Source organism: Oncorhynchus tshawytscha, linkage group LG05 (genome assembly GCF_018296145.1).
Source record: "Oncorhynchus tshawytscha isolate Ot180627B linkage group LG05, Otsh_v2.0, whole genome shotgun sequence".
NCBI lineage: Eukaryota > Metazoa > Chordata > Actinopteri > Salmoniformes > Salmonidae > Oncorhynchus > Oncorhynchus tshawytscha.
The window spans coordinates 48599245-48887602 of NC_056433.1; the positions used below are offsets into that span (position 1 = coordinate 48599245).

Below are 288358 nucleotides of genomic sequence, written 5' to 3' on the forward strand. Positions count from 1 at the left end.
AATGTGAGAGAGGTAGAGGCTGAGGCATGAGAGAGGCTGAATCAAATAAGAGCACGATCTCAGCCTATCTGCTCTCCCAAGAGCTTCTCCATGGAATCTCAATACTTGGAAGGTCCGGCACATATTGAATGGCACATGGTTGGCCATTAGCAGTGGGAAGAACAGTCTGTGTATCTGTCAGCTTACGACTTAGAAGGGAAATGAAGAAGGATTTGTGTTGGTTAGTTTTGTACGTTTATCATGGTCTGGTAAAGAAAATATTTGACTAGATGTCGAATAATTGCAAACAAATAATTAATAGACAAAATGAGGGATGTGCATGTTATTCGAATATTGAATTATTCAAAAACATGAACGTATGAGTAGTCATTTGTGACATTAATACTTACAAGTATGTACCATGACATACCACAAACTCAATGTAGTTTTTATAACGTGCACAGTGCGCTCCCCATAAAAAGGCGGTAGCCTCCAAGTATTGTTTATGTTGGCCAATCAAAGCGGCAAAGAGGCTCAATGTGTAGCAAGCGGAGTGAGAGTTCACTAATGCAATGCAAGATGGAATAACATTACGGAATGAAAAGTTAGCTAAATGAGTAGGCTACAACCAGCAACCAACAGTTAGGTTGTTGTTTTATCTGAATGGGGTTGGGGAGAATGCACAGCATGTGGCCTCAATTAGCCTAGCTAACTATAGTACTAGCTTCTCTAGGCTGCACCAGTCAAGACAGGCACTGTTATATGGGATGATAAATAACATGGTAGCTGCTACAAGTTAGCTAGCCTTGGCTGTAGCCGAGTTGCCATGGTGCCCTCTCTCCCTCCGTCTGCTTGCTCCCATCTCAAACACACCAACGCGAGTGATTCATGCCAGAATCAAGCCCTGTGAAGCTACTGATGCCTCTCAGCATGTCACCTAACGTCTCCCTAGCGCCATAAAACACCGCCATGAATTAACATGGACAGTCAATGGAGACAAAAAAAAAGTATAGGTGTCAACCTGCCTACAAGTTCCCGTCACGTTCATGTCACGTGACACGCTCACGTCATGTAGACAGTAGTCTCATCGTGTACACGTTACACTTACATGGCACGTGTCAGTTTACATGTACGTTTTTATTAAAGATCTCACCATGAACGCATTACAAACGTCTTCATGATGTCTGCATGTACATGCTTTTTAAATCATTTTTAATTGGCAGTGTAATCTAATCCATTTAATTTGTCGGCAAAATAGGCCTATCACCTCTATACAAAAATATATTAGGCTAGTTGATTTGCAGCCAGCCACCATTACTGCGTACAAAGCCTATAGGTGATATAAGCCTATTTCTCAAATGAATATGGGCAGGATGGCTTCGTCTGAGCCCTATTCAGAAATAGGAGGTAGGTTTACCTGTTTGACAGATGCAATCACTGTCACCATGCATTCCTTAGGCTGTATGCTATCAAATTCTGTGGAGGGCTTTATGTGTTATGGTTAAAAGTAGGGCTTGAATTGAGGGGGTATGCAAGGACATACCCTAACTCGTGCTATAGAGAAGGGCAAAAAGCAAGGCTACCTCTTGTTGGTTTATAAATTGTGAGAAAAAACAACATTCCAGATTATATAAAGAGTGATCTATAGGTTATAACAACAATTAACTCCACAATGCTTTCTGCATAGTCCACAAGCCTATCGAAGGCCATGCTCAGCCTCAACATGGGTTCATGGTGGGCCTATAGGCCTATCAATACATTTAATTTTAAATATAAAGCAAGTATCGTTATCCCACAACAACAAAAAACTGTGGTTGTTTTAAATGCTCTGGAATTTAGAATTAGTGGTAGGCTATGCTTACAGCAAACAGCCCAAAAAATAGAAGCGGTATGGGTCTATCTATAGACCAAAAAGCTTAAAAGATAAACCCCAAAACAATTCAGGAGAGGGGAATCTCATTGAATCAGGTTATTTGTTTCAGTGCAGTTGCGTTCTTACACATAACCTATAACCTGAACGGAACCCGAAAACCTCCACGCCTATTTTGATCACAGATCATGACAAAGCCTGAACATTTCGGCTATATTTATCCTTGATTTAGCCCACTATCACCTATACAGTTGAGGTCGGAAGTTTACATACACCTTTACATTTAAACCCAGTTTCACAATTCCTCACATTTAATCCTAGTAAAAATTCCCTGTCTTAGGTCAGTTAGGATCACTACTTAACTTTAAGAATGTGAAATGTCAGAATAATAGTAGAGAGAATAATTTATTTCAGCTTTTATTTTTTTCATCACATTCCCAGTGGGTCAGAGGTGTACATACACTCAATTAGTTTTTGTTAGCATTGCCTTTAAATTGTTTAACTTGGGTCAAACATTTTGGGTAGCCTTCCACAAGCTTCCCACAATGAGTTGGGTGAATTTTGGCCCATTCCTCCTGACAGAGCTGGTGTAACTGAGTCAGGTTTGTAGGCCTCCATGCTCGCACACACCTTTTCAGTTCTGCCCACAAATTTTCAAAAGGATTGAGGTCAGGGCTTTGTGATGACCACTCCAATACCTTGACTTTGTTGTCCTTAAGCCATTTTGCCACAACTTTGGAAGTATGCTTGTGGTCATTGTCCATTTGGAAGACCCATTTGTGACCAAGCTTTAACTTCCTGACTGATGTCTTGCTTCAATATATCCACATCATTTTCCTACCTCATGATACCATCTATTTTGTGAAGTGCACCAGTCCCTCCTGCAGCAAATCACCCCCACAACATGATGCTGCCACCCCTGTGCTTCACGGTTGGGATGGTGATCTTCAGGCTTGCAAGCCTCCCCCTTTTCCTACAAACATAAAGATGGTCATTATGGCCAAACAGTTCTATTTTTGTTTCATCAGACCAGAGGACATTTCTCCAAAAAGTACCATCTTTGTCCTCATGTGCAGTTGCAAACCGTAGTCTGTCTTTTTATGGCAGTTTTGGAGCAGTGGCTTCTTACTTGCTGAGCGGCCTTTCAGGTTCTGTTAATATAGGACTCTGTGGATATAGATACTTTTTTACCTGTTTCCTCCAGCATCTTCACAGGGTCCTTTGCTGTTGTTCTGGGATTGATTTGCACTTTTCGCACCAAAGTACGTTCATCTCTAGGAGACAGAACGCATCTCCTTCCTGAGCGGAATGACGGCTGCGTGGTCCCATGGTGTCTATACTTGCATTCTATTGTTTGTACAGATGAATGTGGTACATTCAGGCGTTTGGAAATTGCTCCCAAGATTTGTGGAGGTATATACTTTTTTTCTGAGGTCTTCTTTTGATTTTCCCATGATGTCAAGCAAAGAGGTACTGAGTTTGAAAGTAGGCCTTGAAATACATCCACAGGTACACCTCCAACTGACTCAAATTATGTCAATTAGCCTATCAGAAGCTTCTAAAGCCATGACATAATTTTCTGGAATTTTACAAGCTGTTTAAAGGCATAGTCAACTTAGTGTATGTAAACTTCTGACCCACTGGAATTGTGGGTCAGTGAATTATAAGTGAAATAATCTGTCTGTAAACAATTGTTGGAAAAATGTCATGCACAAAGTAGATGTCCTAACCAACTTGCCAAAACTATAGTTTGTTAATAAAAAAATGTGTGTAGTGGTTGATAAACGAGTTTTAATGACTCCAACCTAAGTGTATGTAAACTTCCAACTTTAACTGGATTTAATCTGGATTTGACAAACAATAGCCTGACTTCTAGGATCCTTTGACCTCTCCCCGCACCTCCAAATAAGCTAAATGTAGTCCTATGAATAAGGTCTAAATGTTTTCCTATTAATTTGCATAGGCTAACCATTGTGATTAATAATATTTACTATCTTCTGGATTTAATGGAAGAACAGGCATCTGTAAAAAATAAGAATTGTTTTAGATATGCTCCGCATGGCCCCTGCGAAAAAATGAGTGAAATTGCATTATTTTCAAATATTCATTGATTTTCAATAAATTACTACTACTTAGCACCTCACCACGTGTTTGAAAGTAGGCCTATTCCTTGTAAAGATTATGTGTAGGCTATTGAGTATAAAGGCTACTGAGTAAAAATGAAAAAATGTCTAGACAAGAAAGAGGGGATGAGTGTTTGGATAAGACGCGTAGGCCTATGTGTACAAGTTCCGTCTTCCTCCCGACAATATTCGTGCGCAGTTTGATGTTTCATTGTGTGAATCGTTTTTTCAGCTACCCTCCATTGTTAATGTATTCATTCCCCGTTACATAGCCTGATCAGTTACAGTACCAGTCAAAAGTTTGGACACACCTACTCATTCAAGGGTTTTTCTTTATTTTTACTATTTTCTACATTGTAGAATAATAGTGAAGACATCAAAACTATGAAATAACATGTATGGAATCATGTAGTAACCAAAAAGTGTTAAATAACCACGGGCACTCTGTTCACAACGTTGACATCAGTAAACTGCTCTCCCCACACCACGCCAATGTCTGCCATCTGCCCGGGACAGTTGAAACCAGGATTCATCCGTGAAGAGCACACTTATCCAGCGTGCCAGTGGCCATCAAAGGTGAGTATTTCCCCACTGAAGTCAAGACCCTGGTGAAGACGACGAGCACGCAGATGAGCTTCCTTGAGAGTTTGTGCAGAAATTATTCCGTTGTGGCCTCCTGAGTGGCGCCACATTCTACAGAGGTATCACTACAGATCGGGTTCGATCCCGGGCTGTGTCGCAGCCGGCCGCGACGGGGAGACCCATGAGGCGGTGCACAATTGGCCCAGCGTCGTCCAGGTTAGGGGAGGGTTTGACCAGCTGGGATGTCCTTGTCCCATCGCACTTTAGCGACTCCTGTGGTGGGACGGGCGCATGCTGAATTCGGTCACCAGTTATACAGTGTTTCTTCCGACACATTGGTGCGGTGGGTTTACGGGTTAAGCGAGCAGTGTGTCAAGAAGCAGTGCGGCTTTGCAGGCTTGTGTTTCGGAGGACGCATGACTCTCGACCTTCGCCTCTCTCTCTCGAGGCCGTACGGGAGTTGCAGGGATGGGACAAGACTGTAACTACCAATTGGGGAGAAAAAGTGGTAAGAAGTTAAAAAAAGCAAGATAAAAAAATATTACGTTGTGCAAACCCACAATTACATAAACTGTCCAGGTGGCTGGTCTCAGACAATCCCGCAGGTGAAGAAGGCGGATGTGGAAGTCCTGGGTTGGTGTGGTTACACGTGGTCTGCGGTTGTGAAGTCGATTGGACACACTACCAAATTCTCTAAAATTACGTTGGAGGCGGCATATGGTGGAGAACTGAACATTAAATTATCTGGCAATAGCTCTGGCATGCCAATTGCACACTCCCTCAAAACTTGAGACATCTGAAGCATTTTAGAGTGGCCTTTATTGTCCCCAGCACAAGATGCACCTGTGTAATGATCATGCTGTTTATTCAGCTTCTTGATATGTCAGACCTGTCATGTTGATGGATTATCTTGTCAAAGGAGAAATGTTCACTAACAGGAACGTAAACAAATCTGTGCACACAATTTGAAAGAAATAAGCTTTTGTGGGTATGGCAAATTTCTGCGATTTTTTTTTTTTCAGCTCATGAAACATGGCACCAACACTTTACATGTTGCGTTTATATTTTAGTTCAGTGTATATCGCTGTTCATCGTCTATTTAAGAGCAAGAGAGAGGATGAAGAGATAGGAGAGTTGCCAGCAGATTTGCGTGAATTCCAAGAAGGGAACAGTGAAATATCAACCGCAGTTTAGGCTATCCTTATCAATAAGTGGTTTCACAGATTTAGATAAAGCACTCATATTAAAATGTAGGCCTAGTGTCAACATAGCCATCCATTGCTTCACTAAAATTAATCAACGGCTGAAAGGCTATGGATGTGGTTCTATTTTCTAATGGTTGTCAATTTCATCTTCATATAGCCTATATCACAGCTGTCTCTATCTCTTCCCCTTGATTGATATGATAGGCTACACTGATTTAGCATTATCCTATCATGTAAACTCATTTCTGATATCCGACAGAAAGGATTTGAAGCTAAGACTTGGTGTTTTGGGGAGGAAAGGAGAAATGTGATTTGCTTATGTCTGAGAGAGATGGCTGCAGACGGCTTTGATTGATGGTCCTTTTAGGTGGGTGGGTGGGTGTGCGTGTACGAGTTTGCTAATTCTCTCTATGTCCATTCAGAAAGTTTCCTAAAATAGGCCTCACCTGTCTGGACTTAAATCTCTTTAATCAAAACTCCGAACTTGTGGGGGTCCGGAGAAACTGTACATGCCAGTGATGCTTATCATTAAATAAACAACGTTCTAGTATGCCTAATAGCCTGGCTATAACCACTTGATCAAGGCTATAACCACTTGATCAAGGCTATAACCACTTGATCAAAAGTTGGAATTTCAGTAACATAATAATGAAGATGTTGACTTGAGGAGAGAAAAAGATGGCAACTATATATAGGCTAGATATAGTGGGGCATAAAAAGTATTTAGTCAGCCACCAATTGTGCAAGTTCTCCCACTTAAAAAGATGAGAGAGGCCTGTATTTTCCATCATAAGTACACTTCAACTATGACAGACAAAATGAGAAAAAAAAATCCAGAAAATCACATTGTAGGATTTTTAATGAATTTATTTGCAAATTATGGTGGAAAATAAGTATTTGGTCAATAACAAAAGTTTATCTCAATACTTTGTTATATACCCTTTGTTGGCAATGACGGAGGTCAAACGTTTTCTGTAAGTCTTCACAAGGTTTTCACACACTGTTGCTGGTATTTTGGCCCATTCCTCCATGCAGATCTCCTCTAGAGCAGTGATGTTTTAGGGCTGTTGCTGGGCAACACTGACTTTCAACTCCCTCCAAAGATGTCTATGGGGTTGAGATCTGGAGACTGGCTAGGCCACTCCAGGACCTTGAAATGCTTCTTACAAAGCCACTCCTTCGTTGCCCGGGCAGTGTGTTTGGGATCATTGTCATGCTGAAAGACCCAGCCACGTTTCATCTTCAATGCCCTTGCTGATGGAAGGAGGTTTTCACTCAAAATCTCACAATACATGGCCCCATTCATTCTTTCCTTTACACGGATCAGTTGTCCTGGTCCCTTTGCAGAAAAACAATGGTGTTTCCACCACCATGCTTCACAGTAGGTATGGTGTTCTTTGGATGCAACTCAGCATTCTTTGTCCTCCAAACACGACAAGTTGAGTTTTTACCAAAAAATTAGTGTAGTGTGTTACTGATGGTAGGCTTTGTTACTTTGGTCCCAGCTCCCTGCTGGTCATTCACTAGGTCCCCACGTGTGATTCTGGGATTTTTGCTCACCGTTCTTGTGATCATTTTGACCCCACGGGGTGAGATCTTGCGTGGAGCACCAGATCGAGGGACATTATCAGTGGTCTTGTATGTCTTCCATTTCCTAATAATTGCTCCCACACTTGATTTCTTCAAACAAGGCTGCTTACCTATTGCAGATTCAGTCTTTCCAGCCTGGTGCAGGTCTACAATTTTGTTTCTGGTGTCCTTTGACAGCTCTTTGGTCTTGGCCATAGTGGAGTTTGGAGTGTGACTGTTTGAGGTTGTGGACAGGTGTCTTTTATACTGATAACAAGTTCAAACAGGTGCCATTAATACAGGTAACGAGTGGAGGACAGAGGAGCCTCTTAAAGAAGGTCTGTGAGAGCCAGAAATCTTGCTTGTTTGTAGGTGACCAAATACTTATTTTCCACCATAATTTGCAAATAAATTCATTAAAAATCCTACAATGTGATTTTCTGGATTTTTTTCTCTCATTTTGTCTGTCATAGTTGAAGTGTACCTATGATGAAAATTACAGGCCTCTCTCATCTTTTTAAGTGGGAGAACTTGCACAATTGGTGGCTGACTAAATACTTTTTTGCCCCACTGTATATTATAGATAGGGCTACAGTGGAGTGATGCATGATTACTACTGGAGTGCATAGTTGCCATGGTGTTTACATCAAATGTCCCCCCCCAAAAAAAAAAAACGGAATAGGCAGTTGCCAGCAGTAGGCCTACCATGTAAAAGGAAGACAGCTTTGTTTGAACCTAAAATATATATTTTTTAAGTAGAATAGAAATTCTGAGTAGACCCGCAGTTGAGAGGCTTACGGAATTATAATAGCCTGCCGATGAACAATATAGCTCAATACTATTTTTAACCTAAAATAGACCAGAGCCTATCATGGGCAGAACAAGCAAGGTGGGCAAAGCCAAGCACGAGCTAGCGAGATCCTATTGGCACATTCTAGCATTTATTTGCATATGTTCGTAGGGTAACGCCTAATCTGGGAAGTGAATGTGGGCAATAACTAAATTCGCCCTTGCACTCCTTCTAAACTATACCATTTTTTTTCTTTTGGCAAAGGGTAAAGTCTGCAAAACATAGTCTACTCTATGCTAGTTTCTAGTTTCGGAAACAGAAAACTGCATTGAGATCAAATGTTTAATCAAGGAGAAAATTTGCAGAATGTCGGCCAAAATCAATCTCGCCCCATCTTCCCCCACTGCCGCCACTGGGATTCCTTTCATCACCATATGTGGTAGTGAGTGGAAATGCCAACCGGATGCTTCATATTTATACAACCGGTGAAATATCTGTCTCATTGTTCTATCTGTGGGTGTAGTGTTTGTAACGCAAGATGGAGGAGAGGCTGTCTTTGTCAGAGATCACATTTATTTGGGGAGATTGTAAAATATTACATTTTCATTCAAGACAGGATAAATATATTGTTTCAGGTGATAATAAAACATGCTTTGTTAAGTTACTTCTTCCTAAACTTGTTTCTCCAACTGTATAGCAAGTCAAGCTAGCTTGCACAGCAGAGCAGCTAGCTAGCTAAAAGCTAGGCTATCTTGAAGATACCACTAGTAGCTAGCGACCTCCACCTAATAAAAATCATTTTTTTAAAGTCCTTACCATCACAATAAACTTAAATCAGAGGCAACAGTCATATAATCTAATTGGCTTAAAAGCCCATGTGTATTATTTAACATGACTATTGAAATAGTACTAAATTCTAGGATTCGGTAATTGTTTGCAAGATGCTAGCTATCCCATAAAGCCATCGCCAAAAACAAAATGTTTCTCTTCTTCTGTGGTTTGGTAACTTCCTGTTCTTCTACGGACTCTGGCTGGACTGAAGACGACGCAATGTTTGGAAAATGTCAAAGTATCCGTCTGGCAACAAAGTCTTCAACCACAAGGGGGCATTGCGATTCCACTGCGTTGTGGACATCTCTATTGAAATACATGACATCCGGTGCAACGTAACTGAGTGCTTATGAGTAATGTGACACCTTGTGTCAACCAGATGCATCAAACTCTTTGCGTTCCGGCGGAAGTCATTCATTGTCAATGCAGCAGTCCGTAATGCTACGTTGGGGATGCTACACTAGGCTGCTGCGCTGTGTTCTGTGTTCCTGCATGCATTCAATCTTTTAAACTGTGTGTTGCTTTACCGTGCGGTGGTACAATCGGAAGTACACACACATACTCCAACTAGCTAGCTTTTAGCTAGTCGAAAAGCGAAGCACACGTGCATCAAGTACGAAAAATGCAGGCTAGACTTCCAGCAAAACAAAACGCATATGCATCTGGTGGACATCAGGCGTGAACGAGGCTTCCAATGTTCAATGGTAGGCAACAGCATAAGACACAGGGGTCACGCAGACGTTAGCCAGGTGGTGGAAGCATCGCGACAAGTCAGTCAGACATTCAATGGTAGGCGACAGTAGCTCATTCGGCTCTTTTCACCCACAATACTCACCGCCCCCTCTGCAGCTGCAGCAATAGGGTGCCAGCCTCTCTCCCTCGCTCAGTAGTACTTAAAAAAAAGCACATGTATTTCGAATATCCGGACATCCAAACAAAAATGTAAGATACTATTCGAATAGTGAAACTCCCATCCCTAGACAAAATCAACTCAAATTGGATTTAAACAGAGATGTTTCTCAAGTCCATGGCTCCATGATGGATATCAAACATGCACTCTGTATGGTACGTGTATGTTGCACTATATTCTCTTATAACACAGTTTTACTCACTTCCTCTTTCATAGGAGCCTACTGCGAAATTTCAACTTAAATTCATACACTTGTGCTCTACTTTACTACTGGCACCTTCAGAACGTGGAACAATAAACACAAATCTTAATATCAATCAATAAAATAGGTCTACTGTGTTAAACATGACAAATTGGTATGTATAAACAATAGCATTCTTGAGGATGTTGAAGTATGTCAGGTGAAACGAAGGTGATGGATAGTCAGATGGAAGCAATGTGGGCTATGAAAAAGAAGAAGAATCATTGTAACAATGCTGCAACATCACTGTAACATTGTAATATTAGTGGGCTCTTAGGCCTGCAACAATGGAAGATGGTCATGGTCCCCTATTGCCCATTGTATTTTCATGTATACTTTTTATATTTTGTTAATCTCACTGTAAGTCAGTCATGGATACTTAAAGATATATGGAAATGTACAGAATGGTTACATGGAGGAAAGTGTGGGAGATCGTGCTTTTTCAATTTCAGTCAAGGGGAGGGTTTAGTATTTTCTTTTTACATCTAGTCCAGGGGAGGGTCATGTAATTTGTAATTGATGAAATGTCAATATTTCTCAGTGTTTTAGAATTAGTTGCTTGTCAGGCTAAATATCCATGTGTGCCAGATGCCGCCCCTCATCTCTGATTCTCCGCTGGGCACGCAATATCAAGTGCGCCTATAGGCTATTTAGTGTGGTCTCAATCAAATGATCCATAGCCTATAGGCTATGAAGTGCATGCTCAGAGACACAAAGAGCAAAGTTACATTTCTAAGATAGCTGCTGGTATGGTGTAAATACAACTAGGCTGTATTACACACTCTAATGGATATTCCAACCCTGAGCCCATGCCTGCTCTGCTCTTGCTGATCAAAAACTGCCTAACCAATGTCTGTGCTGTGTAGGGCTGCGGTGGCAGTTCAGGAAGAGAGTCAAAAGATTCTTCCGAAAATAATACTTTATTAGGCCTAGTCCCAAAAAATGCACTTGCTCGTGGACTAGCCTATCACCTACATGTATGTCATGTTCAGTTTGAGGAGAGCGCAGAGATGAGAAGGAGCACCTGAGGTCAACTTTGATAGCTTGCTACTACTATAATGATTTTTTATTAAAAACAACATGTGTCTTGCCCATGATGGTTGAAATGAATTATGCCTACTCGAATGAATTTGCCTACTTTCAGCACCATGAGCTGTCCATTTACAATTGATTGTGCCACAGCTGCTGCTTCAAGTTTCTTGAATCTGGTTTATTGTGAGGCCATAAAATCTGATAAACACATCTTCATTTTAATTAGACTTTACAAACAATGAGAGGGCTTTGTGTTGGAGCCTATTTTTTCCTATTTAAGAAATAAGTAGTAGGCCTACTTGTTTGACAGACGAAATTGGGCAATAGGCTGCTATATCCAGGTAGGCCAAATTTTTTGAAGTATCATGCTCAGATTCCGAATGACTTCTCAGATTGAATTACTTGCAAACAGGGTCAGCTTCGTTACAAACAAGTCACACTTACTTGGCATTGGCGAAATATGATAAGATGAACACAGGCCTATCTTTCTGTCCATTAGCCTATTAAAAAAGATTCAGCTAATGCGTAAAACGACGCAGCATTGCATGAAATGTTTATTAAAATGCTATTTTTTCTTGGACCTGCAAATAAAATCCTAGATTCGTGCAATGCTTTTACTATAAAGGAGACCTTTCCATCCTTATTGTTGTCCACGGTGGTCTGCGAACCCACAACCTTATGTCCCGCAGTCTTGTGTGCTAGCAAAATTCCTGCACAGCCATGTAATGCTTACAGGATGAAGAACAGTTTCTAAAACTGCATTTCTAAGGCTCTGGTCTGTCCAAGAATTGAGGGTAACGGAAGATATGTTCTCTACTATCCACTTACTTTGTATAGAAGGGGTCACTTGTTTTGTTTTGTTTTCAAGCGTTCGGGGACGGTTTAGATTGTATACATTTTGCTGAAGGGAGTGCCATCCATTTTCATTTCAGAGAGGTCCGATTTTCTCCATGTAACCCTTATTGTAAATAACGTTCACTCCCGTAGTCAGCCATAATGACAAAGTAATGACATGTTTCCTATAACACCTTTCTGTGTCTATGTAGGCTACACTAAAGCAGCCGCATCAGCTCACTCAGCCATGTTGGAACAGCCCATTTCTGTCAACACGGGAGAAAATGAAAACACGGCTCCTACACATGCACGCCCCGGTTCCTACACATGCATGCGCACCCACCACTCACACAATTAAGAGCAGGCACGGCTGGCTGGTACCGTTGTCTGGCGCTCCCTCCTATTTCCAAATAGCACGACATTCACACCACTGGACTATGACATTCAGGATCCCCCATATGCGGCGCGCTATTCAGGAACATGCGCAGCATGCATCACACGTTCCCCATATTGATCCCCCAAAAGACAAACTGAGCCTAAATCGATAGGTCATTTTACAAATAGTTGTTATGGTTGACCATTAAAATCCACGGTAGCCTAATTACACGTGCAAATATAGCCGGGAGTAGTTATTCTGGACACATGTTTTATTTCACATAAATCCCCAGCTGTTGTTAAGAGGATATTCCTTACATAGACTGCCGATTGACCATGCGGCTTTGCCCTGTCTAGATGTAGGTCCAGTATTTTACAGCATAGGCGCACATTTTTAAAAAGCTTTGATGTCTTGCCCAACACTGAGCACTGAAGAGAGGACAAATAAATGCGATGCAAGTTGAAGTCAATAACATGACATTATCTTTTGTCTGCATATTGGCGATGTTTTAAGGTTGACTATTATCAAAATATTAACTTCGCCTATTAAACATCCTTTCTTCACTGTTTCGAAAAAATCAATACCTCATTTCATCCCCCCAAAAGACCTACATTGTAATTAGCTCGCCTACATATTCTTTCCCTTTTGCAGGTGTGGCAATCGGGGCGAAATCGTTCAAATTGAGCCAGAACATTCATTGTCAGTGCATAAAATACCCTAGTCTATACAATAATAATAGGCTACATGCAGTTAAGTCAAAAGTCTACTTACTCCATGTTTCACCACCGTCCCGTTTCACCAACTCTGCTGTGTTCGACTGAAATGTGTATTTTGCCTTTAATATCAAGAGGAGTAGTCTTCCTCAGTAGCCCACTACCATCAATTTCGGTCTACGGACCCCCTCCCCTTCATTCAGAGCTGCAAAGTCGAGAAATCGGCAGTCCCTCCCCTGTAGCTGGCTTTGGTGGGGAGCAACGCGCTTACAGCAAATTTGCCAAAAGACTACCCTTTAAATCAGGGCCCAAATAATGATTTGCCTTTGCTAATGGGTTCAAAATAACTTCTATACTTTCCACATCCGTGCTCCCACCATTCCCTGTTTTAGGATGATTTCTTTTGTTCCATTTCTGAGCTCATACCGCGCAATGCTGTATCATCTGTTCGCAGCTAGCGCGAGTTAGGTGAGGCGTTACGCCCCCACATGGATAGAAAATAAGAAAATAGTGTAGGCATAGAATCGATTTAGCTCTGCTAGAATTCTCACACTGGACAGGACACGTCAATGAATGTATTATTTAGGAGACTCGTGTTATTTAACGAGACTAATAGGATCTCAACTTCTATAAGCAATATGTTCATGCTCACTGCAGATACCTAAGTCTGGGTATCAGTCTTTTTAGCTATTCCACTCCTTGAATGTAATAGTTGAACTGAGATTGCAACCAGGCTAGCAGACACCTTTCCCATTGCCTAATATTGGCTTCATGACAACTGTTAAACATACATTATGCAACCCACTGTATGATGTGTATCCTAGGCTGTATACCTGTTAGCCTAAAGCATTTAAAGTAGGCCCTAACAGAAAACTAAGGAATTGTACCATCATTGAGTGGGCTATTAAGAGCTTTTCTCCCTTAGTGTAAAATGCACTCAAAATAACATTTGATTTGAGTCAATTGTGCATTATAGAGAGTTATGTGTGCCGCCTTAAGCCACAACTAACAGGGCCAGTCAAAAGTTTGGACAAATCTACTCATTCAAAGTTTTTAAAGTTTTTTTTAAACAATTTTCTACATTGTAGAATAATAGTGAAGACATCAAAACTATGAAATAACACATATGGAATCATGTAGTAACCAAAAAAGTGTTTAAACAAATCAAAAAATAGTGGCAAGAAAAGGTATGTGAACCCTTTGGAATGACCTGGACTTCTGCATAAATTGGTCATAAAATGTGATCTGATCTTCATCTAAGTCACAACAATAGACAAACACAGTCTGCTTAAATTAATAACACACGAACAATTATACGTTTTCATGTCTTTATTGAACACACTGTTTAAACATTCACAGAGAAGGGTGGAAAAGTATGTGAACCCTTGGATTTAATAACTGGTTGACCCTCATTTGGCAGCAATAAACTCCAAACTCCTATAACCAAACGTTTTCTGTATTTGCGGATTAGACCTGCACAACGGTCAGGAGAAATTTTGTACCATTCCTTTTTACAAAACTGTTTCAGTTCAGCAATATTATTGGGATGTCTGGTGTGAACCGCTTTCTTGAGGTCATGCCACAGCATCTCAATCGGGTTGAGGTAAGGACTCTGACTGGGCTACTCTGGAAGGTGTGTTTTCTTCTGTTGAAGCCATTCTGTTGTTTGTTTACTTCTGTGTTTTGGGTTGTTGTCCTATTGCATCACCCAAATTCTGTTGAGCTTCAATTGGCGGTCAGATAGCCTTACTTTCTCCTGCAAAATGTCTGGATAAACTTGGAAATTGATTTTTCCATCAATGATAGCGTCGATGATTCCGTCGATGATAGTCCATTGAGAATAAGAGCACCTCCTCCCAGCTGCCCACTGCACTGAGGCTAGGAAACACTGTCACCACTGATAAATCCACGATAATCAAGAATTTCAATAAGCATTTCTCTATGGCTGGCCTTGCATTCCACCTGGCTACCCCTACCCAGGTCAACAGCCCTGCACCCACCACAGCAACTTGCACAAACCTCCCCCATTTCTTCTTCACCCAAATCCAGATAGCTGATGTTCTGAAAGAGCTGCGAAATCTGGACCCCTACAAATCAGTTGGGCTAAACAATCTGGACCCTCTCTTTCTAAAATGATCTGCTGAGGGTCTCACGGGTGGCACAGTGGTCCAAGACACTGCATCGCAGTGCTAGCTGTACCACCAGAGACTCTGGGTTCGAGCCAAGGCTCTGTCGCAGCCGGCCGCGACCGGGAGGTCCATGGGTCAACACACAATTGGCCTAGCGTCGTCTGGGTTAGGGAGGGTTTGGCCTGTAGGGATATCCTTGTCTCGTTGCACGCTAGCGACTCCTGTGGCGGGCTGGGCGCAGTGCACGCTGACCAGGTCTCTAGGTGTACGGTGTTTCCTCCGACACATTGGTGCAGCTGGCTTCCGGGTTGGATGCTCGCTGTGTTAAGAAGCAGTGCGGCTTGGTTGGGTTGTGTTTCGGAGGACGCATTACTCTTGACCTTCATCTCTCCCGAGCCCGTACGGGAGTTGTAGCGATGATAAAAGACAGTAACTACTAACAATTGGATACCACAAAATTGGGGGGGAAAAATATATATATATACATATATATATATTTTTTTAAATGATCTGCTGCAATTGTTGCAACCCCTATTACTAGCCTGTTCAACCTCTCTTTCGTATCGTATGAGATCCCCAAAGATTGGAAAGCTGCCGCGGTCATACCCCTCTTCAAAGGGGGAGACACTCTAGACCCAAACTGTTACAGACGTATATCTATCCTACCCTGCCTTTCTAAGGTCTTCAAAAGACCTTAGAAGACCATTTAGAATCCCACCATACCTTCTCCGCTATGCAATCTGGTTTTCGAGCTGATCATGGGTGCACCTCAGCCACGCTCAAGGTCCTAAAGGATATCATAATCCTCATCGACAAAAGACAATACTGTGCAGCCGTATTCATCGACCTGGCCAAGGCTTTTGACTCTGTCAATCACCACATTCTTCATCACTACACTGGATGGTTCTGACTTAGAATATGTGGACAACTACAAATACCTAGGTGTCTGGTTAGACTGTAAACTCACCTTCCAGACTCATATTAAACATCTCCAATCCAAAATTAAATCTAGAATTGGCTTCCTATTTTGCAACAATGCGTCCTTCACTCATGCCAAACATACCCTCATAAAACTGACTATCCTACCGATCCTTGACTTCGGCGATGTCATTTACAAAATAACACTCTACTCAGCAAATTGGATGCAGTCTAGCACAGTGCCATCCATTTCATCACCAAAGCCCCATATACTACCTACCACTGCAACCTGTATGCTCTCATTGGCTGGCCCTCGCTTCATATTCGTCACCAAACCCACTGTCTCCATGTCATCTATAAGTCCTTGCTAGGTAAAGCCCCGCCTTATCTCAGCGCACTGGTCACCATAGCAGCACCCACCCATAGCAAGCACTCCAGCAGGTATATTTCACTGGTCACCCCCAAAGCCAATTCCTCCTTTGGCAGCCTTTCCTTCCTGTTTTCTGCTGCCAATGACTGGAACGAATTGCAAAAATCTCTGGGGCTGGAGACTCATATCTCCCTCACTAACTTTAAGCATCAGCTATCAGAGCAGCTCACAGATCACTGCACCTGTACATAGCCCATCTGTAAATAGCCCATCCAACTACCTCATCTCCATATTGTTATTTCTTTTATTTATATATATTTTTTTTTTTGCTCCGTAAGTAAGGTAAGGAAATAGATTGGCCATAGTGGCAAAATAATTACAATTAGATGTGCAGAAGATGAATGTGCAAGTAGAGACACTGGGGTGCAGAGGAGAAGGAACAAAACACGGCTTCTTCCGTGGTGTCCTCCCATGAACACCATTCTTGTTTAGTGTTTTACGTATCATAGACTCTTCAACAGAGATGTTAGCATGTTCCAGAGATGTCTGTAAATCTTTAGCTGACACTCTAGGATTCTTCTTAACCTCATTGAGCATTCTGCGCTGTGCTCTTGCAGTCATCTTTGCAGGAAGGTCACTCCTAGGGAGAGTAGCAACAGTGCTGAACTTTCTCAATTTATAGACAATTTGTCTTACCGTGGACTGATGAACATCAAGGCTTTTAGAGATACTTTTGTAACCCTTTCCAGCTTTATGCAAGTCAACAATTCTTGATCTTGAGATCTGTTTTTTGTTCGAGGCATGGTTCACATCAGGCAATGCTGCTTGTGAATAGCAAACTCAAATTTTGTGCGTGTTTTTTATAGGGCAGAGCAGCTCTAACCAACATCTCCAATCTCGTCTCAAAGAATGTACTCCAGGTTAGCTGACTCCTGACTCCAATTAGCTTTTGGAGAAGTCATTAGCCTAGGGGTTCACATACTTTTTCCAACCTACACTGTGAACGTTTAAATGATGTATTCAATATAGACAAGAAAAACACAATAATTTGTGTGTTATTAATTTAAGCACACTGTGTTTGTCTGTTGTTGTGACTTAGATGAAGCTAAGATGTGCAAACCTGGTCAAGAACTACAGGAAACATATGATCTCTGTAATTGCAAACAAAGGTTTCTGTGCCAAATATTAAGATCTGCTTTTCTGATGTATCAAATCCTTATGTCATGCAATAAAATTAAATTAATTAGTTAAAAATCATACAATGTGATTTTCTGGATTTTTTAGATTCCGTCTCTCACAGTTGAAGTGTACCTATGATAAAAAATGACAGACCTCTACATGCTTTGTAAGTAGGAAAACCTGCAAAATCGGCAGTGTATCAAATACTTGTTCTCCCCACTGTAGTCTCCTCTAAACAGTTGATGTTGAGATATGTCTATTACTTGAACTCTGTGAAGCATTTATTTGGGCTGCAATTTCTGAGGCTGGTAACTCTAATGAACTTATCCTCTGCAGCAGAGGTAACTCTGGGTCTTCCTTTCCTGTGGCGGTCCTCATGAGAGCCATTTTCATCATAGTGCTTGATCGTTATTTGCGACTGCACTTGAAGAAACTTTAAAAGTTCTTGAAATGTTCCTGATTGACTGACCTTCATGTCTTAAAGTAATGATGTACTGTCATTTCTCTTAGCTTATTTGAGCTGTTCTTGCCACAATATGGCCTTGGTCTTTTAGCAAATAGGGCTATCTTCTGTATGCCACCCGTATCTTGTCACAACACAACTGATTGGCTCAAACACATTAAGAAGGAAAGAAATTCCACAAATGAACTTTTAACAAGGCACACCTGTTAATTGAAATGCATTCCAGGTGACTGAAGCTGGTTGAGAGAATGCCAAGAGTGTGCAAAGCTGTCATCAAGGCAAAGGGTGGCCATTTTTAAGAATCTCAAATATGAAATATATTTTGATTTGTTTAATACTTTTTTGGTTACTGCATGATTTCATGTTTTATTTCATAGTTTTGATGTCTACATTTTTTTTTAAATAAAGAAAAAACATTGAATGAGTAGGTGTGTCCAAGCTTTTGGCTTGTACTGTACATTAAAATGTGGCCTTGGTCTACATGCACTGCTAAAAGATGATTGTATCCATAACTGCAAATGAGTTGCCACAATGAGAACATTCATGTTTTTGTTCTCTAATCTAATAATCAAGGGGAACCACCATGAATACCCGTCAAATTGTTGCTGTGGTAAAACAGATACATTGCAAACTTTCTGAAGGACTTTGGACATAGACATTATTAGCTCCAGACAAGAGGTTTCCAAACATTGTTCCATCTACTTCCACAGACCAACGGTGATCTGCAAGGTACAGGGGTCTAAGTCTGTGTAACCGCTTTCAATGACTTTCATCGCAATGAAATTAGTTAGAGTCCGTGTCGATCATTGAAACTAAAGTCTCTAAATACGACCATTGCTGTCTTATGACAGTGCCCACTTTTGGCCAACCATTGCTATTGTTTATGGTGCAACATTTTGTGACACTGATTTCAGCGATTAAAGAATCAATAACTGGACTCCAGCATACTATGTGTCCAGTAGCAGAAATAGGTCACTTTTTTCATACTTTTTTCAATGGTCACACATGTGGAATGATTGCTCGGCTAAATCAATGTGGGGTGGAATTGGTTTGAAGCCATTAAGGAGGTCAATGTTGTTTTAGGTCATTATTTACAATAGCACCCACTATTAAAGGGATAGTTCACTCAAACTGTATTTGAGTATTTTGTTCATTGGCCCACTGTTATTAGATATTTTAGTTGTTTTTGAGTAAACTATCCCTTTAATAGAGGTTTCTCTCAAATTGTCAAAGAGATATTTGGAGGGGCAGAATTAAGAATCACAAATTCTTATTATCTGGTGTAATATGGTTTTTTAATGTTGAAACGTGATGTTAAATGTAGGCCTATTAGTAATTCAATATTTACTAGTCAATTACCTGAAAAGTCAGCTAATGAGAAATGGTTGTCTTTTTTACATGTAGATGCATAACCACAAACAAACAAAGATATCCCTTGAAACAATTCAATCAATTAAATATATTTACTCCAGTTAAATTATGACTGCATCATCCACTACATTTCATTGGAAATACTTGTGAAATAAGGAAAATAAACACAAACTCTGATTTCACTCAGCTTCATTCAATTTCCCAAATTCCATATTTTCAGACATGTGCATCATGTCACACACTGAGGTTACACTGGTTCTTACAGGCTCTCACGGGATTGGACATTATCCTCTCTTCTCTACTGCAATACTGTACTGACTGTACTGTATTGACCATCAATCAACCAAGACATTCCATTTAGTGGAGGAATCTGCCACCTACTGTAGACTTGTAGCACCAGCTAAATTTCTTCCTCCTGTAGAGTCATATACACTGAGGAGAAAAATCATTAGGAACACCTTCCTAATACTGAGCTGCACACACTTTTCCCCTCAGAAAGAGCTTCAATTTGTAAGGGCATGGATGTCGAAAGCGTTCTACAGGGATGTTGGCGCCCATGTTGACTCCAATGCTTCCAACAGTTGTGTCAATTTGTCTGGATGTCCTTTGGGTGGTGGACCATTCTTGACACACACGGGAAACTGTTGAGCAAGAAAAACCCAGCAGCGTTGCAGTTCTTGACACAAACCAGTGCACCTGGCACCTACTACCCTACCCCGTTCAAAGGCACTTCAATATTTTGTCTTGCCCATTCACCCTCTGAATGGCACACATACACAATCCATGTAATAATTGTCTCAAGGCTTACAAATCCTTCTTTATCCTGACTCCTCCCCTTCATCCTCACTGATTGAAGTGGATTTAACAAGTGACATCAATAAAGGATCATAGCTTTCACCTGGATTCACCTATGTCACGGATAGAGCAGGTGTTCTTAATGTTTTGGACACTCAGCGTACAGTATATGGTTTGCACATTTTTGTACCAGCCCAACTCTAACACACCCAGTTCTATTAATTAGCTGCTTCCAAGGACCTTGATTAGCTGAATTAGGTGTGTTAGTGCAGGGCTGGAACAAACGCCTTTTCAGGAGTAGGGTTGGCGTAATGATATTTTGATATTCAGTTAGTACATTAACTTCACCTACTGTGCCTCCAGGTGGCGTAAGAGCCCAACTCCTGCTATGTGGAAACATCTTACTGTAATACAGACTTGCACACAGACACTGTCTTAAAATGATTGTTACCCAAGCATGAACCACAAACAGGAGCATGCTCTCACTTTAGAGGTAGAAATTATCCTTAAACTTCAAATTGAAGGAGTATGTCAGATAGTTAGTGGTAAAATCCTTCCAAGACAATACATACACTATCTATAGAATCTGTGAGTTTGCAGATCCTATTCAGCCAGCCCTGTTGTAAAAGCACTAATAGCCATGTTACTAATAAATCACCAGTGCTCGTTTTGTTTAGTCTCCCAAAATATATACACCAATGAACACTGGTATGGTATCCATTCGTCCAGCATCCTCATCTGTTGTTGTAATGCAGCTCTGTGGTGTGAGGATAGCCCTGTCTTTAATAGTCTACTGCAGTGGATCTCAATCCTGGTCCTGGGAGAGCACATTACTGTTTTTTTGCACTAGCACTACACACCTGATTCAAATCATCAAATCCTGATGAGTTGATGATTTGAATCAGGTGTATAGTGCTAGTGCAAAAAAACAAAAATGTGCTCCCCCAGGACCAGGCTGGAGAACCACTGGTCTACTTCAGTGGTAAGCTACTGCCTGCTACATGCTGCATCCGCCAAACACCGCAACACCAATGATCCCATCAAAGGATGGGACAGGAAGCGGCTTTACATGCTGTTGTGACTATCTGGCTGGTCACTGGGGCCAGCACATACAGAGGATCAGACACAGGGCTGGCCCTAGACATAAGCGACATAGGAGACCGCTCAGGGACAAAAAAAAATTCTCTACTTCCTGTTGAGAGTTAAATAGTAAAATACACAAGGCGCAATTTTGAAATGAAAAACCAGGAGTTTTTCTCTTGTTATGTCAGTCACTGATGGTCACTCAATTAACCCATGCCATCTGAAAATGTTTACACTGAACAAAAATATAAATGCAACATCCATATTCCAGAATGGGGTCATAATATACTGAACTAAAATATAAATGCAACATGTAAAATGTTTGTGCCATTTTTCACGAGCTGAAATAAAATATCCCAGAGATGTTCCATACACACAAAACACTAATTTCTGTGCACAAATTTGCTTACATCCTTGTTAGTGAGCATTTCTCCTTTGCCAAGATAATTTATCCACCTGACCGGTGTGTCATATCAAGAAGCTGACTAAACAGCATGATCATTACACAGGTGCACCTTGTGCTGTGGACAATAAAAGGCCACTGTAAAATTTGCAGTTCTCACACAACACAATGCCACAAATGTCTCAAGTTTTGAGGGAGTGTGCAATTGGCTGACTGCAGGAATGTCCACCAGAGCTGTTGCCAGATAATTGAATGTCAATTTCTCTGCCATACTGTATGCCGCCTCCAACGTGGTTTTAGAGAATTTGGCTGTACTGTACGTCCATCCGGCCTCACAACCGCAGACCACGTTTATGGCATTGTGTGGGTGAGCGGTTTGCTGATGTCAACATTGTGAACAGAGTGCCCTGTGGTGGCAATGGGGTCATGGTATGGACAGTCATAAGCTATGGACAACAAACACAATTGCATTTTATCGATGGCAATTTTAATGCACAGAGATTCTGTGACGAGATCCTCAGGCCCATTGTCGTGCCATTCATCTGCCGCCATCACCTCATTTCAACATGATAATGCAGTGCTGCATGTTGCAAGGATCTGTACACAATTCTTGGAAGCTGAATGTGTCCCAGTTCTTCCATGGCCTGCATACTCACCAGGCATGTCACCAAGAGGCAAATGGTTGTCACATCAGATACTGAATGGTTTTCTGATGGTAAAATTGCAGGAAACTAGCTTCAAAACCCCCCCAAAATGCTCTCTACCCTATGGCAAAACATGTAGAATTGGAGGAAATTACCTGTAAAATTGCACATTTCTCTCTCCACCCCATGGCAAAATGAGTAGAATTGCATGAAATTAGTCAAACTAAGCAAAATATTTTTCTCCACCCCATGGCAAAATGTGTAGAATTTCAGCAAGCTTGTTAAGAAACAGCAACATTTTCTCTATGCCCCATGGCAAAATGTGTAGAATTGCAGGAAATTAACTCTAAAACATTTTATTGGATTTTCTCTCCGCCATCAAGAGCGGTCTCTCTCTCTCTCTCTCTCTCTCTCTTCATTGGCCCCTGCCCGTCAACCTGACTCACAGATTCTCCAACAGCTTGCGCGCACCCCCTGAGTCGGCATGGTAGTTACCGTGGTAACTCGACAAGTCTCCATTTCCTCTGATCAATGGGACGGTTTTCGCAAAAGCCCCTGGAAGCCCCTCAGCTCCAAGGGAATGGAGAAGGAGCGGTGTGTGTGTGTGTGTGTGTCCGTGTGAGAGTGTGTCTGCGTGCCTGTCTGCGTCCATGTGTATAAGCATGTGTGCATTTGTTTGTGCGTGTGTGTGGTTTTGTGCTAAACTGAGAAGATGCCAAAAGGCCAAAAGGAGGAGGGTGTGTGTGTGTTGGGGGGGTTGCTCCACGGCCCAGGGGATGCACGAAGGGTTCGGCCTTCTCTCCTGCTCAATTTTGACACTTCAATTCTCTTTGCAAGGCAGGGATTTCATTGTTGCGCATAGGAATCAATGAGGGATTTCATTCTTGCCCAGTGCAATCAATGACTATCGGTAGTTGCTATTTAATGGGTTCACATTGAGCGTGAAGAGGCACTACAAGCACACTGCAAGATGCAGTATGGAAAGGTAGGGCATGCAGGATTCCAAACACAAAGTATAAAATAAAATGTAAATGTAATTCTATTGTATAGGATTTTTGCTTTATATGTTGAGACTAAATGGCCTACATAAACGTAAATAAACAAGACAGAGGGAGAGGGAAATTCTGCAGTGTCAAACTGGCGTCTACCACATGAGGTTTCGGACAGACAGCGTGTGTCCTCTTATCTGACTGAAAGAGTAGAAAGAGAGTAAGTGGGAGGAAGAGGTTTAAGGGAGAGGGAGAGAATTCATCAGGGAAGAATCGTCAAATAGACATTGGAGACCCGAGAGGCAAAGTGTGGGAAGTAATTGACGTCAACTGTAAATAGAAGATACTGCAGAGTAGCAGTAATGAAAGACGACTCCTAGCAGGTCCAGTGAGAGGCAGGGAGAGGAAGAGAGAGGAAGAGAGAGGGAGTTTGGAAACCAACCAAGCAAAGACAATCCCGGGAAGAAAAAAACCTGTAGAGAAGGAGAAAGCTTTGGCAGAACAAGCAAAAGGCAGGGAAACTTCAAGGGGAATCTTGAATTCCCCTTGAATTCACACAATATTAACGAAGGTAGGAAAAACATAACAAGATTGAAGATACAGAAATGAACAGAAATTATGGTGACACTTTACTTGACACCCAGCGTTATAACACATTGGTCATAACAGCTGACATAACTTGTCATAACCTGTCATATTAAAGTCATAACAGTGTCATGACACATACATTTCGGCCTGTTGTAACATATATTGCATTATTTTATTCCTGGTTATGACACCTACATGAGTGCATTTATTAAATGTTTTTTTTTTCCCTACCGAGAAGTTTCCTTTTATTTGAAAGTTAGGTTCTTAAGTTCTACATCTTTTTTAAATCTGAATTTCTGTGAGTTAAGACACTTTTACGTAGGTGTCATAACCAGCCATAACATAACACAGTATATGTCACAACAACAGGTCTAAATATATGTGTCAGTGTTATGAACATATTATGACAGGTTATGACAAGTTAGCTGTTATGACATGTCTATGTCCGTGTCATTGCGTCAAATGATGCTGGGGTGTCAAGTGTTACCGAAAGGGTTGTATGACAAGTCAATGTTTAACCACATAGGATTTGGAACAAGAGCTGTGTCTATGGTTCATAGTTGTTTACTTAGCACACAGCCAGCGACTCATTAAGTCAGTTGGGTGAACTATCCCTTTAAGCCACACAATATGAATCCTCTTTTTGTCTGTGTTGCCGGTGGTGAATATTATAATGATCTATCAAAGGGTATACTGCAAGCCAGGTTAAGCCATGCTGCTGCAAATTTAGAGCCCTGGCCATTTTGCTGAGTGGGTATTTTTATGAGCAGGGCAAGATAAATGTTTCCTCCCAATGTCTTTTCCTTGTCACCCACAAGCCATTAAATCCTTACGATAATACCCATAGCCATTGAATCCATACGATACTACCCACAGACATTGAATCCATACGATAATACCCACAGCCATTGAATCCTTACGATAATACCCACAGCCATTGAATCCTTATGATAATACCCACAGTGTTACGGTTTTCTTCCGTCGAAGGAGAGTCGGACCAAAATGCAGCGTGGTGTTCTTGATACATATTTAATGACGATGAAAAAACGTACAATACAAAAACAACAAACAAAACGTGAAAACCTAAACAGCCTATCTGGTGCAAACAAACACAGAGACAGGAACAATCACCCATGAAACACTCAAAGAATATGGCTGCCTAAATATGGTTCCCAATCAGAGACAACGATAATCACCTGCCTCTGATTGAGAACCACTTCAGGCAACCATAGACTTTTCTAGATAACCCTACTAAGCCCCAATCCCAATACCTACTAAAACCCCAAGACAAAACACACCACAAAATAAACCCATGTCACACCCTGGCCTGACCAAAATAATAAAGAAGACACAAAATACTAAGACCAGGGCGTGACAGAACCCCCCCCCCAAGGTGCGGACTCCTGGCCGCACACCTAAACCCATAGGGGAGGGTCCGGGTGGGCGTCTGTCCACGGTGGCGGCTCCGGCGCGGGACATGGACCCCACTCCAACAAAGTCTTAGTCCCCTTGCATCGCGTCCTTAGATTGGCGACCCTCGCCGCCGACCTTGGCCTAATAACCCTCACCAAGGACCCCACTGGACTGAGGGGCAGCTCGGGACTGAGGTAGCTCGGGACTGAGGGGAAGCTCGGGACTGAGGGGTAGCTCGGGACTGAGGGGTAGCTCGGGACTGAGGGGTAGCACAGTACTGAGAGGAAGCTCAGCACTGAGAGGAAGCTCAGCACTGAGAGGAAGCTCAGGCAGGTAGTTGGATCTGGCAGATCCTGGCTGACTGGCGGTTCCGGCAGATCCTGGCTGACTGGCGGATCCTGGCTGACTGGTGGATCCTGGCTGACTGGCGGATCCTGGCTGAATGGCGGATCTGGAAGATTCTGGCTGACTGGCGGATTCTGGCTGACTGGCGGCTCTGGCTGCTCCATGCAGACTGGCAGCTCCATGCAGACTGGCAGCTCTGGCTGCTCCATGCAGACTGGCAGCTCTGGCTGCTCCATGCAGACTGGCACTCTGGCTGCTCCATGCAGACTGGCAGCTCTGGCTGCTCCATGCAGACTGGCAGCTCTGGCTGCTCCAAGCAGACTGGCAGCTCTGGCTGCTCCATGCAGACTGGCACTCTGGCTGCTCCATGCAGACTGGCAGCTCTGGCTGCTCCATGCAGACTGGCAGCTCTGGCTGCTCCAAGCAGACTGGCAGCTCTGGCTGCTCCATGCAGACTGGCAGCTCTGGCTGCTCCATGCAGACTGGCAGATCTGGCTGCTCCATGCAGACTGGCAGATCTGGCTGCTTCATGCAGACTAGCGGCTCTGGCTGCGCTGAACAGGCAGGAGACACCGGCAGCGCTGGAGAGGAGGAAGGCTCTGGCAGCGCTAAACAGGCGGGAGACTCCGGCAGCACTGGAGAGGAGAAAGGCTCTGGCAGCGCTAAACAGGCGGGAGATTCCGACAGCGCTAAACAGGCGGGAGACTCAGACAGCGCTGGAGAGGAGAAATGCTCTGGCAGCGCTGAACAGGCGGGAGACTCCGGCAGCGCTGGAGAGGAGAAAGGCTCCGACAGCGCTAAACAGGCAGGAGACTCCGACAGCGCTGGAGAGGAGGAAGGCTCTGACTGCGCTGAACAGGCGGGAGACTCCGGCAGCACTGTAGAGGAGGAAGGCTCTGGCAGCGCTGGACAGGCAAGGCGCACTGTAGGCCTGATGCGTGGTGCTGGCACTGGTGGTACTGGGCCGAGAACACGCACAGGAAGCCTGGTGCGGGGAGCTGCCACCGGAGGGCTGGTGTGTGGAGGTGGCACAGGATGGACCGGACCGTGAAGGCGTACTGGAGAGCTTGAGAGCAGGGCTGGCACAGGACGTGCAAGGCTAGGGAGGTACACAGGAGGCCTAGTGTGTGAGGCTGGCACAATCTTCACCAGCCGACTAACACTCACCTCAGGACGAGTATGGAGCGCTGACCCAGGTGCCATCAAATCCCCGACACGCTCCGTCGGGCGAATATCGTACAGCCATTGAATCCTTACGATAATACCCACAGCCATTGAATCTTTATGGTAATACCCACAGCCATTGAATCCTTATGATAATACCCACAGCTGTTGAATCCTTATGATAATACCCACAGCAATTACTGTAAATCCTTATGATAATACCCACAGCCATTGAATCCTTACGATAATACCCACAGCCATTGAGTCCTTACGATAATAACCAAAGCCATTGAATCCTTATGATAATACCCACAGCCATTGAATCCTTACGATAATACCCACAGCCATTGAGTCCTTACGATAATAACCAAAGCCATTGAATCCATACGATAATACCCACAGCCATTGAATCCTTACGATAATACCCACAGCCATTGAATCATTACGATAATACCCAGCAGCCATTGAATCCTTATGATAATACCCACAGCAATTACTGTAAATACTTACGATAATACCCAGCAGTCGTTGAATGATTATGATAATACACAGCAGCCATTAAATCATTACAATAATACCCAGCAGCCATTAAGTCCTTAAGATAACACCCACAGCCATTGAATCCTTACGATAATACCCACAGCCATTGAATCCTTATGATAAAACCCACATCAATTGAATCCTTACGATAATACCCACAGCCATTGAATCCTTACAATAATACCCACAGCCATTGAATCCTTATGATAAAACCCACATCAATTGAATCCTTACAATAATACCCAGCAGCCATTGAATCCTTACAATAATACCCAGCAGTCATTGAATCTTTACGATAATACCCAGCAGCTATTGAATCCTTATAATAATACCCACAGCCATTGAATCCTTATGATAATACCAACAGCAATTACTGTAAATCTTTACGATAATAACCATAGCCATTGAATCCTTACGATAATTCCCACAGCCATTGAATCCTTACGATAATACCCAAATCCATTGAATCCTTACAAAAATACCCAGCAGCCATTAAATCCTTATGATAATACCCACAGCCATTGAATCCTTACGATAACACCCACAGCCCTTGAATCCTTATAATACCCACAGCCATTGAATCCTTACAATAATACCGACAGCCATTGAATCCTTATGATAATACCCACAGCAATAACTGTAAATTCTTATGATAATACAAACAGCCAATGAATCCTTACTATAATATCCACAGCCATTGAATACTTACAATAATACCCACAGCCATTTAATCCTTACGATAATACCGACAGCCATTGAATACTTACAATAATACCCACCAGCGATTGAATGTTTACAATAATACCCACAGCAATTGAATCGTTACGATAATACCCAGCAGCCATTGAATCCTCATGATAATACCCACAGCCATTGAATCCTTACGGTAATACCCACAGCCATTGAATCATTATGATAATACCCACAGCAATTACTGTAAATCCATACGATAATAACCACAGCCATTGAATATATACGATAATACCCACAGCCATTGAATCCTTATGATAATACCACAGCCATTGAATCCTTATGATAATACCACAGCCATTGAATCCTTATGATAATACCCACAGCCATTGAATCGTAACGATAATACCCACAGCCATTGAATCCTTATGTTAATACCCACAGCCATTGAATCCTTATGATAATACCCACAGCGATCACTGTAAATCCTTAGGATAATACCCACAGACATTGAGTCCTTACGTTATTAACCACAGCCATCGAATCTTTAAGATAATACCCAGCAGCCATTGAATCCTTACGATAATACCCACTGCAATTATTGTAAATCCTTACGATAATACCCAGCAGCCGTTGAATCATTACGATAATACCCAGCAGCCATTAAATCATTACGATAATACGAAGCAGCCATTAAATCCTTACGATAATACCCACAGCCATTGAATCCTTATGATAACACCCACATCATTGAATCCTTACGATAATACCCAGCAGCCATTGAATCCTTATGATAATACCCACAGCAATTACTGTAAATCCTTACGATAATACACAGCAGCCATTAAATCATTACGATAACACCCACAGCCATTGAATCCTTACGATAATACCTTCAGCCATTGAATCCTTATGATAATACCCACAGCCATTGAATCCTTACGATAATACCCACAGCCATTGAATCCTTATGATAACACCCACATCAATTCAATCCTCACGATAATACCCAGCAGCCATTGAATCCTTACAATAATACCCAGCAGCCATTGAATCTTTACGATAATATCCAGCAGCCATTGAATCCGTACGATAATACCCATCGCCATTGAATCCATACGATACTACCCACAGCCATTGAATCCTTACGATAATACCCACAGCCATTGAATCTTTATGGTAATACCCACAGCCATTGAATCCTTATGATAATACCCACAGACTTTGAATCCTTATGATAATACCCACAGCAATAACTGTAAATTCTTATGATAATTCCACAGCCATTGAATCCTTACGATAATACCCACAGCCTTTGAATCCTTATGATAATACCCACAGCCACTGAATCCTTACGATAATACCCAGCAACCATAGAATATTCACGATAATACCCAGCAGCCATTGAATCCTTACGATAACACCCAGCAGCCATTGAATCTTTACGATAATACTCAGCAGCCATTGAATCTTTACGATAATACTCAGCAGCCATTGAATCCTTACGAGAATACCCAGCAGCCATTGAATCTTTACCATAATACCCAGCAGCCATTGAATCTTTACGAGAATACTCAGCAGCCATTGAATCCTTAAAAAATATCCAGCAGCCATTGAATCCTTACAATAAGGTTACGTACAGCACTCATTGTACGTAATATTAGCAAGGTTTGTAAAGTGGCTTTTAAGATTCAAGTAAATTCCCACGCATTCATATTTTATTCCACTATTCACATTATATAGATTGTTTTCTTTGCAATTAATGAAAGCAAGTACCCTTAGGTGCCATTTTGTATTTAATTCTGCCCAGAGTGGCACAAGATCAGAGGAATGGTCATGAATGGTCATCCCACTGTAGTACACCATAGGGAGCAGAAACACCACTGACATGCGAGCACACAGCTGCTTTATGTAGGCTGCACTGACACACAGACACAGGCAGAACATGCAAGCACTCCCAAGGGTCCTCTCTTTCCCTCTCGCTCGCTCTCTTGCACAAACGCACGCACGCACGGGCACACTCAGAGTGAGTGCTGCTATCTTGTCTGGTGCAGAGACAGAGATGGGGATTGGTGGGGGAAATGAAAGGAAAGGACCAGAGGGAGAAAAGCCTATTGCAGCACAAATGACCAGGAAACTGAGCGGTGTTACAGTAGGGGAGAACATTGAGAATATGATATGTGTGGGGTTTGGAAATGGTTGACCTGGTTTATAAGATGGAGTCAGTGTTTAGAGTCAAAAATCTAGATAAAAAGGGTACATTCAGCCACAAACTTGGTACTATAAGATTTGTGTAATAACCTGGTATAGGCCAAGATGAAACATGTATAAACGACTAAATCTTCTACCAGTTCAGTTGTTGGCTTAGCTTAGTTGCCTGTTTTGAAATGGCAAGACATGGCAAAAACTGTACTTTGAATTGGTGTTTCACAATCCCTTTTACGAAGTGTTGGAGTTTGGAGTGACATGTTGGTCATCCTCATTCAGGAGCTTTGAACATATCCGCTTGCGTTGGGTCGGAGAAAATGCTTGACACAGCCAGTGAGGCTTTCGCACCTGCGGATCAAACACACCCAATTAAAGCTCCTGAAATTTTAATCGTGGTGAACGAACTGCCACTGTGTAGGAGAAAAAAAAGAGAGAAGGTGCAGAAAACGAGGTAGCCTAATGATCGCATCGTGCCCTCGAGAGGCAATTTGCTCTCGCTGCGATTTGCGGCACCCCGCATCACAATCACAAGGTTCATTTAGGCCACACAAACAACTGTGAAGGGTGGCACTAAGTTTGTTAATTGCTGATATTGTCCCAACCTAGTTATGGCTGTCTATTTGACAGCCATTCCGGAGGGAATGTCAGCTGAAGTGCAGTGGTTATAGCCTTGTCAGTAGGCATACAAACATTGCGTTAACAGTTTCCACGGGGTGCCGTTCTGAGGGCAAACGTGTCATTGCTCTAGCTGTCTGTGCAGTGCATAGCAGCACCACCATAACACCATACTGACAGACACAGTTTAGGGACAGAGTGACAGAGGACAGCTAAGATACTGATTGAACTGGATATGTGTTTGACATTTCTAATCATGACTTAATGAAGGGTTGTGACAGGAAACATAAGCCCTGTCCAGAAACAAGGCCTAACTGCTACCTCCTAGGGCAGTTGGATATGGAAGGGAGGATAATTAACAAGATGGCAAAAATTCAACCAAGTGTATTAGAGTGTAAGTGGAGATACTGTCCTAATTCTTTCTAATCTACCCAAGTGTTTAGGCTTAGGTGGGTTAGAGGTTGTTTCTGGACAGGGCCATAGTTTTAATCAATCGGGATAGAGGGCTACAGGAAAATGCTTTTAGGAGGTTCACACTCAGTAAACACAAGAAAAATTTGGGAGACACAGACCATGAACAGCATTTACAAGGGGAAACTAGTTGGGGTGAGTGGGCTAAAGTGTGGTACCTGACAGTACTGCCCTCAGTCTCAGAAAGGTCTTTTGTTGCATATGATTGAAGCTAACATCCACATTTCAACTACCTTCACCACTGAGTCAGAGAGCTGTAGAGGAGTCGTGATCTTGTAGAGTAACTCATGCCAACAAGCAGACAGGCACACCAAAGCTCTTTCAGGCTAAAGTGATGATATCTGAGTAGGAGGTAAAAAGGGAAAATGGATAGTTGAAACCAAAAAGAAGACAGAGGATCAATGCAAAAAATGTACTCACTAAGCACTGGTAAACAAAATGAATGGAATGATTTTAGGTTGAAATTCTGTAATCGCTTTCTCCGTTGATAGGTGGGTCAAGAACCAGTGAGGATAGCGATAATTGCATCAATCATGGATGCGGGTTGGAGACAGAGAAAAGGCCAGCCAGGGAGAAAAAATACAGCGTTTAATGTTTTACTGTTTGATTAAAAGTCGTGACAGGTTTCCCCGTTTTAAAAACATTTAGATACTGTATGTACAAATCTTTTTATAGCATCTACATACAGGTAATTGCCAAAATGATGGAAACACCAACATACATTGTCTTAGTAGGGCGTTGGGCCACCACGAGCTGCCAGAACAGCTTCGATGCACCTTGGCATAGATTCTATAAGTGTCTGGAACTCTATTGGAGGGATGTAACTTAATTCTTCCATGATAAATTCCATAATTTCGTGTTTTGTTGATGCTGGTGGAAAACACTTTCTCAGGCGCCTTTCCAGAATCTCCCATAAGTGTTCAGTTGGGTTGAGATCTGGTGACTGAGACACACACATAAACACACACCCTTTAACCCCAACATTGCTCCTTTGAGACCCCTCTATCAAATTCACTGAGATCTCTTCTTCGAAACCACAGTAGCAAAAAATAATAGGCAATTGCGCATTTTATACGTGATCTAAGCATGATGGGATGTTAATTGCTTAATTAACTCAGGAACCACACCTGTGTGGAAGCAGCAGCTTTCAATATCTGTTGTATCCCTCATTTCCTCAAGTGTTTATTTGATCAGTTACCAATATCTCACGCTACAGCTGAATAGCCATACTCCTGTGGGTATTGCGATGTTCCCACACAAGAAAACAATGGGAGGTAATGACGGAAATAAATAGACCAAAATAGAAAAACTACCACACAATTTAAAAAACAATGCCATAGTATAATTTCCTCTGTGGTATAGTCTGTGGTATATCTGTTCAATGAGGAATAGTTTGCTCCTAGTGTTTTTAAATGAGATATTCACATTCCATTAATTCACACATTCTTCACATTGAATAGCAAAGGGAAAGAACAGTCATCTGGAAGGAGAAAGTTCTTTCCATTGGGTTTACTGCACCTCCTCTCATGCACACAGCAGTTAATTGCCTTGTGATCAGGGGGATATTGAAAAGATCAAAACAGAGTTTCCGTGGTAAAGAATTTACATTCCAGTTGTACAAAACTTTGCCTCTAGAGTCTAGACCTACCCAGCCTCCAGTATGAAGCGATTTCAGTGCCAACAGAAATTGCATTTGAATTCCATAATATTGAATATTTGAATTAGGATATTGAATTTGTAATGCACATATTGAATCCATAAATTGTATTTCATGATTTGAAACTGAAATGAGTGAATATTGCATTCAGTTAAAAAAAAAATAGAATATTAAAATGGAATATTTATATTTTTGGTTTCAAAATGGTAGATATTGCATTCATTGTTTGTGTATCAAGCTTACAAACTGTAATTTCAAGTTGATCAAGGTTTCATATACTCAACTTCTCAGATGCATTCAGATTCAGTTTCCAAAAACCAGAGAACCAGAGAAAACATCCTGGTACTTTGCCAGCAAGGAAAAGTAGATGAGAACAGATAGAATTAAACAGCACTGTGGTAAATAGATGTTTCTGGCGCTTTCTGAAGCCAATGTGGCATGTTGAATTTATTTTCCTCCTATGAATTTCGCTCTAGTGTTTTAACTTTTTAGGCTATAAACTATCCTGAACAAAAATATAAATGCAACATGCAACAACTACAGTTCATAGAAGAAAATAAATTCATTAGGCCCTAAATCTATGGATTTCATATGACTGGTAAGGGGCGCAGACTAGGAGGCCCACCCACTTGGGAGTTAAGTCCACCCACTGGGGAGCCAGGTCCAGCCAATCAGAATGAGTTTTTCCCCACTGTCACATTGTTCGTAATAATGACCGGACCAAGGCGCAGCGTGAGTATAGTTCCACATCTTTTAATGAATAAGGGAAACTGAAAACAAAATAACGAAACTTACAAAGACCCGTGACTACGTAGTGCTCAAACACACTATACATAAACAATATCCCATAACCCACAGGTGGAAAACATGCAACTTAAGTATGATCCCCCAATTAGAGACAACGATTACTAGCTGCCTCTAATTGGGAATCATACACAAACACCAACATAGAAAAATAAACCTAGAACCCCACATAGAAATAATAAACTAGACTAAACACCCCAAGTCACACCCTGACCTACTTTACCATAGAAAATACAGGCTTTCTATGGTCAGGACTTGACACCCACAAAATAACTTGTTTACAAACAGCTTCCTTTGTGCAAGGGCAACTCATTAACCCCATTACACTACACCCCAGGTGTGGTGAGTGTGGCTCAGGTCCCTAATTAACACATTAATTTACACAATGCGACAAAAGGGGTTAACGAATTGAAAGGAAAGGAAGTCACTCAAATAAGTAAATAAGAAGTAAACCAAAACACAGCACACACACACTAGGAATAAATACAAATTAAAGCACTTCTAAGTAAATCTATTAAAAATAAAGCACGAGGTAAACGGAAAAATGACTTAATAGAACCATAGGCACATGGGACATTAGTTTGAGTGATGGGGTTCTGACCCGGGTCTCCTGTGTGCCAGACAATGCAAGTTTTCAGGTCTCAGACAAGTCACTCATCACATGAGCATGGTCACCGAGCCACCTGTGTTATATTTCACCCCCCTTTGAGCTCCTTCTTGAAGAGACCCATCCAAGTCACAGGACCAATGCCTAGGCTTTAGCTCAACCCAGTCAGTTACATGTTAACCTTAACATGACTACCCTTGCCGGAAACTTGAAACTAACACGTCTAACACAAACCATTTACAATTTCAACCTCAATGGGGTAGGGACATCCCAAGGATCGCGGATAGCATGGACCCTTCTGTTTACCACAGTGATTGTTTGATTCTATCAGTTCTCATCTACCTTTCCTGGCTGGCAAAGTACCAGGGTGTTGTCTCTGGTTTCAAATCAAATTAAATTGTATTAGTCACATGCAACGAATACTTACGAGCCCCTAACCAACAATGCAGTTAAACATAAAAAAATACGAATAAGAATAAGAAATAAAAGTAACAAGTAATTAAAGAACAGCAGTAAAATAACAATAGCGAGATTTTATAGAGGGGGTTACTGTTACAAAGTCAATGTGCGGGGGCACCGGTTAATCAAGGTAATTGAGGTAATATGTACATGTAAATAGAGTTATTAAAGTGACTATGCATAGATGATAACAACAGAGTAGCAGCGGTGTAAAAGAGGGGGAGGGGCAATGCAAATAATCTGGGTAGCCATTTGATTAGATGTTCAGGAGTCTTATGGCTTGGGGGTAGAAGTTGTTTAGAAGTCTCTTGGACTTAGACTTGGTGCTCCGGTATCGCTTCCCGTGTGGTAGCAGAGAGAACAGTCTATGACTAAGGTGGCTGGAGTCTTTGACAACTTTTAGGGCCTTTCTCTGACACCGCCTGGTATAGAAATCCTGGATGGCAGGAAGCTTGACCCCAGTGATGTACTGGGCCATACGACAGTACTACCCTCTATAGTGCCTTGCGATCGGAGGTCGAGCAGTTGCCATACATTGCAGTGATGCTACCAATGGTGCAGCTGTAGAACCTTTTGAGGACCTATGCCAAATCTTTTCAGTCTCCTGATGGGTAATAGGTTTTGTCATGCCCTCTTCACGACTGTCTTGATGTGCTTGGACCATGTTAGTTTGTTGGTGATGTGGACAACAAGGAACTTGAAGCTCTCAACATTCTCCACTGCAGCCCCCATCGATGAGAATGGGGGAGTGCTCGGTCCTCCTTTTCCTGTGGTCCACAATCATCTCCTTTGTCTTGATCACATTGAGGGAGAGGTTTTTGTCCTGGCACCACACGGCCAGGTCTCTGACCTCCTCTCTATAGGCTGTCTAGTCGTTGTCGGTGATCAGGCCTACCGCTGTTGTGTCATCAGCAAACTTAATGATGGTGTTGGAGTCGTGCCTGGCCGTGCAGTCATGAGTGAACAGGGAGTACAGGAGGGGACTGAGCTCGCACCCCTGAGGGGCCCTCGTGTTGAGGATCAGTGTGGCGGATGTGTTGTTGTTTTTTCTCCCCAATTTCGTGGTATCCAATTGGTAGTAGTTACAGTCTTGTCTCATCGCTGCAACTCCCGTACGGACTCGGGAGAGGCGAAAGTCGAGAGCCATGCGTCCTCCGAAACACAACCCAACCTAGCCACACTGCTTCTTGACACAATGCACATCCAACCCAGAAGCCAGCCGCACCAATGTGTCGGAGGAAACACTGTACACCTGGCGACCTGGTTAGCATGCACTGCGCCCGGCCAGCCACATGAGTTGCTAGTGCGCGATAAGACCTGCCGGCCAACCCTCCCTAACCCGGACGACGCTGGGCCAATTGTGCGTCGCCCCATGGACATCCCAGTCGCGGCCGGCTATGACAGAGCCTGGGCTCGAACCCAGAATCTCTGGTGGTACAGCTAGCACTGCGATGCGGATGTGTTGTTACCTACCCTTACCACGTGGGGGCGGCCCGTCAGGAAGTCCAGGATCCAGTTGCAGAGGGAGGTGTTTAGTCCCAAGGTCCTTAGCTTATTGATTAGCTTACGTTCAACACTATGGTGTTGAACGTTGCGCTCTAGTCAATGGATAGCATCCTCACATAGGTGTTCCTTTTGTGCAGGTGGGAAAGGGTAGTGTGGAGTGCAATAGAGATTCCATCATCTGTGGATCTGTTGGGGTGGTATGTAAATTGGATTGGGTCTAGGGTTTCTGGGATAATGATGCTGATGTGAGCCATGACCAGCCTTTCAAACCACTTCATGGCTACAGACGTGAGTGCTATGGGTCTGTAGTAATTTAGTCATTTAGGTTACCTTCGTGTTCTTGGGCACAGGAACTATTGTGGTCTGCTTAAAACATGTTGGTATTACAGAGTTTTTTCCCCCTCTGGTTGCACATTTAACATGCTGATAGTGCTGTTAGTGCCAGCATTAGTCTGTGGTGGTATGTAGACAGCTACGAAAATACAGATGAAAACTCTAGGTACATAGTGTGGTCTACAGCTTATCATGAGATACTCCACCTCAGGAAGGTAAAACCTTGAGATTTCCTTAGATATCATGCACCAGCTGTTATTTACAAAAATACATTGTCCGCCGCCCCTCGTTTTACCAGACACCGCTGTTCTATCCTGCCGACACAGCGTATAACCAGCCAGCTGTATGTTGATAAAAAGATATTACAGTTTTTAATGTCCCGTTGGTAGTTTAATCTTCCGTGTAGGTCATCGATTTTATTTTCCAAAAATGGCATGTTTTTGAGCAGAACGGAAGGCAGTGGGGGTTTGTTCGATTGCCTAAGAATTCTCAGAAGGCAGCTTGACCTCTGGACCCTTTTTCTCCGCCTTCTCTTCACGTAAATGACGGGGATCTGGGCCTGTTCCCGGAAAAGCAGTATGTCATTCAGGTCGGGCTCGTCGGACTCATTAAAGGAAAAAAAGGATTCTGCAGTTCGTGGTGAGGAATCGCTGTTCTGATGTCCAGAAGTTATTTTCAGTCATAAGAGACGGTAGCAGCAACATTATGTACAAAATAAAAAATAAGTTAGAAACAACGCAAAGAAAAAAAAAGAAAAATACAATTGGTTAGGAACAGCCTTCTTATCATTGAATCTGAATACATCTTTGAATCTTATCTTTGAATCTGAATTTAGAGAACTTAATTTGAAAACTGAATCTGAATGCATCTGAGAAGTTGAATATATGCAACTGAAAACTTGAAATTATATTTTGTAAACTTGATGCAGACAATGAATGCAATATCTATCATATTGAAAGTGAATACATAAATATTCAATTTGAATATTCAATTTAATTGAATTAAAACATTTCAATTTAATTTAATTAAAAAATGGAATGCAATAGCCACTCAATTTAGTCTAAAGTCATGAAATACAAGTTCAATTTATGAATTAAATGATTCAATTTGTGCATTACATATTCAAAAACATTACATTCAAATTCAATATCCTGACACAAATGAAAAATTATGGAACTCTTGGCACTGAAATCACTCCATTCTCCTGCGCTGCCTCACTTTCTTCCCGCCTTCCCTGTAGTCCTGTCCTGCCTCTAGTCCTGTCCTGCACTGTTTGTTTAACACGTTTACCAAACATATTATTGCCAAAGGTACTGTATCACAGATATTTGGCTCTCAGCTCAGATTACATCAATTCTCACCTTATTGATGTGCAAACTACTCAAAGCGTGTAATGTTATGCTTGAAATAAGATTTTGATGAAGGCCTGTCAGTGTATTCAGAAGCACAGACAAGAAAATGGTAAGAGATTCATCCAAATGCATTCTTTCATGAAATGCCAGAAAAATCAAATGAATTGAATGCCTGTCTCATGTGCACCTTTTGACCCGTCCTCTGCTGCTCCCGCCCTCTCTCTCTCACTCACACAGTACACACACACTCCTCATTAAAATGATAAATTGATTCACACTCCAAGCGCACATTGCAGAGCCCCTGTCGCCATAGCAACAGCCTGGGCTGTGCTCGCCTCCAGGAAATAAAGAAACAAATGTATATCACAGGGTGCTGACCGCCGTCTCTGCCCCTTGCGGCGTGTGTGTGGGTGTGTAGGTGGTGTGTTGAAACTACCAAAAGTTCAATGCAAACCAGCCGAGGAAAAGTTTCCATTAGGCACTGTATATTTAGAGGCTGAACGCAAGTCGCTTTTTGTGTCTGAGTCTGGTTGTTAAAGAGATACTGAGACCAAAAACACCTCCCCTTAACAGATGGCTGATATTACTCACATTTTTCATCATCCTCAGGCTTCGGCTGTTGACTCTAGATTGAATAAATCATCATTGCCTGCTACTTTCTTCATGTTAATAACTTGGATTAAATGACACTGTACCAGGTCTCTTCCACAATCATGTCATCACAATGCCTTTGCAATGACATATTTTAATAGTGCGTGTCTATCTGATCTGGCTTTTAATCAGAACGGCATAGGAAGCCTCTGTTTGATCAGATATTGCTGGATGAAATCGTTAGAGAAGTGTTTTTGTATCAGACGATCTGAAAAATTCAAGCACTGAGGATATGAATTTTCATTGAAGCTCAAAGCTGGAATTTATCTATCCTAGAGAAAAAGCTTAAAAATGCAAGCCTGAATTCGGGGTACATTGCAGTGTACAGAAGAAAATCTACTTTGCACTCCAAATCTACAGCAAGTTCCTATCTGTCTGGCAGCAAAATCAAATCAAACGGTCATCACCAAGTGGATGCTGACCCCAGGTGTACATTAATGCAGAATTATGCTGATCTGAAATTGACTGGTAGTAAGCCTGTCTCCAGTCTCCTATGTGTGTGTGTGTGTGTGTGCATGCGTGCGATGAAAGATAGAGGGAGAAGGATAGAGAGATAAAGAGAAGGAGAGTAGGAGGAAGAAGGGAGGGGGGGAGTGTGTTTCTCCTACACGTTGCCCTGGTAACTGCATAATGAGGCCCCAGGTGTGGGACACAAGGTTCCGTGTGCATCGTCAAGGATACCATCGGGGCATGGACGCTCTTTAACCATCCGATAGGACAACTATTCTGCCCACTTCTATCCTTGCATTATTCATCTTTCCACGACAACAAAGACAATTTAAAATAAGCAAGAAAACAGTTAACTCCCATCCTCAATCAATTGAGCATGTATTATTAACACGATCAATTAAAGGGCCTCTCTGCGGGTTGAGATAACCTGTTTTGGTGGAGCATGTGTTAAATAGGCAGGGCTTCAGATGGTGGATAGCAGACCATTTCTGGGGGGGGTTGAAAACTCCACCCTTGAGACTATCTAGGATTCTGCAGTTCATGTTTGGCAACATATTTTCATATCTCTGGCTCCCTTTAATCTCCCTTTAATTGGCGAGTTTAACCAGTCACCTCATGGGGCATGCAGATCTCTATTCCGGCACCTCAATTTAAGAGCATCGTTTCAACTCCGCACGAGAGAAGAAGTTAACAGACTAAAAGAGACGGATTAGGGAAAGTAATGATTTGGAGACTACACAATTTGCCCTGAGAATTGACTCATTAAAATGCCTGCAAAACATAGTTTAGCTTAATTTATTAAACAGAGAAGATGCAACGCTGTGTTTCGCAAGGATCCCATTTGGTTAATGAAGTGAATTCCTGTAGTACTGTATGTAGCTATGCATGTGTGCCTTTGTGAGTGGAGACATTCATGTGAACATGTGTGTGTGTGTGTGTGTGTGTGAGTGTGTGTGTGTGTGTGAGCGTACATGCCTGTGTGTCTGTTTAGCATATTCCTCAGTAATAAATCATAGTCAGTGTATACCCGCAGGCGTTTTGGTGCTAATTTAGACCCCCAGTGGCTGTGGACATCATCCACAGCAATCTGCTTGGTGCCCGGGGCTGCCTTCTCTCTCTCCATCTCCCTGACACCAGCCTGATCGCCTAGCTAGTGAACCCCAACTCGCACGGTAATCCAGCAAATGAGTGCCTCTCCAATGGTTGTGTGGTCTGTTGTGCATTTGAATGTGTTTAGGATAAACTACTTTAATTAAACAAATGGGAGAGAACACATTGTGCTGTTCCCAGACAAACCAATGTGTCTACTTTCTAGACATAATAGTGGTCTATTTGGTCTTTAATTAACTACTTATGGTAGCCTATAGTGTAATGAGGATCGATGTGTATCATGGTGGCTGAGAGTTTTAGAATGAGGAAAATAGACAGCCTTTAAAGAGCTTAATACCCCACAAAGCCAATACTCTTTCTGACTTTTGGAAGAAGATTCATGCATGATTCATGAGTACAGGTAGGCCAACTCTAGGAAGACAGACTGTGTGACCTAATCATTCTAGTCTAAGATATTGTTGTATTTTTAGGGGACAACTCAGGGTGCTACTCAAACCAGGGAATCTCTAGTGCAACTAGAGATTCTGAGTTTGAGTCCAGGCTCTGTCTCAGCCGGCCGCGACCGGGAGACCCATGGGGCGGCGCACAATTGGCCCATGTCGTCCGGGTTAGGGGAGGGTTTGGCCGGCAGGCATGTCCTTGTCCCATCGCGCACTAGCAACTCCTGTGGCGGGCCGGGCGCAGTGCACGTTGACACGGTCGCCAGGTGTACAGTGTTTCCTCCGACACATTGGTGCGGCTGGCTTCTGGGTTAAGTGGGTATTGTGCCAAGAAGCAGTGCTGCTTGGTTGGGTCGTGTTTCGGAGGAAGCACAGCTCTCGATCTTCACCTCTCCCGAGTCCGTACGGGAGTTGCAGCAATGAGACAAGACTGTAACTACCAATTGGATACCACGAAATTGGGGAGGAAAAGGGCTAAAAAATAAAAACAAACAAAAAAGGAATGGGTGTGTTTGGGTCATAATTTGCTGAATGAAATGATATAGTCAACACACTAAGGCCAGGATTCAACCCAAAATGCATTGACAACAAATGCATTGCACTTGTTTAGGCGTGTGTCGAATTTACGTTTGAGCTGCAGCATTTACCATGAATGCGATCTCCTTAACAGTGGGTAAATTCCCTTTAAATAGGCACACGGCTGGAATTTCGTGCGCAGCACTAGAACGCGCTTTGAAAGAAGCCAAAATACAGCATATTCTAAAGCTGTTGTGAGGAATTGACACATCTTCTGATTGTAAGTTGAAGGGCTTTTGGTGGAGAATAAAGTCTCAGATATGCAACATTTGCCACACTGGTACCTCACAGTTCAGTTACTAACGACAACTTTTAATTTCTTTTTTTTGTTGTTCTTGTTTACTGACAAAGTAGTATTTCCAACCTGACAGCCACATACATGCAGTAGTCCATCCGCAGGAGTATGCTGATTTGTATACATGTTCACTTTCAATGATCAGCAAAAAGAAACCTTCAAAATAACCAATTCTATTTTACACATACGGCCTCTATTGCTTTGATCAAATGACAGATGTCACTTTTCCTATTGTGGTTTCTCTTATACTGTGTCCAGCCAAAAAATACACACGGTTAATGCTTTAAGTCGAGGGGTACTCCCGTCGCTGTCTCAAAAGTAACATCCATATGGAAATGTTGAAATTGAAAAGCACTCCTTTGCACGATTTACAGCCATTCAGTCCTCGTGGTATTCTCCACTAAAAGAAGGAAGTTCATGTTACATTTTGTTGTTGTTCTTCATTTTTAAGTTAAGATCAAGGTCTGAACTTTGTCGAGAATGGGCACCATCAGTGGCCCTCCGAACATTCTGCCGCAGAATAACATATTTTTTTTTTTTGAAAGCACACTGCTTCTTCAACACATACCCACACACCCACACACACAAGCACCTGACCCACTGACCCAAACACACAAAAACACCCAGACATACATGCTCAGAATCTACACATTAGCAATCAAGCACTAAAACCGGAGAGAACACAACATACAGTAGATGCCATTCCAACACTAGACAATCAGCCCATCGAGTGGTCATAACAGGGGAAACATTGAAAGGAAGATGGAGTCAATAAAGAAATGTAACAAAACTGCCTGGTTCGGCTCAGTAGACGGAGCTTTAATACATTGTCCTTTTTTTTGGTTTGTGTTGCGTGGTGGTGTGCTTCTGATTTGAACCTTTGAAAAACGTCTATGTGCTCCTGAAAATACCTCAGGGTCCCACAGCAACTCGAGATGTTTCCCTCTATCTAGCATACATCGTAGTAGCCTACAACAGTTTTGCACAGCTCCTTTGATAACACACAAAGTCCGAGAGATGCGTAATAGCAGAGCCCAGCTTGTCAGTCCAGGTTTTGTGCTCTTTTGTGGTTTGACTGTAAGGCTTATCAGTTAGTTAGTGACTAATCCTTATACCTCCGGCCACCCTGTATTTTTTTATAGTAGTTCTCCTGCTCACTCTTGTTTTGAAATTGAATGTCCCTCTCCAGGAGGACTAGCGCAGTCTTGCGTCGTAAAGTGGACTCCCGGCTTCTCCCGTCGTGGGGGACCTCCGCGTGGGGGAGGGGCAGAGGGGGAAGCATCTCTGGGTCTCCGTCGCCGGTGGAGGAGCACGGCGAGATGGTCTGGTGTGGCCGGAAACTGCCAGTGCTGCCGCGAGCACCAACGCTGTCGCCGCGGTTCAGGTCGTTGAGCTCGTAGGAGTCTCGAGGGTCGCTGCCGTTGGACGCGCCCCTCCACTCCCAGGGGTTCCCGTTGCCCGAGCAGGGGGGCGGGCCACCGTGCACCACCGGGTGGTGGGGGGCGTGGGCGTCTACGGTGATGATGGCCGAATCACGCTGGGCCTCTGAGGGCGGGCGGTAGTGGGGCGAATCGGCACTGGCCGTAGAGGAGGTGCAGGAGGAGGTGGAGGTGGTCTCGGAGGACTTGGGCGTGCCCCCTGAGGAGGAGGAAGGGAGGAGACCCTGCTGCTTGGACATGGCGATCACCTGCATGATGCGCGGCTGGTTGGGTGCCCCGCGAATCGACCCGCCACCACCGCTCTTCTCTGTGATGGACAGCCACTTGGCGCGGGTTAGTGCGCTTTTGGGCGACACTGGCGGGGGACCCGCCTCGGGGATGTGGGGGGGTCTAGGAGTTGCCACCACCCTGGCACTACCTGGAGGCCCCACACTGACGGGGATTGGACCGGCAGAAGCTCCCCTGTTGGACTGCACCATAGACGGATAGAGCGAGGCCTGTGGCCCCCCGTCCTCGGACCCTTCCTCCCCCCCTTCGGAGCCCTCCTCACTGGCATCTCGCTCGGCTTCATCCCTAAGGCTCAGACCCCGCATCTCCATGGACTTCTGCTTCCACTCCGTCACCAACTGCTGTGAGCGCATGGGGTCCATGGGCACTTGCACAGCCTTGAGCCTCCTTTGTACGGGTTGAGTTGGCATCATGGACTCCTCTGGTCCCCCGTTAGCGCCCAGGCCCCCGTTAGCGTTCATGCTAGATCTGGGCAGCGTGTTGCTGAAGGTCACCATGGTCTGCTGGCCCATGGGGCTGCGGGGCGCCAGGAGCTCCACGTCCACACTGGCCCTTTTCAAGCTCCCGATAGAAGCTTTCTCGCGCTGTAGCGGCCGCCCCATGCCCTCCAGACGGTCCAGGGAGGGCGGCGCGGCGATCTCGTCGGCGCTCTCCGATGCTGAGGCGACACCTTTGTTGTAGACCGAGTCGTGGCCCCGTTGGGTCAGCGCTCGCAGGGCGTCCTCCTTCTGGGGGGGCGGAGCTGGCTTGATGATGATGTCGTCGGAGGACCTGAAGTTGCCAACGGCATGGAAAGCCTGGAAGAGAAGAAGAGAAGGCCTTGGTCGCCTGAAATCCCTCCACAGCTACTCGGCATAATAGTCCTGTGGAAAGTCATTATCATTCACTATCATTCGTCTGCCTGGTTTATTGCCCTGCGCTTTACACTCCAAAGGAAGCTGACTTAAACAGAACTGACGAGCTAGCTCTAACCACCGCTCGCTATCTCTGATAAGAATGAGAGAACATAGGGACCAAGAGGAAATGAGAGAAGGGAAGAGATATGAGACAGAAAAGAGCTATAAGAAAAAATGACATACGAATGAGAGAGCATGATAAGACAAATGGGTATGTAGAGTAGGCCCCACCATAGACAGACAGAACGTCATAGAAAGACATTTCCAGAACATGTTCAAATAATCCCCATTCAGACGAAGGATGGAAAGAGAGTGTCTAAAATGGAGAGAGAGGGATATATATATATTTATATATATATTTATATATATATTTATATATATATATAAATATACATGAGAGAGAAAGAGAGAGAGAGAGAGAGAGAGAGAGAGAGAGAGAGAGAGAGAGAGAGAGAGAGAGAGAATGAAATGATGGGCATGAAAGTGAACTCCATCCCTCCCTGAGGACAGATAGTCGTGTGAAAGCGGAAAGCAAATGAGAGAGGGAGGAGTGTGAAAAACTTCAATAAGAGCAGCAATCTGGAGATATCAAAGAGCCTAGCACTAAACTGCAGGTAAGCCGTTTAAGTGGGGGAGGGAGAGATGGTATGCAGTGCAGTTTGATCAGCTGAAATTCTACATCACTGTCTAGTGAATAACACTTTCCTCTCCCGTGCTCGCCTGAAATCAAATTGCAGAATGGTTTTGGCTACTACAGGAAGTAGTCGGTATACTCCCTTCGCATATACATCAAATATTTGATTAACAATTGTTTTGGTTACTACATGATTCCATATAAGTTATTTCATAGTTTTGATGTCTTCACTATTATTGTACAATGTAGAAAATAGTAAAAATAAAGAAAAACCCTTGAATGAGTAGGTGTGTCCAAACTTTTAATTGGTACTGTCCCTTTCAGAAATGTATGCGGGCACGAATAGCCCTTTTTTAAATCCGCTTAGACAGAATCCTTAAATGTCATGTTCCTAAATGTTTTAACCACCTGTCAATCCTGCAGATAGAAAAGAAATAAAGATTAATATGCATCATCACTGTCAAATGAATGTCACAAGTCAAGATAGATGTCATTGGATGTTAGGTCTTACCAGGTAAGCAGCGATGCCGGCCCCTATTAGGAAGCCCACGTAGACGTCAATGGGGTGGCTGCGGTACTGGGTGATCTGGGTGAGGCCGGTTAGCGCCGCCACGATGGCAAACGCAAACACCAACACTGGCTTCAGCAGCTTGGTGCTGTCTGAGATGGTTGAGTTGAAGTACATCTGCAAGTAGAGAGAAATTGAGAGAATACACAGTGAGATATTATAACAGGAAAACTCAAATACATTCCATTCTTCTATGTATATGATACGTTTTATTCCTGCTCAGAAACGGGTTCTAAATCATTAAGTTCATGAGCTATTTATTAACCAAAAATGCCTTGTACATGTTTTCCCTTAATTCAATCCACATATTTTAAGCTTGATGATGATATTTTAAACGGTTTGAGGCAAACATTTCAATTTAAGCCATCAAATATATATATGGGGGAAAGGCCAGCATGGCACAATACAATAAGCTCTCACTTAAAATAAATAGTCGGGACAGATTTGCGCAAGGGATTTGTACATTGAGAATCTGGTGTGAATACTTTGGTTACAATTCCACTTTATTCTCAAACAATATTAGCACACAATTCCCTAATTTGTGGCTAATCAATCTGCTATTGTACTTGGCCAGCCACTGAGCAACACAAAAAAAGCCAAAATCTGGGGGGGATCCATCCTTATCACGACAGCATTTTAGGCATGTTTAATCAATAAAACTAGCCAATCATGTTTAGTCACAGTTTTTGTTTATAAATTGACTTAAAGCGACAGGCACTTTTTCATTTGAGTCTTAGGGGCCTATGAGAAACACTGCCACATAAAATTTCACCTGGCCCTAGCAATACACTCTAACCGTGCTATGAACTCTCTGGATGCTTTTGTTTACATGAATGTCAATGCTGCCTCTTTAATTGGTGTGTCCACTGTAACATGTAATATGGTCCCTAACTAGGTTTAGTATATGTCAGATAAAAAACTTTCCAAAATTTCGACAAAAACCAAATACGCTCGACAAGGTGTGATCTTTTTGTGTCTGTAAAATGTATTATGGCGTTGGAAGCCATCCACAGGGATGCTGGCCCATGTTGACTCCAATGCTTCCCAAAGTTGTGTCAAGTTGGCTGGATTTGAAAAACCCAGCACCGTTGCAGTGAGCGCCTGGCACCTACTACCATACCTCGTTCAAAGGCACTTCAATCTTTTGTCTTGCCCATTCACCCTCTTTTTTAATTTATTTTTTAACCTTGATTTAACTAGGCAAGTCAGTTAAGAACAAATTCTTATTTTCAATGACGGCCTAGGAACAGTGGGTTAACTGCCTGTTCAGGGGCAGAACGACAGATTTGTACCTTTTCAGCTCGGGGGTTTGAACTTGCAACCTTCCAGTTACTAGTCCAACGCTCTAACCACTAGGCTACCCTGCCTCCTGTCTCCTCCCCTTTATCTATACTGATAGCTTTCCCCTCCCGGGTGGCGCAGTGGTTAAGGGCGCTTTACTGCAGCGCCAGCTGTGCCATCAGAGACTCTGGGTTCGCGCTAACCAAGGTTGCCAGGTGCACAGTGTTTCCTCCGACACATTGGTGCGGCTGGCTTCCGGGTTGGATAAGCGCTGTGTTAAGAAGCAGTGCGGCTTGGTTGGGTTGTGGAGGACGCATGATCGGAGGACGCATGACTTTCAACCTTCGTATCTCTCGAGCCCATACGGGAGTTGCAGCGATGAGACAAGATAGTAACTACTACAATTGGATACCACGAAATTGGGGAGAAAAAGGGGTAAAATTCAAAAAAAGAAAATAGCTTTCACCTGGATTCACCCGGTCCGTCTATGTCATGGAAAGAGCAGGTGTTCTTAATGTTTTGTATACTCAGTGGACAGTTTATTGGGTACACCCCTACAGACAGTGAGTCATGTGGCAGTCGCTTGCTATGTAAAGAAGGTACACAGGCATTGAGGCATTCAGCCATGGTCGCCGGTTCCAGTATCTCAGAAAAGGCTGGAATCCTGGGCTTTTCACACACGGCAGTATTTAGGGTTTACAGAGAATGGTGCGACAAACAATAGACATCCAGTCAGCGGCAGTCCTGTGGGCAAAAACAGCTCGCTGAAAAAAGGCAATAAACTGCATCTCAGAACGCATATTTTGTCAGTCCTTGTCATGGATCGGCTATTGCAGCAGACAACCACACCAGGTTCCACTCCTATCACTTAAAAACAAGAAGAAGCGGCTCCAGTGAGCACGTGATCATCAACACTGGACAATTGAGCAGTGGTCTGATGAATCCCAGTTCCTGTTGCGTCATGCTGATGGCAGAGTCAGGATTTGGCATAAGCAAATCCAGTCAACAGTACAGGCTAGTGCCTGGTTGTGTAGTGATGTAAGGAATGTAGTTCCTGGCACATGTTAGGTTCCTTGATTCCAATCGAGCAATGTTCCCATGTCCTGAAGAATTCAGGCTGTTCTGGAGGCAAAGGGGGTCTGACCAGCTACCTTCTGTATATCGAAGATGGCGTAGCAGTGCAGACGTGGTTTGTTGTCCTCTCATTTACTTTTTGTATTTTTCGTCCTTTTTGTATATATTCCAATTTATTTTCAATCGCTTTTTCCATTTTTTTATTAAATATACCTTCCGGTAACCCGCCTCACTCAATGTGACACAAATCCGCTATTTCTTTTAGACCCTATAGCCAAAACTTTCATCAGAAGGTAGCCAGCCAATTAGCTAAGTTACTAGCTATTTAGCCATTGTTAGCCACTGCTAGCGGCCTTTACCCTCTGCTCAAGCACCAGCCGGTTTTTTAGCCTGGAGAACACCTGCCAGTCTCGGACTGTTTTTCTCCACTAAAATGCCAGATTCCTGCCATAAACCCTGGACCATTGATCATCACAGCTAGCTAGCTGCCACTGAGTGACCCAGCCCCAAAGCTAGCCCTGAGCTAGGCGCATCTTGCGGCTAGCAAACGAAATTATCACAACTACAATACCTCTTTCGCCATCTGGCCGGTCCCTTCGTCGACACGGCACCCTGCCGTACCACCACGACTGGTCCGCAAATGCAATTCCATCAGCTGTGCCTTCAACCGACCTTTGCCGGACGATGCTTCTACTTACCCCGGACTGCTAACTTTAAACGCCGTGTCTCCCGCATGCTAGTGTAGTAACAACTACCTAGCAGCTTCCCTGTTTCATCTATTGCTGTACACTGGACCCTATGATCCCTTGGCTACATAGCTGATGCCTGCTGGACTGTTCATTTATCACGGTACTCCACTATGTTTACCTTTGTTTATCTGTCGGCCCTAGGCACGAAACTCAGGCCCTGTGTGTTCTGTTAGGTGGCTTAAACTGGGATATGCTTAACACCCCAGCAGTCCTACAATCCAAACTAGATGCCCTCAATCTCACACAAATTATCAAGGAACCCACCAGGTACAACCCTAAACCCGTAAACATGGGCACCCTCATAGATATTATCCTGACCAACTTGCCCTCCAAATACACCTCTGCTGTTTTCAATCAGGATCTCAGCGATCACTGCCTCATTGCCCGCATCCACTACGGGTCCGCGGTCAAACGACCACCCCTCATCACCGTCAAAAGCTCCCTAAAACACTTCTGCGAGCAGGCCTTTCTAATCGACCTGGCCCAGGTATCCTGGAAGGATATTGACCTCATCCCGTCAGTCAAGGATGCCTGGTCGTTCTTTAAAAGTAATTTCCTCACCATCTTAAATAAGCATGCCCCTTTCAACAAATGTAGAACTAAGAACAGATATAGCCCTTGGTACACTCCAGACCTGACTGACCTTGACCAGCACAAAAACATCCTGTTGCGGACTGCAATAGCATCGAATAGTCCCCACGATATGCAACTGTTCAGGGAAGTCAGGAACCAATACACACAGTCAGTCAGGAAAGCAAAGGATAGCTTTCTCAAACAGAAATTTGCATCCTGTAGCTCTAACTCCAAAAGATTTTGGGACACTGTAAAGTCCATGGAGAACAAGAGTACCTCCTCCCAGCTGCCCACTGCACTGAGGCTAGGCGACACGGTCACCACCGATAAATCTATGATAATCTAAAATTTCAATAAGCATTTCTCTACGGATGGCCATGCTTTCCTCCTAGCTCCCCAACCCCAGCCAACAGCTCCGCACCCCTCGCAGCTACTTGCCCGAGCCTCCCCAGCTTCTCCTTCACCCAAATCCAGATCACAGATGTTCTGAAAGACCTGCAAAACCTGGACCCGTACAAATCAGCTGGGCTAGACAATCTGGAACCTCTCTTTCTAAAAATGATCCACCACCATTGTTGCAACCCCTATTACCAGTCTGTTCAACCTCTCTTTCGTTTCGTCCGAGATCCCTAAAGATTGGAGAGCTGACACGGTCATCCCCCTCTTCAAAGGGGGTGACACTCTAGACCCTAACTGTTACAGACCTATATTCATAATAAACAGATCACTGACCATTTTGAATCCCACCGTACCTTCTCCGCTGTGCAATCCGGTTTCCGAGCTGTCACGGGTGCACTTCAGCCATGCTCAAGGTACTAAACGATATCATAAACGCCATGGATAAAAGACAGTACTGTGCAGCCGTCGTTATCGACCTGGCCAAGGCTTTCAACTCTGTCAATCACCGTATTCTTATCGGCAGACTCAATAGCCTTGGTTTCACAAATGACTGCCTCGCCTGGTTCACCAACTACTTCGTAGACAGAGGTCAGTGTGTAAAATCGAAGGGCCTGTTGTCCGGACCTCTGGCAGGCTCTATGGGGGTACCACAGGGTTCAATTCTCGGGCCGACTCTTTTCTCTGTATATATCAACGATGTCGCTCTTGCAGCTGGTGATTCCCTGATCCACCTCTACCCAGACGACACCGTTCTGTATACATCTGGCCCTTCTTTGGACACTGTGTTAACTAACCTCCAAACAAGCTTCAATGCCATACAACACTCCTTCTGTGGCCTCCAACTGCTCTTAAACGCTAGCAAAACCAAATGCATGCTTTTCAACCGTTCGCTGCCCGCACCCGCCCGCCCGACTAGCATCACTACTCTGGACGGTTCGGACCTAGAATATGTGGACAACTACAAATACCTAGGTGTCTGGTTAGACAGTAAACTCTCCTTCCAGACTCATATTAAACATCTCCAATCCTAAATCAAATCTAGAATCGGCTTTCTATTCCGCAACAAAGCCTCCTTCACTCAAGCCGCCAAACATACCCTAGTAAAACTGACTATCCTACCGATCCTCGGCGATGTCATCTACAAAATAGCTTCCAATACTCTACTCAGCAAATTGGATGTAGTCTATCACAGTGTCATCCGTTTTGTTACCAAAGTGCCTTATACCACCCACCACTGCGACCTGTATGCTCTAGTCGGCTGGCCCTCGCTACATATTTGTCGCCAGACCCACTGGCTTATCTCAGCTTACTGGTCATGATAACAACACCCACCCGTAGCCCGCGCTCCAGCAGGTATATCTCACTGGTCATCCCCAAAGCCAACACCTCCTTTGGCCGCCTTTCCTTCCAGTTCTCTGCTGCCAGTGACTGGAACAAATTGCAAAAATTGCTGAAGCTGGAGACTTACATTTCCCTCACTAACTTTAAACATCAGCTATCTGAGCAGCTAACCGATTGCTGCAGCTGTACATAGTCCATCTGTAAATAGTCCACCCAATCTACCTACCTCATCCCCATATTGTTTTTTATTTACCTTGCTGCTCTTTTGCTCACCAGTATCACTACTTACACACCATCATCTGCTCATCTATCACTCCAGTGTTAATCTGCTAAATTATAATTACTTTGCTACTATGGCCTATTTATTGCCTTACCTCCTTGTCGTTTGCACACACTGTATATAGAATTTCATTTTCTCTATTGTGTTATTGACTGTACGCTTGTTTATTCCATGTATAACTCTGTGTTGTTGTTTCTGTCGTACTGCTTTGCTTTATCTTGGCCAGGTCGCAGTTGTAAATGAGAACTTGTTCTCAACAAGCTTACCTGGTTAAATAAAGGTGAAATTTAAAAAATGAATTAAAAAATAGTTGGGTGTGCCTAATCAACTTGCTACTGAGTGTACGTAATAACCATCATATCAAAGTAAACTTGGAGTCACGCGATGATATGTTCTGTGGTCCTCCCACTACAACTCGAGAAAGAATGCAGTTTATTAGGCTACAGATTTTTTTAAAATTATGATGAACTTCACAGGGTGGTGATCTTGATGCTCCTTTCCAATAAATACCGAGGGTCTTATTCTGGTGACATTATGATAGAAGCTTGGCTGCCGTTTGACAAATACAAACGATCTTGCTCTTTTGTCCATAATAATGTCATCATGTACTTTCGGTAACCTACTCAGAGTGCCCACACTGTATCTGTGAGCTGTTTGGCTTGAGTGCATGTGCCAAGACCAGAGTGGGCACACTCGCTATATAGCGCAAAAAACATTTCTGTGACAAAACCATCAGTACATTTGAAAATGCGCTGGAAACCCACTTAGGTTGTTGTTGTTTTTTAAAATTCGATACATGGGAACTTAACTGCAAAATCAATGTTTAGGTGCACAACGTCATCAAGGACATCCTTTTATCCGCAACAAGTCAATTTGATGGAAACCCATATCTGGTGGGAAAATGCATCGTTTTTGTGCAGAGTTTGATTACTGGCTTGAAAATATGTTGCCAATGGATGGAAACCTATCCAGTGACACTTCATACAGTGCATTTGTTGCAGGAGGTGTACTTACTGATATGTACACAGCAGCAAAGGCAGACAGGGTTGCGTGCTGGGAGGGAAAGGTTTTCCTGACGAGAAAGAGAAAGTGTGTTTGTGGCGAGATGAAATGCAAGAGCAGCAGACAGACAGACAGACAGACAGACACCATATGTCCCACAGCTTTGATCACAATGTGAAAGGGGAGAAAACAGTGCTAGTGTGAAATAAAGATCACACCTACACATTGCTACAATGCGTGTTATTGTTGTTGTGGTGATGTTCTCAAGGTGTGCTGTATCTGTCTAAGTGTAGTGTCGAAACATCTTTGTTTATCTGTCTATGACTGATCTGTGAATCTGTGTTGAAACACCCCAAAATGGCTTCCTTACTAACACCAATTCCTGATCACTTAGTATATCTAAGACTGGATGAGATGGATTATCTGGAAGCAAAATGGAGTAATAGAAAACTTGTCTTGGATTTCACCTAGCCAGTTGGTTCAGATCAGTGGTCCAGGGAGGAAGAAAACAAGAAAAGTAGGCTTTTCATGAGTATTGAGACTCATCCTCTGCCAGAGGATATACAATGTTCTGTCCAAGGCTGCATTCCAATACTTAGTGCATCATTTCCTTGAAAACCCATTAAATTCATATCTATCATTCATTTTTCCCAATGCATTTTTTCCCCCTTTACAGTGTTTATATTGCCTCAGCGAGAGCCTTTGAACCGCTCTGTCTTTTTGATCGGGACTTCCGGCATTAGTGATACACAGAGACGAGGACACACAAAAGCTATGTTCCATTATCCAGACGAGCATACTACTAACAATGAATGCCAAAAACAATTGCTTAATTCAAACTGGTATTCTAGTATGGATACTGTAACAGAACCTTAATCCTTCCTGGGTCAGGTGGTTATGTTATGTCATGTCATGTAGCTACCTGGCAGAGACGATGGCGTGCTGGTCGTGACCGGAGCAGATGTCCTTGGTGATGTAGGGGTTTTTATCACAGGCCACCCCTGGCTGTGTGTAGTTGGGCTTGCACACAGTCAGGAAGAAGGGAGTGTGATAACCTGTGGCCAACTGAATCACATCAGTCATTAGAGCCGTGGCACACAACCCAAACACATGGACACCTGGAGAGACAGAGGGCGAGAGAGAAAAAGGGGAGTGAAAAGAGAGGACGGTGAATGAGAGGAAAAGAGAGGGAGGAAGAGGGAGAGCGGAAATACAGAGAGAGGGGTGTGTGGTGATGTGAAGAGAAATACGGGGAGATTGAGAGAAAGAGGCGGGAGCGGAGGAGTGACGGGAGTTGAAAGAGAGAGTAGTGAAAACAAGAAAGAACGAGCGAGAGGGAGTCATTGTCACACTGGAGATATCCCTGAACAAGCGACATTCCTCCACAGTGTGGGACCATACCTACGAAGCGCACCGTTCGCCGAAGGAAGGAGTTGAAGTTGCACCCGCCGGCGTTGATGCTGCCCTCCACTCCGGGGCGGATCTTAAGGCGTGACTGCATGAAGTAGACCAGGCCCTCCCCCATCATGATCTGACCAGACAACAAGATCACACAATCAGAGATACGGCAGCACTAATCAATACATTTGGACTTGCTCATTGTGTTGAACACCATCACAGAGACTGGGCTATTTGAGTATTAGATTGTTGTATGTGGTATGTGTGAACTTGGTCCCATGTTATATGGTCTGATTTGAATGTAAGCCTATATATTTGACAACTATACTTTGTCTGAATGTTTTTACCATGAGTTCATATAGTTTGAGTGTATAATGGCTTAATTATACATAGAGTGTTTCACATAGGCCATGTGTGGGAGTGTTTAGATGGGTACTTATGCAGGCAGAGCAGCATCATGTGTGTTTGTGTGTGTGTGTGTGTGTGTGTGTGAGTGCCTGCACGAGCGCAAGTTTGTTCAGAGGGGTGTACTCACCGAAGCGGCCGGGCCAGCGAAGGCCAGGCTGAGCAGCATGAGTAGAGGGATGAGCTCATCTCCACCGTCAACGTAGGGCATGCTCAGCATGCGGTCATGGCAACGGAAGCCTACCTGGGCAGGCTGGAGCAGGTCCGTCAGCTCCAGGAAGTAGAGCGACACCATAGAAGAAGCCACAATGGGCAGCTGGGAAACAGGAAACAGGAAGTGCAAGTGTAGCTGAAAGGTTGCTGTCAGACTTGTCACTATACTTACTACCACTAACTCTGACCTGAAAGATAACTATATAGAGGTTTCGCGTCTTGAACCAGAAGGGTTCCCCTAAATAGACTAACTAGATACTTGAATAGATGAGGTTCAGATCGTTTAGAATAATGACATGTGACCGTAAAAGATAGGAAAGCAGTTCATCCTCAGCTTCAGCGTATTGAACCAAATGTATCCGCCCATGATAATGACAAACCAGAAGACACAGAGAGGGAGAGAAACGCAGAGCGCCAGACAAATATATTCTGATGGAGTTAATCAATATGTGTTTGTTAGTTGGTTCATTCATTTGTCTGTTCGTTCATTCGTTCAGTCAATCAATCAATCAGATACAACCAAAGATTATCATTATAACATGTCGTTACATGTCGAAGTTCCCCTTTTCTTTTGTATCATAACGCTGATCTTTCTACCCACCTCCACAAAATAGAAGCATGGCAACAGAGTCAAGCTGTCTTTCGGCGGTTTCTTCTTGGGCTTTGGGTCTCTTGGAGTCATCATTGTGACGTCTGATGTGGACAAACCTGAAAGAACACATAGTTGAAGTTTAACAACAACAAAAAAATGATAGTACTGAATGAGCTCAGGGTCATTTCTTAGCTATTTTAATAGACTATATTAAAATGGATTCAATTTCAATAATGAATGCATTTATTCCATTAAAATTGATAACAGCTCTGAATGCCATGTAGTCAAATTCAATGGTGAAACACATAGCTGTCCATGATAATGAATGACATTTTAAAACTCCTGGGGAGCACAACTCAGGCCCTCATGTTCTGCAGTATTGCTGTTTTTTGTTTCTCTTTGGCATTTAATTGATAAATTAATGTTACTGGTTTCCTGGAGAGAGCACACACCTTGTTCCAGGTAAAAATCAGTCACAGGTTAAAAGCCAAAAACCAGCAGGACAACCAGTGGCCTTCGAGGACCCGAACTGCACTCGAATCTAGACACTAATCTATTTTCCTGATTCCATTGCTTTAGCATATGGTTTACAGGCATGGTAGGCCAACTTGTGTAAGCCAAATTTGCCAGTGAGTGGACACACATTGAAAGTGGTTCCTTCATTATTATAGCCCACACATACAAAACCTTGATAGGCCTATTCTGGTACAGAATTGTTTAAAAAATAAAAAATAAAAAAAAAAGCTTTATTTAACTAGGCAAGTCAGTTATGAACAAATTTTTATTTACAATGATGGCCTACTCTGGCCAAACCCGGAAGACGCTGGGCCAATTGTGTGCCGCCCTATGGGACTCCCAATCACGGCCGGATGTGATACAGCCTGGATTCGAACCAGGTACTATAGTGACACCTCTTGCACTGCGATGCAATGCCTTAGACCGCTGCGCTACTCGGGGGGCCAACTAGTGCTGAAAACCCATACCTACAGAGAGGATGATGCCAAAGTAACTAAATAGTGCTGACTTTGGCCAACCACGCACACAGCCAGTCTCACTAGCATTCCGAGCATACAGGTGAGAAGCCAAGCCTGGAACAGACTCTCTCCATGGGTACAGTGGTACTAACTGTTAGCCTTCTCTGCTAGCAGCTAATTATTCTAACCAGCAGGCGATGATATCAGGTTCTAGACGTTTCTGGAAAGGTATTGCTAGCCGTCTTAATGTAGGTACTGAAGAATAGCAAAAATGTGACAGTGAGGTTCTCATTTTCTTATTTTATTTTGCCAAGAGAATGTTCACAAAAGAATGTGCCATACATTCTAATACAGTGATAATTGGCACCAATATCGAAATGTGTCGGAGGTTTTCATACCTCAACAGCAGTGCAATGTGGGGATAAGTCCATGTCCCACACCATCTGTTGTGTAGATTGATACATATGATATATATAGGTGCATCTCATCTTGACATTAGACCCCTGTTGAGGTCTGACGGATTTTGATATTTAGGAATCAGAATATGTACAATATGGAGGAAAACAAAAGACAAAATAAAAAAGGCTCTCTCTCGATATATATATATATAAGATATATATATATAAGACATTGATGACTGATTTATAACACCATGCACTGTACAAACATTTACAACTGCTTATGTCAGCTTACATCAACATCTACAGGTTGAAATAGGGTATGCGGTGATACCAACTTGCAATTGACATTGTGTAGCAGTAATGCAGCTGTTATGTGTGGTGCATAAATGTGTTACGTAATCCCTCAAAAAGAAAGTGCTTCCCTGAGCATATAGATGCTTGCTGTTTGTGTAGGGAAAATACAAGTGCCAAGATACTTGACAAGACAACCCTAGAGTGAGGGAGGTAAAATGCCAACAGAGTGCTCGTCTTTCATTGGGGAAAAGACATGTTTATCTAGAGGAGCCAGATTTTCCTTAAAAGAGGGAGAGAGCGAGAGGTGTGTGTGTGTGTGTGTGTGTGTGTGTGTGTGTGTGTGTGTGTGTGTGTGTGTGTGTTTGTGTGTGTGTGTGTGTGCGTGTGTGTGTGTGTGTGAGCGTGGAGAAGAGAGGAAGGGGGTGTAGACAGTGCCTCAAACAAACTGAGGTCTGTGTATGTCTGTGGTCAGAAAACCTGCTTGACAGTCAGCGAGAGGGTTTGAATGGGGAGTCTTTCAATTAAACAAGACGGATTAGAAGATGGCAGATCACAGCTGTCCTCCCTGGGGCTATTGTTGCTCTCAAGTGGGAGTCAAAATGGTCCCTCAGTCTAAGACAAAAAGCAAGATTTATTTTTTTACACAATTCCTTCACATTGTTGTGGGCAATGCTGTCCTTGCTCCAGAGCAAAACAACACTATTCTATACAAAGTTGGAGACTCCTTTAGGAGGAGGCCGAAATCAGGGGTTCCAACATCTTATTAAAAGCAAGCAGGAAAACATTTGAATGATTTTCGATGTTTATGTATTGCTAAAAGAATATTTTTGGAGACAGTTCCACCCACCTACAACATAACGGTTGGTTGAGGTACTCTGTAACTCTCCAATTTTAATCCCAACAAACCAGAGACATTCTGAGGACATTCAACCACGTTTCCATCAGGTCCCTTAAGGGTTTCGGTGCAACGTTATCCCTCTGACGTTCTGAGAACATTCTAAGAACATCGCATGACGATCCCAAGGGAACGTTCTCCTTGGGACCTTTGTCTAGTTCCCTTTAAGTTCCTAGGACATCACTGAGGACCATGTCAGGATCATTTTAGGTTGTTCTCAGGACGTTAATTTTACTATTCCTTAGGACATCATGTGATGGTCCCAAGGGAATATTCTCTGGGGGACCTTTGTCTAGTTCCCTGTAAGCTCCCAGGACGTCACTGAGGACCATGTCAGGACCTTTTTAGGACGTTCTCAGGATGTTCATTTTACTAGTCTTTAGGATGTCGCGTGATGGTCCCAAGGGGGATTTTTTTCTAGTTTCCAGTTTGTCTCGAGGATTTCCCCGAAGACGTTTTCAGGATGTTCTTGGGACGTTGTGTCATGGTCCCCTGGAGGTTTTGTCTAAATCAATCACTGATACAGACATGGTGGAGAAGCAGGATTATCGGAATGCTATGAACCAAGAGATTTTGAGTTCAAATCCCAGCTGAGGACATGTTAAATCTTAAAACTGTATGAATAAAAATACACAATGCTGCTGTTTATGAGACCATCAGGTGACGTCCCCAGGACAAACCCGGTAACTAGACAAAAACCTCCAGAGGACCAAGACACAATGTCCTCGGGACGCCCCGGGACAAGACAAAACCTCTAGGAGACTATGACACAACGTCCAAAGAACGTCCTCGGGACAAACCAGGAACTAGATTAAACCTCCAGGGGACCATGACACAATGTCACAAGATTGTCCTAAAAAAACGTCCCGGGACAAACTGGGAACTAGACAAAAAACCAGGGGACCATGACACAAGACCTGACGACTTTAGGCGACCATTTCGGGACATCCCCAGGACCTTCTCACAACTTATTACTGATTGCAGGGATAAGAGTGGCAGTGTATAACTAAGGCAGGATCAGACTGATAAAGAGGATTCAATTCCAAAACAAACAAATAACGCTTCTACAGTAATGCAACTTAATTAACTTAGCTATACAACTATGGTAGGTATGTACTGTAAGTAGGTAGATACAGACAGACAGACACACACACACACACACAGGCAGACATGAGCATAGTTGGTGCAACAATAAAACAAATTCCAAGCATTAGCTCCTAGGTGTAGAGCTGCCATACAACGTGCGGTGCTTATCAATTGACAGAAATCCAGAGATAAAAACCGCTGCATTGATTTGTATCTTTTAATGTATGCTAAGCGTCAGGACACCAACAATTAACGGCGGTTACATGGGCACAACGACAAAAACCGTGCTGTCTGGTGAGTGAGGCAATAGCCTATACCTCAAATCCATATGGGAATCACATTTTATATGAATCACTAGGGCAGGCTACCTATATGACTATATAGCACATGGCTGAAAATATCATGATCTTTTATGATGGTTGCTTTACATGCACACAGTGAAAGAGCTATAATTAATTCGATCAATTAGCCTATGCATATCAGACATCAAGTTTAAAAAACACACACATTTAAAGCATACAATCCTTGTAAGAGAATAATAAACACCAAAACTCACCTAGGCTCTACGTAGCCTAAATACAAATAATGAATTGAAAATCAGCTAAAGTTAATTGATTAGATATAGCACGAGGAATAGATGTGATGGTTAAGACTAGGCTACTACTGCCGCTGTTCCCCCTTTACGCACCGCAAGTGGAAATACTGTCAACGTTTCTCACAGCCACTCAGTTCCATTTCACTTTCTTTTTTTCTGCTCGCGTTTCACACGGAGCGATCCCGAAGAAAGCGTGTAGTGGGTGCAGCTCTGGTGGAGTGAAAATGCACGATTCCCCCGGCCTCAGGGGGCTTTTGACTTGGGCAACACTGGCGATTCAGCGAGAAATGCCTTGCACCGCTCCTGGTTCAAAAGGTTGCCTCGGATACTGTGGTCTCGCTCCTGACCTTGGCTAGATAGATGACAGATAATAATTGATAACCTGTCTATTTACAGCCCTAGTATTCCGTCATAGGGGAACGGGGGGCTGTCAATGATGGATCATAGGCTACTGCAAAAAGAATATGAGAGCAGAAGAAGCGGGGAGGGGTGTGAGTGTGTAGCCTTTTGTGAAGTGCGTAGCCTTTTGTGTAGTTCGTGTGCGTGTGTGTTACAGCCTATGTGAGAGAAAGACGGCTTCTTCCCCCACCATCATTTTAGGGACACATGGTGTCAGTCTGCCCTCATGCATACTCTCTCTCCCTCATGTTCTTTTGATTGCTCCGCGCTGTAGTTTTACACCAGAATAACTTCAAGGAGTCTTTGTTTGGGACCACGAACATGCATCTGTGCAGCACGTCCATTTTTAGAGATTCACCCACCAATCAGGTAATTGCAGCAGACACGCACTCACTGCCTTTCAACGAAAAACGATCCTCCTAATCTGCACCACATGCATGCCACACAGCTTTGTCCACGGGAGAGTCAGCGGTGCTTGCCTTAGCCCTACATCTCTTGCCTCTGTCTTGCAGGATTTTCTGCGGGTTTTATTTGGGGACAATATGATATACCAGCATTGCAGCCTAGACACTGCCTGTGCCTGCAACACATCCCCCATAGTCCTTATCATAGGCTACAGCTATTATGAAATGGATCAGTAGGCTATACCCTTTGAGCACACCTATCTATCTTTAAGAACATAATTTATGTGCACGTTTGACCCTGGCAAGCTTAGCGTTACAACAGGAGGGAGCCGATGGAGTCTCACGGGCATAAATGACTAATAATATACATGTCCGGAAACTCAGCATAACGCAGTGCTACACGAGCAAGTATTTCCACCGAGCAGCAATGGCACCACATTGTAAAGCAACTGTGTGAGCAGGACCCGGAAATTGATCCAAAATGTCACGGCGGGTGGTGTGAGCCAATGCGTCGCTCCACTCTGCCTGCCAGTGTGAAAAGCCTCATATCTGCACTGACACCCACGCTCAATGCAGACAGGGAAATGTGCAACAGTGAGTGGGGAATGGCGGCGGTTGTTTAAGTGTCATCATTCCAAGCCAGAGGATCTCGTCTCACTTAATGAAGGGGATTTTTAATTGACAATCGGTCACCGGTTGGTCGTCGTGGACCCCCAAGGGAAACCTCTTGCAGTCGGATTCACAACATACATACAGTTCATGAGTCGGATTCACAACATACATACAGTTCATGCACCCATGAACACACACACCAGGGCCAGTATCCACGCACACACACACACACACACACACACACACACACACACACACACACCAGGGCCACCTGCGAGGCAGACAGCTAATGAATGAGCTCCATCCAGCCGTTAACTACTGCTGCTAGGCTGGGCAAGCCCTCTTACTCTGCACACCAGATACATTCCTCTTTGGACCAATAGTCTATTTACTATTTAGTCTATTTATTATTTAGAACTTTGCAAGAGCACTACACAGAGCCTACCAGCAGTCGTTGGGTTAAGCATTTATGTTTAAATATAGGTAGGAAAGGTGCAATGAATTGTTTATGAATGTGTTGTGTCATCCTTATTTCGGGCAGCGGTACTGAAGTGTTACCCAGAATACATCACTGGAGGGTAGTTAGAAGGAGAGAGGGAGACTATAAAGTGCTACACTTTATATGGAGAAGGAAAGAAAAATTGAAAAGTGTTTTGATATTGTCCTCCCCATTTCACCCAGGTGAAAGGTGTCACAGGCTGACGTCCATGAAGGCCTTTGTTACAACAATATACTGTACATTGTTTTTAATAAGGGACTGCTGGGACACCGGCCATGAAAACCTAGTGGGAATTCATCCACGACCTATGGCACACTGTTACTGTATGCATGTATGCTGCTGTTTTGACCTTCCTTGAAGAGAAAAAAAAAGGGTTTCTGAACCTCAATGGATTTCATCCTCAATTCCGACTCTGAATCTCAACCTAAATGAATAGACTAGATGAAAATACAGTCTTCCACCTGGCATACGAAGGCAGCTCAACTCAACATAACACTCTCTGTTTAATTGAGAATACGGCAAATAAAGCCTAATATTCCCTGTCGAGGCATCCCCTGCCTCAACCCTTTTTCTTTAGTTATCAGTTGTACACAAATGCGTGTTTTCTTTTCAGTACAGCACATTGCCAATTTCTACCCTTTGTATTTCCACATGACTGTAGAAGGAAGAACCCCCAAAGGATCTATCAGTCTCTTGAGCTGATTAAAAAAAAGCCGATAAAGCGGTGGAAATGCACTCCCGTTCGCCCTCCCTCTCAGTGTTTATGGTCCTGCATTGACTGATCGCATTGTGATTGATTTTTCCCTCTCCTCCCTCCTTCTCTTCCCTCGTTGTTCCCTGGGCTCGCTCGCTGCAGAGTCGTTGCGCGGATGCCTCGACAGAGGGCGAGAAGAAACAGCTGCCTCGCATGAACTTACCCTCGACGACTCACCAGCCGCCACTGCCTGTGCCATCGGCTGCTCTGCTCAGTCAGTGGAATCAGTCTGTTCGGTTGTTCTCTCCTCTCCACTGAGCTTTCAAAGGACTCCTGGCACTGGGAGACCAACAGGAGGCATGACTACATCCCAAGATGTCCCCTTGTTTCCTTGTCTCCTGATCTGAAAGGACTTGGTAGAGAAGAGGAATGGAGGGTTTGAAAGAGAGAGAAAAATAGAAAGAGAAGAATGTCAGGGTTTTCAATTTCTATTCAATTTCTATGTTGTGCACAAAAACTCAGTCCTTTGCCTGAGTGCATGTTTGCAAAGAAAAGGAGACAAGGAAAGGAAGTGATCTAAGAGTTTTGGGATAAAACAGCCTGAATGTTAGGCCTAATCTCCACCCTCAGAAGGGCTAGTTAAGAGCCTTCCCACCCAGAGCCTATAAGTGCTCTCAAGTCTCGCCAGCATTCACTTCAATCAAGCCTAATTCAATCACACGTCTATTATGCAACCAACATTTACAGCACTTCAAGACTGGCGTTTCAAAACTCTGATTTTAAAGGGCACTTGAAACAGGTTGCCCGGTGTGCGACGTGGGCGGGATATATGCTTAAGGGAAAATGGAATGTCTCCAAAAATGCACACCAGGCGAGCTAAATCCCATATTGAGAAAGCGTCATTGTGGCAACCAGATTGTCCTGGCGTGACGGGGACGTAGCAATTGCGGGGGAAAAACCTCTAATAGTCAGTGATGAGAGACTAAACTCTCCCCTACTGTTACTGTATACTGTAAAACATGATCATGAGGCGACCATAAAACACACTACAGCCTTGGTGTGTGGGCCTAGGAGTCCAAGAAGATGATTCTAAATCTGTTCAGTTTAACCTATCTTCCCTACACTGTCCCCAGGAAACTGTCTGACGATATTAGTATCAGTATCTGCTACAACATGAAAGATATTGCTTCTCTCAATTTAATGCTCTTTGACAGTATCTTTTGGTAACCTTATTGCAGAAGCTGAGAGTAACTGTCAAATGGGATGTGTGGATCCCCTGAGGCTCATGGAATAGAAGTCAAAGCCCTTCTGTGGTGGGTCTTTTGAGTACGGTGAGCAGGGTAGTAGTCCTAAAGGGTATTACCTCACAGTTCAGGCTGAGGCACACCTGTAGGGAGAGGCTGTTCCTCCGGTTGTGAGATCGAGAAACATGTGTAGATACCTCTTTGAATACAGACGTCCATTTAACCCTGAAAAATCTGCCCTGTGCAAGAGATGTATTCAAATGTTCCCGAATGTTGCGGATGAAAATATTGTGAATTGAGATGAGCCAATGTCCTACTTCACGACATGAAAGCATTATATATGTTCTACAGAATTACATACGGTATCTCACTGAACATTCTGTAATGTTGTACCCTGCTGTAGGGCCACGATACTAATATAACCCTGAACATCGGATGGATACTATCTACTGTAGATACACACTTCTTTATACCACACACCCAGTTAATTAGCTTCACTAAGTCACTCAGGTCATTCATTTCTCTAAGAGATATATTAAAAGAACTGAATACAACTTTATTGTCCAACAGGAGATAGACAGGATAAATTGGCCTTTGACTTCATCTCAGAAAGGTGCCTCCATCAAGGTGACCTGATTGTGTGGAGACCTCATGAGGCGAGGGCAAGCAGCCAACCACAACGGAGCGAAAGACAGAAGGAGGGCACAGAGTTCACCTGAAGGGGTTTGGTTGAGGTGAGCAGTGTGCCAATGGTAGAAGGAGGCGCTATTTTGGTGGTTGAATATAGAGTGGAGTTCGTCTGATATATTCTTTTGTTTTATGGGGTGAACCAAGCGGTTCTTCTGATAGTATGTAAAGCAGTGATACATAGGAAGTATTAATTTGAGTGCAAATTGCTTTGACTTTATACTATTGGGAAATAGACAGGCAGTTCTCTTTTGTAAAATTGATTCAGAGACATTCTCTGGTTAAATCAATCTTATTTCACTTGGACCTGGACAAAATTGTGTTTGAAAATGATATAGATGAAAGTACATTTTAAATCATGCTTTGAAATGTTTAAATCTTCTGGTCAATTTAAATAAAAACCGACACTCTTTACCCTGAATTGGCTAGACAAGATCTTTCAAAGTTGGCCAGACTAGACAGTCAATTTCATTCCAGCTATTTCAGGGACTGAGATATGACTTCAAAGAAAATAATTTGTGTTTGAAAAATCTCTAGTCCTTTTTTATTAAACAGAACCTCTTCTGGGAGTGGGAAGTAAAACCCTTCATTTTGATATAAAACCATCTTCAGTTAATTCCACTCATTATTAGTTCCTTCATCTAATCCCTGGTGCACATGACAGGACTAAAACCAGATTAGGTTCTATGCACACACGAGATGTCTAGTGCCCCCATGTGGCACATATTTCCAACTACATCTGACACACAAACCACCAAGGACCAAATCCTAATTATTGTGCAACTCTCCCATTGACATCAATGCACAATGTACAGGAAAATATGTGCAAAAGCATCCAAATAGGATTGAAAGTAAAATGTCACGCCTCTCACCTGTAAGGTCCTCAAGAAGCTTTATTTTCTTGACACGTGTTTGCATATAAAAAGGGACATGAAAAACGTGGTTCCTATTTACAGGTAGGAAACAATGATGGCATGATCACAGCCTTTCCAAATGGCCATATGTGCAATACAACCGCATTGATATACTTCATCATATTGGATATGGAATCTGTCCTTCGTGACACCTGCTAGGAAGCAGCAGCGCTGTGCAATCTACTGTCCAAACTCCGAAGGCTGATCTAGAGTCGGGGTTTGCGGTGGCCATGGGCTTGTCAGAGTCAATAGTTGTCCGTTGACTGATCTCAGGACAGTGTGGAGGGAAACCTTCTCCAGTGGCCTCCGCACAGGCAGTTCTTGATCCAGCGTTGCTCCCACTGCTTCATTGCGTTGGTCTTGTTGGGCGAGCGGAGCATGGTCACACAGCCACACCTGAGATGGAGAGAGAGAGGAAGAAAGAGCGAGAGAGAGAGAGAGTGAATAAACATTGAAAAAGCAGGGTCGGGAAAAGACCATCTTCAAATTGTTGCTTGCTTTGGACCAACAAAAAGGTTCTTAAAGTGTAACGTTACATGTAGAGGGATATGCTGACGTTATGATATAATGTTAAGGTAGAAATAAGGGAAAGATGCGAGTGCTAGGGAGTGGGTGAAAGAGCAAGTTGGTGTCTGACCGGGTGAGGGCTTTGCTCTCCTCTGTGGGGCAGACTCCCATGTGGAGACAACGTAGGTTATCCATCCTCTGGGCCCCTGGAAACACACATTTTTAGCAAATGGGCTGTTACTTTTTCAACTTTACAGCAGGCTAAGCTTCATCTGACCCCAAATGGTGATCCAATGACAACCGTGTTTTGAATTTTTGCGTCAACATAGTACAGTGCTACTGCCTTGGTCACTTGAGCACTATCCCCAATTGAAACCCTAAAAAGTCTACCAGGTACCCTAAAAAAAAAACTTTTCTAAATGCCAGCTAGCCTGCTCCTGTGGGTCTCACCTAGAGAAGATCTCCACCTGGGCGGTGGAGTTGAGACCCGGAAGGCTGTAGGGCTTGTTAAACTGCAACCGCAGAGGTTGCTTGCCCTGCAGCTTGCAGATGATGCCGTCATTGACGGGCAGCCAGTCCATGCTGGGCAGCAGGCAGCACTCGTCTATCAGCGGCTCATCAGGCTCCTGGGGGTGGCCCTCGTCCCGAGCTGGAGACATACATGGGTGAAGGCCAGGCCCACATACAGTGAGGTCCAAAAGTATTTGGACAGCAACACGTTTCGTTTTGGCTCTGTACTCCAGCACTTTGGATTTGAAATGACACAATGACTATGAGGTTAATGTGCAGAAGGTTAGCTTTCATTTGAGGGCATTGTTATCTATATCGTGTGAACCATTTTAGAAATCACAGCACCTTTTGAACATAGTCCCCCCATTTTAGGGAACCACAAGTATTGGGTCTAATTTACTTACAGTATGTGTATTAAAGTAGTGCGTAGTATTTGGTCCCATATTCCTAGCACGCAATGACTACATCAAGCTTGTGACGAGTGAGTGAGAAATGATGATGAGTGAGAAAGTTAGAGGCACAAAGATCATATGCTAACATCTCACCATTACCAATAACAGGGGAGGTTAGCATTTCTTTGGGAGGTAGGTATGATATTTATAACTTTCTCACTCATCATTATTCACAATTCATTCATGATTATCTGTAAATCCACTTTAATGTAGTTTAGAAACCGATTTTTATTCATATATATATATAAACACACAATAAAAGTTACAAGAAAATGACATTATTTACCCATCTATTGGGCACAAAATAAATCGGAAACAAAAAAAAACTGCAAACGCATCCAACAAATTTGTGGTCACAAGCTTGATGTAGTCATTGCGTGCTATTTTTGACAACTTAAATACACATGTGAATTTGTCCAAATACTTTTGGATATTGGGCAGGACTCTCCAACCCAGTTCCTGGAGGACTATAAGGGCTGGGTGATACGGCCTAAAAATCATAACTAGATTTTTTTATATAATTTTTTTAATGTTCTCTAAATAAGCTAGTTGTCCAATTAGAAATAAAATACACTGCATTTTAAACAGTCAGCAATAATCAAATTAATTCAGGTCTTGTGAAATGACACCTAAATATAAGCCTTCGACAACCACTAATAATGACATTATTTGATCATTTTTTACCATAATCACTGATCTGGTTTTCATGTCTGTCCCTTTTGTTTACAAATGTAACCACAATCATGCATAATGCACATTCACTAATAATGACCAACTTCTTGAAGCAGGCATTATAGAAAATGAACACAGACCTCATAAACAACCTCTCAAGCACAAGCCCACATGCTACTGAGTAGCCAGGTAATCTTTATATTTAAAGTCTAGCCAACTTGGATCTATTTGCTAGCTAACAAGGCAGAACAGTTGAATTGTTATGAACACACCCTTCTGTCCGTCTCCAATAGTTTGAACAGCATGTTGGCCTGTCCACTTTGTTCAGATGTTGAAATCAAGTGGCCTACCTTATTTCTCGGAATAAGAACATATTGCAAATTCCTTATATAATTGTATTTTATGCTCATTGCACTTTTATAAAAAGCAGACTAGATGGCTAGTATTCCAAGTCTGTGGCTAAAATCCTACTAGTACTATGTGGTACCGCAATGCCGTGCACAACAGAAACTTGAACATTCATTTTCCAGAATCCATGTTCATTGTAGCCCTTGATCATGGACGAAGGAGTCTTCTGTAGGGAGGAGTTTTGTTAAGAGCCCAGACGCTCAATCTGAACATTAACGCGTCGCTTGCGGTACGGTTTTGGAAGCATAAGGACCTTTCATATCAGCAATTATTATTATTATTTAAAAAAAAATACAACTAAAGGTTAAATTGATACACACCTTGATAGGGTTAGGGTTCCCACACGGCCATATCTCCATGTTATAGCGCTTGCTTACGGAAGACAAGAGGCGAGCACCTGGTCTAATTAGCCACCTAGCTGCTCCAAACACCCGTGTGCAAGCATAACTCAGGAAGTCCAGTTTTGTCGGTTGCAGGCACCCATGTCTGTATGGATCTGTGCAAAACTGCTACAGTAAGTGTATCTTTTTGTATTTGAAGGATTCTTTCTGGCTGATGAAAGAGAAGGGGCCATATGTTTTCGAAAGCCGCGTGGCGGGAAAAAAATCCTTGAATGACTAGGTTTTCTAAAACTTTGGACCGGTAGTGTACACCCATGCATCCACATAGTCAGCTACACATGTTCGCCCCATCCTTACAGCCGAGCCAGAGCTTGGTGAGCAGGCGGAAGAGGAGCGACATGCTGTCCTGGTTGTCCGAGGCGGCCGTGTAGATGGGCAGGCAGCCAGGCTTCAGCAGGCCCCAGATCCGGATCATCACCATCATTTCACGCAGCATGCCCAGGGACGAGCCGTCGCGCAGGAACCCAAAGCCGGGACGCGCGATGGAGCCCTGAGAGAGGACACGGATTAATACAGACAGACTGGATAGAGACAGGCAGCACAGACACACACTCTATACTGGCACCAACTCTACATTCGATAGAACGCTACATTCTTTCAATGCAACATCACATCATTAATATCAAATGTGGTAAGCATGGGGTTCTGAAGCATTGCACAATTTTTCAGCACGTTGTGAAAAGGCCAACACAGATGGCTCGATTTAATGGAAATGTAGGAGTAAATACACACACAAATGGTGGTGCACTGGAGACCCACCTGATTGGGTAGGTTAGCCATCAGGTAGAGCACAAAGTCTCCCACCCATTGGATGAGCTGCTGCAGAGACTGGAGCGGGGGGCCGTCCAGCACAAACTCCACTGTCTTCAGGTTGATCATCACCTTATCGATATCTACGGAGAGGGGGAAGGTCAATCTCAAGCAAAATCATTGACGTCTTGAAATAAAACGTCCCATAATTGTAGGTGCTAACTAGCAGATAGGAGGGCCAGCCTTATGCCTACGGAATCGGTCTGGTCAACAATAACAACAGGTCACTATGTACAACTCAAGCTCGGTTACAAACTGAAAAAAGTTCCAGCCTCACATTAAAGCTGCATTATGTAACTTTTTGGGCGACCAGACCAAATTCACATAGAACATATCTACCTCGTCATTTCTATGTGTGCTATTTCTATGCTTCCCATTCTTAAGTTTTTGTACACCAGCCTCAAACAGCTGAAAATATAATATTTTTGGTATTGAAAAGATATTTCGTTGCGGTTTAGATGGTACAATGATTCTCTACACATTGGTTGAAATTAAGGGAAATATTTTAATTTTAGCAACCAGGAAATTCCTGCATATTGCACCTTTAAGTGAAATTGGTGTCCGAAGTAGGATCCGTCTATTCATTGGTTATACAGGTATAATGGTAGTGATGCTAGTCCTCCCACCAGTGTCAGTATTTTTGGCGCATATCTCTGCCAGCCTATCCCCGGGGCTCTTGTCTGGCGTGTTGAGGACGTGGGGCCTCAGCAGGGACTTGAGGGTGGCGCTAATGGCGATAAGGAGGAGCTTGGCGTGGAAGTCGCAGGCTCGCGCTGCCGTAGCCGCCGACAGCTTACAGAGAGAGGCCTTCACTGCGACGATGCGTGTTGAGAGCACCTACCACACACACACACACACACACACACAGTATATTATAAAAACAAACAAACAATTCCATCCCTTCATTGTCACACATTTCACTTTGTCAAACATAATGGCCTGCAGTGGGGATCCCTGGGTTGTGTTTTGAAATGTCAACTAACACCCAAATTTGTCCGATAAGAACATACACTACATGACCAAAAGCATGTGGACAGTATGTGCCCGTCAAACATTTCATTCCAAACTCATTGGCATTAATATGGAATTGGTCCCCCCTTTGCTGCTATAACAGCCTCCACTGTTCTGGGAAGGCTTTCCACTAGATGTTGGAATATTGCTGCGGGGAGTTGCTTCCGTTCAGCCACAAAGGCATTAGTGAGGTCAGGCACTGATGATTGGCGATTAGGCCTGTCTCAGGGTAGAGGTCAGGGCTCTGTGCAGGCCAGTCAAGTTCTTCCACACTGATCTCGAAAAACCATTTCTGTATGGCCCTCACTTTGTGCATGGGGGTATTGTCATGCTGAAACAGGAAAGGGCCTTCCCCAAACTGTTGCAACAAAGTTGGAAGCACAGAAATAATGTAATTGTATGCCGTAGTGTTAAGATTTCCCCTGAACCATGAAAAACAGCCCCAGATCATTATTCCTTCTCCACCAAATTTTACAGGTGGTACTATGCATTCGGGCAGGTAGCGTTCTCCTGGCATCCGCCAAACCCAGATTTGTCCGTCAGACTGCCAGATGGTGAAGCGTGATTCATAACTCCAGAGAATGCGTTTCCACTGCTCCAGAATCCAATGGTGGTGTAAAGCTTTACACCACTCCAGCCAACGCTTGGCATTGCGCATGGTGTTCTTAGACTTGTGTGTGGCTGCTCGGCCATGGAAACCCATTTCATGAAGCTCCCGATGAACAGTTCTCGTGCTGAAGTTGCTTCCAGAGGCAGTTTGGAACTCGGTAGTGAGCGTTGCAACTGAGGACAGGGTATTTTTACTCGCCATGATTTACATCACTCAGCGATCCCGTTCTGTGAGCCACTTCGCGGCTGAGCTGCTGTTGCTCCTAGATATTTCCACTTCACAACAGCAGTTAAAGTTGACCGGGGCAGCTCTAGCAGGGCAGAAATTTGACGAACTGACTTGTTGTTACGGTGGCATCCTATGACAGTGCCACGTTGAAAGTCACTGAACTCTTCAGTAAGCCCATTCTACTGCCAATGTTAGTCTCTGGAGATTGCATGGCTGTGTGCTCGATTTTATACACCTGTCAGCAACGGGTGTGGCTGAAATAGCCGAATCCACTAATTTGAAAGGTTGTCCACATACTTTTGTATATATAGTGTATATTTCAATTTCCCGTTGCATAACAATTCACTACGGTGTGCCCTACTGAACACGACCCTGGTCCACCTACCTGCTGCAGGGCTTGGTTCTGTCTGATGTACTCTTCATGAAGGTTCTCCACCAGGTTATGCCCGGCTGCACGTGGAGCAGCACATCCCACCAGTCGTAGCCCGTCACCATGCAGTACTCCAGCAGGAACAGCAGGTGGCGCAGCAGTGTGTTCATGTCCAACATCTGGCCCATGGAGGGAGACACGCGGATCATGTGCAGCTGAGGGGGGGAAAGAGCCAAAGCGGAGATCTAAAATTTGGCTGGAGTTTTTGTGTTGCTGTTCATATTCGGGGGCTGATTACCAGAATTAAGGACAGGGATATTGGATAGCTTATTGTTGCAAGAGAGGATAATGGTATGACTTTTTATTTTGCCTTTAGACCACACACTGCTGTAAGCTTTAACACCAACGGCTGGTTCAAGGGACATTGAAGGTAAAAATACAATATTTTGCCTTTTTTCAAAAACGTCAGCCATCTAAGCTACACTATCATCTACCGAGATAAAAGGGCGATACGAGTACTGTGTAGGGATATTTTAAGGTCACTGCATAGTCAACGGATCTGAACGCATTGACGCGCGATTGATGTGCTCCAACTAGCTGACCTGTGCTACCGTCTCTCACCTTGCCGCGGTTGTCCACTCCGGCCAGGGCCAGCGAGGTCCAGGAGAACTGCAGGGCCTTGAAGTGGATGGTGTGGCCGCCGGCACGCTGCCACTTAATGGCCGGCTCGTCCCCAGGCCGCTGGGAGGAGCCCGAGGAGGAGCCGTAGAACACGCCCATAGTGTGGAGGGACAGCCGGGGGAGGATCTGGATGCTGCCATCGTGGAAGGCTAGAGCCAGGCCTGGGAGGGACCACCATATAGAATCTCATCAAATGTAATTAACTTTATTGATCTCCAAAGGTGGACATTGACACCAGCAGTACACACAAACAGGGGCAACACAGTGAGTGTATAACACAACACACTTTCTCTGCCGTTATACAGCAATCTGTCTTGACACAACTGTGTTGTGTGGGACACATTCAATGTAGCTTCCCGACCATGTTTCTTGAGCATAGAATGACTTCTTCTTTGGTGGGTTTAATAGTACTGCAAATCAACATTCTGGAAAGGTGTATGCTGCCACCTGAAGTAATCAAGAGTAGATATGGAGGGTTCGATGATGGGTTATTGGGCACTTACCGAGGCCTGGGCAGAACTTTGTGTCCGACGCCACCTTTAAGTCAGGGTTGGAGATGGAGATGGGCAGCTTGGGCAGAGCAACGGCCAACACGCGGTCCAGGTCATTGGTGGCTGAGAGGATGCGCCATTTCAAGATCATCGGCTGTTTCTCACCCACTTGTGGGGGTGGAGAGGAGAAAGGGTGAGTAAGGGTTGTGTCTGTGTGTCTTTATGGGGGCACCTCAATTGTGGAATCATTAACTGCTCTCCTTTCCTTAAACTGTATTGATCTGAAAAACACAATGGAGGGTTCCTAAAGAGAATTTACTGTCAACTGTTCAGTTCTTTAAAGAAAGTGGACAATTGGAAACAACTTTAAACTATTGAGATACCCCTTATAGCTATACTTATATTTTCCATTAGAGTTCTTCCTGGTTTTTGTTGTTCTCCTCCTTACCTACTGGTGAGCGATGCTGGAATATGTTATTAACAGGGAGGCCTTCTTTTCGCAGTGACCAGCACTCGACAATGCTGCCCATCTGACTGGAGGCACACAACAGCACCTAAAGGAGTATTAATATCATAGTCATATACACACACACACACACACACACCTCAGTCAACTGGTTAACACTCCCTGCAATTTAACAGGACTTTGTATCATTCATTAAAAAGTAGGGCTGTGGCGGTATTGGATTTTTGGATGTTGGTTATTGGTCAGCCAAATGACTGCGGTCACCGTAATAACTGTTCGAATAGCAAGAATAATGATTATACATTAAAAGATGCACATTTCCTCCTCCTGACTGCGTGTGCTGCTGGTGCAGGGAGGGGGGCGTTGTCTAGGCAACCAAAGACTCGTTAGCTACAACACCTGGCTTGTTTCAGCAAGGAGCAACAAAGTTTCATCACGTTGTAGAGTCCAATTACTGTAGCGTCCATGTCACTGCAGAAACGGACTCGACCGCACGAATGTCCGGCTGTCCTGTCGTCAGTCAGCTGTGTATTTTTTTTTACGGTTATGACTGTTATTTTATTTTCATGACGGTCTTCATCCATAACCGTCAATCACGCGGTTATACGGTAATTGTGCCAGCCTTAATTAAATGTATGCGCTACACTGTTTGAATACATAAACGTCCTCTCACTGTCAACTGCGTTTATTTTCAGCAAACTTAACATGTGTGAATATTCGTGTGAAGATAACAAGATTCAACAATTGAGACATGAACTGAACAAGTTCCACAGACATGTGTCTAACAGAAATGGAAAAATGTGTCCCTGAACAAGGGGGGGGTAAAAATCTAAAGTTAACAGTCAGTATCTGGAGTGGCCACCAGCTGCATTAAGTATTGCAGTGCATCTCCTCCTCATGGACTGCACCAGATTTGCCAGTTCTTGCTGTGAGATGTTACCCCACTCTTCCACCAAGGCACCTGCAAGTTCCCGGACATTTCTGGGAGTAATGGCCCTAACCCTCACCCTCCGATCCAACAGGTCCCAGACGTGCTCAATGGGATTGAGATCCGGGCTCTTCGCTGGCCATGGCAGAACATTGACATTCCTGTCTTGCAGGAAATCACGCACAGAACGAGCAGTATGGCTGGTGGCATTGTCATGCTGGAGGGTGATGTCAGGAAGCCTGCAGGAAGGTTACCACATGAGGGAGGAGGATGTCTTCCCTGTAACGCACAGCATTGAGATTGCCTGCAATGACAACAAGCTCAGTCTGATGATGCTGTGACATACCGCCCCAGACCATGACGGACCCTCCACCTCCAAATCGATTCTGCTCCAGAGTACAGGCCTCGGTGTAACCCTCATTCCTTCGACGATAAACACGAATCCGACCATCACTCCTGGTGAGACAAACCCACGACTCGTCAGTGAAGAGCACTTTTTGCCAGTCCTGTCTGGTCCAGCGACGGTGGGTTTGTGCCCATAGGCGACATTGTTGCCGGTGATGTCTGGTTACGACCTGCCTTACAACAGGCCTACAAGGCCTCAGTCCAGCCTCTCTCAGCCTATTGCGGACAGCCTGAGCACTGATGGAGGGATTGAGCGTTCCTGGTGTAACTCGGGCAGTTGTTGTCATCCTGTACCTGTCCCGCAGGTGTGATGTTCGAATGTACCGATCCTGTGCAGGTGTTGATCTGATCTGATCTGAGACCTGATCTGCCACTGCGAGAACGATCAGCTGTCCGTCCTGTCTCCCTGTAGCGCTGTCTTAGGCGTCTCACAGTACGGAATTGCAATTTATTGCACTGGCCACATCTGCAGTCCTCATGCCTCCTTGCAGCATGCCTAAGGCACCTTCACGCAACTGAGCAGGGACCCTGGGCATCTTTCTTTTGGTGTTTTTCAGAGTCAGTAGAAAGGCCTCTTTAGTGTCCTCAGTTTTTATAACTGTGACCTTAATTGCCTACTGTCTGTAAGCTGTTAGTGTCTTAATGGCCGTTCCACAGGTGCATGTTCATTAAATGTTTATGGTTCCTTGAACAAGCATGGGAAACAGTGTTTAAACTCTTTACAATGAAGATCTGTGAAGTTATTTGGAATTTTACAAATTACCTTTGAAAGACAGGGTCCTGAAAAAGGGACGTTTCTTTTTTTGCTGAGTTTATGTTGTACTGGTAAGTGAAAAAGCTGGAAAGAACTCCCAATAAAGGACACTTGGAAAGACAATGTGTTCACAGTGTGTGTCTCTCACCTGCTCGGAGTTCTCCCTGGTGAGGAACTTGAGGTGTGTGACGGCCGGGTACTTGTCCCTCCTGACCCGGTCTGTGGTGCAGCGCATAAAGAGTGAGGGCAGCAACTCTGTGTCGATGCGACACTTCTCGTTGACCACGCTCACGCACACCTTGAGTAAGGATCACAATAATGGCATTGCAATAATAGTACCACTTGATACATTACATTGGAGGAGAACTTCATATAATCGTGCAGTAAACCCTCATTACAAGAAAAGAAAATGCATTAGCATTTGTACAGTGTCGCTTGCCAGACTTATCAGAGACACGATGACTGGCTAGCACTTCTGGTGTTAGCCAGTAATGATGAAAAATTCAATATCATTGCTAGCTAATACCTTGTAGAACTGCACAGGTGAGGAGCTACTGCCATCCGTTGCCGCCACCACGATGTTGCCCCCGCCGGTGAAGGCGATGTCGGCCAGGGCAACTCGGCCCCTCAGGCGACACAGGCTCTCGCTGGCGGTCAACAGCTGACCGTTGGGCTTCAGCAAGGACACCGTGACCAGGCCGCTCACCGTCACTGCCAGCCAGCCTTCCATGGGCTTACCCCCGAACAGCGTGAGAGATGGCGAGAACTTGACCCGTGAAAACTTCTCCCCAAAGTTGGTGGAGCCTGACTGGGGTGGGGGAAGGTTGGAGGAGAGGTAGAGAGAGAGTGGATAGTAGCACATTTCAACAAACTAAGTGGAAAATTACAGATATGTCTGTATATGCTTGTTATATGCAGCGCTACACAGCCATTTTACAGCACCCCTGCCAAATAGTGACATATAGAGTATTGGCAGATCTCAAGAGCTTACCCTCATGGGAATTAGCCGTTTCACATCCGTTACATATACAAGACTACATTGAAATGTTTCTTACAGAAGAAATATGGAAAGCATATGCATAACCATTGTAGAAATTAAAAAGGGAACAATTAGGAGATTATGGGAAAAGTATTAGACTAAAGGTGAGGACACAACAGTTCACCTGACAAGACTGAATCCAAACATTACACTGTTGATTTTATGTGCATTTTACATTTACTGGACTTTTTGCAGCATTTGTTGATAACGAAATCTGAAAATACTCTGGATACATTCAGTAACATAATAAGAATATTCTTGGAAAATTTGGAGTAGGTGCCAAAAAGTAAGGCCCAAAAAAATCACAAGGGTTTGAGTGAAAGGTCTAACTGGTGTTTCCAAGTGGCCATACACTTTTCCAAAGTGTGCACAGTTCCTAAGTCATTTTAATGCACTTTTATGACTCAAAGAAGTGTCTTCAACTATAAGGTGCATTTTGGGGAACTAGAGCACACTTTAAGTTGTTTTGATGTGAACCCAGCCCTGCATTCCCGCCTTTACACAATTACTGTTGCTGCTTTCGCAATCCAAAAACGGTCCATTATAAATCGCAATCTGGGTCAGGTGGGCATCATTTGAAAGTTTGCTCTGTTGTCAACATGACAAGCTAAATGATAAAATATGATTTTACAGTGTTAGGTTTCATACGGCAATTCAGAGAAGCAGATGGTAATTTTGGTTCGCGTAGAGTTTGAGTCATGAGTTCATTCTGATGTGTGGTCCGCGGCAAATTTTAATCAAACTAGAACAAGCATAGGCTCATTCTGTTCAGGATAATGTAGGGTGCAAAGCCATATCATCTTGTAACTGTACATCAAACATACGTGTTCCTAAACGTTGACACTGTGTATTACATAGGTTTTATGATATGGAAATGTGAAGTGGACATTTGGACTCACGGGTGTTTGGCCTGCTTGTATGATGTTTATTATAATCCTCAACGCATCATCTTTCAAAATACATAGAGTTCTCGTAATTTACAGCTTCCCTCACTCAGACAACAAAACATTTGCAATAGTTGCCCAATTAGCACGAGGAATGTGGGCAACTTCTTGCCAAGCGCAGTGCTCATGTTCAGAATGGCTGTCAGTCAAAACCCATACAGAGCCGTGAAGCGGACACCCTGTGCTCTTACATCATGTGTAGCATTTTACTGTACAGCCACTGCATTCCAATTTAGCCGCTTATCAGTGTCCAAATCTGCCATTTTCAACCATATACAGGTACGAGTGTAAAGTTTTATTTATTTATTATTAAACCTTTATTTAACTAGGCAAGTCAGTTAAGAACAAATTCGTATTTACAATGACGCCCTAGGAACAGTAGGTTAACTGCCTTGTTCAGGGGCAGACCGACAGATTTTTACCTTGTCAGCTCGGGGATTCGATCTAGCAACCTTTCAGTTACTGGCCCAACGCTCTTAAACTTGTCTATAAAATATTGACAAAGTAATAAATCATAAGGTCCACACAGACAGTTGAGAAGAGCTGGTCGACACTGTGAATATGAGAATAAGCTGGTCCATTACCATCTCCACATGCAGAGCCAGCTTGACTCCATTATGCAGCCAGGACAGAGCTATGATAGGGTCTCCGTCCACTGCACTCCCTAGTGAAGTCTCCCAGCTATTCACCAGGTGATCTGTCATCGCCCAGCACTTGATCTGCCCGTCTCCATCAGCAGACAGCAACCTGGAACACACAAAGACACATGAACGGATGCAATCATGCGTGTGTGCGGGCACACACACACACGCAACCTTTAAACTCAATACACCAGGGACACTTCCTGGCATTCCACATGAGTCTATCTGGACTGATAGGGCAGTTGCACCTTTAAAGGAATAATCCACTCAAACTACTCTTCAATAACTCTTCATAATCATGACGATGTGGCAAGTTACAATTTGCTTTTTGAAAGATCTATATCTTGAAAAATTGATTGCTGAATCCAAACATTAAAAAAAAATATGTATATATAGTTTGAGTGGATTATAATTTTTCTTTTAAGGGTGGATTTGGTGTTACTACTATGTTGACCCACCTGATTGGTCCCACTCCAGACAGGATATGACCTCGGCATGTCCAGAGTAAATGGAGTACACATCCCATGGGTGCTCTGTGTCAATGATGTGGACCATATGACTGACTTCTGAAATAAAGCAAATTGCTGCAGTGCATGTTCTGCTAATCAAGTCACTAGGCATTGAATTACATTGCAAAATGATATCCGTTTATAGGATCAAAACTGATACCGCAATGGAATTTGCTTTGCACAACATCAAAACTGTCAGAAGATCAGTACCAAAAGCACAGCTGTGTACCTTTCTCATCTTCTTCATTTTTTAGGTCTGTGGTAAAGGCAACTAGGTTCCTGCAGGACAAGGCACACGCCAGTGGGATGGATGGACAGTGGTTACTCTTGGGTCTCTTCTCCCACTCACAAAAATAGGCCACCTCCATCATTCAACCATACACTTGTCCACTGATTGAGCATGCGTTTTCAGTCCTTGTCCAATCAGAGAAATTGATATTTAATCAGTCCCTTTGCGTGGCTTCAGTGGACTACACTTTGCAGGTATAACACACGCAAGAGACATAATTCTAGCTAGCTGCATGTCAAATTTGCTTGTATCACCTTCTTTGCAATCGTATTCTTCTAACTTCGTCACTTATTAGTTCGTTAGGTTACTTAGTTAGCTAACCGTCATATGCTCATGTAGGTTGGTCTGGATAAGAGCGTCTGCTAAATAACTCAAATGTAAATATATATGTTGTAATAAAGCTTACTAGCTAATATGCATTAGCTGCTTGCATAAACTAGCTGGTTTATAGAAATAATTATCCTGATTAGCAAGCTAGCATTAGCTAGATGGCATATAACAATGGTCAAATTTGAAGAACCTGACAATGAAGCAACTACATTAGACGAACTTCTAATAAAAGCTAAATGTACATCTCTTATTCATAGAAATAGTAGGTGAGATTTAAAATGCATTTCCTTACCATCTATCTAGCACTGTGCAATAAATCAGGGGTGTATTAATTAGTCAGATCCTGTTGCAAAACATTTTACAACGGAAACTATTTACTCCCAAAAGTAAAACGTTTTGCAACGAGAGTTTCTATTGGACAAATTGTCCAAAAAGTCCCTCCCCGGTTGTCGTATTCCGTTGCAAAACGGTTTGCAAATCTGATGTTAATTTGACAAAACTTTTTACAACGGAATATGACTAATGAATACACCCCATCCAACTACAAACAAAATATGGGTCATTACTAGAAGAGATACAGCTTTTGTCAAATTAACTTTTGTCATAATCATAGCAGGTTACGAGAACTATACGCAGCAGATTATGATAATTAGGATAAGGTTAGCTAAAATACAACAAAATTAAACTTTTGACGTAAATTTGACAAAATATGGATACCATATTGCTACCTTATAGCCATGAACACAACGATGGTACGATAGGACCCCTGACAGCGAATTTAGACCTATTTTGAGTTGCCTGCAACATTTTTTTAAATAAATTGCGTTTCCTTGGTAGATTATAATTTCATCGAAAGCGAATCACAGTTTAATCTGTCAATTTTTGTTTACACTGAATATATATATATATTTGTATGATCCTTTTTTAATAAAGTGTATGGACGTTGCATCTACAGAGGGCGCTCGCTCCAATCGACTATTGTCAAACTCTTGACTTGCCTTGTTTGTTTTCAAGGCTTAATGGTTGATGCTAAGGAATAGTTAAACTGGTTGAGAGTATTGCAAACGGTAGAATAAAAAACAATCGGGAATCATACTCAATGTCCATCTAAAAAGGCAAACAGATCGACATTTTCGAGGCGAACTCTCGACTAAAAAGTAACATACGGGTTATCATCGTAGAACTTGAACGTGAGCGTTAGCCACTATAGCGTGAGCAGGGTAGTGCTAGCTAACTTGATAAACGTTTTATTTTTATTTTATTGGACGTTTCTGGTGAATTACAATGAGACAAATGCATACAAGCTAAGTTGGCATAATATACTAAGAATATACATCACCATAATCGTCAATGTTTTCGCCTCGGAATGTTGTTCACCACCAGTGCTAACTAGCATGTTAGCAATGGTATGTTGCAGGTAGTTAATTAGCCGGGGTTTGAATGGTGACTGACGCTTAGTTATAAGGCCCTAAAACGGCCAGTAGAAATTTGTAAAGAATATTTTAACATTACTGTATGCGCCATTTTTTTAGGTTGCTACAGTGGTTGAGTTCTATTGGAACTCATTAACTAACGTTAGTTACGCTAGTGGGGGCGCTTTGGGAGCTAAGCCAGAATGCCAGATACACAACGACCATGTCGGAAAAATTTATATAACGCACAGCCCTTCTAGACATCAAATTAGTCACCTCTAGCAATTGTGACTTTTCTATGTAAACTGACAGTTGCATTATTGCATTAAGTTAATGCAGTTTTGCACCATCCTACAGTTGGAGTTGTTGGTACCAGTGCGGTTAAGTTGCGTACATAGATCCACGTTTCAACTGGATTGAGATAGTGACTTGCTATCAGTCGTCTTGCCAGACATACAATGTCAGAAAACCAGGGCAACGTGAACAATAACGTCCCGCTAAATAACAATGGCGGGGCGAACAGAATGCGAAACCCTAATATCAACCAGAACCCACTCATCAATGTTCGAGACAGACTTTTCCATGCCCTATTCTTCAAGATGGCAGTTACCTATGCCAGATTGTTTCCACCATCTTTCAGAAGAATCTTCGAGTTCTTTGTCCTATTGAAGGTAAGACTTTCCTCTCACTATTTTACCTTCATGTAGGCTACAATGTCAAGAATCGGCTAACAAGAACGAACGGTAGGTTAATTTGCTTCAAATTGGTTTTGTACATGTGTGATTGCTGCTTCTCAGGGGGTAACTTCTTCCAATGATTACAGAAAATGTAGGTGCTTTTTGCAACGCGGTTCTATTACATACACTAGCATTGCTTTCAATTGTATTGGGTTGCACAAAAAGTCCGTGGGAAGCCAGAAGTTAAATCCAATTCAATTTACTGTGCCAATGGGTGTGGAATTTGAGCTTCATGGATCTTCTTAAACAGTTTCCAAACGTGGGTCTGTTGTAGACCCAATTCATCTCTGCTTACCTCATGTCAAAGTCCCCCCACAGGTTATTCCTTTTTGTCCACATTATGGTGCACGTGCAGGACTTTTTTATTTTGACGTTAGGTAAGCAGGTCTACAACAGACCCACGTTTGGAAAGTATGTTTAATAATACAATCCTTTTAGATATTTTGTCTCAAATTCATAATGACCAACAGTTCTGTCCACTGGCACAGTAAGTTGAAATGAAATTGTATTTCGTTTCGGACTTCCCATGGACTGTTTCTGTGGAACCCCCAGACTGTTTGTGTGCTACTCACTGACAGTATTTTTCTCTACAGTGTATGTAAATACACCCGTGTTGCTAAGGGCACCTACAGAAAATGGTAAACAGTAAAGGTGTGCATGGAGTACAACCCCCCCCCCTTTCAGAAGATGCACACCCTGGCCACTGTCAACTTGACAGGTGGTACAGAATGCACATGTCAATGGAAGTAGACTACTTATCTTACCCCCCCCACCACCATATCTCCAAACAGTGCCTCAACAAAACAGCAGTTTCTCATGAACAATATCACAATGAGAAACCATCTTTGTGTAACATTCAAACAAGAGGGGGTGGAAATGGCTGGTTAGTTTCTCGCCCAACTATAGTATAGTTTGTTGAACCTCAACTTGACCTGCCAAAAGTGGGACGTGAATGGGTCTGTGCAGCGTGCCCTCGCCGTTCTTTGCATCCTGTGATCATGCCACAGTCCAAATTCCGAATTTGTTTGGAGTGGTTCTGCTGCTGCTACTACTGCTGCTCCCTCTGTTTTGATGTGTGGAATAGTGTGTTAGATCTTACAGTTGAGGAGAACATAAATAATCAACCTCCACAATTGCCGCTTGATTGCATCAGATTCTGACCAAATAAACACATCATGTACGTATTTATCTCTGGCACATCACACTGGCGCATTGGAATGTGTTGATTCAGCACAACAATAACCAAGAAAAACCTTTGCATTAGGTGGGAAGGTTGTACATGTCAAATATATTAGTTCTAGCACATCCTTGTCATCAACAGAGTCAATGATTGACACATCTATTCTACACAATATATTATCATAGCCAGTAATTAACTCAAGTTTCAACATTGCAGTAGGGCCGGCCTTTCCGAACTGTGATTAGGCTTAAACCCGGGAAAGCCTTTGCTTGTGCAACTCCGGGCATACAGGAACACATTGACCAAAATGCACACTCATTCTCATCAGCTCTGCATGAAGGTTGCAGGCAGCATAACACCAAAGACAGGCATTTTCAGGGGGTTATAATTGCAGTGACCCTCAACTCAGTCTAGTCACTAGTGAGTCATCTTAACAGGCATCACATTAGAGCTCTCCTGTCCTAGCTTTTTTCCTTATCTGTGTGGATAAAAACTCAGAGGTTGTTGATTATGTTTTTATGTGGTCAAGGTGTGTGTGCATACATACACACTGAGTGTACAAAACATTAAGAACACCTGCTCTTTACATGACAGGCTGACCAGGTGAAAGATATGATCCCTTATTGATGTCACCATTTTAAATCCACTTCAATCACTTTAGATGAAGGTGAGGAGACAGGATAAAGAATGATTTATAAGCCTTGAGACAATTGAGACATGGATTGTGCGTGTGTGTGTGTGTGTGTGTTTGCCATTTAGAGGGTGAATGGGCAAGACAAAAGATTGAAGTGCCTTTGAACGGGTATGGTAGGAGCCAGGCCCACCGGTTTGAATGTGTGAAGAACTACAACGCTGCTGTGTGGGGATGGGGGTGGTGGTGCAACTCAATATTAGGAAGGTATTGTTAATGTTTGTATCAAATCAAAAGTCGAATCAAATTGTATTTGTCACATACAAGCCCTTAACCAACAATGCAGTTTTAAGATGTGTGTGTATATATAAAAAACACACAAATATTTAAGGATCAACAATAAAATAACAGTAGCGAGGCTATATACAGGGGGTTCCGGTACAGAGTCGATGTGAAGGGGAACCAGTTAGTCGAGGTAATATGTATATGTAGGTAGAGGCAAAGTGACTCGGCATGGATAATAAACAGAGAGTAGCAGCAGTGTAAAAATGGGGGGTGGGGACAATCAAATCGTCCGGGTAGCCATTTGATGAATTGTTCAAGAGTCTTATGGTATGCAGGTAGAAGCTGTTAAGAAGCCTTTTGGACCTAGACTTGGCGCTCCGTGTGTGTGTACATTATGTACCAGGCCTCCACACAAGCTAACTGACAGTGGGAATCCGCCTGCCTGAGTCCGTTACCAGACAAGAGAGAAGAGCGACGCTCTGAAGCAGAGAGAAGGGGGAAGAGAGAGAGAGGGAAGGACAGAGGTGGATGGAAGAGAGATGGACAGCCATTTTCAGAGGCACCTGCCTGCCACTACTTGTTGGGATGCGATGGATGGGAAACAAAATGGCATGTCCCCTATCTGTCTCTGGTTTCACTGACACTTTAACTTTGGACACAAGCATCTTTTTGATGTTCTGAGTGTTGTCTTCCTGATGAAGTGGATCATTCTAAATAGACCAGGCTCTCTAGAACCTCACGTTTCTCCTCAGCTGACTACTGTCTGTAGGAATCTATCCTACTGCACCTTTTGTAGTGGGCACCTTCACTAAGCAGCCTCTGTGATGGTCATTTAGGCCAGGGTTTCCCAAACTTGGTCCTTGGGCCCCCCCTGGGTACACAGCTGATTCAAATAATCAAAGCTTTGTGATGTGTTGGTTATTTGAGTCAGCTGTGTAGTGCATTTACAAAAAACAAAATGTGCACCCAGGGGGAGCCCCAGGACCAAGTTAGGCTATTTCTCCACCATTTGATGTATAGGATTCAGGGTTGGGGGAAAATGTTGAAAAGCAATTGACCCCGATCCTGACAGGATCTCTTTCTGCTACTCCTCAAACCTTGCATATATGTGAACTATCTTTTGTTTCTGGCAATGTGATTGTCATTAACATTATCAGTGTTGCAGGAGGGGAAACAGAAAAATATGTCCCTTAAACTAGGGCATTGCCAGTGATCTCACAATACGATATTATCATGATCCTTAGGTGCCGATACGATATGTATAGCGATTCCCATGATCCTATATGTATTACGATTTGATATTCCAAACATGTTACTCGCTATATGTATGCTGCAGAGATGACAGAGCAAGAGAAAATGAGTTGAAAACATGTTTGCTCACTTAAAAAAAAAAAAAGATGGAGAACAAGCTATAAAATGAAAAATACCAGACCTTTGGTGCAGGTACAGCTGACTAACGCTACCTATCAAAGTATCTATATAATATTGCGATATGTAACTATCGACCACCCCCCCATTAAACATCTTTAAATACCAATATCGCCCTAGACAATCTGCCATAGTTTAATGCTCTCTACCTCTCTCTTGCTCTACCAGGCCCTGTTTGTGCTCTTCATCCTGGCCTACATCCACATCGCCTTCTCCCGCTCGCCCATCAACTGCCTGGAGCATGTGCGGGAGAAGTGGCCGCGTGACGGCATCCTGCGCGTGGAGATCCAGCGCAACTCGTCGCGTGCGCCCATCTTCCTGCAGTTCTACGACACGGATGGCTTCCAGGGCCTGGTCAAGGAACCAGAGGGGGAGGGAGAGGGAGGAGGAGGGCTGGGCCTGGCCGCGCTGCACCACGAGGAGGACGACGAAGAGGAGGAGATGACCCTGGAGATGTTTGACAACAGCTCTGTGCAGGTGAGGGTGAGAGAGAGGGCGGGAAGCAGGGATGGGGGCTTGAGAGGAAGGCTAAAGGCAGAGACACCAATGATCCTGCTACCTCGTGCCCCTGTCCACAATAATGACCATACAATGACCTTGCATTGTTCACACAGTGCCTTCAGAAAGTATTATTCCACATTTTGTGTTACAGCCTGAATTCAAAATGGATTACATTTGTTTTTCTCACCCATCTACACACACTATATCAAATGTATTGAAAATAAAATATAGAAATATTTAATTTACTTAAGTATTCACACGAGTCAATACATGTTTGAATCGCCTTCGGCAGTGATTACAGCTATGAGTCTTTGGTAAGTCTCTAAGCGCTTTGCACACCTGGATTGTACAATATTTGCACATTTATTATTTTTTAAATTCTTCAAAGTTTGGCCATAGATTTTCAAGACTATTTTAAGTCAACTAAAACTAGGCCACTCAGTGTCATCTTAGTAGGCAACTCTAGTGTGTTTGGCCATGTGTTTTAGGTTATTGTCCTGCTGAAAGGTGAATTTGTCTCCCAGTGTGTGTTGGAAAGCAGACTGAACCAGGTTTTCCTCTAGGATTTTTCCTGTGCTTAGCTGTATTCCGTTGCTTTTTATCCTAAAGAAACGACCTAGTCCTTGCTGATGACAAACATACCCATAACATGATGCAGCCACTGTCATGCTTGAAAATATGAAGTGGTACTGAGTGATATGATGGATTTGCCCTAAATGTAAGGCTTGTGTTCAGGACATAAAGTACATTTTTTTGGGCCACATTTTTAGCAGTTTTACTTTAGTGCTTTATTGCAAACAGGATGCATGTTTTTGAATATATGTATTCTGTACAGGTTTCCTTTTCACTCCGTCATTTAGGTTCATATTGTGGAGTAACTACAATGTTGTTGATCCATCCTCAGTTTTATCCTTTCACATCCATTAAACTTTAACGAAATCCCTGAACGGTTTCCTTCCTCTCCGGCCACTGAGTTAGAAAGGACGCCTGTGTCTTTATAGTGACTGGGTGTATTGATACACCATCCAAAGTGTAATTAATAACTTCACCATGCTCAAAGGGATATTCAATGTCTGTCTCAAAGGTTTGCCATAACTGAGGTTGACTTTATTGACTCAAGACATTTCCGTTTTAAATTTTTCATTAATTTGTAGAAATGTTTAAACATATTTCTACTTTGACATTATGGGGTATTGTGTGTAAGCCAGTGACACATCTCAATTTAATCCATTTTAAATTCAGGCTATAAAACGACAACAATTAGCAAAAAGTCAAGGGGTGTGACTACTCAAGTCTTTTTCTCCTTTCTCGCTGTCAGTTTGAGCTTGACATCGAGCCACGGCTGAAGCCCTCGCTGAGCGGCATCGGCCTTGGGGGAGGGGGCCTCAACGACAGCCAGGACCTCTCCTTCAGCCAGTCGCCCACTAAAGGTATGCAGCCGCTGAGGGAGACAGTCTCCGAGATTGAGATGCTAACACGAGCAGGTAAACTCAACCCCCCCCCACCCCCACCCAACCCTACCTACCTACCTACCTGTCTACTCCCCTAGTGAGTGAGAATCCTCTCTTCTCACCGTTCCTTTCTTCCTCCTTCCCTCTTCCTGCAAGCTAGCTCCCTTCCGGCCATCTTCTTGTCCTTGGTCACCCCCTTCTGGCATGATTCCTTTCCAAAAAATGTGTTCCCTTGTCTTCTGCCACCTCAACGACTTCCTGTAGCTGTTGTTGTGATGGATCAGACTGTTTGAATCCGACTGTGGCCATGATGCTATCGCATTTCCTGCAGTGGGCCCTGGCTATGCCAAGACGAAGACTGTGTTGATCTGACCTTTTGCAGCTCGAGAAGCAGTCAAGAGCCAGGCTCCAGACTTTAGTTTAGGCCCTGTTTGTGTCGTGTCTGTGTGCCCTGACATTGGCTTTAACAATTCTAAATGGCCTTTGCATAACATTTCTTATGTGCATGTTTTGTGTTTTATTGCTGTAAAGTCTGACTCTTCCTTTCCCTAATTTGCTTTTAATTAAGTCTTGGCAATGTGTTTCTGTCAATGTTTTGCCATTTTAGGTGGGCTCTAACTAGTTTAAATATGAGTTGTTCTAATGCAATGCAAGAGTGTGTGTGCTGTGGGGTTGGTGGGTTGCTGTATGTGTGCTTTGTTGGTGTGGTAAGCTGCACTGCTTACCTATAAGTGTGTTTCTCTCTCTGTGTGTGTCGTCAGTGTGGCCTCAGGAGGAGTACATAGTTGAGTACTCTCTGGAGTACGGCTTCCTCCGCTTGTCCCAGACCACCCGGCAACGCCTCAACATCCCCGTCATGGTCGTCACGCTGGGTAAGTGGTTATAAAGCCTACTTAACACTGTCCTAAGCATGACATAACACATGATCACAGATATCATGAATGGTCTTAGCTAGATGAGCGGTGTTATTAAGCCTGTCTAAACTCATAAGCATGACATAGCAGGTGTCATACATATTCATATCTGGGTCTGTCATAAAGCCTACTATGAACACTCAAAAGCATGCCATAGCATGTGTCACAAACAGTGATGTTGCTAAAGTGATAGGAACTATGACCACTGACTTGCAAGTTAGCTTGCCAATGAGCAGTAGTTGGTTAGATCAGTAGTTACAGATGAGCAGCAGCAGTAGTTGGTTATATCAGTAGTTACAGATGAGCAGCAGCAGTAGTTGGTTATATCAGTGGTTACCGATGAGCAGCAGCAGTAGTTGGTTATATCAGTAGTTACCAATGAGCAGCAGCAGTAGTTGGTTATATCAGTAGTTACCAATGAGCAGCAGCAGTAGTTGGTTATATCAGTAGTTACCAATGAGCAGCAGCAGTAGTTGGTTATATCAGTAGTTACCAATGAGCAGCAGCAGTAGTTGGTTATATCAGTAGTTACCAATGAGCAGCAGCAGTAGTTGGTTATATCAGTAGTTACCAATGAGCAGCAGCAGTAGTTGGTTATATCAGTAGTTACCAATGAGCAGCAGCAGTAGTTGGTTATATCAGTAGTTACCAATGAGCAGCAGCAGTAGTTGGTTATATCAGTAGTTGCAGATGAGCAGCAGCAGCAGTAGTTGGTTATGTCAGTAGTTACAGATGAGCAGCAGTAGTTGGTTATGTCAGTAGTTACCAATGAGCAGCAGCAGTAGTTGGTTATATCAGTAGTTACCAATGAGCAGCAGCAGTAGTTGGTTAGGTCAGTAGTTACCAATGAGCAGCAGCAGTAGTTGGTTATATCAGTAGTTGCAGATGAGCAGCAGCAGCAGTAGTTGGTTATGTCAGTAGTTACCAATGAGCAGCAGCAGTAGTTATGTTATAGTTCAGTAGTTATGTCAGTAGTTACCAATGAGCAGCAGCAGTAGTTGGTTATGTCAGTAGTTACCAATGAGCAGCAGCAGTAGTTGGTTAGGTCAGTAGTTACCAATGAGCAGCAGCAGTAGTTAGGTCAGTAGTTACCAATGAGCAGCAGCAGTAGTTGGTTAGGTCAGTAGTTACCAATGAGCAGCAGCAGTAGTTGGTTAGGTCAGTAGTTACCAATGAGCAGCAGTAGTTGGTTATGTCAGTAGTTACCAATGAGCAGCAGCAGTAGTTGGTTATGTCAGTAGTTACCAATGAGCAGCAGCAGTAGTTGGTTAGGTCAGTAGTTACCAATGAGCAGCAGCAGTAGTTGGTTAGGTCAGTAGTTACCAATGAGCAGCAGCAGTAGTTGGTTAGTCAGTAGTTTGAGCAGTCAGTAGTTGGTTAGGTCAGTAGTTACCAATGAGCAGCAGCAGTAGTTGGTTAGGTCAGTAGTTAGCAGTAGTTGGTTAGGTCAGTAGTTACCAATGAGCAGCAGCAGTAGTTGGTTAGGTCAGTAGTTACCAATGAGCAGCAGCAGTAGTTGGTTAGGTCAGTAGTTACCAATGAGCAGCAGCAGTAGTTGGTTAGGTCAGTGAGCAGCAGTTAGGTCAGTAGTTACCAATGAGCAGCAGCAGTAGTTGGTTAGGTCAGTAGTTTGAGCAGCAGCAGTAGTTGGTTAGGTCAGTAGTTACCAATGAGCAGCAGCAGTAGTTGGTTAGGTCAGTAGTTACCAATGAGCAGCAGCAGTAGTTAGTTTGGTTAGGTCAGTAGTTACCAATGAGCAGCAGCAGTAGTTGGTTAGGTCAGTAGTTACCAATGAGCAGCAGCAGTAGTTGGTTAGGTCAGTAGTTACCAATGAGCAGCAGCAGTAGTTGGTTAGGTCAGTAGTTACCAATGAGCAGCAGCAGTAGTTGGTTAGGTCAGTAGTTACCAATGAGCAGCAGCAGTAGTTGGTTAGGTCAGTAGTTACCAATGAGCAGCAGCAGTAGTTGGTTAGGTCAGTAGTGAGCAGCAGCAGTAGTTGGTTAGGTCAGTAGTTACCAATGAGCAGCAGCAGTAGTTGGTTAGGTCAGTAGTTACCAATGAGCAGCAGCAGTAGTTGGTTAGGTCAGTAGTTACCAATGAGCAGCAGCAGTAGTTGGTTAGGTCAGTGGTTACCGATGAGCAGCAGCAGTAGTTGGTTAGGTCAGTGGTTACAGATGAGCAGCAGTAGTTGGTTATGTCAGTAGTTACCGATGAGCAACAGTAGCTGGTTAGGTCAGTAGTTACCGATGAGCAGGAGTTGGCTAGGTCAGTAGTTACCTATGAGCAGCAGCAGTAGTTGGTTATATCAGTAGTTACCGATGAGCATGCTGATGTACTCATCCTCTGGTGGCTAAGATGGACAGGAGCTAGCTCGCTGCTGACTTTTATTTTGAAATATTTTAGTATTTGGGCCATAGGTCATATTGGCCAAAACAATGGTGCTTTATTAAGCAGTCATCTTAGCGAATCTCAAAGCTGAAAGCGCTCTGACCACCCTTTGCTGCGCGCCCACGGCTAACTTTCACATTAGCATTTTAGCAGACGCTCTTATCCAGAGCTTTAAAGGCAAGCGCAATCAAAGTATCGCCAGCAAAACACTTCACTCAACATCGTACTCAGGCACACTAAAAAGCCTGGTTGAAGTAGCACAGACGCAGTGTTCTGAGGACAGGAGGTGCTGTCTGTGTGAGGCTTCGTAACCTAATCCTGTGCCTGTGTGCGCATGCAGACCCAATGAAGGACCAGTGCTTTGGGGACGGCTTCAGCCGCTTCCTCCTGGATGAGTTCCTGGGCTACGATGACATCCTGATGTCCAGCGTCAAGGCCCTGGCCGAGAACGAGGAGAATAAAGGTACACGGTGGTTAAGGGCGGAGGTCTGTTTCTCCTGCGTGTGTCTTTCCTTAGTGGTATGCAAAACTGTGTGCGAGTGCGTGTCTGATCGGTACTATGTCTGTCTGTGTGTGTGTGTGTGTGTGAGAACAGGCTTCCTCAGGAACGTGGTGTCAGGGGAACACTACCGATTTGTCAGCATGTGGATGGCCCGCACCTCCTATCTGGCTGCCTTTGTCATCATGGTAATATTCGTAAGTGTCAGTCTCCACACACCCATTTGTTAAAAATCCCAAGTGTTCAAAATCCTACTTTAAAAAAAAGAACATCCCATGTGTTCAATTTAGCCCATTTTAAGCCTTTATTTGGGTTCCTTATTGAACGTTTCACCCAAAAAAGTAAGAATGAGGCATTCCATTGAAAGTTTAATTGTTGTTTTCCTCTGTATCTGCAGACCCTGTCGGTGTCTATGCTGCTGCGCTACTCCCACCACCAGATCTTCGTCTTCATCGGTGAGAACACACACACACACACAGACCCCGCTAGTAGCCTTGAAAGACACACTCCGTGCCGCACGTCTCTTTGACCTTACGCCAAACTCGCTCCCCTTTCACCCTCTCCGTCTCACCAGTGGATCTGCTGCAGATGTTGGAAATGAACATGACCATCGCCTTCCCAGCAGCCCCTCTGCTCACCGTCATCCTGGCTCTCGTGGGTAAGAGTGTCTCGCCGTTTGAGCCACCATGCAACAAGCTGGGTCTTGTTTTTTAAAATGATTTTATTTACGAATGAACAGTGGGTAAGAAGAAGCTTTCCCTTTCTACCAGGCATGGAGGCCATCATGTCGGAGTTCTTCAACGACACCACCACCGCCTTCTACATCATCCTCATCGTGTGGCTGGCCGACCAGTACGACGCCATCTGCTGCCACACCAACACCAGCAAACGTCATTGGCTGAGGTGAGTCCAACACGCCAACACCAGCAAATGCCGTTGGCTGGAGTAAGCCGTGCATACCCTCCAATATCTCATAAAATGGGGATGGGTTGACGAGAAGGGAACTATTTGGTGCATTTCTATGACTTCAGCAAACAACTGATCACTTTGTCTCTCCAGTTCCAGGCAGTCCTTCCATTCCACAGTCAAGTCAGTCCAGTGTGATGCTGGTATTTTCAGCTACTCTCTAAAGAGGTTGTCTCTGTGTCTCCCGCAGGTTCTTCTATCTGTATCACTTTGCGTTCTACGCCTACCACTACCGCTTCAACGGCCAGTACAGCAGCCTGGCTCTGGTCACCTCCTGGCTCTTCATACAGGTGAGACACGGCAGGGAAGGAAAGGAGGAGTTGGATGAAATGAAATTCAAATAAATTGTGGAATTTAAATTTTAAAAAATAAACTAGAGAAAAGACGCTCCCAAACTAGTGTACTAGCCCACACACTCCAGTGTTTTGAGTAGGAAACACTAAAGGATTTGCATTTGTTTCAAGGGACCTACACACTTCATTTATTCAGTACGCTGAGTGGGAAAGTGATTTAATCATGTTATTGTGCTGTTATTCCGGTTTGTTACTGTAATCTAAGAAAACATAGAACTGTGTTTGTTTTAGTAAATAGCAATGAAAATCATATTGGGTTAGAGGTTTTTTTTAACACAATTTTAAAGAAATTTCCTGAATAAATCAATTTCTCTGTAGTAGCGACTGTGCATGATGCTAGCCCTCATGCTAGTGGCTGTCCCAAAGAGATTAGCATCCTAGGATACATTTTAGCCAATGTAGCGATTCGCCTGTGATTTGAGATCACACCCCTGAAGTCATGCCAGCCACAGCTCTTGTTGGAATTTGTAGCCTTCCAGCCTCCAGGCCCAGATTCTAACTCCATTACTTAAAAACAGACTTATTTAAACCCCTGTACCTCTTCATCCCTCCATCCCTAGCACTCCATGATCTACTTCTTCCACCACTACGAGCTACCGGCCATCCTGCAGCAGATCCGAATCCAGGAGATGCTGCTCCAGAACCAGCAGGCGGGCCAGGGGGGAAACCAGACGGCCTTGCAGGACAACCTTAACAACAACACCACCGCAGCAGCTGCAGCTGGAGGAGCAGCTCCAGCCCGGGGGGGGGCAGCCAATGGCCAGGTCCAACTGCCAGACGAGCCCCAGGCGGCTTCGGCGGCCCAGGCTCAAGGTACAGCGACCCAGGCTTTCCAGTCTAACAGCATGGCCAGCAGCGCTACGTTAGAAGGGGCCCGGGAAGAGTTGACGATGACGACGGAGCTGGACTGGATGGCGGAGACGGCGGCCATCATCACGGAGGCCCTGTCCTCCTCCTTGGCTCCCCAGCTGGAGAGCACGGAAGGGGGGTTGCTGGGGGAGGCCGAAGAGGTGGGGGGGGTCATGGTTTCTGAGGCGGGCCTCAGCGTGGTGGCGGAGATTCGAATGGGGGGTGGGGGTGGAGGAGGAGCGGGTACAGATGGCCTCAATCCCAGTTTGGTTCCAGTGGAAATCAAAACCGTAGGGGCCTGCAGTGCAGCTGGCTTAGGCCCGCCTCTTCCTCCCTCTCCTCCAATAGGAGGACTTCAGGAAGCAGAGACTAGCCTCTCTAGTGTCAGTCCCTTCCTCCTTCCTCCTTCTCCTCCTCCACACACAGACTGCAGTAGGGCAGGGGCTGGGGAGCCAGAGAGCCCTGGGCAAAGCCCCACAGACTGGGAGCCCAAGACAGAGGAACCCCCCAGCCCCACTCCGTCCTGAGCCCCCCTACTCCAACTCACGTATGCTCCCACACGCAGAGGCAACATGTCTTCTCCCCCCTCAATTCCTCTTCCAACACCGCAAGATTGCCGCCGTGGCTATATTACTGTAATCCCATTCTTACGACACCAAGGAGAAGCGAGGGATGGAAAGCTAAGAAAAGGCGCCCCCCTCCACTCTCCTCTAGAATCTCTGCTACAATAATGTTTTGTTTTGCTTTTAGTTTCCCCATCCTTAGTGGGACAGTGACTTTTTCCATCCGTCGCAGAGTTTTTGCTCAAATTATGTGTGATACACCAACTTTGCTGCAAAGTTGTGGAATCGTTCGGGAAAGGCTACCATGACATTTTGCCATGGGATATTTGTGTTTGTTTATGATTGAAAGTTGATTTGTAAAATAGAGAGGCGGCAATCCTATTGCGTTGATGTACAATTCCTTAAAGGATGTTTCTTTTGGTTAGGTGTCTCGACGGGCTTTGGAAATGGCAGTGTACTCTATGCGTTTTCTTTTTGAGAGCACAGTGGACTACCATACCAGTCATCACAAGGCTGTAACACATACTCGTATCCTAGTCATTCATTCCATCTGGTCCTCGAACCCAGAAAAAGAAAATAGGAATACAAGCCTGTGTTTCTGAGTTGCTCTAGTGTCTGAGTTGGTCATTTTTCTTTCAGAACTGTAGGCTAGTAATGTTGCTGTGGTTTGTGTAGATACTTAGTCACGCACCACTTTTTCACAGGCGCTCAACTCCTCCAGTTTGGAGGTTGTAGTCGTAACTGGCAACCGGCTCCACAAGCTAGCGCTAGCCCTGAGTGGAGCATCATGGCAAATGGAGTTTTCATCCACTTTGGAGTGTTAAGCAGACCTGCTTGCTCTTGTTCAGATTTTTTATTCCCCCGTCCGCTTCTCTTATGATGATTGGCAGTTGCTCCCCGTACTTCTTGAGCTGAAGAAGAGCGGCCATCATTGCGGTTTCTCTCATCTTAACCCCTTTTGAGTGAAAGTGCGTCATTGGTCCGCCCCTGGGAGCTTTTCTGTGTACTGCTAGCCAACCAATTCTCTCATCACCATGTTTTGTATTTGTCTTTCACATTAGAATCGCTTCACTAGTCATGTGCATATTAAACAGAATCAACCTGAAGGCTCAACCATTGCCTTAAACACCCGTTTCATGGTCTTCAAACAAAATGATTTAAGTCAATATTTTTTCCCATGGCCCCTTAGACTGTATTCCAAAAGAGGAGCATGTGACTGTAAAAAAGAAATGCGCTTCATCACAAGGAAGTTTTCTGGTTCATGGCGTCAGCTGACTGAGGCCCATTTCAAGCTCAAACACACAGATCTTTGCCCCAGACTGGCACAAGACAATACCAGGCGATGTTGAACAGCTTCAGGGTAAAGCCATTGTACCCAGCCGAACCCATCTCCATTACATTTGTCGTTGTGATCTACCATTCAGCTGCCCAACTGGATAGTTATGAAGAAAAAGCATATATTGGACCCTGGGGGGCATTTAATTTAGTAGAAAAATATATTTAGGATTAATATTTTATCTTTCATCAATGTTCTTGTTTCAAAACCTTCAGGAGATTATGATAAAGCTGCACAGTGTTAAAAACCTTCCACGGCTGCTCTATTCCATAGCTCACGGGAGACTAAATAACTGGCTTGTAAAATGCTACTGTGATGCTAGTTGTATTTGCTAGGGTCTAAAGACAAACATTGTTTTCCTGTACTCAGATGGACCTGACATGCATCATGCTTCCCCTTTTCTGGAACTAGCTGAACAAGGTACTAACATGGACAGGGTATAACACAAGTCGAGAGGTTTTGACATTGTAACTCTATAGACATAAACGGTCAGGGAAGGATCAGTAGTCATTGACAGCTGTGGTCGACGTCTTCGTCCTCAGCTGTTTGAACTGAGAACAATCTGACCAGAGTTTTTATTTTGAATGATACCTTATATGATTCCGAATGAGAAATTAGTGCAAGTTGAGATTGCCCTTGTTGGCCTCATATCAGAGGAAAATGGGTTGTTTCTCAACAGAATGGCGATAATCAAGGGACATTTCGCAAAATATCATTGTTCTATTGAGACACGAGGGGTTAGCGTAATTTCTGCTCAGTGAGTTGGGTGGAGATGTGGTCAAGGCTATGCAACGGGCAGGACAGAGGACGTGGTTATGGGATGAGAAGGTTGTCCAAATTGTGCAATATGACAAGTCAGTTTAAAGAGAAGTCTTTTGAGTTCATTCTAGGGGAAGCTTTTACCGATAAGAGAAGAAAAAAAATGTTCCGTCAATGAGGTTTTCTGATCAGTTTCTTTATCTGTGCCTATATTCCGTTCTGTGAGAGAAAACGGGATGATTGTAGCCTTGCAACAGTTGCTATCCATTTGTAGTTAATTTTAGACAATGATAAATGAACCCTTCGATCTGTGATGGACTAGATTCCTCTCATTCAAATGTATTTAACTGTTCAGTAAACCAAGTGCAGTAGAAGCATTCTTTGCACAAAATGCCGTTGTTGTGGTTATTTCTGTTTGTGTGTCCTAGTATTGGTCATGGAAATCCTAGACACAAAGTATGTTGTCCACCACAATATAATATATCTTTTTTTTTTAACCTTTTTATTTATCCAGGAAGTCCCACTGCGGTCAGGAAACCTCCCTTGTAAAATCAAATACAATTTTATTGGTCACAAAATAGGAACTTCCTGGGTATTGTATGTTGACATATTTCAAATCCTGTCACATCCGTATTTGGATCATGTTCACGAGGAAACCCCTGATTTGACAAAAGGATCCTATATCAGAAAGGAGAAATGACACCATGTTTACTTGTTTAAATGTGAATACATGTTTTGAGTTAATTAATGTGTAATAGAGCTCGCCAGCTTGTAGTCCTAAAAACCAGAAATGAGTTACCTCCTGGTTCATTCAGCCATTCCTATGGGGAAAGAATAGGGTTTTGGGGTAAATGCCGAAAATAAGGTTAATGCAGGCTTAGAAGATCTTTTGTTCTGAGAGTCAGTTAAACGTGACCTTTTTGTGTGCTAATTTAAAAAAAAAAAATGTATTGCATAAATTCTTAAATTCTCAGTGACGTTAGCTGATAAAGATTCTCATAGAACAAACCGTAAAAGATCTAAGCCTGCGTGTACCACAGACCTTATTTTTGGCGTTTATCCAACTCAATTTTCCCGTAGGCTTTTTCCCAACCAACCATGGTGCCTACAAAAAAAAACCATTACTATTGCTCTCTATACACTGCCAGACATCAAACATGCCTAATACCTGTTATTCTATCACTGAAATTTAACCCTCAGTACCCGAAAGGTAAAAATACAGACCACACAAAGTACACATGACAAGGATTCACATTTCAACCTTCATCACAATCAACACTTTCATCAGACTTTTATTCTTGAAAAACATGTCAATCAAGGCCAGTGAACAATATCGATTCGGATCTCAAAGGAAATAAAACATAACGCACCGCTCCTGATTCCTCCGCGGGAGTCGGGTCCTGTGGCAGAGGAGTGAGCGCTAGAAAGTTTAATGGCTCAGTTCACAGAACAGATGCAGCGCCATGGGTGGGTGTGCTGGTACCTCCAGCCCCACCGCATGGGACGATATACTGTATTCAAGTAGGCCTGAGGTTGTGCACATTTTACCAGCCATATGAGGCAGTTGGGCAGCGTAGAGCACAAGGAATTGCCCTAGAAGCTCTTTCATTTTTCACCCAGTAGCAAAAGGTTGAAAGGTTGGTGTCCAGGGAAAGAGCTGCCATGCTACGGCATCAGGATCACAGGAAAAGGATACATCCAAACCAAGGGAATCCAGCTGCTTTCAACAAACCCCTCCCCTTTTAACCCCTTACTACACCATTGATTGGTCCGTGTCCAAACACCAGAGGGGCATCACCTCTTCTCGTTGGTGTGTTTGGCGGGGGCTGTGCGGACTGTGGGCAGGGCCTTGAGGACAGGGTCTGTCATGGTGGTGGCACAGCGGGTGGAGGGGAGGGACGAGGTGGTTTTGGTGGAGGTGGGGAGGGATGCTGCAGCTAAAACCACGGGGGGCATTCCTGACACTATGGGTGCAGAGCAGGCGGCCTTCTCCTTGGCCAGGGAAGTCTGCAGCTCAGCCCTCCTGGCCAGAGCCGTCCTTAGCTGATCCCGGATCAGGTCGATCTTCTCCTGTAGCTCTTGTAGCTCCCCTGGCCTTGGAGGAATGCCCAAGGAGGAAGATGAAGAAGGGATGGATGAAGAAGAGGCGGAGGGGAGGGAGAGCACCAGGTTGGCAAAGGAAGTCCCGAAGCCTCCATTTGCACAGACACGTGTTGCCTGGTTAGCCCCGGGGATACCTTCCCCCCCTCTGTCCCCTTCGGACTTGGTCACGGCCCGGGCCAGCAGGCGGCGGCTGTTGAGGGTCTCCAGGTTAAAGTGGACGCGCTTGTTGTCCTTAGCGGCTGCAGCGTCCCTGCTGTTCTCGCTGTTCCACTTGGCCGATGCCCTGGAGAGAAGAGGGTCAGGGGGAGGCTGGGGGTGCTGGTTCTTCTGGATGCAGCAGCTACTGGGAGATAAAAGGCTTGTGTCAGTAAAGAAAGAAAGACACTGGTCTGGTACCCAAATCAAGCACTACTAGTGTAGTAGTAGTGTAGTACTAGCTCGCTTTGAATCTGTATCTCAGTAATATGACTGCCTCCTCTCATTAACGCTGATGGGTAAAAGGGCCATATGGATTCTACCTGTCCATGTCCTGTCAGATCACTCATCATGGAAGAAAGGTCAAGTAAATGGTTCTTTTTTTTTTTAAAGGCAGCCATTTTGTCACCTTTTCTCTGTGTTGGTGTCTTGCTTCTTCTTCACGTCCTCATAGGTCTGGTTCAGGGCTCGGTGGATTTTCTGCAGAATAAATGGGGCTATAGTTACACTGACAGCCAAGCGATACGGGGGTTAAAAAGCTCCACACTGTTTTATTCAAAACGTGCAGAATCGACACCATCGTAGAAATTGTAATTACTTTTCCCCTCTCATTAATAATCCTCAATTGGGGAAGGAGCTTAGGAGACCTCCGCGTACTTAAGCCAGGCAGATTTGAAATGTCAGTCCTTTTAATACTCAACTTGGACTGGGCTTCCAAAATGGTGGTTATCTAAGTCAACAGCAGATGGCGGTGTTGCCTTAATGTTTTCAAATGACAGCCAAGGTGATATATAGTCCCAATGACAGTCTAGCCAAGAGCATGAGAAACCTACACCATAAACAACATTTTACAAGCAATAACGGTTTGTTAATATTGAATTCACAGTGGATACGTGAAGTGTAAGTGCTTTTAGATATAGAGTTTGTAAAACATGCCACACATTTGTTCAAGTAAAAAAGAGCACTTTAAAAAGGCCAATGAAAGAAACGATGAAAAAGTCAAGACTGAGGGAGGAACAGGAGGAAGGTTCTCAAGGCAGTGGCTTACTGTGAAAGGATATTGTATTGATACAGACTTACACAAACTCTCCTTTGGTTCACTCACACACACTCCCTCCATCTCACCTGGCTGGTGTGGAGCCAGTACTTGTACTTTTGTCGTCGTCGGATGCGGGGCAGCACCATGTGATAGAAGGCGTGCTCCCCAGCCAGGGTGAGCAGCGACGTGGCCACGCCCACACACAGCAGCACAAACAGCCCTGAGAAGTGACGGATGCCCATCTGGAGAGTCTGTAGGGGGAGGGAGGGGACAGTTGGGTTACTTGGACAGGGTTAACACATGTAACGCAGGGGGTTAACAATATAGTCAATTGATTGTCAACCTCCCCTAGAGTGGCCTGGAGGGGTCCTGCGTAGGAGAACTAATCAGAATGTAAAAAGCCTGGCGTCTAGGGTTATTACGATGACCCTATTACCGCTACACCGGCGGTCAGGAGTTAAATTCCACATGACCGTTGGGTCAAGATACCTACCCACTGGGCACACATTAGCTGAATCAACATTGTTTCGACATCATTTCAATAAAATTACATTGAACCAACGTGGAATAGACGTTGAATTGACGTCTGGACCCAGTGGGTAGGCCACTCACTCCAGAACTGAGCTCTGTAAATGAATGGTGCTGATCGTCAACGGTAGCCGACAAAACTTGCTAACGGCCATCAAGTCGCTAATGGCCTGGTACTCAGCGCTCTATTGTCCCTCTAATCACTCTGACGTCAATGCGAATGCAATGGAAAATCAACAAACAGCTTTTTGATGTGTGGAATGAACTAAGTGTTCCTATAAACCCAGTCATTATGTAACATTTCTATAGGCTATGCAATCGCGTGTGAAATCAGAGTTTTGATGGCGTCTATTAAAAAGAGGAGGATCCCAGCTTTCACTAATTGAAATAGATGATACTGTGTAACCATTAGGAACCCGAGCGGTGAGCCCACTGAGTAACACATGCCTGATCTCCTCAACCTCCATGCCATGGGCTGCCTTTGGGAATATTCTATTTCCTGGTATTCTATCTGGTTATAGTTTATTCTACGGTGTTCTCATTGTATCTCTATAAGCCTACACTTCTATTCTACTCTACTCTATGATTAGTTTCTACCCTGTGGGCTGCTGCAGAGGCCCTTTTTGAATTGCAGCAGTGCCTCGAGGGCATTTAGCCGAAAAGCCAATTAATGCTTCATCTGTAAATGTGGTCGGAGGCTCCGTGTGACGCAATTGCGGAGCCGTACCACATTGCCGTGCGCCTCCCAAATGTTGTAACAATGTGGAGGACCTGTATCAACACAAGCTCACTTCCTTGACAACTCCCATCTCAACAGCTCTACTCAACAGCTCTGCGCTGCCCCGCGAAGTGTAAGAAGTACGAATGCCCTGACTTTCGCACAGGCCGTTTCACTGTAAAGGCTGCGCGACCAATGCAGACACCGGATTGACCATGCAGTGCCTTTTAGTCAGGACAGCGTGTGCTTGAGACGCACAGTGTGAGCAGTGAGCACCCTGTCTCAGGAGGCTGAAGAAATTTGGCTTGTCACCAAAAGCACTCACAAACTTCTACAGATGCACAATCGAGAGCATCCTGGCGGGCTGTATCACCGCCTGGTACGGCAACTGCTCCGCCCACAACCGTAAGGCTCTCCAGAGGGTAGTGAGGTCTGCACAACGCATCACCGGGGGCAAACTACCTGCCCTCCAGGACACCTACACCACCCGATGTCACAGGAAGGCCATAAAGATCATTAAGGACAACAACCACCCGAGCCACTGCCTGTTCACCCCGCTATCATCCAGAAGGCGAGGTCAGTACAGGTGCATCAAAGATGGGACCGAGAGACTGAAAAACAGCTTCTATCTCAAGGCCATCAGACTGTTAAACAGCCACTACTAACATTGAGTGGCTGCTGCCAACACACTGACTCAACTCCAGCCACTTTAATAATGGGAGTTGATGGGAAATTATGTAAAATATATCACTAGCCACTTTAAACAATGCTACCTAATATGTTTACATACCCTACATTATTCATCTCATCTCATATGTATATGTATATACTGTACTCTATATCATCTACTGCATCTTTATGTAATACATGTATCACTAGCCACTTTAACTATGCCACTTTGTTTACATACTCATCTCATATGTATATACTGCACTCAATACCATCTACTGTATCTTGCATATGCCGCTCTGTACCATCACTCACTCATATATCTTTATGTACATATTCTTTATCCCCTTACACTTGTGTCTATAAGGTAGTAGTTTTGGAATTGTTAGCTAGATTACTTGTTGGTTATTACTGCATTGTCGGAACTAGAAGCACAAGCATTTCGCTACACTCGCATTAACATCTGTTAAAACCATGTGTATGTGACAAATAAAATTTGATTTGATTTGAGTATCCACCTTACGGTGGCCCGCCTGCCAGCACACACAGCAATACATTACAGTCATTGTATAGTACAGTATTGTATAGTACCGCCATAGTTTTATAGTACATATGCATAGTTGAACAATACGTCTAGCCTGTTAAGGTTTAACAACATGGGTTGTTGGGGATGTGCTGTGTATATACAGTATACACTGAGTGTACAAAACATTAGGAATACCTTCCTAATATTGAGTAGCACCCACTTTTTCCCCTCAGAACAGCTTCAATTCATCGGGACATGGACTCCACAAGGTGTCGAAAGCGTTCCACAGGGATGCTGGCCCCTGTTGACTCCAATGCTTCCCACAGTTGTGTCAAGTTGGCTGGATGTCCTTTGGGTGGTGGACCATTCTTGATACACACAGGGAAACTGTTGAGAGTGAAAAACCCAGCAGCGATGCAGTTCTTAATACAAACCGGTGAGCCTGGCATCTTCTACCATACCCCGTTCAACGGCACTTCATTCTTTGTCTTGCCCCTTCATCCTCTGAATGCCGCACATATGCAATCTGTCTCAAGGCTTTAAAAAAAACTTATTTAACCTGTCTCCTACCCTTTATTTACACTGATTGAAGTGAATTTAACAAGTGACATCAATAAGGGATACTAGCTTTCACCTGGATTCACCTGGATTCACCTGGTCATTCTGTCATGGAAAGAGCAGGTGTTCTTAATGTTTTGCACACTCAGTGTCTATGCAGCCGCATTGTCTAACACTGTTTGACACTTTTCCGAAAGGAGAGAGAACTTTTCAGAGGAAATCTTCTAAACCGAATGCAGACCTCCTGCCTCTCTCTCTGATATTATCTGTAGAGGTTTGGACGTATGTGTGGGGGAGGGAGAAAGGGGTAGACGATGGCAGGCTTGTTTCCGAAGTGCTGACACAGTGAACCCCAGGGGTGCAGTCAAGGCCCACCCCATCTCTCCCTCCACCCCTCCCTCCCGACATCCTTCACGCCGTCCCTCCTCCCATTTCATTCTGGGACTCGGCCAAGAAGGGGAGCTGCCAGTCTCAGCCTCGTGCCACTCTGCTCCCTCTTTCTTATTTTCTCTCTCTACCACTGTGCTCCCTTTCTTTTTCTCTCCCTTCCAGTCTACCACTGTGCTCCCCCCTTGCTCTCTCCCTCCACCTCATCATTATAACTCTCTCCCTCTTCTTCTTACCCACTTCATTCACTCCCTCTCCCCCATCCATCGGTCACCCCCCCCATCCTTCTCTCTCCCTTCTCATCTCTACTCTACCTTCTCCCTCCCTTTCCCTCGCCTTGATCCAGTCGTGTTTGGTATGCAGGGGGGATAACTCATCCCATTAGAACTTGGGGCCAGCGTATGGATGGTGTTAGCCTGTCGAATGTGTTTAAGAGTGGGCCCATCCTCCGTCATATTGTTTCTGGGCAGCCGTAGCTCATTTCCCCCTGTTACCCTCCCCACTCTGCTGTCTCTCAGCCTTTCCCCTCAGAATCCGTGTGAGGGGAAGGATTTGGAATGGAACAATCTGTTCAATGTAGGCCACAGCAATTCTCGCCCTCCTAATTATAGTGAAACACATTTAACTGTAAAATATATCAATGAAACTGTGAAAGATGAAACTGTGAAATATATAACTGAAACTGTGAAAGATAAAGATGAAACTGTGGAAAATGCGAATTAGACTGTCAAAGATATAGATGAAACTATGAAAGAAGAAACTGGGAAAGATATAAATTAAACTGGGAAAGTTGAAACTGGGAAAGATATAAATTAAACTGTGAAAGATATAGATTAAACTGCGAAAGATATAGATGAAACTGCGAAAGATATAGAGGAAACTGAAAGATATACCCTAGATATGTGGTTTATAGGGTGTTTTTTAAAACTTGTGCTGCAGTCACTCCTCTGAGTTTCTCACATTGATCCAAGGCAGCTTGAAAATGACAGTCTGTCAATGTATATTTTTTACATTCCCAATTCTAAATTTGAGCATCTTTAAGGGGCAGACATGGCCAGGTACACGATGAAAAAAAATAAAAAAAAAATGTCAAAGTTTATGACATCACAATTCAAAGGAACGTCACCCGGGGCAAATCAATAAACCAAAAATCTTTCCTTAGCGGTGCTAACAGAAAAAAAACGTTATTGTCAGTCGTGTCTTGTGCAGCTCAGTCGAGACGAACGGTAGATGTTGTCATGTGGGAAACATCCATGTTCTACCATCCATCCCTCAGTCACTCCCCAAAGTTAAACCGGGTGATAATTTGATAATTAGGTAATGACAAGACTGGGAATGGCTTTGATGTTTCTGCACAGAAGGCAAGGATCACTGCTTGTCTCACTCTAGCACCGTTTCCCCCATCCTAAACACACACACACACACACACACACACACACACACACACACACACACACACACACACACACACACACACACACACACACACACATAGCCTCTCTCTCCACACACTTTCTCTTCAATGGGTCTGTGCAGACCACAAATGCGAGCTGATATGGTGTTGGCATTAGAAAAGCAATCCCAGAGTCCTCAGCTGCTGTCTGTCTGTCTGGGGAGCGAGAACCAACAGGTAAACAGGCCACATCGTCATGCTGATGGGACCAGACGGTTGTCCCAGTAACAGGGCAGCAACAATAATAACACTAGCGTAAAACGATTCAAACAACAAGTTATGGAGTCAGTAACAGACAATGATGTATATAAACACTTGTCTATACTAACAGAGCCATTGGGTCAGGGCAGTTACGCCCAGACCAGTAAGTTAGTAGCCTTGCTAAGCAATCTGGAACAGCTAAGTAGCCTTGTGCAAGTCATAACAGCTCATAACAGCTCATAGCCTATCTCCTGTTTCTGTAGCGCGAGGCAGCTTGATGTACAGGCATACCCGCTGAACAGGACTCTAGTCTATCACTGGGCCTTACCCCCATATATCTCCTTAATGCTAAGTGCCAAGCAGAGACGTATTGGGACCCATTTGTACAGTCTTTGGTATGACTCGGCTGGGGATCAAACTCCCAACCTTCTAATCTCAGTGCGGACACTAACCACAAGGCGTGAGTTGGAGTACTATGCTAGCTAAGTGCTTGAGGTTAAAGGATAACTTTAGGATGACACACAATCCTGAGAGGATATCATAGACACACACAGAGGCAGAATCTAGCAATCAATCTTTTCCATAAACATCTGACACTGATGGATTCCAGACCGTCTGAAGAATATCTGCAACCCAGACATGCATAGCTCTAAGAATGCATGCCCAATACGTTGCTTCAATCAAGTGGTATGCTAGTGTGGATATTAGAACAGAGCCAAACATCCAGTTTGACATGTCCAGATGTATGAGAATGGCCAAACCCAATGTCCATCAACTGTCCGCAACCAATGTGGTGTGCCTACAGGGGGCGCCACTCTGCCACAGCCACACTCTAGCCTGGCGCCTGATCTGCTGGTGCTGTCTGCACAAACAGATCTGGGCCCAGGCTGACTTTGATGGCCATAGAAGTTGACAAGATAGGCCAAACAGATCTGGGACCAGGCCACAGACAGACACTCACCTCGGTGACGGCGAACACCCTCTTCCCACAGGGCACCACCTTGTACCACTTGTCGTGCAGCATGTCCATGTAGCCGTCTGACTTGTAGCGACTGATGAACTCTGACACGTTGTTGGTCAGAGGGGAGTTTTGCGGGAGGCCTATTCCATAGCCTGGGGGGTGGGGTGGGGGGGGGGGGAGAGAAAGAAAGCATAGTACAATAGTACAATAGGTATTGTAGTTTATAGAAATTAATGGAAATAAAATAACTACCACAAGCTTAGCAAAAAAGGGTTCTTCGTTTGTCCCCATAGCAGAACAATTTTTGGTTCCGGGTTGAACACTTTGATGGTGAAAAGGGTTCCACGTAGAACTTTGTATAAAAATATATATATTTTCAGAGGGTTCTCCACTATGGTTCTAGATAGCAGCTTCTTTTCTAAGAGTATAGATGAGATTATTCGATTATTTCTATGGTTTAATTCTATTTGTTCAGGTGATCCCATTGAGATGAAAAGTATCTTTTACAAAAGAGAACTGCCCTGTGAAGGAAGCATTCAACCATTTGTTACATAAAAGTAGGAACAATAGGCAAGGGTAAGATATCGTTAGACGCAAACAAATGAAGAACAATTATAAAAGGGTGGTTATGGAGGGAAACAACATGTTACCAACGTCAGCATGTAAATATGTTAAAGTTGTGGTTGCGTTCCCTTCTATACCACAAGTCCCATGGCTTTGCCATCTGGGTAGAAACACTGACACGGACAGTGTCTCACATCTGCTAAATAAACAGACTTTATTTTGGAGGTATCCATTTTTACACCATTCCACTTCAAATGCCCTAACTGCTTTAAAGATTTCTTTCAATTGTTTAGGCGGAGAACTGAGCAGCGGCCTACACTCGTATCCTTCCAAACTTCATGCCGAGTGAGTTAACTGGCAGACCTAGTCTGGATCCTCTCCTCCTCTCCGCCTAAGGATATGAACACTAAACCATGGCAAAACAAATCATGGAATTATAAGAAATTAGCTGTAACACTGCAACATTTTCTCTCAGCCTCATGGTTAAATGTGTAGAATAGCATGAGATTAGCTATATGGGGAAGGGGGGGGGGCCTTGCTCAGATCTTGTGAGGGAGCCCTGCGAAACTGCGGTACGCTTCTGATCCATAACAACCCAAATCGGATGACCTTACCTTCAACCCTTTCAGTAGGGACACACAGGGCTTTGGTTATTATTATAGCTAAACCAGAGTTCAGCCTCCATGTCGCTCCATAAAATGGGACAATTCCTCCTCTACCTGTACTGCTATTCCTGTACTTTACTCCTTTGAACTTCTTAATGACATTTTGTGAATGAGATTTTCGATATCGGATTCTTGATTTTACGTGGAAGGATGGAAGGGAGAAAAAAAATCCCCATCTCGTGGTCGTCGGTAGCAACGGGAGTTTGAAGAAAGATTGATGGAGGACAGAAACAGGAAACAGGACAAAGAAAAAGTGGAGTGTTCGGCACATCCATTATCTAATGACAAGGAGTGTGTGTGTGTGTGTGTTGGCTTTGACAGCAGAATTAATAATGAGTTTTGGTGGGCTGGGGATAACAGAGAGTGAGAGCCCAAGGATCATTGAGACACAACAACTCTTATTCCACCTCTCCCTCCTCCCTTCTTCCCTCCCTCCTCCCTTCTTCCCTCCCTCCTCCCTTCTTCCCTCCTTCATCCCTTCTTCCCTCCTTCATCCCTTCTTCCCTCCTTCATCCCTCCCTCCTCCCTCCCTTCCCTCCTTCATCCCTTCTTCCCTCCCTCCTCCATCCCTTCTTCCCTCCCTCCTCCCATCTTCCCTCCTTCATCCCTTCTGTCCATCTCAAAAATGTTATTTAATCAATGGAGGGGTTTACCTCTGCCTATCCATCCCCTCATCCCTCATGGCTAATGTCTGTCAGTCATCCCTCCTTCCACCCCCCCTCACTCTCCCTCCCTCACTCCCACCTACCCCTCCCAGTCAAGATGACAGATGCCAGACAAGCTCTGACATCAACACGTTTCATCAGAGCGAGACTGCCCGAGCACGCACACACACGAACACGCACACACACAGTCAAGCACACACACACTGTCAAAAGGCGTTTTTGAATGAGGATATGCGCATATATGTATGTGATCGTGCATGTCTATCTCTCTCACAGCCTGTCTGTCTCGGTCTGTCTGCCTGCCTGCCTGTTTGCCTGCCTGTTTGCCTGCCAGCTCCAACAGGTAAAAACAGATGAACTACTACGTTGTGTAAAGCATGTGCTTCAGTCTAATATTCTTAATGAATGCATCGGAGATCCAATAAACATCCCTCTGTTTCTCATAAAGCCAACAGAGTCGGCCCCCTGCGCTGGCACAGACGTCCCTGTAGCCCAGTGTTAATGACGATGTTGTGCTTTGAATCGCAGTCATTAAATACTGGGTGGCTTTTATCACCAAATCGAAAGAGTCCTGGCACCTGCCAGGTCCACTGTCTGTAGCCCACTACGACTCAGTCCAAACACCGGAGACAAATAAAACCCCGAAGAGGACAGAGATTCAGAAAGTCTTTTGAATGAGTGAACTCTGTTTGAAGTGATAGTTCATTGCTGCATTTCTGCGGATAAATTGTTTTAGTATCTGGAAATGAATAAATAGAGGACGAGCTGCAAACCAAAGAGAGAGAGAGAGAGTGTGTGTGTGTGTGTGTGTGTGTGTGTGTGTGTGTGTGTGTGTGTGTGTGTGCACGCGTGCGTGCGTAATATGATACTGGATGGAGTAATGAATACCGTGAGGAACCATGTAGATAAAGTGCAATAGAGGAGCGAGGGAAGGTAGAAAATACAATTAGCAGAGGGGAGAGATGAGCTAGAAGAGGTCTAATTGAGCAAAACCCCAATTACTGTTTTATTGTGGATGACTGTCTAGAGGTCAGGGCCCAAAATGGAGGAATATTCCTCACCTCAAAACCCAGGGAAAAAGAGCAGGAGTTACTGTACATGAAAAGAGAAGGTGTCAATCTGGTTCCACACAAAAATCCCTCTTGACTTGTGAAATGACTCACCTGGAAAAATCACCTCGCAAGAGAAACCAGTTGATCAAGTAATCAAGTACTCACAAGGCTGTTTCCTGAAATATTGTGATGTAAAGGAAGTGCTACCATTTTTTTAGTAGGGGGGGGGTTGTTTTCAGGAAAGCAGTGAAACAACTTGAGTCAAATGCAATTTGATTGACAGTCTCATGAAAGATATCTGACAGACAAAATTCATGAGTTTAAAATCTGCAAATGAGAGGAGGGAACTTTCGCCCCAGTCTGAGGTCCTGAGTGCTCTGGACAAGTTTTCATCAAGGATCTCTCTGTACTTTGCTCCATTCATCATTCCCTCAAACCTGACTAGTATCCCAGTCCCTGCCTCTGAAAAACATCCTCACAGCATGATGCTGCCACTACCATGCTTCACCGTAGGGATGGTGCCAGGTTTCCTCCAGACATGATGCTTAACAATCAGGCCAAAGAGTTCAATCTTGTTTCTCATGGCCTGAGAGTCCTTCAGGTGCATTTTGGCAAACTCCAAGCGGGCTGTAATGTGCTTTTTTACTGAGGAGTGGCTTCCGTCTGGCCACTCAACAATAAAGGCATGATTGGTGGAGTGCTGCAGAGATGGTTGTCCTTTTGAAAGGAACTATGGAGCTCTGTCAGAATGGCCATTGGGTTATTGGTCACCTCCCCTGACCGAGGCCCTTCTCACCCAATTGCTCAGTTTGGTCGGGCGGCCAGCTCTAGGAAGAGTCTTGGTGGTTCCAAACGTCTCCGACTTAAGAATGATGGAGGATACTGTGTTCTTGGGGAACTTCAATGCCGCAGACATTTTTTGGTACCCTTCCCCAGATCGGTGCCTCGACAAACTCCTGTCTCGGAGCTCTCCGGACAATTCCTTCGACCTCATGGCTTGGTTTTTGCTCTGACATGCACTGTCAACTGTGGGACCTTATATGGACAGGTGTGTGCTTTCCAAATAATGTCCAATCAATTGAATTTACCACAGGTGGACACCAATCAAGTTGTAGAAACATCTCAAGGATGATCAAAAACAGGATGCACCTGAACTCAATTTCGAGTCTCATAGCTAAAGGTCTGAATACTTACGTAAATAAGGTATTATTATTTTATTTTGTATACATTTGCAAACGTTTCTAAAAACCTGTTTTCACTTTGTCATTATGGGGTATTGTGTGTAGATTGATGAGGATTTGTTTTATTTAATCCATTATAGAATAAGGCTGTAACATAACAAAATGTGTAAAAAAGGAAGGGGTCTGAATACTTTCTGAATGCACTATATATGTGCGTAGTTATCCCACGGGTCATTCCACCTCAAAAAGCACAGAAAGAGGATTTCGGCACCCACCATCTCAGATTGTTCTCAAATCGTTTCTGTAGTTAGTAACAGATACAATTAGCATTCGCGAAACATTATTTTGTGGAAATATATCTCTGAGAAATTAAGCTACAGTAATTGATTGCACCCAAATTGGCCATTTTAATTGATAGGATTTAGATAATATTCAATTAATATAGTACCCACATGGTTTATGAACTGATACACAAAACAATGCTGGTTTCAAAACTTAAGAGGTTTTCAATTGAAAGTATTATACAAAATTCTTGCAACCAATAGAATGTTATATATATATATATATATGGGGGATACAACCATCCCAGCTCTGCAAATGTTGCTGTGAAGAGACAGAATCATTAGATCATTTGTTTTGGTACTTTCCATAAGGAGCTTGTTTTTGGTCGCAGGTTCAGGAATGGCTGAAGAATGGCAACATATACCTGGAGCTAACTCACCACTGTTGGGTGATTTAAAAAGTCATAGTCAATTGATCAATAATATAATAATCCACTTAGCAAAAATGTTTATCTTTCATTTACAATCTGTTGAAACTATGAGAATAGAACGTTTCGGAACTTTTGTGAAACATCACAGCACAGTTGAAAAATATATGGCAAATTGAAATCAAAACTGGATGGTGTTCAGAGATAGATGGGAGATGAAGGATGGAACTAACAAACAAAATATAACTATTGTAAAATATACTGTGTCCATGAAATCTATATAGTATTTATAAGCTGGAAGTAGAGGCCTAAGTGTTGTTGTCCATTAGTTTACTCCAATTAGGGGAGGGTTAGGGTTACAAAAACAAAATATGGAGGATTGCAAATGATGCAGACAATTACATTGATAGAAACCACCATCTATCTGCAATATTAAAGCTGATCTACCCCCTAAAAATATATATATATAGTACCCAACATCAGATTAGGACCAAACGTCTTCCTACCAACGAGTAAGACATGAGGAATACATTTTTTGTTGTTGTGTCAAAGCCACCCCTGGACCCCTCCCCTCCCCCCACACCAATCACACCCCAACAAACAATATCAGTTCTATGTTTGACAAGTAGTATGGAGTTGTGGCTTAGAGTATTGCTTCTCTATACTATGTAATGTATTCCCTGTGAATCTGGTGGGGGTTCCCCCTGGTCAGAGAAATTAGTCATTGAAGTTGCTAGCATTATTTTCCATGAAGAAGTGAAAGGCACCAGGTTCTGACCCCTAGATGCCGCTGCTACTGCTATACCGCAACACTCTTTATCCATTTTTCTGGTCTCGTGTTTATTAAATAGATCACAACATTTCCTTTGCAACTTTATGTAGAAAACCAATAGATTTGTCTCATTATGAAAATAAATTGTATGGTTATCCTCACAATTAAAGCCAGTCCTCCATAAAAGCTATTCAGGTTATGCTAATAGCAACCTAATGCTTCAACCCAACTTTCCTTGCATAGTCCAACAAGTGGCTGCTCTCTGCGAGGGCTATTCCTATTATGCAAGACTTTTCCTACAAGCCCAAAACTTTGATGGAGAAATGGGCTAGGGACTACAATGTTGTGACAACCCTAATAAAATAATGAATTGCATGGCAGTTGTCACATCCTGACCTTAGTTCCTTTTTTATGTCTCTATTTTGGTTTGGTCAGGGTGTGAGTTGGGGTGGGCATTCTATGTTTTGTTCTGTGTGTTGTATTTCTGTGTGCTTGGCCTGGTATGGTTCCCAATCAGTGGCAGCTGTCAATCGTTGTCTCTGATTGAGAACCATACTTAGGTAGCCTGTGTTCCCACTATGATTTGTGGGTAGTTGTTTCCTGTTTTATCACCTTACAGGACTGTTTCGTGTTGTGCACTCGTGTTGTTGTTTTTTTGTCATTCAGTGTTCAGTTTATTTAATTAAATTGACTATGAACACTTACCACGCTGCGTATTGGTCCGATGATTCTTATTACTCATCATCAGACGAAGAGGAGAGCCATTACAGCAGTCTTATGTTTTTTAATAAAATTATCAGGAAACTATATTTATTGTGATGTGACATTTACCATTAAAACCGATGCAAGGTTCATATGTGTTCAGGGGTATCTTGAGTGCGGTATTGTCCAGTTGTGGGCATAATAAGCACAGTTCCTTCCCCACATTCAGACAAATGGTTGTCAAGGTTGGCGGATATGAAAACAAGCACACTCTTATAAAAGAGTTCCAAAACGGTTCTTCGGCTGTCCCCATACGAAAACCCTTTTTGGCTCCAAGTAGAATCCTTTTTGGTTCCAGGTAAAACCCTTTTTGGATTCCATGTAAAAGCCACTGTGGAAATGGTTATACATGGAACTAAATAGGGTTCTTCAAAGGGTTCTCCTACGGGGACAGCCGAAGAGCCGAAGTTCTAGATAGCACCTTTTTTTCTAAGAGTGCATGAGCATTTTTTGTTTTATCCCAGTCTTCAGGGTGGTGCTCTGCCCCTTCAGGAGATAATGTATGGGAGACTGGCAGCGTGCTCCGTCCAGAGGCGGGCATGCTCAGTTTCACCATGAGGACGGTGACGAGGGGGTACGTTCTTCAGTGCGCTGTGTACCCTCCTCCTTTTTGCCGCGTCATTACGCCAATGATCCCCGAGGTCCTAACGCTTGTCTTGAGAGAGGAGATTTCCTCTCTTATTCAAAAGCAGGCTATTCCGGTAGTCCCCGTGTAAGAAATACAGAGCGGTTGGCACAGCCAGTACTTCTTAGTCCCAAACGCGATGGAACGTTGCGTCCCATCATGGACTTGCATATTTTAAGCAAGCACCTCAAGGTTTGCAAGTTCAAAATGCTCACACTTCGCCGGCTATTCTCGTAGGTGCATGCCAGCGATTGGTCTATAGAGCTGAATGATGCGTATTTTCATGTGGCTATACCATCCTCCCCATAGAAAGTTTCGGAGGTTTCATTTTGAGGGTGTGGCCTACGAGTTTCTGGTCCCGCACCTTTTCTATGGCGGCGGCCGAGGCTTTGGCGCCAGTGCGATGATACCTGTGGTCCCTCTGGGACATCTGTTCATGCATCTGTTTCAGCTCTGGGTGGTTGCTACGTGTCTGGACGCATCTCGCCACTGCCATCGGACAGCTCAAGGCATCCCTGTCTTGCTTAAGGGCTTGCATAAGCCTCACTCGGCTGGGATGGGACCCTTATCAACAACGACCACCGCTGCTGCTCTCCCCTCTGACAACCCCGGAAGACCCTTCGCCAGCAGCCACAATCTGTCTCACAAAGTCAGCCCAACGGACGTTGAGCCTAGCCGGAGACAGTTGTCACACAAACTGGTCCGAGCCAAAGCCTCCTGAGCGTGTTATCCATCCCAGGCAAACAGGACAGCCTCTGTGAGTATCTTTAATTTTCATTGTGAAACCACATGCCCTTAGGACACAGTCAGAGGTTAAACTCGGCTGGCTAGCCTTTTTGAACTTACTTTTACCACTGTCCATCTTACGGAAGGAAGGAACCACTGGCTACACAAGCAGAGCAGAAATAGTGGGGTTTTAGCCAACACAAATTCTACCCAAGCAAGGACAAATTAGCTACACAAGCAGAGCAGAAATAGTGGGGTTTTAGCCAACACAAATTCTACCCAAGCAAGGACGAATTAGCTACACAAGCAGAGCAGAAATAGTGGGATTTTAGCCAACACAAATTCTACCCAAGCAAGGACGAATTAGCTACACAAGCAGAGCAGAAAGTAAGCAGAAAGTAACACAAAACCGATACCAAGACCCAAAACTCGAACATCTAGGGGGACGAGTATTCTCTCTCCACTAACAGACACCTAACTCGGAGCTGAATCTCGTAGTCTTTTTGTGCTTGAACAGTTAGTAAATTGCGTGGCACATTTTTCCTTCAGGCGAAATATCTGCATCCATTGGCCCGTTGGGTGTGATTTCTTCAGGTGAATATGATTGGTCGTTGACTCCCATATTATGTTATACAGAGTGACTGAATGAAAAGGAACTATTGGTTTTCTACCCAAAGTTGCAAAGAAAACATTGTGATCTACTTAATAAACACAAGAGACCAGCAAAATTTAGGAAAATGTGGCGGTATAGTAGGAACAGCAGCATCTAGTGGTCAGAACTTGGTACTTTCACACTACTTTAAGGTAAATAATGCAAGTGACTTGAATTAGTAATTTCCCTCGACAGGGTTGGAAAAACCATCACCAGATTCACATGCAATACATTTACATAGTGTGGAGAAGCAATGCTCCAAGTCACAGCTTCATACTACATGTCAAACATAGAAAACTGATACTGTAAACTGGTTGCTGGGGTGGGATTGGCATGGGGTGTGGGGGGGGTCCGTGGGTGGCTACTGTTGTGGGGGGTTCTTATGTCTTTCTCATTAATAGGAAACGGTTTGGTCCAAATCGGATGTTGGGTGCTAAATGTATTGGACATTATCTGAATCTTATAAATTAAAATGGCCAATTTGGGTGCATTCAATTAGCTCAATTTCTCCGAGATAAACTGTTATTTCTACAGAATAATGTTTAAGGAATTCCAATCTTGCCTGTTTCTCACTAAAAAAACTATTTCAGAACAATCTGAGATGGTAGGTGTCATGGCTTGCTGAAATGACATGGAACGACTCTCAAGGTTTAAACATTTCCGGAGGAAAAGGTAAAAAGCCAATCAGGAGTGTGTGTGAGTGTATCTCTGTGTGTGTGTGAGTGTATCTGTGTGTGTGTGTGTGTGTGTGCATCCTGCCCATTGATGAATCTGAATACACAGCATGAGCTGACGTTCTACATAGCCAACACCGCAGGCCTGCCCTTTCAGTCTAATAAAAACAGCGTCCAGATGACAGCCTCTTCCACTACTGTTCCACCTCTTCCCCATCCTTCTATTTCCACTCCCCACCTCTCAAATTAAAGTGACGTGTCCCATGGAAACTAAATAAGCCACATCAATATCTTATGACAGCTCAAGTTTACAGCCCGGCTCCTTGATTCCATATCTCAGTAGGTATGCGATATTGGGTCAGGGTTAGGGAGGGATGCTTCTCTGAAACTGTGCTCTTCAATCCTGGTTGAAGTTGAGACCCACAGGGCATGCTGGCTTTTGTCCTATCCCTACACAAATACATCTGATACAGATAACCAAGTACTCATCAAGACCTTGGTGAACTGAATTAGGGTTGTGTTGTTAAGGCACGCAAATTACGTTTAGTTCAACATTTTAAAAAGTACTAGTATGTCTCCATTTCACGCTGTTTCATGCTGTTTCCTTCCATTTCATGCAGGGTTGGAGTAAAAACCTGCACACTCTGTGGGTCTCCAGAATCCATTACTAACTGCTATAGAAAAGGCTGACGGTGAAAAGAGAACCTTAATGCGTGGACAATGTGGGAGCAGCAATGCAGAAAGACAAAAACAGAAAGGCGAGGCGCGGGAATCTGTTTCCACTTATTTCTCCTAATCCTGCCCCGGCTTCTCAGAGACAGGGGTGTGGTGTTGATTCAGACAAAATAGCAGCAAACATATTTGAATAATTACATATTCAAATCAAAAGAATGTGAATTTGAGATGTAGGCGAACTTAAAAACAGGGAGAGGACGGGGAATACAAAACACACAGACAAACAAGTGCATGCCCACCTATACACCGGGGCACTCTCGCACACACACATAAAAATAAATGTACATTGTGACGCACGTACACATAAACGTGCACAAGCAGACATACAGCCAGCATATACACACAACAGAAGATAAGAGCCACCAAGTGTGAGGTCAAAACAACACTGTGTTGGGGTGCACAGGGGTTTCTTACCTTCGATGGCGAAGGGTTTGCCCACGGTGAGCAGCTTGCAGTCTGCGTCGATGGACACCTCGTAGTCCAGCAGGGCCTTGTCCATGATGAAGGCATCAAGCTGAGGGGGATCTACCCTTCAACACACAGGGAGAAGGGGTTATAGACAGAGAACAGGGGACAATGGAACGCACCCACAAAACGCACGACAACAAAAGTCATGTCCTAAACGCTAGGTCTACACACCAAAACAGGCCACGTCCCAATCGCCACAAACCAAAAAGGCCAAGTTTGAAATAGATCATGTCCCAATCCTACGCACCACACACCAAACAGGCTATGTCCCTAACAAAACTTTTACCAGTCGCCACAAACACTCGTCCCTGTACCTCATCCGGCCTTGGGGACATTTCCTCCCTCATTCCAGATGTAGCACATGAGCCTCGTTACCATCATGATTATACTTCATGTCTCAGTGTAAATGGGGGACCGCTAGGGAAATTGGGCAGAAGGAGAATAGTAAAGCAAAGCCATTAATCGCCTGTCTGACCAAACAAGACTGGAATGAATGCAGAGTACACTGACTGAGGCAATGGCAAAATGGGAGAACACCCAAATCAGGCACTCAACTACTTTTATGGCATGACCCCTGACTAGGCACATTAGCTGTACCAGAGAGGATTATGGGTCATGGGAACTGTCGGATTGCAGGCTCAAGATGTCAAAACAGCACATTGTTATGTGTGTCAGCTTTCGGGTCATCTGTCTTCAATTGTAAGGAGTGGATGACCTCTTGGGTAAGAAATTTTCTGGCACTTTGGCTGTTTAATCAAACCATCCACTTAGAGGAGTTATATTGAGTTATTTTGCAACTGAGCCTGGAACACAAGCCACAGGTCTTTGTAAACTCCTGTCTCAAACCAATCCTGCTCATATGGTTGCCTGAGCGGATCTCTAATATAGACCTGTAAAGAAAATCAACCAGAAGCCTGTTTCAGAGTGGAAGTGGAGACGGGTTGGTCACACGGCCCAGAGAGGCCTGGAGAACATTGCAAATCCTTGGAATCCTCAAGGCAAGTGAAGAAGGGGACGTCCAACAATGACCTGGTGTCTAGAAGCAGAACTCAAGAAGATCCACTTGTCATGGCCTGAGGCAAAGAATGCGGCCCAAGACCGGCAACAATGGAAAACTTTAGTACAGGCCCTATGTTCCTCCGGGGATGAATAGGAGTAGCCCTTTACACTTGTACCTGTATATGGTTGAAAATGGCACAGTTGAACACTGATAAGCGCCTAATTTGGAACGCAGTGGCTGTACAGTAAAATACTATATATGATGTCAGAGCTCATGGTCTCCACTTCACAGCTCTGTATGGGTTTTGACTGACAGCCATTCTGAACATGAGCACTGCGCTTGGCAAAATGATGCCTCCATTCCTCCCGCTAATTAGGCAACTTTTGCAAATGTTTTGTTGTCTGAGTGAGGGAAGCTGTAAATTACGAGAACTCGATGTAATTTTGAAAGATGATACGTTGAGAATTATAATAAACATCATACAAGCAGGCCAAACACCCGTGAGTCCAAATGTCCACTTCACATTTCCATCTCATAAAACCTATGTAATACACAGTGTCAACGTTTAGGAACACGTATGTTTGATGTACAGTTACAAGATGACATGGCGTTTCACCCTACGTTGTCCTGAACAGAATGAGTGTATGTTTGTTTTAATTGTAAAGAAGATTTGCCGCGGACCACACATCAGAAGGCACTCGTGACTCCATTCTATTACGATCTGCTTCTCTGAATTGCCTAGTAAAAGCCTAACACTGTAATATCGTATCTTATCATTTAGCTAGTCATGTTAGCAATTGATTGTGCTAATCAAATTCTGCTCACCTGACCCAGATGGCAAATTTATTATTCACCGTTTTTTGAATTATGTAAACAGCAACAGTAATTGCGTAACGGCGAAGAAGCAGGGCCGTGTTCCAACGAAAACAACTACAAGTGTAACAGCCATTAAGAAAAGCACCTTGTAGTTGAAGACGCTTCTTTGAGTCATAAAAGTGCATTGAAATGACTAAGGAACTGTGTGCTCTTTGATAGAGGTGTGTGGCCACTTCGAAAAACCAGTTAGACCTCTCACTCAAACACTTCTCATTTTTTTGTTGTCAAATTTTCCAAGAATATTCTTATCATGTTAATGAATGTATCTAGAGTATTTTCAAAAACAAATATGGCGAAAAGTAAATGTAAAATGCACATAAAATCTACAGTTTGGATAAAATCTACAATTTGGATTCAGTGTGGTGTCCTCACTTTTAGTCTAATAATTGTTCCATAATCTCCAAACTGTTCCCTTTTCAATTGCTACAATGGTTATGCATATGCTTTCCCTTTTCTCTTCTGTAAGAAACAGTTAAATATAGCCCTATCCATATAGGCCAAATCCATATAGGCCGAGTGTAATTAAGGGTAAATCCATTTAAATTCAGTCCCTTTTTGACATCATCCCTTTTGATTTAAACAACACTTCACATATATGTTTGCCCATGGGAGAAGTGGTCAGACAGTGACTTTTTGGACCTGAATGCCAAAACATTCAGGAGATTAAGGTGCTCAAAGATGACCTATTTTCCATACCCCAGCATACCATGAGACATCCATGTCTTCATCACTGGAAAAGATAAATGGTTGAGTTTGACATCATTTGAAAGTTTACAAACAGGGTTGTCCAACTATTTCATAATTTCTTGAAAATAAATGATGACATTTAAAAAAAACCATTTAACGTAAACTGGAACCTATTTTTACATCATCTGAGGTTTTTGTGTCGTGCCCACCATTGGTTGAGACACAATGTGCTCTTAAATAGAGGGTGGTTGTCATTTCAGTTATATAAATATATTTCGTAGAATGGATCTATTCCTTCAGAACACTGCAATTCAGCTGGTGCTCCACTGAAGTTGAAATCAAATTGAAATCGTAACTTCTAATTACTATCCCGGAGATGGTCACCGGTCCATCCACCGTCAAATGTTAACACAAATGGTCATATCTATTCTATCTATATTTCCTTGATTTCAATAAGTTTCTGATGGAGAATTGACAGTATAACTTAAGCGAACAGATATTCCCATTGAAGTCAATATTCTCTGATGTGTGGGCCTCAAAACATCTTTGTGGTACCAATTTCAATTTTATTCCCATTTTAGTTCATTTGTTAGCCAAAACATGACACTCACCCTATATTCAAGAGCACGTTGTGTCTCAGCCGATGGCAGCCACAACACAAAAACCTCCGATGATGTATAATATGGTCTAAGCAACAACATATGCGAATATGAAAAAAAAAAGTTTATTCGTTTTTAAATGATTGACGTTTAAGGTTAAACAATTTTTTAAAAATGTATTATTAAAACAGTTTTTTTCTCTCAATAAATTACAACGTTGTTTGACAACCTTGTTTGTAAGCTTTTAATTGATATCAATCTCAACTGTTTATCTTTTCCAGTGATGAAGAGATGGATGTCTCATGGTATGGTGGGGTATGCAAAATAGGTAAACTTTGAGCACCTTTATCTCTTCAATGTTTTGGCATTCAGATCCAAAAACTCACTTTCTGACCACTTCTATAATGGGTAAATATGTATAGAAGGTTTCGTTCAAATGAAAAGGGGTGCTGTCAAAAAGTGTATTCAAAGGGATTTGCCCTTAAAAGTAAGTATTTGCAACACAATACAAAAAAATATCTGTATATGGCTACTGGCTAGCATAGTCAAAAGATCTAACAAAGCAAAGATAGGCGGATCCACATTCCACAGTCACACACACACGCTCAAATGCCAGCTGTCTTCTCTCTCCTCGTTTGAATTGAACTATAACCTCTTTCATCCACCTGAAGTTCAACCCTGTGTAGAGAGCCATTTTGTTTGTGTTTGCTCCCTTTCACATTTCATCTTTTTTTTGAAGCAATACCACTGGGCTCTCCTCTCCATTGCCTTTCTCTTCTGCCTGCCTGGATGACAGACTTAAGTCTGAGAACCACAACAAACACTTCTCCCGTAGGAGGGAGAGAGGAAGACAGAGAATTCAAAACTCTTTCTTGACAGAGTAGAAAGAGAAAGTATCTATCTACTCTGTGTTCTACTTTATCCACCTCTAGACAAATAACTTCAACAATGCTTATAAGCACTCACAAGAATTTGGGGTGGCAGGTAGCCTAGTGGTTAGAGTGTTGGGCCAGTAACCGAAAGGATGCTGGATTGAATCCCCAAGCTGACAAGGTAATTATCTGTTGTTCTGCCATTGAACAAGGCAGTGTTCCCCGGTAGGCTGTCATTGTAAATCAGAATTTGTTCTTAAATGACTTGCCTAGTTAAATAAATAGCATTTATTTGGCTATAGAGCAGAAGTGCTGTGGACAATCCTACTCTTGGAAACCTACTTCAGAAGCAGCTGCTCATCAGGACCTTGATTAGCTGAATCGGCTATGTGAGTGTAGGCCTGGAACAAATCTTGCGCAATCTGTAGTTCTCCATGAGTGGGGTTGTATATGTTTTGATCTCTTACTTGAGGGTGGACACTCCATCAGGTGTGGTGGGCTCATTGTAGCGCCTCATGTACTCGTGCATCTCTGGGAAACTCTTCTTCATGTACTCCTCGGCACTGCTCTCCCTCACCGTCCCAAACCTGAAACCATGGGACGGATGGTGGAGCTAGGGAGGAAAAGAGGGAGGAGGAAGGGAGAGGGGAAGAGAGGGAGATTGGGATGGGGGAAAGAGAGGGGAAAGAGTTAATAATCAAAATAAATAATTACAGACAACATTAAAATAACTATTAAGTGTGGGTCTCACCTTGGCGTCGTGGATCCCCGAGAGCTCCTCGAAGGTCTTCTCGCCGACCATGACGGCGGCCAGGTTGGCTGTATAGCTGGACAGCACCAGCAGGCAGAAGATGGCCCACAGGTTCATCAGAAACCGACCCGTCCAGCACTTAGGAGTCTTGCTGGAGACTGTGCGGCCGAACAGGATGGCGTAGCACAGGTTGAGCGCCGACGAGTAGGAGAAGACCCGCAGGCGGTTGCGTCCGTGTGGCGTCATGCCAAAAGGGCTTTTCCACTCGTAGAGGGTGAGGAAGAGGGCGGTGATGTGCAGTGCCACGAAGATACCCACCCACATGGACCAGTGAAGGGGCCACATGAAGGCGCCAATGGGCGCCGCTGTGTCCTTGCTGCGCACCAGGATGCCTAGTGAGGTGGAGAAGAAGGGCGAGGTGAAGTCGATGACGCGGCTACGTACTGAGTTAATGCTGAATGAGGTGACGGCCATGTCGGCCACGCCATTGAGCAGGTCGCCCACCAGCCCTGTCCAGCGGCCGCTCTTCGACGCTCCATACTTCCCGTCACCCACGATGTACAGGTCGTACTCAAAGCGCAAGTCCTCGGCCAGTTTCTCCAGCAGGTCAATGCAGTATCCGTAGCAACACTTGCTGTAGTCCGTGGGCAGGAAGGTAGAGTTTCCCGAGGCACGCTCGCTGAAGTAGCTCTCCAGCATGTCCGAGCTGTTCGTCCCTGCGTCCAGGCAGTACTGTCCCGCCGGGCAGTTCCCGTCCTCATCGACTTCCCGCGTGAATACAAAGGGGTGCTCCACCAGGGTAACTACCCGCACCCGGCTGTCTGCCACAGGCATGCCTGGCTGCCACCGGCCCCCACTCCTCTGGCCCTCCCCCCGGTCGTGGCCCTTGCCATTGGGACCCTGCCAAAGGCTCTGGTCCTCCACCTTCAGGCGGCCCCCCTCCCAGCTGCCCACCGTCACCCAGGTGGGCTGGCCCACCGCATCCCGCCGCAGGCTCCAGATGTGGAAGCGCTGAGAGGTGAGAACCCGGGACAGGTTCCTCTGCACCGACACCGGCCCTGTCAGCCCCGAGAACGACGTGTTAGACAGGAATCTATGGGCCAGAGGAGATCACATTAGATTCAGACTATTTATTGCATGCACTTGTGAGAGTCCGACGCCAGCGCATAATAAATCACCAGTGTTTCCCATAGATGATTTCTTATGGTGTGGTGGGGGGAGGGGCATGTATGGACTCCAATAGCTTCTTGCCAGAGGGATAGTGAGTCAGACTGTACAGTTTTAAACTTACTGTACAAAATGGATGGACCGTGAACTGCATAGCAGACAGTGACACATCTGACCTGCAGCACAGTCTAGACAGACACCGGTACTGTAGTACAACATGTCAAAACCCGGATTGGCATCTATTGAAGCCAAACGAATCCACCCTGCACCTGCAGCAAGGCCAACAGTGTATCATCACAACCCTGACTGACAGCTAGATGTTTTCCCCGTGGCTAGGATTAGCTGTTTTCTGCCTGTCACACTTTGGGCCTCCTCACAGACTGTAAACTCTAGGCTCAGCTTTGTCAAGAAAAATGTTGTGTCCCACGGGGAACGCCACATCCTTTCTATGTGGGAACGTGTGTCCTATTTGGTTGAGACATTGAACAATGAGATTTCCAACTTTATTCGCTCACTCAAAAAGACAGCCAGAGGTTTGTTGAATTCCCAACGTGTTATCGCTGTGCTTTATACCATTTAAAAGCAACGCCAATTTCCAATGGAAGAACAATGTCTGATTTTTGGTTTAGATGTCCTCTAAACGTGTTAGCTGCACTTTCAACCGTTTTAAAAGCACAACAAAGTTTAAATGGGAATACAATGTGTGATATTTGCATTTATGCAACAACTTAATGTGTTATCACTGTGCACAACCATATGACCTGGATTGCAGTTGAGATTACATGAAATTAATGTACATGGTGCAAGTGATCAATGCTGTTCAAGACCTTCAAGATCTGCGACATTTGCATGCTATATTGAACATGCAATTTCTATGATTACATAAGAAGACGTTTATAGTTACATTAGTCTAGCCTCAAAATGTTGAATAAATACTGTTACATTAGTTTGTAAGATAGTCTTAACTTTAGGCTATTTCCTGTACTAGAAAAAGATGATTGAATTGTGTTTGGTTGACAATGGAGGATAGTTTCATCTGAGCCACTGGCTTAATCCTATTCTTTAACTTAGATGTTTGGTTTAGTTGGAGACGTGAATCCAACATACCATTTGTTAACTTGTCAACAAGTCAATAGGCTATTTACTGGATTGCAAAGTGATTTTGAATTGTTTGGACGTCAACAAGTTTATCTACAAATGAATCATTTATGTTGGATTCACATCAGGGGTGGCAGGGTAGCCTAGTGGTTAGAGTGTTGGACTAGTAACCAAAAGGTTGCAAGTTCAATCCCTCGAGCTGACAAGGAACAAATCTGTCGTTCTGCCCCTGAACAGGCAGTTAACCCACTGTTCCTAGGCCGCCATTGAAAATAAGAATTTGTTCTTAACTGACTTGCCTAGTTAAATAAAGGAAAAATTAAAAAAACATCTCCATCTCAAATAAGAATCAAAGGTGATTTGATTTAGGCCTGTTCTTTAACTTAGATTTTTGGTTGAGATGGAGATGTGAATCCAACATATCAATGATTAATTTGAAGACAAACCAGACTAAGTGGCACAGATGGAACTATCCAAGCAGAAGATACATCTCCTTCAAGTGTTGATATTTGGTTGCGTTGACAACCAATTGAATCACTGACATGTTGGATTCGCGTCTCGATCTCAACCCCAAAAAAGTTTAAGGATAGTACTAAATCTAATCTAATCAAACTTTAAATTGTACTTTAAATTAAGTTTGATTTTATTTGATTCAGGTCATTTGTTAAAGTGCATTTAAAGTTTGATTTGATTTTAGTTTCTTCAACTTTCTTTAACTTTGATATTTGGTTGAGCTGGAGACGTGAATCCAACATATCAATCATTCATTTGTAGACAAACTGGATATTGAATTGTGTTTGGTTGTCAGCGCAACCAAATATCAACATTTGAAGGAGATGCGTCTTCTGCTTGGATAGATGTGTCTGGTTCTCTGTTAAGCCTACCTTTAGGAATGACTTCGGTAGCAACGGTGAACATATTTAGGTATTAAGAGGTCTCTCAACAATCATTCTCACGATAACACATTGGTAGTAGTCAGCGACAAATATAAAAGCTGGGCTTGGTTAAAACCCTGGATGGCAGACCAAATTAATAGCTGTAGATCAATTCTCCAATAGGAGGTACTGCCGAACCTATTGTTTGTTGTTTGTGTTTTATAGTTGGTATAACGTTGAACATCTGAAATTGTTACAAAGGTAAAAATTCAACATTTTTTATACATGGTTTGTCTAAGTCGAAAATTGGTTACAATGATAACAATCATTGGGTTGAAATTTCACCCTCAAAACAAGAGTTGATGACTTTTTAAAATCCACTAGCCCTCCAATTAGTTACGGCATATGGGTTTAGCTTAGCCTAGCGAAGGGGTCACTTCAGGCAATTCAGATCCAGCCAATCCCATTGGCTAAGGGCAGTTGTGACAGTCATGTTGAGTCGTGAGGAATGTGTGCGGCCATTAATAATAGAGGTGGCGCCGCGTGACCGCTGCTGAACTCCTTCCATCGAAAAGAAAAAGGCAGAGGGATGGATGAATCAGAAAAAGGCAGAGGGATGGATGAATCAGAAAAGGCAGAGGGATGGATGAATCAGAAAAAGGCAGAGGGATGGATGAATCAGAAAAAGGCAGAGGGATGGATGAATCAGAAAAGGCAGAGGGATGGATGAATCAGAAAAAGGCAGAGGGATGGATGAATCAGAAAAAGGCAGAGGGATGGATGCATCAGAAAAAGGCAGAGGGATGGATGAATCAGAAAAAGGCAGAGGGATGGATGAATCAGAAAAAGGCAGAGGGATGGATGAATCAGAAAAAGGTCATTAGGCTCCATACCTTTAGGTAATTCATTTCTCCCTATCTCAGCCTATATAGCCCCCCACCTCAGTCCCACAAGAGGGAAAAGGAGCTGAATGCCATTACATCATTACATTGAAAGGCTATGCGTTTCTCTTTACCAGTAGGTACAGGTTGTAATTACTTAAAAGCCCCCCCCAACCTGTACCTTCTGGGTTTCTCTACAGCTCCTCTCTTTACTCACTACCATCCCTCATGCATTTCTCTCATATTCCATTCCTTCCTCCCCCGAAGCCCTCTTCTCTCTAATAGCTGTTCTGTTATGTAGCTGTTATGTGTCTAAGTGCCATCATGATTATGACACTTCATCATGGAGTTGTTCCTGAGCAAAACGTCATCGTAAGCTTGACATCGTCGATCTTTACTAGGCACTAGGCACCCAGTGCAATCCCATTCATTTGATGGCCCTCTTAAATGACCTGGTAGAACTGAATATAGTTATAATGGGGTGATTTCCAAAATGTTTCTCATACGCGGAGACGCCGTAATGTTGTAATCATTCTCCTCTGTGTTGAAGCCCCAGGCAACAAACTCTACTCTTGAAGCTTACTGCTCACCACGGGAAAATGGCTTGCCTTTTTAGGCCAATGAATAAATGCGATACACCAGTACTCTAGCAGTCCAGCCGCCACCACTTATTTCCTTCATAATTTCCACTATATTATTTTTTCCAACATGTTTTAGCTGAGTCGGGGTACAATTGGGCCCAATTGTAGCTCATCCTATTGTGTTTTTGTGCTGAGACACTGTCTGCATGGCTAGCTTGCGCAGCTGTTGTTACTCTGGTCCATGGCAGATACAGCGGGTGTAAAGCTGTGTGCTGCTGTCGCTCTGCTCTGAGCCACTGAGAGGCAAAAAGGGCTGTGGGCTCTTTTGATAAGGAAGCCTGCCTGCCTGGCTGGCTGGCTCCCCTGTTGGGGAGGCAACTGACTGGAACCCATGAATAAAGCTTAAAGCTCTACCCTCCTCCACTTCATTTTTGTATTCCAGCTGGGTGTGCGTGCGCACACGCGTGTGTGTGCGTGTGTGTGTGTGTGTGTGTGTGTGACAGGAAGAGAGAGAGTGTGTGCGTGTGTGAGCATCTGTCTGTGTGTATGTGTGTGAGAGAGAGTATTAAGTGTGTGCGTGTGTGCGTGTACAAACACACTTTAGCCTCACTCCATACACAGGAGGCTGCATCTATCGCTGTGTTTGGAGGAGCTGCTCTGTGGTTAGGAGCTGCTCTGTGGTTAGGGGTGACTAGCAGTCTGACCTCAGCAAGAGATAGGCCTATTTGCAGACTTATGCAAACACTGGGAAAGAACCACTGCTCAACTGTCTATAGCACTTACCAAGTCCATTATAATAATATGGACCCAAAAACATTATATTCAGACACAACTTGGCTAAAAGGAGGAGATGTAAGACTACGTATTTATGTACGTATGTACGGTGCATTTGGAAAGTATTCAGACCTCTTGACATACCCACATTTTGTGATTGATTGATTAAATGTTTTTTTTCTTCATCAATCTACACACAATACCCCATAATGATGAAGCAAAAACAGGCTTTATACATTTTTGCTAATTTATAAATAAAATGTTTAACTGAAATGTCACATATCACAAGTATTCAGACCCTTTCCTCAGTACTTTGTTGAAGCACCTTTAGCAGCGATTACAGCCTCGAGTCTTCTTGGGTATGACGCTGTAAGCTTGGCACACCTGTATTTGGGGAGTTTCTCCCATTCTTCTCTGTATATTCTCTCAAGCTCTGTCAGGTTGGATGGGGAGCGTTGCTGCACAGCTAATTTCAGGTCTCTCCAAAGATGTTCGATCGAGTTCAAGTCTGGGCTCTGGCTGGGTCACTCAAGGACATTGAGACTTATCCTGAAGCCACTCCTGCGTTGTCTTGGCTGTGTGCTTAGTGTCATTGTCCTGTTGGAAGGTGAACCTTCGCCCCAGTCTGAGGTCCTGAGTGCTTTGGAGCAGGTTTTCATAAATTATCTCTCTGTACTTTGCTCCGTTCATCTTTCCCTCGGTCCTGACTAGTCTCCCAGTCCCTGCTGCTGAAAAACATCCCCACAGCATGATGCTGTAACCACCATGCTTCACCGTAGGAATGGTGCCAGGTTTCCTCCAGACGTGACGCTTGGCATTCAGACCAAAGAGTGCAATCTTGGTTTCATCATTTCAGAGAATCTTGTTTTTCATGGTCTGAGAGTCTTTACGTGCCTTTTGTCAAACTCCAAGCGGCCTGTCATGTGCCTTTTACTGAGGAGTGGCTTCCAGTTGGCCAATCTACACTTATGAGTTCAAAACGGGTTCTTCTAAGTACCTTATGGTTCTAGGCACTGAAAATGGCCCCCAAAAGGTTCTTCCAAGAACCCCATAGGAGGTGGGGTTCATCGAGGAAGCTCCTTAGTTGGTGTGGGTTCTTGCAGGAACCTAACTGCCAAACATAAACATTTGGATTTTAATTTGAAAGAACAGCAGGTGCAGGTACTTAACTGAAAAATGTAAAGATCTCCTCAATTTAAGGTAAGGTTTGTCCCTTGTATGATCTAAATTTATATTGTTTTATGGTGAAACCATCTATCTTTTCATATTTGTGCAAATCTTTCTAAAACAGAAAATGGACACAGTTCAATGGATATTAATCAACAAGGAGCTACACATATGTAGGCTATGAGAATATGTTGAAGGCTGTCTGTATTGGGTGCACATGACTGAACTGCTCACTTTGGTGTCTGTGTCTGCAGGTATAGAGACAAGGAGGCATACAAAGGTATGTCAATTGGTATTGGTATGTTATGCACATTTACCATCCTCCCTTACCTATTCAATGAATATCCCAGAGGCCTCTACATTATGGACAAGGTATGTGTATGAAAACCATGTTTTGTTAATTACGTTTTGGGGGATTGACAGACTCCACCCTCCCTACACCGCGGATGAATATAACAAGAAACCTGTTCGATCACCATGCACTGCAAAATCATACTGGCTATGGATTAAGAAATTTGTCTTGGCCCCTAAGACTCTCAGAAACCTTTACAGACGCACAATTGACAGCATCCTGTCGGGCTGTATCGCCTGGTAAGGCAACTGCACCGCCTGGAACCGCAGGCACACTGCCTGCCCTCCAGGACACCTACACCACCCGATGTCACAGGAAGGCCAAAAAGATCATCAAGGACAATAACCACCCGAGCCACTGCTTGTTCACCCTGCTTTCACCCAGAAGGCGAGGTCAGTACAGGTGCATCAAAGCTGGGTCCGAGAGACTGAAAAACAGCTTCTATCTCAAGGCCATCAGACTGTTAAACAGCCATCACTAGCCGGCTTCCACCCGGCTACTCAACCCTGCACCTTAGAGGCTGCTGCCCTATATACATAAACTTGGAATCACTGGCCACTTTAATAATGGAACACTAGTCACTTTAATAATGTTTACATACTGCTTTACTCATCTCACATGTATATACTGAATTCTATTCTACTGTATTTAATAAATGTCACTCTGAAATTGCTCGTCCTAATATCTATATATTTCTTCATTCCATTCTTGTACTTTTAGATTTGTGTATTGTTGTGAATTGTTAGCTACTACTACACTGTTGGAGCTAGGAACATAAGCATTTTGCTACACCTGCAATAACATCTGCTAAATATGTGCATGTGACCAATTCTTTACATGTATTTTTTAAATGGAGAACATCAACACAGCAGAGGATATAGCCATTGGAATTGGGGCTCTGCTGGGCCTTTACCTCATATTTGGATTTTTGCCACTAAAATCATAATTAAACACTGAGAACTAAAAGATTGTGTTATTGTTATGCATATTGTTATCATTAATAATAATAATAATAACAGGGGGGGTAGTCCAAAAATGAACCTCAAAACGTTCTTCAAAACGTTCTTCGAGGATCCATTAAAAGGGATACTTAGAATAACTTATAGGGGTTCCCCTAAACCCCTAAAGGATACTCCAGGAACATTTTATTTTTAGAGTGTACCATAAAGGCCTGATTGGGGGAGTGCTGCTCTTCTGGAAGGTTCTCCCATCTCCACAGAGGAACTCTAGAGCTCTGTCAGAGTGACCATCGGGTTCTTGGTCACCTCCCTGACCAAGGCCCTTCTCCCCCGATTGCTCAGTTTGGCCACACGGCCAGCTCTAGGAAGAGTTCTTGGTGGTTCCAAACGTCTTTCATTTAAGAAAGATGGAAGTCACTGTGTTCTTGGGGACTTTCAATGCTGCATAAATGTTTTGGTATGCTTCCCCAGATCTGTGCCTCAACACAATCCTGTCTCGGAGCTCTACAGGCAATTCCTTCGACCTCAAGGCTTTTTTTTTGCTCTGACATGCACTGTTAACTGTGGGACCTTATATAGTCAGGTGTGTGCCTTTCCAAATCATGTCCAATCAATTGAATTTAGCACAGGTGGACTCCAATCAAGTTGTAGAAACATCTCTAGGATGATCAATGGAAACAGGATGTACCTGAGCTCAATTTCAAGTCTCATAGCAAAGGGTCTGAATACGTATGTAAATAAGGTATTTCTGTTTTTTATTTGTAATAAACTTGCACAAAAAAAAAGTTTTCACCTTGTCACTTTGGGGTAATGTGTGTAGATTGCTGAGGAACATTTTTGTTTTAATCCAATTCAGAGTAAGGCTGTAACGTAACAAAATGTGGAAAAGGTAAAGGGGTCTGAATACTTTCCGAAGGCACTGTATGTACAATATATATGTATGCGGCAGGTAGCCCAGCGGTTAGAGAGGCAAGCCAGCAACCGGTTCAAATCCCGGGTCCGACAGGAAAAATCTGGTAGGAAGAGAGCTAGCAACCGGTGGGTTGCTGGTATTAAATCCTAGATGCCATTGTCTGCCGTTGTGCCCTTGAGCAAGGCACTTAACCCCCCACAACAACAGCTCTCTGGGTGCCCAGTGTGGCAGCACCCCGCTCCTCTCCAAATTCGGTGTATTTATGTGTGTCTTTCGGAGGGGTTGGGTTAAAAGCGGAAGTCAAATTTCAGTTGGACGCTGTGTGCAATTGACCAATAAAGTGATCTCAAACTTAATGTGAGTGTGTGCATGTGTGTAAAATAATCCTTCAAACCTCCAGAGACTTTGTGAGTCAAAGGTTAAAAGTAAACCAGGTTTACCTGGCGAGGTACTGTCCGGACGAGGGCACCTCGTGCTTGTTGGGCTTGTCGTAGCAGTTGACCATGTTCTGGATGAGCGCCAGGTCGGGACGCACGACTGTGGCTGCTGCCACAGCTTGGCCCACCAGCTGCAGCGCGTCGCGGATGTAGAAGTCCAGCGGCTTGCGCTCCACCTCACCGTAGGCCAGCAGCCCCAGGGGCAGGCCGATGGAGTGCAGGGTGTCGGGGCTCAGCGGGTAGCCCAGCACCCAGTGCACTGTGGGCAGCGTCAGCCCCAAGTCCTGGGCGCTCCGCAGCACCGCCGCTGCACACTCTGGGTCGGCCCCGAACAGCAGTACCGCGGCCGGTGGCAGGATCTGACTTGGCCCCTGTCCCCGGAAGTGTTCCGAAAGGAAGTCCTGGATTTCGGATTTTGTGGGCCCGGCCCGGGTGAGATTGAGGAGGGCTCGGAGGTGCCAGCGGGTGGCGCCCCAGCCAAGGCGGCTCTGGAGCTCCAGTAGTTCCAGCAGGCCAGCCTCCTCCCAGCCCTGGCACAGCACAGCCATGCCCTCCTGCCAGCCACTCCGCTGGAGAATAGTCAGCAGCAGCTCTGACAGGCCTGACGGGGGGATCCGCGTAACCATCTGCAAGTGGAAGCGGTTCTGGGAGGAGATAGAGAGAGAGAGACAGAATAAGAAAGATTGTCAGATCTAAAGAAAAGGACTGGAGCATGAGTCACACAATTGCTATAATCAAAGATAGCATTGCTCACCCTTTGTGAAGCACAGCTTTGTGAGGGTATGCCATCGTGGTTATGTTACATTTGGCAGAGCAACCTACATACTGTATTGACTTTACACTCTCTTCAGTATGACATTTGCTTATAAATGAGTTGTGAACCATCTATGTAGGGCTTATAAAATGCATTATGATGGCTTAATTTTCAAAAAGGAAAATAGATCAAGCTGGATATAAGAACCAAAACAAATTATTCAGTGAAATATTTTCGGAGAGACTACAACTCGACTCACTGACTCAAATCTTTATAATCCCCTTTTCATTAAACAAAACTTTGAGCTTATGCTCTCTTTAGTCACACTTTGACTCAAAAAGCAATATCAACAGATGAAAGTGCCGATTTCAATCCATCCGTTTCAAAAGCCTTTGATTACCGCCACAAATTTGGGCTACCCGTCTTCATAACCCTCCCTGACATGCTGCTCATTTGCTTTGCTGCAACAAGCACTACAGGAGAGATGGAACGCACAAATTGAAATTCATGCTTTGTCTCGTCAGGTTCCCCCCTTGTGTTTGTGGGTCTCCGTTCATGTCTTCCCCTCTCTCTGACTCCCGCAACCTCAAACGTTACATTAAGCAGGTGCTCTTATCCAGAGCCACTTACAGTTGTGAGTGAATACATTGTCATCCTTTTTTTCGTGCTGCCCCCCCATGGGAATCGAACACACAACCCTGACCCAGTCACTGGGACCAGTGCATCAGCGGAGAAGTTGAAAGGTAAATGTTTGACACACGTGTGTTTGCAAGCAGCATCCACAAAGCATTTCAATGACGCGCATCAAAAGTTTCAGTATTCTTCTGCTCCAGATAGAGAGATCAAGGCTTTGTTTCTCCTGGAACTAAGGGAGAAGTAGCTTTGTAGTCAGCCCCTCCCCTTGGCATAGAGGAAAACAAAAAGAGCTGATCGTGGACTTCAGGAAACAGCAAAGGGAGCACCCCCCTATACACATCGACGGGACAGCAGTGGAGAAGGTGGAAAGGTGGAAAGTGTACATATCACGACAAACTGAAATGGTCCACGCACACAGACAGTGTGGTGAAGAAGGAGCAACAGCACCTCTTCAACCTCGGGAGGCTGAAAAAATGTGGCTTGTAACCGAAAACCCTCACTAACTTTTACAGGTGCACAAATGAGAGCATCCTGTCGGGCTGTATCACCGCCTGGTACGGCAATTGCACCGCCCACAACCGCAAGGCTCTCCAGAGGGTGGTGCGGTCTGCACAACACATCACCGGGGGCAAACTACCTGCCCTCCAGGACACCTGCAACACCTGATGTCACAGGAAGGCAAAAAAGATAATCAAGGACAACAACCACCCGAGCCACTGCCTGTTCACCCCGCTATCCTGCAGAAGGCGAGGTCAGTACAGGTGCATCAAAACTGGGACTGAGAGATTGAAAAACAGCTTCTATCTCAAAGCCATCAGATTGTTAAACAGCCATCACTAGCACAGAGAGGCGGCTACCTACCTACAGATTGTTATCATTGGCCACTTTAAGAAATGGAACACTAGTCACTTTATTAATGCCATTTTAACAATGTTTACATGTCTCACATTATTAATCTCATATGTATATAATGTCTACTGTATCCTTCACAATCTATTATTTACTATCTATTGCATCTTAGCCGCTCTGTCACCGCTCATCCATATATTTTATACTTATATATTCTCATCCCATTCCTTTACTAGATTGTGTGTATTAGGTTATGTTGTGGAATTGTTAGATACTGCTGCACTGTCGGATCTAGAAGCATACGCATTTTGCTACACTCACAATAACATCTTCTAACCATGTGTATGTGACCAATAACATTTGATTTGATTTGAATAGACTGATGTTGCCCTCTAGACCAGGGGTGGGAAACTCGCTAGACCAAGGTTGGGAACTCCCTTTGACCAGAGGTGGGAAACTCCCTTTGACCAGAGGTGGGAAACTCCCTTTGACCAGAGGTGGGAAACTCCCTTTGACCAGAGGTGGGAAACTCCCTTTGACCAGAGGTGGGCAACTCCCTTTGACCAGAGGTAGGAAACTCTCTAGACCAAGGTTGGCAACTCCCTTTGACCAGAGGTGGGAAACTCGCTAGACCAAGGTTGGGAACTCCCTTTGACCAGAGGTGGGCAACTCCCTTTGACCAGAGGTGGGAAACTCTCTAGACCAAGGTTGGCAACTCCCTTTGACCAGGGGTGGGAAACTCTCTAGACCAAGGTTGGCAACTCCCTTTGACCAGAGGTGGGAAACTCGCTAGACCAAGGTTGGGAACTCCCTTTGACCAGAGGTGGGCAACTCCCTTTGACCAGAGGTGGGCAACTCCCTTTGACCAGAGGTCAAATCAAATCAAATCAAATCAAATTTTATTTGTCACATACACATGATTAGCAGATGTTAATGCGAGTGTAGCGAAATGCTTGTGCTTCTAGTTCCGACAATGCAGTAATAACGAGCAAGTAATCTAACTAACAATTCCAAAAAAAACTACTGTCATACACAGTGTAAGGGGATAAAGAATATGTACATAAGGATATATGAATGAGTGATGGTACAGAGCAGCATAGGCAAGATACAGTAGATGATATCGAGTACAGTATATACATATGAGATAAGTATGTAAACCAAGTGGCATAGTTAAAGTGGCTAGTGATACATGTATTACATAAGGATGCAGTCGATGATGTAGAGTACAGTATCAACGTATGCATATGAGATGAACAATGTAGGGTAAGTAACATTATATAAGGTAGCATTGTTTGGTGGGCAACTCCCGTTGACCAGAGGTGGGCAACTCCCTTTGACCAGAGGTGGGCAACTCCCTTTGACCAGAGATGGGCAACTCCCTTTGTTTCATGAGCTGCTGAAAACATACGCTCCACAAGTACAGAGTGAACCAAAAAAAAGGTCATAAATGTGTCTGTAGTTCACATTGAAGTGTACTGTGCACCTCTGTTCTTTTTAAACATACTTGTTAAAAGAATACGACTTTCTTTCTATCATCTCGACATTGCTTCTCTTTTTTTGTGGGTTGTGTTGTCCCTTAGAAAGAATGGTGTGCAGATTGTCCACCTTTTGATGAGCTATAGCTCAAAATCACAGCTTACTAATGTGTCAGTTGGTGTGAGTTCGTCAGACTTGACGATGACATACACAACGGCACACAACCAAAAAAATCCTGTCATCAAAGCAAAGTACCTTTTGTGCCAGTTTTCACCAAAGCCATGTGAGGGGTGTTTATTATATCAGTTATTATAACTACCAAACCAATCCTCTAAGTCAAAAAAGTATACCCACACAATGACTGTTAACTCCAAATAAAAGAGAAGGATAATCGTTATTTGTGCCACATCTCAACCATATCTTCACCAAGCTGGATGTAGTACAGTTTTAAAAAGCCACTGATTCTTGATTTCCATCCAATTGGTGACAAGATTTTAAATATGCGCATTTTCCTACCAGAGGTTTCTATCAAATTGACTTGTTGCAGATAAAAGGCTGTGCGTGATGACATAGTCCACATACAAATATATTTAGCTATTGATTTCCAATGTACCTAATAAAAAATACAAGTTAAATAGGGCACACTTGCATTTTAAACTCTGATGGTGTTCTCACAAAAAAAAATTGCGTTATATAGCGTATGCCCACTTTGGTATCTGCACGCTGTTGGCTAGAGTGCACATATATAATGATATTATTATGGACCAAAGAGCAAGATCATTTGTATTTGTCAAACGGCAGCCAGGCATCGATGGTCATGTTACTAAAATAAGACCCTCGATATTTAATGAAAAGGAGCATCAAGCTCATCACCTTGCACTTTCACCACCCTGTGAAGTTCATCAAATTGTATTTAATCTGTAGCGAAATAAACTACATGCTTCCCAGTCGTAGTGGGAGAACCACACAACATATCATCGTGGGACTCCCAAGTTTACTTCGATATGATAGTTATTATATCAATTTTTGCGCATAAAAGCGTTTCCACAACATTCCTCGCATAATTAATTTTACATACACAAAAGATCCCACCTTTTCTAGCGTATTTTGTTTTGTCGACATTTGAAAAGTTTACCAAAACATTTCCTGTTTCCATCAGCATTATTTCTCACCCCATGTGAATAGATTATTTACAATGTAATTATCCTTTTCACAGATGCACTACACCCAGTCCGTCACCAATTCAATGAAAACCCTCAATAACATCTCACTGAGACCACAGGAGTATCCCACATGTGAGTTCTTCCTGTCTTGTAAAGCCGTTTGAAAATGACAATACAGAGAGGTGCATTATACAGGTACTCTCAGAGAACATAGAGGTCAACAAGGGTAACTAATGGCTCCAGTAACCTGAGAGAGGACAAAAGGACAAGGACATCATCTCATAGTGTTTGATTGGAACCTGGAACTACAAAGGGAGAAAGAAAAGAGAGACGGAAATAGTGGGTGACCACAGAATGACAGGATCCATTTAGAATCCAATCTTTCTTAGTCCTGGAAATGGAAATAAATGGAAAAGGGAAATTGAGGGAATGAAGATTTTAAGATTCTGTCCCAATTCCCTTTACCACACAGCAGCAGCCAAAAATCTTTCTCTAACATTTTACTTACAGACAGCGGGCAGTCATAATTGTGACCCAGGGGGTTCTGGGTACCTCCATCACAAATCCGGACATAAACATGAAGTATATGAAGGTGTGCATCCCCATAAGAGTTACACATTCTTATGTTGGTACAGCCAACTATTTCTAGAGCACCCCCAGGAGTCACTGTGTAATTCATTCTAATACTGATGATGACAGGGGGAGAATATGGTGAATGGGAAGTAGACTAGAGGACACTGGTAAGTGTTTGCACCTATGCAAAGTTTGCTCCCGTCTTTTTCAAAAGGAAATAAATGACAAAGATTTTTTTTTTTAAACATGAGACTGTCTTTATCTACCCGTTCCTTTTAGATCTTATCCCTCCCCCAATATCCTTGTTTTATCTTTAGTTGAAACGCTTCTGTTTTGTTCCCCCCCGGATATACAGAGCCATGAACCTCCTTTTGTTTACACTTTACCTTCCGATCTTATCTGTCTCCCAACACTTGTTTTACCCTTGGTTCAAACTGATATATTTTATAGCCTGTGGAATAGGAATATAGAAGGCAGCAACTGTGCACTGGTGTGAAGGCTGAGTAAATCCAGCACTAGAGAAAGGACAGAGTTCAGATAGATATGGAATAGAGGTGAGTGAGGTGGAGCACCCGAGGTTCCTATTTATTCTCTGTCCTATGATATTTGTTTTTTAATACCGCAACCATTTTTATTTTTCATTTATTCATGTTTGATAGAATTGTACAGGGGAAGGTCATTCAGAGTTGAGGCAGGAATCATAACATCATGTCAGAAGGAGTATCCCTGCAAACAAAAATACGTCATTAGGACTTACCCAGAACATCACAAAATGGTTGTCTAAAGTGGTCAGGACGTTGTGTCATTGTTCATGAGGTTTTGTCTAGTTCCTGGATTGTCCCGGGGATTTCCACAAAGATGTTTTTAGGACATTCTTACGATGTTGTGTCATGGTCCCACTAGAGGTTTTGCCTAAATCACGGTTTGTCCCAGGGACATCCCCGAGGATGTTTTTAGGACGTTTTTGGGATGTTGTGTCATTGTACCCTGGAGATTTTGTCTAGTTCCCGGATTGTCCCAGGGATGTCCCAGAGGTTGTTTTTAGGACATTCTAGGGATGTTGTGTCACAGTGCCCGGGAGGTTTTGTCTACTTCTCAGTTTGTCCCAGGGACATCCCAGAGGACGTTTTTCGGACGTTCTTGGGATGTTGTGTCATGGTGCCCTGGATGTACAGTTGAAATCGGAAGTTTACATACACTTAGGTTGGAGTCATTAAAACTCATTTTTCAACCACTGCACAAATTTCTTGTTAACAAACTATAGTTTTGGCAAGTCGGTTAGGACATCTATTGTGTGCATGACACAAGTACTTTTTCCAACAATTGTTTACAGACAGATTATTTCACTTATAATTCACTGTTCCAGTAGGTCAGAAGATTACATACACTAAGTTGACTGTGCCTTTAAACAGCTTGGAAAATTCCAGAAAATGATTGCTTTAGTAGTGTCTGATAGCCTAATTGACATCATTTAAGTCAATTAAGTCACCTGTGGATGTATTTCTTCAAGGAAGAACACCATCCCAACCGTGAAGCACGGTGGTGTCAGCATCATGTTGTGGGGGTGCTTCACAAAATACTGTAGATGGCATCATGAGGTAGGAAAATGTGGATATATTGAAGCAACATCTCAAGACATCAGTTAAAGCTTGGTCACAAATGGGTCTTCCAAATGGACAATGACCCCAAGCATACTTCCAAAGTTGTTGCAAAATGGCTTAAGGACAACAAAGTCAAGGTATTGGAGTGGCCATCACAAAGCCCTGAACTTAATCCCATAGAAAATTTGTGGGCAGAACTGAAAAAGTGTGTGCGAGCAAGGAAGCCTAAAACCTGACTCAGTTACACTAGCTCTGTCAGGAGGAATGGTCCAAAATTCACCCAACTTATTGTGTGGAAGCTTGTGGAAGGCTACCCGAAACATTTGACCCAAGTTAAACAATTTTAAGGCAATGCTACCAAATACTAATTTAGTGTATGTAAACTTCTATCCGACTGGGAATGTGATGAAATAAATAAAAGCTGAAATAAATCATTGTCTCTACTATTATTCTGACATTTCACATTCTTAAAATATAGTGGTGATCCTAACTGACCCAAGACAGGGAATTTTTACTAGGATTAAATGTCAGGAATTGTGAAAAACTGAGTTTAAATGTATTTGGCTAAGGTGTACGTCAACTTACGACTTAAACTGTATGTCTAGTTTCCAGGCTTGCTCCAGGGACGTCAGCTGATTGTCACAAAGAAAAGGGGTGTTATGTTTTGCTGACTGGAGCTTATCTGACCAATCTCATATCCCTCATACCGATCTCTCTGCACTCACGCAAATATAGATATTTGCAGTATGCAGCCAAAGAGCAAGCTGCAAATAATGACCCGTCCAGGAACTCTGGCCTCCCTTTGGAGCCTTCAAACACATTTGACTTCTAAGAAAGAAAGATGTTCTGATAGACAGTGGGCTTTGTGTCTAATGCAGACGCCTCTACTCAGCACAAACCTGAATGTATATTCTACGTTTCAAGTGTTTATCTGCCTTATAATAGTTTAGCCAAGTGCATCGTCAAGTTCAGGCCCGTAGCTAAGAACATCCACAGTACTCTACAGATCACTCAAACCCAAGTGAGCGTGACCTGAATATGAACAACAGGGAATATGCAACTGTGGAGATGCTTCTCTCATCTGAGTTTAGGCTTTATTAATTGGTTTCTTTGTGAATGTTCATCCTGTTCAGACAGGAGTAATATCTCAGTTGGAATGTGCCTACGTGGGCCTCTAATTTCACGTGTGGAATCTCGCCAGCTACCACAGCATAAGAATATCAACCCGCTCCGTATATAGTCATTTTCTGAAACTATGGCCAATCAAGTCATTGTTATCTACGGATATACGATCTTAAGTTGATTACCCTGTTGCAGGACATGTTTTACTTAGTGTATTTTAGGTTTAAAAAGGCTTCTGAAGTTTGTAATTTCCCACTTTTAAATTTCAGACATGATTTTCCCCTTATGAAAAATGTACCAACCCCGACCAAAAAATGTCCATTATTTATAATCCACATAATAATTCAAATCTCCTGCTTCTGAAGGATACTTTTCCTGCTGTAGCAAGCTGTCTCAAACAAAGATCTGATATCTGTACGACTACCATAAAAGCCATTTCGAGAGCGATTCATGACAAATGTAGCATTAGATCATGTTAGAGTAGTAACATCGCAGTAATAACATAGAACAAATTGTATTCCAGAGGGCTTCACCTCACGATTTTCTCATCAATGATGGAATCCACAAGAGGGATTTAAAACCGGTCGTGTGTAATGTGGTGAAAACTCTTAAGTCGTCTCTCCGGTACAAAATGCAGACTAGCAGCTTGATTAGCTTCTCTTAACCAAGCCTAGGTTAAAAAACAAAAACGGTAAAACTGTTGAAAGGTGCTGGTAGTTCGTGTTTGTCAGTCTGAAACCGGGGTTGCATTAGAAATCTGATCTACAAATCACCTCAACCAGAAAGACTATTGAGCTGCCTTTGCACATCCTTATTGTGAAAAGATGATCAAATCTGTGAAACACCTCGTTAAAGCCACGCCACAGATGAGGTGGCAGTTACCAATCAATCAACAAACAAATAAGTTGGTTGCCACAGAGTTCAACAAACACTGGCAGTTACATTCACCAAGACCCACCACTTAGTTTACAAACAAAAGTTGCTCAAAGTGGGTGAAGACAGATCGAGGAGTGTGACTTTAAGGCCAACCCTCACGAACCAGCAGGTGGTGAGAAAAAGCAATGGTACTTTCTCCAGCAGCACTGCTATTTTCTGAAACAGTACATTACATTAGTCTTCTGTGAATGGGAAGTAGCATAGAGACACTGGGAAGGTTCAAACCTGACTGGAGCGAAGACAAAAGACAAGACAGGCAGAACTGATGGACCTTGACGTCTTTGACAGGAAACAAAAATTGACAATAATGATAAGAGAAGAAAACCTCATGTGGAACATTGGAAGAGAACTGCAGTAAGCCTTTTACAGCAGAGGTAAAAACTGAATTCATATAAAAGACTATAAAGAATTGGAACAAACCTATTTAGTATTGGCAGACCATGTTAAATCTTAGGAATGCACTAGTCTCTTGAGCCAGACTCAAAAACCTGTATTGGCTCAGCCTTCTGGCCATAGCAAGACTAGAAATGCACATACAATATTAAATATTAGAAATGCAATATGAGAGAAACGTCTTTCCCTTCTCTTTCTTGGCTTTCTTAGTTTGCTTATGCAACTCATTTCCAAACATGCATGATGTGCAACTACATTTTTACATATACATCCAATATGTTTGGAAATAAGCCCACCCAAATACTGAAATAAACATGGTCTGAGATTGTTTCATTAGCCACATGTACAGGAAACACATAATATACACTGCCCAACAGAATGGTACCTCGCAGGTTCCTTCTCGACAATAAAAAAACATTTAAGAAATAATAAAAGATAAGAATGCAACTGTAAATGGCAACTGTATTTTCTTACTGCTGAGAGAAAATATTTTAGGGGGGGGGGGGTTGTTCTGATTAAAATAATTACAGCATCTTTTCTGAATCTGATATGAGATTGACTGGTTAGGGAGTCATTTCTAGCAGAGGAAGAGCAAACAAACTTAAGTCGTTTTTTGCTGCACTGCTGTTCTCCCCAAACATGACAATGAAAACCCCACAATGCATTCTGCTATGGGCACATGCACATGTTTCTCGACAGAAAATAATACATTCCAGAGAACTGAGGAGACGTGTGTGTTTTCTGAGAGAGGCAGTCTTGTTTACACTGCCTTCCAAAAGAATTCATACCCCTTGTCACCCATCTACACATAATACCCCATAATGACACAGTAAAAACATGTTTTATACATTTTAGCAAATGCATTGAAAATGAAATACAGAAATACAGTATCTCCTTTACATAAGTATTCACACCCCTGAGTCAATACTTTGTAGAAGCACCTTTGGCGGTGATTACATCTTTGAGTCTATTTGCGTAAATCTCTAAGAGCTTTGCACACCTGAAGTGTACAATATTTGCCCATTATTATTATTTTTAATTCTTCAAGCTCTGTCAAGTTGATTATTGATCATTACTAGACAGCCATTTTCAATTCTTGCCATAGATTTTTCAAGCCGATTGAAGTCAAAACTGTAACTAAGCCACTCCAAAAGATTCCATGTTCTCTTGGTAAGCAACTCCAGTGTAGATTTGACCTTGAGTTTTAGGTTATATTCCTGCTGGAAGGTGCATTCATCTCCCAATATCTGTTAGAAAGCAGACTGAAGCAGGTTTTCCTCTAGAATTTTGCCTGTGCTTATAGATGTATTCCGTTTCTTTTTATCCCAAAAAAAACCCTCCGTAGTTCTTGCCGATGACAAGCATACCCATAACATGATGCAGCCACCACCTTGCTTAAAAATATGAAGAGTGGTACTCAGTGATGTGTTGGATTGGATTTGCCCCAAACATAACGCTTTGTAATCAGGATATTAAGTTGATTGCTTTGCCACGTTTTTTGCAGTATTACTTAAGTCCCTTGTGGTAAACACTCTGTCATTTAGGTTAGTATTGTGGGATAAGCTACAATGTTGTTTATCCATCCTTAATTTTGTCATATCACAACCATTAAACTCTGTAACTGTTCTAAAATCACCATTGGCCTCATGGTGAAATCCCTGAGTAGTTTTCTTCTTCTCTGGCAACTGAATTAGGAAGAACGCCCATATCCTTGTAATGACTGGGTGTATTGATACACCATCCAAAGCCTAATAACTTTACCATGCTCAAAGAGATACTCAGCGTCTGATTTTGTACATTTTTTACACATCTACCAAATGGTGCTCTTCTTTGCGAGGCATTAAAAACCTCCTTGGCCTTTGTGGTTTAATCTGTGCTTGAAATGTATTATTTAATTGAGGGACCTTACAGATAATTGTATGTGTGTGGTACAGAGATTGGGTAGTCCTTCAAAAATCATGTTAACCACTACTATTGAACACAGTCCATGCAACATATTATGCGATTTGTTAAGCACATTTCTACTCCTGAAGTTATTTAGGCTTGCCATAACAAAGGGGTTGAATACTTTTCGACTCAAGACATTGCAGCGTTTATTTCTTTATTCATTTAAAAAAGTGTCCACAAACAAAATTCCACTTTGACATTATGCGGTATTGTATGTAGATCAGTGACACACAATCTCAATTTAATACATGTTTAATTCAGGTTGTAACACAACAAACTGTGGAAAAAGTAAAGGGGTATGAATACTTTCTGAAGGCACTGTAGCTGGTATTGCGCTGAGCTGCGAGCCCGATTGTACATGTAAATGACGGTGTTTATCTGTCCGGTGCAGAAAGTCATAGGCAATATCAAGGCAGGGTGTTTTAAATTGGCTGCCATAAGGGATTAGTGGTGACTGGGACATTAACAGGAGAGGGATGGCCATCCAGCCTCCATATTAAGCGAGACGCTCTGTTCGGAGAGGAGGTAATGAACAGGTAATCCTGAGGTTCTGGCGGTACTATACAAAAGTCTTGGAGGCCCATGCCGAGCGGTCACACTTGAATCCATAAAATCATTACACTGCAAAATACAACAAGCTCTGAACACCTGACACCATGAGCATTGAGTCTTTGCAAGAAAATAAAAAAAGTATACGAATTTGAGCTGCTGCGAAATGTGCATTGCAGTCTTCACGTTATTATTCTTAAAGGTGCACTCTGCAATATTTTCCACTATATGCACTCTGAAATACTTTCCACTATAGGCACTTGTGGGTAAAACAAGGAACTTCACCCCTCCATTTTTGTTGATCACGGAAGTATCGTCTCGATTCTAGTTTGAGCAGGGGGAGGGGCCGTCAGCCCCTCTAGTGCCCCCCTCGAAAAAATATTATTCAAGTTCAATTTGAAATTCCAAACATGGTGTCTTTTGCAATAACCTCACGTACTTGATGCTGGTGTTGAAAATGGCTTACAGTAATCACTTTATGAAATGAATCCGGAATCGGAAACAAACTGTCTCTGAGATTTAAAGAGATGTTGGTATTCCATGGTAATAGGATAATAAAAAGAGGAGATCGTGTCAGCTAGTGGAGCCAAGTCATATACCCGGGGTATTGGGTGGGACAGAGGTAAAAGAATATTCAGCAGGTGTTTCCCACACTCACACACAACGAGGAGGAGCGCCCCCGTTGTGTGAGAGGGACAGAAAAGCCCAAACATCCACATCTGTTTGCTATTAACATCTTGCCAATGTTGCCGAAAGAGATAAAACCTAGGTCTCTGGCCAACCCAACATCTTAACCATTAAATTAAGAGGACATTCTCAAGATCTGAGGGCGACAATGTTCCAAATCACCTCCATTACACCTAGGCACCCCCAAAAAACAGCAAGCTATTCTGTATGCAATTGCCCTGAGAGAGTGCAGGCCATTTTTCTTTATTCATTAAAGACTTTGTTCTTTATGGCCAAACCATAAACACAGTCATCCTGATGTTTACATGTCATGGCCCTCTCATTATGTTAAGCTGGGTTGAGGTCATATTGGGAGAAATAGTCAATACTCAACGTTTGTCCAATTACACAGCTTGCTGAGGAGATTTACAATGGCTAAGCAAACCTATCAGTATAGCCTGGGCAAACATGGAATTCAAACAAGCTTTTCACTTGGCCCCAGAATGCTACTAATAAATTAGCTACTAGCATAGGAGTACGGCTGGAATAGGATGGGGTTAAGGCTCTTTGCATAGTAGATAATAGCAATATTGGAGAAAGCCATTCAGAATGTTGACATTCACGTTGGACATGATGACACATCGAACAGGATACTGCATGCATGGAAAGTGAATATGCACAGAAGGTGTGTCACAGTCGCTAAATGTAACCACAACGGAAGACACCACAGCATTTTTGGAGACAGGTGTTTGACACGAGAGCTCTACGGTAATAGAAACGGGTGTCAAAGCGGTTCCTAACTCATCGTAAACAACCATAGCTAGCTACAACTACAACAAATATACATTTATTTTAAGGCCAAATCCTGCCCAACGTCCTTAAATCATTCATTTGGAATGTCATTCAAGGCCTGACATTTGCAGGTGACAAGTTCTGCCTGTCATCACCAAATGGACAGGCACTAAAGCCAAACACATGATGGATGGTCCAATATCACTCTCTACTGTACTAGAATTAATTATGTAATGCTGCTATGGCGTCTGCATGGCATCAGGTCTGCAGCCACGACATCCAGCCAAAGTGAAGGCCTTTGGCAGTCTGATTTGTGTTGTTTTGCTTCCTTGGCAGCCAGAAGATCGATGGATGAACTTACTTATGCCAAATTACAATTTGTCACTCGGCATACATCTCTGTGATAAGGGCCAATAGAACACCTTTATGGGGAAATGAATTCAGGTCGTGAATCATAAACAAGCCCAATCCGCCCACGGAGGCTCATAGTTATTATGCGTTTGGAATGGGGTGCCTCTGTAAATAGGAACATTGAAAACTGAACATTGAAAAAAATATATATATTTCACCTTTATTTAACCAGGTAGGCCAGTTGAGAACAAGTTCTCATTTACAACTGCAACCTGGCCAAGATAAAGCAAAGCAGTGCAACAAAAAAACAACAACACAGAGTTACACATAGGATACTCAAAAGTACAGTCAATAACGCAATAGAAAAATCTATATACAGTGTGTGCAAATGGAGTAAGGAGGTAAGGCAATAAATAGGCCATCGTAGTAAAGTAATTACAATTTAGCAAATTAACACTGGAGTAATAGATGTGCAGATGATGGTGTGCAAAAGAGCAAAAAAGTAAATAAAAACAATATGGGGATGAGGTAGGTAGTTGTATGGTATATTTACAGATGGGCTATGTACAGCTGCAGCGATCGGTTAGCTGCTCAGATAGCTGATGCTTAAAGTTAGTGAGGGGGATATAAGTCTCCAACTTCAGCGATTTTTGCAATTCGTTCCAGTCATTGGCAGCAGAGAACTGGAAGGAAAGGCGGCCAAAGCAGGTGTTGGCTTTGGATGACCAGTGAGATATACCTGCTGGAGCACGTGCTACGGGTGGGTGTTGTTATGGTGACCAGTGAGCTGAGATAAGGCGGAGATTTACCTAGCAAAGACTTATAGATGACCTGGAGCCAGTGGGTCTGAAATCGCCGAAGTCGAGGAGGATCATTTTATTGGTAGGATAGTTTTACGAGGGTATGTTTGGCGACATGAGTGAAGGAGGCATTGTTGCGAAATCGGAAGCCGGTTCTAGATTTGATTTTGGATTGGAGATGCTTAATATGTGTCTGGAAGGAGAGTTTACAGCCAGACACCTAGATATTTGTAGTTGTCCACATATTCTAGGTCAGAACCGTCCAGAGAAGTGATGCTAGTCGGGCGGGTGCGGGCAGCGATCGGTTGAAAAGCATGCATTTAGTTTTACTAGAGTTTAAGAGCAATTGGAGGCCACGGAAGGAGTGTTGTATGGCATTGAAGCTCGTTTGGGGGTTTGTTAACCCAGTGTCCATAGAAGGGCCAGATGTATACAGAATGGTGTCATCTGCGTAGAGGTGGATCAAGGAATCACCCGCAGCAAGAGCGACATCATTGATATATACCCGTTTGAAAAGAGTTGGCCCGAGAATTGAACCCTGTGGTACCCCCATAGAGACTGCCAGAGGTCCAGACAACAGGCCCTCAAATTTGACACAATGAACTCTCTCTGAGAAGTAGTTGGTGAACCAGGCAAGGCAGTCATTTGAGAAACCAAGGCTGTTGAGTCTGCCGATAAGAATACGGTGATTGACAGAGTCGAAAGCCTTGGCCAGATCGACGAAGACGGCTGCACAAGTACTGTCTTTTATCGATGGTGGTTATGATATCGTTTAGTACCTTGAGCGTGGGGTACGTGAGGTACACCCATGAACAGCTCAGAAACCGGATTGCACAGCGGAGAAGGTACGGTGGGATTCAAAATGGTCAGTGATCTGTTTGTTACCTTAGCTTTCGAAGACTTTAGAAAGGCAGGGCAGGATGGATATAGGTCTGTAACAGTTTGGGTCTAGAGTGTCACCCCCTTTGAAGAGGTGGATGACTACGGCAGCTTTCCAATCTTCAGGAATCTCGGACAATACGAAAGAGAGGTTGAACAGACTAGTAATAGGGGTTGCAACAATGGCGGTGGATCATTTTAGAAAAAGAGGGTCCAGATTGTCTATCCCAGCTGATTTGTACGGGTCCAGGTTTTGCAGCTCTTTGAGAACATCTGCTATCTGGATTTGGGTGAAGGAGAAGCTGGGGAGGCTTGTAGCAGGCAAGTAGCTGCAGGGGGTGCGGAGCTTTTGGCCGGGGTTGGGTAGCCAGGAGGAAAGCATGGCCAGCCGTAGAGAAATGCTTATTTAAATTCTTGATTATCGTGGATTTATCGGTGGTGACAGTGTTCCCTAGCTTCAGTGCAGTGGGCAGCTGGGAGGAGGTGCTCTTATTCTCCATGGACTTTACAGTGTCCCAGAACATTTTGGAGTTAGAGCTACAGGATGCACATTTCCGTTTGAAAAAGCTAGCCTTTGCTTTTTTAACTGACTGTGTGTATTGGTTCCTGACTTACCTGAAAAATTGCATATCGCGGGGACTATTCGATGCTAGTGCAGTATGCCACAGAATGTTTTTATGCTGGTCAAGGGCAGTCAAGTCTGGGGTGAACCAAGGGCTATATCTGTTCTTAGTTCTACATTTGTTGAAAGGGGCAAGCTTATTTAAGGTGATGAAATTATTTTTAAAGAACAACCAGGCATCCTCGACTGACGGGATGAGGTCAATATCCTTCCAGGAGTCCTCGGCCAGGTCGAATTAGAAAGGCCTGCTCTCAGAAGTTTTTTAGGGAGCGTTTGACAGTGATGAGGGGTGGTCTTTTGACTGCGGGCCCATAACGCATGCAGGCAATGAGGCAGCGATCGCTGAGATCCTGATTGAAAACAGCAGAGGTGTATTTGGAGGGCAAGTTGGTCAGGATAATATCTATGAGGGTGACCATGTTTATGGATTTAGGGTTGTACCTGGTGGGTTCCTTGATGATTTGTGTGAGATTGAGGTTATCTAGCTAGATTGTAGGATGGCCGGGGTGTTAAGCATATCCCAGTTTAGGTCACCTAACAGAACGAACTCTGAAGATAGATTGGTGGAAATCAATTCACATATGGTGTCCAGGGCACAACTGGGAGTGGAGGGGGGTCTATAACAGGCGGCAACAGTGAGAGACTTATTTCTGTAGAGATTAATGTTTTTAATTAGAAGCTCGAACTGTTTGGGCGTAGACCTGGAAAGTATGACAGAACTTTGCAGGCTATCTCTGCAGTAGATTGCAACTCCTCCCCATTTGGCAGTTCTATCTTGACGGAAAATGTTGTTGTTGGGGATGGAAATCTCAGAATTGTTGGTGGCCTTCCTTTGCCAGGATACAGACAGGTCAAGGACATCAGGATTGGTGGAGTGTGCTAAAGCATTGAGTAAAAAAAACTCAGGGAGGAGGCTTCTGATGTTAACATGCATGAAACCAAGGCTCTAGCTAGTTGCGATGATCCGATGCAAAGGTCCAGAGCTTAAGGCAGGAATTCGGTGATGTAGTGGCTTCTAGTTGTGTTAGTGAAGAGTCCGGGAGGCATCAGCTGTGTAGCCAAGGTAGGGTCCACTGAGCAGGCCGGGAGATGGGCCTGGCTCACAGGTTAGCTTTGGGGTTGGGCCACTCGGTAGCAGCTTGCTAGCTGTGATGATCTGGAGTAATGGTCCAGTAATGGAGTAATCTGGAGTAATGGTGGAGAAAAGCAGTCCGATATTCTCAGGGTTGATATCGCGCTGTGCAGACTGGCGGGTTTTATCCAGGGTAAAAGCGGCTGGTGTCTGAGCTAGAGGTAAAGGCCGCCAGCAGTGGCTAACAATGACTAAATTGCTAGTAGCTAATTAGCTGGTTAGCATCTGATGGCTAGCCTCTGATGGAGGTTCTAGCTATAAGGTCTAAAAAAATAGCAGAGGGATGATAATAACAACAGACTATTCCATCAATCAATCAATTCAGTTATTGTCTCTGGGACATTGATTAAACAGCTCATGCATAGAAGCCCAAAGTGGCACAAATGTCCTGGCTTTCGAATAGAATACATCCCAAATAGAGGCACAACTGTCTATGCTTACTTACTTATCGCAGTTCAAAATGCATGTTTGACTTATTTAAGGTTCATGCCTTCTGGTTTAAAGTTCCAATCCTGTAACCTTAGCTTCCAGCCCAAGAATAGAGGTAGGGGAGCCCAATAGGAGAGAAAGAGGTAGGGGAGTTCGACAGGGGGAGGGAGGGGTGATGGTGATAGTTGGTGACAGGGGTGGGAGATACCCTCTCCCGGGAGAGACCGAGGGGGAGGCTGCTATGGCCTTTTCAGCCATAGACTCTGATTCAATCCCTCTGATCTCCCGGCCCTGCCTGTGTCCTCCTAGTCTCGTACGAACTCGCAAGCTCACAAAACAGAATGTGAGCTCCAGAGATCAAGAGGATTCGTACGAGGCTAGTGTCCTCCTGAGGTCACAAACTCACAGAAAATAGTAATTCTGCTCTTTTTCAGGACACATGGAATTAAATATTGATCAGGGCTCGTATATTCTCTCTTTGGCGGCTCTTGAATTTCCGTGAAAGTGAGTCGAGTTGCTGCTTTCTTGTCAACCGTGACTAGCACCATTTTAGAATGGGTATGAGTGACAGGTGGAACCATTTGTTATGAAATATGGCATAAAGTGGAAAAAGCCAAAACAAAAAGAGGAATTATTGTGACAAATGACATCAGCCGGATTTCAAGCGATGTGTTTCCGCATGTAACGGGGACCCACACAAACACACAAATGGTAAATTTGTGTTTGCTTATCTGAGTGCCTCAGAGAAAGGGAACAAATGTCTTTCTTTGTATTGTACTCCACAGTACGACATGTAATGTATGAATCGTAGTGAATGGTTGGTGCTTTATTCTCTCTAGAGGTTTTAGGACTGTATGGGGGGGGGGGGTTGTTGCAATGAGCTTAACCCTTTGAACAATCCTAAATTCATTAGGTCTGACCATGTAATACCTAAAGGGACATTTCCATTCTAAACAACTCTACACAGCACTGAGTTAGCCCATTTAAAAAATATTTGCACCACACACAAATCTGACTTCTTCACCATAAAACACAGCAGCTTAGTTTCAAACTAAAAACAAGTTTTGTTTTGCTCACAGCCAATTCGAAACCTAGTAATAGCACCCTAACGCTCCTTCCACCAGACAATGATTACCACCTCCTGTTCTAAAAATGACAAAGAGATCAATCTGGATTTCTAGTTTCCTGCTGGCCCTAAACATGTAATGAGGATACATTAATAACATTCATCAATCATAAGAAATAAAAATACATTATAACCATCATCTATTCACATTTTGTCATTTAAGGTAATCACAACTTCACCAGATAGATGAGTAGATGAAGGCAGATGTTATAGACATTAGTCTGTGTACATATTTAATGCTGTGGAATGAGTAGAAGCAGTGGGAATCCTCCTCTCAGTCACTACCAGTCTAAAGGGCAGGCCGATCATCAGAGCGCACCGACAGTCGGGAGCTCAACGCCAGCCCCTGGCAGTTCCCCATCAAGCATGAGGAGACACAATGTGCAAATGGAATTTTATATCCATTTAAATGCCATCAAATCTTATTGGATTCATGAGTTATGCTCCCCCGTATTCATACCCCTTGACTTGTTCCACATTTTGTTGTGTTACATTGATTTTTTTCTCTCACCCATCTACAGTTGAAGTCGGAAGTTTACATACATTTAGGCTGGAGTCATTAAAAGTCGTTTTACAACCACTCCACAAATTTCTTGTTAACAAACTAAAGTTTTGGCAAGTTGGTTAGGACATCTACTTTGTGCATGACACAAGCAATATTTCCAACAATTGTTTACAGACAGATTATTTCACTTATAACTCACTGTATCACAATTCCAGTGGGTCAGAAGTTGACTGTGCCTTTAAACAGCTTGGAAAATTCCAGAAAATTATGTCATGGCTTTAGAAGCTTCTGATAGGCTAATAGACGTCATTTGAGTCAATTGGAGGTGTACCTGTGGATGTATTTCGAGGCTTACCTAAACTCAGTGCCTCTTTGCTTGACATCATGGGAAAATCAAAAGAAATCAGCACAAAAAAAAATGTTGACCTCAACAAGACTGATTCATCCTTGGGAGCAATTTCCAAATGCCTGAAGGTACCACGTTCATCTGTACAAACAATAGTACGCAAGTATAAACACCATGGGACCACGCAGCCGTCACACCGCTCAGGAAGGAGATGCGTTCTGTCTCCTAGAGATGAATGTACTTTGGTGTGGAAAGTGCAAATCAATCCCAGAACAACAGCAAAGAACCTTGTGAAGATGCTGGAGGAAACAGGTAACAAAGTATCTATAACCACAGTTAAATTAGTCCTATATCGACATAACTTAAAAGGCCGCTCAGCTAGGAAGAAGCCACTGCTCCAAAACTGCCATAAAAAAGCCAGACTACGGTTTGCAACTGCACATGGGGACAAAGATCGTAATTTTTGGAGAAATGAGGAAAAATAGAACTGTTTGGCCATAATGACCATTGTTATGTTTGGAGGAAAAGGGGGGAGGCTTGCAAGCCGAAGAACACCATCCCAACCGTGAAGCATGGGGGTGGCAGCATCATGTTGTGGGGGTGCTTTGCTGCAGGAGGGACTGGTGCACTTCACAAAATAGAAGGCATCATGAGGGAGGAAAATTATGTGGATATATTGAAGCAACATCTCAAAACATCAATCAGGAAGTTAAAGCTTGTTCGCAAATGGGTCTTCTAAATAGACAATGACCCCAAGCATACTTCCAAAGCTGTGGCAACCTGGCTTAAGGACAACAAAGTCAAAGTATTGGAGTGGCCATCACAAAGCCTTGATCTCAATCCTATAGAACATGTGTGGGCAGAACTGAAAAAGCGTGTGCGAGCAAGCAAGCCTACAAACCTGACTCAGTTACACCAGCTCTGTCAGGAGGAATGGGCCAAAATTCACCCAACGTATTGTGGGAAGGTTGTGGAAGGCCACCTGGAACGTTTGACCCAAGTTAAGCAATTTAAAGGCAATGCTACTGAATACTGATTCTGACCCACTGGGAATGTGTTGAAATAAATAAAATCTGAAATAAATCATTGTCTCTACTATTATTCTGACATTTCACATTAATATGGAGTTGGTCCACCCTTTGCTGCTATAACAGCCTCCCCTCTTCTGGAAAGGATTTCCACTAGATGTTGGAACATTGCTGCTGGGACTTGCTTCCAGTCAGCCACAAGAGCATTAGTGAGGTCGGGCACTGATGTTGGGAGATTAGACCTGGCTCGCAGTCGCCATTCCAATTCATCCCAAAGATGTTTGATGGGGTTGAGGTCGGAGCTCTTTGAAGGCCAGTCAAGTTCTTCCACACCGATCTTGACAAACTATTTCTGTATGGACCTCGCTTTGTGCACGGGGACATTGTCATGTTGAAACAGGAAAGGGCCTTCCCTAAACTTTTGCCACAAAATTGAAAGCACTGAATTGTCTAGAACATCGTTCATTATATGTTGTAACATTAAGATTTCCCTTCACTGGAACTAAGGGGCCCAAACCATGAAAAACCGCCCCAGACCATTATTCCTCCTCCACCAAACTTTACAGTTGGCACTATGCATTCGGGAAGATAGCATTCTTCTGGCATCCGCCAATCCCAGATTCGTCCATTGGACTGCCAGATGGTGAAGCGTGATTCATCACTCCAGAGAACGTGTTTCCACTGCTCCCGAGTCCAATAGCGGCGAGCTTTACACCCCCCCGTGGCTGCTCGGCCATGGAAACCCATTTCATAAACCTCCCAACGAACAGTTCTTGTGCTGATGTTGCTTACAGAAGCAGTTTGGAACTCGGTAGCAAGTGTTGCAACAGAGGACAGACCATTTTTACTCGCTACGTGCTTCAGCACTCGGCGGTCCCTTTCTGTGAACTTGTGTGGCCTACCACTTCGCGGCTGAACCGTTGTTACTCCTAGACGTTGCCACTTCCCAATAACAGCACTTTACAGTTATCCGGGGCAGCGCTAGCAGGGCAAAAATATGACAAACTGACTTGTTGGAATGGTGGCATCCTATGACAGTGCCACGTTGAATGTCACTGAGCTCTTCAGTAAGGCCATTCTACTGCCAATGTTTGTCTTTGGATATTGTATTGCTGTGTTCTCGATTCTATCTACAGGTGTGGCTGAAATGGCCAAATCCACTAATTTGACAGGGTGTCCACATACTTTTGTATATATAATGTAATATATATATATTTTATATATATATATATATATATATATATATATATATATATATATATATATATATATATATATATATATATATATATATTTTTTATCCATAAAGATTTTTTTGAAATCAATCAGTATATTTGAGTTTAACCATAATATTTGTTGTAACATTTGTTCTGTCTTTTCTGGAGGTAACAATGTAAATTGTAACCAGCTTTGTACGGCTTGTTTAAGAGAGGATTTCATTTTCAATTGAGCAAGACTTGAATGCAGACACCTTTTGCCATGTGCGGGCACCTGCCTTTGCAGTTCGACGGGCTGCTCATGGGCCAACGTAAGCTTGCTAGCTGGTTTAGGCCAGTATTGGAACCACTGAAGCATGACCAGACTCTACTCTAGTCCAACACATTAATAAGACCATACCCAGTCTAAAGGTTCAGACAGGGAGGCCATGCTTCTGGAGTCACCACTTGTTCTAGCGTCACCTCATATTTACAAACATTTGAATCACAACCAAATACAGACAAATGAGAGTATTCAGGTAACAGAGGTGTGTGTCAAATGTGTGAAGCATTGAGTATGCCCAACCAATCTCCCCAACTCTGAAATTCATCTCATTAAACTGCTGTGGTGGAGAAAAAAAACCTGTCGCAATCAGATTTGCCGATGATCCATCAAAATTAAAGGAATGTGTTGGCTTGCGGCTCTTGATGTTCAGTGCGCGGGACAATGAGACCCCAGTTGTTTAATGCTGTGAGTTCCGTGGGGAATGAGTCAGGAAAAGGCCCAAGGCAACACAGGCAGCAGTGTCGAGGCAGCCGAGTCTAAAACGGTTAGCAAAGAGCTGCAGCAGCATCCATTACTCCAATCCGAAACAATAACACAGCCATTATGACCGTCTGAAGCTTCTGGAGAGTAAAGGATTTACTCTAATACGCATATGGAAAATGATCCTTCACATATGGCTGCTATATAAATATTAAAGACTCCTGTGGACCCAAATGACTAATTAGATCAAACTTGAAAATAAAGGCTATTTAGGGACACACAATTACAGATGATCCATTTTGGTAAGGGACCTGCTCCCAACTACAGTCAATGTATGAACACTATAGCCATTACAATTCTGACGGTAAAATATTACAGTATCTCCTTTACATAAGTATTCACACCCCTGAGTCAAGACTTTTGTAGAAGCACGTAGTGTATGTTGGAAATGTTCAAGCTGGAAAACAAAGGCAATAATATGTTTAACTGTAGTTAAGGATATTTGCCTCATACATTACCTTAATAGCTGTAGGAGGGAAAAAGCTCTCTAGTCAGGAAAATTGTCTTAACAAAAAGCAACTCATACTGTGGGATGAATTCCAAATGTTATTGATAATGTGGACAAAAGACACTTAAGTCTATACCTCATTCAGCTACTTAAGAGGGCAAAATAGCTAATATCAAACATGAAAAAGTACTACTGTTTATTATAGAATTCTGTAGTATACTGTAAATACTATACTCCCCACTGTAGCATCCCTAGATCATGTGTGGTACTTAGTATATCATTTTGTAGTATACTGTAGAATACTATACTACACACTGTAGTATCCCTCAATTGTGTAGTGCTTATTATATAATTTGGTAGTTTATTGTAGAATACTATACTCCACACTGTAGTATCCCTCGATCATGTGTAGTACTTATTATATAATTTTGTAGTATACTGTAGAATACTATACTACACACGGCAGTATCCCTCAATTGTGTAGTGCTTACTATATCATTTTGTAGTAAACTGTAGTTTATTGTAGAATACTATACTCCACACTGTAGTAACCCTCGATCACGTGTAGTACTTATTTTATCATTTTGTATTATACTATAGAATACTATATTACACACTGTAGTATCCCTTGATCATGTAGTGCTTACTTTAGAATGTTGTAGTATACTGTAGAATAATATACTACCCACTGTACTATCCCTCGATCATGTGTAGTACTTACTGTATAATTTTGTACTATACTATAGAATACTATACTACACAATGAAGTATCCCTCGATTATATAGTGATTACTATAGAATTTTGTAGTACACTAGAATAATATACTACACACTGTACTATCCCTCGATCATCTGTATTACTTACAATATAGTTTTGTTGTATACTGTAAAGTACTATAGTAAATACTACAATATATACCGCAAAATAACACTGCAGTAAATAGTAATATAGAGTGTCCAGAAAAACACTACGGTTTTATTATCTATATTAAATCCGACAGTATTTCATTTCAATATACCCCACCCATTCCCCTCCCCCATAGCCACAAGTTGTGCCACCTATGAGTAAGAAACCTACATGCCAAGTATAGACCACATATTGTGTTCCCTACAGGTTATAGTAAAGAGCAAAAGCCCTGAGCTATCTGTTCAGACAACTAAATTGTATTTGATTTACAGTAACCTTCATTTAACTAGGCAAGTCAGTTAACAACAAATTATTATTTACAATGACGGCCCAGCAAGAAGCAAAATGCCTCACACGGGGGCTAGGATTAAAAATATATATATATATATATAGAGCAAAACACACATCATGACAAGAGAGACACTACAACACTACATAAAGAGAGACCTAAGGCAACAACACAGCATGGTAGCAACACAACATGACAACAACACAGCAGCAACACAATATTGCAGCAGCACAAACATGGTACAAACATTGTTGGGCACAGACAACAGCACAATGGGCAAAAGGTACAGACAACAGCACAATGGGCAAAAGGTACAGACAACAACACATCACGTGAAGCAGCCACAAATCAAATCAAATTGTATTTGTCACACGCGCCGCATACAACAGGTGTTCACCTTACAGTGAAACGCTAACATACAAGCCCTTAACCAACAATGCTGTTTTAAGAAAAATGCCTAGAAAAAGTAAGAAATAAAAGTAACAAGTAGTTAAAGAGCAGCAGTAAAATAACAATAGCGAGGCTATATATAGGGGGTAGCGGTACAGAGTAAATATGCGGGGGCACTGGTTAGTCGAGGTAATTGAGGTAATATGTACATGTAGCTAGAGTTATTAAAGTGACTATGCATAGATAATAACAGAGAATAGCAGCAGCATAAAAGAGGGGTGAGGTAAATAGTATGCAAATAGTCTGGAGTAGCCATTTGATTAGATGTCCAGGAGTCTTATGGCTTGGGGGTAGAAGCTGTTTAGAAGCCTCTTGGACCTAGACTTGGCGCTCAGGTACCGCTTGCCGTGCGGTAGCAGAGAGAACAGTCTATGACTAGGGTGGCTGGATTCTTTGACAATTTTTAGGGCCTTCCTCTGACACCGCCTGGTATACAGGTCCTGGAAGCTTGGCCCAGGTGATGTACTGGGCCTTTTGCACTACCCTCTGTAGTGCCTTACGGTCAGATGCCGAGCAGTTGTCATACCAGGCGGTGATGCAACTCGTCAGGATGCTCTCAATGGTCCAGCTGTAGAACCTTTTGAGGATCTGAAGACCCATGACAATTATTTTCAGTCTCCTGAGGATTTGTTGTGCCCTATTCACGACTGTCTTGGTGTGCTTGGACCATGTTAGTTTGTTGGTGATGTGGACGCCAAGTAACTTGAAGCTCTCAACCTGCTCCACTACAGCCCCGTCAATGAGAATGGGGGTGTGCTCGGTCCTCCTTTTCCTGTAGTCCACAATCATCTCCTTTGTCTTGATCACGTTGAGGGAGAGGTTGTTGTGCTTGCACCACACAGTCAGGTCTCTGACCTCCTCCATACAGGCTGTCCCGTCAGTGTCGGTGATCAGGTCTACCACTGTTGTGTCATCTGCAAACTTAATGATGGTGTTGGAGTCGTGCCTGGCAGTGCAGTCATGAGTGAACAAAGGAGTACAGGAGGGGACTGAGCACGTACCCCTAAGGGGCCCCCGTGTTGAGGATCAGCAAGGCGGATGTGTTGTTACCTATTCTTACCACCTGGGGGCGACCCGTCAGGAAGTCCAGGATCCAGTTGCAGAGGGAGGTGTTTAGTTCCAGGGTCCTTAGCTTAGTGATGAGCTTTAAGGGCACTATGATGTTGAACGCTGAGCTGTAGTCAATGAATAGCATTCACACATACAGTGGGGCAAAAAAATATTTAGTCAGCCACCAATTGTGCAAGTTCTCCCACTTAAAAAGATGAGAGAGGCCTGTAATTTTCATCATAGGTACACTTCAACTATGACAGACAAAATGAGAAGAAAAAAATCCAGAAAATCACATCGTAGGATTTTTAATTAATTTATTTGCAAATTATGGTGGAAAATAAGTATTTGGTCACCTACAAACAAGCAAGATTTCTGGCTCTCACAGACCTGTAACTTCTTCTTTAAGAGGCTCCTCTGTCCTCCACTCGTATGCTAGGTATGGTAGGATATATACGTGCTAATAGTTCGTCCAATTTATTACCCAGCGATTGTACATTGGCCAATAGTATGGATGGCAAAGGCAGCTTAGCCACTCGTTGCCTGATCCTCACAAGTCACCCCGATCTCCTTCTGCAAAATATTTGTCTCTTTCTCCTGAGAATGACGGTGATGAGGGCCTTTTCGGGTGTCTGGAGTAAATCCCTCTCGTCCGACTCATTAAAAAAAAAATATTCATCCAATTTGAGGTGAGTAATCTTTGTTCTGATGTCCAGAAGCTCTTTTCTGATGTCCAGAAGCTCTTTTCAGTCATAAGAGACAGTAACAGCAACATTATGCACAAAATAAGTTACAAACAATGCGAAAAAACAAACAGCTGGTTAAGAGCCAATAAAACGTCAGCCATCCTCTCCGGGGCCAGTAGGAGTGTCCATGATTGAGTCTTTGAATGTAGAGATGGAGATACAACTGTCCAGAGTGTTTTTTGCAGCTCGTTCCAGTTGCTAACTGCAGGGAACTGAAAAGAGGAGCGGCCCAGAGATGTGTGTTCTCTGGGGACCTTTAACAGAATGTGACTGGCGAAACGGCGGTGCTTAATTTGAGCCGGAACAGGATCCGGCACCTCTCAGATTTGACTTTGTTTGTTTACGGTACCTATTTACCTAATTGTTTCACTGTTCGCACTGTAGAAATTCTTGTAAAAGCGATCAGCATTAAATCAAATCGTTATTTCTCCCGCCCCCCAGAAAGACCATCATGTAAAAGCGTAGTGATTCTACTGTGTAATCATACTATCCTGCCACACTGATTCCAGACCTGCTGTACATAGAGGTTAAGAGGAGTGCCGGTGGCGTAAGTAACTGATCTTGACACAGGTCTTGGTAGTGGTGGTCAGCTTGTGAAGAGGTCCCTACCTAATCACGTCATGAAGCCTAGGCTACTCGTCTCGCTACTGAATTTGAATCGTGGCCAAATAAAAAATGGATAAAATAAGGCAATCGAGTTTGATAAAATGTTTCAAGTCCAAAAATCCGGAGAAAGATGGTGAATCGATCCCAGAATGAGCCAGAGAACTTTCCGTGCTGGAGGAGAGGAGTGAGGGGCAAAATGTTCCTGATGGCGATGCCTTACCTAACAGCGCTGCTAATCCCTCCAGTTCAGCATCAACACCGGCACCTCCACGAGGCTAGAAGGTCTACAAGCGAGTCAAACTCACCGGGAGAGGGAGATGGGGAGCTGGAGGGGAGGGAGCACATTTGGTGGCAGCAAGCCTTGTAAACAAGGCTAAAGAGTTAACTCTCAAACTGAAAAAAAAATTGACACTACAGCCAGAGTCTTCAGAACAGCCTTAGAAGAAGGCTAAACCTCACAGCCAAAGGCCTGCTCATGGCTTTGATCAAGAAATTCACTCTCATGAGTTAAATGGACTTGAAATTGTTGAAGGTTTTGAAAACTAAGGTGGGATTTCCAAAAAATACATTTAATCTGTTCTGTACTGTGAAGTTAATCTGAATATGTTCTTCATATTATCACATAGGCAGGAGGCCTATATATTCTCATATGTGTGTCCTGCTGTAGCCTACATAGATGTATTTTATTTGGAGTCATATTCCGATATTGTGATAGTTGTTTTACTGCTACATTGATGTGGTGAAAATCATATTAAATGTAAGCCCCACAGCTGAGTGTGTGTGCATATGGCGGGTGTTCTGCAGTGTCGTCCAAAAATGTTGCTGTACATTGAGGTCTAGAAAATGAAGCTATAAGAAATTCAGACTTGTGTACGTCCTGCAGCTATACTCAAGTATGTAAGCATACATACTGCAGTGACGTCTAAAATGCTTTGAATTAATCAGCACATTTTTTCAAATATATGTTCCGGTACCGCAGAGCCCCCCCGGATACACCCCCCTCGCGCTCACTATATGTTCTGGGACATCCCTGATTTACAAATTAAGCACTGCAAAGCGGGTGTTGAATTTGGAGGATGAGGGCTGCAGTAGGTATCTCAGATAGTGAGGAGTGAGGCCTAAGAGGGTTTTAAAAGTAGGGATCAGGTATACTGCGTCAGGTATACAGAGATGACGAGTTTACAGAGAAGATGTGTCCTATAAGGAGCATAGGTGGCAAATCCAATGGCCGAATGATAAAGAACATCTAGCTCCTCGAGTGCACCCTTACCTGCCGATCTATAAATTATGTCTGCGTAATCTAGCATGGGTAGGATGGTCATCTGAATCAGGGTGCGTTTGGCAGCTGGGGTGAAAGAGGAACGATTATGATAGAGGAAACCAAGTCTAGACTTAACCTTAGTTTTCAGCTTGGATATGTGCTGAGAGAAGGACAGTGTACCGTCTAGCCATACTCCCAAGTATTTGTATGAGGTGACTACCTTAAGCTCTAAACTCTCAGAGGTAGTAATCACAACGGTGGGGAGAGAGGCATTCTTCTTACCGAACCGCATGACCTTTGTTTGGAGTTGTTCAGAACAAGGTTAAGGGCAGAGAAAGCTTGTTGGACACTAAGAAAGCTTTGTTGTAGAGCGTTTAACACAAACACTGGGGAGGGGCCAGCTGAGTATCATCTGCATACAAATGGATGAGAGCGCTTCCTACTGCCTGAGCTATGTTGTTGATGTAAATTGAGAAGGGCGTGGGGCCTAAGATCGAGCCTTGGGGTACTCCATTGGTGAGAGGCAGTGGCTGAGACAGCAGATGTTCTGACTTTATACACTGCGTTCTTTGAGAGGTTATGGAAAAATAGCTCTTTAAGCATTTGTCCGGTGGGTTTCCTCAAGGAGAAAGCCCCTGCTTCTATGTCGAAGATAATAAAACAAAAACACTACACTACAGTAATCTCTGCAAAAACACTACAGTAAATACTACAATATACTACAGTAATGTCCACAAAAACACTACATTAAATATTACAGTATACTACAGTAATGTCTGCAAAAATACGACAATGAATACTATAGTATATAAATAGTAATAGTACAGTATTTAAACTATAGTATATTACAGCAAGCCTGTAGGGAGGGCAAAATGTGTCTGTTCATTGTTTCAGTGTAATCTATTGTTCATTCCTTTGTGTATTTCTTGAAACTACAATTAAAACAAATGGATTCATTGTCACACCTTGATCTGTTTCACCTGTCAATGTGCTTGTCTCTCTATTCTAGTTCCTGTTTTCTAGTTTTTTCCGGTTTTGACCTTTCTGCCTGAGCCTGCCTGCTGTTCTGTACCTTGCCAACCACACTGGATTATTGACCCATGCCTGCTCTGACCCTGAGCCTGCCTGCCGTTCTGGACCTTTTGAACCCTATCTGGATTACTGACCTCTGCCTGCCCCTTGACCTGTCATTTTGCCTGCCCCTGTATTAGTAATAAACTTTTGTTACTTCAACACTGTCTGCATCTGGGTCTTACCTGAAACGTGATATTCATGGGAATTTATGGGGTTTTCAATCTAACATTTAATCCTCCTGTCAAGAGAGCATGTTCCAGGAATGAGGTAAGAGGGGGAACAATTGAACAGAGTATATTGATGTCAAACCATTAAACAAATCAATTACAGGCTGACATTAATGCTGTGGCGTATTTCACCATTATAAAACAACACATTTGTCAACATTATGTTTATCACCTACCATTACATAGAGAATACCTTTTGGCTAACCTCGTTTTGTACAAAGCTCTCTCGCGGAGAGAGAAACAAATGTATTTAAATTGCTCAGAGAAGACACAATAAAGCCTTTATTTATTTCTCCCGTAACAGTAGACTCTTCCAATACGTCAACTCTAAGTGATATTACAGCTGTTTCCTATTTCCTTCCCAAAATAAAACAACATTTAAATGTGACATTCTTTCACTTGAAGAGAAGAAACAAAGCATATCATACATAAAAGGTGAGAATGCCCAGCTCAATAAGGCCCGCACTCAAGGTAACCTCCTTCTTCTTAACCATGTTTATAGCGCAGGTTGGCATTTATTGTCATAAATGTTGCCTTGAATGCAGATCTGATTTTCGCTAAATGGGCAAAGTCCAAATTGTCTGTATCATAAAAATTCATGAAAACAAAAATACATGGTCTTAATTTAAGGTTAGGATTAGCAATGTGGTTAGGGTTAAATTTAGGGTCAGGTATTTTTTTAAATTATCCATGAATGGAACAAAATACATTTTCGTGTGCCAGCACGCATTTTTCTCATGTCAGTCAGTCAAGTGAGGTGCTACAACTCAACTGGCTAGCTTGCCTGTCTTGTAAAGAGAAAGGCAAGGCTGTACATTATTTCTCTGTCCACTCGCCCGATCACTTCCACTTCTCTGTTTTGGTCTAATCATTCAGACTACTGCTGCTTCTTGTTAGCTTGTTACTATGACAAATCAAATGGCAAGAACATTTTCTATCAAGCTATCAATGTGCATAATATCTAACAGGGTTGGGGAGTAAAGGATTACATGTAATCCGTTACATGCAAGGGATTACAAAAAAACTGTAATCTGTTACGTTACCAACAAAAATATTGTAATCAGATTACAGATACTTTTGAAAAAATAGATGATTACTTCAAGGATTACTTTTAAATTCAGAAAGGATGTTTGCAAAAAAAATAATCATAATCCGAATGGTCACATGCTAAAACTTGCACACTTTTGATAGACTTAAAGGGGCAATCTGTAGTTGCTACATCCATTTTTTGGATTTATAAACTACATATATAAACTCAGCAAAAAAAGAAACGTCCTCACAGTCAACTGCGTTTATTTTCAGCAAACTTAACATATGTAAATATTTGTATGAACATAACAAGATTCAACAACTGAGACATAAACTGAACAAGTTCCACAGACATGTGACTAACAGAACTTGAATAATGTGTCCCTGAGCAAAGAGGGGGGTCAAAATCAAAAGCAACAGTCAGTATCTGGTGTGGCCGACCAGCTGCATTAAGTACTGCAGTGCATTTCCTCCTCATGGACTGCACTATATTTGCCAGTTCTTGCTGTGAGTGGTTACCCCACTCTTCCACCAAGGCATGTGCAAGTTCCCGGACGTTTCTGTGAGGAATGGCCCTAGCCCTCCCAGAAAGGCTCAAAGGGATTGAGATCCGGGCTCTTCGCTGGCCATGGCAGAACACTGACATTTCTGTCCTGCAGGAAATCACGCACAGAACGAGCAGTATGACTGGTGGCATTGTCATCCTGGTGGGTCATGTCAGGATGGGCCTGCAGGAAGGGTACCACATGAGGGAGGAGGATGTCTTCCCTGTAACGCATAGATTGCCTACAATGACAACAAGCTCAGTCCGATGATACTGTGACACACCGCCCCAGACCATGACAGACCCTCCACCTCCAAATTGATCCCGCTCCAGAGCGGTACAGGCCTCTGTGTAACGCTCATCCCTTCAACGACAAACGCGAATCCAACCATCACCCCTGGTAAGACAAAACCGCGACTCGTCAGTGAAGAGCACTTTTTGCCAGTCCTGTCTGGTCCAGCGACGGTGGGTTTATGCCCATAGGCAATGTTGTTGCCGGTGATGTCTGGTGAGGACTTGCCTTACAACAGGCCCACAAGCCCTCAGTTCAGCCTCTCTCAGCCTATTGTGGACAGTCTGAGCATTGATGGAGGGATTGTGCGTTCCTGGTGTAACTCTGGCAGTTGTTGTTGCCATCCTGTACCTGTCCAGCAGGTGTGATGTTCGGATGTACCGATGTTGTTACACGTGGTCTGCCACTGCGAGGACGATCAGCTGTCCGCCCTGTCTCCCTGTAGCGCTGTCTTAGTCGTCTCAGTACGGACATTGTAATTTATTGCCTTGGCCACAACTGCAGTCCTCATGCCTCCTTGCAGCATGCCTAAGGCATGTTCATGCAGATGAGCAGGGATCCTGGGCATCTTTGTTTTGGTATTTTTCAGAGTCAGTAGAAAGGCCTCTTTAGTGTCCTAAGTTTTCATAACTGTGACCTTAATTGCCTACCGTCTCGAAGCTGTTAGTGTCTTAACGACCATTCCACAGGTGCATGTTCATTAATTGTTTATGGTTCATTGAACAAGCATGGGAAACAGTGTTTAAACCCTTTACAATGAAGATCTGTGAAGTTATCTTTGAAAGAAAGGGTCCTGATAAAGGGCCGTTTCTTTTTTTACTGAGTTTATATCCATTGATTCTTGAAGAATATAACTTAGAAATGCCCCATGAGCTTAGTTCAACTGTCACACTCCATGAGAACCCAAAATATAAGATTATTTTTCTCCATGTCTGTAAACAGTGTAAATGTAAACAAACAGTGTATAGCCTCATAACATGGTTAAAACCATAATTTTGATGTCATGGATGGTCAGTCCTTGCACCCATAGCTATGTCTAATAATCTGAGAGTGGTTACATTTCTCCAGGCCAATCCCTCAGCGTTTTACCAAAACAGTTTTGTTATTGTTTCATCGGTGGATTTGCCCTTTAAACAGCTGCATATTATTAAGATATCAAAATGTCACCAACAAAAAGGTAAACAATAGGCCTATAGCAAATGCAGCATATGGCATTCATTTTTCACATGTAAATAGCACTTTTCAGTAGTGCTCAAAGTATGACATTCCATGAGTGCAGCATTTCTACTCAAATCAATGAGCCAATCAGTCCTCCATGACAACAAAATCATAAAAAACAGAGTAGGGCTGGCTAATAAGTCCTCGTTTTGGGGTTATGCCCAGGTAAAACTATTTGGCTAATCTATACTTCCATATTTCCAAGTCCTATTCTTGAAGATCAAGGAGTATAACATTTATTGGAATGACTGGAATATTGATAGACTTTGGTTTTTAATGTAAAGATATAATTTAATCGTGTTATTATATGTAGTAGAAAGCGAAGAAGCCTACATAACCAACCCATAAAGTAAAATTTAACATCCATATATGGCCCGCTATTTAAACCTTAACATTGATTTGTCCTGCAATAGATGTCGTTCAATTGGTAACATACATTTTTGTCTTCTTCTAATGCCTCTTAAGGGGAAAGTAATCTAAAAGTAACTGAATGTAATCAGAGTTTGGGTAATCCAAAGGTTACGTTACTGATTACAATTTTTGACAGGTAACTAGTAACAGTAACGGATTACATTTAGAAAGTAACCTACCCAACCCTGATATCTAACAAGCGGGGTGAGAGTAGGGGAAAAAATGAAACGCAGAAGCTGTCTACCTGCTGCAAATTGAGAACACTCAGACACAGACACACACTCACACACACCCCTCCATGGCTCCTAATCTGCAATTTGTTTGGTCTATAAACCTGCAGGGAGACGGGTAACTTATTTTGCCAACATCTACTTAGCCATATTAAAACGTTAAAAACATTTCTGATCACAAGTATCATCCAATCCGACTATCAACTGTCAATATACAGAGAGGATTACAAATACGAGTATGCATAGCCCCGGGAAGTAGTTTGGGGAGAAGGGTGCTGAAAAGCAGATTTTATTTTTTAATGCCTGCTCTACATAGGGCTATATCGGTCCGGTAATACAGGACTAGTAAAGGCCCAATGCAATACGTTTGTGAATAGTACCAGTCAAATGTTTGGACACACCTACTCATTGCAGGGTTTCTACATTGTAGAATAATAGTGAAGACATCAAAACTATGAAATAACATTTGGAGTCATGTAGTAATCAAAAAAGTATAAAACAAATGAAAATATATTTTATATTTGAGATTCTTCAAAGTAGCCACCTTGATGACAGCTTTGCACACTCTTGGCATTCTCTCAACCAACTTCACCTGGAATGCTTTTCTGACAGTCTTGAAGGAGTTCCCACATATGCTCAGCACTTGTTGGCTGCTTTTCCTTTCACTCTGCAGTCCAACTCATCCTAAACCATCTCAATTGGGTTGAGGTCGGGCCAGGTCATCTGATGCAGCACTCCATCACTCTCCTTCTTGGTCAAATAGCCCTTACACAGCCTGGAGGTGTGTTGGGTCATTGTCCTGTTGACAATAAATGATAGTCCCGCTAAGAGCAAACTAGGTCGGACGGCGTATCGCTGCAGAATGCTGTGGTAGCCATGCTGGTTAAGTGTGCCCTGAATTCTAAATAAATCACAGACAGTGTCACCAGCAAAGCACCCCCATGCTTCACAGTGGGATCATCTGTTCACCTACTCTGTTGGAACCAAACATTTCAAATCAGACCAAAGGACAGATTTCCACCGGTCTAATGTCCATTGCTTGTGTTTCTTGGCCCAAGCCAGTCTCTTCTTATTATCGGTGTCGTTTAGTAGTGGTTTCTTTGCAGCAATTTGACCATGAAGGCCTGATTCACGCAGTCCCCTCTGAACAGTTGATGTTGAGATGTGTCTGTTTCTTGAACTCTGTGAAGCATTTATTTGGGCTGCAATCTGAGGTGCAGTTAACTCTAATGAACTTATCCTCTGCAACAGAGGTAACTCTGGGTCTTCCTTTCCTGTGCCAGTCCTCATGAGTTTCATCGTAGCGCTTGATGGTTTTTGCGACTGCACTTGAAGAAACTTTCAAAGTTCTTGACATTTTCCGGATTGACTGACCTTCATGTCTTAAAGTTATGATGGACTGTCATTTCTCTTTGCTTATTTGAGCAGTTCTTGCCAATAATATGGACGGTCTTTTACCAAATAGGGCTATCTTCTGTATACCACCAGTAGCTTGTCACAACACAACTGATTGGCTCAAATGCCTTAAGAAGGAAATAAATTCCACAAATTAACTTTTAACAAGGCACACCTGTTACTTGAAATGCATTCCAGGTGACTACTTCATGAAGCTGGTTGAGAGAATGCCAACAGTGTGCAAAGTTGTCATGAAGGCAAATCTGAAATATATTTTGATTTGTTTAACACTTTTTTAGTTACTACATGATTTCATATGTGTTATTTCATAGTTTTGATATCTTCACTATTACTCTACAATGTAGAAAATAGTAAAAATAAATAAAAACCCTTGACGGAGCCCGGAGATCAGAGTCAGCTGTTGAGTCCTGTATCAAGCTGAACACCTGCCTTCACTCGCTGAACACTACGCTACAAAGCCCACAGCCTTAACGGTGGAAAATGGAGGTAGCTTTCTTGGGAAAAGAGGATATCCCTCTCTCCATTCCATGGTGACACTTCACACATGGGATCAAGCAGAGGCAGACTTTGCACAAAGCCCAAATCCCAGTACACATGGATTACTGGGATTGGAAAACGGAGGGTAGGGGCTGCCAAGATGAAACATCAGTGGGAGAATTTATCTGGGAAGACAGGGAGCTCAAAGGAGGAGACCTAGGAATGGGGGGGGGGCTGATTTCTTGCTGGCAGGTGAGGTACTTAGGGCCTCTCAAGATCCTCACATGGGCAATTATAGCCTGTCTCTCTCTGAATGGCTCAACATATTCTTCCATCATACACTGTAGGTCTAAGCAGACATGTGTGCAACTCGGAGAGGCCTTTATGACAAGACACCTCCAGAAGTGTTAACCTTTAACAACAGTATTGACTGTATTACTGGAAGACATAACACAAAACACTGGTATGAGTAGGAATGGCCAAGTCCAGGCCTCATTCTAAATAAATTCAGGGGTATTAATACACAGGCAGAATCCTGTGTATTTACTAAAGCAATGATCTGTTATTCCTCATTGTAGTCAGACAGACAGAGGGAGTAGTCGGACAGACAGAGGGAGAGAGGAGTGTGTTGGCATCATAATCGAGGTAGCTAGCGTCATTAGCACAGCAGACAGTGTCAGTTTTCCAGTCACCAAAGAGGATAAGCTGTGAATCCTATCTGCGTTGCAGACTGAGAGTGGAAACTCCTCCTGACACTCAGGGAATTGGGCCCCTGATTAGTCTGCTCCTCCTTGGCTCGCCAAGACAATTGCAGCCAGGCTGTACCCCTTCATCAGCCTCCCTTTCCCTTCATGGATCTGAAGAGGGAAGACAGTAAAAATGACACTTTTGCAGATGTCTTTAAACAAGTCTTTGAAGACTCTGCCAGGGGGCCCCGTTCACTTCAATTAAAGGCAGTTGCTGTGAAAAAGCCATTTGAGGGAAATGTATTCTCCCCACCAGCAAAATGCACACTGTCCAGACATAGTCTGTAAAAGTAAAAACATACATATAAAAGGACCATTAAGTTTATAGGGATCGGGTCATTTGATCTATTTAACTATCCACAGGAATGACAATGAGAGGAATTGAAGATATGTCATATTTGACTCCATTACAGGAAGGGTTCCTTTGGGCCAGAGCTGCCAGATCAAGACCAGGTAGCTCAAACCACTTCTAAAAACCTTAAGCATCCCCAGCATCTCATATACTATTAACATCTTGATGAAAAAGTAAACATGAGTTGATTTATCATTTACTTGACTGATTGGTTGATTGCAACGACAGGCGCCACTGTTTATTTGCCTGTACTGAAATTCTAGGGCCAGGCAAAAATATCTGTCATTTGTCATTAATAACACATGACATGTCGTTTCACTGAGGATTTATTGCCTCAGCGGGATAAATGACCAATTAATAATTAACTAGCTTCAAATGAGCTGGGGATGGATTCATCTTGGAGGAAACTCCAGGTTGTCGTGGGTTGCTGTGGCTGACCTGCACCCAATCAAATCAAATTTGATTTGTCACATGCGCCGAATACAACAGTGAAATGCTTACTTACAAGCCCTTAACCAACAATGCAGTTTTAAGAAAATCCCTAAAAAAGTAAGAGACAAGAATAACAGGGGGTACCGGTGTCAAGGTAATTATGAGGTAATTATGTGCATAGATAATAATACCATGCGTCATGGACAAAACTCCCATCTATCTAACATTTTTATATTTGAACCTTTATTTAGCTAGGCAAGTCAGTTAAGATCAAATTCTTATTTACAGTGACAGCCTATCGGGGAACAGTGGGTTAACTGCCTTGTTGTCACGACTTCTGCCTCTCCTTGTTCGGGCATTCGGCGCTCGTCATCACCGGCTTTCTAGCTTCCACCGATCCATGTTTCTGTTTTCCATTTGTTATGTCTTGAGTATACACACCTGGTTCCCATTAAGTTATTATTATTTCCCTATTTAACCCTCTGGTTCCCATTATGTTTTGTGCGTGATTGTTCCTGGTTTGTGTTAGTCTTTTGTGTTAGGGTTTGTGATCCCTGCGTGGATTTATTTTTCCTTATTATTTTCCAGAGTAAAGTTTGTTATTTTACTCAGTTCAGTGTACTGCGCCTGACTCCGTTTTCACCTCTGCACAACTTTTTAATGGAGTCAGAAGGTGCACCCAGTCCTCCGGTACCAGTAGAGGAACGTGTCCAGCAGCATCACCATGGAGCGATGGGAAAATGTTTTTTTTTTCCCACAACCCCATCAACTTCACTCCAACCAACACGACAACCCACACCACTGTCCACCCCTCCGTCACCTGGACCCAGTGGGATTCGGCTCTCGCTCCCAAGTGCATATGATGGGATGGCTGCCGGGTGCCAGGGGTTCCTGCTCCAGTTGGAGCTCTACCTGGCGACCATCCACACGACTCCCTCGGGTTACGAGAGTGTGTCCGCCCTCATCTCCTGTCTGTCGGGGAAAGCGCTTGAGTGGGCCAACGCTGAATGGGGAGGTATAGACGCAGCGACGGTCCGCTATGAGGATTTCACCCGTCGCTTTCGGCCGGTCTTCGATCATCCACCTGAGGGGAGAGTGGCGGGGGAACGCTTGTTCCATCTCAGACAGGGGATGAGGAGCGCACAGGAATTCACACTGGACTTCAGGACCCTGGCTGCCAGCGCGGGATGGAATGATAGGGCCCTGATCGTCCATTACCGTTGTAGTCTACGTGAGGACGTTCGTCAGGAGCTGGCCTGCAGGGACACCACCCTTACCCTCGACCAGCTGGTGGATTTATCCATCCGGCTGGATAACCTGTTGGCCACCATTGGACGTCCGGATCAGGGTCCGTCCATTCCATCTCCCAGCACCTCCGATCCTACACCTATGGAGTTCGGAGGAGCTGCTCTAAGGGTGACTGGAGGGGGGGCTATTTCCTGCACTACCTGTGGCCGCAGAGGACACACTGCTGGTCGGTGCTGGAGAGGTCCCCCAGGAAGTTTGAGGCAGCAGGCAGGGCACTGGTGGATCATCCCAGGTGAGTATGCACCCAACTCACTCAGTTGCGCACATGTGTATAGAATTTCTATATACGTCTATGGAGTTTCTTGAGTTTGCCCTGCATTCCCAGCATAAGGCGCAAGTAGATTCAGGCGCAGCTGGGAATTTTATTGGCCGTTCGTTTGCTCTTAGTTTAGGGATCCCTATTGTCCCTGTTGATGTTCCCTTCACTGTACTTTCCTTAGATCGTCGTCCTTTAGGGTCGGGCCTGATTAGGGAGGTCACAGCTCCATTATGTATGATAACGCAGGAGGGTCATAAGGAGAGAATTAGTCTCTTCCTGGTCGATTCTCCTGCGTTTCCTGTGGTGTTGGGGCTTCCCTGGTTGGCTTATCATGACCCCACTATTTCGTGGCAACAGAAGGCCCTCAAGGGATGGTCACGTCAGTGTTCAGGGAGGTGTATAGGTGTTTCCATAGGGGCAACTACGGTGGAGAGTCCAAACCAGGTCTCCACTATGCACATCCCCCCTGAATATGCCGATTTGGCTCTCGCTTTCTGTAAAAAGAAGTCGACTCAACTACCACCCCATCGATGGGGGGGTTGTGCGATTAAATCTCCTGGTAGACGCAGCACTTCCCAGGAGTCACATGTATCCTCTGTCACAGGAGGAGACGGTGGCTATGGAAACATATGTCACCGAATCTCTGCACAACTAACACCTGACAGTTGTCCAGGGGCAGAACGACTCATTTTTACCTTGTCAGTTCAGGGATTCGATCCAGCAACGTTTTGGTTACTGGCCTAACCACTTGGCTACCTGCCGCCCCAGTTTAAGGATGCAGACGGATGCCTACTCAGAATTAGAGCTTTGTCTATAAATGTACACAGTTAGATCGCATTTAGAAGGAAAGAAATTTCACAAATTAAGTTTTAACAAGGGACACCTTTTAATTGAAATGCATTCCAGGTGACTACCTCGTGAAGCCGGTTGAGAGAATGCCAACAGTGTGCAAAGCTCAAACATGGGGCAAACATCAGTCTCAGTGCAATGCAGATCATTCCCCTGTGACTATTAGACACTGCTTACACTTCAAAAGCTGACGAATCAAGATGGCCCATCACTGCTGAATGTAAAAGAGAGGGAGATTCCTAAACACGGTTGATCTTACAGTCATTATTACCATTGGGTGAAAGAAAGGTAGAATAGAGGCCTCCGTATCTCTCTCTCCCTCCATGGTGTGTTTCCCATCAACCCTCCAGCATAGGCGAAAGCAGCCATGGGTTTTCATCACAATCGGCAGTCTTTAATTGCTACACTTAACCTCGGTCTCTGATAGGACTCCATTGTCAAGGCGGATTATATCCCTGGCAGCCTTTTTGAACGACACCCACAATTTCTTTGTTTACCGTAGGTAGGCCACTGCTGATGTGGCGGCTAATCATGTGTCAAGTCTGGGCACATTTGAAAAGCATTAGCTGGGTGACAGCGTTTACATCCCTTGTGCATCTCCAGGCACCCCGATGGGAGATCCCATTCAATCCCTCAAAAAGGAGCTGCCATGCTTAAGCACCCTATACGTGCGGCGTGGTGCGGAGATATAGGCCTTTACTAAGGAAGAGACACCTTGAAGGATACATTCTAAATGACAGGCTAATGATCCACTTTCCTTCTCTCCACTGACACAGACAGAGAGTAAGACCCATGTACCAGCTTGGGAAATATGAAGGGAAAAAATCCACGGCTTACAATACTGTAGCTTCTCCCGAGTAAAGAAAAGCTGTTAATGTCGACGACAGCCGTTGACGAGGTCTGTATGGATTCAAACAGCCTACTGTCAAGCAACAAATCAAATCTGTATCACTGTAATTTTAAACTAGGTGTATTTGGGTATCTAAGTGGATTAAGACAGCAGTGGATGATACATTTTGACGTATTTGCCAAAATGTTTAATGCTCCCTTTCATGTCAAGCAGAATAAATGAAGGGACAAGTCGACCTCAAGTTCTGAAATAAGTAGTCTATCCTCAAACAGGTGCCAGATTATGAAAGGCTTTGTAGGGGCTCTCCTGACATGTTATAAAATGAGCAAAACCTGAGTGCTGCTTAATCTTGAAGTGCTTCGAGAGGATGGTCATGGCCCACATCATGGCCAGGAACACACTCAAGGCCAGGCACACAGTCCAATTTGCCAACCTCTCCAATAGATCCTCGAAAGATGCTATTTCCATTGCTATTCACATGGCCATAACACATCTGAACAAGAGGAGCACCTATGTGAGAATGCTGTTCATTGACTACAGTTCAGCACTCAACTATTGTTCCCTCCAAGCTCTTCACCAAGCTAGAGCCCAGGGTCTGGACACCACCGTCTGCAACTGGATCCTGGACTTCCTGACGGGCAGACCACAGGCTCTGAGAATTGGCAACAACACCTCCTCCACACTCTCTTAACATATGTGCCCCCCCCAGGGGTGTGTCCTCAGCCCTCTGCTGTACTCCCTGTTCACTCACGACTGCGTGGCTTTGCACGACACCAACTCCCTCACCAAGTTTGCTGACGACACCACGGTTGTAGGGCTGATAACCAACAACGGCGAGTCAGCCTATAGGGATGAGGTAAGGGAAGTGGCATTGTGTTGCCAGGACAACAAAGTCTCCTTCAAAGTCAGCAAAACAAAAGAGTTGATTGTTGACGTCAAAAAGCAGAGGAGGGAACATGCCCCAATCCACATCAACAGGGCTGCAGTAAAGAGAGTCAGCAGTTTTAAGTTCCTCTGTGTCCACATCACCGAGGACTTGACAACGTCACCACTCTTGTCAAGAGAGTGCAACAGCATCTCTTCTTTTTAAGGCGGCTGAAGAAATTCAGTACGCCACCCCGAGCAAAATAATAATGACTAGATTGGCTATACAATCAAACAATTGCAGCATGGTAAGAAGGTTGTTTTGTCTCATCCTGTGAAGATCTGGACAGCTGTTTTCATCTCACTTGGCCCCTTGTACTACATCAACTTAACTACAAACTGTACATCAAAAGGTCAAACTCAAGGTGAAATAACGGTTAAGTTGAGTAAATGAATGGGTCCCACTTTATTTGGATAGTCCGAGATGCTCTACAGATAGTCATACTATCAACACATCTAAGGTTACAGTTAGGGTTAGGTTAAGAATAAGGGTTAGGGTAAAAGTTAAGTTGAGGGTTAGGTTAGGGTTAGGGGTAGTAGATAGTTGAATTGTTACTGATAGACTGTAGAGCATCCACAGATGGAATATCCAAATATAGTGTTACCAATCCCTGCCTTAACATAGAGTAAACAGAAAAAATAGCTGATGTATTGATTGTCTGTTCCGTCTATATATTCACTCAGGGCGGTATGAGTGAATCACTGGGAGTGGAGGCATCTTCGAGTGTGATGTGAAAGAGGCGAGATACCCAGGGCAGTCTTATCAGGCGTGCTACAGACACTCCTGACAGATCTCATCTGGTCCTCACTCAGTCACTCATTGGTTCACCCTGTGTTCTCAGGAAGCCACTGACTGGCTCTGAAGTTTCCTTTCTGTTTGATTTGAGTGAGGGAGGTGGATGGACAGTGAGAAGGACACTATCCCTCTGCCAGTCTTGGTGGGGCTGACCGTCGCAAAGCAGAGGGGGAACTTCTGGCAACACCGAAGTGAGGGAGGGGGGGGCAACAGCCACCAGTCAGCCATTACGTTAACCCGATGTACCATTCAACTAGCATGGCCAATTCATTTGTCAATGTTGACTCTCTGCTGCAATTGGTGTCTGCACTGCTCTGAGGCTATTTGAAAAAGGTATTAAACAGCTTTACAACATAACCTTAAAAGTTCAGTCACAGGCTTCCAAAACGTCCCTCTTTATGATAGGGAACTTCTCACACTCATTGCAGGGCTTTTGTCTCTCAGGTTGTAAATACTGGATTGGAGGTGTTGACACATCACCCAAAACCTGCTTCCTATGAGTCTCTGTGCTCTCTTATTATCCTGTGCAGAGGATATCAGAGGTGTTACCTGTAGGTGAGTTATTTTTACAGTCAAGCAATTCCACAAAAGTATTGATCGTTTGGAGTTCCAATCAAGAAAAATGATTGAACTGACATTTGACATTTTTGTCATTTCGGTGTGGAGTCGGTGTGCCAAAACGCATCAAGGTGAGTCAGTTTAAACTCAGATAGCCTTGTATTTCACACCCATCTCAAGATGCACATAAGCTCCAATGTCCATCTCAGTTCTGCAACCAATTACATCCCAAAACTCTGAGTGGGCCACTTCACGTTCAATCTGTTTCAAGTGGCATTATTAAGTGCACACAGAGACTTCGTTTGATTGAGGGAGTGGGGTAAGAAGGACATTGACAATAAGGTTGCCAGCATTACCTCACTACTAACTGAGTGGGGGTACACCATGTTCATTAGTCAAGCCTGGGTGTCCATGGAACTACTAGAGCTCAATTATTTGTTAGGATTATGTGGAGGAAAGTATGATAAGCACATCTGAGCTGCCGGGCAGTCTGAAATCGGTCAGATAAGGTATCAGAGGCAGGCCTCTGTCATGTTATCTTAGCTTCCAGTGCACGTGGCTACCAGTCGGTAAATTCTACACTCCCCTAGAAAAGAAAAGACAATACCCACATGGAAAAATAGTACAGTTTACTATAGAATAATACAGTACTTACTATGAAAATCTGTAGTATACTGTACAATACTATACTCCACACTTCAGAATCCATTGATCATGTGTAGTACTTACTATAGAATGTTGTAGTATACTCTAAAATACTACAGTAAATACTACAGTATACTACAGACCGCAAAAATACTACAGTAAATACTACAATGATGTCCGCAAAAACACTACAGTAAATACTCAATTATATACTACAGTATTTCATTTGCATATACCCTTCCCTTCCCATTCCACCCATATCCTAATTTGTGCCACCCATAAGTGAGAAACCTACATGCCAAGTATAGACCATATATTGTGTTCCCGATAGCTTATAGAAAAATGCAGAAGCTCTGAACCTCAGTCCTATCTACCTACAGATTGTGGAAAATGTGCATTTTGAGTATTTTGTCCAGCAGGTTTCCTCAAGGAGAAAGCCACCACTGATATTTATAAGATAATAAAACAAAAACACAATAGTAAATATACAGAAATGTTTGCAAAAACACTACAGCAAATACTACAATATTCTACAGACCGCAAAAACACAAGAATTACTATAGTATATCCTACAGTTATTTATGACAATATTTACGGTCAGTGTTTACTATAGTACACTGTAAATACTACAGTATACTCCAGTCATGTCTGCAACACTACAGTAAATACTACAGTAGGGTAGTATAGTATTTATACGATAGTATAGTGTAGTATTTTTATGCTCTGTCTTCTATGATTCCTAATGGGTAATGATTCACTGCACTAAATTAGCTTACTTCTGGCATATTGATTAGCCATATTGATACATTGATTGTATGCACCATATGTACCCCACAGACAAGGAAGTACTATGTTAATCTGCTCTGTGATGGACAGATCATGGAAATATAATTCAACAATTCTATAGCATATGTGGCTTGTAATTTGAATTAAGTAAGAGTGTCCCATAACATTTGTCATGTATATGATGGTTTCGAATTATATAATGCTTGATATGTAGTTTTATATTTAAATTCATTAAACCCCCTTTTTTGTTTTTGGGCTTATTCTTCCCAATTTTGTGATATCCAAGTAGTTCCAGTCTGGTCCCATCGCTGCAACTCCTGTACGGACTCGGTAGAGGTGAAGGTTGAGAGCCATGCATCCTCCGAAATTCGACCCTGCCAAGCCGCACTGCTTCTTGACACACTGCTTGCTTAACCCGTAAGCCCACCGCACCAATGTGTCGGAGAAAACACCGTACAACTGGCGACCAAAATCAGCGTGCATGCGCCCGGCCCACCACAAGGAGACGCTAGGGCGACAAGGACATCCTGGCTAGCCAAACAACGCTTGGTCAGTTGTGTGCCGCCTCATGGGTCTCCCGGTTGAAGCTGGCTGCGACACAGCCTGGGATCGAACCCGGGACTGTAATGACGCCTCAAGCATTGCGCCACTCAGGAGGCCTAAACCCCAATTTAGATCATGTTTCGAGTGCCATTCGACATCCTTAGGTTTACATATCCTGATCTTGCTAGGTAATGGACTTGCCTAATGTACAGTAGTCCTACAGGATGCTAAACAAGCATGTATACTGGTCTAACACATCGACTTCATCAGCATCAGGCATTCTCTCTCTTTGAATTAGTACAGGTGTAGGATCTTAATCTGACCAGTTTCTCATAGCAGGAAAATAATCCTGCAGCAACAGGAAATGTGAATTATTGTGTGGATTATAAATAATGGACATTTTTTGTAGGGGTTGATGCATTTTTTGTTAGGGCAAATCAAGTCTGACATTTTAAAGTGAAAATTACAAACTTTTTTTAAAAGCTGGAATACACTACGTTTGCATTTCCTGCTATGCAGGAAATTTCCTGCAACAACAGGGTGATAAAATTAAGATCCTACATATGTACTTTGCAAGTTCTCCCACCTCCCAATACATTTTAATTTGGGCTAGAATCATATTGGGAAACTATTTCAGTATTAAGCTAACTATTCCCCATACGTATTCTTCATTCCAAAGGAGCATTTGCATACAGTCGGTGAATACTGGGCACTAAAGATGGTAGTATGTTGCCCAATCTGGATAATACTAAAATGCTCTGTGTGATATCAGTGTTTATTTAATCTCAGTTATTCGTAGCTTTAATGTAAAAAAATAAAAAATGCTAAAAAGGCCCCATAAACCCTTAATGGAGTCCAAATTCTGAGACTTAATGAGGGTCGTTGCTCTCAAGGGACACTACAATCAAAATAAATTACACTTTCTGGGCCTCTCTCTGATTAGCCTGTCCCTGTCATACTCTGCTCACCAAAGAGCCTGAGATTTCTCTAATAATGAACTAGGTCAAATATATGGTGATTACACAATGTCCTCTTTTCTTTCTCCTTGCCTCCTTCTCAAAACCCATTGGATGAAAAAGCCAGAGGTCCCTCCCCTCTGACCTTCTCCTCCAACGGGCTTTGAGAAAGAGCCAAGGAGAGTGGACATGAGGAGTATGAAATTGAGATTCTCCTATAGCCCTCATAAATCATGCCATGCGTTACCAGGGAGCAAGAGGCGAAGCGAGAGGGTTTGGCCGCCCAAAATATGCCCACGTTAAGCAGATCATTAATTATTAAGCAAGTGATGAGCTTTTGTATGGAGGGCAATGAGAGCATGTCGAATTTATTCAAGAGAAAAATGAATTGCTATTTTGATACGTGAGGCTTATTTGATCTAATACAAGTTTAGTAATGCTTAGGTTGTTACGAGACTACTGATATGTGTGAGGCAAGTGACATCCCGAAAACTTTGTGAAAAACATCTTATATCGGAGTTGTCCATATTGAAATTCGAGATTGTCTATACATATTCATGAGGCTAGCATAGCATCTCACTCTCCATTGAATACAGGCAGTTGCTTCAACGCTACTCATCGAATATTCAAAAAAGTACTGAAATAACAAGATGTGTGCGCCAATCCAAAGAGAGGACTAGGCAGGAGTTTGACAAGCCCGCTGTTCCGCTCTGTGGATAACGAATTCCATTGTTAAAGGCGAAGACACAAGGGTCTCGTCATTATATCCAGTATCTCTGGTCATTACTTTGGGGAGAAACGAGTACAGATCAATAGCGCTTTTGACGCTTGTCTTCATCAAAACGTTTAAATCTGCAGTGAAGATACTGTTTGCATACTGAAGGAGTCAGAATTCAAAGAAAATTGAGGTCCCGACTAGAATAATCATAGTAGGTACAATGACGTTGAAAAGACGTCGAAAATTCGCATTTTAGGTTCTGAATGAAAAGTGAAGAGAAGTCTTGTCGTTGAAATCAAATTCATTTTCAGTTCTGAGCGAAAGTTGAAAAGAAAATGTTTTTCCAACCTTGAAATCAAATTCATTTTCAGTTCTGAGCGAAAGTTGAAAAAGGAAATATTTTTCAGACCTTGAAATCGGGTTCATTTTCGGGTTCTGAATGAATGTTGAAAAGACCACATTTATAGATGTCTATGTTTGGGCCAAATGAAGGTTGGTCCAGACCGGACACAATCTGAACCAAACAAAGACGTCCGAACGGCGTCAGTGTCGGTCCTGCTTAATGAAGTATAGCCTATGTGTATATTTTTATATGTGGAATAAAAAGACAGCCAAAATACGTCGGCCCGCGCTTACTGGGGTAGCCTACCATGTTGGCCTCCATGTGGCAGGCTCACTGTTTGGTAGGAAAGAAAAGGCAGTTGCATTAGCTTTATTCGTCCTGATTCCTGTGATTAATCAATTTGGCGACCCAACTTTATCGGTACCAGTTATCCTGAAACCATTTGCAATTGTTTTACACAATGGGGAATGCAGAAGTGTATATAGCTTTCCCCTATGCTCAGCTTGTAAAAAAATGTATGGGTACAAACGAGAATCCACTGATCGTGACAATATAGGCCACGGGATGAAACTCCAGGACAGCAGTTGTGAGTAGCCTGATTATCCATTATATATTGTCCATTTGACTTTAACCCGTCCTCTTTTTAGGACATGTTGTTAACATGTAAGAGCATTTTTTATTTGATTGGGCGCCATTTAGGTTCGACTATTTGATCAGAGAAACGGGCATGATTTCCGTCTCTTTACATTGTCATACATTTTATCTCCAGCCTGTAGACTATAGAAAAAGCCACATACTCTTTCTACCATCTGTTACATAATTTATTCTAGATCATTTTGGGGGACAGAATGTTGGTGGAGCGCCGCAGCGATGCGTCTCTCCAACAGCACCTTGGAGAGGCGCGCTGGGAATGAGAAAATATAAATATTTGGGTCTCTGCCTTTGACAAAGTGGGCACTGCTTATCATAGGTGGCATCAGCGCTCACCTAAAAAAGCCCATACGACACTGGTTGATAGAAATTGTTTTTGGGCAGAATTATGTGAGGTTTTATGTGTTGTTGGAGTTGGGTTTAGGTCAGTCTAGCTCAGAAAACCCCGCCCTCGTCAATCTGCTGCCATAGGCGGCCGCCTAATCAGTGGATCGGCCCTGGAAGGAGTAAACAAATAGGTTGGAAAAGAGTGGACCATGTTTTTATTGCTGGGTTTACTGTAACGTGAATTGAGATGTTTAAATGCACTTTAGATCAAATTTGATTTGATTTATGGTCCAAAATTACTGCAATCGCTTTCAGTCCAAATGCAAGGTTAATAAACAGGTGGGAGGCCTTCAGGAGGTTGATAAGTAAGTATGACATATGGGGCTATCAACTGTGGCTCTATTCAGAACTAAGACCTCTGATCTAAAACCATAGAAGACATCTCCTAGATGCCCGAGAACATGTTATATGGAGAAAATAATGAATGCCATCATTGAGTTGACTTGGACTAGTTCTTTCCTGCCTCTTTGCTGCATGCAAATTGGGTCTCCAAGACCCAATGACATCCAAATGACCTTTTACAGTATAAGATGGATGATTAATCTGGAACAAATCAATGCAGGCTGTAAAACAGATAATATCCATTCAAGATAAATTAACAACTTCCATTTGGCTTAGCTAATTAAGGTTAAATAAATCCAGAGGGCCAATGTTTCCAGTTCTCTGTAGATTGCCTTTACCGCAGCATAAGGCAAATCCACAAATATTTAATTAGGACCTAGGCCATGTATTAATGCCATGACTCACTTTGCTGATGCTTTTGTTAAATTTGATAGAACCAAGGCTGCAACCCATATCATCTGCAATATGTTTCAGATTCCGACACAACTGTATCAGTTTCCACCTTTGATTTGATTTATTAGGATCCCCATTAGCCGACCACAATGGCGAACAGCTAGTCTTACTGGGGTCCAACGCATAACGAAAAAGACAAAATACTATACAATTTACAAAAAAATAAAAATAAAAACATACATTTTAAATTACAGCAGATTCATCCAAAACATAATACTTTTCTTGCATGTTCTTCAGTGACTGTCAAATGAAAATGAAAACACCCCGGAAGAAAAAAGGGCTGACGACAAAAAGATAAACATATCTCAAGTATTATGTGGGGGAGATGAAAAGGTAAAAAAGGCAGAGTTGGGTTTGTATAGGAAATACGAACAAGTCAAGTTTGATCCATTTTGAATAGCTCAAACTTTAACTAGATGATGTTCCCTTTTCTCTCAATCTGTTCCTTCCAAATCACTCCTGAGCCTTATCAGTCAAACTTGATTATGCACATTTCCTCCATGTCCACAAGTGGTTGCTCTGAGTGAGGGAGGAATAATTAACTGCCATGCTTCATCAACCCAACAACCAATCCTCAATTCCAGGCACCAAAGGTCCTGCGTCTGAAGAGCCTCGTTAGCAGACCTCAAGACGCCTGTCTAAATCACTCCACTGCCACAGATCCCCCACATCACTTTAGTGCCTGCAAAACCAAAACAAACAAACCCAAAAGCAAAGAAGTATAACCTCAGTGAATTCTACATACTACTTTATTTATCCCACATGGCAGTCAAGTCTATTACTGAAATACAAGATAAAATGCAATGTGAAAATGCACATAGGGCACAGAAAATAAAACATGATAAAACACAGAACCCTTAGAACACAGGAAACTCCGGGAACAGGAAACTCAACATGAGACAGATAAAAGGATGTTAGGGAAATATCTGACTTCATAATCAAAGCTACAACGTTTTAATTTGCCTGGAAGGAGTAATAACCTGGTCCCTGTATTTTTACCAGTATTCCTCTACTTAATTGAAGAAGGGGAAAACCACCGGCACTAACTTCACTTTCTCAGGAAACCCCTGACTGTTTACCTTGAATAACACCATGGCCAACTGTTACTGTATGAAGGCATGATAGAGGCTGAGATGAGTAAGTGGTGGGGAATGAAACTCATTAACCTTCAATCAAATGCATATTGGCAAACTGTTACTCCCCAGCCCTGTAGACAACCCTTTTAATGTGAACACGAAAAACATTTAGCTATCTGCTGTAGTAGCTGAGAAAACACTTCGCTATAGTCATTGTAAGCCGAACCAAATACAAGGCTTAGGAAATGAAAACCAATTATAGTTGCGTTAGCGTATCGAGAGAAAGTATCAACTTCTTTCTACTTGGGCCTGACTCAGCAAGTCTGCTTGAAGTGTCTTCATCTTGCATTGTTCAACAGTACAGTGGGTTTCTGTAGCTGGCAGCATTGAGAGTGCAGAACAGCATAGCACTGCTGGAGTCAAAACAAATCAGTTTGTACCTCCGGTGATGCAGAATGTACACTGTCGCACCAAAGAAACGTATGACCTCAAGATATTTATGTGCAGGTATTCAATCCCTTGTGGCAGCCTGGCCTGCCACACTGAAACCCCAGCACCAGAATCATCATGGTAGGTCCCTTTACCCATACTACGGTGAGTCATTTGTCGCCCACTCTCTTAGGATAGTTAAAATAAAAAAATCCAATATAAATCACTGCTGACGGAATGATCAGGTCTGTTTTAAGGTTCTATCAACATCTGTATGTCTGCTCCAAAATAGATGAGCTCAGATGTGCGAGTGCCTTTTGAATTTCGCTCCAAATAGTGAAACAAATGTTGAGATCTTTATTTCATGAACGTTTGTGACTCCCGTGTCCATTACGGTCTGCACTGAACAATACGAATGCAAATGCTAGTCATTAATTACAGTGACATGGTACCTGTTGTACCCGGGCAAAAATAATGGTGCCAACACAGACAATGGTTTTAAATTACACATTTGCATGGACATCAAATCTGTCATCTAGGGATAGCCCCAAATGCAAAAGATAACCGAATATAATTATTACATCATTCATAGGCTGCAGGTATTCAAGTCTTTGATGATTGACAGCTTATTCATTGAGAGGTTTTAACAGGTCTATCTCTATGGAGAGGCCTGAGGGGCGATGGGAACCAAAGAAAAATGGCCTGAAGCACTGAGGGGAGCTACAAAGGGCTGTCATTCACAACCAGTTCTCATATATCTCACCTGGGAGAAATATGAAACACCAAGACAAAATCCAAGTTCATACCCCAACTGCTGTCCATGACCTTTTCTGCTACAAGCAGAAAGAAGGTATGATCATTATCTTATTTCGTACAGTGTGAGTTTTAAATGGTTCTCATTTATGTTCATTTACCAAAATCCTGGAATTCCCTCTGGATGAGGGAACTATGTTTACGTTCACTTTTAATTGTGCTCATGCAATGGTTGGAGTGATACGACTGAACTGGAGTGACATGCTCGTTATATTTCTTAATTAGGCATGATCAAAGCCATGCTAATGATGTACCCAGGGTCCTAACATGAACACTTGTGTGTGTTGCTATCAGAACTGTCGCAGCTGCAATCACATATGTATTGCATACAGCGGGTTAGATTGATTGAACATCCTGAGGGCATTTGATTTGTTTCGAGATTGCCTATGTAACCTGCACAAGTACAGTGAAATGCCTTTCTTGCAAGCTCTTTCCCAACAACGCAGTACTCAATATCAGTAGTAGTATAAAGTAAAGTAGAACAACAGCAAGAAACACGAGAAATAGAAATACAAAGAACACGAGAATGTAAGTAAGCTATATACAGGGTCAGTTCATACTAATAGGTGAAGTGACTGCCGACTTACTATCGGCCTTGTTCTCTAGAAGTAAATCAAAAGAACAACATGATTGCCAAAGTTGGACGTCGGGAGATGGATTGTTCCCAATTTAGACTTTCCTGTTATTCTCAAGTACATTCTTTTTTTTTCTTTTTTAAAGGGCAAGTAAAATGCAGATGGCCATGCTGGAGTAAGATGCATTTCAATGATAAAGGGTTCAAGAGAAGATTAGGTGAGAATTAGAAAGTCTTTCAAAGAGATTCAATCAATTGTTGTAGCAGAGAGAACAGTCTATGACTAGGGTGGCTGAAGCCTTTGACAATTTTTAGGGCCTTCTTCTGACACCGCCTGGTATGGCCCAGTACAGTGATGTACTGGGCCGTAGGCCCTTCCCTCTGTAGTGCCTTGCGGTCGGAGGCCGAGCAGTTGCCATACAAGGCAGTGATTGCAACAAGGATGCTCTCGATGGTGCAGCTATAGAAAGTTTTGAGGATCTGAGGACCCATGCCAAATATTTTCAGTCTCCTGAGGGGGATTAGGTTTTGTCGTGCCCTCTTCACGACTGTCTTGGTGTGCATGGACCATGCTAGTTCGTTGGTGATGTGGACACCAAGGAATTTGAAGCTCTCAACCTGCTCCACTACAGCACATCGATGAGAATGATTGTGGATTCCTTTTCCTGTAATCCACAATCATCTCCTTTGTCTTGATCACTTTGAGGGAGAGGTTGTTGTGCTGGCACCACATGGCCAGGTCTCTGACCTCCCTATATGCCGTCTCGTCATTGTTGATGACCAGGCCTACCAATGTTGCAAACTTAATGATGGTGTTGGAGTCGTGCCTGGCCATGCAGTCATGAGTGAACAGGGAGTAAAGAAGGGGACTGATCAAGCAAAGGTATTGATGTGAGTTTGTGCCTCTGCTTCCCTACTCATAGTTTTCACCATATCAATTGTGGTTGGTAATATCAAAGTCTCTGCAATAGTGTGTGGTTTCATAGCGTAGTGGGCCAAGCCATTCAGTGGGAATGATTTAATTTAATCTTTTAGATTCAAATATTTTTCATTTACATTTTTAAGATAAACCACATTACAATGATTTTGAGATACAAAGACAATATTATATTTGTTTTTGTATATATCTTTTCTCAGGATTTCTGGAATTTCTACCGCGACCCTATTTTCATATCAGGCGACCCCACATGGGGTTGGGACCCCCTGTTTGGGAACTGCTGCTTTAGTGCCTTGTTGCATACAAGTGCCATGCATACAATGTTTTGGGATATTTGGATTATATTTTATTATTCTTTTCACTCTGTCATTTAGATCATTATTGTGGAGTCACTACAATATTGTTGATCCATCCTCAGTTTTCTCCCATCACAGCCATTGAACTCTGTAGCGGTTTTAAAATCACCAATGGCCTCATGGTAACATCCCTGAGCAGTTTCATTTCTGTCCTGCGGCTCAATTCAGAAGTACGACTGTATCTTTGATGTGTCTGGGTGGTTTAATACATAATCCACTGCATAATTAACTTGACCATGCTTAAAGAGATATTCGATGTCTGATTTCTGTGGCTCAGTTGGTAGAGCTTGGCATTTGCATGGCACATTTTGGGATCCTGAGTGGCGCAGTGGTCTGAGGCACTGCATCACAGTGCTAGAAGCGTCACTACAGACTGGGGTTCGATCCCTGGCTGTATCATAACCCAGCCGTGATCAGGAGTCCAATAGGGAGGTGCACAATTGGCCCAGCGTTGTCCGTGTCGTGTTAGGGGATGGTTTGGCTGGGGTAGGCCGTCATTGTAAATAATTGTGTATCACGAAAAAGGGGTAAAAGTACAACAAAATAATAATAATTAAGAAAAGATATATACACTACCGGTCAAACATTTTAAAACACCTACTCATTCAAGGGTTTTTCTTTATTTTTTAAACTATTTTCTACATTGTAGAATAATAGTGAAGACATCAACACTATGAAATAACACATATGGAATCATGTAGTAACCAAAAAAAGTGTTAAACAAATCTAAATATATTTGATATAATTTTATATATTATACTTCAAATAGCCACCTTTTGCCATGATGATAGCTTTGCACACTCTTGGCATTCTCTCAACCAGCTTCACCTGGAATGCTTTTCCAACAGTCTTGAAGGAGTTCCTACATATGCTGAGCACTTGTTGGCTGCTTTTCCTTTACTCTGCGGTCTGACTCATCCCAAACCATCTAAAAGTGGTTGAGGTTGGGTGATTGTGGAGGCCAGGTCATCTGATGCAGCACTCTATCACTCTCCTTCTTGGTTAAATAGCCCTTATAAAGCACCCCACACCATAACACCTCATCCATGCTTTAGGGTGGGAAATGCACACGCAGAGATAATCCATTCACCCAGACCGCGTCTCACAAAGACCAAAAATCTCAAATTTGTACTCCAGACCAAAGGACAAATTTACACTGGTTGAATGTCCATTGCTCATGTTTCTTGGGACAAGCAAGTCTCCTCTTATTATTGATGTCCTTTAGTAGTGGTTTCTTTGCATCAATTTGACCATGAAGGCCTGATTCACACAGTCTCCTCTGATGTTGAGATGTCTCTGTTACTTGAAGTCTTTACTTTGGTTGCAATGTCTGAGGCTGGTAATTCTAATGAACTTATCCCCTGCAGCAGAGGTAACTCTGGGTCTTCCATTCATGTGGCGGTCCTCATGAGAGCCAGTTTCATCATAGCGCTTGACGGTTTTTGCGACTGCACTTGAAGAAACTTTCAAAGTTCCTGAAATGTTCCGTATTGTCTGACCTTCATGTCTTAAAGTAATGATGGACTGTCGTTTCTCTTTGCTTATTTGAGCTTTTGTAACGAGTGCGCTGAGACTGTTTTAATAAATAAATGAAACCATAAACACGTAACACAAACAACCCACCGACATTAAAACAGAGTCAATAACACCTGAGGAGAGAACCAAGGGAAGTGACAGATATAGGGAAGATAATCAAGGTCATTCAAAATTCATTAATACAGCCGGTATGATGGATTTTACATCATATGATGCTGCGTTTTGTCCTTTAATTAGTCCACATACTGTTAATTACTCAATGTAATGAATTCTTACAAAACCACTAGGTTTACAACAGGAATATATAAATATCATACCTTATCTGCTAAATTAAATGTTTCTGAAATCTATTCGAGGAGTATCCAAATTGACTGTCAAATATCATGACATAATATTGGCACTTAAGATTGGGAACTGTCCAGCACAAAATGGCTGGATGAACTGTCAGGATTAGCAATTAATTAATCGGATTGATGAAATCAAAGTATTGCATGAGAATATAGTTCCCTTCATTGCTAAGCTGTAGCATGAGCGAGCTGATGACTGCCACAGGTCGTGGTAGCAGACTGACCATTCCAAACCTGGATTTGTTTGCCGAAGATGTTTACACAGGTTAAGTTTACTCTTTGTTTGCTCAATCAGATCCGGGCTGAAGTGCCTCGTCTATTTGAGAGAGCATACAGTGGTACAAGCTTAAGTGCCACATTTACGAAGACCCCCACTTTAGCATTGATGGTGGAAATGACCAATATGGCTAATACACTGGAACCCCGTAATGTCTGGACGACATTCAATTCAAGGGTTGGCAGGGATGGTTGTTGCAGAGCAAATTCTGCAATAAAATCACCAAAAGTGGGATTGTTTAGAATCAAGGGGAGGGCAAACGAGGCTGTGTCTAGAAAACGGTGGTCGCAAAAAAAAAAATGAACAAGAAGAGCTCAACACAACTAGAGGTTGGATAATAACATGGGTGCAGCGGCAAAGCTGAAGGGGAGTCTTTGGCAGGCGAACAAGCCGAATGCAGAATTCAGGGAGCGGCGGTGCCTGCCAAAACGCTGTTTGCAGTCAGAGGGGAAGACAATGGATTAGCTCTGAAGTGAGATGCCAGCACACTCCATCCAGCCCCAGTGCTGGTCTGGTCTCTCGGTCAATGTGCTGCTTCATCCAACAACAAAAAACAGTCAGCTGAATTCCTCTGCAATGAAGCAGACTGGAGGGCTTCTAAGAGTAATGATAGGTCAATAACCATGCTCCGTGAATCAGAAATAACACAGAGGAGCCTGACAGCCGACACAGCGGAAATGTACTGTTTATGCTCACTCACTAGGCCATATTGGGGGTCATTCCACAGTCTGACCTGTCATTTTCTTTCCTGCATTTGTTCATGTGATTGTAATCGAATAGCGTCTTTGTGATCTATGCTGTCTTGGAAATGGTACCGAGGCGTTCTCTCAGCGAAGTTGTGAAATGAATAGACGATACAGTAATAACTTACTCTGTGATAATAATAATTTAAAAAAGGGAACATTGGAATATGGGAAAATCAAATAGGCTTGTTTTGGACTGCGTTATACAGGTGCCGGAACTTAATTTGATCACCCTGTTGCAGAAGAACTTTCAGGGAATTGCAGGAAATGTAAAACTTGTAGTGCATTTGAGGTTTAAAAAGGCTTCTGAAGTTTGTAATCACTTTGAAATTTCTGACTTAATTTTCGCTTAGGAAAAATGTATCAACCCCTACAAAAAAATGTTATCAAGGAAAAGCCCAACAACAGTCTTGCCCAAACAATACAGAGATTGGGTACGGTCTGCCTCTAGTGTAAAAAAAAAAAAAGAACTTTCACTAAACAAAAGCAAGCTCTGCATTTTTGAGCAACAACCAAAACCAACCCTAGTTATTCCAGAACGTCCCTGGGAAATGATATGAATACATGCATAAGCCGCTCCCATGAATCTCTGTTTAGTTAGATCTGAGATAATACAGCCCTAAGAACAACAAATGGGAGTATAGAGTTTTTGCCAAACACCGGATCGCATTCAGATCAGTATCACATCTACAACAACTAGGCTTGATTTCAAAGCCCTGATCCCAGTAAAAAAGGAACTTTCAGTACCATTCTCATAACCCTTACTCTGACATGTTAATTAAAATTAGTTCAAGTTTTGCCTCTTTTTTTGTTTTAATGATTTATTACAAGCCAAACAACTTTTATGGGTCCGATATTCATATTCTTACTGCAGTGCATAAAATGCAATCACCAAAAATAGAATGTCTTTAAGTGTTACAAATTCCCTGCCAGAGACTCTTAAGGTGTCAGCATGTTTAAGTTCGGTTGAACCAAACAATTGTGCTGACATACTCCCATACTTGAAAAACGAGAAAAAACGGCAATAGTACTGTTTGTCCATTTTGCATCTGACTAGGATGTTTGGTACAAGTATTTCTTAAGTGAAAAAATGTGCATTAGGACGAGTCGTCTCTCATTGAATGACCACAGGCACTTCATTATAGAATCCCTACTGTTGACCAATCACCGACAAGGGGGCGTAAGACTTCGGTTACCAACTCACTTACCAACTTGCCTCGATAAGAAATGTAAAATTTGTGTGCCCGAATTGCTGAAAAAACACTTCCTGAAGTCCAAAATGAATAAAAACGTCACCAAATGTTTACATAATATATGCACAAACTGTTCCAAACTGTTTCGGCTGGGAAGCATGTGGACATCTTTAGCACACCATCTCACAGCCCTCAGAGACACAAACTATGTAACTTTCTAATTTCTGTAGGAGTCTCCCTTCCCCCACTGGAGCCTAGCAGGCCAGGGGGGTTGAAAACTGGCACTTCACACCTTGCCCTCTAAATACACCTCTGCTGTCTTCAACCAGGATCTCAGCGATCACTGCCCCATTGCCTGCGTGCGTAATGGGTCCGCGATCAAACAACCAGCCCTCATCACTGTCAAATGCTCCCTAAAACACTTCTGCGAGCAGGCCTTTCTAATCAACCTGGTCCGGGTATCCTGGAAGGATATTGGCCTCATCCCGTCAGTCGAGGATGCCTGGTTGCTCTTTAAAAGATATAGCCCTTGGTTCACTCCAGACCTGACTGCCCTCGACCAGCACAAAAAACATCCTGTGGCAGACTACACTAGCATTGAATAGTCCCTGCGAAATGCAACTTTTCAGGGAAGTCAGGAACCAATACACACAGTTAGTCAGGAAAGCAAAGGCTAGTTTTTTCAAACAGAAATTTGCATCCTGTAGCTCTAACTCCAAAAGGTTTTGGGACACTGTAAAGTCCATGGAGAGTAAGAGCACCTCCTCCCAGCAGCCCACTGCACTGAGGCTAGGTAACACTGTCACCACCGATAAATCCACATTAATTGAGAATTTCAATAAGCATTTCTCTATGGCTGGCCATGCTTTCCTGCTGGCTACCCCAACCCCGGCCAACAGCACCCCCGCAGCTACTTTCCCAAGCCTCCCCAGCTTCTCCTTCATCCAAATCCAGACAGCAGATGTTCTGAAAGAGCTGCAAAACCTGGACCCGTACAAATCAGCTGGGATAGACAATCTGGACGCTCTCTTTCTAAAATTATCCGCTGCCATTGTTGCAACCCCTATTACCAGTCTGTTCAACCTCTCTTTCATATCGTCCGAGATCCCCAAAGATTGGAAAGCTGCCGCGGTCATCCCCCTCTTTTACAGACCTATATCCATCCTGACCTGCCTTTCTAAAGTCTTCAAAAGACAAGTTAGTAAACAGATCACTGACCATTTTGAATCCCACTGTACCTTCTCTGCTGTGCAATCCAGTTTCCGAGTTGGTCACGGGTACACCTCAGCCACTCTCAAGGTACTAAACGATATCATAACCGCCATCGATAAAAGACAGTATTGGCTTTCGACTCGGTCAATCACCGCATTCTTATCGGTAGACTCGCCTGGTTCACCAACTACTTCTCAGATAGAGTTCAGTGTGTCAAATCGGAGGGCCTATTGTCCGGACCTCTGGCAGTCTCTATGGCGGTGCCACAGGGTTCAATTCTCCACACAATACCCCATAATGACAAAGTAAAAACAGGTTTTTAGAAATGTTTGCTAATTTATAAAACATAAAAAAACAGAAATATTACTTTTATATAAGTATTCAGACCCTTTACTCTGTACTTTGTTGAAGCACCTTTTGGCAGCAATTACAGTCTTGAGTCTTCTTTGGTGTGACACTACAAGCTTGGCACACCTGTATTTGGGGAGTTTCTCCCATTATTCTCTGCAGATCCTCTCAAGCTCTGTCAGGTTGGATGGGGAGCATTGCTGAAATGCTATTTTCAGGTCTCTGCAGAGATGTTCGGTTTATCAGGTTTAAGTCCGGGCTCTGGCTGGGCCACTGAAGGACATTCAGAGACTTGTCCCGAAGCCACCCCTGCACTGTCTTGGCTATGTGCTGAAAGTCGTGGTCCTGTTGGAAGTTAAACCTTCGCCCCAGTCTGAGGTCCTGAGAGCTCTGGAGCAGGGTTTCATCAAAGATCTCCCTGTACTTTGCTCCATTTATCTTTGCCTTGATCCTGACTAGTCTCCCAGTCCCTGCTACTGAAAAACATCTCCACGGCATGATTCTACCACCACCATGCTTAACCGTAGGGATGGTGCTAGGTTTCTTCTAGACATGACACTTGGCTTTCAGGCCAAATAATTCAATCTTGGTTTCATCAGACCAGAGAATCTTGTTTCTCCTGGTCCGAGAGTCTTTAGGTGCTTTTTGGCAAACTCCAAGCGGGCTGTCATGAGCCTTTTACTGAGGAGTGTCTTCCGTCTGGCAACTCTACCATAAATGGTGTCTTTCTTAATGTGTGTCTTTCTGGAAGGTTCTCCCATCTCCACAGAGGAACTCTAGAGCTCTGTCAGAGTGACCATCGTCTTCTTGGTCACTTCCCTGACCAAGGACCTTCTCCCCCGATTGCTCAGTTTGGTTGTGCAGCCAGCACTAGAAAAATTAATTTTGGTCCCTAACTTCTTCCATTTAAGAATGATGGAGGCTACTGTGTCCTTTGGGACCTTCAATGCTGCAGAAATGTTTTGGTACCCTTCCCCAGATCTGTGCCTCGACACAATCCTGTCTCGATGCTCTACGGACCATTCCTTCGACCTCACGTCAATTGTGGGACCTTATATAGACAGGTGTGTGCCTTTCCAAACCATGTCCAATTAATGGAATTTACCACAGGTGGACTCCAATCAAGTTGTAGAAACATCTCAAGGAGGATCAATGAGCTCAACTTCGTGTCTCATAGCAAAGGGTCTGAATACTTATATAAATAAGGTATTTTCGTTTTCAATATTTAATAACTTGGCAAAAATGTCTAAAAACCTGTTATAACTTTGTCATTATGGGGTATTGTGTGTAGATTTCTGAGGATTAAAAAATAATATATTTTAGAATAAATCAAATCAAGCTTTATTGGTCACATGCGGCAAATACAACAAGTGAAATTTACCGTGAAATGCTTACTTACTAGCCCTTAATCAACAGTGCAGTTCAGGAAGAGTTAAGAAGATATTTACCAAGTAGACTAAAATAAACAGTATCACAATAAGAATAACAATAACGAGGCTATATACAGGGGGCACCGGTACAGAGTCAGTGTGCGGAGGTACAGGCTAGTTGAGAAAATCTGTACAAGGAACTTGAAACTCTCAACCCGCTCCACTACAGCCTTGTCGATGTTAATGGGGGCCTGTTCGGCCCACATTTTCCTGTAGTCCACGATCAGCTCCTTTGTCTTGCCCACATTGAGGGAGAGTTTGTTGTCCTGGCACCACACTGCCAGTTCTCTGACCTCCTCCCTATAGGCCGACTCATAATTGACGGTGATCAGGCCTACCACTGTTGTGTTGTCAGCAAACTTAATGATGGTGTTGGAGTCGTGTTTGGCCACACAGTCGTGGGTGGACAGGAATCTTTGGTATCTTTTTTAAATAAATGTTTCTGTCTGCACTCGACTTTCTGGCGATGAAACAAATTTGAATCAAACAGCGGTCAGGAAAATGGATCCCTTCCGAGATCTTAGGAAAAGGGATCGCTACCTGGCCAAATTCAAAAGGATACATTTACAACAAGATTATGGTTTTATTAACTGTAGAAACCAGGTAAGATACAAAATGGATAAGGCCAAATCCCAACATTACATAGACACTGTTAATGTCAACTTACATCAGCCTTGTAAACTGTGGAACATTTTAAAGGACATTGGCTCAAAAACTCCCTATAAGGTAAAATCCTGTAGTATTGGCCTGGATATTGATGATGTTTTATGTTATGACCAGGCAAAGGTTGCATATTATTTTAACTTTTTTAACCTCCTATAGCCTCATCTCTGGTTAAGAAGTTACCAACCTTCTCTGGACACCATGGCCAGTCTTTCATTAACAACTTTTGCCATAGCAAAGGTATCACAAATTATTTGTTTGAGCTGTGCATGGGAACAGAGGACAAAGTCTCCAATCTACTATGCTTAATGAGCACAAACAGAGAAACTGGGCTGGATAACCTTCCTGTAAGATTCATAAAGGATAGTGCTTGTGTCACAGCTAAAATGATATTGCATATTGTTAAGCTTTCTATTAGTAGTGGTACATTTCCCAATTATCTCAAAACAGCCAGGGTGGTTCCTGAAACTACAGGCCTGTGTCGATCCTCAGCAGCTTATCCAAAATTGTTGAGAGATTCGTTTTTAAACAACTTGAGGGATACTGAGCACAAATGTATTTATGAACTCAAATCTGTCTTTAGAACATCTCATTCCACTGATACTTGCCGTATCCACCTTTTTGCCCACATCAAGCAGGAACGTGAGATGGGGATCTATTCAGGTATGTTATATTTGCAGAAAGCTTTTAACATTGTGGAACATGATATTCTCCTGATGAAACTGAAATGCATGGGTCTAAATGGTGTAGCAGTGAATTGGTTTAGGTCTTATCTGACCAACAGAACACAAGAATGTAAGGTTTGTGATGTTATGTCAGAGGCCAAAGAAATGTCCTGTGGAGTACTGCAGGGATCAATTTTAGGGCCTCTCTTATTTGTTATATACGTTTATGATATGGCAGATGCAAACTCCTGCTTTATGCTGATGACTCAGCCATACTGGTATCAGGGAAGGATACAGTTTACATCAAGGAGACCCTGAGTAAGGAATTACATTTTGTTGGAGATTGGTTGACTGACAACAAATTGTCGCTACATTTGGGAAAAATTTAACCGATTTTGTTTGGAACAAAACATAGATTGCTTGGGTAAACTGTGCAGGCAAGGAGATTGAATCTAAAACATGTGTAACTGATCTTGGTGTGTCCCTAGATCAATCCCTTTCTGGAGACCTGATTGCTGCTAAAATTCTTTATAAAATGTGGAACAAATTGATATTTTAACATCAAAGTGAAGAAAACCGCTTGTCACGACCTTGACTCATTTTGATTATGCCTGCTCTGCTTGGTATAGTGGGCTATCAAAAAAGCAGAAAATTAGAATGCAGGTCATGCAAAATAATGTTATCAGGTATATGCTTTATGGCCCCCCTAGGACCCCCATAGGGGTACAGGAGTTCTGGGAGGTGGGCTTGTTACCTTTGGAGTCCAGAGTTGACCAACTTAAACTTAATCATATGTTTGACATCTTAAATGATTGTTCCCCAGGTTATATGAAAAACCACATTGATATGGTCTAGAGCTGGTGTTATGTCTTGTAAAATCCCAAGAGTAAACAGTATTGCGAGGAGCACGTTTCTCTATACAGACATTTGTCTATGAAATAGCTTTAAAAAGCAGGCAAAGGTTTTCATTCAGACAAGGATGTCTAAGTAATAGAAACCCCTCCACTGCCACTTGTGCCCCCTACCGCTGGTCAGGTGTATATATCTGAATGATAGGTATGATGCAACGAATAGATTGTTTTTTAAAGGTCAAAATTAATATGGTTGATTTTTAAGGTTAGGGTAAAGTGCAGTGAAGGACACTTTTTAGGACGTCAATATAAATGAATGTATATATGGTTGTTTGTAATTTTGTCTTGCCTTTTAATCAATAATATCGAGGACCACTTTGGAAACAAGCAAAACTGATAGAGACATACCCCAAGCGACTTACAGCTGTAATCACAGCAAAAGGTGGCGCTACAAAGTATTAACTTAAGGGGGCTGAATAATTTTGCACGCCCAATTTTTCAGTTTTTGATTAGTTAAAAAAGTTTGAAATATCCAATAAATGTCGTTCCACTTCATGATTGTGTCCCACTTGTTGTTGATTCTTCACAAAAAAATACAGTTTTATATCTTTATGTTTGAAGCCTGAAATGTGGCAAAAGGTCGCAAAGTTCAAGGGGGCCGAATACTTTCGCAAGGCACTGTAGCTAGCTAAGTGGTTAGCTTCTTCCAAAATCAAGCTTTGCTTGGTAACAGCAGAGAATCCAATCCTGGATCAAGAGCCTTGCTGTCTAATATTTGTTTTGTGCGTGCAGCATTTTTGAGTTACTAACTGTCATTTCTACAAATTGTTTCAAAAGATCTTCTAATAGACTTAGCGAATCCAATGGAAGTAGTGCCTTCCTTGAAGATTACAATGTATTATTGCATTTCACACAGGGCTTTTCATAAACTGACTAATGTGGAGGTAACTCAATCCATTCGTCACCAATATGTAGCACCCACCAGCACGCAGCAAATTTGTGGGGGAATATACAGTTGAAGTCGGAAGTTTACATACACTTTAGCCGAGTACATTTAAACTCAATTTTTCACAATTCCTGACATTTAATCCTAGAAAAATTCCCTGTTTGAGGTCAGTTAGGATCACCACTTTATTTTAAGAATGTGAAATGTCAGAATAATAGTAGAGAGATCATGTTTCATAGACTTCGGGAATGCATTTGATTCAATTTGGCATGAAGGTCTTTTTTTTATAAACTAATAGATGATGTTATTAAATCAATGTACAATAAAAACAAATGTGCGGTTAAAATTGGCAACAAGCAAACAGACTTCTCTCAGGGACGTGGAGTGAAACAGGGCTGCTCAACAAATCCAACATTTTTAACATCTACATTAATGAATTGGCCAAAACTGAATAATCTGCAGAACCTGGTCTCACCCTACACACTACTGAAATTAAGCATCTGCTGTACGCAGATGACCTGGTGCTGCTGTCTCCCAATAAGGAGGAGTTACAGCAGGACCTAGATCATCTGCACAGGTTCTGTCAGACCTGGGATATAATGATGAATATAATGATAATCCAAAAAAGGTCCGGAAATCAGGATGACAAATCTAAAATATATTTGGACACAGTTCCATTAGAACACACAAGAAACGACACGAACAGTTGGAGTCGGAAGTTGAAATGTATTTGGCTAAGGTGTACGTAAACTCAGTTTTTTTAAATTCCTGACATTTAATCCTAGTCAAAATTCCCTCTTAGGTCAGTTAGGATCACCACTTTATAGAGATAATTATTTATTTAAGCTTTTATTTCTTTCATCACATTCCCAGTGGGTCAGAAGTTTACATACACTCTAAGTATTTGGTAGCATTGCCTTTAAATTGTTTAACTTGGGTCAAACGCTTCGAGTAGCCTTCCACAAGCTTCCCACAATAAGTTGGGTGAATTTTGGCCAATTCCTCCTGACAGAGCTGGTGTAACTGAGTTAGGTTTGTAGGCCTCCTTGCTTGCACACACTTTTTCAGTTCTGCCCACAAATGTTCTATAGGACTGAGGTCAGGGCTTTGTGATGGCCACTCCAATACCTTGACTTTGTTGTCCTTAAGCCATTTTGCCACAACTTTGGAAGTATGCTTGGGGTCATTGTCTATTTGGAAGACCCATTTGCGACCAAGCTTTAACTTCCTGACTGATGTCTTGAGATGTTGCTTCAATATATCCACATAATTGTTCTTTCTCGTGATGCCATCTATTTTGTGAAGTGCACCTGTCCCTCCTGCAGCAAAGCACCCCCACAACATGATGCTGCCACCCCCGTGCTTCACGGTTGGATGGTGTTCTTCGGCTTGCAAGCCTCCCCCTTTTTCCTCCAAACATAACGATGGTCATTATGGCCAAACAGTTCCATTTTTTTTCATCAGGACATTTCTCCAAAAAGTACGATCTTTGTCCCCATGTGCAGTTGCAAACCGTAGACTGGCTTTTTTATGGCGGTTTTGGAGCGGTGGCTTCTTCCTTGCTGAGCGGCCTTTCAGGTTATGTCGATATACGACTTGTTTTACTGTGGATATAGATACTTTTGTACCCGTTTCCTCCAGCATCTTCACAAGGTCCTTTGCTGTTGTTCGATTCTCACTTTCACACCAAAGTACATTCTTCTCTAGTAGACAGAACGTGTCTCCTTCCTGAGCGTTATGACGGCTGCGTGGTCCCATGGTGTTTATACTTGCGTACTATTGTTTGTACAGATGAACGTGGTACCTTCAGGTGTTTGGAAATTGCTCCTAAGGATGAACCAGACTCGTGGAGGTCTACAATTCTTATTCTGAGGTCTTGGCTGAATTATTTTGATTTTCCCATGATGTCAATCAAAGAGGCACTGACTTTGAAGGTAGGCCTTGAAATACATCCACAGGTACACCTCCAATTGACTCAAATGATGTAAATTAGCCTATCAGACGCTTTTAAAGCCATGACATCATTTTCTGGAACTTTCCAAGCTGTTTAAAGGCACAGTCAACTTAATGTATGTAAACATCTGACCCACTGGAATTGTGACACATTGAGTTATAAGTGAAATAATCTGTCTGTAAACAATTGTTGGAAAAATTACTTGTGTCATGCACCAAGTAGATGTCCTAACGGACTTGCCAAAACTATAGTTTGTTAACAAGAAATTTGTGGAGTGGTTGAAAAATTAGTCATAATGACTCCAACCTAAGTGTATGTAAACTTCCGACTTCTGTAGATAGCAAGGTCACCATGATGCCAACACATGTCATGAGATTATCAGAGATCACGCTTCTCAGTTTGACATCTCATCTAAAGTATAGGACCCTTTGCCGGGCAATGTCCCCATTACTGCCCTGGGGTAATGGGGGTCTCCATTTGAAGCAAAGGACGAGTGCCCTTCTTGGCCCCTCAAACACCTCTTCCAGCAGCAAACTGATTTTCCCAGCCAGTCTCCCCTGGGTCTGTAACCTTGGATTTAGCCAGATCCTAACACTGCCTATCACTCTCCCCCACCTGTGAGCAATTACCAGTTATCTCCCCCAGGTATTTCACACCTCTCCCTGCACAGCTAGGTGAAGCAGACTGGAGCTGTTTGGACAGGACTGCAATGGTCACCTCTGAGTGGAGTAACAGTCTGCAATTAAGGTGAATCTATGTTTGCATGACGAAGAGAGAGAAAAGAGAGATATAAGTGAAACATATAAAGATTTCTATGAGGAACCGTATGTGTATTTATGTGCTTACTCCTGGAGGAAAGGGAGATGAAGCTACTGTATATGTCAGCATATTCTGAATCCCATTTCTCATGTTTGCCAACACCCATCTAGGGTCTGTTCAGCCTCTTAGTACTATCAGCAACTTATCTTATTGGTGAGGCAAAAATCAAACAGAAATAGGTCAAAGTTCAGATTCTGCCTGAAATAGCAATGCGCCTCTGAAGATGAATAGAAGAATCTGGGGTGTCAAACCAGGTTCCTTCTCTTTAATAACCTTTGCTAGGCATTAGAGCATCAAATCGCCTATGATGACTCATGTCTAGTTCTGCAAGTGGAATAGTCTTGGGGAGGGGGAGTTTTAATCGTTGCGCTCCCTGCCTTTTGTCCCTTGAGCAGTAAACTGGACTTGCAGTATGAAAGGCAGGCCTCTATCTTTGGTGCTCAGGAGTCTACTGACTCAGACCTTTTCCCGCTAATGCACTGGGCCTGCCTTAACTTCGACCACTGCAAGCCGAGCTTCTGCTGCTGACAGCAAAGCTCGGATTGGGTAGTAAAGAAACACATTGACAACAAATAGCTTTCACACCCGTACTTTTCCCCCTATTTAACAAAGCAGTCGAGAATCTCACTCAAGATAATCCTAATTAAATGTTATACTCAAGTAAGTTGCATAAGGAGGAAAGTTAACCTCTCTGAAAGTTGTGCCTTTGCCCTCTAATGTTGGGTTGGAGCAAGAGATCTATTTTAACCCTCAAGCCAAATCCATCTCTCTCCAATATGCATGTTTCTGCAAACGTATCTGTAAACATTTCTCTGGGACAGATGATTCATTAAATGTAATGACCTACTGAGAAAAAAGCCCAGTGCTGTACCACTGAGAAATAACATTCAATGAGATTCTAGCATTATCAAGAAAATTGCAGAATATTTCTTAGAATCAATCCACTTGGCCCGAATGAAGCAGCAAAAAGGCACCATGAAAGTTACTAACTAGAAAGTTCTCAAATGAGAACATGGTTTGATTACTTTTAAGGCTGTTTGCATTAGCGGTACATCACAGCTTGGTATTTTAATCTTAAAAGAAGGACTTGGTACCTACTGTGTGGGTGTATTAGCGTAATCACTGTGCAGTATTACCAAATCATTTATTACCAACATATAAAACTGGCAACGTTAATTGCCTGTCACACTCACTGCGACCATTTTCATTGAGCAAATAATTAGGGGTTTAGCTCTAGTCAAGAGCATCCACAATCATATATGCTTGCCATAAGAAATACCACTACTAATAAACACACTCAAACAACAGCAAATTTTCAAAACAGATTACAGGGGTTTGATATCGATTCAACTGTCAAAGCTTCAAAATAGGCTGCCTCTCACATCTTAAGTGATGATCTGTTCTTTTATTTTTTTACACAATTGCATTACAAGTGCAGTCGGCGAACTCGCCCGGGAAAGCAAAGTATGACAACCTCAGTTTGCAAGACCTCACCATGCTTGTTAAAGCAAACACTTCACCAGAACAGCAGGGACCATCTTTCAGCTCATTCCCCTCCCAGAGCCCATAGTTCTATCTCAGTATCTGATCTAAAGTAGACTCGGCTCAAGGCACTAATATGCATCTCAAAGGAGCTCGAAGAAGGCCAATCCCCCATTTTCTAAGGCATTGTGTTCTACAAGCCTTCTCTGTTACTCATGTTCATTAAAAAAAAAAATTGGGGGGGGGTACACAACATGCGCCATAGTGCAGACCAATGAGAGCTTTTAGACTGATTGGCAGACTGAAGAAGGCGAGGGAAAGGGACTTCATTGTGTCTGTGAGATTTCCATCTCAGCTCTGCCCCATGCATGTGATGCCATTCCCATATGCCACAATCCCACTTTTCACAGGATTAAAAGGCTATTTGTGTCGCCTTTATATTGTGTGAAACACCACATTGTATAAAACACTGAACGCAGTATATGACCTACATAAAACTATGACGTGTAGACATCGAATACATTACATCCTTCCACAGGGATCGTTCCTTTTCTCAAAGTCGGTTTGGAAGCAGAGTAAGACATCAAAAGGCCATGTCATAAACCCGACATGACATGACTTATTCATTTCCTTTTAGATCCCAGTGAAGCAAGAGGACTCATCAGGACCTCATATAACCCCATACGTAGGACTTTCATTAACAGAACATGACTCCAGCGATAATATTAATGGCACTTCATGGCAAATTCCTGGCATGAACATGCAGTGATTTACTGGGAGGTTGGCTCGTTGGCTAACCATGACTGTCCACTGCTGTGTGTCATGGCATCGTGAAATTGTTGTCATGAATAATTCTGACAGGTTTCATCTGCTGCGGATCATAGCATAATGAGGTGTAACTGAGGAAGTCAAGTGGCTTGGTACAAAACAGTCCAGGTGGGTGAACTGTGTGTATGTGTTTGCCTCCCATCTCTTTGCCCATTCAGCCCAGTGATAATTTCACAGTCAGTTAAGGAACCCTCCAAAGCCATTTTAATGGGCAGACATTAAACAAGACAAATGTGTGCACTTTTTCCTGCCCACCCTAAGATTTACAGTGTGCGATTTTATTTTTCTCCCCCTTTTAATTTGTTAAAGTACCTTTGTGTTGTAAGCCGTCTGAAACTGGACAGGTCTGCCAAGTTCAATAGTTCACAGACACACTGACGTAGTAACTATGCACATGTCAGGACAGGCGCATCAACAGCTGAAAGACAAGTGCACACAATCACGTGGCCTACAACCACATCAACAGAAGACTTAAAACACACTGCACATCTTAGAAAGGCTAACTGACAAACACAAACGGACAAGTCACGGAGACATACAGCTAAAAGTGTTTTTTTCGAGAACCTAAAGCGGCTTTCCCACCTCTCCTTTATCTGCATTGATATGAAGACACAGGATGGAGGACACCTACTGCCCATATGCGTACACAGCTGTCCAGCTCTTTCAGATTACTGCCAGTAAGTAAAGGGATGCGCCCCGAGACAAATGAGAGAGAGAGAGCGAGAGAGAGAGACAGACAGACAGAGTGAGAGAACAACCACAGGGAGAACCACAGCTAGAGACTCCAGCTGAAACTGCCAAAGTGAGCACTCTGACACATCATACTACGGCAGGCTGCTTGACTGGGGTGGCTCAGCTGGTGCGGTGAAACTGTGACTATGACTCATCCAGTCTCCTAAACCTGGGACAGGTGCATTAGAGCCAGCATAGCATGACAGGCAGGGTAATAGCTGACCTGAAAGGTCAGAATGAAACGGCCAGTGCCCAGGCAAACCCCTGTCGTCTCATGTAGTGCTGATCAAACTGCAGGCCTCTCTCTGAAAGCCATGACAGGGATGGAGGTTGTATACTGTAGGATGCACCATTAGCCAGAGTTGTGATCTTGGTTTTGATGGCAAAATGGAAAGGGGCCGTGGAATACAAAATGAGACAAGAGTACAAGTTTTCAATCGGCGTACGGATACTGTGACTGCACTTCCCACCTCTCTCTCACTCGCTCTCTCTGATTTTAGGCACAGCTCTCCCCAAGTGTTCCCGAGCTTGCAGTGCTCAAAAGGAATCTTCCAGCTGGCTATGATTTTTAAGATGTTCACGTCGCCTCCCTTGCATGCCAAGGGAAATAGCAATACCAAATCCAATGACACTGTGAAATCATACGTCTTTTGAGAGACATTTTGAATGAAAGATGGTGAAATGCTCTCAAGTACATGGCCTTGTCCCTTACCAACAAGGTGAATGAGCAATGTCATGGTCCCTATGGAAGTTACCGATCTGCATAATTTTGAGGGAAATCATTGCAGAGCTATTTTACCATGAAAGTCACGTTGCTTCACATTGCTCTAAAGTCACTGACGTTATCTAATATACAGATGGAAGTGTGTGTGTGTGTGTGTGTGTGTAAAGCAGTCATTGTCATAGGTAATAATGTAAAGAACATGACAACTGACAGGCACAAATAGTATGAACTCAGGATGATGCCTCTTGTGTTTCAATAATATACTGATTAGCTGTAGCTCATTCCATGTCACCAAGAAGGCTCATATAGGTCAAATCAATCATTTTTCAACTACTTACTACTTTTTAGCTACTTTGCAACTGCTTAGCATGTCAGCTAACCCTTCCCCTAAAGGCATCAGCATGCTTCAGTTCGGCTGGCGGCTAGCCGAAGTCGGCTAGGCGAACCAAACGAGTGTGCTCAAATACTTCCTTAAAAGACATTCGCTTGAAAAACGAGACAAAAGCAGAAACGGTACTGGTTGTCCATTTTGAGACGCCATAGCCAGTAAACACTTACTAAAAGTATGATTTTATCTAAGATATCTGAAAAAAATCTGTCATTCATTTTGCCGTTTTGCCGAGGAGATCTTAGTCGCTCAATTTTACACCTTAATAAAGCTGTTTGGTGCAGTTTTTCTCAATAAAAAATGTTTAATGAAAATTAGTCATCTCTCGTTGAATGACAACAAAGACTTTATTGAAGAATCTCTACTGCTGACCAATCACTGACAGAGGCGGAGACTTTGACTCCGAACTTCGGTTTGCCTCTAGAAAAACTGTTGTGTGCCAGAACAGCTGTAAAAAACCTTCACCGAAGTCCAGAACAAACAAAAACATCTCAAAATGTTGTCATAATATAAGCACAAACTCTTACGAATTATTTCGGCAGGGAAGCATGTGGAAGCCTTAAGCCTAACCTTAAGCCTTTTAGCTAACCCTTCCCCTAACCTTAAACTAACTCCTAAAGCTAACGTTAGCTAGCCACCTAGCTAGAATTTATAACAAATGTTTAGCATATTCGTAATATCTAGTACGTTTGGCAAAATATAAACGCAACAATTTCAAAGATGTTACTGAGTTACAGTTCATATGAGGAAATCAGTCAATTGAAATAAATTCATTAGGCCCTAATCTATGGATGACTTGGAATACAGATAAGCATCTGTTGGTCACAGATACCTTTAAAAAAAAAGTAGCGGCGTGGATCAGAAAACCAGTCGGTATCTTATGTGACCCCCCCCATGCAGCAGGACACATCTTCTTTGCATAGAATTTATCAGGCTGTTGATTGTGGCCTGTGGAATGTTGTCCCACTCCTTCTTCAATGGCTGTGTGAAGTTGCTAGATATTGGCGGGAACTGGAACACGCTGTTGTACACGTCGATCCAGAACATTCCAAACATGCTCAATGGGAAGACATGTCTGGTGAGTATGCAGGCCATGGAAGAACTGGGACATTTTCAGCTTCCAGGAATTGTGTACAGATCCTTGCGACATGGGACCGTGCATTATCATGCTGAAACATGAGCTGATGGTGGCGGATGAATGGCACAACAATTGGTCTCAGGATCTCATCACGTTATCTCGGTGCATTCAAATTTCCATCGATAAAATAGAATTGTGTTCCTTGTCCATAGCTTATGTCTGCCCATACCATAACCCCACCATGGTGCACTCTGTTCACAATGTTGACATCAGCAAGCCGCTCAACCACACAACGCCATACACGCTGTCTGCTATCTACCTGGTACAGTTGAAACTGGGATTCATCCATGAACAGTACTTTTCTCCAGCGTGCCAGTGGCCATCGAAGGTGAGCATTTGCCCACTATAGTCGGTTATGACGCCGAACTGCAGTCAGGTCAAGACCCTGGTGAGGATGACGAGCACGCAGATGAGCTTCCCTGAGACGGTTTCTGACTATTTGTGCAAAAAACGATTTAGTTGTGCAAACCTGCAGTTTCATCAGCAGTCCGGGTGGCTGGTCTCAGACAATCCTGCACGTTAAAATGGCGAATGTGGAGGTCCTGGGCTGGCGTGGTTACACATGGTCTGTGGTCCGGAGGCTGGTTGGACATACTGACAATTTCTCTAAAACAACATTGTGGAGGCGGCCTATGGTAGAGAAATGAACATTAAATTATCTGGCAACAGCTCTGGTGGAGATTCCTAGAGTCAGCATGCCAAGTACACGCTCCCTGAAAACTTGAAACATCTGTGGCATTGTGTTGTGTGACAAAACAACACATTACTGGCCTTTTATTGTCCCCAGCACAAGGTGCAACTGTGTAATGATCATGCCGTTTAATCAGCTTCTTGATATGTTACACCTGTCAGGTAGATGGATTATCTTGGCAAAGGAGAATTGCTTACAAAATTTGAGAGAAATAAGATTTTCGTGCATATGGAACATTTCTGGGATCTTTTTTTCAGCTCATGAACCAAGGGAGCAACACTTAACATGTTGCCTTTATATTTTTATTCAGTTTAATACGAATTGTAATTCGTAACATATCATACGAAATGGGTGATGGACATCCACACATTAATACATAGCCTACCATACAAAACCTAACATATCATACTAAATGAGATGTTTTGGATTTATGTATAGAGTAATATGAAATGCTCTGAGACCAGGTTGCAGCACCGCACTATGGCCCTAAAGCAAACATACACATTGACAATGTATTCTGCTAAATGAGAAATTAATAGATCAGGTCGAATGGAAAGTCTGATGGAAATCATTTTTGGAGAAACAACCAGTGCGCTCTCGCGCAGCGTGTTACCGAAGCAAACCTTGTACGTGATCAGGTCAAAAAATTGCACCCTTTTAATAAAATCTCCCTTGAAAAATATCAGGTTCGCTGGGTAAATGTCATAATATTACAAGGACCAAAACCGGACACTGGGGGTAAAAATAGAAAAGGGCAACAGTTGGGAGAGGCAAAAGAGTGGCTAGCTGCCATAAGACTACACTGCCACTATATTCATGTGCTCTTTTCACAATATATGTCCACAAATGTTTTATATACGCTTTATCTCCACAAAACCCTGTTAATAACTGCACATTCACCCCCTTGGTTTCGATTGGGTTCATGGAAAAAGCGCGACACTTTTGGCCACAGTGGCGCACCATAACGCACAGGCATCTGAATAGCTTAAGTTTACTGCGGCGGTACAAACCATTTACCTGAAAACAAACACTGTAAAGACTACTTCAGCTGAGACATAACTGAATGTAAATGTGTTACCTGTGTTTTCAGAGGCTCTCCGTGTTCAATGATGCTTATAAAAGGGATTTCCAAAAAAGAAGCCATAAATTCCACTTGTACGATCTCTTCCTGGGTCTGGGGGAAGGCGAGAACAGCGGAGACCCCCTGAACAACGATAGCCTGACAAACACACCTGAAAAGGGACTCCGGATCTCCGTTGGCCGGCTCTCGAGGAACCACTTCCAGGCTCAGGTTGTAAGGTAGAAAGTTGTCCCCAGTTTGAACGAGACCGGTGAGGGCGCGGTTCAAGGCAGCCTGCACTCTGGCCGGCTGGCGGGTGGGCAGAAGGGCACCAAGGCGCACGGTGTGTCCTATCTGCGCCAGAATGTGGCACGGCTGGGGATGGAGGTGACAAGGGTCGATGAAGAACTGTAGAATAACTTGGAATCCGAAGTAAAAGTATGCCAAGAATCTTGAGAAGATTAAATTCATCCTGCTGCGCTCTCAAACTGAATGAGATATTGTCAGAAGATAGCATTGCTTGCCTTATTTCTTTCTTCCCTTTTCTTTGACGTAAGGTCCTTTTTTTCGACGATTATATTACCTGTGATCTACAGTTGGAGTTACAGTGAGAATGTGTGACTAGGAGAAGGGGAGGGGGTGCACGATGTAAAGGCGGAGATGCCGCTGGACTGTCATCCTCCGAGAACACTAGCGGAGCAGCAGTCGTGAGGCGGGAGTATTGGACCCGGTATTGACAAATGAACGGACACCTGCGTGTTGCCAACATGAAAATAATGATAAAATGTGTTTATTTGGAACTTGCACTTTTTTTAATTGACTTGTTTTAGCAAAAAAAGTTACACCACGTCCTTAAATAGCCTAACTCTCATAAATAATTTTTGAACGTTATAATAGCCTTTGTGAAAAATGTTTGGGGTGGCATTCATAGATTAAATCTCAACCTAAAAAAAACTGTTCCTTTCAATTCCAAATGTATTTACAGAAATACATCCGGTCATCAAAGGTCGTGCTGAGGAAAAAATATCTTAGGAATGTCACATCTCATTTTGGACATTCATAAGAGTGAGCAAATGATTGGACCAAAAAGCAGAATTGCGTCTGCGTCGGATGACTTGGCACACGCACAGGGCATGGGCAAATCCAGGATAAAATACCCTCTCAGCTAGAGGCCAAACTCAATTTGGGAAACTGCACTGAATCAATCTGGACAGTTCCTCTGCGTTTGTTGTATTTGTTACCAAGTCATGAATCGGAGTCCACGGGTAACATGTCTTGAAATGAATGCACAATCTAAAGCCTAAACTGATTTTGATATAGCTATATATATTTTCTGATTTGGAAATGACAAGTACTTTTTTTTATCAAGTTGATGTTAATAATCAAGTTGATAAATTGATAGGATTCACATAAAGTATCCTTTAAACAATGCAATTACACCTGCATTTCAATGTCAATGTGTGTGCAATTACACATAACACAATTAGGCTATATCAGGTGTACATATGTAATCATAATGAAGATGTGAAGTGTGACCTTTATAGTCAAACCGCATGTTGAAATACATAATGAAATGGACACACTCATTGTGTATCAGCAATAGACTTGATGCACATGATATAAAAGGCATCCAGCTCATTTAACTGTGGACTGTAATTTGGTTATGATAAACAACATATTTATGTGGATTGCTTTGTGATGCGTTCTTGAGATGTAAAACAAAAGTCAATATCATGGTGCTCAAAAACAATGATTTTTGGGACTGGATGAATGCAAAGGCAAGGTGCTGTAAAGACACATTCACAGAAATCAAATATTTCAGACCAAGTAACGAATTATTACCAGTTGATATACCAGCACGGATTAAAAACCCTGTCTAGATAACCTGATATTGAATTAACCATTCTGACATGTCCCTAGAAGAATAAAATCCCACCATTTTGCATAATCAATAAGGTCATTAACCAGAATGGCTTACTGATACTAGGTAACACTGTCAGTGCTAAAAATAGTGTTTTTGTTTGGTGGAATCTTTTTTTTTTTACTTTGATAAATTAATTAAAAATTAAAAACTAAATGTCTTGAGTCTAAGTATTCAACAACCTTTGTTATAATGGCAAGCCTAAATAAGTTCCGGAGTAAAAATGTGCTTAACAGTCACATAATAAGTTGCATGGACTCACCCTGTGTGCAATAATAGTGTTTAACATGATTTTTGAATGACTAAATCGTCTCTGTACATCACACATACAATTACCAGTAAGGTCCCTCATTCGAGCAATGCATTTCAAACCCAGATTCAACCACAAATACCAGGGAGGTTTTCCAAAGCCTCACAAAGAAGGGCACCTATTGGTAGATGGGTAAAAATTGAATATCCCTTTGAGCATGGTGAAGTCATTAATTACACTTTGGATGGTGTATCAATACACCCAGTCACTAAAAAGATGCAGGCATCCTTCCGAACTCAGTTGCCAGATAGGTAGGAAGCGGCGCAGGGATTTCACCATGAAGTGAAACAGTTACAGAGTTTAATGGCTGTGATAAGAGAATACTGAGGATGGATCAATAACATTGTAGTTACTCAACAATACCAGTCAAATTGACAAAGTGAAAAGAAGGAAGCTTGCACATAATAAAAATATTCCAAAACATGTTTGCAATAAGGCACTAAAGTAAAACTGTCAAAAATGTGGCTAAGAAATAAATGTTATGTACTGAATACAAAGTGTTATGTTTGGGGCAAACCCAACACACATCACCGAGTACCACTCTTAATATTTTCAAGCATGGTGGTGGCTGCATCATGTTATGAGTATGCTTGTCATCAGCAAGAACTATGGAGTTTCTTTTAACGATAAAAAGAAACGGAATAGGGCTAAGCACAGGCAAAATCCTAGAGGAAAACCTGCTTCAGTCTGCTTTCCAACAGACACTGGGAAATAAATTCACCTTTTAGCAGGACAATAAATGAAAACACAAGGCCAAATATACACCTGAGTTGCTTACCAAGACAACATTAAATGTTCCTGAGTGGCCTAGTTACAGTTTTGACTTAAATCAGCTTGAAAACGGCTGTCTAGCAATGATCAACAACCAACTTGACAGACCTTGAAGAAGTTAAAAAATAATAAATGGGAAAATATTGTACAATCCAGGTGTGCAAAAGCTCTTAGAAACTTACCCAGATAGACTCACATCTGTAATCACTGCCAGGGGGTGGAATATTTATTTAATGGAGATATATTAATGTTTATTTTTCATATGTACAGTACCAGTCAAAAGTTTGGACACCTACTCATTCAAGTTTTTTTTCTTAATTTGTATTATTTTATACATCGTAGTGAAGACATCAAAACTATGAAATAACACATATGGAATCATGTAGTAACCAAAATAGTGTTAAATAAATTTAAATATATTATAGATTCTTCAAAGTAGCCACCCTTTGTCTTGATGACTGCTTTCCACACGCTTGGCATTCTCTCAACCAGCTTCACCTGGAATACTTTTCCAACAGTCTTGAAGGGAATCCCAAATATGCTGAGCCCTTGTTGGTGGCTTTCCTTCACTCTGCGGTCCAACTCCTCCCAGACCATCTCAATCACCCTCTGCCTTGGTCAAATATCCCTTACACAGCCTGGAGCTGTGTTGGATCATTGTCCTGTTGAAGAACAAATGATAGTTCCACTAAGCACAAATGAAATGGGATGGCATATTGCTGCAGAATGATGTGGTAGCCATGATGGTTAAGTGTGCCTTGAATTCTAAATAGCACAGACACACCATCACACCTCCTCCTCCATGCTTCACGGTGGAAACTACACATGCGGAGATCATCCGTTCACCTACTCTGCGTCTCACAAAGACACGGCAGTTGGAACCAAAAATGTCCATTGCCCGTGTTTCAATTCAATTCAATTCTCTTCTTTTTATTGGTGTCCTTTAGTAATGGTTTCTTTGCAGCAATTTAACCATGAAGGCCTGATTCACACAGTGTCCTCTGAACAGTTGATGTTGATGTGTCTGTTACTTGAACTCTGTGAAGCATTTATTTGGGCTGCAATCTGAGGTACAGTTATTAACTCTAATGAACTTATCCTCTGCAGCAGAGGTAACCCTGGGTCATCCTTTCCTGTGGTGGTCCTCATGAGAGACAGTTTCATCATAGCACTTGATGGTTTTTGCGACTGCACTTGAAGAAACCGTATTTTCTATATCGACTGACCTTCATGTCTTAAAGTAATGATGGACTGTCGTCACTCTTTGCTTATTCGAGCTGTTCTTTACATAATATCGACTTGGTCGTTTACCAAATATAAAATATATTTAGATTTGTTTAACTCTTTTTTTGGGTTACAACATGACCTTGTTACGACTTTTACTTCCTCTCGATAGTCAAGTTGGATTGTCTTCTCTTATTTCATAGTTTAGATGGCTTCACTATTATTTTACAATGTAGAAAATAGTACAAATATTTTTTAAAACCTTGAACGAATAGATGTGCCCAAACTTTTGACTGTTACTGTGTGTGTGTGTGTATATATATATATATATATATATATATATATATACACTGCTCAAAAAAATAAAGGGGACACTTAAACAACACAATGTAACTCCAAGTCAATCACACTTCTGTGAAATCAAACTGTCCACTTAGGAAGCAACACTGATTGACAATAAATTTCACATGATATTGTGCAAATGGAATAGACAACAGGTGGAAATTATAGGCAATTAAGCAAGACACCCCCAATAAAGGAGTGGTTCTGCAGGTGGTGACCACAGACCACTTCTCAGTTCCTATGCTTCCTGGCTGATGTTTTGGTCACTTTTGAATGCTGGCAGTGCTTTCACTCTAGTGGTAGCATGAGACGGAGTGGCTCAGGTAGTGCAGCTCATCCAGGATGGTACATCAATGCGAGCTGTGGCAAGAAGGTTTGCTGTGTCTGTCAGCGTAGCGTCCAGAGCATGGAGGCACTACCAGGAGACAGGCCAGTACATCAGGAGATGTGGAGGAGGCCGTAGGAGGGCAACAACCCAGCAGCAGGACCGCTACCTCTGCCTTTGTGCAAGGAGGAGCAGGAGGAGCACTGCAAGAGCCCTGCAAATTGACCTCCAGCATGCCACAAATGTGCATGTGTCTGCTCAAACGGTCAGAAACAGACTCCATGAGGGTGGTATGAGTGCCCGACGTCCACAGGTGGGGGTTGTGCTTACAGCCCAACACCGTGCGGGACGTTTGGCATTTGCCAGAGAACACCAAGATTGGCAAATTCACCACTGGTGCCCTGTGCTCTTCACAGATGAAAGCAGGTTCACACTGAGCATGTGACAGACGTGACAGAGTCTGGAGACGCCGTTGAGAATGTTCTGCTGCCTGCAACATCCTCCAGCATGACCGGTTTGGCGGTGGGTCAGTCATGGTGTGGGGTGGCATTTCTTTGTGGGGGCCGCACAGCCCTCCATGTGCTCGCCAGAGGTAGCCTGACTGCCATTAGGTACCGAGATGAGATCCCCAGACCCCTTGTAAGACCATATGCTGGTGCGGTTGGCCCTGGGTTCCTCCTAATGCAAGACAATGCTAGACCTCATGTGGGTGGAGTGTGTCAGCAGTTCCTGCAAGAGGAAGGCATTGATGCTATGGACTAGCCCGCCCGTTCCCCAGACCTGAATCCAATTGACTATTAGTTTTGGTCATGTTTGATGGCATATTAATGGTAGATTATTTAGCATTATGATTTATTTTTCACCATTATAATTTCTAGACACAATCAACCAAAAAACGTGTTCTCTCTGAGGCATTCAAATATAATTTCAATGGAATTTGAATATATATATTTTTTAAGGACTACAGCAATTAGGTGCAGTATGTTTTGGAGGACTTGCAAACATCGTTACACAGGTTTGTATTGTCAAACAAATAGTTTATCCTTAGAATACATCGGTCACTCTGGGCTTCAAAAAATGTGTGCCTACCATTTGTTCCCCAACAGAGAGGAACAATTGACATTTCTTGCATTACTTAATGCTTCATTTACCAGGTGGCATGTAAATTTTTTATTTTTTATTCTTACACTGTGCTGGGGAATACGTTCAAAAGCTTGTTAAGAGGAGTGACTGGTGATGCTTCCCTCTGCTACACACGGGTAAACGTATTGTGTGCATCCCTCTTTCTCAGCAGTCACGGTTTCTGGCTTTCTTTCACAGCAGGAAGCCCCAAGCCTTCTGTTAAGGTGGGCATTTGTGGCTGCATTTAGACAGGCAGCCCCATTCTGATATTTTTCCCACTAATTGATCTTTTGACCAATCACTCAGATCTTTCCACATCAGATCTTTTTCAGAACTGATCTGATTGGTAAAATACCAATTAGGGGAAAAATCAGAATTGGGCTGTGAGGCACAGATAACTTGAAGTGTCTCTAGATATCGCTCTCATTACTTAGAACTCCCTCTACCGTGTTAAATAAAAAAGGAGCTGGAGTGTGAAATGTCGTTTTTGAGAAATTAAACGTGCCCCTGGCTTACATGGTTTAGCGAGAAGGGAATGTGGAGGGAAATACATTGAACCTCAGGTCACCTCCTCAGGCAAAATAAGGTGGTCTATTTGCTTCTGTGTTAACCTTGAAGAAAAACAGCGGATCCACTAGGCCAATTGGTCAAACTACCTGTAAATGTGTGACACAGGCGAGTGTATTATGAAAGTCTCTCAGTTGCTAAGATACTGACTGAAGGAGCCGCTCATGACAACACATGGAGAGATGTATACTTTACTATGACGGTAACATTTACAGTGCGGGTATTGTATGCCAAAAACAATGAAAGCCTTCATCTAGGAATTAGTGGCATTTCGGACACATTTACCAGATGTTACACAGAATCCAGTGTGGGCCCGGTAACACGTTTTGTGAGAAACAAGTCAACTCTACAAATCCCAAGACAGAAATTGGGCCTCTTGATATTACCCACAACTAAAGAAGCTTACTTAATTGACCTAACCTAGGATTCAATCAAACCATGATCTAAAATTAAATCAAACAATGATTAAAGCCAACCCAACCCCTGCACATTGATATAGAATTCTGTAAAATGTAGTAAAATAAGGCATATACAACTTCAGAGAAGAGAATTATACAGTCAGATCAAATGGTAGTCTTGAAGTACTTATCTCTTGCAAGCATTACCCTTTCCTTTGAACTTGCATTCCAATGTCATTTCTCCAATTTCGCGAGTCCCTGTGAGATTGACTGCCGAAGTTGGACATAAATCCAACAGCAGTGGAAGCACAACACGTTTTCTGCTTGAGAACCACCAGCCGAAACTTCATCCATCTGCTAAAAACATGGCTAATTCCCCAAAGTGACATTGCACAACCACGCAGTCATTAAATCTGGTTTGCCCAATTACTCCTACCTGGGTGGAATGCATAACTAGGGAATCTTTCGCTTCGACTGTGGCCCCCACCGAGGCGATCGGAGAGGCAAACAGCACTCAGACCCATTAGAGTTACTGCTGCCACCTCTGTCAGTGAAGCTCCCCCCCCACACACACACCCCTCCACCCCACACAACTACCCACGGCCAATTCTCCTGAAGGTACTATTGATTAGCACCCAAGTGCCTTGATCTAGCATCTAACTTATTGTGATTCCTTCCTAGTTCATCTCAGACAAAAAGGTTTACTTTCCTCATTCATTGGGTGACAAAAATAAGGTGTCTGAACATTGCAAATGGTTTCTAAATTGGGCTGTCATAAATCAGTCACCTCTCCCTTGGCATGTCACCCTTAAATTTGATACTTCACGCTTGTTCCCATAGTGGGAAAGTGTCTCGGAAAAACTAGTGAAGAGCACAAACTAAAACACATTTCCCCCTGTATTTGACCCCTAAAAATATTTCAGATGACATGTTACCCTTGATGTCCAACTGCAGTTGAGTTGAATTGTGAATGTGTGTCTGCAAAGCCTTCTTAGCTCACTCAATGCTTCACCCCCCCCCCAAAAAAACTCTCAGCAATACCTCACAATGAGTGCCATGCTATGCTTATAACTCTAGGCTTGGAGAAAAGGTCATTGGTTTGTGAGGATTGGTGGCCATTTATGTTAGGTAAAACGATCATTCTCGACTGTGTTCGCATTTTGGAGCCAGCACAACACAATCTAGTACCGCTTTTCATGTTAAGCGGAGAAAGGTGGAACTGGGATGACTTGCTTTTAAATGTCAGAGAGCTGTTTTAACATTCCATGAACATCCCCGGCACCACATGTGCGTGAAATGTAACAGGAGGGGTGAGGGGAGAGTGCGGGAAGGTACCGCTTGAGATTCCCCTCCAGCCAGGTATATCGGAATGCTGACTGCAGAAAAAACTCTAACACTTCTTGCACACCCAGAACCACAGACGTGCACACACACACACACACCAGTCTTTTTAAAATGCCACAGTGTCCGAGTGAGTAGTGACATTTTAATAAGGCAATTAGAAGGTTGTAAAATGTGAAAGTTAATTGAGCCTTTTTTCATGTAAATTTACCCCTAGGATGAGAAGAGAAAACATTATATCGTCTCAATCCAATCTCGATTATCTTGACTTCTTTGGTCATTCTCAAACACACCGCTATTGAGATATCATACTGTCTTACATTGAAAAACAAAACCGGTCCCAATTGAATTTAAAACATTTAAAATCTCTATAGCTACAGTAACTGGACTATAGCTCAGGGAAACACATATCGTTGCATGATCACAGGGGTTAAACGAATTCTGCACATGATATCCCTGCATTTTGAGACGGTGATATGATTTTGTTTTCCCTTGGTCTGAAAAAGATGAAGATTTCGGCAATTCTGTGCATCTGTTTGCAGCCTGCATTCCTAATAAACTGTCTGTCACATGATGGGATCACCATAGGTATTCTCAAATTGCAGCCACAGTGTAACCAAATGCGTATTACAAATGGGACAAGTAACATAGGTGAAAATCTGTCCACGGGAGGCTGACTGGCTTTGCTTGGAGTCATGAAAACCCTTACGGGTAGTATTATCCCAGTTCCCATATAGAGTTAAACAAAGTTATTTTCCATTCACATAAACTACCTCTGAACATTAAATCCAAACTTTGACAAACAAAAGTAAACCCTCCAATTGCGTAAGCTACTTCTCTCCCCCTGGTGCAAGCCCCCTTGGTTAGAATAATTCTGGGCATTGTTTGTTTTTCTGTCAGGAATTAGAGCAAGCATATGGCAATACAGCGCCTAATCTAAACAACAACTCCCGGGGAAACCCCTGCAAGAATGGACACAAAGAAATTCAAAGGAGGAGAAACAAGAGTGTGTATATCTGCTCTCTGACCTTTTGATACTTCTTCACTGACACATACATTACTACTAAGAGTGACAGTTTGGGGGTGCTATACGGCACTGAAGACTCCATGGCTAGACAAGGTGTAAGCATTTCACTGCATTTCACAACACCTGTTGTATTCGGACCATGTGACAAATACCATTTGATTTGATTGGACACACTCCCTACTGGAACTGGTTTTCCAAGAACAGGTGAAGTGTCAGAGTGTGAGAGTGCATGTCCGAATGATGAAGGGGATGGAGGGGGAAGTAGAAGGGATCATACCGAGTTCAGCTCATGAGAAACCTCCTCTCGCCTGGAGATCAATTTCTTTAGACTGCCACTGGGTAAGCCTTCAGTCATTCACCCAGAATTCAGTTCATGAGAATCTCTTGTTTTAGGTGCAACATGAGCGTACAGCATAGCTCAATGTCTTGTCTTCTTCTCTCCGCTGCACACACTGGGTTTTGACACCTAAAACTAGCAGAGACATCCAGTCTTCTCAGGTTTTTCCCCCTGGAAAAAAAAAGCAGTTCCGTCTTCCTCGCTCCCCAGCGTTCCCCCAACCCCCCTGCCTTCCTTCCTCCCATCTCCTCAGCGAGGTTTTCAATGCTTGCTTCCCGTGGACTGGAGCTGCCAGGGCTCAAGGCTGTAGATTCACAGACGCGGATCCTCCAGACGCTTCCCTCCTGTTTTTTTATTTGCCTCATTACGTGTGGACCTCGCAGGGGAAGGATGCAGCAGAGGCATGCAGTTGATTCCCTCGGGGGTGGGGACTAACTTAAATGCTGCCATTAAACAAAGCCTAATATTGGTTTATTTTCTCTGTCTCTAAAGCCAGATGTTTGGTTGAATTTGTTGAGATGGATCATCATCGTCAAAACAAGATGTCTAGAAGCTAGAATACATCAGTACATCGTCCTCCATACAATGTCATGGTGGTGGTGTCTCTTTTCTTATGAATAATTTATACCATACTATAAAAGTACACTGCATTGCTCTCCAAAGCAGTGCCTCAAAATGTCGTAACAGACACCTGAAAACTAAAAGCTCTCATAAGTGACGTGAGAAAATTGAACTACATCCCTGACAACCATTATACCTTGTCAAACAATGTAGAAGTCACAAATTTGTTTCCTTTACGACCTAACAAATCAATTCATTACTAATGGGACCAGGACAGAAAGTATTACCAAGGTCTGTTGTTGCACACTTCTAGCCTCTCTTTTCTCATACGGTAACTGAATTCCAAAATTCAGTGGTCTTACATCAGCATTGCTGCCAACTAATTTTCAGGGTAAGTTGCTAGAGGCGGGTTGATTTGTTGCTAAATGACATTGTGATGTCATTGCGTGATAACGTAAAACTGTGTCATTACGTAGAATACACAATAACGTTACTCAAATTGACTGGCCATCTCGGCAAAAAATATGATTTGACATTTGTTCAGCTACAGACTCCCACTCTTTTCTGTACTTCTGGCTGTACATTTTTGATTGAGACATGTTGATTGATGTTGTAAGTTCTGTTCAAGATCAAACATGCGTGACCAACTATATTCATTGGGTTTGGCTCGTCGAACCCGTGCTGCTGTAGTCAGCCAACAATGATTTGCAATTTGCTGAAATTGCTGCTGGTCTGCTGCTGCCTGTGCACGAGCTGAGCACCTGCTGCTGACGTCACTCAGAACGCACTTTTGCAGCCAGGCACGTGTGTCGTGACTGAGTGTGTGACAGAGAAAATCGTTTTTGTGTCATTTAGAGGGAAAATGTGTGCATTTTAGCATTTGAGTCACTTTTCAAAAGTTGCTCAAAGTTCCAAATACATTTTTAAAAGTAGCTACATTTGTTGCTAGGTGCTGTTTGGAAAAAAAAGATGCTAGGGTAGTCTGAAAAGTTGCTAAATCTAGCAACACAATTGCTAAGTTGGCATCACTGTACATCAGTGGTCACCAACCGGTCGATCGCGATCGAGTTGTCAATCGTCAAGGCATTCCTAGTCGATCACCAAACAACATATCTGTAGAAAAGCCAACAATAAAGGCTGTAATAAAGGTTTGCACTCCTTTTACATGTTTTATTCATGTTGCGCTGTTGGCGATAGGTGCACTTGATTCAGAAGCCCTGCGCACCGGGTGTTGGCAAAGTTGGCAAAGTGTTCCTATTTGGAACCATTTAATTTGTCTTAAAAGACAATCTCCGCTTAACCGGCAGACCAGGAGATCTGTGGCTAAAGCCAGTGTGCCTACTGTGCTGGCCAATTGGATATCTCAAATCACCGTGCCTACAGAGATTCCACAACCCAGGCCACAGCAAAGTGTGATACTAGCCTATGTAAGATGTAATCACTTTTAAAACCATGACCACAGAGAGAATGTCAAAGAATACAGCAAAAAGCTGTGGTTTTATGAGTGAGTTCATGCTTAAAAAATTATACATTCGGAACTGTCACAACACTTTTTATTCAACACTATTACAAAACATAAAAGGAGCATCTCTACTTTCACTCGCGCTGTAGCTGCGATGAATGAGTAGCCCAGTGTATCGATAGCCCTGCGTTTTCATTATACTAGCAGCTCGTTGTGTCTATTTTCATATGGGGGAATATTTTACTTTCTCTGGTCATAGGAACAACATGAATTTGTGCCCGAGGCAGATGCGGTGCGACTCGAGTTTCGCCATTAGGTGGAAGACGGTGTCTCTTCTCTCTGGTCAGTCTCACCAGAGGAAAAGAAGGAGAGAGCAGGGACCGTGAGAGGTCGACCCTTTGCTGCGCTCTCCCTCTCTCCGCTAAGCCAATTTATGCTTGATCCAAAAATGTGGTCGTGACGCAATTGCGAAGCCTCTGGAGACATGCAGAGGCCAAATCAAGCTCCGTACCACATCGCAGTGCGCCTCTCATATTTTGTAACAATGTGGAGGACTCCGGATAGCTTCGCATTGACATGATTGGTTGACGGTAGGTCGGGCGGTAGGTCCTATATAAACACAAACTCACAACATCCTTCACAATAGCTCTGCTCCGCTAGGTACAAGAAGTATGAAAGCCCTGAAGTTTGTGGAGGCTGCATCACAGTAAATGCTGTACAGCCACCTCAGATGTCAGATTGACCATGTAGAGCGTTTAATGCTGTGTTCAAAATCAAATCAAATGTATTTATATAGCCCTTCTTACATCAGCTGATATCTCAAAGTGCTGTACAGAAACCCAGCCCTAAAACCCCAAACAGCAAGCAATGCAGGTGTAGAAGCACGGTGGCTTGGAAAAACTCCTTAGAAAGGCCAAAACCTAGGAAGAAACCTAGAGAGGAACCAGGCTATGAGGGGTGGCCAGTCCTCTTCTGGCTGTGCCGGGTGGAGATTCTAACAGAACATGGCCAAGATGTTCAAATGTTCATAAATGACCAGCATGGTCAAATAATAATAATCACAGTAGTTGTCGAGGGTGCAACAGGTCAGCACCTCAGGAGTAAATGTCAGTTGGCTTTTCATAGCTGATCATTGAGAGTATCTCTACCGCTCCTGCTGTCTCTAGAGAGTTGAAAACAGCAGGTCTGGGACAGGTAGCACGTCCGGTGAACAGGTCAGGGTTCCATAGCCGCAGGCAGAACAGTTGAAACTGGAGCAGCAGCACGGCCAGGTCGACTGGGGACAGCAAGGAGTCATCATGCCAGGTAGTCCTGTGGCATGGTCCTAGAGCTCAGGTCCTCCGACAGAGAGAAAGAAAGAAAGAGAGAAAGAGAGAATTAGAGAGAGCATACGTAAATTCACACAGGACACTGGATAAGACAGGATAAATACTCCAGATATAACAGACTAACCCTAGCCCCCCGACACATAAACTACTGCAGCATAAATAATGGAGGGTGAGACAGGAGGGGTCAGGAGACACTGTGGCCCCATCCGATGATACCCCCGGACAGGGCCAAACAGGCAGGATGTAACCCCACCCACTTTGCCAAAGCCCAGCCCCCACACCACTAGAGGGATATCTTCAACTACCAACTTACCATCCTGAGACAAGGCCGAGTATAGACCACAAAGATCTCCGCCACGGCACAACCCAAGGGGGGGGCGCCAACCCAGACAGGAAGACCCACTCAAGTGACGCACCCCTCCTAGGGACGACATGGAAGAGCACCAGTAGGCCAGTGATTCAGCCCCTGTTAGGGTTAGAGGCAGAGAATCCCAGTGGAGAGATGGAAACTGGTCAGGCAGAGACAGCAAGGGTGGTTCGTTGCTCCAGTGTCTTTCCGTTCACCTTCACACTCCTGGGCCAGACTACACTAAATCATAGGACCTACTGAAGAGATGAGTCTTCAATAAAGACTTAAAGGTTGAGACCGAGTCTGCGTCTCTCACATGGGTAGGCAGACCATTCCATAAAAATGGAGCTCTATAGGAGAAATCCCTGCCTCCAGCTGTTTGTTTAGAAATTTTAGGGACAATTAGGAGGCCTGCGTCTTGCGACGTGTAGGTATGTACGGCAGGACCAAATCGGAAAGATAGGTAGGAGCAAGCCCATGTAATGCTTTGTAGGTTAGCAGTAAACCTTAAAATCAGTCCTTGCCTTAACAGGAAGCCAGTGTAGGGAGGCTAGCACTGGAGTAATATGATTAAATTTTTTGGTTCTAGTCAGGATTCTAGCAGCCGTATTTAGCACTAACTGTAGTTTATTTTGTGCTTTATCCGGGTAGCCGGAAAGTAGAGCATTGCAGTAGTCTAACCTAGAAGTGACAAAAGCATGGATTCATGTTTCTGCATCATTTTTGGACAGAAAACTTCAGATTTTTGAAATGTTACGTAGATGGAAAAAAGCTGTCCTTGAAACAGTCTTGATATGTTCATCAAAAGAGAGATCAGTGTCCAGAGTAACGCCGAGGTCTTTCACCGTTTTATTTGAGACGACTGTACAACCATCATAACTGTCAGATTCAACAGAAGATGTCTTTGTTTCTTGTGACCTAGAACAAGCATCTCTGTTTTGTCCGAGTTTAAAAGTAAAAAGTTTGCAGCCATCCACTTCCTTATGTCTGAAACACAGGCTTCCAGTGAGGGAAATTTAGGGGCTTCACCATGTTTCATCGAAATGCACAGCTGTGTGTCATCCGCATGGCAGTGAAAGTTAACATTATGTTTTCAAATGACATCCCCAAGAGGTAAAATATATAGTGAAAACAATAGTGGTCCTAAAACGGAACCTTGAGGACATTTACAGTTGATTTGTCAGAGGACAAACCATCCACAGAGACAAACATATCTTTCCGACAGATAAGATCTAAAACGGACCAGAACTTGTCCTTGTAGACCAATTTGGGTTTCCAATCTCTCCAAAAGAATGTGGTGATCGATGGTATCAAAAGCAGCAGTAAGGTCTAGGAGCACGAGAACAGATGCAGAGCCTCGGTCTGACGCCATTAAAAGGTCATTTTGGGTTCCCAGTTGTCTTGAAAGCAACATGACCATCAGATGCAGGTACCATCAGTCCAGTAATATAAAAAAGCTAATTATTTGCAAAGTATTTCAATATATGGTTAGCTGTGCCTCACAAGTGCTACACCAATTTATTTTGTAATTAAAGCTTGAGTTTTGCAATATGTTCTGAGATTAACAATATTGGCACACCAGGCATATAACCAATATGCTGTGATAATGTATTAGGCCTAATGCACAAACCTCGTTCATACAGAACAGTTATTAATAAGTTAATGTAAAACAATTTAAGTCATGTTTAAAAAAATCTGAGCGGTAGATCTCAGCTTACTGTTTGACTGTGAGTGATCTTGACTCAGGAAAGTTTGGCGACCACTGTCTCGCATAAATACATTCGTTCTTTGGTTCCGTCTTTCAGGGCAAAGGCTCAGGTCTCTCTAGGAGAGCAGTTTATCACAGACTAAGATAGAGTTCTTTCAAACCTACTACAGTAGGGAGTCAGTATACAAAGCTGGGAAACACAACAGGTGTTTCCTTTCCCTGAGATGTTTTAACGAGGCCTTACACTTGGGAACAATTACCCCTCAATTAAGTGAAACAGCACGGACGGCTTCGCTATAAACAGTTTGTTTAACCAAGTGTAAAGCAAGAGGGATCTTGTGGTGAGGTGACCAAGTGCACAACAGTCCCAGAAGAAAGGCTTGTTTAGAACAGTGAGAAGCGCAGAAGGATGTCACACTTAAAATGGCACTTTTTTCCCCCTCAGTGCTGAAAAATCGTCTCCATAGCATCTGGCTAATGAATCTTGATTTCTTCTCTGGGAACAGATTCTATTTTCCCTCATTTGTTTGTATATCTCTAAAGCGCGCTAAGTGCTAGCAGCTGGGGTTTTGGTGAGTGCAGCCTTCACAACACAGGAGGGCTTTAATTGCTCAAGTCTTCGAAGGATAAACAGTCGCAAAGATGGGAGTTTCAGTCAGGTGTTTTTATTTGATCCGGTGTGATTCACCCCGAAATGGGACAAAATATCATTGCAATATCCCAATATATACTTATCATGTTGACGGTCCTGCGTTTTTGCTGCTTGCTTCACAACTGAAGATCCACTATTGAGTATCGGGGCATTGCTTCCAAGGGCAGCGTCCTCACGGCACCTCGCTCTGTTGTGTTCAATTTCTTGCCCCCCTTTTTTTTCTCTTCTTCAATGGCGGCATCTCACTGGGATACTCCACTGGCACAGATAAAAGGTAATGAGTTTCATCTCATTACATCCTCTCTTCTGCAGGAATATGGAGATTAAACAAGGTTGAAGAAGAGGAGCAGATCCCTTTATTGGAGCCCGAAGCAAGGCCTCTCTCTGCCTCATTAGGTGGTTTCATATTCAATGTATTGACTTATTTTTTTAAATGATTTCGCCTACTGCTTTAGTCAGGTGGCAAGAATGGTAACTTTGATATATTCTGCATAAGTAATGGACAGAAGCTTCATAATACAGGGACTTCCGTCCTTTACATGCAAAGACATCCATTAGGCATTCACATGGCAAACATGAGTTTGATTGTGTTACATAAAGGCTGAATTGGCTTTGCACGCCACAATCAATTTCGTTTTGTACCACGATGGCTTGATGTGTTAAGCTGGTGTGAACATACACACCCCCATAAAACAAGATAATGAAGTTCACTCCTCTGTTAGTTCAGGTGATATGGAATGCTTCTATTACAGCTAACGACCATCGACCCGAATGAGCTTCACATTCAGCCCCCTCATCCTCTCACCTCTCCAGAGGATTAAAAATAATCATTCCTTATTGATTTTCCCACAAATGGTCATTTGCACAGAATGGAATCGTAATGAAACATTGTTTTATCGTCCCTACTCCAATGTGAGAATCGATTAGAGAAAACCCACATTAGGTATTCTTCTCAAATACCCCATTTTATTGTGATGGATATGAACAACTCAATCAAGGCGGCACTTTCCATCATGTTTTACCAGCCTGACCAAGACAAGGATAAGGGTCGCTTGTGGCTGAGGTGCTAGCTAGACTCAGCCAAGCATGAAAGAGAGTGGGAGGGAGGACTGATTGCAGAGAACAATAGCAAATAATAACAGCTGCCTCAAGCAGGCTCTACAGTGCCTTCAGAAAATATTCATACCTCTTGACTTATTCAACATTTTGTTGTGTCCTGATTTCAAAACGGATTCGAATTTTTTTCCCCCTCACCCATCTACACACAATACCCCATAATGACAAAGTAAAATAATTTTTACAAATGTTTGCAAATTTATTGAAAATTAAATACACTACATGACCAAAAGTGTGTGGACACCTGCTCGTCGAACATCTCATTCCAAAATCATGGGCATTAATATAGAGTTGGAATATTTCTGCTTCCATTCAGCCACAAGAGCATTAATGAGGTTGGGCACTGAGGTTGGGCGATTAGGCCTGGCTCGCAGTCACTGTTCCAATTAATTCCAAAGGTGTTCGATGGGGTTGAGGTCAGGGCTCTGTGCAGGCCAGTCAAATTCTTTCACACCGATCTCAACAAACCATTTCTGTGTGGACCTTGCTTTGTGCATGGGGGCATTGTCATGCTGAAACAGGAAAGCACCTTCCCCAAACTGTTGCCACAAAATTGGAAGCGCAGAATATTCTAGAATGTCATTGTATGCTGTAGCATTAAGATTTCCCTTCACTGGAACTAAGAGGCCTGGCCCCAACCCATCAATAACAGCCCCAGATTATTCCTCCTCCACCAAACTTTACAGTTGGCACTATGCATTGGGGCAGGTAGTGTTCTCCTGGCTACCACCAAACTCAGATTAGTCCGTCGTACTGCCAGATGGTGAAGCGTGATTCATCACTCCATAGAACACGTTTCAACTACTCCAGAGTCCAACGGCAATGGGCATTACACCACTCCAGCCGACACTTGGCATTGCACATGGTGATCTTAGTCTTGTGTGCGGCTGCTCGGCCATGGAAACCCATTTCATGAAGCTCCCGATGAACAGTTATTGTGCTGACGTTGCTTCCAGAGGCAGTTTGGAACTCTGTACTGAGTGTTGCAACCGAGGACAGACAATTTTTACTCGCTATGCGCTTCTGCACTCGGCGGTCCCGTTTTGTGAGCTTGTGTGGCCTACCACTTCGTGGCTGAACCGTTGTTGCTCCTAGACGTTTCCACTTCAGAATAATAACACTTCCAGCTGACCGGGGCAGCTCTAGCAGAGCAGAAATGTGACGAACTGACTTGTTGAAAAAGTGGCATCCTATGACAGTCCACGTTGAAGGCCACTGAGCTCTTCAGTAAGGCCATTCTACTGCAAATGTTTGTCTATGGAGATTGCATGGCTGTGTGCTTGATTTTATACACTTGTCAACAAGTGTGTGGCTGAAATAGCTGAATCCACTAATTTGAAGGGGTGTCCACAAACACAATATATACAAAAGTATGTGATGGGGTACAGAGATGAGGTAGTCACTTAAAAAATCATGTTAAACACTACTATTGCACAGAGGGAGTCCATGCAACTTGTTAAACACTTATTTAGGCTTGCCATAACAAATGGGTTGAATACTTGACTCAAAACATTTCAGATTTTCATTTTTAATTAATTTTAAAAAATGTCTATAAACATATTTCCACTACCATTGTGGGGTAGTGTGTGCAGGCCAGTGACACATCTCAATTTAATCCATTTTAATTTCAGGCTGCAACACAACAAAATGTGGAAAAGGTGAAGGGGAGTGAATACTTCGAAGGCACTGTAAATCCTTTTTTCAAAGAAAAAGAGCTGAATGTACAAGTCTACATTTCCTCATCATATTTACTCACAGTTTACTAGAAAAGTAAAAAAAAACTGAATTACCTGGAGAAAGTCCTACAAAACAAATCAATATGGAGGCAGCAGAGCAGACAGTCAAGTGGGATAATAGTGCGAAATGAAACATTAGCAGGTGGGGATCGAGTTACACCGGCTAGATAGAAATTCTTGTCCTATGTGCTTACATGAAGGAAGCAGGTTCCATACACCACTTATCAAAAGGTTTGGTCTTTATGCCTGGCTAATTTATTGTTGTGTATCTGCAGAATTGGAATCTTCCAGAATGATAAATTACGGGAAAAATCCAAGAAATTGAAGATAGTTGTGGAAGAGGGGGACATTCCAGCAAAAAACAGCACCAGGCAGAGGAATCTGGCTCATCACATTCCAGTGCAGCACCGCTGTGATTATCACCAGCGCTAGCAGCAACAAGCTGGGAGGTCACAGCAAATCAGCCTAATTTCCCATCCCCAAAGCCCCTCATTGACTCAAATGGGAGTGTCACATATAATCACGCAGAAAGGGCAGCTCACAGTGGCCAAATGCTCATCTCCATTCTCAGTGAGAGAAGTCACCCAACATGTGGCACATTTACAATGATTGGCCAAGCTTGACTCAAGTGGTTTGGTCTCTGTCAATTCAGGCAATGGACTATTATGGAAAAGAGTGCCACGAGGTCAATGGGTCAATTACTTCCCTTGTTACTCAATTGAAGTGCACAGACAGTGCCTTCAGAAGGTATTCATATCACGTGACTTATTCCATATTTTCTGAATTCAAAATGTATTCAAATGTTTTTTCTCTCACACATCTCCACCATAATGACAAAGTGAAAACATGTCATTATATGTCTAAGAGCTTTGCACACCTGAATTGTACAATATTTGCCCATTTATGATTTTTTTTAAATTCTTCAAGTTGGTTGTTGATCATTGCTAGACATACACAAGTCTTGCCATAGATTTTCAAGCTGGTTTAAGTAAAAGCTGTAACTGGGCCACTCAGGAACATTCAATGTCATCTTAGAAGGCAACTTCTGTATATATGGCCTCGTGTTTTAAGTTATTGTTCTGCTGAATGGAGAATTTATCTGCCTGTGTCTGGTGGAAAGCAGACAACCAGGTTTTCCCCGTGCTTAGATCTATTTATTTTTATCGTAAAAAACTATAAGTCCTTGCTGATGACAAGCTTACCCATAACATGATGCAACCACCACGTTTGAAAATAGGAAGAGTGCTACTCAGTGATGTGTTCTTTGCCCCAAACATAACACTTTGTATTCAGTACATAAATGTAATTTCTTCGCTACATTTTTTGCAGTTTTACTTTAGTGCCTTATTGCAAACAGGATGCATGTTTTTATTATGTACAGGATTCCTTCTTTTCACTGTCAATTAGGTTCATATTGTGGGGTAACTACAAATGGTGTTGATCCATCAGTTTTTTCCTATCACATCCATTAAACTCTGTAACTGTTTTAAAGTCACCATTGGCCTCATGGTGAAATCCCTGAGCGGTTTCCTTCCTCTCCGGCCACTGAGTTAGAAAGGACGCCTGTATCTTTGTAGTGACTGGGTGTATTGATACACCATCCAAAGTGTAATTAATAACTTCACCACCCTCAGAGATATTCAATGTCTGCTTTTTACATTTTTATTTCTACCAATAGGTGCCCTTATTTGCTCCCTGGTCTTTGTGTTTGAAATTCCATGTGCGATTGATGGACCTTATAGATAAGTGTGTACAGAGTACAGAGCTGAGGTAGTCATTAAAAAAGCATGTTAAACACTTATGGCACACAGATTCATGCAAGTTATGTGACTTGTTAAGCAAATGTTTACTTCTGAACTTATTAGGCTTGAATACTTGACTCAAGACATTTCAGCTTTAAATGTATTAATTTGTCAAATATATATAATTCAACTGCCATTATGGGGTATTGTGTGTAGGCCAGTGACACAAAATCTGGAAAAAGGGGTGTGAGTACTTTCTGAAGGCACTGTAGGTAAGGAACTAGGAGTGAATGTAAGTCTCATCTCTAATCTTGAGGTAATTTGTTTACTGGCTTTCTTTACTGCTGTGTTTTAAGTGTCCATTCTCCACTGGGAGTGTCAGGTACTCATAATTCTATAAGCATCCTTCCGAATGTTAAGGTAAAAAAACTATCTGCAAGAGGAAGGATAAAATACCTTTTTTGAAATGGGGTTCTTTCTTCAGCGAGACAATTTTCCATTCGATTTTTCTATGCACTTGACAAAAATGTATATTTCTTCCATTTTGATGAATATACATTATATTCAATGATTTAATTTTAGCACAAGGCTATTTCCGTAGTTGTGTCCTTGTATTAAGCATACAGGAGTAATAGTTTCCCAATCTTTCACAGCGGGTCAATCGCAAAAAAGGGCCAAGAAACAACAAATGTGCATATTTTGTTTTTATTTCCCATGATTTCAGAAAGGTACAAAAACACAAGCATACAAAAACACAAAAAAGTACAAATCCAGTTGGTCTGTTTGTCTTTATTAGAGGAACAAAACAATTAATCCCCCACACTGAACACTTCACTCTTCCAACCCTCAGAAGCGCCATCTCACTGGCCTGGCCCCCCCCCACCATGAGAGGCCGCAGTGGCTCGTGGGTCTGTGTACCCACATCCATACCCACACATGCAGTCAAGAGCCGGCCTTAGCCTTTTGGGAGCCCTAAGTGGAATTGTGTTAAGGGTCCCTGCCTACCTTGCAATCAAAACATTTTTGCAGTCCCCCCTTGACACCAGAGACAAAACATTGAAGTTTTAGAGTTAATTTCCTGCAATTCTACACATTTTGCCGTGGGGCGTAGCAATTACTTCCCAATGTAATTCTATGAATTTTGCCATGCAGCGGAGAAAAATTGGCAGTTACAGCCAATTTCCTGCAATTCTACACGTTGCCATAGTTGCTATACAAATGTTTGCAGTTTATAATATGATATCTGAGTTAGAATGACTAACAAAATCAAAGGGGGGCCCTCCGGTTGTTAAATCAACTATGATTAGAACACGTTTATATGGCTGGCTGGACTAATTTACCAATCTGAAAAATGTTAGCTGACATAGGCTAATTGTGTGACTGTCAGTGACTGACATAAGAGGAAAACTGCTGATGCAAAACCACATTTTGAAATGGCACTTTATGTATTCTACTATTCTGACTCTTAACAGTAAATTGAGACCCCAATTGAGATTATTTTTTACAACTACGGTCCTACAAAAGGAGAGTTGCCAATCCCTGTTCTAAAGCCATGGCTCTCTTTGGACAGGAGGGCTGCTGTCCTTATCAGTTCCCTCTTCTCTACCGAAGAGGCACACACATTGTCCTGATCTCATCAAAGCGGGCAAATGAGAAAAAGATGAAAATCAACCACTATTTCTATGTCGCTGCCTCTAATTTAGTGCCCCGGGTGGAGAATTAGCAGTGATGAGAGGAAGAGCGATTTCTGGAGGATTCTGAAAACTGATTCTGCAGTTGTATAGCGTTGCTGGGCACTGCACAACCAAATCCATGATTGCTACAGGCACGGAAAAACTGTACACAGTCTTCAGGCTAATTCCTCAGGGTTAATCAAACATATTCCTCTACTCTTCCGTATTGTTTTTTAACACCACCATTTTCTTTGAGATATTCCTGCCTTGAGCTGTTTTTAGCCAAACAGGTTAACACAGAGTATGTGCATATTGCTAATGGGAAAACAGTTTTGCTTGACAGAAGGTGAAGGGGACCTATGAACCATGGTGGTCATAACTATTGTGCGACTGAAATTAACACCAGCCTCATCGATGCTAAGCCAAACACACCTGGGTGCACATCATGTCCTTGTCACACAAATTCTCTTCATCTATTAACTGGTTGAATGCTATAGAACGTGGCCAAGCCGAGTTAAACAAAAATAAAAAGGAGAGGATAATGCAGGAATCTGAGGTTAGCCAGATTACAAAAAGGATGAAAGGTCAGAGGGCAGTACCTGGATACTGTTACACCGATTTTTGGCTGATGGGATTTTTGGCCTTATAGGCAGTGGTGATGAGTGTGAAGGAACAGGGCTGCGAGTTGAGGTGGTCAAGGAATGTCAATATAGCGCTAAGATCAATTATGTCGCTCTATCTGGCTGCACTTGACTACTGCAAGTAGCCTGTGGCTAACATTGAACATGTCGCACAAACAAGGTGAGCACGTTTTTTTCATGTTAAATTAACTCCTTTATCCTAAATATGGCGAGGGATCATGATACAAGCAATGCGGTCCATGGTATAACTTTAACACCTGAAGTCCTGCTGAACATACACTCTCCCTTACAAAACAAATACTATGAATGACACACACTAACTTATATTTCCCTAGCCTACCGGTCTGTAGTGAGGGGGGGCTTGCAGTGTCTTCCCTCCCCCTAGTAGGGTCCCTGCTGGTGGGATGGGGGAGCCGTGGCCAGGGGTGGTGGCTCTTCTCTAGCTGGGCTTGGTGAGGAGCTGTGTGGAGAAGTCGTACAGGTCCTTGTTAACCTTCTTCAGCGTTCTCACTTCCTCCTCCAGCTCCGATACACGCACCTTGGTGTTCTCGCCATCACCAAACACACTCTGTAGTTTTAACAGTAAACAGAGAAAGAGAGAGGGGGAGCAAGAGAGAAGGAAAGTGAGAGTGTAAAATTAGATACATTGGGGTTAAGCAAACACATTGGTAGACACAGAACATTTCAATCTACTACCTCAGGTATCAGCGGATTCTAAAACGGGGGACATATTTCTTTTCTCTCATAGACCCACTAATCAAAATCGACAAAAGGATGAAACCTCTCCAATATTTATGGTAATGTGATGTATTTGGAGTTAAAGGCTCCATTGTGTGCAAATGAGCGGGGGAATTCATTTTCAGTGGTGGTACAATCTGCCAAAGAATAAACCTAGCTCCCCAAGGAAAGCCCACTGCCCATTTCGGGAGTTGGGTGCCGGGGCGGTGGGTTGAACACTTGGGGTGAGGAACATCAAATCTCGTTTGAAAAACCTCCCTAATTTCGCAGAGTCACATATTGACATTTCCCATTGTGGCCAAATTTGCAGCACAGGCAGCCGTTGGATGACAGCGGTCCATATTTGTCATATTTCCTCCCAAGATTAAAGAGTGGAGGGGAGAGGAGAACTATTGCCCGTACTCAGTTTATTTATTCGTTTGCCTGCCTTCTTGGGTATAGATGTACCGGGCTGGGTGCTTTGGTCTTGCCTGTGGGAGCAAGTGAGGGCTTCCCTTTTTGGATGGAGTGAGACTAATCCACTTAACCATATCAGTACCGAGACCCCAACAAAAATCAGCTTTTCATTTATCTGACTTCCATTTATCTGCATGTCCAGCCCTTATATTTAGCCTCACAATTAAGTGTTTTACCATTTTCTTTCCAGGGCAACAAGTAAAACATGAAACAATATGACAAACAGTTGCATTAATGAGTTTCATTGACAAATGTCCACAAAAAAACAAGGTCCACCAAAGCAAATAACAGATAAAAAAAAGATTTATATGAATGCTGCAAGTACAGACATTGTTTGCTGAGTTGGAAATTAATATCAAACTAGTCAGTGACAACTGTGTGGAGTTTGTGATAGCGACTATGTGAGCTTATTACAGTATTACAGACACCATGAGTCTCTCAGCTTTTCATAGATGGCTTTTAATAGTTTAGAGTCTGTATGGTTTGAGCTTCAAAGACCATTTTGTAGAAAGACTTGTCCCCGGGCCCCTTCGGGATCCTCACCTTGTCTAAAACACACAGCTCTAGTTCAGCCCAAGTTAATCACACAGACTAATGTTTGGTACCAACAGATGTAGAAGAAATGTATCAAAATGGTACAACCCAGAAGTCTGTAGCTTAAAGACACTGTTTAAAATGAGTTAGGGGCACTAATTTGGTTAAGGGCACTTGGGGGGGGGGTGTCAGAGCGGTGGAGTCGTCAGCGGCTCACTGAGCCCAGGGATAAGGTGCCAACCTGCTCCTTCCTGGCACACACAATTACACACACATGCAAGACCACACACTGCATCCACACGCTGGTCGAGTGGATGCAGTGACACAGAGGTGCAGAGGTTCCGTGCTGATTCATTAGACTTAAGAGTAATAATGATAGATTGAAGTAATATAGCGCCTTTCAATAGGTTCCAAAGTGAATTACATTGTTTAGGGGTAACTCGCCCTGTCCACTGTGTAACAACCCACCGGCGTGATGCATGGCAGCCATTTTGTGCCAGAATGTTCTCCAAACATAGGCTAAAATTACATGGCCATAATAGTGAGGGGGAGGTTTTGAATCCTATACATTAGGGGCCATCCATGTTTTTTTATTAGCTTTAGAACTGGGTTGACCCTCCCAGTGCTGGATCTAGTATAGAGGCAGAATCAATCCCAGAGGAGAATCAGGCAAGCAATCCACCATCACCAGCCGGAGGCCCATTAAATGATGGGCCTTGTAGGCAAGGATAAGAGAGGAATGCTGGAGAGCCCAAGGTGGAGCAGGGGGCCCAGAAGGGAGCGGTTGGATAGTGCCCATGATTGGACAGGAAAAGCTGTTGCTGCTGCCACCAGGACAGGGATATACTGAGATCTAATCATAACCAACATACAGTCCCAGAAGAGCAGACCCTGGCTTTAAAAGGCACAATCTATTATTTGAATTTCCACTCAAAAGTTGCACTTAGTTGCACACGATGGGGGTGGCTCTTGGCAAAAGTAACAGTTGTCCAAGTTATTTGAACAGGCCAGGTCATCTGATGCAGCACTCCATCACTCCCCTTCTTGGTCAAATAGCCCTAACACAGCCTGGAGATGTGTTGAGTCATTGTCCTGTTGAAAAACAAATGATAGTCCCACTAAGCCCAAACCAGATGGACTGGCAAATACCAGCATGGCTACCATAGCATTCTGCAGCTTAAGTATGCCTTAAATTCTAAATAAATCACAGACAGTGTCACCAGCAAAGTGCCCCCACACCGTAACACCTCCTCCTCCATGGTTTATGGTGGGAAATACACATGCGGAGATCATCCGTTCACCCACAACACATCTCACAAAGACACAGCAGCTGTAACCAAAAATCTCAAATTTGGACTCCAGACCAAAGGACAAACTTCCACCAGTCTAATGTCCATTTCTTGGCCCAAGCAATTCTTCTTCTTCTTATTGGTGTCCTTTAGTAGTGGTTTCTTTGCAGCAATTGAACCATGAAGGCCTGCTTCACAGTCTACTCTGAACAGTTTATGTTGAGATGTGTCTGTTCTTTGAACTCTGAAGCATTTATTTGGGCTGCAATTTCTGAGGTTGATAACTAATGAACTTATCCTCTGCAGCAGAGGTAACTCTGGCACTTCCATTCCTGTGGCGGTACTCATGAGAGCCAGTTCCATCATAGCGCTTGATGGTTTTTGTGACTGCACTTGAAGAAACTTTCAAAGTTCTTAAAATGTTCCATATTGACCGACCTTTATGTCTTAAAGTAATGATGGACTGTCGTTTTATTTGCTCATTGGCGCTGTTCTTTCCATAATATGGACTCGGTCTTTTACCAAATAGGGCTATTTTATTTATTTAACTAGGCAATTCAGGTAAGAACAAATTCTTATTTACAATGATGGCCTACACCAGTCAAATCCGAACGATGCTGGGCCAATTGTGAGCCACCCTGTGGGACTCCCAATCATGGCCGGTTGGGATACAGCCTGGATTTGAACCAGGGTGTCTGTAGCGACGCCTCTAGCACTGAGATGGAGCCTAAAGTTCATTCAGCTGCGGGATCGGGGCACCAACAGTACAGAGCTTGCTCAGGAATGGCAGCAGGCAGGTGTGAGTGCATCTGCACGCACAGTGAGGCAAAGACTTTTGGAAGATGGCCTGGTGTCAAGAAGGGCAGCAAAGAGGCCACTTCTCTCCAGGAAAAACATCAGGGACAGACTGATATTCTGCAAAAGGTACAGGGATTGGACTGCTGAGGACTGGGGTAAAGTCATTTTCTCTGATGAATCCCCTTTCCGATTGTTTGGGGCATCCGGAAAAAAGCTTGTCCGGAGAAGACAAGGTGAGCGCTACCATCAGTCCTGTGTCATGCCAACAGTAAAGCATCCTGAGACCATTCATGTGTGGGGTTGCTTCTCAGCCAAGGGAGTGGGCTCACTCACAATTTTGCCTTTGAACACAGCCATGAATAAAGAATGTTACCAACACATCCTCCAAGAGCAACTTCTCCCAACCTTCCAGGAACAGTTTGGTGACGAACAATGCCTTTTCCAGCATGATGGAGCACCTTGACATAAGGCAAAAGTAAGTGGCTCGGGGTACAAAACATCGATATTTTGGGTTCGTGGCCAGGAAACTCCCCAGACCTTAATCCCATTGTGGTCAATCCTCAAGAGGCGGGTGGACAAACAAAACCCCACAAATTCTGATAAACTCAAAGCACTGATTATGAAAGAATGGGCTGCCATCAGTGAAGGATGTGGCCCATAAGTTAAATGACAGCATGCCAGGGCGGATTGCAGAGGTCTTGAAAAAGAAGGGTCAACACGGCAAATATTGACTCTTTGCATCAACTTCATGTAATTGTCAATAAAAGCCTTTGACACTTATGAAATGCTTGTAATTATACTTCAGTTTTCCATAGTAACATCTGACAAAAATATCTTAAGAGACTGAGGCAGCAGACTGAAAATTAATATTTGTGTCATTCTTAAAACCTTTGGCCACAACTGTATGTGAGAATGTTATTCATTGACTACAGCTCAGCGTTCAACACCATAGAGCCCTCAAAGCTCATCACTAAGCGAATGACCATGGGACTAAACACCTCCCATGCAACCTGGATCCTGGACTTCCTGATGGGCCGCCCCCAGGTGGTACAGGTAGGTAAGCAAACATCGCCCACGCTGATCCGCAACACAGGGGCCCCTCAGGGGTGCATGCTCAGTCCCCTCCTGTACTCCCTGTTCACTCATGACTGCACGACCAGGCACGACTCGAACACCATCATTAAGTTTGCTGATGGACACAACAGTGGTAGGCCTGATTACCGACAACTATGACAGCATATAGGGAGGAGGTCAGAGACCTGTCCATGTGGTGCAAGGACAACAACCTCTCCCTCAACGTGATCAAGACAAAGGAGATTGTGGACTACAGGAAAAGGAGGACCAAGCACGCCCCCATTCTCATCAACGGGGCTGCAGTGGAGCAGGTTGAGAGCTTTAAGTTCCTTGGCGTCCACACCAACAAACTAATAAGGTCCAAGCACACCAAGACAGCCATGAAGAGGGCAAAGAAGATTTGGCATGGGTCCTCAAAAGGTTTTACAGCGGCATCATCGAGAGCATCCTGACGGGTTGCATCACTGCCTGGTATGGCAACTGCTCGGCCTCTGACTGCAAGGCACGACAGAGTGTAGTGTGTACATCACTGGGGCCAAGCTTCCTGCCATTCAGGACGTCTATACCAGATGAAGGCCCTAAAAATTGTTGAAGACTCCAGCCACCCTAATCATAGACTGTTCTCTCTGCTACCGCATAGCAAGCGGTACCGGAGCACCAAGTCTATGTCCAAAAAGCTTCTAAACAGCTTCTACCCCCAAGCCATAAGACTCCTGAACAGCTAATCAAATGGCTTCCCAGACTTTTTGCATTGCCTGCCCCTCCACGCTGCTGCTACTCTGTTATTATCTATGCATGGGGGGGGGTTTAATAATGAGATGTTCGATGAGCAGGTGTCCACATAGTATGGTACACTACATGACCAAATGTAAGTAAATGTAGCATACTACCTGTTTAATATAGAGATCGCATGCTAATCTATGAGTCCCACTTTTTTTTTATTTTTTTTTATTTTTAACCTTTATTTTACCTTTATTTTTCAGTTATTCTTTTTTTAACCTAGGAACAGTGGGTTAACTTTTACGACAGATTTTACCTTGTCGGCTTGGGGGTTTTTGCAACCTTCCGGTTACTAGTCCAACGCTCTAACCACAACCCTGCCGCCCGATGCATTTTAATTTGAAACTCCAGGTAGAAATTACAACTGATTTTTGGCCAGTGACAACTTTGGTTTTTAACTGAGCCTTTAACTGACTGTGTGGTCTTTATAATGAAAACCAATCTCGAGGTGCATCATATTGACAAGCCTGTTCATTTCAGTCATGATCTCCAGATATGAAATCCACTCTCCCTAGCTAAGAAAGGATATGAGACGGATGGATACACCAAGTCTCCAGATAAGACACAATATTGTAATATTGACCTTTGCTGACGCCATAGCCGGTAGTGTCTCTCCTCTCTTACAGTCAGTATGTTGACACACTGTGGTGTAAGTATGTATGAGCTGGCAAGTAGTAGCTACAGCTGTATTTTCTTATCGTGGCCTTTGTCGATGTCAGAGCAAAGTGCAAGTAACGCTGTGAGGAGTTAAAGGGTAATAATGAAGAGTCTTCCGCTGAGCCTTCTGGCAAGGAGCCTGTAAAAATGTTTACCTGCAGCGACTACAGTGTCTTTAGAATGTATTCATATACCCTTGACTTATTCCACATTTGATGTGTTGCAGCCTGAATTCAAAATGTATTTTTTATTTTATTTTTTTATCATCTCACCCATCTACACACGATACCCCATAATGACAAAGTGAAAATATGTCTTTAGAATTGTTTTCAAATGTATTGAAAATTAAACAAAGAAATCACATTTACATAAGTATTCCAACCAGAGTCAATACTTTGTAGCACGACCATTGGCAGCGATTACAGCTGTTAGTCTTTCTGGGTAAGACGGAGAGCTTTCCACACCTGGATTGTGCAACATTTTCCCATTATTCTAGTCAATATTCTTCAAGCTCTTTCAAATCGATTATTGATCATTGATAGACAACCATTTTCAGGTCTTGCCATAGTTTTTACATACATTTACTTGAAAATCTAACTCAGCCATTCAGAAACATTCACTGATGGGGCTTGTAGCAAACAGGACGCATGTTTTGGAATGTTTATATTCTGTACAGGATTCCTTCTTATTTTCCCCTGTCAATTAGGTTCATATTGTGGGATAACTACAATGGTGTTTTTCCATCCGTTTTCCGATCACATCCATTAAACTCTAACTGTTTTAAAGTCACCATTGGCCTCATGGTGAAATCCCTGAGTGGTTTCCTTCCTCTTAAACAACCGAGTTAGGAAGGATGCCTGTATCTTTGTAGTGACTGGGTGTATGGATACACCATCCAAAGTGTAATTAATAACTTCACCATGCTCAAAGAGATATTTAATGTCTGCTTTTTTTTACCCATCTACCAATAAGTGCCCTTCTTTGCGAGGCATTGGAAAACCTCCCTGGTCTTTGTGGTTGAATATGTGTTTGAAATTCACTGCTCAACTGAGGGACTTCACAGATAATTGTATGTGTGGGGTACAGAGATGAGGTAGTCATTCAAAAATCACATCAAACAATATTTCACACACTGAGTCCATGCAGCTTATTATACAACCTCTAACACATTTTTACTCCTTAAACAAGTTTAGGCTTGCCATAACAAAGGGGTTGAGTGCTTATTGACCAAAGATATTGCTCCTTTTATTTCAAAAATTAATTTGAAGAAGAAAAAAATCTAAAAACACAATTCCACTTTGATATGGGGTATTGTGTGACAAAAAAACTAAATAGTATACATTTTAAATGTAGGCTCTAACAACAAAATGTGGAAAAAGTCAACGGTGGGAACACTTTCTGAAAGCACTGTGCATAGCATTTACATACATCTAACACCCTTAGAACATGATGCGGTGTAGAATGCTGAGTCACATGGCCCCCTGAGATGATGTTGACTTGCTCACTAACCTTACGTCGACAAACACAGATATTCGAAATAACATCTATGGGGAATTGTATTGTGTAATGACGTGCATTTTGCATGGACCTGCCCACTTACCTTGTCTGTTACGGCACTCATGATGGAGTAGAGTTTGTCTGCTTTCTCCAAATAGGTCTCCTTTTGGGCCTAAAAGGGAGAGAACATACAGTCAAAACAAGGTGCACAGGCCATGTCCAAAGTCAAATCCAGAAGTGGATAGTGGCGTGAGTGTGACAATGCCAACAAAGGGCCAACAATGACAATACCAGACAATAACAACAAGGGGAGTGATCCCGCTCCCCAGATTTACAGAGCGGATCACAATTGCAATGTACCGCCCCGTCCGCTGACACCAAACTGTGTGGGAGTTCTGACTTTATTTTACGGCACGGGTCAATAAAGCTGAAGCGGATGGACAATATGTTGAAACGGAGGTGGGAAGGGTTCAGGTGCGAAGACTACACGCCCACGAGTAGGAGTTATGCATGGCGGTGTAGAGAAGTGGTTTCTGACTCTGGTCTCGGGAGAGTTATCTTGTGGGGAGGTCTTCAGAGGTAGCTAACTACCATAAAAAAAACACAGGTTAGTAAAATTGAGGGAGCGTGGGAATAAACAGGCCAGAATACAACAATCATTAAGTCTCATTGGAAATAATCACCTCATCTAAAAAGAGTAACACTTACGGAAATCTATAGTGACCAAATATTTACTGCATCAGTCTTTGAAAAGTGCAGGGGGGGCGTTACACAGGTCAAGCGGCATACCAACTCAAAACCCCACTGCTGGTTTGCTTCTGAAACTAAACAGGGTTGGTCCTGGTCTGTCCCTGGATGGGAGAACAGATGCTGCTGAACGTAGTGTTGGAGGGCCAGTAGGAGGTAAAGATCTAAAGAACAAACAATCCAATGCCCCTGGGCAGTGATTGGGCTGTTAAATGGGTGTCCTGACGCTCTACGGTCACTAAAGATCCCATGGCACTAATCGTAAGAGTAGGGGAGTTGACCCAGGTGTCCTGGCTAAATTCTCAATCTGGCCCTCAAACCATCATGCCCACTTAATTATCCCCAGCATGCATTTGGCTTATTCATTCCCCCTCTAACTATTCCCCAGGTAAATGCTGTAAAATGAGTTCTGAGTCAACTTACCTGGTCAAATAATCGTAAAATGTTTTAAAATTAAAATGCGGCATCCTATTGAACTCAAATAACCCAAATTGCGACATGAATTTAGACCAGACATACCCAGTTCTTCATCAGTCCTTTATTAAATGTTGAGTAACCTGTCCTGTGGGAGCTGGAGCATGTTACAAGGGTAGGACTTTGAATGCCACTGTAGCAAATCAGACAAATTAGAGCTGTGGTGAAGGACTGCAGTTGACATAAACCACACTGATGAAATCCTAAAACATCAAATGAGTATCACTCCCTTGCAACAGGATCAATTTCATTTGAACAATAGAAAATGCATGGAACGCTATACATTCTCGATCGATAAAATGTATATTTGTATAAATTAAGTGAAGCAAAACAGATGAGCCAAAGCACATTAATAACATTAACTGTCCCAACCTTGAATGGAACTAATTTATACAGAATCGGGATAAACAATGCAAGGTTTTCATCAAACTACAGTGCCTTTAGTTTCTTCATGTGCATTGCTCTGTTTTAGTTAATTTTTATTCAGGTTGAGACTAACTATATAAAAAAGGTCAAAGAAGCAGCTCCGTATCTTACTTACCAAATTATTTGACATTCATTAGTCCAGGCTGTTCTAGATTGAACCATTTCATAAATGAAAATCACAACTTTGTTTAATTTTCGTGCCTTTTAAATTGGGGCTATGAAAAAAGAAACAGTAAATTATAGGTGTTCAATACATTTTTATTTAATTGATTACAAATCGAATTGAAATATTCATATAGGTCATGCTTTTTAAAGCTTTAACATTTCAAAAATGTGGTGATACTGTGATAAAGTTCTCCCTATATAGATGTGTTTTATGCATTATAAATTAAGGGCTTCATACTGCATCTCAGGTCAATGATACTCAGTTGTCTTCAGCCTCCCCTAAGACGGAGAGTTAGGAAAATGTTGCTGTCCTGTTTGATGTCAGAGTGTTTTCAGTGTCTTGTCATCTTCAAGCTGCCTTCCCCCAAAGAGCAATATCTGTCGGTCCACAGGGACCTGCTCCACATGATAGACCTTGATCTTGAACTGGGGCACGGTCTCAGCCGGCATCACATCGTAGGGTTTCACATTATTCAGGGAAATCTGAATCGTAGCAGGCTTTGTAATCCGCACACACACATTGGATCCTGGACTGCAGACCATAGTGGCTCAAAGTTTTTGAATCGTCACGGATATCCTGCCCATTACTTTTTAGCTTCTGCATGGCAATTGGCACTTCAAAATGTTGGTTGATGAGACTTCTGAGATCCGCCACTGTGGTGGCAATAAATTGTTTATTTCTAGGACAGACTTTGATCAGAGTTCTAATTATGGAAGGAATAAAATAACCATTTAGAGTCATTTAATTGCACCTAATTTGACTGGGACAAATTAGTGCACAACATTCCCTGTATGCACACTCAGGGAGTGTTTTTCCCCATTTAATAATGTGATGGTAAGGTCCATGATAGAGATTGTATTACCTGAAAATGAATTAAACTGAAAATGTATTTGATGGCCCTTATAATATCAAAAGTAAATCGGTGCCCAACAAGAACGTAATTGTAATAACTATGAATTAACATGGCATTTTATATTATGTAGGCCTACCGCTAGGCATGATTGCTAGCGGTAGGCCTGAATGCTAGCGCAAAATCAGTAGGGTACAGTAGGGTATAGCAAAAATATTTACCTTTTCATTTAATATTGTCCTACAAGAAAGCCTTCGTTGTTATTTTGCCTGAATAGTTTTGATAAATCCGTTAATCTACAAGAATTTCAACCAGTTAACGATGACAGCTCTGTCCTCGTTTAGAGCGGAACAGGTATTATAACAGCTGAGAGCCCCGCCCCTCAAATTAAGATTTGTTCTATCCTGGATTCACCACTTTTGGTTTCCATTCTGCTGCTGGGTACAGAAAGTGGAGCGCAATAAATTGTTTATTTCAAGGACAGACTTTGAACAGAGTTCTAATTATGGAAGGAATAAAATAACCATTTAGAGTCATTTAATTGCACCTAATTTGACTGGGACAAATTAGTGCACAACATTCCACACAGTAGGCCTATACTTTACCTAGGTGTACCAGACAAGAAATGAAAGTAAAACCTAGGGCTATTGCGTCTGGAAAAAACCATGTGATACAAATGACAGGAATTCCACATAGTTGTGCTACATCAGACATACAGTGGGGTCTGAAATTATTGACTCTCTTGATAAAGATGAGGAAATTCCTCATCACAATGGGATTTGATGAGTTTTAGCCTTGGTGTGTTTGGACCATGTTAGTTTGTTGGTGATGTGGACACCAAGGAACTTGAAGCTCTCAACCTGCTCCACTGCAGCCCCGTTGATGAGAATGTGCTCCGTCCTCCTTTTCTGTAGTCCAGAATCATCTCCTTTGTCTCGATCATGTTGAGGGAGAGGTTGTTATCCTGGCACCACACTGCCAGGACTCTGACCTACTCCCTATATGCCGTCTCATTGTTGTCAGTGACCAGAGTTTTTTTTCTCTCTGGTTGCACATGTAACATGCTGGTAGAAATTAGGCAAAACGGATTTAAGTTTCCCTGCATTAACTTCTTGACGCACCCATCCCTTTAGCGGGATCATTTTCATCAACACCCGCTGAAATGCAGTACGCCAAATTCAAATTAAATTACTAAAAATATTTCATTTTCATTCAATCACAAGTGCAATATAGCAAAACACAGCTTAGCTTGTTAATCCTACTGGCGTGTCAGATTTCAATATAGCTTTTCGGCGAAAGCATAACAAGTGTTTATGTAAGAACATCTCTCTCAGTAGACAAAATATTACAAACACTAGCAGCCAAGTTGATTGGTCACGAAAGTCAGAAAAGCAATAGATGAAATCGCTTACCTTTGATGATCTTCGGATGTTTGCACTCACGAGACTCCCAGTTACACAATAAATGTTCCTTTTGTTCCATAAAGATTATTTTATATCCCAAATATCTCCATTTGTTTGGCGCGTTATGTTCAGAAATCCACAGGTTCGCGCGGTCACGACATCACAGATGAAAATTCGAAATAGTATCCGTAATGTCCACAGAAACATGTCAAACGTTTTTTATAATCAATCCTCAGGTTGTTTTGAAAATATATAATCGCTTTTTCAATAGGAGAGGGAGAGACAATGGCTGCCCCACTCTGCGAACACCCAGCTATCCACTGACGCAATGTTATCTTTCTCACTCATTTTTCAAAATAAAAGCCTGAAACTATGTCTAAAGACTGTTGACACCTTGAGGAAGCCATAGGAAAAGGAATCTGGTTGATATCCCTTTAAATGGAGGCATTGCATATTGCAAATGGAACAGAGAGCTTTCAGGAATAACAGCACTTCCGGGTTTGATTTTCCTCAGGTTTTCGCCTGCAATATCAGTTCTGTTATACTCACAGACAATATTTTGACAGTTTTGGAAACTTTAGAGTGTTTTCTATCCTAATCTGACAATTACATGCATATTCTAGTTTCTGGGCCTGAGAAATAGGCAGTTTCAAATGGGTACGTTTGTTAGCCAAAAACAAAAATCCTACCTCCTACACTCAAGAAGTTAAAGTCCACGGCCACTAGGGGTAGATGAGCATTTTCTTGTTTGCTTATGGCCTTATACAGGTAATTGAGTGCCGTCTTAGTGCCAACATCGATTTGTGGATGTAAATAGACAACTACGAATAATATAGATGAAAACTCTTGATAGTGTGGTCTATAGCTTATCATGACATTCTCTACCTCAGGCGAGCAAAACCTCGAGACTTCCTTAACATTAGATTTTGTGCACCAGCTGTTATTTACAAAAACACAGACCGCCACCCCTCGTCTTACCGGAGGCAGCTGTTCGATCTTGCCGATGGACCGAAAGCCCAGCCAGCTGTATGTTATCCATGTCGTCGACCAGCCACGACTCGATGAAACACGAGATATTTCAGTTTTTATGTCCCGTTGGTAGGATAGTCTTGATCAGAGCTCATCCATTTTGTTATCCAATGTTTGCACGTAGGCTAATAGGACTGATGGTAGAAGGGGATTACTCACTTGCCATCAGATCCGTACAAAGCACCCCGGGCCTTGCCGGGTGTCTGAAGTAAATCCTTCGTGTCCGACTCATTAACGAAAAAATCTTTGTCCAGTACGAGGTGAGTAATCTCTGTCCTCATATCAAGAAGCTATTTTTGGTCATAGGAGACAGTGGTAAAAAGACTGAACAAAATAAGTTATAAATAATTCAAAAAAAATACACAATTGGTTAGGAGCCTGTAAAATGGCAGCCATCTACTCCAGCACAATGGACGAAAAAAAAGATGACACTGGCGAGGCCACCTCCAAGGTGATGGACATCTTCAACACCAACGGTTCTCCTGAGGTCCATCTTGAGTGAACGAGGTCATGAGCGCTGGAACAAGGTACGGGTGTTATAGGTTATATTCTGTCACCAATGGTTTGTTTGATTTATTTTTTCATGTTACATAATCAGATATATTTCAATATCTTACATTGTCAATAGATATCCTTTTCCTACCCCTTCCTCCAGGTTTGGATAAATGGACCAACCAGACACTCAAGACTGCCATGGGCAAGTCCCTTGACGGGTACCGGGAACGGTAGGAGAACAACCTGAAGGAAATTGTCTTTGCACTTAACAGCAGAGTCCAGGCCTCCGAGATTGGACGGGAGCCGCAGCTGTTGACTGTGGTAAACAATGCAATTATATATTCAATTATTGCATATACTGTAGTCTTTCAAATGTGATTGACTTAGTGTTATTGTTTGCCTATTGCTATTTTTGTATCACTTAAACCCCCCCCAAGCGGTATCCCATCCACCATAGCGAGTAAGCTCGGATCAATCTGATTTGCTCCGAGTCAGAGGGGGACCAGCTTCTAGGCTATACCTTCCAAAACTGTTGAAAAGCACAATTCTACATCCAATTGCCTCACAGTAAAGTTTAACCTGTGTGTTTGCTTGTTTACAACACGGTTTCCTACCCTGTTCCCTTTAAATCTGCTCCTGTTCTCCAGGACCAAGGTGTTCTGCCTAACACCCAGACGTGGATCCACCTGATGTCCTCCATTACCAACCACCCTGCAACTTTTCATTACATCATCTACGGCTACTGTTGTCATTATCTGCTGAGAACCTTTTCTTGCTCCATCATACTGGGCACATAATATGCGAGATTATACAGATTAACTAAAAACACTAGCACTGCAAACACTCAGAACAAAGAGAGCAGCAGTGCCTGAACATTGCAGTCTCCCTCTTCAAGACTGACAGAACCTCCCAAAAAAATGACAATTTTATATATTATAATCTTCAATATTTCCAGGTTGGTTTTCACAGCTTTTTCACAAGGTGTTCATTATTTTAAATTGTAAGCTATTTATACATTCCTAGGACCTATAACAGATACATATATATTCAACCACAATGGTCCACTGAATCAAAATATAGGGCTACTGAAATAATAGCATTTCAGTGTAGGGAAGGGCAATACATGCCAGCCAGACATACCAGCGTGAGAATCTAAATGATTTGCATATGAATGGAGGAGTGGAAATTAACAGACTTTGTAACCTGTGAGGTAAGTAACAACGTGCCAAGCAGATTACACGTTTTCTTTGCTATTTCCCAGAAAAGTAGCAACGTTTAAGACATTGATTTCATGCAGTTGTAATCTTAACAAGGGACCCAAAAGTCGTTTGAAGTAATGTTTTCCATTCTATTAGCTAAACAAAACTTGTTTAAACAGCTTAATTACTGCAGAAATCAGCCTCGTTTGCATAGCGGGGATGAAAAGAAGGTAATTTAGGCTGTAATGATCTCCACATCGTTGATATAGCAATGGAAGTTAATAGTTTATCGAATCCCACTGTGAAGCAGGGGACACACTTTTTGATATAAGTTCCCTATATTTTTGAGCATACAATATAGCTCAGTATTTGTATGATTTATTTTATAGTCAGTTTTGCTCATCTTCATCAAAAGGTGTCAATAAATTCAGACCCGACGGTACATGTGAGCAGCTGGGAGTTCACAGGTAAGTGTACAGGTATTTTAATATTAAATATTTAAATATAACAGTTTGTGGAAGGCCCTTTCCTGTTTCAGCATAACAACGCCCCCGTGCACAAAGCGAGGTCCATACAGAAATGGTTTGTTGAGATCGGTGTAGAAGAACTTGACTGCCCGTCCTCACAAATGATTGTGGCTGAATGGAAAGCAAGTCCCCGCAGAAATGTTCCAACATCTAGTGGAAAGTCTTCCCAGAACAGTCGAGGCTGTTATAACAGCAAAGGGAGGACCAACTCCATATTAATGCCCATCATTTTTGAATGAGATGTTCGAAGAGCAGTGTCCACATACTTTTGGTCATGTAGTGTAGGTCAATACCATGCTCCCCGACACAACGGCGCCCCACACACACACTCTGTCTCAGCTCTTTCCCACACCCATCAGCTATTCCTCAATGAGAGATAAAACCCTTCCTATCGCCATTTGTGTTATCTACCCGTTTCCTTAATCTTCCCTTGAACGCAGTACTCTGACCCCACCCCAGAGGAACTGTCCAATTAGCTTTACATGGAGATACCCCAACCATGCCCCCCACCAGAGAAGCCACAGGGAACCACCCCATCCTCTGTCCAGAAGAACCCCCCTGGAGAGTGACTGTCCCCCGGCATGGCTTTATCTCCCCTCCCTCTCCCTGACCCTTCACCCCAGGCAGCCCGCTCGCTAATGGGTTCTCACTCCCTCTTCTCTGGACCCAGGCCAGACTGGCCTCTGGTTCATCTAAGGGCAAGCCACTGGCACCCACACAGTTTGTGACAGTTGGTGCTGAGCGTTTAGTGTTTTTTGAGCTCGGTTTGCTTATGAAAAATATTATCATGGTTTTCGATGTCTAATAGTTATTATATATTTATATGTTTTTTTACAATAAATACACTCTGCATTATGTGGGTAACCATGATTTATTCACATTACTCTCCCTGAATAAAGTTTTTCAATTGTGTATATTACATTTATTTTATTATTTCATTCCAAGTCATCATCTCATCTCTATAGAGCTGCTGGCTATGGAGTCTGATAAAATCACAAGTAGTAGTTCTTCAAAGTAAATATGGCATAATTTTATGACTGCTGAATACCAACTATCAATCACTTATTCTAAGTAGAGATACCTCGCAACTGCTCTCTATCCCACATTCTTCTCTGTGTTTTTATTGAACCTTTATTTAACGAGGCAAGTCAGAACAAATTATTACTTACAATGGACGGCCAAACCCGGACGATGCTGGGCCAAATTGTGCACCGCTCTATGGGACTCCCAATCATGGCCGGATAGATGCAGCCTGGATTCAAACCAGATATTGCAGTGTCTTAGACCACTGCGCCACTCGGGAGGTTAGTGTGCCCCACACTAACCTCACGTAGAAGAAACACAGACGGTACAAGTAGGCATGCAATGGATTATGGTCATTGTAGTTAATGACCACATTTTCTGCGTTGAACTATGTAGAATATTGGCCTGTTGGAAACTACAACTCCATATTACATTGCACAGTTCAGGCTTGATCTGATCTATCTCTATAGTAACTGCACAATGTGCGCACAGTAAAAAAACAAAATGGAATTTAAATAATTGAACCTACGTTGGTCAATTAGTTGTTTAACAACGGAAAAATAACAGAAATTTCAGTTAATCACTCAGCACTTGTGACAGTGGAATGACTTCTCCACTTTCTGCAGTGTAGCAGCACATTCGCACACAAATTAATGTGTAGGCACTCGTATGCACACATACAAACACACCCACAGATCCATGTACACATGCCAGAAGAAAGCAAATAACAAGGAAAACTAAAAGGTAATCATTTGGAATTGTTTGCGGTGTAATTTGCACGCAGCACGGCGCACGATCAGAAAGAGTGTGTTGTGATGACGGGCATGCCCCGGGGGCACGACGGCAATATCATTTTTTGGAAATCCTATTAGTATTAATATATTTTTTCTAATAATTCTGTGTTTCTTTGGCTTTCGGAGCACGGGTGAAAAGCTCATTTCTCGACAGCGACAGTTATAAACCCAGCAGCTCTGAGATTAGCCATTATGGAAATAAGCGACCTATGAGAAAGCGAGGGGAGGGAGAGCGATAGGAGGGAAAAAAACTGGGCCAGCACAGTGGTAAGCGAAGGGTAGAAACCCTGAGTGGGCAGGTGGTAGGTAATTCAAAGACCCCTCCATTACCATTTCATATAGCCTTGTGTAATGGATTTTGACACTGCCAGGATTACGTGTGCCACTAACAGCTGTCTCGTCACCACATTGCAGCAATTCATTTAGAGTGGGTGGTTACGGGGAGAAGTAAAGTTACCTACAGTAAGCAAAAACAGATGCTTACTATACATATTCTTAAATTCTAATCCCCTCAAGGCATGGATTCATTGCAAGAGGTATTGACACCAGGTATGTCAATAAACTGCCAGGTCGTGCTCATGATTGTCCTGTGATATCAGTGATGGGACAGCTGCTTATAACTGACAAACATCGAACAAATTCAGATTAAATACCTTACCTTCTCATTCCCTTTTAAAATCACAGCGGCAATGATTTAGCTACAGCGGCCCACCGCTACTAAATAAATATAGGGGAAACACTGATGATAAACCAAAAATTGTGACCTGGGTGTGGGGGGCCAGGCGCAGGCACACTCCTCCGGTCTCCACGCCCTCGCCCTGTTCTGAGGGGTTGAGGTGGCGGCTGAAGCGGGGCAGGGGTATGCCCGGGCGGCTGTCAGGCAGGAACATGTTGGCAGGGGCAGGGATGATGAGGGCATTTGTGACTGGACCTGTGAGGGAGAGAGGAGTAAGAGTAAGGAAAGGGCACAGGCAGAACTGGCGAAAGGAGGGAGAGAAGGAAAGAAAAAGATGAACATGAACACCCTCAGCCCCCCCCTCCTTGTAATTATCTAAGTGGGGGAGACGTTTTCTTTATGTGCTCCATCATTCCCTCCCTCCCCCCACCGTGTTCACATCCGCCATAACTGGGGCATGGTCAGAGTTTTACAAGAGACTTTGAACAGTGTCATTGATGGTGAGCGTAACGAGATACCCGGAAAACACGGCTCTCGTTTCCCATTAAAAAGCTTAAGAGAACACTCTCCCACTGTTCGCTTTAAGGAGTTGATTTTTTTTTTTAAATGCACCAAGGTCGAGGAGCACCCAGGCTTCTTAAAGTGATGGGGCAAAATAGATCCAAGCTTCTGTTCGTCCTTTTGATGAGTTTGTGCTGTCAAGCGCTTTGGAAAGCAAGCATGAGCTGTCGTTTTCTACTACGTCCATACAAACAGCAAGCAATCTACATCATCAAGTTGTAGATGATAGTTGAAGTGCTTCTAAAGAATCGAAGCGGCACGCCGCCAACCTGCAAACCTCACCTGCCTGAAGGGAATGAGGAAAGATTAAACTGAAGAGGGGGGAATCAGGGACTTGAACTAGAAATCTCTACTCGGCCCACAACCCTTCGACTGGCCTTCCTTACTTAAGGCAGAGATTTGCTTTCTAAAACGGAAAGAATAACTTTCCCACAAAGCCCACGTCCTGTCAATATTTTTTTTTACGATGCCTTACATGAGCTTTAGTGCTCTTAAACTCAAACAGACAATCTTTTATATGCCTATTACTGTCAGTCTTCCACAAGCGGCCATCAAATCATCCGAATTGCCCATCTGTCCGCCAGGATAGAAACATCTTCCTCAGGGTATTGGCGGCTAGACGGGGAGGGGGCATTCAGGTATCTTCTGCATGCCCCGAATCGAGCGCTAGTTCACAAGAAACTAATGGAGAATATAAATTCGATGGGGGCTCTGACACAGACTAATTCCAACTGATGGCCTTAGGTGAGAACCATCTCAGCGCAGAGAGGACCATAATCACAAATCATTGCGCCACTGAGCTCCTATGGTGACTCCTTTTTCACATTACCAAAATAGAAAAAAAGGCCCAGGCTAAAATAGAGTTGCAATACACTAAGTCAGAAGGGATCTAAATGTATGATAAACCTAGGCTGGGTTTATCTATTATCAAATACAAAAGCTACGTTTTAACTTAGAAATAGGCAGGTCTGAAGCCGAAAAAGAAAGGACATTAACATGAGCCCCACAAGGCCTACTTCATCCATGCTCTAGCAAGGTTTTCCAGCACACAACTTTGACCTACTACAGTAGCTATGTTGGTGTACTGTACTTCAAACTTGTGTAGGCAGGTTGCTTAGGATTCAAACCTTTTCAAACAGTCGAATTCATATTCTTAGAGGAGGTGATCCCACAACAATGTGATTTATACCACATACAATATAGAGCTGGGCAATATGGATAAAAATCCAAATCTTGATAAATTGATGCGATAACGATAAATAGAATGATACGTTTATAACATTGTGCACAACAGTTTGTTTAATATTTTTTATTATACTTTAAACTAGTCCTACTAGTTTGATGGTTGCAGCCATTTATGGTCCCATTAACAATCACCCATATTAGCGAAATTATTTAATTAGAAGTTTCACATTGCTTTAGTATAGGCTACTTATCGTAATGAAAAACTTCAGCAAAATGCTTGCGATAAGTGATCGGTAAGGTCGGTGTCAATTTTTACTTTATCATCAGTGTTTCCCCTATATTTATTTAGAAGCGGTGGGCCGGCGCGGATTTAAAAAAAAATAAATATAAAAAAAAAAAAAAATTGGGATGGTAAACTTAAACGACTAAAGCCAGATAGAAAGTACGTAGAAAAGATAGTGGAGCTATTTCTTCTCTAAATAAGATACTCTGAGAACTAACAAGATTAAATACTTTTGTTGCTTGAGTCACTAAGATGGCATCAGAACACAGCATAAGTCATGTCAAAATGTGAACAATTGCAGGAAATTTGCTTTAAAACAGCAACATTTTATTTCAGAGGAGGGCATTTAATATTTTAGATCGGAGACCGCACCATTGGCCATGCCCACTACAATGGTATGATACATCAGGTATGATATGGCAGACATACTTGCTGTCTTGTAACCTTAATACATTTCTATAATAGCGCAATGAACATGTGAATTTGATATTAAGCCGAACTTTAAAATCCCAGTTTAAAAGGAAAACACAACGCAGACCAAACTGATAAATCAATAGATCTGAGTTTCGTATATACAGTAGAAGTTTATGTTACTCAATAACACTATAATATTCAGAGCGACTTACAAAAAAGTTTCACCTTGTAGGGTCGGGGATTCGAACCAGCGACCTTTTGGTTACTGGCTCAACGCTCTAACCACTAGGATACCAGATGTGCAATCTACTTGACTGGTCCTCGAAGGCATAGATATCTTTCTTATATCTCGTCCGTCCTAGCTGGCTGGAGGCCAGCATTTATTAGTCGAGATGAGTCATTTCACAACGTTTGTGTTTTATTAGGTCATCAACATCCATTTGGAACATCCCTCATCTCACTATTAGGTTTACATTAATCAGCTCTGTATCGCACAGTGGAGTACGCTCTACGCACATTCCTTTCGTCTCCGGTGCATCGTAAGAGAAGGTAATCAGGGTAATCTGTCAAGTTACGTGAATAAGTCTTTGGGTGTTGTAGCCCAGGAGTAATCATACTTGACTTGAGTGAAAATGGTCAAAACATTGTTAGCCATTCTAACATCATGAGAAGACTTGACTTTTTGGCAGCATTAAATCCGTCTGCAGCTATCCATCCTACTTTACATTCTCATGTAATTCCCGGAGGTTAGAGAGAGGGGCATTGAAAGAAAGTGTGTCAGAGATCGAAAAGAAAAATGGAGTCGTTCAAATGAACGTAGGATATAGCATCAAACGTCATTGCATATGCAAACGCAAATGAACTTCCTGTCTCTTGAGACGCTAAACACAGACCCAAAAAGTGCCGACTGGAACAAATTGCCAGTCGTACGTTGGCGTAGTTGGCTGAGCTTCACTGTAAAATTGTTGCAGTCAAGAAGACAAATACCTCAATAAAAACAAAAGGTTCCCTCAGTGCGCCCATGCAATCTAATTAACTGGCCCCGCTTAGTTAGCATCATAGACTGAAAAATAAACACCAGTGGAAAAGAGAAAGTATTCATGAGTAGAATATGGACATCTTGAGGGAGCGTGTACTGTACACAAGCTGACACTGTAATTCTAATCTATCAAGGGCAGATAAAACACCCAATGGAAAGCGCTCCAGGATTAATGCTACTCCTTAAAGGGGTGTATGACACATTTTAACAGGGCAAACTGTTACAAAACTCAACAACCACCCAGTAGCCTATTCACAACCAATAGCAATCTCATTTCGACTCATTTTAAAAACACCTTTTTATGTGCATTTTAGAGGCATTCTGAAACAATTGCTCTGTGACATATCTCTAGGGGAACCACCTAGTGCACTTGCCATAGAACATATCGGTGTCATCTCTATGGCACTGCAAAAAATTGCACACATGTTCAGCATTTTAGACAGTATAGCTATCCTATGACATTATTTTGCAACAAAATGTTCTGACAATCAAATTACACGTCAAGTTTTCGATAGCGTGATAAATAGACACGGTGATTTTCAAGGTATTGGCCTATTCATCACAGCTGTAATATCATAATAATAACCAGCAGTTTGTAATGTAAAACATGAGAGGCAGGGATGGATTGATCAGTGCTTGTTCATTACAACATACAACCCGTTAGCTGTCGAACTCAATGCCTATCCAGGGGACTAGCCTATCCAGGGGACTAGCCTACCTAGGGCCGTGGCGGTCATGAAATGTTGTCGGCCGGTGATTGTCATGCAAATAACTGACAGTCTAAATGGTGATTGACCGTTATTTCAAATAAATATGTTCAGCATCTCCGGCATCCACGCATAGCCTACTGATGCAGACCTTTGGAACATCTACATTTTGAAAAGTCTAATAAATCTATTTAATATAGCCTATGCCATCACAAAAAAATCTATCATTTATTTTAGGCAGGTCTAAAGAAACATTATGTGAAGAATATGTAGCCTATTTCAGAAGAACAGAATAGCATATTCGGAGTCCTTATGTTATGCCCTGATCTGGCTATGCCATATGGCTGTGGGCTACACTAGTTCATTTAGCAGGCAAGATTTGCTTATAATTCCTGTGGTATTATTTTATAGTAAGATAGCTGAATAAAATAGAAAGGATATTTTTATCAAACGATTTCAGAGGGAATACGCACATGCGGGTATTCTGTGTTAATAACATTCAAAACTCATATATATATATACACATTTTTACATGTGATTGTGCAATGACTGGGCTTCTAAGAACACGTTTCACCAGGCTCTCTGTAGACTATGGGCTCTCCAACCGTGTTCCAGGGGTCTTGGGCTTATAGGCTACGTTATGAGTTATTTGGCCACTTATCAAACCTTATCAAAACATATGGGCTAGGCGACATGATGCATGCGAATACGATACAATTTTTAAAAATGCATGCGATGTTTCATGCCTTGGTCTGCACACACTGGGCAACATTCACAAGTGATAATATTTTCACCCATCAGACTATTCTGAAATTAATCTTGTTTTTACATATACTAAATAATGTGTGATTTAGAATGGTTCATTATCATGTACCATTGGGAATAGGGACAGGGTAAAAAAAAAATGCGTCATCCGTATGCACTTGAATTGTCCAGTGATTCATTTTCATGCCAGGCAGGTAGGTTGCACCAGTTGTAAAGGGAAGCAATGTGCTTAATATTAGGAAAGTTGAGAAATAAATATAGTAAGCTGATGGGATCCTCCTCTTTTTAATAAAGGCCATCAAAACTCCTTTCTCACGAAATTGCATAGCCTATAGAAATGTTGTGCAACATGGGCTTATAGGAACACTTATTTCATTCCATGCACCAACCAGCTATGAGGATTTGTCTCGTTTTACAACAGGTGATCCTATCCCGCTCAAACTCAATGCCAGGGCTCTCATTGATTGTTTGATTTGCATTGATGTGATGGTAATATGGTCATAGTAACAGCCCTAAGCCTTCTCATACATCCAAAAGATTACTGACTGGGAGTGTACAGTCATAAGCTATGAATGCTAGCTGCCCACAGCCTCATCTTAAAAAACAACATGGTCTCTTCCTAGAAAACTCCTCGGACCAGCTAGCCTATTATTCAAGCTATTATTGGAGGGATAGCACAGCACACAAACAAGGCAGAGAGAGAGCGAGAGCGAGAGGGGTTAGTATCCCACGGGATCACTGGGCAGCGGGGCTATAGCTGCGCACATTTTCCACCTCTCAAAACGTAGGCTACTTCTAATAAAGTTAACAAAGCAATCGCCAGAACAGCTAGCTAGCTAGTGTAATGAATAGCCAGATGCTGATATGTCAATAACAAGAAATGTGTAAAGCTGGGGGACATGGAAATCAAATGCGCCATTCTCCTGACTGATAGACCGGGCGCCACGCGAGTGCCCTCGTCTCTACATTTCAATGCCACAGAAAACTTCCAGTAACTAGTGTTACTGTAGACTAGGCTAATTACTGTACTGTGGTCACAGTATTGACAGCAGAAATGCTACGATAATTTCAATGAATCAATAAAGAAGTTAAAAAAGGGAAAAGCTACCTTTGGCTGGCATTCACGTTCCAATAGGCCTAAATAGGGCTAGGCAATAGTGCCTAATAATCATATTTGTAGAATAATAGCGAAGACATCAACACTATGAAATAACACATCTGGAACCATGTAGTAACCAAAAAGAGTTAAACCAAAATTAATTTGAGGTTTTTCAAAGTAGCCTTGAGAGCTTTGCAAACTCTTGGCATTCTCTAGACCAGCTTCACCTGGAATGATTTTCCAACAGTCATGAAGGAGTTCCCATATATGCTGAGAAGTTGTTGGTTGCTTTTCCTTCAGTCTGCGGTCCAACTCATCCCAAACATCTCAATTGGGTTGAGGTCGGGTGATTGTGGAGGCCAGGTCATCTGACGCAGTACGCCATCACTCTCCTTCTTGGTAAAAAAATCCCTTTGGGTAATTGTCCAGTTGAAAAACAAATGATAGTGGGACTAAGCGCAAACCAGATGGGATGGTGTATCGCTGCAGAATGCTGTGGTAGCCATGCTGGTTAAGTGTGCCTTGAATTCTTAATAAATCACAGACAGTGTCACCAGCGAAGCACGCCCATACCACCTCCTCCATGCTTCACAGTGGGAACCACACATCCATTCAACTACTCTGCGTCTCACAGACACGGCGGTTGGAACAAAAAATCTCAAATTTGGACTCATCAGACCAATGGACAGATTTCCACTGGTCTAATGTCCATTGCTCATGTTTCTTGGCACAAGCAAGTCTCTTCTTCTTATTGGTGTCCGCTAGTAGTGGTTTCTTTGCAACAATTTGACCATGAAGGCCTGATTCACGCAGTATCCTCTGAACAGTTGATGTTGAGATGTATCTGTTACTTGAACTCTGAAGCATTTATTTGGGCTGCAATCCGAGGTGCAGTTAATTGTAATTAACTTATCCTCTGCAGCAGAGGTAACTTTGAGTCCTCCTTTCCTGTGGCGGTCCTCATGAGAGCCAGTTTCATCATAGCACTTTTTGCGACTGCACCAGAAGAAATTTTCCGGATTGACTGACCTTCATGTCTTAAAGTTATGATGGACTGTCATTTCTCTTTGCTTATTTGAGCTGTTCTTGCCATAATATGGACTTGGTCTTTTACCAAATAGCAATTTACCAATTGTTAATATCTTCTGTATACCACACCTAACTTGTCACAACACAACTGATTGGCACAAACACATCAAGGAAAGAAATTACACAAATTAACAAGGCAATCCTGTTAATTGAAATGCATTCCAGGTGACTACCTCATGAAGCTGGTTGAGAGAATGCCAAGAGTGTGCAAAGCTGTCATAAAGGGTGGCTACTTTCAAAAATATCAAATATATTTTAACCTCTTGATTCTAGCCATCCCGGATCCGGGATCGTGAATACAGCCTCAAGTTCATTACCATAACGCAACGTTAACTATTCATGAAAATCGCAAATGAAATGAAATAAATATGCTAGCTCTCAAGCTTAGCCTTTTGTTAACAACACTGTCATCTCAGATTTTCAAAATATGCTTTTCAACCATAGCAAAACAAGCATTTGTGTAAGATTATTGATAACTAGCGTAGCATTTAGTGTAGCATTCAGCATGCAACATTTTCACAAAAACAAGAAAAGTATTCAAATAAAATCATTTACCTTTGAAGAACGTCAGATGTTTTCAATGAGGAGACTCTCAGTTAGATAGCAAATGTTCAGTTTTTCCAAAAAGATGATTTGTTCAGGACAAATTGCTCTGTTTTGTTCATCACGTTTAGCTACGAAAAAAACCTGTATCCAGGAGTGTAATTATCCCCGCAGCTCATTAGCATAACACAACGTTAACTATTCATGAAAATCGCAAATGAAATGAAATTAATATGCTAGGTCTCAAGCTTAGCCTTTTGTTAACAACACTGTCATCTCAGATTTTCAAAATATGCTTCTCAACCATAGCAAAACAAGCATTTGTGTAACAGTATTGATAGCTAGCGTAGCATTTAGCGTTAGCATCAGCAGGCAACATTTTCACAAAAAACAGAAAATCATTCAAATAAAATAATTTACCTTTGAAGAAATTCTGATGTTTTCAATGAGGAGACTCAGATAGCAAATGTTCCGTTTTTCCTGAAAGATTATTTGTTTAGGAGAAATCGCGCCGTTTGGTGCGTCACGTTTGGCTACCAAAAAAAAAACGAAAATTCAGTCATCAAAACGCCAAACTTTTTTCCAAATTAACTCCATAATATCGACTGAAACATGGTAAACGTTGTTTAGAATCAATCCTCAAGGTGTTTTTCACATATCTCTTCGATGATATATCGTTCGTGGAAGTGTGCGTTCTCTTCTGAATCTCATGGGAAAATGCCTCCAGTTGAAGATTACGCACCAATTTAGACAAAGGACACCGGGCGGACCCCTGGTAAATGTAGTCTCTTATGGCCAATCTTCCAATGATATGCCTACAAATACGTCACAATGCTGCAGACAACTTGGGGAAATGACAGAAAGGGCAGGCTCATTCCTGGCGCACTCACAGCCATATAAGGAGACAATGGAAAACAGAGCCTCAAAACTTCTGCTCATTTCCTGTTTGAAGTTTCTTCTTGGTTTCGCCTGTAGCATGAGTTCTGTGGCACTCACAGATAATATCTTTGCAGTTTGAAACATCAGTGTTTTCTTTCCAAAGCCGTCAATTATATGCATAGTCGAGCATCTTTTCGTGACAGAATATTGCGCTTAAAACGGGCACGTTTTTTTATCCATAAATTAAAAGAGCACCCCCTATATCCAAGAAGTTAACACCTTTTTGGTTACAGTCATAAATACCTCTCCCCCCCTTTTTCCTCTCTCTACCCTACTGATGTTACATTTGAAAACCCCTTGGTTAACATAGAGATTTTTGGGGGAAATGAACTATATTCTGGTAATCCAATCAATTGAACATATGCAGTGGTACTTAATGAATATGATGTCAGTTCGGTTGTCATCTGAGACATTTTCATCAATGATAAGATGACAAACACTACAGTGTAAAGTCTACACAGAGTTATCGGATTCACATGGAATTGTTCAATTTAAATGTTTGAATATGAAATTCTCTCTGATGGGATGAAATGTGATTTTAGCTTCTAAAATGTGAATATTGGGTTTTCATGAGTGAATTAGGCCCGACTCAGTGGCCCGCCCACGTGAAGAGACATAGGTTGTAAACTATGAAACACACCCCTTTTCTCCCTCCACTATATACAGTGGGGCAAAAACGTATATAGTCAGCCAACAAAAAAAACAGAAAATCACATTGTGGGATTTTTAATTTATTTATTTAATGAATGCATTTGCCTGCCATATGAGTTCTGTTATACTCATAGACATTCAAACAGTTTTAGAAACTTCAGAGTGTTTTCTATCCAAAACTAATAATACTATGCATATATTAGCAACTTGGACTGAGGAGCAGGCTGTTTACTCTGGGCACCTTTCATCCAAGCTACTCAATACTGCCCCTGCAGCCATAAGAAGTTTAACTGACATGCCAAGTTAAATAAAGGTTTTAAATTTTTTTTTTTACCTAGAGTTTCAATATCTCTGGCTTAGATAGTCACCGTTTTCCTGGTTGAGTGGGGTCTCCCGCAGTTTTGTCAGATGGTCTGTCATCTGAGGAAAGTCTTTGGTGGAGCTACAGGTCAGAACTGTCGCTGAAAAATTAATTGTCGTCTTTTCTGTATATTTGCATGTCTTAAACCATTCCTGTATATAAAAAAATCCATTACGCCCATTTTCACCATATTTGACCTTTAATTCTTTGAAAATGGACTTAAAAATCCTAATTTAACATGACAAACTTCATCCCATCATTGTTTGATCTAGCACGGATGCCGTTTTTTCCTGAAATTTGTCGTGTTACGATGTTCCTGTAGAAGAAAAGTGATACAATCATATTTGGTTCAGGATGAAGGGTCAACAAAACAAATAACCTGAACAAATGAGAAAGTGTTGGAAAAGAAGGTAGGGAAATAGAGTGAATGGGCAGAGAAGGAGGGGGGAATCGAGAGTGTGTTTGCCAGTTCAGCCAGGCTTGTAGGACAAACATGTGGCAGTGAGACAGAGACCCCCTTTTGTTCCAGCTACATTATTGAAAATACATTGAGGAAAGTCCCCAAAGGAATTTGGGTAGAGTAAATATTTTGGATTCCTGCCTTTGACAAAACGGCTTGCGATATTGCCCTATACCCACCAGTACAACCCCGGTAAACATAATACCACAAACATGTCCCAGTAACTCTCAGTTTTGATATTAGACCTATGCAGTTCACAAATAGCCTACTACACACCGCATTGACGTAACACTGAAAGCTGTGTCATTTATAGCAGTGTTTAGTTATTATAAAACTTACATTTTCCTACACCAAAAACTATAGCATGCTTACAATAGTGGAAGCAGGCCTTGGCAACATCTGTCGTCTCAGCTTATCAGGGTAGACACAGGAAGACAAAAAGGTGGAAAGTCACCAATTTGTCAAAGCATTAATCTTCGCTCCCACTTTAAATCTTTACATCAGCAGCTAAATTGACAAAGGGAGGGAGGGAAGCTGTAATTCCTCATCAGCGCACCCAGATTGCTGCCAGAGTCATTTCACGCCAGGGGAGGGAGGTTAAAAAGGAAAAGAACATGGTGGGTGTTGATTTATCGCTCCCTGACGTATGCACAGAGCAGGCAACCTTTAACTGTTAAATCGCTTGGCATACCAAATCCCCTCTCAAGGGAGAGTTTTGCTTAGGAAGCGCACAGCCATATAGACTCGGCAACTCTGCCTGGCATTTCACTCTGAAAGTGGAGACCCAAAACTATTCAGTTGAGCGCGTTTGTTTGACTCGGCCTGCTCCCCTCGTCTTTGGCCTGTCACTTTGAGGAGTTGCAGTCAGACACTTCTCCCTGGGCTCCTGAGATTAAAATCCATTGGCTAACCTCAGGAGGTCAATCTCAGAGGCTGCATTACCGATTCGCTGATTGACAAACCACACTTGGGATACATACGAATTTGCTTCTATTTAAGATTGAAGAGGCATCGCATCACTGATATTGAGGGTGAAACTGACAAAACGTCAATGTAATTAATTTGCATAGTGTAGCCAAAACAAACATTACTGAGCAGAATTAATAAGGTACTGGGAGTGAAATGTAAAGTCAAAGGCTTGAGACAGGGCACCAATTGGTTAACAATCGCAACTAGGCCTACAAAAATCTTGGTAGCCGGTTACATTTGTTGAATAATTTCTGTTTAAATCAACATAAGATTGAGCGAGAGGTGGATGAGGTAAACCGGCCAGAGTCTAAATCCATTTTAAGAAATTCTGACATGGTTGACTCAATTCTCTTGGTCGAGACCCACCTTTTTGTGACAGATTTTGCCTGGGCTTTTCTGCTGTTTTTTAGTTGTTTTTTTTATCGCTCTGGTGAAAATTTTACAATTATGTGGAACATTTAAAAAAATCTGTACTCAAAATCATTTAATCAAAAAGGCAGTTGTTTCAAAACACTAAGCACATTTTCAATTGACTAAGTACATAAAAGAAAAGTCACTTTTTAACCAAACTTAAAATCAGTGTTTCATCTAGAAATACATGTTTCACATGTTCATATAAAAAGTTATTGCCTTTCCCAATGCAATGCGCACATTGCTTTTGATATGATTCTCCTATTTTGTTAAAGAAAGAAACGAAGGGGGGTATATAAATGAAGCTGCCAGTTGAGGACTTGTGAGGCATCCGTTTCTCAAAATAGATACTAATGTACATCTTGCTCAGTTGTGCACCGGGGCCTCACACTCCTCTAACTATTCTGGTTAGAGCAAGTTTGCACTGTTCTGTGAAGGGAGTAGTACACAGCATTGTACGAGATTGTCAGTTTCTTGTCAATTTCTTGCAGGGAATAGCCTTCATAGCCTTCAACACACAAATGCTTATGCTCCAGATACTCAACTAGTTTAAAGAAGGCACGTTTTATTGCTTCTTTAATAAGCACAGGTTTTCAGCTGTGCTAACAATTGCAAAAGTGTTATCTAATGATCAATTAGCCTTTTAAAATTATAAACTTGGATTAGCTAACAACGTTCCATTGGAACACAGGAGTGATGATTGCTGATAGTCGTACAGAGGCCCATTTATGTAGATATTCCATTAAAAATCTGCCATTTCCAGCTACAATAGTCATTTACAACATTAACAATGTCTACACTGTATTTCTGAAAGCAAACCATTTTTTTGCTTTTCTTTCAAAAAAAGGACATTTCTAAGTGACCCCAAACTTTTGAACGGTAGTGTATATTTCACAGTAAACTTATATTTCGGATCAATGGTTGTATGGTGAAAGATGTCTACAAACAAAATGAATGCACAATGAAAGGTTTTGAATGTAAGACGTTGCTGCATTACAAGTGTTACCAGTTTGGAGTTTTGTACTAAGAGTTTTGAAAATTCACCACATACTTGTGAAAATAGTACCGAAGCAATAAAAAAACTAAGAACTACATTTGCATCTTGGGGGTGTGGTTCGATGTGGGTGTGTTATATTCGCTATATCGTACCCTGGCAGCTTTTGCTTGTCCCTCCTTTAGCCGCAACATAGCCACTGCTACTTTGCCCTGAAAAAAAGATAATTACACCTCCCTTGATCTGACATTTTTGCAGAGGCGGCATTGGTCGCACAATTTTACATCTAGCTATGGTGTTTTGTGATTGAAAGAGCAGTATTTCTCAATTTAGAAAATGTGCATGAAAACCACTCAGTGCATACAGTATCAAGTTTGCTGCTGCAGTTAGCTGACCCAACATTGCTTAGAAACACGCTGTTAGTATGGACTGATTTCTGAGAACATGTCTAGAACTTCATCAGCAAACTGTCAAACTATCGTACATAACGGACAAGCTCCACACTGTTAATCAGTGCCCAAAATCACTCGCTAGCTAAGTTCCATCTGTTTGTCAATTAAGCTAGCTAGTAGAGCTAGCTAGCAGGGAAGCTACGTTGGATAAATCAGCTTATCAAGTCACCGGCAAGTGGCTACATGTATGAGTGCTTTTTTTGTTCTGGAGTACAGCGATACTGTTTTGTTTTTCCAACTTGCTCACTATCTATTACTGGAGTGTGCATCTGTCTGGTAGTGTTTCATAGCGAAATCACGTTACAAAATAAGTTGCGACGGGACACAAGAGGCTCGTGAATGGGTTTTTGAATTTTGGTATATTTTAAAGTGGCAAGTGTGCATCATCTCAATTGAATTCTCATTTTGCCTAAAACAATGGCAGACTCAAGTGATCACTGTCAAACATATCATCAAGTGTCCACTTGACAAAAGGGCTGAGGGGCCATGTGTTCTTTATTCATAACATTGGCGATGTGTTGTCTTATGTAAACAAGTTAGAGGTGCTACACAATGGGCAGGTCAGGTCTGTGTAAGTGTCTAGTTTGATTCTGCTGCCACAATTGGATAGAGTGCGATCAGCCCAGCTGTTTTTCTGTGCATGACAATTCTCCCTAGCCCCGTTCCCATTCCGTGTTCATGGGCATGATTGAAATCAAAAGCCAACAGTCAAATATCTAGGAACATCCCAGTTTCTCAAAATCTCACAAAAATCAGATTTGGAAGATACCTTATGACCAAAATTATGCTATTTACAATTGTAGTGCATTTTGACATTAGACTTAAATGATTGACTGATATCGATGCTACACAGGCCATTTTCAACTCGAGTTGGTGCTTGAGTTTAGCTCCTCTTTAAAGTAAAAATGTAACACACCTGCATGAGACAGGAAACCAAACTGCTTTCTCAACTAAATTGCCAGTGGGTAGGTATCTCCTTGTTCTGTCTTATCTGAGATTCAGCATCAACATTTCTGCTGGATCATTATTTACCTTGTCATGATGTTCAGCAGAAAAGATTAATCTACGAGAGAATGAATATTGTATTACCAGAAGTCACTTGGACAGGCTCAGCCTTCTGCTATACAAGCTTTAACATTTGATGTGGTGTGCTAAATTGCCATACTCATTGAGCAGGAAAGCCCAGATAAAAAAACGGAATTAAACTGCGGCTCTACTTTCATGTTTGGAAGGAGCACAGCTTTATGTCCCAATTTTTGTTAGTCTTTCAGCCAACAAGGTAATTGAATAATGCATTTACATCATGGGAAATCTCAAGTGGGGGAGAAAGACAAAGACAGACAAAGACAGAAAAAAGAGAGATGGCGAACGGCGAGAGAGGGGTGAAGCAAGGGGAGGGGGTGAGATGACGAGGGACAGCGAAACGGCAAGAGCGAGACGCGAGAGACGACGAGCGAGAGACGGCGAGCGAGACGGCGAGAGAGAGAGAGGGCGAGAGAGAGAGAGGGCGAGAGAGAGAGAGGGCGAGAGAGAGAGGGCGAGAGAGGAATGTCAAAAAAGGAAAAAGGGGGAGGAAGAAAAAGAGACAGAAATTATGCAAGCAATCAAGCGATTGCGTGGGTCAGCCAGAGAGAGGAGAATGAGAGAGAATCGTATTTGCAAAACAAGAGTTTACGTTAATTGAAAAGTCCTATTTTAATAGTTCTTGTTGGATTGTGAGTGTTTCTCATTTTGAAGGTAAAAAAAATCAGTTATGAAATATTTTTACGTTGCATGTTGGAATTTACAATGCTTGAAGTCCTTTTCAGGAGACTGAAAAGACTTCCACAGCTGCACCATCGAGAGCATCCTGACTGGTTGCGTCACTGCCTGGTATGGCAACTGCTCGGCCTCTGACTGCAAGTAACTACAGAGGGTAGTGAGTATGGCCCATTACATCACTGGGGCCAAGCTTCCTGCCACCCAGGACCTCCATACCAGGCAGTGTCAGAGGAAGGCCCTAAAAATTGTCAAAGACTCCAATCACCCTATTCATAGACTGTTCTCTTTGCCACCGCACGGCAAGCGGTACCGGAGCGCCAAGTCGAGGTCCAAAGGGCATCTTAACAGCTTCTACCCCGAAGCCATAAGCCATAAGACCCCAGAAAAGCTCATCAAAGGGTTTCCTAGACCCCTCTTTCACGGTGCTGCTACTCTGCTTATTATCTATGCATGGTCACTTTAACTCTACCTACATGTACATATTACCTCGACTAACTCCCTGTATATAGCTTCACTTGTTATTGTACTGCTGCTGTTTAATTGTTTTTTGGTTTCAAGGTTTCAGGCTCGTTTCTTCCAAAACGAGGAAGAAGTAGGAGTTTTAATACTGGGACTCACAGTTGGAAATCAGTCTGTGCATGTGCGACGAAGAGGACGCACACCTGCTAATATCGTTTTCCTATTGAACATACTGCTTTCTGTATGAAATATTAGTTTAATTACATTTTAGGGTACCTGAGGATTAAATATAAACGTGTTTTGACTTGTTTTAACAAAGTTTAGCAGTAGCTTTTGGATTCCTTTCTCTGCATGTAGAACGAGCGGATTACTCAAATCGATGGCGCCAACTAAACAGACCTTTTGGGATATAGAGAAGGATTTTATCTAACAAAACGACACTACATGTTGTAGCTGGAACCCTTTGGATTGCAAATCAGAGGTAGATTTTCAAAAAGTGAATATTTAATTTTTATCAAGCCTTGTGCCGGTGGAAAAATATGTGGAAATGGGGCTCCGCAACAACACGGCTGGGATGGTGTTCTTCGGCTTGCAAGCCTCCCCCCTTCTCCTCCTCCAAACATAAGATGGTCATTAAGGCCAAACAGTTCCATTTTGGTTTTGTCAGACCAGAGGACATTTTTCCAAAAAGTACGATCTTTGTCCCCATGTGCAGTTGCAAACCTCAGTCTGGCTTGATGGCGATTTTGGAGCCGTGGCTTCTTCCTTGCTGAGCGGCCTTTCAGGTTATGTCTATATAGGACTTGTTTTACTGTGGATATAGATACTTTTGTACCCGTTTCCTCCAGCATCTTCACAAGGTCCTTTGCTGTTGTTTTGGGATTGATTTGCACTTTTCACACCAAAGTACGTTCATCTCCAGGAGACAGAACACATCTCCTTCCTGAGCGGTATGATGGCTGCGTGGTCCCATGGTGTTTATACTTGCGTACGATTGTTTGTACAGAAGAGCGTGGTGCCCTCAGGTGTTCAGAAATTGCTTACAAGGATGAACCAGACTTGTGGAGGTCTACAATTTTTTTTCTGAGGTCTTGGCTGATTTCTTTTGATTTCCCCATGATGTCAAGCAAAGAGGCACTGAGTTTGAAGGTAGGCCTTGAAATACATCCACAGGTACACCCCCAATTGACTCAAATGATGTAAATTAGCCTATCAGAAGCTTTTAAAGCCATGACATCATTTTCTGGAATTTTCCAAGCTGTTTAAAGGCACAGAAGAGTAACTTAGTGTATGTAAACTTCTGACCCACTGGAATTGTGATACAGTGAATTATAAGTGAAATAATCTGTTTGTAAACAACTGTTGGAAAAATTACTTGCGCCATGCACCAAGTAGATGTCCTAACCGACTTGCCAAAACTATAGTTTGTTAACAAGAAATGTATGGAATGGTTGAAAAACAAGTTTTAATGACTCCAACCTAAGTGTATGTAAACTCCCGACTTCAACTGTATCTAGGACTAAATATCAGCAACACAGGTAGCTTCCACAGGGCTGTGAATGAGCTGAGAAACAAAGCAAGAAGAGCATTCTATGACATTAAAAGGAACAAATTTAAAAAATAAAATAAAAAAAAATCTAATTAGAATCTGGCTCAAAATGTTCCAATCAGTTAGAGCCAATTGCTCTATATGGCAGCTAAGTATGGGGTCCCGCTCTCTAATAATGAATTTACCAAATGGGACAAACATCCAATCGAAATACTGCATGCAGCGTTTTGCAATACTTGTTCTTTGCAACACACTCAAAATAACACATGTAGAGCAGAATTGTGCCAATACCCCCTCCTTATTCAAATAGAAAAAAAGAGCCATCAACTTTTACAAACATCTAAAAACAAGTGAACCCAAAACATTCCATCACATAGCTCTGCAATATCAAGAGATGAAATAAGAGAAGAGTCCCCTCAGCCAGATGGTTGGGAGGCTCAGTTCACTAACCCAAACCAACCCTATAGAGCCTCAAGACATCACTCAGAAAATCTGGCCCAACCAAATCATCACAAAGCAAAAATAAAAATATATCAACTATTGGAAAGACACCACCAAAAAATCTAAGTAAACGTCAATGCTATTTGGCTCCAAACAGTCTGCCACCACCGTGACTGATAGAAAACTGAAGAAAAACACTGACTAGGTACAGACTCAGTGAGCACAGTCTGGCTATAGAGACCGGTCGTCACAGGCAAACCGGTCTGCCCAGAGAGGACAGGCTGTGCTCACTCTGCTCCGGGGGAGAGGTAGACACAGAGCTGCATTTCCTATTACACTATGACAAATACTCAGACCTAAGAGAATATTTATTTCCAAAAATGATCATTCAGGAAAGAATTTGAAACTATAAAAGACTACGTAATGTGCAGTTTTGGCAGCCAAATATGTATCCTCCTGCCACAACCTGAGGGACAGCCATTGAAAAGTACAATGTAATGTCAATAATATTTCCCATTTAGTTGTCATGTGGCTTCTCAGTCATGTTGAGGTTAGTTTACTACTATTGCGTTAATGTGTTGTCATTAATATTGTTTTTACTGTTAATGCTAATCCCATTTCCACTACTACTATTATAATTCCTGTTGGTCCCACCATTTATGTTTTATGTATACTTTGACAACGTAAGTCATTTAACTTGCCATGTCAATAAAGTCTTGAGAATTGAGTGTGAGGGAGCGAGAGGGGGAGGGAGGGAACAGACCCACCTGTACATTAATGCGGGGATTGGGCCAATAAAAACAACAGGTTGCTGTTCATTTATCAGCACAAAAATACAATCCACAAAGTCTAACAAACCAGATATATCATGAATAATAAAAGGTCAGTGGGGGGAGGGGAAGACAAGGGCAACGTTGTGCTAATAAGGACGGCGATAAATCTGCGTAAATAGGAAGTAGATTTGCTCTCCTCCTGCCTTAGTCCCTCCCATCAACATTATGTTGATGCATATATTATGCACAGCAGCACTCGTGGTAACCAGAGTATATCAGTGCAATCCCAATCAACAGGTTTTTAATGTGGTTCCAGGGAAGTTGTGCAATTTTTCCTTTTCAAGCGACAACCCATGGAGGAAGAACGGGGAAAAGGAAGCAAGTGAGCTACATGAGACTTACCTGTATTTCACAACATCTAAGCATTGGGGACCGTTTAAAATGTAGTTTGTGTATGGGGTAACTGAGGAGAGTATATTTATTCCTTGTTGTGGTAATAAGGGCTGGCTAATTATCTCCCACTCAATTACAGATATCGATCCCCGGGACTTGGCTCCCACTTGGAATTACACTAATGGTCCTGGCCCCTCCTACACACGCTCATAAATTATGCCTGCTGCCAAGCAGGGTCACGGAAGCAGGGGCGCAGCGACACGGGGAGGGGAGTGCGCGGCTCGAGCCCTGCCAAAACACTGCAGATACTCTGACGTGCATAATATCCAATCGATGCCCTAGGCGGAAACCATACAATTAGGGCCCGGGCGATTATGGAGATAATCTTACCAATTATCATGAAAGCAATATGGAGATTGGATTGTGTGTTGCACTTGCTTTAGGTCAAATCCCTGTGGTAGCGCATTCACTTGAAACCGTTTGCTCAAGTTTAGAGTACTATGAAATGTGACGCGGGTTAAAAGATTAGGCACCCGAGAACAGTGTTTGGATTGTGTGCATTTTTTGGCATGTGTGAGCAGAGGTAATATCTCTGAATGATATGAATGTCGAGCACATTGAAATATACAATTTTTGGGCCATGCGCTAGCTACATACACTAGCCAAGCAAGTCTGCAGCCACCAAACTAAACAAAGAAAATCCTGATGGGATGATATCAGAATTTCATAGACCAATTTATCCTGCCCTTTAAGGTTCACAGAGAGGATATTCAGCCACTCTTGGGAACAATGGAAGTTGATTTAAGAAAATCCTCCTTTATTATTAAAACCAATGCATTTTGGCATGTTGCCTTCTTCAAAACCCTGTTTTGTTTGTCCATTGTACTCAAGAGTGGCTAAATCTGGCCTCCCGAGTGGCGCAGCGGTCTAAGGCACTGCATCGCAGTGTTGCACTTTGTGACATCGGCTGATGTAAAAGGGGCTTTATAAATACATTTGATGGATTGATTACGCTGTCACTACAGCCTGGGGTTCAATTCCAGGCTATGTCAATAGAGGCCAATAGGTCAATAGGTCGGTGCACAATTTGCCCAGCGTCGTCCGGGATGGGGGAGGGTTTGACCTGGGGGGCGAATTACTTGGCTCATCTCGCTCTAGCGATTCCTTGTGGCGGGCCGGGCGCCTGCAGGCTGACTTCAGCCGTCAGTTGAACAGTGTTTCCTCTGACATTGGTGCAGCTGGCTTCTGGGTTAAGCGAGCGGGTGTTAAGGGCGGTTTGTCAATTTCACCGCTCAGGAAACATGTTCAGTAACATGATTTTAACTCTTTGGTTAAAAGAGACACTGAGTTTCCTGATACAAACCATGCAGTAAGAGAAGAATTCCTTTCATAACCATCTAAACTTGTGCCAATGAACTTTGGGGTGTCCTCATTGTAATGCCAGGTCAGTATCATATGATTGCTGAGTTAGTGGTTCAGGGCAGTCTACACTGCCAGACAATTACTTCGACACAAGGCTCTTGTCCACTTCCATGCGGGATCTCCCACTCTGGCACAAACTTGAGGTGCCACTCTCAATCACTCTTTAAGCGGCATGTAACAAGAGCTGAGAAGGAAAGTGCAGAAGATTATGCCAAAGCCGTCTGTGGGAAAGTGGCAGGAGGATGTGAGAAGAGTACAGCACCGATTTCTTCTACAGGTCCTTGGCCCGAAATACCTTGTTAATGCACACTAGCAGTCACTAGTTTTCTATACTAGAGCCGTTGTTGAGCAGTTGAGGTAGATCCTAATCTCTTTGGCATCTGATCTGGAGCTCCAGAGTGCTTTCTATAAGTTTTCAAGTAAACAGCACATAACTTGAGGCAATTTGTTTGGACTGCCATGAGTAAAGGATATCACTCTCTTGGTGTTGTTAACACCGATGTCTAGTGATAGCCACGTTGTTGCTGTGCTCTTCACCTTTCAGCAGCAGTCGTGCTTTAGAACTGCAAAGTGACATTTGCTGCAGCAGTGCCAACAGTTTGTAGAGTCTGTCCCTCCCCAAAAAAGGTTCAAACATTGTGAGGAACGTGTGACTCATACAATTACTCAGTGTTGATGACAAAATATTGTCAAAGAGCTTCCAAACAGACCCAAAACTCAGTTGGCTACCATAATGGACCAAGAACAAGATAAAATATTTTGTTGATACGATGCAAATCGTAACATTGGTGGGCTATTCTTGTCCATTCCCTTGAGGTCTTCAAGTCTGCCCGGTTCACCACTTTTCCAGCCCACTCCTTCCTTGATCAATGGTGGTTGCAGAAGGAATAATAGATATTAGTCGAGACAACAGCAGGCCAGTAATACTGAGCTCACATAGACACTAAGGATTAGTGAAGTTGGCAGTTTAATCCACACAGGAGCAGCAGTGCAGACAGCAGTGGGAGGAGGGGGTCGTTTGAAGTCTAAATACTGTCTCAATCAGCGGTTCGCCTTAGACGCATAGCAACAGACGTTGGATTAAGTTAATTACGATGCAGAGAATGCCAGTCACGATCACCTGTCTGTCTGTGGTGGTGAGGGCGGCGATGGTAGTGGGGTGTGTGCATGTGCGCGTGCTACGTAAGTTCCCTTATTATTCATGATGTGAACAAAAAATATTCATGAGAGTCAGATTTCTAGGCCAAGTCCAACATGGAGAGACCCTTCGCCTCAAGCTTACGTTCTGATTGAACATTTATGTACAGGGTTAAGAACCTAGGAAGTGAGTAATTATCTCTCAAGTAGATTAATGATTTTTATCGCCTTGCTAACAAATAGGTCTAAACATTTGGCCCTTTCCTTATTTCCCCTGCTAGGTATGATGTAAGTCACTTTAAAGATACTATACAGCACTCTGTCTCAGCCAGGAGATTATAAAGAGCACGCAATGGTAGCCTACATGCTGTCCTCTGACCACTCATACAGAGTCTATCTTTTCCACCCAATGGTGCCACCACCAGACTAAAACTTTTTATCGGGGACTGGTATGATCTCTCGAATAAGCCAAATGCTAAATAACTTCAACGGAAGTTAGTTTTATGGACATTGACCATACACCTAATTTCCAAAGCCACCATTCCAAAAACTTCCGGTCGCTTGTGAGCAGCTCAGATTTTCCGCCACTACTCGTCTGATTTGTGCCGGTCGAGCTGCGGAGCTTAGTGAAGATGGATAGTATGGGGGAGAGCGACGGGCCTGTGAAAGGTTTTTCTAATTGCCTTCAGGATCACGCATGCCTTCAGAGAGGGCCAATAACCGCCTTTGCTCTCCCAGAACAGAGTTGGGGAAACCGGGCTAGAGCTCGAGAGATTTACAGTGGATGTGGAGGCCGGGACCTTCTGACAACTCAATTACAGGCTGAACTCACCCTCTACGCTGGCCCTTGTGGAAGACTAGGTGGGGGGGTAGGAAGATGACTGGAGACAGGTTGAGAGCCTCAGATATAATACAGCCCTTGGAGCATAGACACAGTCAGGGGAGACACAGCATTGACATCCATCAATACATTTGGGCTAGGCAGTTGTGTTCACAGTTGACTGGTGCAAGTGTATATTACGGTCTGTTTATTTACTGCACGCAGATAGACCGTAATCTAAAGTGTGTGGTTTTCTTTCTTGTTTTGCTACTGGGTTGTTGAATGGTCAAATTATTGTCACAATCAGATTGTCATTAAAGATCATTTTCAATATCTAAATTGTAATATTTCATCACGGAGTGAAATGACTGAAAAACCGCATAACAAATGACAGAAAAGAAAAAGGGTTGTTTAACTTTGTCATCTAAATTATGGCTTCGCCATTGATCAGTGTTGGACCAACACGGCCAAAGACAGACCACAACAACAAAAATATCTGTCCATTATAATCTTAGTGGTAAATCTTTGAAGCTACATATATTGATAACAATGTAAGCTTACTACTACTTAGAAGTCATTGTTTTGTCTTCGTATTAATTCAACTGGGGGGACAGTGTGAAGCATATAAGCACTGTATTATTGCTTAACAAATACATTTCTGTCATTTAATTGCAAGGCCTGTATTGAACACCCCTCACAACAATGGCGGGCTAAAGCCCAATTCATCACCCTGATTCTCACATTCCAATACATGCCTGCTGCTTCTTGACTTGACATATTGCTTGAAGAGCTTTTCAGTGAAGAATGTACTACCTGAAAATAGGCCACTGAGATAGAGGGGTTTTCGGAAGGTCCAATAATGTCAGCGGCAGAGCAGTGTTGATCAGCTTGGAGGCTTTGCAGATGGTGGTCAGCAGTGGGGAGTGTGCATTTCCGGCTGTGCGAGTGAAATGTTGAGTTGTGGTGTGTGTAATAAATAAACCCTGTGAAGTAAACCGTTGGTCAAGACACAGTATGACCCTCTCAGCCTTCTCCTCAGAAAGTCAGATGACTGCAGAGTAAGCGCGGGCAGTATACCGTATACTGAGGTATTTGGAAATAGCCACGGGATGGTTTTTCAATAACATTAATACCATTGAAACTATTTCTTTGAAGTTATTTAATAAATGTGAAATTTTGTAGCTACTTTATGTAAATACGTTAGGCGATAAAGATACAGTTCTTCATTTTATCCGTCACATCATTTTTTAAAATGAAGCTTACCAGTAGTCCCCAGTCACGTGGTGTTTATTTACACACAACTACTCGACAGGAGCCTTGAGTCACTCATTAGGTGCCGCACACGCCAGGTGATCTAGTTACAATAAGGAATTCACAACTAAATGTTTGCCAGCTCGATATCTAATAACTATTAAGTTAAGTCTAAAATGTGCTAAACGCTCTGCAGTTGGCTTGCTAATTTAGTAGCTAGTTAGCTACCTTTAGTAGCTAGTTAGCCATGTTACCGAATATCCCAATATGGCACAAGGTTAGTATGAAGGTATGCCAATCTGGATACTGCCCAAGCCTACTTCTGAGGCCTTATAATGACCCCATACAAACTCGACAGGGGTAAACAACACCAAGCTCGAACGCTGAAAACAAGATTGCAGTGACCCAAAAGGTCTGGCAAGGCCACGGTGTGATGCTTACTTCTCCCACAGCCAGAAGACATTTCAATACAAGTGCCGTTGAACATCATTACATCCTCCATCCGGCCAAAACTGATAGACAGCTAACCAGTCACAGTGGCTGAATAAACAACAGAAACATCCTATTAAAACAAAATGAGTTCGCAACCTGCCCAGTGACGCAAATCAAATCCCAGTTCTCGAAAAGCACTTAACGAAAGGGACTCTACCGTTGCACTGAGTGAGTGGGTGCTGTGGCCCATAGAAAAAGGTGACAGATGCCTCAATGTGATAGGAACAACTATTTTGAGAGCTCAGCTCTCTCATAAGTTATTAACTCCATCTTACATATCATGAACCGATAATTATATTTTCAGAAGATGATCAATGATACTACTTGCATTGGCACTTTCTAACGCAGCAATTATATTTTCAATATGTTAGTTATTATTCTTCATATAACATATTCTCTTCACACTTCTAACTATGAGCTGCCTTGGATACGTACACTGAGTATACCAAACATTAGGAATACCTTCCTAATATTGAGTTGCGGGCGCGCAGTTCTTGACACACTCAAACCGATGCTCTGGCACCTACGACCATACCCCGTTCAAAGGCACTTCCAGTAAATATTCTGGCCCATTCACCCTCTGAATAGCATATAAACAATCCACGTCTCAGCTGTCTCAGGGCTTAAAAATCCTTCTTCAACCTGTCTCCCACCCCTTCATTTACACGTATTTAAGTGGAATTAACAAGTGACATCCATAAGGGATCACAACTTTCACCTGGATTCACCTGGTCAGTCTATGTCATGGAAAAAGGTCTTATTGTTGTGTACACTCAGTGTATATCTGACACACAAACTAACAAACTAACATATAGAGCAAAGGTAGATAAACGCATAAGCTTGCCTTTACAGACCAACCTAAGTTGAATCGAACGCCCAGCGCAAGACGGGCATTACGTTTGCCGTCTGCTGTTAACTCCCAGTCAACTGATCACTTCACAGGAAACAGTAACAAGAGAACAAACAAAATTGCACCTGGAGTACACTACAGACCAAAAAGCATGCATGTCAAACCATACACTCCATGACCTCAAAAGGAAGGACAAGCGTGGAAGGGTTTTCTAACACAGTCCGGAGGCAGGATGATGTATGACTCGGGGCGTTCTGGGAGAAATCAATGTCTCAGCGAGGCATTTGCTATGCCAGCGGCTGAACTGAAGAGATGGGTTTGGGCCACTGAGGTGAGACTTTGGTTAGGTGAGGTGGTCATTCAAGCTCACCTTTGTGGTTGATGCTGCGGACGCTCTGCTTGCTCTGGATGTCCCACAGTCGTATGGTCTCATCGTGGGAGCCCGAGAGGAGGAGAGTGCCATCCATAGAGACAGACAGACATGTCACTAGGTTCCTGTGGAGGGATGAGTGCAAAGGGAGATCACCACCTGGCTGATAAAATAGGGTTCTCAGAACATCAAATGTTTGGGGATCAACATTGATATCTCAGCTTAGTAAATAACGGAAGCAATCGCGTCACACAATTATATCAGATTCCATTTTTTCTTTCTCAAGTTCTAAACTAAATTGTTCTCCTGATTTCTTAAATGCTATCATCAGTTTCCTTACAAAATCACCAGAGTACATATTCATGCTTCTCCAGTCACATCACAAGGGAGGCCAAAAGTCATTGCTAAAAAATAAACCACTTTCCTTACTAAGCCTGTTTACTTACAGCAGAGTTTCAACATTGTTATCTTGCTTGTTTCTGTGCACACGTTACAGGCAACCTAATTACCATATATGTGCCTTCCAGGAATGGTAACAGCAACATTTTCAGTACCAAACGAGTCAAGGGAAAAAAGAAAAAAAAATCTGATAGTGTACGCTCCTTCCGCCCCCTGCTCTGCAGCTACAAAAAGCCACTCAAGTCTTCTAGTCTGGTTCTGCACACCCACTGTGTGCCTGCCCAATCAGTATGGTGGTGGCATTAGGACGCCTGAACTATTCTGGCTATTGGGAACTGGTTCGGCACAAAGAGATTCCACAAGGATATCGTGGGGTATTAAAGCCACATGAAACAACCCGTCAGTCACCACACAGCTGTTACAGCATCAAAGCCCCTCATCCTGAACCATCCCCCACCACCATCACCTCTCAGACCCCGTTCAAAAGGAACTTACATTTTTCTGTCTTGCCCATTCCCGCTGAATGGCACACATACACAATCCATGTCAAGGCTTAAAAATCCTTCTTTAACCTGTCTCCTCCCCTTCATCTACACTGATTGGAGTGGATTTAACAGGTGACATCAATAAGGGATCATAGCATTCAGCTGGTTTCACCTGGTCAGTCGGTCATGTAAAGAGCAGGTGTTCCTAATGTTTTCTACACTCAGTGTATATTACATAGACCTGACCTTGAAGGCAGCCCACCTGTGTCCTTTAAAAACCTGGTTGCCCTCGTTGTCCGACTGGAACGTCTTATCCCGACTTAAGCTCTGCAGATCAGAAGAAGAAGAAAAAAGTTAAAAGTTGATCAGAGTAAGCAATCCTCAGAGTTTTTTTTTTTTTAAATACCCAGAGATAATGAGCTTGTGACTCAGGTACACTTACATCGGTATGTGAGAATGCTGTTCATTGACTACAGCACGGCGTTCAATACCATAGTGCCCTCCAATCATTAAGCTAAGGACCCTGGGACTAAACACCTCCCTCTGCAACTTGTGGTAGCAGAATCAGAATTAGTTAGGTAACATTGATAAATAATATGTTTTAATTACATAATAATGCTTATGTGAGATATTTGTCATTAGGATGTTTTCTTTTTGGATAATACTGTTGGCAGTTATCCCTTCTCAGCTAGGGCTCAGTTACTTGGGGCCCAGAGAGGGGAGAGGTCAGGTTTGTCTTATCTGTGAATGTGTCTAACTATTCCTAAACCATGTGAAGGGATGGCTTGATTAATGGGGAACCAGTTAGTTGGCTCCACAATGTCTGTGTGCCAGTCACTCCTCTTCGTGAGCTTGTCCAGGAGGGGGTGTATTTGAGATGGGAGTATCTAGAATTGACAATTGATATATGCCATTGGATGAGGTTCTTGGTCCTAAGTGGTACCAAGAACGAGATAAGAACTTCGTTTAGGAGACCAAACTGAACAATAATTTATAGCTAATGCTATCTAGCTATAGGATACTCCTCTTTCAAGTAAAATGTTCTTTGTGTAATGTTCCTAAGATGTTATTCGTCATGCGAGTTGAGATGGGTGTGTCTTGGCTATAAATGATACTAAGAACTGTTTTGTAAGCACTCAGATAATTCTTTTATAGACACTGAATTGATCTGAGAGTCACAGGGCTATGGTGAAGCTCATATAATTAAAGATAGACTTTATGATAACTCTGACTCGTGTGTGGTTTGCTCTCTCATGATTTGGCAATACAGGAAATTTCCACGACAAACTGGATTCTGAACTTCCTGACTGGACACCTCCCAGGTGGTGAGGGTAGGCAACAACACATTCGCCACTCTGACCCTCAACATGGGGGCCCCTCAGGGGTGCATGCTTAGTCCCCTCCTGTATGACTTCAACACCATCATTAAGTTTGCCGACAACACAACGGTCCTATTTTAATAGTTCTTGTTGGATTGTGTGTTTCTTGTTTTGAAGGTAAAAAAAGTTATGAAATCTTTTTACGTTGCATGTTGGAATTTACAAGGCTTGAAGTCCTTTTCAGGAGACTCAAAAGAGTTCTACAGCTGCACCATCGAGAGCATCCTGAATGGTTGTGTTACTGTATGGCAACTGCTTGGCCTCTGACCGCAAGGTGCTACCAAGGGTAGTGTATACAGCCCAGTTCATCAGTCTCTATAGCAGGCGGTGTCAGAGGAAGGCCCTAAAAATGGTCAAAGACTCCAGCCTCCCAAGTCATAGAGTTATCTCTGCTATCGCACGGTAAGTGGTACCAATGTACAAAGTCTGGAACCAACAGGATCCTGAACGACTTCTACCCCCAAGCCATAAGACTACTAAATAGTTAGTTAAATAGTTAACCGCACTATCTGCATTGACCCTTTTTGCACTAAGCATTTTGACTCCTCACATACACTGCTGCTACTGTTTACAGTATTCCTACTTATATATACACAAAGCTACCTCTAACTCGTACCCCTGCATATCGACTCGGTACTGGTACCCTTGTATATATAATTACACATTGTGTGTCTATTATTACGTGTTTTACTTTTCTATTATTTCTCCATTTTCTTTCTCTGCATTGTTGGCAAGTAAGTAAGAATTTCACTGTTAGTCCACATCGGTTGTTTATAAACCATATGACAAATACAATAAGAGTAATATGTCTCCCATCTGTTAGGTTGGCTGGATATTTCTGACACTCGTCAGCCTCTAAATGGTTTGATTGATTTACTTAATTGCATTAATTAGGGATGTGGTTGCGTCAGACATGCAAGGGAGGGAGGACGCCACTGGATTTTACTATGACAGACTAATCATTAGATCACGTCTATACGGCCGGTCTTGAGAGTACTCAATTAAACATGAAAAGTGGACTCGAAAGGGGATTTAGTTGAAGCCGTGGCTATTAATTCTATCGATGTGTGCACAAGCCTGGCTTTGGCTAGAGTGTCAGCTGTACAAATGGCCAGATGACTGAAATGCAAATCATTAAGGGAAGGTTTGAGGGAAAGCATCATGTCTCATTTCACACAACTACATTAACTAAAATGTTGGAGGTGGAGTGAAAACTAATTCACCACGATGAAAGACAGATTCTTTTTCGTCTAACATTAGCCTGTTAAACTGTTCAAATCAAGTGCTTAAATCAGTGAGGGATGTTCGGAACCATAGCAAGAAAATTGTATTTACTATGGCAAAAACCTCTTGGCAGGATTACATTTCTAAACCTTCACACTGAAGAAAAAGGAAACGGCTAGCTGCTGCCTCGCGTGAGGAAGGGAACTGTCTGATTTTCTGTCTGGCTCTTTATCCAAATGTGAAAATTCTGGCCTCACGGTCTCATCTCCTGCTGAACAATTTAAACAAGGGAAACGAAACAGCACAACAAACGCAGCTCTCTCGGAACGCAACGCTCATATCCCCACTGGCAGAGTTAATGCCCGCCATGCATTGAAACACTCATCGCATAGAAACTTCTGCCCAGCTACGGTACGAAATCCCCTTTATTAAACAATGATCCACGGGCACATTCAGAGTTAAGCTGTTTAGGAAATGAATAACTCTCCCCAAATCGGGTAAACAGCACAATTAGAGGAGCATAAAGACACATGCTAGCGGAGAGTTGTGCCTTTTAGATGCTGACTGTAGAGATGGCAGAGTTCCGATATTATACTCAGAAATTTTTTAAGATGAATCATGAGATTGAAATGAAAATGTGGTTGTTGCTATAGAGAAATTATGGTTAACTTATGGGGTTGATGCAAGGTCCAAATACAGTATATAGGTAGCTTCAATACAAAGGGATCTCACTCTGTGTTAAAAATAAACCACAATATGTTCAGATATGCAGAAACCCTATTGAATTCTAAAAAATGTAAAAATGAATACATACATTTAAAAAATATATCTAAAACATTTGTAATGGAAGCCAGTTGGCCCAAAGCGACACAATATCCATATTCTCAATCACAACGAGGACAAATGAGTAACAGATTATCTGCAATCCCTTTAGTATGAATGACAGAGAATGCAGCATAATGAGACGGATCATTATACTTTGATAGCTAGGGGGAAGCCAGAGGGAAGAGGAAATGATGCAGGATTAAAAAGCTGTGACTTCACTCAGCAGCAAGTTCCAGCATCTATGGAGGAACGATGCAACAATGCAAGGCTTGGCATTAAAATATTGTTTAATCAAAAACCTGTTCCTCTCTTTAAACAGAAGATAATCATTATTAGTTGTACTCAAATCCAGGGCTATAAAAGCTTTTTTCTCTCCAATTACCTTAATTAACCAATTGATCTTTAAGATGATATGCCTAAATAATTGAGCGTCTAAAGACTGTGGATGGAAGTCAAAAGGCGTACGAGTCAATGGGGCAGTGGCAGCTTGGCTTTGAAAATCTTTGAAAGGCAAGCATTAAAGATCAAAAATAAAATAAAATACATGAGGAAAGTTAGCACATTAATAACCTATGCGTCCAGATTCAGGACCAAGGTGAAAGGGGTCGGTAGGCATTAATAATACGCTGAGAAACTTGGTTATCCAAACCGGGCCTAGACTTGTTGCAATTATTGAGAAAATTCCCCAGGTATTTTCAGTACACATGAAACACACTTCAATATGAATAAATTAAATGATAAGCTCCCTCAGAAATCTTTTATCTTTCAAATCAATTACTATTTTATAACAGTCATTCTTCCTGAGGTCAAGTCACTTCACTACAACATTCAAAGCAATTATTGCGATACTCTCATGTCAAAAAGCGAACATAAAAGGGTTGCAGAATCCCCTGACCAATAGTAGAATGATAGATGCAGTAATCTGTACCGCAGCCAAACATCTCTAAAAACAATTATAACAACTAAAAGGACCAGTCTATATGACCATTTCTGTTAATAATCTCATGTAATCATTGTGCCACCAATAGATCCCCCTGTCCCTTACTGACTTAACATTCACGTTTTGGTTGTATTAATATTCAGTGAGAGGACTGGAACAATAACCATGTGTTAATGAGAGGGGGCATGGAGATGGAGAGGACATAAAGACGCTCTTGGTTGGAGAAGAGATGAGTAAGGGAACGGTTGGAAAAAATGACCATCCTAACAGATAGATACACCACCACATGCTCGTCAAAGATCTCAGCCCAAAATCATGGGCATTAATATGGAGTTGGTTCCCCCTTTGCTGCTATAACAGCCTCCATTCTTCTGGGAAGCCTTTCCATTAGATGTTAGAACATTGCTGTAGGGACTTCCATTCAGCCACAAGAGCATTAGTGAGGTCGGGGACAGATGTTGGGCAATTAGGCCTGGCTCGCAGTAAGCATTCCAATTCACCCCAAAGGTGTTCGATGGGGTTGAGGTCAGGGCAAGTTCTTCCACACCGATCTTGACAAACCATTTCTCTGTGGACGTCGCTTTGTGAACGGGAGCATTTTCATGCAGAAACAAGGGCCTTCCCCAAACTGTTGCCACAAAGTTTGAAGCACAGAATCGGCTAGAATGGCATTGTATGCTGTAGCATTAAGATTTCCCTTCACTGGATCTAAGGGGCCTTGCCCAAACCATGAAAAACAGCCGCATACCTCCGACAAACTTTACAGTTGGCACTATGCATTGGGGCAGGTGGCGTTCTCCTGGAATCCGCCAAACCCAGATTAGTCCGTTGAACTGCTAGATGAAGCATAATTCATCACTCCAGAGAGTGCGTTTCCACTGTTCCAGAGTCCAATGGCGGCGAGCTTTACACCAATCCAGCCGTCGCTTGGCATTGCGCATGGTGATCTTAGGCTTGCACTAATTTGAAGGGGTGTCCACATACTTGTGTATATATAGTGTATCTGTTATCCATCTGCAGCACTCTTTCACAGATGCAGACTTTTCTCCACTCAAACCTGATGCCTCTGGGATATCACTTATTTGGCCATACATGCAAGAGCCACCCACAACATATCCAGTGGGGCTGAAGGATTTTGGGAGAGGCTTTCACAATTAAAACCAAAAGAGATATCAAGTAAGGAGGTTGAAAAACCGAAATGTGAGTTTAATTATGGATACATAAATGGAGCAGTAAGCAATCTGCCTTTACTCAGACAGTGATTCACAAGCAATGGAAGTAAGCATGGTGAAGCACTCCATCTAAACTTACTTCAAGGGGGGAGAGCAAGAGAAAGGCAGGATTTGTCTATCATGGGGGGTGATTGCTAAGGGCAATGCACAGTGAGTGACTCGCACCCAGTTTTGTGCGACTGCAAGAGCCAGGATAAAGGAAATTAGGTTTTAAATAGAAGTGGGGTAGTCTAACAAGGGGAGGGGGATCCTTTCTTGTGCTAAAATGTGCACATTCATTTCTGTCATGTTTAATTGAGTCTTTTATAGTTTCGTTGTGGTACCTGACATGAAACTCATGACAAGTAGAAAGGAGGAGAGGACAAAGCTTGAAACTCAAATTGAACCATATCCATTAATGTCTTCTCTGATCTAGTTGGTTATGTCAGTTACAGAAAATATTTGGATTAATTCTCTGCAGCTCAACAAATACATTTTTTTGCATTGAAATGTGACTTTAAGGGGGCACAAAATGAGCCTATTCTGCAAACAAACCATCAATCATGGCAAATACAGAAGTCCATCTTGTGTTTAAGCCGAGGAAGATACGGGATGCTCTTGATTAGCACGTTGCAATAAGACTAGATTCAGTTAGCCAGAAGGGCTGGCAGACATAGCTCTGAACCTGACGTGTCACCTTTTCTCCTTGAAAGAGAGCAGTCAGAAAGAATCCCACTAGACGAGACTAATGGGAATGTATAGAAACTGTGATATATGGGGGCAACCAAGAGCACCGTAGGGGGGGCAAAGAAGTCCTTCATGAGGCATGGTATCGGGCATTAATAGCAATGCAAAACCCCAGGCGATTTAAACCCAAAACACAGGCCTTGCCGGTGTACAACCCCCCCTCCCGCATTCTATCACCTCTCCATCTTTCAGGCCAACAGCTTGGGGATTCACCCGTACAAGGATGGTGCAACGTTAGAAAGTTCATGGAAAAGCAACAGAGGAGTACCTTTAGAGAATTCCCCGATACATGTGCAGAATTACAAATTGTGGCAGATGGTAGACTTCGGGATTTATTAATATTTTCCTTTTGAACTGAAGAAGTCTTTCTCAGTGGCTTAAGCTGGAAAAACTGGGGTAAGCCCAAGCAAAGATTCTGTAGGATGCTTTAGAGCAGTGTTCCGGAAATGCCCCCCAAATCTCCCACTAGACAAAGCTTTGTGTAAGTGCAACCTGCCTTGACCTTCCCTGTGCACCAGAGAGATGTGGGCTGGTCCAAACATCACTCACATTCCCCTCTTCATTAACAAACTTTAGTAGCCAGGTTCCAGGCCAGCAGTGTGGAGACACATCAAGGCACTGTCAGCTGATCAGAGGGGCCCTTCTTACGAAGTGTACTGTATTTTGGTGCTTCACTGGGAAACGTACAGGACTAACTCAAAAGGGAATTCAGTCAAAGGTGTATTATGCGGCAATTGACAGGTGGAGGGATTCTTTTATTTGTAATGTTCTCAATTTATTAAGTTGTCAGTTGTGTGTACTTGGTGGCGTGTTTCCGCCTTCACTTGTTGAAATTAAATTGTCTCACTTTTAAATAACTAATAATCAGGTAACGGGTTTGATGACAGTATATGCAATTCTAAGGTTATTTTCAAGGGCTTGACATTAATGTGCTTATTTGCCTCAGGCTGCTTATCTGCAGTCTTCAAAGTTATATGAACTGGCTATGGTTTTACAAATGACTGTCAGTTCAAAGTCTCTCTTAGTTACGTCACTTGCCCTTGCGGCGTCGCCAGACTGTGGCCCATTGTGCCTGCTGTATATCTGCTTTCCAATTTGCCGTCACCCGGCTGACCTCTGTCCGGACACTTCTCTCCGTGAGTACTGTCCACAACGGGTTGGTTATTTATAGTAGGGCAACCTGTTTATAATGTACAGAAAGGCCATTGATGAACCCTTGATGTTATGAAACAAAGAAACCATGTCTGTGTGGGCATGGTTGTGCTTGACGGATCCACCATTAAGAGAGTTTGCAATTCAAACGCATTGTGAAGTTAATCGATGAAAGTTCAGGGTTAAACAGTGAGGGTGGCGAAGACAAAAACCATATAGCTTACCTGGCTACAGAGGGACACCTGAAATATACCACCGTCACTGCCACCGCAGAAGAGGTAGTACTCGCAGGGGTCAAGGGTCACTGACATGATGCCGACGTCAAAAAGAACAGACAGGAGCATCTCGCCAGAGGATAGCTCCCAAAGCTAGAGTTTGAGAGAGAGAGAGCAAACGACAAAAAAGGAGAAGAGAGTTTTATGGTTAATTTGATCCGAGTTGTGGACATTGTTTAACTTCAGCTTTAAAGGATACTGTATAACGTCACATTATCAGTATGAGCTCACACTGCAGGGCTGTTAGTCTGACCCTGTCTGTCTTAGAGGAGTGGGCCGTTTAAGAGTGCAAGACACTAAAATACATCTTAGTCTGCGGAACGCCTGCAAATTTCTGTTCCAACCTCAACTTAATGACTTGGACAGATCAAATCATTTAGTGCCTATGACACTTACATTGTGCCAAGATCTTGATGGCCATTCATTGAGCTAATCCATTATTACAGCTAGAAGAGAAATTTATATTAAAAAAATATTAAAAAACTGCTGAGGAACAGATTTTGGAACTGGAAAGTACAGTGACTTGCAAAAGTATTCACCCCCCCCTTGGCATTTTTCCTATTTTGTTGCCTTACAACCTGAAATTAAAATTGATTTTTTGGGGGGGTTTGTATCATTTGATTTACACAACATGCCTACCACTTTGAAGATACAAAATATTTTTTATTGTGAAACAAACAAGAAATAATACAAAAAAGATCAACCTTGAGCGTGCATAACTATCCCCCCCCCCCCAAAGTTAATACTTTGTAGCGCTACCTCTTGCAGCAATTACAGCTGGAATTCTCTTGGGGTATGTCTCTATTAGCTTGGCACATCTAGCCACTGGGATTTTTGCCCATGCCTCAAGGCAAAACTGCTCCAGCTCCATCATGTTGGATGGGTTCCACTGGTGAACAGCAATCTGAGTCATACCACAGATTCTCAATTGGATTGAGGTCTGGGCTTTGTCTAGGCCACTCCAAGACATTTAAATGTTTCCCCATAACTTCTTTGGGACTGGGGGGGCAGTATTGAGTAGCTTGGATGAATAAGGTGCCCAGAGTAAAACTACCTGCTACTCAGGCCCAGTTGCTAATATATGCATATTATTAGTAGATTTGGATAGAAAACACTGAAGTTTCTAAAACTGTTTGAAAGATGTCTGCGCGTATAACAGAACTCAAATGGCAGGTAAAAACCTGAGAAAAAAAAATTCTACAGACAAAAGGAATTCTCCGCTTGGAACATTATTGAAGATTTATGATAAAAACATCCTAAAGATTGATTCTATACTTCGTTTGACATGTTTCTACGAACTGTAATAACTTTTCGTCTGAACTTTCGCATGGATTTGCCGGCGCGTCGTGATTTTGGGATGTGTACTAAACATGCGAACAACAAGGAGGTATTTGGACATAAATGAGGAACTTTATCGAACAAATCAAACATTGTGGAACTGGGATTCCTGGGAGAGCATTCTGATGAAGATCAAAGGTAAGTGAATATTTATAATGCTATTTCTGACTTCTGTTGACTGCACAACATGGCGGATATCTGTTTGGCTGTTTTGTCGTCTGAGCGCTGTACTCAGATTATTGCATGGTGTGCTTTTTCTGTAAAGTTTTTTGAAATCTGACACAGCGGTTGCATTAAGGAGAAGTTTATCTAAATTTCCATGCATAACACTTGTATTTTCATCAACATTTATGAGGAGTATTTCTGTAAATTGATGTGGCTCTGGAACAACTGAACATAACGCGCCAATGTATACTTTGTTTTATATAAGTGATTAATTTTCTGTATTTCTGCTTTTTGGGACTCCTCTCTTTGGCTGGAAAAAAGTGTTTTTCTATGACTTGGCTCTGACCTAACATAATCGTTTGTGGTGCTTTCGCCGTAAAGCCTTTTTGAAATCGGACACTGTGGCTGGATTAACGAGAAGTTCATCTTTAAAATGGTGTAAAATACTTGTATGTTTGAGGAATTTTAATTGAGATCTGTTGTTTTGAATTTGGAGCCCTGCACTTTCACTGGCGGTTGTTGAGGTGGGACGCTACCGTCCCGAATATCCCAGAGAGGTTAAACCACGAGTGTTGCTTTAGCAGTAGGCTTAGGGTCATAGTCCTGCTGGAAGGTGAACCTCCGTCCCAGTCTCAAATCTCTGGAAGACAAACAGGTTTCCCTCAAGAATGTCCCTGTGTTTAGCGCCATCCATCGTTCCTTCAATTCTGACCAATTTCCCAGCCCCTGCCGATGAAAAACATACCCACAGCATGATGTTGCCACCACCATGCTTCACTGCGAGGATGGTGTTCTCTGGGTGATGTTGGGGTTTGTGCCAGACATAGCGTTTTCCTTAATGGCCAAAAAGCCACATTTTAGTCTAATCTGACCAGAATACCATCTTCCATATGTTTGGAGAATTTTGGCGAACACCAAACGTGTTTGCTTATTTTTTCTTTAAGCAATGGCTTTTTTCTGGCCACTCTTCCAGTAAAGCCTAGCTCTGTGGAGTGCACGGCTTAAAGTGGTCCTATGGACAGATACTCCAATCTCCTCTGTGGAGCTTTGCAGCTCCTTCAGTGTTATCTTTGGTATCTTTGTTGCCTCGGTTTAATGCCCTCCTTGCCTGGTCTGTGAGTTTTGGTGGGCAGCCATCTCTTGGCAGGTTTGTTGTGGTGCCATATTCTTTCAACTTCTTAATAATGTATTTAAAATGGTACTCCGTGGGATGTTCAAAGTGTGATTTTTTTTTAATGACCCAACCCTGATCTGTACTTCTCCACAACTTTGTCCCTGACCTGTTTGGAGAGCTCCTTGGTATTTGTTACATTACAGCCTTATTATTACATTGAATACAATTGTTTTACTCCCTCAATCAACACACAATAACAATACCCCATAATGACGAAGCAAAAACAGGTTGACATTTTTGCTAATGTATATATCTTTATTGAAATATCACATTTACATAATTATTCACACCCTTTCCTGAGTACTTTGTTGAAGCACCTTTGGCAGCAATTACAGCCTCACGTCTTCTTGGGTCTGACACTACAAGCTTGGAATACCTTTAGTTGGGGAGTTTCTTCCATTCGTCTCCGCAGAGCCTCTCAAGCTCGGTCTCTCCAGAGATGTTAGATCGGGTTGATGTTAGTATGGGCTCTAGCTGGGCCACTCAAGGACATTCAGAGACTTGTCCCAAAGCCACTCCTGCGCTGTCTTGGCTGTGTGCTTTGTGTCATTGTACGGTTGGAAGGTGAACCGTTGCCAGAGTCAGAGGTCTTGAGCGCTTCATCAAGGATCTCTCTCTGTACTTTGCACTGTTCATCTTTCCCTCAAACCTGACTAGTCTCCCAGTCCCTGCCACCGAAAAACATCCCCACAGCATGATGCTGCCACCACCATGCTTCATTGTAGGGATGGTGCCAGGTTTCCTCCAGATGTGAAGTTTGACATTCAGGCCAAAGAGTTCGATCTTGGATTCATCAGACCAGAGAATCTTGTTTCTCATGGTCAGAGTCTTCAGGTGCCTTTTGGCAAACTCTAAGTGGGCTGACATGTGCCTTTTACTGAGAAGTCCGGCCACACTACCATAAAGGCCTGATTGGTGGAGTGCTACAGAGATGGTTGTCCTTCTGGAAGGCTCTCCCATCTCCACAGAGGAACTCTGGAGCTCTGTCAGAGTGACCATCGGATTCTTGGTCACCTCCCTGACCAAGACCCTTCTCCCCCGGTTGGCAGCCAGCTGTAGGAAAAGTCTTGGTGGTTCCAAATGTCTTTAATATAAGGCCACTGTGTTCTTGTGGAACATGAATGCTGCACACATTATTTGGTACCCTTCCCCAGATCTGTGCCTCGACACAATCCTGTCTCGGAGCTCTACAGACAATACCTTCAACCTCATGGCTTAGCTTTTGCTCTGACATTCACTGTCATCTGTGGGACCTTATATAGACTGGTGTGTGCCTTTCCAAATCATGTCCAATCAATTGAATTTACCACAGGTGGAGCCCAATCAAGTTGTAGAAACATCTCAAAGATGATCAACGGAAACAGGATGCACCTGAAAAACTATTTAGAGTCTCATAGCAAAGGGTCTGAATACTTATGTAAATAAGCAGTTTTAAAAAAATGTATTTATAAATGAGCAAATATTTCTAAAAACCAGGTTTTCGCTTTGTCATGAGTTAATGTGTGTGGATTGATAACAATAATAACAATCAATTTTAGAATAAGGCTGTATTTTAACCAAATGTGGAAAAATGGGTCTGAATACCTTCCGAACCTACTGTAATTTAGTTCTGATATGGATGGAGGGACATGATTACAACAGGTGTGATCATATAGCCCATATTTGTTCTTGTTTTTTAGTTTTTTTAAAGAAATCTAGCAGACTCCAAGCCTGGTAAAAATAAAGTGATGGAAAAGACAGATTAGTGATGACATGAAAAGTATATGCGCTCCCTTTGGTAGAACCATAATCAAATTGATTTTGATCGCACCATTTTTCAAAAGCAAAGTTTGCTAACGGCTTGAAGGAAAACCCTGATTGCTTTTGGGAGAGAAAAACGTTGATAGCCAGGCCTGAACAAAGCCAACTTCTAGGCAACCCAGTCATGGAATTACAAAAACAAGAGTACACCAAACATTAAAAAACAAAATAAGATATGAAATAATTCAAAAACACCACCTCCCATCTCTCCTCCAAGACACTACTCTGCTGAGTATACTAGAGGGAATGGTGGGGCTCATCCATTTAGAGTCTGTCATAGGGGTGGGAGGGAGGGGGGCTAGTGAAAGTTGTCTGTAGCCCAACCTGCCTTGTCCTAACAAGCCCTGTTCTCTGGCATGCCGTCTGCTTCTCCTTCAGCCAACACGATCACTCCCAGTCATCGGACAGGGGGAATTATTTGTCTGTGGAGACTGACAGCCTGGAATCTATAGAGCAGCTGATGATATTGAACATGACACTCCGAGCCGCTGACAAATTTGGTATGCAGTGAAGACGTAATAGAATTGAGCAAAAGAGAGCCAGACATGGCATCCTGCACAATGAGACTCAATATAAGTGAGGTAGACTTTGAGTAGCATTATGTGCGTGCATAATGTCTACTGATTTCAAGTTATATATTTAAATGAAACACGTGTATGAAGGATATTCTCATCTGTTGAGAGGCTTGAAAGTTGAGTATTTTAAAAGTTGTTTCGTGTGCTAAGTTGATTTACTGCAAATGGCAGAGGTTATGAAAAGCAGTCCATTTGAATTATATAACCCAATGGATGGTGTAGGAATAGCGTTAAAGTTAAGCACGAGTAAGACAAAAGTGAATGTTCTGGATTTACAATTTACTTATGCATTTATTCTAATGGAAATTGTTTGCCAGCTATTCGTCATGAAGGGAAGCTATTGACTTAGCCAAAACATGCTACAATAAATCAAACTTTAGAATTATAGATGGAAAGTGGTAAGTAGGACTGTTACATTGAGCCATGCAGAAAATCTTAAGTATGAAAATGTTTGGTGAACCTAAATATGAAGTCAAAAATATTAGCCTAATAAAAAAAGGTTGTTCTGAAGCTGGTGGGCTGTTCCAACTGCCACGGGGGACATGAGACTTTCAAGATGAAAGAAGAAGAGAGATGGAAGGAGACAACCCACGCCTGTCAATTAAATATAAACCACTGGGGAGGAAAGGTCAGTCAGAATTATCAGAGCTCCACTCACTCTGTAATTTATCAAACTATGGTTATATCTATACAATATGGGCTAAATCACTTCACACTAATTCCTTTCAAACTATGGAATATAATGGATTGATCGACAAGTTGCATGTTAAACAACTACGATGACTGTTAAAAGAGCTGCAATTGCATCACTTGAAAACATTTGAAGGGGTAGTATTTCCATTTTGTTTTGCTATTGGACATGAGCCACAAGCATTTAGATTTCATGTGACTCAACTGCTGAATAAAATACTGTACATCCTGTAAAAAAAATACTTTTGAACAAGTCATGGGCATGGACATTGTTCAAAATGATTTCCAGCTCAGAGCAGGTGCCTGATGACGTTAACAGATCATTTGTAACGCGACTCTTCATCTTGGAGATACAGCGCCTTTGGAAAATATTCCCGAACACCCTTGACTTTTTCAACATTTTGGAACATTACAGCCTTATACTAAAATGTTTAAAATAGTTTTTTCCCCTCATCAATCTACACACAATACCCCATAATGAAAACGCAAAAGCGGGTTTAGAAAATGTATATATTTTTTTTTTAACAATGTTTAACCTTAAATATCACATTTACATAAGTATTCAGACCCTTTACTCAGCACTTTGTTGAAGCATCTTTGGCAGCAATTACAGCCTCGAGTCTTCTTGGGTCTGACGCTACAAGCTTGGCACACCTGTAATTGGGGAGTTTCTCTCAAGCTCTGCCAGGCTGGCTGGGGTGTGTCGCTGCACAGCTATTTTCAGGTCTCTCCAGAGATTTTAGATCGGGTTCAAGTCCGGGATCTTGCTGGGCCACTCAAGGACACCGAGACTTGTCCCAAAGCCACTCCTGCGTTGTCTTGTCTGTGTGCTTAGGGTCATTGTTCTGTCAGAAGTTGAACCTTCATTAAGGATCTCTACTTTCTTCTGTTCACCTTTCCCTCGATCCTGACTAGTCTCCCAGTCCCTGCCACTGAAAAACATCCCCACAGCATGATGGTGGCCTTTACTGAGGAGTGGCTTCCGTCTAGCAACTCTACCATAAAGGCCTGATTGGTGGAGTGTTGCAGAGATGTGTCCTTCTGGAAGGTTCTCCCATCTCCACAGAGGAACTCTGGAGCTCTGTCAGAGTGACCATCGGGTTCTTGGGTCACCTCCCTGACCAAGGCAATTCTCCACCAATTGCTTAGTTTGGCTGGGCAGCCAGCTCTAGGAAGAGTGTTGGTGGTTCCAAACTTATGCATTTAAGAATGATGGAGGCCACTGTGTTCTTGGGAATCTTCAAATGCTGCCCAATTTCTTTTGTACCCTTTCCCAAATCTGTGCCTCGTCACAATCCTGTCTCGGAGCTCTACAGACAATTCCTTCGACCTCATGGCTTGGTTTTTGCTCCGACATGCAATGTCAACTGCGGGACCTTATATAAACTGGTGTGTGCCTTTCCAAATCATGTCCAACAAATTTAATTCACCGCAGGTGGACTCCAATCAAGTTGTAGAAACACCTCAAGGGTGATCCATGGAAACAGGATGCTCCTGAGCTCAGTTTCGAGTCTCAAAACAAAGGGTCTGAATACTTATTTCAATAAGGTAATTCTGTTTTTACATTTTTTATAAAGTTAGCAAAAATTTGTAAAAACCTGTTTTCATTTTGCCATGCTGTGTTGTGGGTAGATTGATTGTTATTTAATCCATTTTAGAATAAGGCTGTAATGTAACAAAACATGGAAAAAGGGGACTGAATACTTTCCAAATGCACTGTAGAACAGAACGAACTATGTGAACTCTGTACCCCTATCTCACTATATTAGGATCAAATCTCATTAGGTATAACTGGATACTGCTACTTTTTGAATGAATGGTGGGGGGCTCAGTCAGAAGAAATAGCTTACAGGCAGGTAAATATTGTGGACATTTTCACTGTACTGATCATTGACACAATGTGTCTGATACTAATAGTAATTAAGTCACTACAGAATGCATATAGAGTTTAACACAGTGCTGTGTGGCTTTTAAAAAATGGAGGTTGTTTGTATACATTTCCCAATGCATTGAATGTATATTATCTTAATTGGATTTTGAGGGGTTGACCTAATTTAACAGGAATGCATTCCAGAGATGAGAATACATGATTCACATCCAAGTCTGCATGCCATCATAACTGCAACCATAGCTTCATACCTTAGCAAAAGATCACGTGTTCGTGCAAGGCTGTGCAACGGAATAAGTGCAGCACCAACATATCAGCAATCCCAATTACACCTATAGCGTGTGAAGTCGGTGCAAAAGCCAATCAATGTTTTGGTCAACCAAAGCACTAGCTCTCGGCTTACTTCCTGGCTGCAGGGTGAGAATGCTGAGATGTTTTATTATTCAACATAACTTTGAGATTTTATTTGTTTTTGATTTATTAAAACATTGAGAATGCTTACTCAAAATGCCAACTCAACTGCCTCCTACTTTTGGCCATAAAAATAGACTCCAAAACCAAGTAACTAGAGAGGTGCATGAAAAATGATTAAGGCACTTATCAGTTATTCTTTTGATTACATAAAGATAAGGCATAGCTGTGACCGTGGTCCTATATATTGTATGGAAATATAATCTAGCCTTCAGTATATTAGATTCATGCAGTAGACAGGAGGGTATGAGTTACCTGACGTGATGCAGAGGCTAGGTATGAGGCTTTAGCAGATTATCTACCATTTCTGAGAGCTCAAGTAAGTATCACAAACGCATGGGAGAAATACCCTGCGGGAGCATGACTGATTAATCATATTGATCAGGGTTTAGATATGACATCTTCTTAATTAAATTCATAATCCAGTGGCATTCATTATTGATGCCTGTGTGAAGGGCTGATCATTTTAACAGGTTGATTTCCATTGTGGCTAAATTGTCTTCCATTGTATTAGTGCCCATTTCAAAACCAGGAGCCTCAAGAATTGTGGACCTATTTACAGTACGCGCCAATGCAATATATTGTCTAGAGTAATTCTATGACCTCAAACAGATTTTTTTTCTATATTTGCAAAGATGGCCCTGCCGTTACAAATCAATAGGAACACTGTCTGGCTGGCTAAATAAAAGCCTGGGAGTGATTTCTCAATGAGCCGCTGGATGTCAGTCAGTCACTCGGCACAGGAGTCAAAAGCTAATCAGAGTAGTTGATGCCCTGCGTTGGGGACACACACGCACACGCTCCAGTAGCTCATCCACACACTGGGGGATGAAGGGAGAGGGGAGAGAGAGACAGACATCAAACACACAGAGCACCAGGGCCTGTGTTGCCTCGCTCCCTATACATAGCTTCAGTTCATCACTTAATATTTGCATTCCAATATGCCTTTACGACCGGGGCAAACTGCAGGTGGCAGAAGGTTTAGGTTTTTTCAATACACTTCAGACAAAAGATGACAAACCACATTTCTATGATGGAGAGAAACGAGATGAATAATTGTTTTGTACAGAAGAAAATTGTTTGTGTTTATACCATAGCATTGTTGAATACTTGATTCTGATTGGTTCAAAGGGCATTCTAGAGCAGGCATTATTTCCACATTTTCGAAAACACTATAAAACACGGAAGCCAAAGCGTGGAAACTATGGATACAGTGGGGCAAAAAAGTATTTAGTCAGCCACCAATTGTGCAAGTACTCCCACTTAAAAAGATGAGAGGCCTGTAATTTTCATCATAGGTACACTTCAACTATGACAGACAAAATGAGGGGGGGAAAAAAATCCAGAAAATCACATTGTAGGCTTTTTAATGAATTTATTTGCAAATTATGGTGGAAAATAAGTATTTGGTCAATAACAAAAGTTTCTCAATACTTTGTTATATACCCTTTGTTGGCAATGACAGTGGTCAAACGTTTTCTGTAAGTCTTCACAAGGTTTTCACACACTGTTGCTGGTATTTTGGCCCATTCCTCCATGCAGATCTCCTCTAGAGCAGTGATGTTTTGGGGCTGTTGCTGGGCAACACAGACTTTCAACTCCCACCAAAGATTTTCTATGGGGTTGAGATCTGGAGACTGGCTAGGCCACTCCAGGACCTTGAAATGCTTCTTAATGCCTCCAAACACGACGAGTTGAGTTTTTACCAAAAAGTTCTATTTTGGTTTAATCTGACCATATGACATTCTCCCAATCTTCTTCTGGATCATCCAAATGCTCTCTAGCAAACTTCAGACGGGCCTGGACATGTACTGGCTTAAGCAGGGGGACACATCTGGCACTGCAGGATTTGAGTCCCTGGCGGTGTAGTGTGTTACTGATGGTAGGCTTTGTTACTTTGGTCCCAGCTCTCTGCAGGTCATTCACTAGGTCCCCCCGTGTGGTTCTGGGATTTTTGCTCACCGTTCTTGTGATCATTTTGACCCCACGGGGTGAGATCTTGCGTGGAGCCCCAGATCGAGGGAGATTATCAGTGGTCTTGTATGTCTTCCATTTCCTAATAATTGCTCCCACAGTTGATTTCATCAAACCAAGCTGCTTACCTATTGCAGATTCAGTCTTCCCAGCCTGGTGCAGGTCTACAATTTTGTTTCTGGTGTCCTTTGACAGCTCTTTGGTCTTGGCCATAGTGGAGTTTGGAGTGTGACTGAGGTTGTGGACAGGTGTCTTTTATACTGATAAGTTCAAACAGGTACCATTAATACAGGTAATGAGTGGAGAATAGAGGAGCCTCTTAAAGAAGAAGTTACAGGTCTATGAGAGCCAGAAATTTTGCTTGTTTGTAGGTGACCAAATACTTATTTTCCACCATAATTTGCAAATAATCACATTGTAGGATTTTTTATAAATTTTTCTGGATTTTTTTCCCTCCTTTTGTCTGTCATAGTTGAAGTGTACCTATGATGAAAATTACAGGCCTCTCATCTTTTTAAGTGGGAGAACTTGCACAATTGGTGGCTGACTAAATACTTTTTCCCCCCACTGTATATCTTCCTCCGCGCTCCCGCATTCTCATAATTCATATGCGTGCCCCTAGAAATCCATGCATTAGCATGTTTCTGTTAGCAGATACAACCTGAAATAAATACACCATATTACTGGCCTGTTAATGTGCATGGACCTTGCAGGCTGTACTGCAGAGAAAAAACACATTACTGATCAAACTGGATGCCCAATCAGGCAGGTTGTGTGTATGTTTCATGATTAAAGTCTCATGGTGTAAATGTAAGAACATTCAGGAACTCACGTCCTTTGTTCACCTGACCTAGAATTCCTCACAATCAAATGCCGACCGTATAATCTCCCAAGAGAATTCTCTTCGGTTATTATCACAGCCGTGTATTCTCCCCTCAAGCCGATACCATGACAGCCTTCAAGGAACTTCACTGGACATTAGGCAAACTGGAAACTATATATCCTGAGGCTGCATTTATTATAGCTGGGGATTTTAACAAAGCAAATTTGAGAACAAGGCTACCTAAATTCTATCCGCATATTGACTATAGCACTCACGCTGGCAAAACACCATCACTGCTACTCTAAACTTCCACAATGCATACAAGGCCCTCCCCCGCCCTCCTTTCAGGAAATCTGACCACGGCTCTATTTTGCTCCACCCTTCCTATAGGCAGAAACTCAAACAGGATGTACCCGTGACAACGCTGGTCTGACCAATCGGAATCCACACTTCAAAATTCTTTTGATCAAGCGGACTGGGATATGTTCCGGGTAGCCTCGGAGAATAATATCGATTTATACGCTGATTCGGTGAGTGAGTTTATAAGGAAGTGTGTCGGAGATGTTATACACACTAACTATTAAAACCTACCCAAACCAGAAACTGTGGATAGAAACTGAAACTGAAAGTGCGAACCACAGCATTTAACCATAGAAAGGTGACAGGGAATATGGCCGAATACAACCAGTGTAGTTATTCCCTCCACAAGGTAATCAAACAAGCAAAATGTCAGTAGAGACAAAGTGGAATCGCAATTCAAAGGATCAGACCAGAGACGTATGTGGCAGAGTCTACAGACTAAACACCTTCTCTGTCCGCTTTGAGGAAAAAAACAGTAACACCAAGGACTGTGGGCTCACTCAGGTGGAACACGGAGAAGGAAAGACATTTAAACGTGTTACCCATCAAGGCTTCCGGCATCTCTAGCCGCGTCCTCAGACCATGCACAGACCAGCTGGCTGCTGTGTTCATGGACATATTCACTCTCTCCCTATCCCAGTCTGCTGTCCCCGACATGTTTCAAGTTGGCCACCATTGTTCCTGTACCCAAGGCGGCAACGGTAACTGAACTAAATGACTATCACCCCATAGCACTAATTTCTGTCAACTTAATGCTCACTTCTGCTCACTTAATGTCAACAAAACAAAATTATTGTGGACTTCAGAAAACAGCAGAGGGAGCACCCCCCCATCCACATCGATGGGAAAGCAGTGGAGAAGGTGGAAGGGTTTAAGTTCCTCGGCGTACACATCACGGACTAACTGAAATGGTCCACCCACACATACAGTGTGGTGAAGAAGGCGCAACAGCACTTTTCAACCTGGGGAGGCTGAAGAAATGTGGCTTATCAGCTGAAATCCTCAAACTTTTACAGATGCACAATTGAGAGCATCCTGTCGGGGTGTATCACTGCCTGGTACGGCAACTGCACCTCCCACAACAGCAGGGCTCTCCAAAGGGTGGTCAACAGTGAAAAGCCTAGAAGGTCAGCATCCCGGAGTCGCCTCTTCACTGTTGACGTTGAGACTGGTGTTTTGCTGGTACTATTTATTTAAGCTGCCAGTTGAGGACTTGTGAGGCGTCTGTTTCTCAAACTAGACACTAATGTACTCAGTTGTGCACCGGGGCCTCCCACTCCTCTTTCTATTCTGGTTAGAGCCAGTTTGTTCTGTGAAGGGAGTAGTACACAGCGTTGTACGAGATCTTCAGTTTCTTGGATGGGATAGCCTTCATTTCTCAGAACCAGAATAGACTGACGAGTTTCAGAAGAAAGGTCTTTGTTTCTGCCCATTTTGAGCCTGTAATCGAACCCATGAATGCTGATGCTCCAGATACTCAACTAGTCTAAAGAAGGTCAGTTTTAAAGCTTCTTTAATCAGCACAACAGTTTTCTGCTGTGCTAACATAATTACAAAAGGGTTTTCTGAATGATCAACTAGCCTTTTAAAATTATAAACTTGGATTAGCTAACAACGTGCCATTGGAACACAGGAGTGGTGGTTGCTGATAATGGGCCTCTGTATGCCTATGTAGATATTCCATAAAATAAGTTTTAAAAAAATATATATATATATATATATATATATATATTTTTTTTTTTTTCCATCAGCTGTTTCCAGCTACAACAGTCATTTACAACATTAACACTGCATCCTGGAGTCGCCTCTTCGCTGTTGAGACTGGTATTTTGAGGGTACTATTTACATTTAAATCAAATTGGCGCCCATTGCATATCCCATTGTGAAATCATGTTTTGAGGAAAAAAAATCCTTGTTCCCAGTGGTCTTGAAAGCACTGACGTTGGATATTTCCGAGTTCCCAGTTGTTTTGAACGGGGCATCAAATGGCAACGGAAGGCAGGCTTCATCAGTGCGTCAGATACCACTATGCAATGAGTTGGTGATAGTTTGAAATCTGTACTTTTTAATACATATGAGGCATGTCTTACCTTGCTTCAAAGTAGCATATTAAATCTCCTCTTTCTAAACCGCTCGCATGTACTGTGCCTGTTTGACAATGGTGTTTTCATCCTAATTGGATTATAGAACGTCTATTCATGTGTAGCCTGCTGCCATGTGGGCATTGCTGTGCTTATAATGTGAAGAAATAATAGTTCATAAATATTTTAAGCTAAACGTTATGATTGGTTGCATCAGACTCATTGCTTTTTTTATGTAGCCGACGCCTACTGGTTGTATGAATTTGGGATTGATCGTCCCACAACTGTCCCAGAATATGCTATTTCTTTCTCGACAAACTGACCAATAGAATAGGTAGCCTAAACGTTCCTACTGTAGTAGGTTGACATAGGCCAGTGATCATGCTGTTGGTTACTTGTCTTGTTGGCTGAGGAAAAGTAAATGAGGACAGTTATTCTAAACTGTTCAAAGTGCACATCAAAGTGCACATCAGAATTCGGTAAGGACAGCACATCGTTGCATACTCGACTTGCATGTTTTGTTAATTACCATATTCTAAATGTGATTTCTGTCATTCTGAACACCATGGGTGGATGCCCTAGTCAGGTTATGCACCCAATGCATATGGGTCAGATACATTTCTCAAATGCCTGGTAAACTAAAGAGTTGCCGATCAAATGTCCGGCTGACTTCACCGCTCACGTGGCGTGCACGAGCATCACAAAATAATTTTAGAAATCTATATTATTCAATTATTGCGCCAATGAGCATCTGCGTTGCCAAGGGCTAAAATAGAAGTCAGTTCTATTTGTGACGCAGATAGGCTGCAAATCCTGCCTCTCCCATCTCCTCATTGGTTTATTGAAGCAGGTACCCATGTGCCATCTCCTCATTGGTTATACCCACGTGGGTGACTGAAAGACGAACGAGGTCAGTGGCGGTAATGCACCTAATTTATGAAAGCCAATCGCAAGTTAGCTAAATAGGACAAATTAGCTAGCAAGTGCAAGCTAACTAGCTAAATTGCAATAAATGTTTAATGCTTTTCGACCTGTCCCTAAATTAATATAATTGGTTGAGAGTTTGTTTTGATATTTTAACAAGCGTGTTTGTCATCACGTTTGGTGTGGGGGGACAAAATAAATTTACACACGATGGCGCACGCGCGCAGCCTGTTTGGGTTCCGTGTAATGGAAACCTTAGCACA

General features: G+C 42.8%; 6 protein-coding genes across 15 annotated transcripts in view; 1 reads left to right on the forward strand and 5 right to left on the reverse strand.

Moving 5' to 3' along the window:
* The window catches only part of palm1a (paralemmin 1a), a 66376-nt gene extending 52846 nt beyond the window's left edge, over positions 1 to 13530 (reverse strand). For 2 of the 3 annotated variants that reach the window (XM_042322018.1, XM_042322019.1), the window contains exon 1: positions 13114 to 13530. In XM_042322018.1, coding sequence (XP_042177952.1) covers positions 13114 to 13118 — 5 coding nt within the window. In that variant the 5' untranslated portion in view covers positions 13119 to 13530. The remainder of the gene's footprint in view (positions 1 to 13113) is intronic. The other variant, XM_042322020.1, reaches the window with a different exon arrangement.
* Positions 13531 to 42147: 28617 nt separating this feature from the next.
* plppr3b (phospholipid phosphatase related 3b) lies at positions 42148 to 62583 on the reverse strand. Of its 3 annotated transcripts, none has more exons than XM_024421101.2 (8): positions 61882 to 62583; positions 54815 to 54921; positions 54131 to 54316; positions 53599 to 53728; positions 53120 to 53315; positions 52210 to 52267; positions 45442 to 45615; positions 42148 to 44197 (listed from the first exon to the last, which is right to left on the reverse strand). In XM_024421101.2, the coding sequence occupies exons 2-8, from the start codon at positions 54896 to 54898 to the stop codon at positions 42776 to 42778; spliced, it is 2250 nt and encodes a 749-aa protein (XP_024276869.1). In that variant the 5' UTR covers positions 54899 to 54921; positions 61882 to 62583; the 3' UTR covers positions 42148 to 42775. The 3 variants fall into 3 exon arrangements, with proteins under 3 accessions (XP_024276869.1, XP_024276867.1, XP_024276868.1); XM_024421099.2 differs by lacking the exon at positions 61882 to 62583 and adding an exon at positions 59144 to 59545; XM_024421100.1 differs by lacking the exon at positions 61882 to 62583 and adding an exon at positions 59012 to 59137.
* Positions 62584 to 64464: 1881 nt separating this feature from the next.
* Positions 64465 to 78754, reverse strand: med16 (mediator complex subunit 16). Its single transcript, XM_042322021.1, is given in 18 exon segments — positions 64465 to 64899; positions 65141 to 65216; positions 65401 to 65408; positions 65461 to 65659; positions 67751 to 67943; positions 68213 to 68346; positions 68890 to 69100; positions 70498 to 70559; positions 70562 to 70697; positions 71104 to 71324; positions 71667 to 71822; positions 72103 to 72208; positions 74356 to 74505; positions 74734 to 75015; positions 76775 to 76944; positions 77290 to 77397; positions 77570 to 77754; positions 78252 to 78754. Coding segments are annotated over 17 exon segments (2481 nt in total). The 5' UTR covers positions 77712 to 77754; positions 78252 to 78754; the 3' UTR covers positions 64465 to 64772.
* A 201-nt stretch (positions 78755 to 78955) lies between these two features.
* tmem259 (transmembrane protein 259) lies at positions 78956 to 94605 on the forward strand. 3 transcript variants are annotated; one of them, XM_024421103.2, is made up of 11 exons: positions 78956 to 80042; positions 83801 to 84109; positions 85452 to 85563; positions 86346 to 86456; positions 89227 to 89349; positions 89482 to 89582; positions 89783 to 89840; positions 89960 to 90043; positions 90156 to 90288; positions 90542 to 90641; positions 91265 to 94605. In XM_024421103.2, the coding sequence occupies exons 1-11, from the start codon at positions 79830 to 79832 to the stop codon at positions 92078 to 92080; spliced, it is 2160 nt and encodes a 719-aa protein (XP_024276871.1). In that variant the 5' UTR covers positions 78956 to 79829; the 3' UTR covers positions 92081 to 94605. The 3 variants fall into 3 exon arrangements, with proteins under 3 accessions (XP_024276871.1, XP_024276872.1, XP_024276870.1); XM_024421102.2 differs by having other exon boundaries at positions 78957 to 80042; positions 85452 to 85617; XM_024421104.2 differs by lacking the exons at positions 90542 to 90641; positions 91265 to 94605 and having other exon boundaries at positions 90156 to 90292.
* Positions 94606 to 95152: 547 nt separating this feature from the next.
* grin3bb (glutamate receptor, ionotropic, N-methyl-D-aspartate 3Bb) lies at positions 95153 to 201110 on the reverse strand. 4 transcript variants are annotated; one of them, XM_024421098.2, is made up of 9 exons: positions 200289 to 201110; positions 127792 to 128432; positions 118585 to 119677; positions 118301 to 118446; positions 113746 to 113861; positions 103550 to 103701; positions 97635 to 97799; positions 96919 to 96989; positions 95153 to 96654 (listed from the first exon to the last, which is right to left on the reverse strand). In XM_024421098.2, exons 1-9 carry the CDS (start codon positions 200739 to 200741, stop codon positions 96006 to 96008), a joined length of 3486 nt encoding a protein of 1161 aa, XP_024276866.1. In that variant the 5' UTR covers positions 200742 to 201110; the 3' UTR covers positions 95153 to 96005. The 4 variants fall into 4 exon arrangements, 2 of the variants coding, with proteins under 2 accessions (XP_024276866.1, XP_024276865.1); XM_024421097.2 differs by having other exon boundaries at positions 95153 to 96657; XR_006083436.1 differs by having other exon boundaries at positions 96591 to 96657; positions 97590 to 97799.
* Positions 201111 to 221298: 20188 nt separating this feature from the next.
* wdr18 (WD repeat domain 18) overlaps positions 221299 to 288358 on the reverse strand; it is a 90627-nt gene continuing 23567 nt past the window's right edge. The window contains exons 5-10 of the mRNA XM_024421108.2: positions 273782 to 273925; positions 266342 to 266406; positions 265196 to 265320; positions 240644 to 240810; positions 230850 to 230918; positions 221299 to 223491 (exon numbers count right to left, since the gene is read on the reverse strand). Of these exons, the coding sequence (XP_024276876.1) occupies positions 223363 to 223491; positions 230850 to 230918; positions 240644 to 240810; positions 265196 to 265320; positions 266342 to 266406; positions 273782 to 273925 (699 nt within the window). The 3' untranslated portion in view covers positions 221299 to 223362. The remainder of the gene's footprint in view (positions 223492 to 230849; positions 230919 to 240643; positions 240811 to 265195; positions 265321 to 266341; positions 266407 to 273781; positions 273926 to 288358) is intronic.

What these genes read in the sequence shown, in the direction of transcription:
- plppr3b (XM_024421101.2), bottom strand. Translation starts at nt 54,898, where the DNA reads ATGATGACTCCAAGAGACCCAAAGCCCAAGAAGAAACCGCCGAAAGAC. An exon ending in TCGCTGGCCCGGCCGCTTCG is followed by an intron (nt 53,729 to 54,130) that starts GTGAGTACACCC and finishes TTGTCTGGTCAG; the next exon opens with ATCATGATGGGGGAGGGCCT. An exon ending in CCGGCATCGCTGCTTACCTG is followed by an intron (nt 44,198 to 45,441) that starts GTAAGACCTAAC and finishes CTTCTCTTCCAG; the next exon opens with GCTTTCCATGCCGTTGGCAA.
- grin3bb (XM_024421097.2), bottom strand. Translation starts at nt 200,741, where the DNA reads ATGAATTTAATCTTCTCAAGATTCTTGGCATACTTTTACTTCGGATTC. An exon ending in CGGGGATCCACGACGCCAAG is followed by an intron (nt 118,447 to 118,584) that starts GTGAGACCCACA and finishes TTTCCTCCCTAG; the next exon opens with CTCCACCATCCGTCCCATGG. An exon ending in GGGTGTTCGCCGTCACCGAG is followed by an intron (nt 97,800 to 103,549) that starts GTGAGTGTCTGT and finishes CTCCCCCTACAG; the next exon opens with ACTCTCCAGATGGGCATCCG.
- tmem259 (XM_024421102.2), top strand. Translation starts at nt 79,830, where the DNA reads ATGTCAGAAAACCAGGGCAACGTGAACAATAACGTCCCGCTAAATAAC. An exon ending in AGTTCTTTGTCCTATTGAAG is followed by an intron (nt 80,043 to 83,800) that starts GTAAGACTTTCC and finishes TTGCTCTACCAG; the next exon opens with GCCCTGTTTGTGCTCTTCAT. An exon ending in TTGTCATCATGGTAATATTC is followed by an intron (nt 89,583 to 89,782) that starts GTAAGTGTCAGT and finishes CTGTATCTGCAG; the next exon opens with ACCCTGTCGGTGTCTATGCT.